The following is a 206,934-nucleotide window of genomic DNA, read 5'->3' as shown; positions in this document are numbered from 1 at the left end:
CCTTTTGAACTTTTTAAACATTTTGATTATTATATAGTAGTACTTATTAACTATCTTTATATTTTATTGTGTAAAATACTAGCTATAAAAACGCTAACGATAAAAAATAAAAGCAAATTCTATCATATAGGTTGTTGATTAAAATTTTTAAAAAAAATTCTCCAAAATAACAACAACAATGATATTTTTAATTGATGTAAAAAAATTTTTAAGTTCATACAAAAATAGATTCCTGTTGTATGTATGGTTGTATTTATTATATATGTAATATGCAAAATTTCCATATTTTGCAAGTCCATGTTTGCTTCTAGTTGGAGGTGGGGCTAATGTATATGCTTATTAGTCAAAATATTATTAGAAGGATATATCACATCATATTGCCACGTGGTATGCCTTGACCCATGAATATTTCTCAATCCCAACAACAAAGAGTTATGCCTTAGGTATTGAATCGTTAGGTCGGTGGAAACCTCCAAGGTATTTAATGGAGATTTCCAAATTTAATCCCAATTAAAAGTAGAAAATATTGGTAAATAATACTCTCTCCATTCCTTAAAAGCATGCATTATTATTTTTAGTTCGTTTCAGAAAAATATGAATATTCTAATTTTAAAAACTGTCTCCCCTCTAATGAGTGGGACCTATTTTTCACTAACAATATTTAAAAAACATTCTCTATCTATCTTTATTACTTTACCAATTATGCAATATTTATCTTTATTATTTTATCAATTATGCACTAAACACGTATTGAACATAAAGTTCATATTCTTTAAGGACAGAGAAGGGAGTAGTAATAATTATGAAGATGAATGCGTTTCATATACCCCCAAAGAATATTCTTGGCTACAGCCTTAATATTGACCATGAAATAAATCAAAAGCTATAGACAAAAATAAAACAGGCATGTAAGCCTCAAAATTCAAAGTGCGTGCGTTTATCATTTGTACATAACTCTGTCCTGCATATCTTTAATGTTTTTATTTTTCAAATGTAGTACTCTTTCGTTTACGATAGAAACATTTTATCCTAAACCCTAATCTTAATGTTGAAGTTCAAGTCTATATTTCTTTGTGTGACTAGAGAAAATACTTCCTAGTACCTAAAAATGTCATCATTTAATTCAGCAAATTTTAAGAAAGAAAATAGAATACATGTTAGTGGAAAAAGTCAGTGCAATGTACTATTCAGCACAAAAGTCAAAAGTCAAAAGTCAATTTTGTTGGTCGCTCTTTTCGTTAGCGTCTTTCTTTAAGATGTTCAAAATTCTTTTAATTTCCATTTGTAGATTAATAATCTATATATATCATGCTTAGTTTATTAATATATTTTTTTTGTAAAATACAACAAGCACTTCCGCCAGCTCTTGCAAATCCAATAAAAATTGTGAATCTTAAGTGGTCTTTTGCAAGTATTTGAGAACATTGATCGTAAATTTAACTATGCCTCTTTCAATAATGTGCTCTCCGTTCCAACTAAGATGACAAACCTTCATTTTTAGTTTGTCCCAATTATAATGGTCACCCATCTATTTTTGATAATCTTCTTTTTATAATTAATACACTCGACCATTTTTTTTTCTTTCTAAAGTAAATATTCAACTTTCTTTTTCTCTCTTTAATACTTACATCCACTATTTCTCTGTTCAATTAACCACATTAACCAACAATTCTTAAAATCTCGTGCCATCTAAGAAATATGTTATCTTAGCCGGGACAAATGGAGTCCTTACTATATACTCCCTATGTTCCTTGTTAATAGAGTCATTTCTATTTTTTGCAAAAAGTAACCATCTCTCTTACTTCATTCTCTCTTACTTTATTCATTATCCACTTCACACATTATTCTTAAACTCTGTGCCGAAAAGAAACGTTCTATTAACAAGGAACGGATGGAGTAGTATATACTGCGTTCAAATTAATTGAGTTAGTAAATCAATTCTAAATATTATTGTTCAGAAGGCTTAAAGAAGACCATCTGGAAACTAATGAACTCGGCAGAAGGACTGAAATCGAGCCAATTTATGTGAGTTCTATTTTGGTGTACGGAAAAATTAGTATTGAAAAAAAGTGAAACCAAGAAAAGTGAAAAACTTCGAGTCATGTGCTATGTCTGAGTAGAAAATGTAAATATACATCTTAGAAAAAAAAATGTATTCACAAAAAAAGTGAAGCCAAACAAAATATTGATATGCGTCGTTGTTGTAGATTTATTACTCTTTTTATTTTTAATTAAAATAACGATGAAACAGAAGTATTTTATAAGGCTACTTATTAAGAATAATTTAATGATGGGTAGGCATCATTGCACGTAATAATTGATCAATCTAAAACCGGAATTCGTAAAGTCGAACATAATGAATAAGGGAGGGCGTCGTTAGACAGTGGAGTTAGCCGCAGTTGTAAAGGTCGAAAGGGGCTAACGGCAGGGTTGGTCGACCCCAAACCCAATCCACATGAATCCGTCATTTTGATTAATTACATGTAATTATGTAATTACATGCAACTTGTGACGAAATTAGAAGAAACATAGTTAAGAAAAGGCCAATAAAAGTCCCATTTTCTTCATATTAATTATTCCATGTAACTCTTTGTTTTTGCAATGACTTGAAAACAATGATTTGTTTATCTTTCATATTTATACTTCAATTTTTGGTGACCGATCACTATCAGCGGTCAACTTAAGGCATCTATTGCTAATAGTCTCCGATTAGGTAATGGTTGGGAGCAATGTCTTTGAAGAGACCAAGTTGTGTGTTGAATTTTTGCTTTTATTTATGTGAAGATTATTTTATAGCAAGGTTGTCTTTTGTAGTTATTAGAATGGACATGTGTTCCATTTTTACTGAAACTCAACTTTGAAAGAGTCTAATGGTGATGTATTCTTATGTGTCGTCAAAGTAGGAAGTTGGACCAATTGCAAATAGGAACGAACACAGTGAAAAAGGTAGTTGCTAGTATCAAAAGACAATTTTTTATCATTGGACTAGCTCTTCATCAAACTGGGCTAAAATTTAAGTCTAGAGAAAATAATACTTCATCTATCTCAAGGCAGTTGTGACATTTCTTTTGGGCATGCGATTTAAGAAATTAATGTTTTAAAGGATAAAATAGAGAGAAAATAAAGTAACAGAGATGAGAGAGAGTAAAATACAAGAGATGATAAAGTTTTTACTAAAAAAGGAAATGATTCAACTACCTTGTGACAACCGAAAAAGGATCACGGGCCAAACCCGTCAGAGGGAAGTTAAAGTATTCGAGCCACGAGGGGCTGTGGCGGGCTAGTTCGCTTGCCGAATGTATTTCGAACTCCTATGTAAGAAAAAAAAAAACCGAAAAAGGAATACGACTCAACTATCTTGGGACGGAAGAAGTATATATATATATAGGGGAGCGTTATTCTCCTATTCATCCCTTAGATCCTTTATTCTTCTTAATATGAGCCGTTAGATCTCATTCATCAACGGTCCAGATGATCTGCATTATTACACTATAATGGTGCATTATTAGTCGGTGTGCATTATTCAACTGAAAATCTACATTATTACACTATAATGGTGCATTATTAGTCGGTGTGCATTATTCAACTGAAAATCTGCATTATTAAATGACACGTGGCACCAATCTAACCGTCGGATGACAAAATCGTGGGGCTGAGATTAAAAAGAACAAAGAACAAAAGATACAAAAATGAAATGAATACAATAATAAAAATACGGTGAAGGCACCAACCCAATTGAAAGGAGTAGTACATTAATAAAAACGAAATTGCAATAAAATAATTTTTTCACACAAAAATGATTTTGGTAAAGATCAGGTTTGATTGAGCTTTAGGAAAGTGATGGGTATGATGTGTGTGCGTGCAGAGAAAAGAATTAGACAAAGTAAAAAAGGTTAGACAAAGTCATAACCATATTTTCTATGACCATTGTTTACATATGTCCACCCAACATGAGTACTTATTTTATTTCGTATACTTATTTAGATTTTAATATATAAATATTTATTTATTAATTTATTTGTTCATGAAAAATAATTTCATTTGTTGATGGCGCAATTAATAAATATTAGTATGAAAGATAAAACCAAAAGATGATAGAATTAAGAGAGAAATTAGAAGGAAGTTAAGTGGTGACAAAACCATCTTCCCACTTTCTTTAATGATATTAATATTTAACGCAATTAGGTGAGAGAACAAGCTTACACAAGTCTCAATATCAAATCAAACTTCTACCTATTTTCAGATATCCCTAATCTCACTAACATGATATTTATGCGCATATGATACTGTTTTGGTCCCATGTTTCGATGTCTAAGGTGTATAGGCCCAAGTGTTATTTGCCCATACGAGACATGGAACATTAACGACGTCAGAGTTGTCAAGTGGTCTGGGCAGAATCGATCTAACCTAATCAGGCCAAAGATGACCGATTAATTTAAGACCTAATGGTTTGGGCAGAATCGATCTAACTTAATAAGGCTAATGATGACCGATTAATTTAAGACCTAATGGTCTGGGCAGAATCGATCTAACCTAATCAGGCCAATGATGACCGATTAATTTAAGACCTAATGAAGCACAGGCCTGTAATTGAAGTGGTTTGTGCTAGCTATTGAAAATAATTGGGCCAAACCAAGGTCCATTCGCTAAATGGATCAGGGTGATAGTTTTTTATGTACACATTTTTTGAAATTTTCACATATTTTTAATTTTTGGTTAATTATTATAAATTGAATAAAGTAACAACTTGAGGAATTCAAGTTATTTATAAGATCTCTTTTTGTCAACTATAGTTTATATATATTTTAGTTGGATAGTTATAGAAGTACATAAATTAATTAATATTTATTCAAATATACATGCTTCCAAGTTTACCTTATTACAATAATTTTTTAGGAAAATATAAATTTGAGTAAAATGACAACAATTAAGTTGATATTAGGATAAAATAATTAAAATTACCAAACATTCAAAGTCTTGTGCAATAGCAATACCAAACCAAATAATGACTGAGTAGCGGAATTTAGTGGGCCTCATTAGAGCTGGGCCTAGACTAGGCTAGCTTCTAACGGGCTTGGGCCCATGTTTTTATAAATGTCCAATTCAACTTTGTTTCAACGGATCATTGAAATTCTGTGTTTTTTGCAAAAAATATACGACTAGTTTAATTAATTATACATTTATAATCAATTTTTGGTGAACGATCACTTTTGGCGATCAAATTAACGCACGTTTAGTCTTCGATTAGGTGAGATTTGGTAACAGTGTTTTTTAAAGAGACCAATTTGTGTGTTGACTATTTGTCTTCATTTAATACAGTACTATATTTAAATTGTACTATAAAGTCGACCAATTTGTAGTATAAAGTTGTACTCCATATTTATGAGACTTGGTAATAATATCTTAAACAAAATTTTTTTTAACTTTAATATATCTCGTGACCTAAACATAAATATGATTTTGACGTGCAGATTCAACAAATAAACTTCTAAAGTAAAACACAAGGAAAGAGCTGGTTGCTGCATCGAAAATTAGGTCATCGCTAGCAACGATTGACATACGAAGAACAAAACTATTGTGGCAGAGCTGTCGGACCGTGGTGGTGCCCGTGTCAACTCTAGAATTTAATAAAATTTTCTGAACTTCGTGAGCGAGCTGATGGTGGAGTCAATCAACCACAACTGGAATATCATTCTTCGACTTAGACTTGAGCCGATTTTTGGATAAAAAGACCAAAATTGAAGTAAGAGGTTCGAAAGTAGTTACTGAAATACGAAGTTATGAATGCATACTTGGGGCTTATAATTTCAATATTACCAGTTTATTAATTAAGTAAGCTACATATATAGTTGAAATTCCAGAAACAATAATAAAATTTAAATCAATAACATGACAAATTGTTAACGGCAGCAGCGGCAAAATCTATCTTTGTCGCTTCCACAACAGCCGGGCACTCCGCAATCATATTGATCATCATCTAGCTGCTCAACTTCGTTTACTGTCATTTTTTTATGTGTTACAAAACGTCTAGTGAAAAAAATGACGAGCAGTATAGAAGCAGTTCAGAACACGGTCCAAAAGCAAACGTTCTATTCAAGACGACTACAAAGAAAAGTAATGCACGAACACACGAAAGTAGAAGCAAAATTAACGGCAACACAACTATGAAAGTTTTGAGATGAAGAAAGTACTTACATGAATCTCTATTTGATTTCTCAGAGAGTTCTCGAGCATCTCCAACTCGTGAGGAAATAACAAGAATCGTAACTAAGAATATAGCGATCAATACATTTCTTGAAACCATTTATTTCCTCTACAAAATAAATGTGTTTATTAAGATTTTGTAATAAGATGTGGGGGATTTCAACTCCATTTTTATAGATTACTTCTTCACATGATATATGCCGAAAAAACATGAAGTATTTCTATAATAAAAATGTATGATGTCCTTTTAGATTGTGTTTTTTATTATTTATTAATTACATATGATAACACTCCATTTATATCTAAGAAATCAGATTTATTATTAAAAAACACGAATTCCTCCCCTAAAATTCAAGTCTTGCACCTATCACAAGTCCTAATAAATCATAGTATTGATATTTGTAGTTATAATTGATAGTTTAACTACTTATATGAATATTAAAGAATATAAATATATAAATTTAGTATTGAATAATTACTTTTATCTGTACAAAATCTATTAAAATATCTCAAGACTTGATCATAATTATTGACTAATTGTTGCCCTTGAACTAGTATTCCTTGAACTAGTCATTCTTCATTATTGTTTAAATGTTTCGTTGCTTCTCTTATATAACGTGATCGTGTTTTTAATTCATGTTTTTGGTCATGCATACAACTCAGACCACATATTATACAATTATAATTTTTTATTCAATTTTGTAATTTTGGTATTATAATTAACTATGTCACAAAAAATACTAACTTTGCTTTATCATTGATCATGACAATCAAATAGAACAGGTATGTAAGCCTCAAAATTCGTAGTGTGTGCGTTTACTATATGTGTAGGAACTCTCTCCATCATAAATTTAATAATTTAGTCCTATTGTTCAAAATTATATTATTTCTCTAATTCAAACATTTTTTGTCAATCTTAATGGTGAAATCAAGTCTATTTTTTCCTTTGTTTGACTAGAGAATCCATATTACAAATATTCGTAATAAAATATTACAAATATTCGTAATAAATTTCAGTGGCTATAAGAAATAGGGTAAAAAAATAAGTAAGGTCAATCTCTAACTTTCAATAGGAATGAGGTACTGAAAAAGTCGTTATTATTGATTAGTTTAATCTATTTATTTTAATTTTATTATACCAAAAAATATTGTATAATAATCAATTTTACAAATTGTATGAAAATCAAAATACATGTATTTTTTATTACTCCGGAGAGATGTAGAAAGAAAAAGTAATTCAAGTATTGTCGGTGGAGATTGGATCTCACCTTATTAGAGAGAATAGTTTTTAAAATTAGAAAATGCATACTTTTGTGGGGCGGACTAAAATGGAAATAGTGCATGCTCTTATGGGACGAAGGCTGTATTTATTAGGTTAAAACAGAACGAATGTAAACAAATTGATCTGAGATTTTAAACAAATTTGGCATCTATCTTTTATACGCGTATTATTAGGGATGTATTCATTTCCTTTTTGCATATTTTCTCCTTTTTCCTTCTTGATCTCAGCCCCACGATTTTGTCATCGATGGTTAGATTAGTGCCACGTGTCATTTAATAATGCAGATTTTCAGTTGAATAATGCACACCGACTAATAATGCATCCTTATAGTGTAATAATGCAGATCATCTAGACCTTTGATGAATGAGATCTAACGGCTCATATTAAGAAGAATAAAGGATCTAAGGGATGAATAGGAGAATAACGCTCCCCCATATTATTATCCAAGAACATTTTAATTTGTTATTTTATCATGTACTAATATTGTCATGGGCCCATAATTCGTTTCCAATAGTGCATAGGCCCAAAATGGTATTAGCCCACATGCGGAATAAAAATATGGAGTACAATTGTACTGCTCTATTTAAAATTTAAATTCTTATACTCTATATAAGTTTATATAGCATTTTTTTTAAGTAATTCGAATAATCATTACATGAAAATTTCGTATAAAGGCTTAATAGTCTAAAATAATTAGTAGTACTATTTTTAAATTCTACTATCCATCTTGATGGATTTTGCTTTTGCCATATGAATAGGGCTAGAATTAATGGCCATTAACTCATAAAAATATGCATCATAAAAATCACAATCTAATAAATTTTCATGTTATTGTATTAGCATAAATACTTGCTGCCTTGCTGGGGATAAGACTTTGAAAAAAACGACATATATTTTTTTTTATCATAGTGGACGCTGCATCAGCATTCTATATATGGATAAATACAAGTTGTCAAGTGTAACTGACATACCATAGTATAAGTCTCTAACATACGCCTGTCTAATATGAAATGAATTTAATTTATAGTAGACTTCTTTTTTGTTAAAGTTTGAAAATCTTTAAATATTCTAGAAGTTGATATTAAAGTGGTAGTTTTGACCGGGTATGGCCATCCATGTAAGGTCAAACTTCAAAGCAAATTAAATCAAATTAGTTCCAGTTTGAATAAGTCACCTCATACATATTCAGCCAAGACAATCTATTAAGAATTAGGGTAGGTTAGTTGAGAATAAAAAAAATTTAGAAGCAAAAAATACTATTAAGCTTACGTACCAATATGAAAAAAAATACAGATAGTCTTTTCAAATATAAAAACCATCTACTAATATATGTATATATATCTATATAGGGTCACGATAATCTACAAACCCTCTATAATACAAACTATACAAATTTTAGGCGTTGACATTGTTGACATTCCCTCCAGTGACAGAATTTATATTAGGCGTTGACATTGACATTCCCCCAGTGACAGAATTTGTATTAGGCGTTGACATTTCCCCAGTGACAGAATTTGTATTACGCGTTGACATTGACATATGAATCACATTACTAACCGTTGATTACTTACAAGGAGTGTGTAGGATTAAAGTTTGTAGTTTGTATTATAGATAGGGGTTTGTATTTGATCACACCTCTATATATATGAGGAGATGATCCAAATAAGAATGTATCTAAATTCAGAATGAGCCAAATATATATAGTATTAAATTATTAAGATATTATAGTTAAATAAAATTGTTTGTGATATACCATATTTTAATTCTATAATTGATAGTATTTTATCCACACCTTTTCTGATCCAGCAACTACTTTATTTAAATCTAAATAACCACGTCAATAAGTAGGGGATACAAAGTAATATTTTGACATGTTTGGTGTGGGAAAAAAAAAGAGATATCATAGCTTAAGAACTTGAGTCAAATTCTTGAAATTATTTAGCTATTCTTTAATGCTTCGTTATGTTAATTACCCCATCATTGGACTTTAGATTTCACATTATGTCTTCGTTATGAAAGTATACGGTTGTCTCCTCTCCACCTAAATTTCAATGTATGCAAGTATGAGATTCTACTACTCCACAAAATCTAAAATCAAACAACTAATGAAATTAATTATAAATATAAATTTCAACTATGAACATGAATCCACGTCTTTATCCTCTCATTCATGAGCATGGCAAACTTGATGACATTTCTTCTTTCTCTACCACTCTTCTTCTTCCTCCTCTTCACCACCCTTCTTCCACCTACAACATGTTCCACCAACCAAACAGACCAACTCTCACTTCTAGCCATCAAATCCAGCCTTCAAGATCCACAAGGAGCTCTCTCTTCATGGAACCAAACACTCCCCTTATGCAGCTGGAGAGGCATCCAATGTCGCGGCAACAGAGTTGTCGCCTTAACCTTGTCGTCTCTAGGCCTCGTCGGAAACCTCTCCCCGCACATAGGTAACCTCTCTCTTCTCACCAACATCACCCTTAGAGACAACTCTTTCCAAGGCCCAATTCCTCCACAAATCACTCTCTTACCCATGCTTCAGCTTCTTGACTTTAGAAACAACTCCTTCATGGGCGAAATACCAAAAAATATCTACAACTGCACCAACCTCGTGCGGCTTGATTTCACAATGAATTTTCTTTCCGGAGCCATACCTAATGAACTAGGCTTCTTGCCCAAACTCGAAATAATAGCTTTTTCAAGAAACCACTTTTCCGGGCTTATCCCTTCATCCATTGGTAACATAACAACCCTCCAAAGGTTGTCTTTAGGATCATGCAATTTCTCCGGAGAGATTCCCGAGTCACTCGGCCGCCTCCATAGCCTCGAATCTCTTCAATTGAGTGAAAATAACTTCACTGGTAGCATTCCTCATGCTCTCTTTAATATATCTAGTATTATATATTTTGATGTTTCTATTAATAGTCTTGAAGGGATTATTCCTTCTAGTACTGGTGTCACACTTCCTAATATTGCTGTTTTACTTCTTGAGGGAAACCTTTTTAGTGGGCCCATCCCTAGTTTCATTTCAAATGCTTCACTGATTGAGTGGATTGTCTTGTCCACTAATCAATTCACTGGACCTATACCTAATCTTGAGAGGCTTACTTTGATTCAAGATTTCTTTTTACATTCAAACTTGATTGAAGATGACATGAGCTTCATTTCATCATTGACAAATTCGACCAAGTTAGAGCGTTTTGATGTTAGTGAGAACATGTTGAGTGGTTCTTTACCAGAATCCTTAGGCAATTTGTCTATTCTTGTCAATATGTTTGACATACACAAGAATCAGATACATGGAAGCATTCCTTTAGGAATTGGAAATCTTGTCAATCTTGATGTGGTTGATCTGTCTCACAATCTTCTTGATGGCCAAATTCCCGAATCAATGTCAAAGCTCTCGAATTTGCGTAACCTTTTTATGGGAAGAAATAGATTTCGAGGCGAACTACCTTCATTGTTTGGAAACATGACTCATTTGAGTCGATTCCAACTATATGGGAATGAGCTTTCTGGAAATGTGCCTTCTAGTCTTGGGCTCTTGGCAGCTTCTCCAACTTGCTAGAGTTAGACCTCTCTGAAAACAAGTTCACTGGTTTGATCCCTCGAGAAATCATGAGACTTTCGTCGCTTTCCATTGTGCTTAATCTCTCTCACAATGCCCTTGAGGGTTCTATTCCAAGTGAAGTTGGCTCTTTGAGAAACCTCGCGGCATTGGACTTGTCTAGCAATAGACTGTCTGGAGTGATTCCCACATCTTTGAGTAGTTGCGTTAGCTTGCAACGACTCTACCTCGATGAGAATCTTCTTCAAGGTGAGATTCCTGTAGGAATGAGTTCTTTGATGGGCTTACAAGAGTTGGATCTTTCGCAAAACAATCTGTCTGGATCAATTCCCTCGTTTTTGGAGAATTTGAAGCTTGAGACGCTGAACTTGTCCTTCAATAGGCTACAAGGAGAAGTTCCGTCGAGAGGAGTTTTTACGAACTTAAGTTCAATTTCTCTTGATGGAAACCAAGGTTTTTGTGGCGGAATTGAAGAGTTGAAGTTCCCTACTTGCAAAGGAGTCGAAGCTTCCAAGGCAAAACTATCTACTTTGTGGAAGATCTTGATCCCAATAGTGGTTATTGGAGGATTGTGCATTGTGATTCTAGTATTTCTCCAGTGCAAGAAAACAAAAGAAAATCCTCATCCCGTTGTTTCATCGGAGGATACTATTGGTGGCCAGCTATTGAGGCTTTCTTATGCAGATCTCCTCAAAGCAACAAATGGATTCTCCGAGAGTAATGTGGTTGGTGTTGGGAGATTCGGGTCCGTTTACAAAGCTGTTCTCGATGATGAGAAAGACATAGTTGTAGCAGTCAAAGTGCTTAATCTTGAGATCAGAGGGGCGTCAAAGACATTCATGGCGGAGTGTAGAACATTGGGAGGCATAAGGCATAGGAATTTGGTGAAACTTGTAAGTGTATGTGATAGTGTGGACTTCAAAGGCAATGATTTCAAAGCATTGGTGTATGAATTCAAAGTCAATGGGAGTTTAGACAAATGGCTTCACAACAATGAGGAAGAAAGTGGTGAAGATTTGAAGAGTCTTAGCATAATACAGAGGCTTAACATTGCCTTAGATATTGCTCATGGGATTAAATACCTTCACTTTGGTAGTGACTCATCTATTATCCATGGTGATTTGAAGCCGAGCAACATTCTCTTAGATCATGACATGGTTGCTTGTGTTGGGGATTTCGGATTAGCTAAGATTGCCTCAAACATACTTTCATTTTCATATGAAAGCAATACGAGTTCCTTCGGGATCAAGGGTACCTTAGGCTATGTCCCTCCAGGTATATTCTTGAATTATATATTTCGAATTTACTAAACGATGACTTTTTAGCCTGAATCTAACTATTTTTCTTGTAATTTTTGTGTAGAATATGGCACGTTTGACTCGATTTCTATGCAAGGGGATGTGTATAGTTTCGGGATCATCCTTCTAGAGATGTTCACAAATAAAAGGCCAACAAATGATTTGTTTGGTGGTGAGGTAAATCTCCATAAATATGTGAGCTCTGCTTTATCACATGGGTTAATGGATATCGTTGATCCACGATTAAAGATAGAAGGTTTGGAAATGGAGTTTATTGGTAGTATTTTGAATATCGGTGTGTCATGCTCAAAGGAGAATCCAAGAGATAGAATGCCAATTACTCTTGTTGAAAATGAGTTGGCTGACATTCTAGCTCAACTACAACCTTTTTCTTGGGATGTATGAACTAAATTACCTAGTTTTCTTTTCTATGTCTTGTTTAGCTTGATTACTGCTGTTTTTATATTATAATGATAATGATAATGATAATGATTTTGAATAGAGCATTGTAATGATAGAGCATTCATTTTTGTTCATAACTGCTGCTTTTATATTATAATGATAATGATAATGATAATGATAATGATAATGATAATGATAATGATAATGGTAATGGTAATGATAATGATTTTGAAAAGAGCATTATAATGATTTTGGATAGAGCCTTCATTTTTGTCCATATGTTAATTTCGTTACCTTTTTTTATTGTTTCTATTTTAAGTTGGTTATAGATTGTATCACTATTGCTTGTCATTTTCTTTAACCGTTTTGATGCCACATAATCACACCTAACATTCAAATTAAGGCTTATTTGAAAAATCACCTATTTATAGTGAATTTCTTGTAAACTTTGCACTAAATAAGTTAAAATTAAAAAATAAAGCAAAATTTTATATGTTGTAGAGGAATTAAAATAAGTGAGAATGATACGAATTATTAAAATGAGTTTTAGTACTCCATTAAGTTGGCGCTTTAAGAAAATCGAACATTGTAACGATCTAGCACTGTTTCGATTCAAATTTATTGATAAACTAAGATTTAAATGCTACATGTTCTATAGAGAAATGTTATAGCGTATGAAATTATATGATGAGAAAATAAAATAAGACAACAAAAGTTAAAAAATATATAGAATATTCATCTTCCAGAGTAATGAGTGCAGCTATGTGCTTTAAAGAAATACTACAATGATGAATTGGCTGCTATTATTCCTGGATTCAAATCTCTCACCCAAGAAACTATTGATTGGATGAAGAAGTATGCCCAAACTTGCAAAACCAACTAGTAGAATTGGTCGATACTATGATGACATCGGCACTCATGAAGTAAGTATCATTTTCTTAATTTTCTAAAAATGTTACTGTTTTTTTAGTTAGTTAAATTTGAGAATCATGAATTAATTTGTTTTATGCCAGAGCTTTGATTCATTTTTCTCTGTGTTTTAATTTTTGTTTTAATTTCAAAAGAAACCTTGCCGAGGAAGCTATGAATGTGTTGTTCGGTCCTAGCGTGAAATGTCTGGCTCATGTATTCGACGTTTTCTAACTAGTCATGTTTGTGCATTTGAACCCTGAGAGTAAAGGAGGGCAAATGCTCACTGTGATGGATTGCTACATGCAAGAATATGGGGTGACAAGGCAATATGTTGTTGCTCTGTTTATTAATTCAATAGTCATTTGATTTGTACCATAAAATCAAATGTTTGTTAAAAACAGCGGCGTCGATGGATTCATAATCAAGCATAGAGTTGACCATCTCATGACTATGAGAAAAAAAAAAACACATATGTGAAAAATATACAGTGAAAAAACAGCCAAATCAATACCCCTTCCGTCTATAGTAGTGGAGTCATTTTATCATTTTAGTACGTTCCATAGTAATAGAGTCATTTCTCATTTTAGTCAAAGTTAAAATGAGACTTTATAAATCACGGAAGGAATGAATAAAAGTTAGGAACTAGTTATATAAATAAGATGTTATATATAGTATAAGAACTAAAACGTATAAATACTTTGATAGAATCCCATTCTACCAACCGAACGTAAGAAAGATAGTATTTATATTGTCACACTTCGGCAATATTGTAACTTAACCATATCGTTTTATTGATATTTTAAAAAATAAACTTTTTTTTTCGTTGGAGGCTTGAGTATTCTTGATATGGTTAACGGCAGCATCGACAATATAAGCTCTGTTTACCACAGCAACCATAGGGACATACATATCCATCTTGATCTATCTCTTCATTTTCCTTTGCTGATAAAAAAAACCAACATAATTAAAAATTTACAGTTAATAGTATTCCTAATAGAGTCATAATTATAAACTGAATCCTATATATCATTAGTGTGAGAGTCTAAAGTCAAACGAATCAAATTTAATAATAATTTTAATTACTCGTCAATTGATTCATACTAATATTTGATTCGCATAACATGTTTTCATGATTTTTAATAATATCTCCAAATATATTTTTCCGATGATAGGGTAAAATTAACTAATTGACTATAAACTATAATTTAAATTCATATATATATATATAAAAGGAGATGGTCAAAGTATGACTACTTTTAAATGCATAACTAGATAACTCAAATTTAGTTCACTATAAGAACGATTTTAGTTCATTATAAGAGCGATTTAGTTCACTATAATATATAGTGAAGTATTTACTCCATGAAATATTTAGTTCACTATTATGGCACTTTGGTTCACTTTGTATTTTCAAATTCATGTTGTGAACTAAAACATCTTTATAGTGAACTAAATCGCTCTTATAATAAACTAAATTCACGTTCACAATTCAGTAAGTAAATGTATAAATAAATTTGGAAAAATAGAAAATTGTAAATCGAATAAGGGTGTTATAAACGTGCTTACATGCCACTTTATGGGACGTCTCAGCCAGTTCTCTAGAATCTGCAACCTCTGAGGAAATGAGAATCGCGATAACTAACAATAGAGCTATTGATACATTTCTTTTGGAAACCATTTTCTACTCTGGAAATTCAATGAGTATGTATGTTTTGATTTTGTATGAGAATTTATCATTTTCCACTCCATATTTATAGATAAATTCTTAATGCTATGGACGGAAAAATCAAATTGGTTTTGCTATGATTTTTCAAAGAGTGCATTTATATCTATATGAAATGTGTACTTTTATAATTTATTTTTCACATGTAATTACAATTTCTAATGGTAATAGTTTAGTCAATTAATGTATATATATTTCGTATTTTTATTTTAATACGTCCGTATAAAATAGGAATATCAATTATACTTAAAAATCGGAAATATGATCAAATTTATGTATTTTTAGTAAAAACACTTCCTATGAATAACTTAGAACCATCATTAGTATACGATAATGAAAGCTTTTTCTCGAATAATGCAAGGTTATTTTGTAATACAACTTCTTTATGTTTATTTTAACACGCTTTCAATTCGGTTTACTACGTCCCATTTCATGATCGAAAATTCGAAACACATGTCTTGACTTTTTGTCTTGATGCCAAGACTCAAAATCGATCTACATTTTCTTGTTTGACTAGTAAATACTCCCTCCATCCCATCAACGATGAGATCATTTTCCTTTTTTATTTGTTCCAATCAAGATGACTAAATATTAAAAAATAGAAACATATTTAATTATTATCTCTACTTTGTTTCCTCACTCTTACTTTATTTTCTCTATTTAACACACAAAATAAAACTACACAAAATCACATGTCGTTTCAACTTAAACTTACAAAATAACTAATTTACATTAAAACTTGGCAAATTGAGTATTTAACATTTACGAGTATCTTTCTTATTTTTGTATGCAATAATATTTTTATTAGGTGTCGGATAGAATTTTCAAACATCAAACATCAAACATCTATGAAATGAAAAACAAAGTAAAGATGTTTAACAAGAAAAATATCGGTCAATTAGTCCAACATATTCAATTTACAGGTAAGCCATGAACTTTATTAGAAATGAATCACTCACCCCTTATAAGGCCTTATAAGGGGAGGGTTATCCATACTTTTATAGGTGAGCTAGGATCGTTACCAAGTCGATGTGGGACAAGATATTAAGAATTTTAACAAACTTTACTTTCCTTATTAAAAAAAAAACTTAAGCTAATATACTAGGGCTATTGTTGGGCTACAGGCAGCAGCGACAATATGGGGGAGGCCCGGCTGCTACGGCTGTACGAGGAGCACCAGCACCAGCACCGGCCTCAGCATCCGCAACAGCACCAATAGTATTACAACATCCATGGGGGCACCGAAAACGTGCATAGCTTCTCATCATCTTCTCACCTTCTTTATCTGAAATCATATTTAATGAATAATCCAAGTACTCAAAAAGACACACACAACACATGTTTGAATGAGCTGAGAAATTTCGAAAAGAAAGTGCTTACTTGATGAAACTCGATTGAGGTGCCGAGCGTCTGCAACTTGCGAGGAAATTAGAAGAGCCATCAATAATAAAAGGGCCATAATTTCAATTCTTCTTTGAACCATTTTTTTGGATTTATAGAAAATCTAATGTATATATATGCAAGCTGAAGTTATTACGAGCAACCATGCTTATATTATATATGCAAGTTGAAGAAGCAGGGTGGTTAGGGAGCCAACAATTTTGAAATTTTATAATTAATTAAGAGTTCTACTTTAGTAATTTTATGTTAAAATTTGAGAATCAAGAATTTGTTTTTGTCAAAATCTCTTATTTTACTCGTTTGAAAAGTAAATCCTTAATTAATAGTATATAAATTTTATTCTTGTGTGGATTCCAACTGGTTGAAAGTAGTGTGAAGGGTGATTCATTGGTCGGTTAACTATATTGATAGAGATGAAGACTTTGGGGTCGTCTATTAGTTAAACGAAGACTGCGTTGGATCAAAGCGACAATTGTACTAATAATAATAATAACTGAAAATTTCCATGCACGTTCATTTAATTTGTTTAGGGTGACATATTATTTGAATGAAAATTTATTTTATACAAAATAATATTCCTCTATCCATGAAAAAATGAAAAAGAAAGAAAAGTTGATAAAACAAATGGAAAAGAAAGAAAAAAAAGATGAAAAATGTTATGATACCACATTATCAAATGGGATTAGTTTTGATAAACAAGTGAAAAATGAAAATATGACACTATTTTTCGTGAAAATGTATTAGAGAAAAGAAATGCCACCTGCGTTAGAGAATTGAGATTTAAATAATTCTTCTTTGATATTATAAATCATTACAATCATCCCTCATGGCAATTAAATAAACATAAATAATTAATTAGTAAAATAGCAAACAAATCAAACAATAAATAATATCAAATCGTAGAACACTCTAAAGTAGGCAACAAATCAAATAACACTAATAACACTTTAAATAAGAGTAGTTCTTAAAAGATAGCGAAGATAACTATTCCCGAAAATTTTTGGCTCGATGTATGATTTCATTCAGAACATAATGATAGGAAAAGACAAAATATTGGTCTCTATTGTGGTTGAATAAAAATAAATAAACAATAAATGCTTGGCTCTTGAATAATGGAGTTGGGGGTAAATTTTTGTCGCACTGTACGTGACTATTTCAATTCTAATCATAATCCACTCAGTTTTGGGCTAGCCGGTCAAGCCAGAACCATTAAAACAAATTTAACATGTAGTATATAATTTTCCTTTATAATTATTTTCTTGTATTAAAAATTATACTCCCTCCGTCCCATAGAAATATGTCACATTTCTTTTTTCAACCGTCCCATAGAAATAGTCCATATTCATTTATAGAAACATTTTTCTCCCTTTTTTCCTTTATCATTTATGAGTCCCACAGTCACTACACAATTTCAACTGCTATTTTTTTCATTTTCTCTTATTTTACCAATTACATATTAAAACTCGTGCCGACCTCAAATAGCCTATTTGTATGGGACGGAGGGAGTATCATGTTTTCTCAAATTGGAGCCCTAGAAGAATCTTGCTCTAATTCTGTTGAAATTTGATTAATGCTTCTGCTTTCTACTTGTGTTTTATGATGGTTGCTATAGCATTGGAGTTTGACTTTCAGTTGCTTCTTCTGTAAAGGGAACGAGAAATAAGAGCTGCTGAGGAGAGGCTTCTAGAAAAAGATATCCCGAGGAGTGCCGATGAATTTAACTATTTTAGTGAAATTGGAAACCTTTTATCGTGTAACGTAAAGAGTCCTTTTTTTTTTTTACTCTTTCTCCATATTTAGGAGAAATGATGGAAAGTATGTTAATGTGGCTCGAAATAACCAGACAAATTAATCAATGACCTAGCTAACAGTAGGTTGAGTTGGACAGTTTAACTCTCTAACCACTACTTCATGCAATTGCCGTAATAATGCAACCACACACACCCCATCATCCTCCTTTTTCCATAGTGAAAAAGATAGAATATGTTTGTCACATTAATTAGTAAAAATATATCGAGGCCGGGCCGGGTATCGGATGTGCACTTTAAACTATTTTCGGGTTCAGGTACCTGGTTTTCTTGGGTGGGGTATCCAAGGGTACTCGAATTCCCACCCTTAAACAGATGGAGTATTAGTACTCCCATACTCCCTCCGTTTCTTCATAGTTGAGGCAAAACTTTTCGGCACGGAGTTTAAGAAAGAGATGTTGAATGTGTTAAATAAATAGATAAAAAAGTAAGAGAGGGAAAAAAATAGAGAGAATAAAGTAGAAAGTGAATAAAGGAGAGAGAATAAAGTAAGAGATGGTAAAGTAAGAAAGAGAAAAAAGTTAGTATATAGGAAAATGACTCAACTATGAGGAAACTTCCCAAAATGAAAAAATGACTCAACTATGAAGAAACGGAGGGAGTATTAGTAAGCACTCCTTGAAATGCACATGTTAGCAAATGGAAATGATATGTGTGGACCTCACCACTTATTCTTCTCACAACACCGTCTCTCCCATCTTTCCATTTGTCATATTTCCTCCATAAATATTCAGCTGTTTCTCCAACACCAACGCATTCCTATCTCCGGCCATGGTTATTTTCCTGCGGGGTAAGGGTAAATTGGTCGTCGGGAAGCGGGGGCTGACCGCTCTGTAACCTTGATGACATTTCTTCTTTCTCTAGCACTCTTCTTCTTCTTCTTCTTCTTCCCATCCTTCCACCTCCAGCAATCAAACAGACCAACTCTCACTTATGGCCATCAAATCACGCCGTTGGGATCCACAAGGATCTTTCAGTTCATGGAACCATACACTCGTCAAAGACCTTTCCCATTTAAATTGATGGGAAAGGTTTTCGACGAGGCCTTGAGACGTCAAGGTTAAGGCGACGACTCTGTTGCCGCGGCATTGTATACCTCTTTCGTTGCTCGAACATGTTGCAGGTGGAGGAGGGTCAGTGAGGAAGGGGAATATGAAGAGTGCTAGAGGAAGCATGTTGCCAAAAGGCTAACAACAATATTTAGAGATAATAGTGGGATTAGAATACTTAGGTGTTTGAATTTTTGACAAAGTTATACAAGCTTATATAGCATAAAGTTTTGAAATATTTGACAGTGACTTAAATTTTTGGTGATTGATAGTGATCTATAACCAAACTATGAACTATAAATATGAGAAAGTTGGGAAGCAAAGCAATTGCTTATGTTGGCCTTTTTCTTCACAATGTTTCTTCTAATTTCCACTTTCAAATAGACATTGGCACATGCAAGTATTTGATATTTTGAACCTGTCTCCAAATTTATGCAAAAAGGTACGTAGTAGTGTATTTAATTTACTTGTACGCAAGGTTACATATTTGGATGTGTCATCTTTATGTTGGAGAATTATTCAATGCACGCCGTAGGAATTCAAGATATTTTGCTTTTCATATGTTTTTTAAATGTAGGTAAGTGTACAACTCAACCTATTGTATGCTCATTAATTAATTTTTCTGATTATTTTCTAGGCCACATTAACCTACTTTCCATCATTTCTCCTAAATATGGTGAAAGAATAAAAAAAAAAAGGGACTCTTACCTGCTTCACAAATTAAATTGACGCGATAAAAGCTTTCCAATTTTACTAAAATAGTTCAATCGTCCAATTTCACGTCTTCACCCCCACTCAATTTTCTATCCATTTTCATGTCTTTGATACAAAATGTAGTTATCATTGAAAGTTAGCGTTTATGTTAATTGCTCATTACCTAAGACCCCACCTGTATTTTCACTAATATAATGCTCAAATATATACTCTTTTGCTAAACCTCCAACCTTAAATAATTTGAGGTCGATTTGGGAAGATGGTTGTAGTCTGTAGGTAGCTAGGAGTAAATGGTAGAGAAAGTTCTCTTAAAATAATGTTAATTAACCCTTTTATGGTGTTTTTTATATCTATCAAAGAATAAATAAATTGAAAATTTTGTTCGAAGTACATAAATTTGTTAGCATTATATGATTCTGTTATCCTCTTTCGTCAATATACATTCTATTTCGCATAAATAATTGAGAGTAAAATTCATTGATAAGCTAGCAAGGATGAGCAGAGTTATAATTCGTTTAAAAATAAATAAATTGCCTTACACTCATTTGCTAAATAATCTTATTTAATGACTCGTGTGAATTACATACGGAGCAATGAATAGAGAAAAAATATAAAAAAATGTATAAATATATAAATTTGTATTTATAAAAAATAATTCTTCCGTCCCCAAAAAAATAGACTAGCTAGTTTTTCCATTTTGGTCATTCCCTAAAATTAGTCAAACTCTAAATTAGGAAAGTTTTGAACAAACACACGTACACTACTAATAATGCTGACTCCACAATCCACTAACACTACTTTCACTACTTTTTTTCCTCTCTTTACATTTTTCTATCTCTCTTTTACTTTAATAAATCCACATTAAATTATCAATAATTTTCTAGAAATTTTTAATTTGTACGATGTAATTTAATGTAGATGATGAATAAATAATAAAAGATACTCGTATTACTCATCTCCAGTCTGTATTTATCTAATTTTCCATATTCATTCACTTCTTCATTTATCTTCCATCGAGGCGCTGCAGTGGACTAGAGAGAAGTTCTAATTGGGTTTATGTCTTGGGCCAGAAAATAATTAAATCATTAATTTTTTGGGCCATTATAAAAATTACTAAATGATATGTGGGCTATAGTTGACATGTTTATGGAGCTGCAAATTTAATTAATTCTCTCCACTCTTTTAAAATAGAAACTTTAGAAACGACACAGATTTTAATATAAATTGATAACAGAAGAGAGAGGAATAGAAAAAATGAGTAAAATAGTGTAAGAGATAGGAAGAGAAAAAGTAGTGGAATTAGTGTTGGTGGATTGTGGGTCCATTTCCTAAAATGAAGGGTTTTTAATTTTAGAAAACGGACTAAAAAAAGAAATTCTATTTTAGGAACAGATGGAGCAATAAGCCTTTTATTTAATTAAAAAAATTGTAATAACATTTAAATAGGGAGCATAAAATATCAAATTGAGCTATGTTTCATATTTAATAATCAGCTTAATAATTACACAAGCATAGTAGTTATTGAATTATATTTGTTGGGATAATTAATATTATAGACTTGTATTATCATAGAGATTATCCAAAACTTTAAAAGTAATTTGCGAGCCTTATTATTTGTCAAGACGCAAATTCTAAATTCAGTTTTACATATGATATATTATTCCTGAATTTTTATTCTATAATTTAAGAAATGACGTAAAATGTAGGATATGAAAATGGGGTGTATATATAATTATACGGTAGACATATTAAAATCTTAGATATCTTGCATCGATCCATTATTCCATTTTCAGGTTTTGCATCCCTCAATATATATAAATACACTAACAATAATGAAATGGATGAGATTTAGCATATTAAATTTCATAAAACTAAGAATTGATCATATATATAAGTAATAAAAGTAGATCATCTCCCACTTTTACGTACAAACTTTTCTTAAATTATTAATTGCTTATATTTTTTATGTTTTGATTAAAGTAGATAATCTCCCACTTTTAGTAACCAAACTTATCTTAAATTGATGTAACGCAGTCAATTAGAGAAAAGTGAAAAAGAGGTGTTAAAATATTAAGAAAGGCTAGTGGGCAAATACTTTCACTCTCTTTTAATTTACAATCAACCTGAAACGTATTCATTTTTTGGGAAAACATTAGTTTAATAAAAATCAAAGTTGGCATATTTGGGAAATTTGCTATAAGTCTCCATTAATTATTGGTTGTGTATAGGTAACTATGTAGTTTTCTTTAAAATCATGAATTTGTTCAAATAATTAATGGATAGTGGTGTATAAGTGTAGACGTGATGACTAAAGTCACTAAACGACATAATTTTGAGATACTAAAATAATTTTTTTCTTTTTTAAAACATAGTACTACTAATAAACAAATTTAGTGAGATGATACAATTGAAACTTTTGAAACTTCATTATTTGTTATTCAAGTTGCAATTAACTCAATCAATTATGTCATTCGATCACCAAGATTAAGTTGCCTTGTTGCCTTCCGGCTTCCGCCCAGATAAATAAAATATTTAAGAGCAAAATAACAAAAGTAAGTAAGCTCTTGATCTACCAATGTAGTACAATGGTATTAGTATGATTATAGATGTTTCTTGGGTTAGCTCATTTAGTATCGGATTATAATCGGTTCAGATTCGTTAGACTGTATTAAAGTTTAGACTAGAATATTTCATTCCTAACCATAACCCACATACGCTCGGGCTAGCCAGTTGGATGTTGTATCAGAAATAGGGCTGACAATTTTTTACACGAATTCATACGAAATTCATGGTTGGCGTCCTTATTGGGTCGACCTAATAAGAATCCAATAATTTCGGCTTGGATCGGAATAGGTTTTGGTTATTCGATAAGAAATAAACCTATTATTTAATTCTTTTTTATTTATTAAATTAATCTATTATACTTTAATTTTATTATTTATATTTAAATCATGATAATGTTTTAATTGTGTAATATCACACGTTCTAGTCATTATCATGTTATGTCAAGCTAACTTGTTTAGTAACTTATTAGCATTTACGTCAAGGCTAATATCACACACGAAATTTATGGGTTGGGACCCGATAAAAACCCGACGATTTTGGGTTGCGTTTGGTTTTGGCCTTATTAAGTTGGGTCGTTATTAAGTTGACCTGATAACAATCCAATCTGCACAATTTGTTAGCCCTAGACAAAATATTTTATAAAAACTTTTACATGAATGATTTTTCTTGTTAACTATGTTCTTATAATAAAATAGCAGTGTTTTCTAAAGTTAAACCTCTTAAATTCATACTCCGTTCGTTCCATAGTAGTGGAAGTATTCTTTTTTGGTGCAGAGATTAAGAAAGAGGTTTTTAATGTATTAAATAAAAAGATAGGAGTAATAAAGTAGGATAAAGGAAAAAATAGAGATAATAAAGTACTAAGAGAGAGGGAAAAGTAAGAGTGAGAAAATGTATTATACTTTTTACTAAAAAGAGAAATTACTCTATTTTTATAAAACGCCCATAGAAAAATGATTCTACTACTATGGAACGGATGAAGTATTAGATGCATAAATAAATGTTGTTTTAACATAATAAACTTACAAAAAAATAATTGATATTACAATATACTTTCTCCGTCCCTATGATGTTGTCCAGTTTTATCATTTTTGGTAAATTGGTCTCACTTTTCACTAATTCATTACATTCACATTCTACTATAATTAATAATATATAAATGTGGGACCTACATTCCACTAAATTTATTCACTCACATTTTTTTCATATTTCTTAAAATCGCTCAGAGTCAAATATGGACAATATTTCACATAAGGAAGGTGTATATACATCATAAGAAGTAATGATAAGACAAACATTTAAATGCAGAGAAAAATCAAAATCAATTACTCCCTCCATCCCCAAATATTGTCCCACTTTGACCTGACACGAGTTTTAAGAAATGTAATGAAAAGTAAGTTGAAAAAGTTAGTGGAGTGTGGGTCATACTTTTATATATTAGTTTTATAATTAAATGTGAGTAGGAATGAGTTAGTGGAATATGAGGTTCACTACCAAAAATAGTAAAAAGTGAAATAAGACAAATTTTGTAGGACAGACAGAAATGGAAAAATGGGACAAACTTTCAGGGACGGAGGGAGTATCAAACAACAAAATCTTAATATCAAATGAAAAACGAGCGAAGATGTTTGAATAGAAAGTAGTAACAATTTTTTTTATTAATTGGATCTAAGTCACTAGTTTTCGAGCAAGTCCTATTAGTCTTGGAGCATCCACAATGGGGCGGAGGATAGCCCGCCCGATGCATCCTCCGCCCTATCCTCCACCACTGCAAGTGGGCGGAGGATGCTCACCCCTTCCTCTGTGCCCTATCCATCCTCCGCAGACGATCAACCGATTTTTGCATCCTTCGGCCAATCATCCGCCCCATTGCGGGGTCAGGTCGATGCAATGTATTTTATTTTTAACTTTTTTTTATACTTTCTTAATATATATCATCACTTTTTTACTTCATTTCACACATTTCACTCCACTCTCTTCCCCATCTCAATTTCTCTCTAAATTCAAGTATGAATCCTGACGATTTCCGATATTTGCAAACATAAAATATAATTAATAAATACTCACGATAGGGTTTGTCTTTAATTTGTGGTATTTTTATATTTATTTTGCTAATTTACATATTTGCAAACATGAAAAATAAAATAAACTACAAAATAGTACTAGTAGTTAAAAAGATATAGTGCGCCCCACTGCAGGTGAATGAGACGGGGGATAAAATACTGGCATAGCGGAGTATATAGCCCTAGTGTGGATGCTCTTAAGCTATTTTCGATTGAATTTTGGCCAACCTATAACAAAGATAAACTGACTTTACTTCCCTTTATTTTTTTCTTATTCAAAACCTTAATTTTAGATAAAATAAAACATTAAGTATGGGTGTTGGTTGGATTGTGTGTGTTGGGATAATTGCAGCAGTGGCAATATCCGCCTCCGCTTCCGCCTCCGCCTCCGCCTCCGCCTTTGCCTTTGCCTCCTTTGGCGTATGCACCACAGCATCCATTCAGACAATTGCCTAAAGGTCTCATCTTTTCACCTTCTTTAGCTGAATGAAATAATTCCCACAATGTAATTAATTAAGAATCCTACAAACAACTGAATAATCTTATGCATGTACTACTACTTAACAAGAAAAAAAACTTGTAATGAAGCTTACAAATTTTGAAAGAAAGAAAATGCTTACATGGAACTGGATTGAGCTGTCGAGCGTCTCCAACTTGTGACGAAACGAGGAGAGCCATCAATAAAAAAAGAACCTTAACTTCAATTCTTGTTGAACCCATTTTGGATTTATAGAAAACCTAAAGCAATTACTCTCAAAACTCAGTTGGGATTTAAGTTATTAGTAGCAACCATGTGTATATATATATACATGCTGCATGGTGCGTACGGCCTAACAATTTTAAATATTTATAAGGATAATTTCATAATTTTATGTTATTATTTTTTTTAAATATTATTTATTTATAATTTGATCATTTGAAAATCGAATTTATTGTCAGAATTTTAATAATATAACTAATTAAGGCACAACACTCTCAACCGTGCTCTTCCCCAAGAGCATGGTCTTCACTATTTGTGGGTCTTACTATTCTATTATTCAATTTAAAAAGTATAATTACTAAAACCATTTCATTAATAATACAACTTCATTAAAAAACCCGAAAATGGCATTATAAATTCCTAAAAAATTAAAATTTGCATAATTTAAATTCTAAAAATTTAAGATACATAATTTAAATCCTAAAAATTAAAATCAAATTAAATTACATGATTTCAAATTGAGAGAAATGTTTGAGAAATAGTTTGGTTTGATATAAAAAATTGAGTGATGAATGCGGGTATTTATAGATGATTTAGATGAATTTGGGATAAAAAAATATAAAAAAATAAATAAATAATTATGAAAAACAGTCATAAACGGTTCTATTTTGAGAAGTGGGAAAAATTTAAATTTTTGCGGACTTTTTTGGATTTTTATGATTTTTTTTTTTAAAAAAAATGCATTAAATCGACGGCGGCCTCTAGCGGAGGGGCGAGTGGGCGTCACGCCCAGCCCACGTCGCGCTACGTGGGCTCGACAAGTGGTCCTTCGCAGAGAGTGCACGCTATCCTGCAAGAACACATTCGTGCCGTCGGCACGAGCACAATGGTGAACTCAGGCTTGGCCTCGGCACGAGCTGCTCTTAGCTAAGAGCACCCACTGTGGATGCTCTTAATTCCTTCCTATTTTAAGAATAATATCAAGGCTGTATGACATAAAATATGATGTTTAGAGATTTGTTAAGATTATATAATTGATCTTAATTTTGTTTTGATATTAAATGATATATTGATGAGTAAACTGTGAAATGAATTCTTGGTCCTCCTAATATGAAATGTTTGGCTTCTCTTGGAGTGTGTTATGCCCTACCATACTATTAAACTCATTCATACATTATGATTCATTTTGATATATTTAGTGACATATTCTTTTTTGATAAAAGAGACCGTTCTAAGGTCATTAAGCAAAAGGAGACAAGTTTTTAAAAAAAATAATATAAAAAAAAATAAACTACGTGTAACACGAATATAATGCACTTCAAATAAAAAACAAGCCAACTAATCAAAAAGCAGCTAAGTGAAGATCAAGAAGTGCACCCTCTAAAAAATCAACAAAATAAAAACAAAACACTCACTCATTAATGATTTTTAGACTATTTTTTAAGGTGGTTGGAAATACAAAATTTTTATAAAAGTCCATAATTTTTCTAATCAATTTGCCTTTACCTCTATAGTGGTAGATAAAGTGCTTACTTTTTGTTATTTGGCTTTAAAGTGTTTTCTGTATTGGGATTGAAGGTAAAGTACTTTTTTATGTTAACTCAACTCGGCAAAGCAACTTTATCTTAATGATTGAATGACTTTGCTAATTACTTTATGTTAATGGTTGAACGACTTTACTAATTCTTACGACTTTACTTATTCTTGGTTACAAGTGTTCTTTTCTTGTAGGAAATTTCCCATAAAGAATCCTACCACTTTCTTATCAAAGTGTCTACTTTGAGTTTCTTTAAACTAAAGTCTTCCCATAAAAAGAGAGTTATGCAGCAATAATTGCCCACTAAAATATGTTCGAATCGCCTTTCTTAATATTTCCGTATCACATTTTTTTCTTTTACTTTGTCTTATTAAATTCAAGATAATAAAAGTGGGAGATGCTACCTTTAATCAAAGTATAAATAATGCTAAGCGGTTATATTTTCTTTTGTAATTATATATATGATCATTTCTTAATTTGATAAAATTTATTTTGCTCTCGTCAGTTTCTATATTGTGAATGTATTTGAATTAATAATGTACAGATAAATATATAATCTCATATAGATCTTAGTATATTACTAGTGGCGAAGCCACATGAGGGCCGGTGGCACATAGTCCCCTATCAATTCCACTACGCTATTATATATACATACATCCATATGTCTAAGTGCTAATAACTACGCTATTATATATACATATATCTATTTATTTAACCTAAAGAAATAATAAACAGCATGAGCCTTGATTTTTATACTATAATTTATAACATTTAATTATGTAAATAATAAACCTATAATCAATTATAAATAAAATATTGAAAATTTATTATACAGCCTGATTAATAATACAGTGATAGTTAAAATAATACTACATAAATAAAATTGAAGGAAAAAAAAGAAAGAAAAAGAAAGGTAAAATTATTGAAAGTGGGACATGCATGTCTGTCCGCCTAACAGATAAAAACGAATACTCTATCCAGAATAATTATAATCAAATGGAAAAGAGTTCATTTTGTCCAATCATTTAAGTTGCTAACTAAAAAAATTTCATCGTTCAGATAATTATCATTAGTATTGTGGGAATAAAGATTCTAGAAATTAAAATATCGATAAGAGAGCCAAAATTATACTCCCTCCGTCCCACATAATTTGACCCAGTTTTCCATTTTGGGCCGTCCCACATAATTTGACTCATTTCACTTTTACCATTTTTGGCAGTGGACCCCACATTCCACTAACCAATTCCTACTCACATTTAATTATAAAACTAATATATAAAAGTGGGACCCACATTCTACTAACTTTTTCAACTCACTTTTCATTACATTTCTTAAAATCCGTGTCCGGTCAAAGTGTCCCAAATTATGTGGGACAGGGAGCCTAAAATTACACATCAAGTACCAAGACAGCAAACTAGTACTAGAAGAATCAAAGATAAATAAGACTTCAAAGAGAGAACAATTTATTTAGTTCATACATTGAGCTAGGATGCCGGCCAATTCATTGACAACAAGATTAATTGGCATCCTATCTCTTGGATTCTCCTTTGAGCATGACACTCCAATGTTTAAAACACGAACTATAAACTCCATTTTCAAAGCTCCTTTGCCTAATTTTGGATCGATAATTTCCACTAATCTGTGTGGCAAATTAGAGCTCACATATCTGTGGAGATTTGCCTCACCACCAAACAAATTATCGGTAGGTCTTTTATTTGTGAACATCTCCAGAATGATGATTCCGAAACTATATATATCCCCTAGCATAGATACCGAGCACAACAATCCATATTCTACACAAAAATTGTAAGAAAAAGAATTAGATTCGGTCGGAAAAGTTGAAATGTAGTAAAGTTGGGGATATAATATAAGAATATACCTGGAGGGATATAGCCTACGGTACCCTTGATCCCAATGGAACTCGTGTTGCTTTCACATGATGATGGAAGTATGTTTGAGACAACCTTAGCTAATCCGAAATCCCCAACACAAGCAATCATGTCATGATCCAAGATAATGTTGCTAGGCTTCAAATCACCATGGATAATAGATGAGCCACTACCAAAGTGAAGGTACTCAATCCCTTGAGCAATATCTAAGGCAATGTTAAGCCTTTGGATTATGCTAAGACTCTTGAAATCTTCACCACTTTCTTCCTCGTTGTTGTGAAGCCATTTGTCTAAACTCCCGTTGACTTTGAATTCATACACCAATGCTTTGAAATCATTGCCTTTGAAGTCCACAGTATCGCAAACACTTACAAGTTTCACCAAATTCCTATGCCTTATGCCTCCCAATGCTCTACACTCTGCCATGAATGTCTTTGAGGCCCCTTTAACATCAAGATTGAGCACTTTGACTGCTACAGTTGTGTCATTATCATCATCAAGAATAGCTTTGTAAACGGACCCAAATCTCCCAAAACCAAGCACGTTACTCTCTGAGAATCCATTTGTTGCTTTAACGAGATCCGCATAAGAAAACCTCATGAATGGTTGGACAACAATGGTATCTACAAAAGGACAAGCATTTTCTTGTAATTTTTTGTACTTGAAAAATACTAAAATCACAATGCATAAGCCTCCAACAACCAATATTGGGATCAAGATCTTCCACAAAGTGGACAATTTTTCCTTGGATGATTCTACTCCTTTGCAAGGAGGGAACACCAACTCTTCAATTCCACCACATAAACCTAGGTTTCCATCAAGAAAAATTGAACTTCTATTAGTAAAAACTCCTCTTGTGGGAATTTCTCCTTGTAGCCTATTGAAAGACAAGTTGAGCTTTTGAAGCTTCAAACTTCCCAAAAACGAGGGAATCAAACCAGACAGATTGTTCCTCGCTAGATCCAACTCTCGTAAGCCCATCAAAGTGCTCATTCCTTCAGGAATCTCTCCATGAAGAAGATTCTTATCGAGGTAGAGCCATTGCAAGCTAATGCAACTGCTCAAAGAGGTGGGAATCACTCCAGACAATCTATTGCTAGACAAGTCCAAAGCCACGAGGTTTCTAAAAGAGCCAATTTCACTTGGGATAGAACCCTCAAGAGCATTGTGAGACAGATTAAGAACAATGGAAAGAGACGAAAGTCTCATGATTTCTCGAGGGATCAAACCAGTGAACTTGTTTTCGGAGAGGTCTAACTCTAGCAACTTGGTGCAGTTGCCAAGGCTGGAAGGCACATTTCCAGAAAGCTCATTCCCATCAAGTTGGAATCGACTCAAAACAGTCATGTTCCCAAACATAGATGGTAGTTCCCCTCTGAATCTGTTTCTTCTCATACGAAGGCTTTGCAAATTCGATAGCTTTGACATTGACATGGGAATTGGGCCATCAAGAAGATTGTGAGACATATCGACCATTTGAAGATTACCAAGGTTTCCAATGTCTACAGGAATGTTTCCATGTATGTGATTCTTTTGTATGTAAAACATATTGATATGAATGGACAAATTGGCTAGGGATTCCGGCAAAGAACCACTCAACATGTTCTTACTAACATCGAACCACTCTAAATTGGTGGAATTTGTCAATGATGAAATGAAGCTCATATCATCTTCAATTAAGTTTGAAATTAAGAGGAAATTTTGAAGTAAAGTGAGGCTCTCAAGGTTTGGTATAGGTCCAGTGAAATAATTAAAGGACAAGATGAGCCACTCAATCAGTGAAGCATTTGAGATAGAATTAGGAATTGGCCCACTAAAATGGTTTTGTTCAAGAAGTAGAGCACCAAGACTAGGAAGTGTGACACCAATAGTAGAAGGAATAACTCCTTCAAGACTATTATGAGAAACATCAAAATATTCAATGCGAGATATATTAAATAGAGCATGAGGAATACTACCAGTGAAACTATTTTCACTCAACTGAAGAAATTCAAGGCGGTGGAGGCGGCCGAGTGACTCGGGAATCTCTCCGGCCAAACGGCATGATCCTAAAGACAGCCTTTGGAGGGTTGTTATGTTACCAATGGATGAAGGGATAAAACCGGAAAATCGGTTTCTTGAAAAGGATATATGTTGGAGTTTGGGCAAGAAGCCTAGCTCATTAGGTATGGTTCCGGAAATGAAATTCCTAGAGAAAGCAAGCTGCACCAGGTTGGGGCACTGTGACAAGTTTTTTGGTAATTCACCCATGAAGGAATTGTTGCTAAAATCAAGAAACCGAAGTTTGGTTAAGAGAGTGATTTGTGGAGGAATTTGGCCTTGGAGAGAGTTGTTATTGAGGGTGATGTTGGTGAGAAGAGAGAGGTTACCTATGTGGGGGGAGAGGTTTCCGAAAATGCCTAGAGACGACAAGGTTAAGGTGACGACTCTGTTGCGGCGGCATTGGATGCCTCTCCAGCTGCATAAGGGGAGTGTTTGGTTCCATGAAGAGAGAGCTCCCTGTGGATCTTGAAGGCTGGATTTGATGGCTAGTAGTGAGAGTTGGTCTGTTTGGTTGGTGGAACATGTTGCAGGTGGAAGAAGGGTGGTGAAGAGGAGGAAGAAGAAGAAGAGTGGTAGAGAAAGAAGAAATGTCATCAAGTTTGCCATGCGAGACCAGGCCCATGCAAAGACAAACATTAAGTTTAATAAACAAGTTATATAATGCAACTTTCCAATGGAATGGAATCCATGCAACGATAAAAGCATGGGAGAAAACTTACTTTATTACTATTCCTATTATTAAGAATCCTAAAAGTTCAAAAAAAATATATTAATATCTGAGAAAAGCTAGTGAACAAAAATCTTCATAATTACACTACTCTCCTTCCTTTTTAAATTTATAGTAGTGTTATTTTTTTTTAGTGGAAAAAAAAAGCCGTGAATTTGAAAATCATAAATCAGATTACTACATGGCAGAATATCAATTCATTTGCTTTCGGATTATTTTCAATTTGGATTTGTCGGGTTCTTTTTTGTTTGGGCTTACATATATTTATCCTGGCCATAAATCTCATTGTTTTGGGCTAGCCTGTCAGGTCGGAGTATTTTTAAAAAAATCAATTTGTATGATTTTTCTTGGAGTAGCTTTTTTTAATAAAAATTAGATCGAGTTTTTGTCAAATTAAAGCATTCAACTTTGTAGTTGTTGTTAAATATGTTAATATTAATTCTCTTTTAAATTATATTTCAAATTATATTTTTTGAAATATAATTTCTATTTATTCTCTTTTACATCATTAAATATGTTAATATTAATTCTTTATCACTTTGTAATTGTTTTCTTCCATTATTATACTCATAATAAAAAAATTTGAAAAAATAATTATTATATTCTAGTTGTTATACGACCCAAAAATGAATACGACTCAAATACCTTGAGATGGAGGGAATATATATTTAGTCTGTTTTAATTCATTTTATACGGAGTTCATTTTAAGACCGTTTCACTTCATTCTTTTTAAAATGAAGTAAAACAATCTTAAAATAAAGTAAAATGGTATAATAATGAACTATTTGTTAGTTCTAACTGTTAACACTAAGAATCAATTTTGCATATATATTAGTATTTCACAAGAAGTTTTTACTAATACAATGTACATGTCACACAAATATTTAATCAAGAAATGTTTTGTCATTTATATATATTGAGTTAACATCAACTTTGAGGTCTTCCTTTTGCATTAGTTTGAGGGACGAGATCAAATATACTCCTTCTTTGAAAAATAGTCTCATTTGTAGATGATATAAGTTTTTAATGATAAATTAGTAAAGTAAGAGAGAGTGAGAGTAAAGTATGAAAGAAAGGAGAAAAAGTAAGAGATAAAATGAGAAAAAAGTGGATAAAATATGACATAATTTTATTTTATTTTGAAATGAAACTATTTTTGGTACACGCCCCCCAAAAATGTTATAATGAGTCCATTTTACACAAACAGAGAGAATATTTTTTGTTTTAATAATGTCATCATGTTTTAATTCAATATCTCCCATTTTCTGCAATCATCTGAAAATGATATGGTAAAAACTAGTGTATTGAAAGTTAAATTTGAATAAACAGAAGAGCATAAAAACGGTGGTGTAAGGATTCGTGCTCTGATCGAATGAGAAACAACAAGAACTATGGCGATAACGGAGAAAGTAAAACACACTCAAAGAATTACGTGGTTCGGCATTGATTTGCCTACGTCCACGGAGAAGCTTTAATGGAGTTTATTGATCAAGATGAGAAGAAGAAGAGTGAGATCCTCACTACAATTTTGAAACGCTCGAAGCTAGTCACAAGTTGAGCTAACTATCAAAAGAAAACTGAGAATAGGAGAATGTGTATGTGTTGTGTGTTTTCTTGGCTCATTGAGCTACATATACGAGAGATAAGAAAACAAGATTTACTAACTTTAGCATTTGTAAATCAGTTATAACCGCTCACAACCGCTAGTTTGAGCTTCATGCACCGAGCCCAACCTTTTCCTCTCCTCACCGAGCCCAATGGCTCCCAGCTCAACATGAGCCAGCCATTTGCATGGTCACACCATCACATGTGGTGTGCTATATTACGAAAGTGGAAATGAATTAATTTTTGTTAAAGAACCAAAATGAATTAATTTTACGTGTCCATCTTTAGGATTTTTTTAATTTTTAATGGACATGGTTTAGTAATTTAATGTTTACATTAGGTTTTATTTATTTTAGTATTCTTTAAACAATTACAGAATTATGTTTAAATTTATGTTTTTAGCAAAAACCTGTTCCTATGAATAATAGTACTATTTTTTTAATTTAATATTGTTAGTATATTAAAAAATTAATTGTTTAAACATATAGTAGTATATGTTTTATTTGAAGTCTTCATATAGTGTGTTATGTGTGGTCCTTGGCATGCAATCTATGTGTGGATGCAGGAAAGATATTGAATATTGAAAATAAATGTTGAGTATAGTTTACTATAGTACGACTGAGAGAATGAAATTTTTGCTTTAATTTTATTCTTAATGGGGTAATAGATATATTACTCACTTTTTCAAACAAATCATTTAATTGGAAGACATTAATTCAAAGCGAATCAAAGAAGAAAATAAATTTGAATGATGAATTTATATACGTCCCCAGTAAATCGTGGTTGGTACATGGAAACAAGGATGTGCATGTCGACATAATATACGTGTGCACATACTATATTAATTGCACAACATGATCATCGGAAATGAATGTGAGTAGAGTACGAAGGCCCAGCTAGCACCTTGACCGCCATCATCTTGAGGTGTGTCCCGTCATTCGAGGATACCAATCAAATCGCGAGTCGATACACATCATGTTGAACACAACCAACTCCAAATATATATAAATAAGCACATTTGGATACATTTTGGTCCCTCGATGAATGATACAAATATTTTGTCACTTGTGTATTTTTTTAAATTTTCGATCATGTGATTTTTATTTTCGATGAATGAATGTAGTATTTTTAAATCTTTGCATATTAATTTAATTAGAAAAAAATATTCACGGTTGCGAATTAGAAGTAAGAAAGAATAAATGTAAAAGGAGATGAGACTCTCCCATTTGTTTTGGGCTTGCCCGTTAGACTATAATGCTTACAAGAAATTGAACTCTGCATGAAGTTTTTTTATAACTATTTTTTTTAATAAAAATTGATCGTGTTTTCTCAAATTTAAATCATATTCTTATGTAAGAAATTTATTTTATTAGGCGTTGGAGAAAAGAAAAATCATATTTCAAAGTTAAACACTTAAGTGAAGAAGTTGGGCCAGAAAATAATAAGAAAATTTTTTTATCAATCGCACCAATTCACTCAATTTTCGGGATAGTTAAATCGGTATTGGGCTATTTTTTTATTCGGGCCCATAGTAAATTAACTCATTCATTCGAAGATAAATTGAACCTTTAGAGATATATAGACTTTACTTTCTTTTATTTTAATTTTTTAAACATCTTAATATATTATATAAAAGAAAACATCAGATATGTGGATAGGTTGAATTGTGGACATTGGGGTTAGGACAGCAGGTGCAATATGGGGTATTAACGCATCTCCAAGAAGGAAAGGTAAAATGAAAGCGGTATATCATTTATTTACCTTCTCAAAAAGTGAAATACACCATTTGAAAAAAATAACACATTCCAAATAAAAAATATATATAGAAAGGCAGATTATTTTTAAAAATAAACTAATAATACAAAAGCATTCTAAAATATAAAATGTGGAGTAATAATTTTCCCCTTTTTCATGAAAAAAAAGGCAAATATGGTGTAAAATGGTAAGGTATAATAGCTTGTCAAATACCTTTTTCCTTCGAGAATGATTTTACATGAAAAAAATGTAAATATGATAGGTTGATTGGGAATCGAGTAGTTGGGCTAACGGCAGCAGCGGCAGTGTCTGGCTTGGCCGAGCTGGTCGGGTAGCACGGGTGCACGGAGAGCACCACAACATCCATTTGGGCACTCGAAACGTGCATAGCTTGTGATCATTTTCTTGCCGTCTTTAGCTGAAATCATATATACCCACAATCTAATTAATTAATAATCTTACCATGTATCAACTACCATGGATGAGTTGAGAAATTTCGAAAGAAAGAAGAAGCTTACGTTGAACTCGATTGAGGTGTCGAGCGTCTGCAGCTTGTGAGGAAATGAGAAGAGCCATCAATAAGAAAACAGCCATAATTTCAATTCTTGTGGAAACCATTTGTAGATTTATTGAAGCTATTAATTTTGTCGGAAAACTCAATTGGGATGTAGTAACATACAATGACCAACCCTATTTATAATATTACTAATATTTTGGAATATACAAAATTGATTAGTATTTTTATTGTTTAAGTTCTATATTTGATTTAATGATCGAAACATATTTTTTTGTCATGATGCTAAAAACTCAACATCTACTTTTCTTTTGTTTGACAAGTAAATCCATAATTAATACTAGTACTTGTCAATACATAATTAATACTCCTATATTATTGTTTGAATGGCGATTTATTTGAAAGTTAAGCTCTACTGAAATTATTTTTTAAAATTTATTTATCGAATCTTTAAATTTATCTAAACACTCCGTATAAGATATTTTATGCAAAAGCTATCAATGATCTAAATCACCAAAAAAATATACTTTTAAATCAAAATTGGAAAAATATTAATTATCAATGTTTTTTTATACTACTGAAGCAGTTCATTTTTCCTTAAAATCATCAGCAAATCTAAAGGCTCGTTGCACTGTTTTTTAAAGGTTCGTCCAATACTTCTACTAAGCATGTATGAGCAATTAAAATGAAAAAAAAATTGATTTTTATTTGAAGTCTTGATATAGAATGTGTGGACTAGGCAATCTATGTGTGGATGCATATGTTTGAATGAGTATTTTAACATAAACGTCGATTACTCACTTTTCAAACAACTTGTATCCCATTCATTTTCTTGGAAAACATTAATTTAAAGCGAATTAATCAATGAAGAAATTTTGGTAAGAAAGCGATGGGAGTAGTTTGTGGGAACTTTCCATGCACGTGTTAATAAATTTGAATGATGAATTTAAATACGCACCCATTAATTTGTGGTTTGTATATGGGAATTCAAGGATGTATTCGACGACATTATGTACGCATGCACTATATTGTACAATATGATTATCGAGAATAGAATAGTTAATGTGAGTACGCCCCTATATTGGGAGGCGAAGGCATGGCTGACACCTCGACTGCTAGAGGCACCATCTCAAGGTGTGTCCCAGTCATTTCGAGAATACCAATCACGTCATTCATGAGTCGACACACTATCACGATGCACACGTAAATAAGCACATTTGGATGTGTTTTTGTCGCCTCGATGAATGATTTTAAAATTTAGGATTATGTAAATATTTTATTGGGTAATCCTTAAAATCACAAATTGTGGCAGAAATTTAGCATTTTCTACAAACTTAAACATGATCGCAAAATTCATGAACTCACGCCATGTAGCAAATTTCCCAATAGTCATATTTTAATTTGATGTGGCACGTCGGATAATGTAGATGGACAAGAAACAACATCTCTTTTTTAATGTGTGTAAATGGCATTGTATTGTGCATTATTTAACTTTAAAATTTTCTCTCAAATTTCGGCAGGATTCCAAATTAAAAGAAATTCATGATTTTCACAACCATATTTTAAGTTTGCCTGGAAATATCAAATTTTGGCCAAAATTTGTGATTTTAAATATTAGACTCCCCAATTTGTTTTGGGATATAGCCCGTCAGACCAGAATGCTTAGAACTTTGCATGAACTTTATTGATAAGTACTATATTCTTGTAAAAAAAATGAAATCATGATTTCTCAAATTACATTATTTAACTTTGTATTAGTAAAGAAATATGTGTCGCTCCAACGTAAACTTATAAAATAAAAATTAATTTACATCGCGTAAGGTACTGATTGATATAGAGTAGTTATCTTTCTTGAATTCTTATGTAAGAAATTTATTTTATTAGGTGTTGGAGATAAGCAAAATCATTTTTCAAAGTTAAAAACTAAATTGGAGAAGCTGGGCCAGAAAATTTTCGATAAATCGGCCCAATTCACTCAATTTTTGGGCTCTTTTCGATTCGGGCCAACAGTAATTTCTATAATACTCAATTGGGATTTAAGTTATTTCTATAAATGAGCAATCATGTTTATATACATGCAGAGGCGTGTTCTGCTTTTCCATATTGTCTTTGTCATCTTTTCTACTGCAATAATTCAAGATCTATTTTCTGTGGCAGTTGTTCGACAATAGAATTTATGTGATGCTTAGGGTACTAATACTATCATATATAAATATATAGGAGTGCTATTTTATTGTGGATACCATCATACCGACATGAGGAAAATCGCAAGACGACACAAATGTGAGAGTCACAATTTTGATTTGTCATTAAATGTTGAAGTACAACAAAATATCATATCTAGCAAAATCCCAGAAATAAATTTGTAGGATCCTATTAACTTTAATCATACAAATAGTAACTTATGTTCAGCAATTGAAAATTTTGCAGTATCAACAGGTCAAAATCTCGGAAAGTCGAAGAAAAGATCAATCTACCGGATTGAACCTTCAGCGATGGACGAAACCTTGCAGACACCTGCTGAGGTTGTAAGTGGCAAATCTTTATAGCAAGCCACCAAATCCTTGTCACTGTGCAAATCCACTTGGAGTGTTTCCCACACCTTCTTCTTGGGATTTAGGACATCATCTGGCAAGCCTTCAATCCCTGGGAACGTCACCCTTTCACCAACGGCAGCTCCTTGGGGAGGTTCGACCAACTCCACCTGGCAAAGCAAAATCCACAATTTTCAGCCTCGTAATAGTTTTGCATCATACTTCCCAAGTATATTGTCACTCAAGCATAAACAGAAACATAACCTAAAACAGAAACAGGGGCAAGGGTAAACTATCTAAGGTAGCGATTCAGTTAAGACATCATTATGAAGTTACTCGTGTGATTTTAATATGACTCTTAAGCATAACCGAAAGGAGGCACATATAACAAGATAACTAGACCAAATTATCAGGTGCTAACCTCTTATTCTAGCTATTCACTTTTTCCTTTAACCGGATATGCATATAACAGATGCAGAACATAAATGGTTGCTCACCTTAGTGTGATCACTATTAGAAGCTGCAAGGACCATTGCTTGAGATTTTATGCCCCTCATCGCAGCTGGCTTCAGGTTACAAAGAACGCAAACCTTCCGATTCTAATACAAATGATATTGGTCAGCAAGTGTATTTCCACTGTATGTGGACTAATAGCATAAAAAAAACAGCAGACAAAGCTACAAAAGCAAATGTCAGGGATACCTGCATTTCTTCAAGGGGTATATACTTGACAAGGCCACTAACAACCGTGCGAGGCTGTGGCTCACCAACGTCAATCTCTTCAACATATAAAGAATCAGCATCGGGATGTTTCTGAGCCTTTGTAATGAGACCAACACGAATATCTAGTCTACTAATAGAAATCTCAGCATCAGTAGGAGCAGAGACCTTGGGCTTGGATGCTGCAGGTTTCTTAGTTTTATCCTTCTTCGATGTTTTGCCATCTACAAGAAAACTAAATAAGGTCAGTAAGAAATTGATGTTTTTTTAACTTGGAAAGTAAGATATTGTGCTAGCAATTAGCATGCTTTTCAGAATGCACCTACGAAATGCGATCTCGGATAGAAGTATAGGGAAAAAAAGAGTACATAGTAGCATACACACGCGGACAACGGAGACAGTAGAGAGAGAGAACCTGATATTTTGGCTTCGGTAAGTTTTTCAGTGATTTTCTTTGCTTCGGCTTCAGCTTTCACAAGCCTATCAGCTTGACTTCCAGCAAATTTTTCTCTGTAGAATTCTACTTCTTCATCTTTCTGCATATCAGTACGTGCACAGCAATAAGTAGTCGCCAAAGAATAAAAATTAGTAGGAGTACATCTTTAAGCAGCCATAGGAAAAAATAAATAGCGATAAGAGGAAGAAATACCAGTTCTCTGAACAATGGGGACGGAGTTCCAATTCTATGGTGAGCGGGTATGAACTCCCAAGGTCTTTTAGCCCGTTCAACATCACCTTTTTCATCAGAAAATGATATTTGTGCTTCTAGTGGAAAATTGAGCTGCTTAAGTACCTACATAGTGAAGACCACAGATTAATCAGCAAATAAGATGAGCTAGCAGTGCTAATTAGCATCATACCCTTGAAATAAAAGTTGCAGAACTCAATACTTGAAATTACCTCAAGGGTGAATGAAGGCATAAAAGGTTCTAAGAGGCATGCAAGGAGATACACAAGTCCTGTTGATGTTTTCATGACCACGGAACAAGAAGGTCGATCCTCCTTGTAAAGCTTCCAGAATTGGCTTTCCTAAACGGTCAAACATAAAACAGTAAGTCTTATTCATTCTATGGCCTAGTAGGCACCTAGGAAAGTAAACACCGAAAGAAAATGAAAAAGGTGTAAAAGGTCTATATGGGCTTCATACTTGCAAATAAGCGTTGCCTTCCCCAGATATACTCATAGCAATCTTCAACCCTTGCTTTAGTTTCACCTACATTTAATTCCATTTGGAATGTTATTCATGGTAACCTGAGATGTAATTCAAGGTATAAATTGTACTGTAAGAACACGAGCAATGCATGGACTGGTTACCTTCTCCATTGCTTCTATGTACTGTTCTACATAAATGCCAACTTTGTCTCCTAGTGCTTTAGTCAATGGATGAGAATCCGCACCCGGAGCATCAGGAATGACAGAACCATATCCTGAAGCTGAGAATGAAGTGAAAAAAATATTAAGCATCTTGTCCAAAGTTAAAACTGTACCAAAGTTGAGCGAATGATGGATAACAATAATAATAATAATTGTTATCTTGATTTTTCTTTCACCCACCAATAAAAAAAATTCCAAGCAAAAGAATCATTGAGAGGTTAACATAGTAGAGATAAACACATGTACACATTATTTAAAAATTAAGAAGTTAAAATTAAAAGTACCATAACTCAAATCAATTCAAAAACTTCCTAAGTTTTGTATATCAGAGGCATGAGGTAGAGACATGTTCCTATTTCTTTTTATTGAAGTGGTAGAATGAAAGAATTTACGGTAGAAACTGAAATGACATGGGGTATATTGGCCCTTTGCCCCATTATGACGTATAAACCTTAATTTGCTTAAAACATTGTTCAAAGGATCCCTCTAAAACATATGTGATGACATATGGGGTATGGTATGCAACAGTATAATATTATCTCAAAGATCCATAACATGATAACTTAACTGACCTGGGTCCTTCGCAATAAAACTCAAGACTCGGTTGACAAAATTTCCTAGATTGCTCAGTAGCTCACTGTTCAACTTCGCTTGCAAGTCAGACCACGTGAATAAAGTGTCTGATACCTGAAATTAAATTAAAGTAAGGATTTGACCATTGATTGCACAAGGGCATGGGAGATGAGGTGGCGATGGATGTGATCCAAAGGGTTGAAAACATAAAAAGAAGCAGATCATAGAGAACTTGCCTCTGGTCTATTTGTCAGAAGATAGTATCTCCACACCTCAACAGGAATATTAGTGTCTTTTGCATCATTTCCAAAGACTCCAACACCCTTGCTCTTTGAGAACTTCCCTGATTTCCAAAGTGAAATTTCAATCATAAATGACATAGAAATGGGGGGTGACCCTCAACATCACAAATGATTAATAGGTTTGTTCATATCTCCTAACCTGTTTCGTAGTTCAAGTATTCTGTAACACTGATGGTTTTCATCATAGTCCAGTTTTCACCAGTTCCAAGAAGAGTGGAAGGGAATATAACCTGAATAAAGTAGATCACAAACAAAATTAGGGAGGAAGAAAAATGGGGAATAAATAGCATCCATATGCTTCAGCAATCTATATTACCCTACAAGTCTGCAATAATATTAATAAAATGCAAACTATTCAATTTTATCTTATTGACTCACAGTATGAAAAGGAACATTATCCTTGCCCATGAACTGGTACAGCTCCACATCTTCAGGATTCTTCCACCACTTTTCCCATTCAGGCGTGTGGCACGAAGTGATTGAGACATATCCAATAGGTGCATCAAACCAGACATAGAATACCTAACAGGGATATGCAAGCAGAATGAATTATGTTGTTAGAAACCATGATTAATCAGTAGTTCAGTACTAACTATGTTACTGAACCATAAACATTATTCATTCCATGTGAAAGAAAGAACTCTGTGGCTTATATCTTCAAAACACAGCTATATCAATTTACCTTGTCCTTATATTTATCATGTGGAACAGGAACTCCCCACTTCAAATCTCTAGTTATACATCGTTGTTTCAGCCCTTCTCTAAGCCAAGCATATGTTGCTTGGATAGCATTCTGACTCCATCCTCCAGCCACTGACATGCTGCTGACATACTCCTCTAATTTATCCTTCAGCAGAGGAAGTTCAAGAAACAGGTGATCTGTATCACGGATGCGCGGAGTATTGCGACAAACCTGTAGTTAAGTAGCAAGATTTTTCACACCAATTTTCAAAAACCATCTACATGTTATTTAAACACACGATATTACCAGATGAGTAGGAAAAACAAGATTATATATAAGTTTGCATACCTTGCACTTTGGATCTAATAGTTCCGTGGGATTCAAGAGCTTCCCACACTTTTCACATTGATCACCACGTGCAGAGTCATAATTACAACCAGGTGTCGGGCAATTACCCTCTACAAGCCTATCAGCCAAGAATCTATTACATGTATCGCAATAGAGCTGCATAAAAAAATATCAATGAACCCCATAATAGCACACACTACATCTAATTAAAGAATAGGGCAAAAAGGAGAATAAGACTGCAGGACTAAAGAAAACGAGGAAGCAAAAGGCACCTGTTGCATTGTGTTCTCTACAAGCCAATTATTGTCCCAAAGTTTCTTGAAAATTGATTGACAAACTTCAGTCTGCTGTGGACTTGACGTGCGACCAAACTCATCAAAGCTTATGTTGAACCACTTATATACCTCTTTGTGGATAGCATGGTATCTGCAAAACAAAAAACGACGTGAGTCAAGGTACATCAATCCTTGAATCACTTTTTGAGATGTTGACAATTGATATAAAACCATCAATTTCAGCAAAGCCACAACAATAAAAAAACAGAAAAGGCACTTACAATTCAAAATACATAATTTTTCATATCTATCAGACTATCTCAGACATAAATAGATGACTAAATCCATGTATGCATAAATATCTAAGCAGGTGCGACTAAGTTAGGATAGGAACACTTAATTTCAAAACCCGTTTACATTCTCAAACTCCTACTCCAAGGAAGTTTGGCATGGAATCATCTTCATTCACAGGAAAAACTGCAAGTGGCAATCCTCAATAGCCTTCTTCCAGCTATGGAAAACATTGAGCGGAAACCATAATCTACTGTATACAGATGCAAAGGCTTATAGAAAAAATCAGCAATTTCCTAGCTTTCTAGTTTAAAACCTAACACTTGTTGCCAAGAATTCATCTTGTGGCATGCCAAGGCCAAAAAGGGTCGTTCCAAAAGACAAAAAGCATTTTCAAGGCTTATGATCCATTACCATTTTTAGCAAATACTTAAAAAGTTTTATTTTTATACAAGATGACAGTTAAATGTAGATAAAAGCAAAAGTCTCCATTCTGAAAAAATTTCACATTCATTCACCCATTCCAATGGAAAATACCCCAAAGAAAGAGAAAGGGAACACAAAATAGAAAGCCAGATCAAATATTCTTTTATCACCTCAATACTAAAGATATTCAGTCAATCAAGACTTAAACATAAAAAAGTCCTAATACATCTAAAGAAAATGAAGTTAAATACTTGTCACAAATTTCCTTCGGTGAGCACCCTTCCTCCAACGCCTTGGTCTCAGTCGCGGTCCCATATTCATCCGTACCACAAATGTAGAGCGTATTATAACCCCTCATCCGGCAGTACCTCGCGAACACATCGGCGCTAAGCACGCCTATTCAAAATGCAGTAAAAAAACACTTCAATTGCCACAATCCACAACCAATTGGCCGCAATCACACATATGCAAATGAAATGAATTTAAAATTGTAAAATTGGGGGAATTACATCCGATGATGTTTCCGAGATGGGGAACGTTATTGACATAAGGCAGAGCGCTGGTGATGAGGACATTCCGCTTCCCGGGAATCGGAAGCTTGGCGGCGGCGCTGTGATCGCCCATCTCTTAAGAAGCTTTCGAGGGTTTGTCTAGGATGACTACAGATAGAGAGAATGGAGTCTGGCGTCTGCAAAAGATGACGAAATGGTGTGCGTGAGTGAGTGCAGAGGTTTGGGGGTTTTGAGGTTCAAGTAGGGTTCAATATTCACATTCTTTACAAAATTATTTAGAAATTAGATTTAGATACAATAAAAGTCATCTTCTAAATTCATTTTACTACTTGCATCACTAAGACCATCCACAACGCTGTTCCTATACCGTTCCTATACCGTTCCTTAAACCACTATTTGAGGGCCCCACTGTACTTTTTTACTTCATTTCTTAACTAAGGAACGGAACCTGCAACCATCCGTTCCTTAACCGTTCCTTAAATTACTATTCATTCAATTTCATTTTTTTTTATTTCCAACTAAATTCAATTAAAAAAACACACTTTATTAAAAAACAAACACACTTTATTAAAAAACACACAACATTAAAAAAAATTACAACTTAAACTTAAAAAAATAAAAAGCACACAATTAAAATTCTAAAAAAATAAAAGTACACCATTTTAATAATTTCATCCGCCAAAATTTGTCCAAATGTGCTCAATTAGATCATGTTGGAGTTGGGTGTGGGCACTAGAGTCGCGTGTCCTTGCAGGAATAGATAACCGTTCTTGTATAGACGGATGCGCTCCACTTCGAGGCGGACTACTTGCGGCGCGGCGTTGGGGCGGCGCGGCTTCTTCGGCCTCCCGTCGTCGATCTTCTTCAAGTGATTGTTGCAATATTTGACGCATTTGTTCAAAAGGATCCATTAGTTTGATTAAATTTGGGAGAAGGAAACGAGAGTTGATTTGAGATGAAAATTGGGGTTGAAATAGAGAGAAATAGATGTGTGTTTGTGATTGAAATGAGTATGAAATAGGAGTATTTATAGAGTAAATAAATAAATAAAAAATAAAAAAATATATAAAACGGATATAAAAAACGGTCACATTACCGTTGCAAAAAAAATTTATTAAATTCGTATTTAAAAAAAATTTGAATTATTGCGTCACCGGGACGAAGCCCACTCGCGGGGCAGCGAGTGGGCTTCACGCGTCGAATGGGAGGCCGCCACGTCGCCTAGGCGCGTGGCGGAACGTTTCGTTCCGCGTTCCTCCGGAACGGAACGCGGCACGGCATAGGAACGGGGGCGACACGGAATGGCGACGGAACGCACGCTGCAACGCGTGCCGCCGCGGAACCGTTCCGCCGGAACGGCATAGGAACGGGGGCGGCACAGCGTTGCGGGTGCCCTAAATAATAAAACAATCATAAAAAAAAAATTAATACTTTTCCATGCCTCTAGACAAAAATGACATAGTATATTGAAATATTTACTTAAATGAGAAATATTTGTGTGAAAGATTTTACATAAATGAGAAACACTTGTTGTAGGCACGCTCATGGTGCGCGCTGTCATTAATTAGCATTAATTAAAGTTTTAATTATATTGATTTAGTGTTAATTAAGATAATAACGGTATTAGATATCCTCCTATATTCTTTTAACCATTTTTTAAATTTTCAAATATGACAAAATTCATCGGCAAAATTTATCTCAGTTTGTTATTTTTTATTTATTTGATCTTTTTGTAATTCTTTGGTTTCTGTAGAATTTTCCATGTCAAGAAGTGGAGAGGAGAGGCACAATAAACCAGAAGTTGAGCTCAAGTATGTATTTTTATTAGAAAATAGCAACCAAATTATTTACTTCCATTTGTTGTATTGAACCTAATAAGATTTAGTTTTAGAATTTGGTGCAATAATGTTGTTTTAATTGGAGTAAGAAAATTGGTGAAATTATTGTTGATTTTGGGAGGGAGGGGGATAGTTAATATGAGGAAATGCTCATTTCAAAAAACATTGTTTGGTTCAAAAAAGAGGGAAAAAAGAATGTTAATGAACTTGTAGTCTAATGTTCCATTAAGTTGGTAATGGAAGCTTAAGGCACAAAATTTTGGAGCTATTGGAATTGTGAACCAGGACAATATATAAAAGTGTGTATTTTTATAAGATTTGAGACATTATAGTGTACTTATTTTGGTTTATGAGGATAGTTAGTAATTATGCATATTTGGGTTTTATTTATTTAATAATATAAGAATTTGTTTGCATTAAACCTGTTTTTTTTTTCAAAATTGATTGTGACAAACATGGTCATATGTTGCAATTCTAAGTGCTGATAAATTACCTGTATGAGATATATAATGATTTAATTTGATTTTCCTTCACGTTTTTTTCTCATTAATTCTCTTAGCATTGCAATTATCAGTTTATCACATTAGAGTTCACATATTTTTTTAGGCTTGTTTAATATTTTGAAAATTCCGTTACTTATTTAATCAAAAATTGTTCTGATATTCTAAAATAATGTAATAATTCTTACATACTCCATAAATTAAGAGTATTTTAACCAAACTTTTCTAAGCGTGTAAATTCTTCTTTAAATTTTCTTCGATTTCTGGCATATCTATCTATTATTTAAACATTATTCTTATATCATTATTGTTGTGAGCCCCATTTGCTATTTTATAGTACTCCATTTTATAAGTAGACCTACATATTTACCAAACGCAATTTTTCTCCTGCTGAAATTAAGTCTAAAACACAAAAATTGCTTTTTTTTCTTCCAAAAAATGGTAATTCAAGAGTTAAAATGACAACCTAGATTTTATGCACATATATTTCTTTCCTTAAAACTTATATACACTAACCAACCTTCTAGATAACTTGAACTTTCAACTTATACACTAATAAAAACAATGTTAGGATAAATCAACGGTGAATTTAGGGGGCAAGAGGGGGCGGTCGCCTCATAGATCGTTGTCAAACAAGGCTTCATGATTTTCCCTTAAAGTCGAACAGAAACGATATGGTCGCCCGATTTGTAGTTTTTTTAAGAAGGTAAGAAATCAAGATTTCATTTTTTAAAAAGGTAGCCTCATGTTGCGCCACCCCATGGTGGGCGAATAGTAATATCATAGTTAAAGCTATAATTAACATATTTAATGGTGTGCGTGAATGATGGGCACACACTCACATATATTTTCATTTTCTTTAACCTGTGAAATTATAATTTTACCACAATAAAGTGAAGGAAAATCCTCCTTCATCACTCATTCATTTTGAGATGCAAATCATTTTTATTCTATAATTGATCAGCTACACTTGGGTGCATTTTTAATGCACATGTGACTTTGATGTTAGTATAATTTATGTAAATAATAAAAGTTCTCCTTTTTGTTATTAGTATAATGTAACAATTGATGTAACCACCAAAAAAAAAGTAATATAACAATGAGAAAGAAGTTTGATGTGGCACAACTTATTGAACTATGATTTGCCTAGGGCTGATCATCTATCTTCTCTTCACCAGCATAGGTGCAGCAACGACAACAGCCGTGACGGCAGGACCCCCCACCGCCACCACGCCCATATCCGCCACCACGGCCAGAACCTCCTCCGCCACCACGGCCATATCCGCCCCCGCTACCACTACCACTTCCACCTCCGTATCCGCCCCCACTACCACTACCACTTCCGCCCCCATATCCGCCTCCATTGCCCGAGCCACCGCCTCCGCCACTGCCACCACCTCCGCCTCCACCACTGCCACCACCTCCTCCACTGCCACTGCCTCCGCCTCCTCCTCTTCCTCCGCCGTACTGATCATCATAGTTGTCATCATTGACTGTATTGTCTGAAAATTAGCATGCACAACATCAGGGTAATGAAATAGAAACATTATTATCTCGAAATTTCAGATTCAAAATTTAGAACATACTATAAGTGTTACCAAAACAAATTTTTGCGTCTACTCGCAATCGTGCATAACAAACTAACAACAATAATAAAATTAAAATAGTGACAATCTCAGTTGCTAATAAAAATAGAAATACTAACGAGAAGAACTTACCGGGGTCAAAGGAGTGTGCCAGTTGTGAAGAAATCAAAAGAAACATAACTAAGAAAAAACCTATCAAAGCAACTTTGAAAGCCATCTCTTTGTGAAGTAATAAATTTGATGATAATTTTTTAACATTTGCCTTCTCTGTATATATTGATAGATCTCGTCTAATCACGCGATTTATAGACTTATAGATGTTTTAGTGCAGAAGAGGACCAAAATTAGGTGGCTGTTACAAATTAAGACTCATTGACAAACCAATCTTGTATTCACTAATTAAATTATACATTCAATTCATAATAGATGGATGCATTGTTCTTTCTCTTTCATAGAGTTATGTAGCGTGCACAAGATGTAAATACTAATCATATAGGGATGAAATAGTAGGAATACTATACCTATATCCTATACCATATCCTATATATACATTCTTACCCTAAAGATAAAATCTTATCTTAAAATATATATACATTCTTACCCTAAAGATTTAGGCTAAAATCTTATCTTAAAATAGAAACTATGAATATATGTAAAATATGATTAATTCTATATATAATACAATGAAGTTGCTGTGGAAAATGATGGATTTATCTATATCAGTTTGAATTTTAAAATAATTTACTAATTTATTTTATACAATACTGAATGTAAGATAATAATATTTTAATATAAAATATCCCATTGACCAATTATAATAGCTTAAACTACATGTATTATGCATGCTGTATTCATGGGTAATAGTTCTTCAAAAGTGTGGCATATTTGAGTTGTAAGATGTGATTTGAATAAAGAAAAGTACTACTCCGTGCAATTGAGGGTTCAAATGTTTTTTTATTAATATAAAAGTTCAAAATCCACTAATTAAATCATGAACTTTTAATTTTTCTAGTTTATCCCATGAATTAAATTTTAGGTAGATACTTTGTATCTCTATATTGAAATTCATCATAAAATCTCAATTCGATTTTGAGATCAAGCTCCTTGTAATTACAATTTGAATTATATACACATCTTTTTCATGATTTAAATCTCAATCCAATCAATAAAGATTCCACTTAAAACTCGACTCATTGGATAAACTAGAAAACTAGAAAAATTGAAACTTAGTAATTTAATTAGCGAATTTCAAACTTTGTGGAATAGACCGACTTCGACCAAACTTAATTATTTAAATAGCTATTTATCCTAATAATTACTATGTGATAATAAAATAATTAATCAGTGTACTTAAAATTAGGCAAACCAATCCAGCGGAAGAGAAAAACCCTTTCAACTGAACCCTCTCTCTATTTTCGCGCGCAAATGTCTCTCTCTCGTCACCTACTCCGGCTAGCCCCCACCGAATCCACCGTCTTCCGTCATTTCTCCACCACCACCACCACCACCACCACCGCCACATCCGGATCCTCACTCGCCCACCGCCACCGGCACGAATTCGACACCCCAAACTCGTACATAAACTCGTGGTAGCCGCCGCGAAACCCCAAGGAAGGCAACAGGCAATTGGCCTTGCTCCGGCGTGATTACGGCCGCCAATTGAAACAAATCCGCAAGGAGTACATCAATGAAATGGAGCTGCAGAGGATCGAGAAATTGCGGAAGGACACGGCCAGAAAAGAGGCGCTGAGGATTGCAAACGAAGAGAGGACACTGGCCAAGGACGCCAAGAAGAAGGCAGAGGCCATCGAGAGGCAGGCTGCTGAACAGGAGTTCCGGCAGATGTTGGTATGCCGAATGTCATCCATTTTCGCGTTATTGGTTCCGATTTCTCTAAATTTGGTGTTGTTGTTTTTGCCAATCTTCGATCTACATTATCTCTAATTTATGAGGCATAGCATAAACAGGACTGCAAATATCGCACTTTTCCTTTTTGTTGGTATAATTTGCAGAATTAGGTTTGATATTGTTCTTTGAGCTTACAGTTTCTTTTGATTCTTTAAAAAAACTTTGTTTCCAAAGGCTTTGATATGTATTAACGTTTGAAAATTTAGTTTTGGTAGCCATTGTGAGTGGACTAGGATTTGTTTGCTTGCTTAGTGTTAGTAGTATAATTTCCAAGGCTTTGATATGTAGTGTGGTATATTTTTCCAGCTGCACTGTGGTCATTTATTAAGACTCTGCTACTTGAACTACTTTTTCATTAATCATTACTAAATTCAAACTGAACTTTTGCTAACCTTAAAGACTGCTACCTATAATAGTTTGTTTGTGCTACTTAGTTCACCGGAAGGTCATTTTAAGGTTAATATAGTCTCTAGCTTGTTGATCAAGGACTAAATAGTTGTTCTAGTCTTGATTTTCCAATTTCCTCTCCCATCTGAATATGCCATGGATAAACCATATAGTATATCGTTATATTTGTGACTAATGTGTTTAGAATGATGTGGGCGAAATATCGTGTTGACCCTACTAATTTGATGGTTTTGCTCACAGCAAATGAGTTGAAATGAGTGTAGTCACTGAAACAAACTAATGTGCTCAAAACAATCTCTTAAATGGTCATCTGATTAGGAGAATTTCCCGAAATCAAGTATGAGGTTCAACTTGTAAAAATATGCTAATTGGTTCTAACAAAGAGCATCTGCTATGCTGAAGTTATTGGTAATCTCAACCATTGCCTAATCACTTAAATATGTCTTTGCTTCCCTGCTATTAGTATTGTTTGTCATCATGTTATTATCTACTTTTTACTTTTACTTTATTTTCAGTGCACAAAGTTTATCTGTATGGAGTATATAATTATGTACTATTAATCAAAATTTGGAATTAGGAATTTTTTCTTATGAAAAAATGGAAAATGTCATGACTTCGATCATGATTTTTCTGGGCGCCACCCAGGACAGCACCTAACAAAGGCTGAAGTGACCGCAGGTCCTAAGAACATTTTGCAGAACTGCTAGAGCTGTCTGTTTCTAGTGCCACATAGTTAAAATAGGATTTGGAATCTGAAACATATTCCTCCGTTTCAGTAAATTTGCTTCCTCTTACAAGGAATGTGCCCAAATGACCTTGAATATATGTGGAAAAAACAGTATTCCAGCATGACAGCTATATCTGAAGATGAAATCTAGTTGGATGTGTTTTAATTTTATGATTTGAAGCAGATGGAAGAAAGAGAAGAGAAGCTTGAACATTGGAGGATGAGAGAGAAGAAGATTGAGGAGCAAAAGAAAGAGAAGAAAGAGATTTTGCATAGGCAGAGTTCAAAGTGGATTGATGAACCTGATCTAGTGAAGAGAGCAATGAATAATGCGTTTGGCAATCTTCCACTCTCATACCCCAAGTAGTGTAGACAGCGATGAACTTCACCGTTGCTCTTATCGACTTTGGATCGGATTGTTACACCACCTGCCGTCCCAGTCCTGCCCAACTAAATGGTTGCTGAAGTTTTGATGCTATCATTGGTACGAGGAGAGGAATTTTCTGGATTTTCGTGTTTTATTTAATCCTTAAATCATAAGAAACTGTGATTGCTCTGTGTATTTTTGCAATCATTTATATTTTGCCTTGCATTGATGCAGCATTTGTAATAAGCCATAACGCCTATTTTTCATTTCCGAATAACTAATTTCAATAGTCTGAAATATCCATGGAAAAACACTATGCAGAAAGATTAGAATTTCAGCTGGTTGTAATTAGTTATAGTAAATCTAGTACTAGTTGATATATAGGGTACAACCACCAAACTGCTAATGTTACAGTTCTCCAAATTGCTCACAACTATCATTTACATTGCACTTTCAATTGGGGACGACAAAAATGAAGCGTTAACTTGCCTTCGCAAGCCAACGAGCACGAGTGTTAACTTGTTCAACATGTGTTCTTAGTTAAACTGAGCTGCAGTGCCTTCTATTGAGCCTTTGGTTTCTGAATCTTCACATATCCAAAAATTCCCAATAAATAGTCTACCTTCGGATCCCATCCCCGTTGCTGAGCACGACAGTACATCAAGAATACATTGGCAAAGTATGAGTTGAACCCCATGCAAATGTGCCACACTGCATGGCCCTGGCGATTGAAGTGCCAACGAGAAATTTCCTTGCAAAACAGACGGTCGACGAGCCAGAAGAGACTCCCAACGACGAGGCTAGCAACGTACAGTTTTGCAAGTCGCTTAGCTGGTCTGTCTTCTGTGACGATATAGTACTTTAATGATAGCAAATCATATAGATAAATCATAAATCTAGACAAATTTTAATTAGCACAAAACTCATGAACCAAGAAGCCCCATCATCATAGAGTTCACTCGCATTTCATGTATTGCCTATTTGCCTCGTTCATGCTACTATAAAACTTCAATCAATTTATGCAGCACCCACAAATAGTTGTGATCATTACAATACTGGATAACCCTATAACAATGATACATACTGTACTACAATAAAAATTAGTAATTTGCAGGTATCCACTCTCTAGTTCAGTGGATAACAAAAGCCATTCTTATCTACCTAATGATAATAATCTAGTTAATGCTGAAGAACAATATTTGATGATATTTTCCCCTTCCAATGAATAAAGTGAAGTAAAGCAGCATCATATCCATGAAAGTGAAGATTTTTCTTAGGGGATTTTGCACGTACAAAATGGAACTTGATCAGAGAAGGTAGAGATAACAACTTACAGTCGCTGAATACGGCGTGATATAGCATGCTGCCAAGTGATCAAGCTTTTACAGAGTACTTACTGATTAATTTTTCTACACATTACAATTTTTTTTTAATAGTTGAAAAAAAAGGAACCTTCACTTTCACTCATCAAAGTGCAATTCCATCACAAGAAATTGTGCGTAGAACACAGCAAACAGGATTCACCTTTCCACACGGATCTGGACGGCGTCGTCCGCACACGCCGGAAAACTTCAAATTCCGCCGGATTGATGCAGTTTCACCGCTGTATGCGTACATATCAATCTGCATTCCCACGCGCAACTGAAAAGGCATTCGATGATCTCCTCTCTCTCTCTCTCTCTCTCTCTATCTGAACAATTTTCAGTTTATTTAGTTTCGCGGAATTCCAAAATGCTTGATTTAGGCATGATTGGATTACTTCCCAAGCGTGGCACCGCGCGTGGTGGGAGTTCATATTTGAACCGTTGGATCTAACCGGCAAAAGGATCCGACCCGTCGGGAGTTTGCTGCTCATCAATTATCATCGATCTTAGCTCTCTCTCTCTCCACACACATACAGACATACAGTCATACGTTCTTCTCGTTCATAACCAATATTACAGAGCAGAACAACTGAATTTCAAACTTTCCTTCATCTATCGGCTGAATAAACTTCCAAAATGAGAAGGTGGAAAAAATGTACATGCATTTGATTCAATCTTAGCTCGGATCCAGTGAACTGAATGTGTTTTGATGTTACAGCAGGCTGGGGCATCGACACCAATCAAAGCAATCCGGAGTTAAGGGCATGTTTGGAAGACTATCGTTTGCTGTAATCGTTCTGGTGATCTGTACTGTTTCGCTATGGTCCACTGTAAAAAGCACCACGCGATCCATCTCTCGATCCGAGGTACATCATTTTTAGCACGTTGATGCATTCACATTTCTATAAATTGGTGATATGTTTTGGGGTTTTACTTAGCTGAAGTTATTGGCGTGCAGAAATTTGCTAATTTTAAGAGAATTTGAAAATGCGGCGAATTGGAGATAACAGTATTTAGGGCTACTTTTTTCTATCATAGTAGCAGCTGCTTTTGTAGTTAGGAGCACTATCTATTCCAATAGAAGATTATAGTATGCCGTAGTGATGAGGCCTCATTGAAACTAGAGTACACTGTGCTTAACTACTATACTTTTTTGATAAGCAGATTGAAGTTGATGCACTTTGGGATACAGCTGCTTCTGGTGGATGGAGGCCATCATCTGCTCCGAGATCTGATTGGCCCCGTATGATTTTCTTTAATATGTTTGTATCATAAGTTTTCTTCTCTGTTGCATTTTTTGTGTTCTCTTCAATATGTGCGTCTGTTTTGGTTTATTGTTTGTTCATATGTGCTGTTGTTCTTTCTGTCAATCTGCCTGTGCAGCTCCTCCAGCAGAAACTAATGGGTACTTACGAGTTCGTTGTAATGGTGGCCTCAATCAGCAAAGAAGTGCGGTAAGTAATAAGGTCTTAACAAGATTTCATAATTGGCCCTTTGCAATAATTGCTTGATATTTGAATAACATCAATAATTTATCCTATAGACGTTAAGACTTCCTCTGGGTTGAATAACATAAAAAAATTATGCACTCATCACGTGCCATTGTTTAATTTTGAAAGCTAGGGGCATGTAAAGAGCTCAAGGATATTGGGAGCCTTAAGTCAAGGCTTGTATGATTCCTTAAGTTATCTGGACACTCGTTTCCCCTTTGTTAGTTGTCCTATAGATAATTAACTTGAAAGCTAGTTCAAGTTTTGAACAACTACCTATTCTACTTTCTTAGGTGATTGTACTACTTAATTCGAATTCATAAAGAAAAAAAGCTATTCTTCACTTTCTTTCACCATTTGACAGATGCAAACTCTGGCTTTATTAGTCTAGAATATTTTTCAGTTACTTTCCACGTTTATAATATGTACATACAAAGCTTGGAGAAACTTCCTTCGTTACAATTTTCTTGGAATAAAAGTGACTTCACTTTATTTATGTGCTTCATCAGTGGATTTATATCTTTACAACTGCTGTTAGAAATGCAACTCTTGTGTTTTTGGTTATTTACCATACTTCATGTTTACCAATTAGAGACTCATAAGCTTATTCAAATTTAGGCAAACACCGTCTTCTTGAGTTTCAGAGATTTAATATTCAGACTAAAGCTTGTCTGTATACCATTTACATATTTTGGTTATAAAACGATAACAATTTTTGCAAAGATCTGTATGAAAGAACCTCAGAGTCTGCAACTGTTGGCTATTGACTGTTGATCAATCTTTGGCTGCTCTGATTTTCTCACTCATGACATCATTTTTATGAAGATCTCATATCCGCATTGTAGATAATACAGTGAAAACTTATCATCCTCCAGTTGACTTGATAGAGTAAGAATAGAACATTTTGGTTTATATTATCAGAAAAAAGAATTTCACATCTTGAATTACAATTTGTTGGTGAAATTTGTAAATCATCTAATTCGGTTCCCTAATATGGTATTCTAGATCTGTAATGCTGTGCTAGCTGCTCGAATCATGAATGCTACTCTTGTGCTTCCTGAACTGGATGCAAATTCCTTCTGGCATGATGACAGGTGCCAATTTCTAAAACTATGTGTCATATATACCTATTGTAGTTTTCATGGATCTTCTGTTCTGGAGCTTTAGTATCTACAATCTTTTTACTAGCCCTTGGTGGTGAATGAAATGGGATAAAGAGGCTTTCTTCCGTGTGATTCACTGTCCCGAAAAGCTGAGTCCTTTAAAGGAGCTCCTGCATTTCAATCTTATTTCATTACAACTGAGTCTTTGTGTGTATGTTATATATTTTATTCTGCAGTGGTTTTCATGGTGTTTATGATGTCGAGCATTTTATCAAGTCACTGAGATATGATGTACGAATAGTAGAAAGCATTCCGGAAGTCAAGAAAAATGGGAAGACCAGGAAGCTGAAAGCTTTTCAGGTGAAGCTCTTTATCACTGGATAAATTTTAAGATGCATTTTTCACTGTTAGATACTGACAGATGTTTTTGTTCAGATACGGCCTCCTAGAGATGCTTCCGTCAGTTGGTATACAACAGATGCTTTAGCAAAGATGAAAGAGCATGGTGCTATTTATCTTACACCATTCTCACATCGTTTGGCAGAAGAGATCGATAACCCTGAGTACCAGCGCCTAAGGTGCAGAGTGAATTATCATGCCTTACGGTTTAAGCCTCACATTATGGAGCTCAGCAACTCAACTGTGAATAGACTCCGTGCACAAGGTCATTTCATGGCCATACATCTTCGATTTGAGATGGATATGCTGTCATTTGCTGGGTAAGTTCCTATATGATTCCACTGAAATTGAAGATGAGGAAGTCAGGAATAAATTGTTCCAAATATTTGGTTACTTTAATGTAATACAGAGTAAATTGTTTCAAATGTTTGGTTACTTTAATGTTTTCTTTCTCATTTGTTGTTTATAGGAACAAAGTGAGCTGGATGAGAATTGGCTAATTTTGACTTCTTGACCCTTGGATAGCAAGCTAGTAAATATGCTTCTTTGTTAGGCTTGTGTCAATTAAAACTCATTTAGCTAGAGAAAATTTAAGGAGGGATCCATTTATTCATGATGATAGCCTGAACTAACACGTAGTATGAAATAACGGATATTTATTTACAAATTGAATCTTCAGTAATTAAATATTACGTCTGTCACAAAAATTTTGACACATTGTGGGCGCGGTCACGAGTTCTAGTAAAATGGTTGGCGGTTAGGGTCCCACTTTAAATGTGTGGTGAGTTGTGTGGACCCTACTACTATAGATGGAACATGGCAAATATTTCTTGGATCCGAAAAGGAAACTGTGGCAAATTTTTCGTTGACAGAAGGAGTATATAGTTTTTTCTCTAACAAGTGGAAAAGATATGCATATGTAACAAGTTCAAGCCATGCAACTTCTGTTATCTTTCAGGTGTTTTGATATTTTTACTCCTGAAGAACAAAAGGTCCTGAAGAAATACAGGGAGGAAAATTTTGCACCAAAAAAACTTGTTTACAGCGAGAGAAGGGCGATTGGAAAATGTCCTCTAACTCCAGAAGAGGTAATCCTTCAACTTGTCAAATTATTTTCACCATCATTTGCATGTTTGAGGTATATCAAGTAGTATTAAAAAATTGTGGCTTACTAGTGATGTACCTTATGCTTCTTTTAGTTTAAATTCCACATGATCTTCCATTCTCTCAAAAGAAACAAAATGCTTGTCCCATAACAAACGTGGCAGAAGAATATCACATAAGATTATGATTTACACTTTGCTGGTGTAGTGGTTAGTTGCTTCCTAATTTGTATCTCCTAGTTAGCATTGTCAGTACCTCTTTCTGTGAAAGAAGTAACACAATCCTCTTAAACATGAAACCGCATTTTGCTCTAGTATATTTGCAGAAACCTTTTAAGCAGCATGGAAAATTGGAACGGTTAACCTATCAAAGAAATTCAACTCTTTTACCTGTATAGTATCAACAGTTTTGTGCATAATTTTCTATAAATTCTGCTTCCCTTCTATCCATAATAATGCTGGTACATCAAATTTTGGTCTCTCTATTTTTTTGCTTTCTTTTTTATCTATTATGGTTGTGATGGCAGTTTATAATAAAGATTACTTGTCATGAATTGAATCTCTTGACGTGCAATCTACTAATGAAAGGCCATGATAAATATGGTATTGGGGCTAGTTACTACTTGGCTAGAATATAATCAATGAAAGACCATGATAAAGAAGGATCAGAGTAAACAAATTGCAGATTCATCACCAAGCTGCATAATATGGTATTTGGGCTAGTTACTGGTATTAACACGATTTATACGGACTAATAGTACAATCATTATAGCATAATTATCAATTCATTGAAATGATACTTTAATGACCTGCAGGTTGGTCTGATCTTGCAATCTATGGGTTTTGACAACTCGACCAGAATATTCCTTGCAGCTGGTGAACTTTTTGGTGGTGAACGGTTTATGAAGCCTTTTCGGTCTTTGTTCCCTCGCCTTGAGAACCACATATCATTAGACACCAGTGGTGAACTTGGCAAGAATAGTCGTGGTTTGGTGGGGTCTGCTGTAGATTATATGATCTGTCTGCTCTCAGACATATTCATGCCAACATATGATGGGCCCAGCAACTTCGCAAATAATCTGCTTGGCCACCGCCTATATTATGGTTTCCGTACAAACATAATACCTGACAGAAAAGCGCTTGCTCCTATCTTCATTGAGAGGGAGAAGGGGCATCCAGCTGATTTTGAAGAATCTGTTAGGCGCGTGCAAAACACGAACTTTGGCGGGCCTCACAAGCGGGTCCAGCCTGAGTCATTTTACACAAATTCATGGCCAGAGTGCTTTTGTCAGATGTCAGCAGCCAATCCAGCCGACAAATGTCCACCCGATAATGTCCTGGATATCTTGGACAGCCAGTTTGCTAAAGGAGGAAACGATGATCCAGAATCTGCCACTTCAAACTCAACATCCGTCGTTGGAAAGTAGGATTAGATATGAACACTAATTGGGACAAGTCCATAATCCCTAGAGCTATATCATGACGCCCAAATGCAGCTATTGGTGGTATTCTAATTTGGCTCTGCAGGTACTCCAATTCTTCTGTTACTTTTTACATCTTATAGAGATCAATACTTCATCCGTTCACGAAAAAAATGCCACAATTTTGTTTTCGGTCCGTCCACTACTCACCACACATTAAAAGAGGGACCCTTACTCCATTCTCACACCACCAACTATTATATCAAGACCGATGGCATCCACAACGTGACAATTTTTCGGACGGAAGAAATACGTTGTGCGATGCTTTTGTCTATTGGCCGATTGTATCTTTGGCATTCTTTACGTTGTTGCAGTCAATTAGCTTCGGAAGCTCTACATGGACTGAGCCGGCGGGTGAAGTAGAGGAGAGTTCAGAGTGTAAGCATTTTTTTACTGAATCTGGGAAAGTGTTCGTTTAGGATGATTTTTAATGGAGTTTGTGGTGCTTATTCAAGTTTATTCTAATCTGCCTTGCATTCTTTCTTTCTTTCTTCTGGGTGAAATAGTGAGTTTTTCAAAGAATATGAACTCGACTGTTGTATTCTTCCTGGTTCGACCACTATATCCAACATCATCACCTATATGAACTCGACTATCATTTGACTTATTTAAGGCAGTTTTTATTTTAAGTGTTGTATTGAATAAAATCAGACTGGGGTCGGTTTAACAAATTAGATAATACTATTGAGTTTTATGAATGTTGTTGTAAATAGGTACAGGTTCTTAATATCATAAACAATGCAGCATTAATATCAAATGATCTTACATTAATTCAATCTCCAACAAGTTCATTTAAAAATATGTTCAAATTTTCTTGCAGAATTGCAAAAAAAAGAGAGGCAGAACTCTGAACAAGTCACGATTCCTAGCAAACCACATTTACATCCAGCAGTTTTACAAAAGGACACGAAGAATATTTGATGAAATATCCGAAAATGTCACGCAAGATCAGAGAGCCCGCAGCTTGTTGGCAACATAGAGAAGGTGGCTGATGTTTGTTGATGGGTAATTCTGCAGCAGCTTAAGATTCGAAGTGAAGTCACTGGCAAGTAGACGCTTCCGCACAATAATTAGCATTGCACAACAAACTCGCAGCAGGGTTTCCTGCAATTCATTTATTTGTTGCTCGTTAATTCAACTTGATCGATATAAGTGATGCCAGAAAGAGTGAATGAACATTGCGAATTGCAAGTTTAATGTATTGGTGAATCAGGAAAATGGTGAATGAATATGGCAAATTGCAAGTTTAATAATCAGCAAGAGAGTGAATGAACATGGCAAATTGCAAGTTTAATGTATTGGTGATACATCTGATTCGACAAAAACACTACCACAACATTTAAAAGAGCTATAGTCATAAAAAAGTGTTATTACTTTTTTCATCTCCAGATTTAAATGTAATGATATCTTTCACGCATCAATTTTCTTAAGCACTTACATCTAGATTAATAATATGCAAGACCAAAATTAGATAATCGATACTAAGAATAGATCGACTTACTTGAGGACCATCGGGGTCACTTAAGAGTGTATCCCAGATTATGAGACTGTCTGTGAAAGTAAATTCTTGAGTCAAAAGGAGTGTAATCCACCTGAATGCATAAAACTGTGGGTTGACCTGCAACACAACCACATGAGGACAAGGACCCTTAAAAATTCAGAATCGATATTAAAAACAATTCACTGGCTATACTCCTAACAGTCAACCATAGTTACAGGGTGCATGAAGTGCATCGGATCTCCGGCCCGGTTTATGTAAACAACTTGAGCAGCACACATTGGAGGTGTGGCAAAATATCAATGATTCTCTAGGTCAAATCTAGTCCTAGTTGCATGAAACAAAAAAATCAACATGATAATAAGTCTTCTCATGCTCATATTGAACATCATTATTTTGCTAACTGATGATTGACCTCTCTACTGCCCTTAAAATGGATTTCTTCCTCAGCCACAACTGGACATGTGGTATATGTAGGTAAGCTAGAGTTCTTGACATAGCCCTCAATTATGTTTAAGTTTAACTCAGTTGGATTTCAAATCCTAATTACTTAATTCCAAGTCTAGAAATCTAGAAACTCCTATAATACCAGATAACTAATAGTCCAATAATCAACCATAATGATGGCAAGTAATAAAGACAAGATCATGGATTCTAACTGTTCTCCATAAACAACTATTCTGGAAGCAAAATGTTACGGGTAATAGAATGAATTGGCAACATTTCTGGGCCACGATAGTTCCAATAGCCTTGATGAAGTAAAATCTATTAGGCTTACTCAGTGCAGTGGAAGTTGTTAAGATGACTTCCTCTCAGTTTGCTAAGTCGGAATCAAATTACAAGATTACTAACATAGTCAAATGGAAAAAGATTTGTAGATAATATAACAGTAAATGAAAGAACCATGTTACAGGCGAATATAGTTCATGCTGTGTTATCTCTTGCACTACTAAATCATTAATTGGGTGCTGCACCAAAAATGAGATGGCCACATTGCATTTTACTTCAACAAAGACAATAACAGTTGTTGATTCCTCTTGTGCTCTTTTGCGAATCTTCATTTTTCCTAATATCAAGGAATATGACATGGATTTCTCATATTTAAACCACTGAGTTTGATACCCTTTTCTGAGAAGCTACAAAAACTACAAATCTGACGACGAAATGTCACTTCTAAATAATACAAGATCAGTAACTCAAGTTTTCAAATAGGTTAACTATAATCATTCAATTCAGTATGCATTTAATCTAGAAAATCTCATTTAAAGAGGATGGAGTATAATTTATTGCCTACTATCAAGCGGTAAGCACTAAATCTTACTTTGGATGTGAACTCAAGATGACGCCAGAGCTCCTCATCATGATCCTTAAGAAGTTGTGATAACCTTGTAATGGTGGCACGGATACCCACAACACTGTTATCAAGTTGCTGAACAAAATTGTCCCGGAACCCACTCAATAACTCCACAAAGCAGAAGAAAGTGTCTGCTTCAGCAGAAACCTGCATAATTGCCAAAAGAAAATGGTAATTGTAAAGAAACCTAACATGAATATGCAATAATAAATCAGCCCTAGCTCCACAAGAAAGAAAAAATTGCTTTATTCCCACTTGAAACAACCTTTGAGAGTTGCAAACATACATACATAGTGCACATGTCTATAACGGTTAGCTTTACAGTTTGGCAATAATTTTGAGTTTCGCCTATCAATTAATAAGCATGTCATTTTGGCAATAAGGTGAGCAGAACCTATTATTTGAACATTCAAGTTAATAAAAAGTCGATGACTACAAATGGCAATGCAATGTCAAAGAGCCCTAATTACGTTATATTCATGTTGGACTTGTTAGCCAATTTAAACGATAGGTCCTGATTAGTTTATCATGAATAATACCATATTCAGAGCCCCTATTATGTTTAGACTCTTGTTGGACTAGCTTCGCTATTCAAATCATAGGCTTCACAGTACTTTATCATGAATTATACCACATAAGCTCTCAAGAACCAGGAGTTGTCACACACTCAGACTGAAAGACTGCACGTAGGGTTACTCTAAAGACCTCGGTATTTTCACAAATCAAAACCTATAAAAACATATTTTGTTCTCTCTTTTCATCATAGTTTATCTCGGTTCTTGTATAGTGGGACATTGGGTGGTTAAACTAAGTGCTTTTACTGAGGACCAGACAATTTTTAGTTATTGAGCCCTAAAACTAATACAATTGTAATGAAGAACAACCCATAATATGCTCACATGAATATGCAGAAGACAGGGATGGAATAATGTTAACATCATGTCCAGCGGTAGAAAATGAAAAGGCACCAATGTGATTTAAAAGTATATAAAGTTTATATTTCAGATCAGAGAATAACTTAACAAGCTTATTTTTTTAATTCATTTGTGTAAACAACTTCTAAGGGAAAAGGTTACTCTAGGTCATATTAACCAAAAATGTAAAGCAGCATTGACAAACATAGGTTACCGCATTCTCCTCACTAGGATCACTTTTGAAGATATAATATAATGGCGCCAAGATTTCATTCATCCCTTGTACATATCTTATTCCCGGATTTAGTTTCGCATAAACAATCAATATGCTTCGTAAAGCCTCCTGAAAAGAAAAACATGCGTAGGGGAAGGAAAATAAATATGTATTACCACCAGCTATAAGAAAAATAAAAAAGAAATGATTCTAGGTTCACCTGGTTGGATTTAGCAAAAGCTGAGTCTCCTGAGAAAAAGTGTATGTCTGGATGTGTCCGCATAACATCCCGGTCAATCTGTTCCACGACCTCTGTCTCCTACAAGTAATACATGTCGGTGTTACAAAGAACTAGAGCTTGGATTGGCATGAACTATAAGGGATGTTCTTTAGGACAACTTTAGAGTTGAGACTAAGAATTTCCATATTCGAGCATGAGAATGTGCATAGGTAGCATCAGAAGTGTGAAATGACATTCTATGAAGATGCTATATAATTCTACCTGGAAGAACTGATTCCATATGCTAGTCTTCCCAATACTTAAGGGATGCTCTCCATGACTTATCTCTGATCTTGAGAGGAATCGTGGACTGCCTGTATCCGATTGATGGTTCTCGGGACTTGACTCTTCCAGTCTCCTTGCAATCTCTGACTGACTAGCCATGAAAACAGTTGAGAACATTTCGAAAGATTGAAGATGGTAAAAAAAAATCCACGGGTTATTTATTCATTTTAGACAACACAGTTTTAAAAAGCACTCTGCTCAACTGTAATGCTCTGGTGTGTCATTTGCAGAAACAGATAAACCACAAATCACTTAAACAGGTGAGAACGAAATGAACATCAAAAGCTGAAGCAATATAATGTGGGTTCTAATATAGAAAGATAAACGAACTCAGCATGAAATTATCAGCACATGGTAGAAAGATTGAGCAGTTCAACAATTCAGGAGTGGAAATATCTAATAAAAATCTATAGACACTCTTAGCTAGTGACATTTTTTATGAAAATAAAGGATCAACTTTATTTCTCTCAGAGATCAATCTTACTTGATCATTTACCAGTTCACAATTTAACTTTATTCTCTTTTCACAAAGTTTTCCTGCTTATGCATAAATGAGCCCAGCACGCCAAACATGCAGCAATGTCCAAATGACAAAAGGAATAACATGGCATGACTTCATTAGAAATATTTCTCAAAACTCACCAGGAATCCATAATTAAATTTTTGCTATCTGTTTAATACCCGACTTCAAAAAAAATAAGTTTATTACTTTTCCAGGTGCAAATGTATATCTCAGATGGAGGCAATATTAAATATTTACATCTTTTAGCTAAGTAATTTTTGAAGACTTACAGGATTCACTAGTAGCTCCTCTTTAAATTGCTTATACTGAGATCGTTTTTTGGCCAATTCTAAAGACCAAAGTGAGTGATCAGCTGGTAGATACCCCAATAGTACCTGCAAAGAATCCATATTCCTTGTAGTCATATACATACTCTACGTAAAATGAGAAGCGCTGCTTACATTCACTTATTAGACTTTTTAGGACTATCTCAGTATAATTTTTTGGCCAATTCTAAAGACCAAAGTGAGTGATCAGCTGGTAGATACCCCAATAGTACCTGCAAAGAATCCATATTCCTTGTAGTCATATACATACTCTACGTAAAATGAGAAGCGCTGCTTACATTCACTTATTAGACTTTTTAGGACTATCTCTGATTTTGGTTTGGGAACCTACTTCTAATTTCTGTTACATACTTACATTCAAGTTCGGCATGCCAACTTAGACTATCAAGAAACCCTAGGTTGCACAAGCGTCAGACCCACAAATTCACAATTTCCTTCGACATGGTTTTATTCTCGGGGGGAATGGTGATATCAATTGTGATCATGGAAAATAACTTGTCATTTAATAACGGCATCGTCTGGAACTCAGCTGCATTAACATATTACCAAACCCACAACCCATACCTTCCACACCATTGCGCGAATACCAGCTCCATCAGGTAGTCCCTGTAACGCTAGTCTCCGTATTTCGCCTACATTTATAACCTTCTTTGACAACTACACATACCAATAAAACTTCAGTGAATAAGCACCAATATTTGAATATCATCCACATGACAACGATGTATCAACACAAATGACGGCATAAAAGATCGATAACATCAGTATGAATTATGAAATGCCTAAATGTTTCTCTTGCAATTTATCACAATCTTAAGTAGAATCAAATCATGACAGATAGAAACGACCAATACAGAGTTACTAAAGATACCACACATGCAAAGCACGAAAGCCAGTTGTGCAACAAATGTTATAACAGTATGCTAATTTCTCTCCAAAAAAAGTCATTTTCATAAACCATACCTAATTTAACTAGAATTTCCCCGCTATAAAAAAATTATAAACAATTCCAGCACCAAAAACCTCGTTCAAAATCTGATTCTGCCGAGTAACGTCCTGGACAGCAGGAGACGCCTCTGCAGCCGGAGCGGAATAATCCGATGAGTGGCCGTCCCCCTCATCACTGCAATACGGACTCACATTGTTCTCCGAAGCACCGCCCAGCGGATCCCTACCTTCTCGTTTGGTGTCTTGAGAGACAGGAGAGGACACCTCCGGCTTAGGTTGCGGCGGCGGAGACGGAGGCGGCGGGTCGGCAGTGGCGTGATGCGGCGACGGAGCGGACCAGAGAGAGCTGTTGAGCCAATCGGGGACGCGTTTATTCATCATAATCGGCGGCGAGATCGGATTGGGAATTGGATCGAAGAGGAGCTACAGATAAATTGAAATTGGAGCGAGTGGAATTTCCATGATTTGGAAGCCGAACAAGTATTTGGGGGAACAGTCACTAATAATTAGTTTAAACTTTTATTTTAAACTTTTATTTTTTATGCTTGACTACGTGTATTCCAATTCGTGGAATCGGATTAAAGGCATCCACAATGGGGCGCCTTATAGTCCATCCTATAGGGCGTCCTATGCTCCGCCACATCATCGTTATATCCTACTATCATTCAACCTGCAGTGGGACGTCCTAAAGTCCGCCATATAGGTTTCACTACTATTTTATTAATTAATTTTTTTGTCTTCAAATATGCTATGTAAAATTATAAAAAAAAACATTACGATTAAAGACAAATCCTACATTACTAATTTTAAAAAATTACAAGAGTTATAAATAAAAACACTACGATTAAAGGCAAACACTACATTACTAATCATTTAAGACGGGTATGTGAATTAAAGCCAATAGTCTTCGATGGGTTTGCGAATTAAGCCAAACGTTTTCGACATGGTTTGAACCCATGAGTATTTTTTAAATTGATGAATTAAATGTATTATTGCTTTAGAATCAATAGTTCATGGAGTAAATAAATTAAAATATAATTCTCGGTTTAGATATAGTTCATAGTTAGGAATATTGATTAGAAATAAATTTAAGCAAAATCTAATATTTTCTTTAAATTTTAAGGTAAAGTCGTCAATTTTATAAATTTTGTCAATTTCTCACCCTTCCGATATCCAGCAAAACTAATGACCTACACTACACAAGAATTAAAAATCTTCATGTTGGAATCATAAAAATTCTAATCTATGAGTAATTTCTCTTTCATAGATTTAGTATTTGATAAAATATTGTCCACTTGACATTGAAACTATGGGTGAGGGTAATTTTTCAAAAATATATATTCGAATTAACAGGTGCAACCATAGAATGACATGAATAGTGAGTTTTCATATAGAAAATAAAAGAATTATGTGTAAGATCATTTATTAAGAATTTCCGCATGTCTAAATGTGCTATAGTATAAAATTTTCGTGAGTGAAATATGCGATCTTCAAAAGTTATCCAATGAGATTCTCATAAATCATAAATCTTCTATATATCCCTAACAACATAGTGATGCGAAATAATGGTGGCTAATATTAGTGCGTGGTACATGACAACCATTCCATCACATTTAGATAGAAATTAATTTTAGTGAACCGAATTTGAAAAATACTGTATATATGACTATTTCTCGTAGAAGAATGCTGTATATACTTATTTTTTTTATATTTGTACATGCAATTTCTATCCAATATTTTCAACTAAGAGCATCCATCGTGGTGCGGAATTCTCAAAAACACATTCTGCCACGTCATAAGGAATTCACACTGCACTGCCACGTCATAAGGAATTCACACTGCACAGTGGCGGAATTCCCTGCAGAATTCCCGAATGAATTCCCACAATTAAAAAAAATTCACACATTTACAAATTAGACAATTTCCGAAAGTAAACAATTACGGAATTAAAATTTCGACGCGAATACGGAGAAAATGCAACCACTTTATTTTTAAAAAAAACACTTCATTAAAAAAAGTACATAATTACTAAAAAAAAAAGTACCTACAAATAAAAATCGGATTCTCACTCCTCGGATTCATCGTCGCCAGTCCTCTCGCCTTCCCCGCTGCCGCCCCCTCGCCGCCGCCGCCGTCGTCGCCGCCACCCCCTCGCCGTCATCGTCCGACATCCCGTCGAGCCCCAAATCGCGGCGCATACTATCGAGGAGGGGCTTAAGCTTCCGCTTGTAATGGGGGTCGGTCGCTTGGCGCCATTCAACCATCGCACGTAACAAGGTTTCATGTGAGGCGATGCGAGTGAATGAGGGGTTCTCGGGATCGTTTTGGGGGGGGGTGCTGCCGATTGGGTCTCGGCGGATCCGCTGGTGCTTACCCTCGACATCCACGCCGATGAGAAAATGGGGCGCCGGTGACTCGCTCGAGGCGGGTGAATCGTTGTCTTGGTGCTCCATTGTTGATTCACAAGAAATGTATTTTTAGAGAGAGAGAAACTTGTTAATACAAGTGGTGCAAATGAAATGAAGTTCAACGGGATGTATATATAGGAACCGAAAAAAATAATTAATGCATTAAACCGGAATTCCGCGAGCGTCAACGCAATGGCGGACGTCCGCACGAAATTCCGCGGAACATCGCGAAACTGCGAATTCCTTCGCGGAATTCCGTATCCGTGCATGGGACGCGCAATGACGGACGTCCGCCACGGAATTCCCACACGCCGGAGGGAATTCCGCGTGGACGTCCGCTATTGCGGATGCTCTAACGCACCGCACCTCATTTAAAAGAAAATGTAATTCGCATATTTGTTGGGCAGGTTGGGCCCATTCGATTAGAAGTTTAGAACCCATTAGTTATATACCTTAGACAAGGATTAGTAAAGCTTTATAAATATGGGAATAGCCCACAATAAATAAAGGTAATTACAGCTCTATAAATATGGGAATTGCCCATAATAAATAAAGGTAATTAAATTCCAATCCAATTAGAATTTTCTTGATACTACTCGTTTACTTAGTCGAAGTATTTCGTGAACGACTTCCGAATTCCACCTACGAATTGAAGAATGCCGCGGCGACGCCACTCCGACGATTCCTCGTCGGAATCACCATCCGATTCCGACCGACGTAGTGGTAAACGACGCCGTTCTGGGTCCGAATCCAAGCGCAGGCGGCGGCGGGATTCCGACTCCGATTCCGACGAGCCATCTAAGAGAAAGAGTAGTAGTAAGCGTAAGATTACCGAGGATGAGATTACTGAGTATCTCGCTAAGAAGGCTCAGAAGAAGGTACGTTTTCCCCTAATTTGATTTTGAGTTATTTGTATGTAGTGTAGGCTATTGTCTTCTGATTTCCTGGCTATGCAGGCTATGAAAGTTGCGAAGAAATTGAAGATGCAGAGCAAAGACGTTTCCGGTTATTCCAATGATTCAAATCCTTTTGGTGATTCAAATTTGAATGAAAAGTGAGTCCCGAGCTTTATTATTAATTTCATAGATTCAGTTAGTTATGAAGCTTCTTCCAGTGATGCATAGGGATACTTAAAAGTTAAAAAGCTAAGTATAGAAGTAACTGGAACAAGTTTAACTCGCCGTCTCACCCTTGCAGCATCAATAGTTGTACTGCTGATGGATTGTATAACTTAACTCCTCGGAATTAGGGTTCAATGTATATTGCCATATAGTTTGGGAAATTGTACTTATAACTTACAGCCTGAAATTTTATATGATCTTATCGTAGTAGTGAAAGATGCAATGTTAGATGGGTTAAATGTTATCCTGAATTTTAATTTTAAATTATTTCAATTTCAGATTTGTGTGGAGAAAGAAGATTGAGAAGGATGTGTCACAGGGTGTGCCACTTGATGAGTTCTCTTTAAAATCAGAGAAGAAGAGGCAGAAGGAAAGAAAGGTACGGTTGCTACTTTACTCATGTGTACTTTTTTTTGAAGTCTTGATGTAGTAGTTAGTAAAATACCTTCTAATATGTCTGGTTCTTTAGGGCATATAGAGTACCTTTAACTCAGTGTTTGCTTAATTTTTGTAGGTGAGCTAATACTGTATACATAGTAGAAACAACATAAAGAAAGGGTAGAAAATAATGGAATTCTCTGTTTGGCAATGTGCCATTTACTAATTATCTGTAAGAGGATGTAAATATTTCCTCTAGGTATAATGGTACCCTGAATGGCTGTATTGAACTTTACCATACTTTTTCCCTCTAACTTCTGAGTTTTGACAAGTTCACTTGCACGTTTAACCCAAAGTTAAAAATGTTTTTTCTTTTTGTATGCATTTGATTCCCAGGTCCTTGACGTTCATACAATGTGTCCTGGCTGCAATTTCTAGTATAATCATAGAATCGCAGAATTTCACATGTTTTGAAAAGCTCAATGTTTATTTTCATATGTTTTGAAAACTTAGTGAACTAGAATAAGTGGAATTGGGCCAACTGGAATTGTAAACGTCCCACATTCCCTTTATATTGTAGTCTTGATACCCTCGTATTTTGTGACTACTTGATGGAGTTTCATTTTAGTCTATGCATGTGTACTCTTAATTTGCTACTACCACTTTACACCCTTGATAGAGTTGCATATTAAACTGTGCATGTGTTCTCTTCTTTTGTAGGCTGAGATTGAAAAAGTTAAAAAGAGAAGAGAAGAAAGGGCTATTGAGAAAGCCCAGCGTGAGGAAGAGATGGCTTTACTGGCTAGGGAGCGAGCACGAGCTGAATTCCAAGACTGGGAGAAGAAAGAAGAAGAGGCAAATCATTAAATTCCATTCCAGTTATTTCCTTTTGTTCTTTTTCAAGATTTAACTAGATTCTGATTCATAATATTTTTGTTTGCAGTTTCATTTTGATCAAAGCAAAATCAGATCAGAGATTCGATTACGTGAAGGTCGTATGAAGCCGATTGACATTCTCACTAAACATCTCGATCATTCTGATGACTTTGAGATAGATATAAATGAGCCGTACATGGTTTTCCAGGTAAAGATTAGTACTAATATATCTAAAGGTTTTTGTTTCTTGTCATAAGTCATACTTTTGATGTTCTATAAAGCTCGTCTACACTTTTATTGTACACTTTTAAAGGGAAGATTGTTTATGACCTTCTCTTGGCAGTTATGGTGTTTTGACAGAAAAAATATTTGTTTTTTAGGGCTTGACTGTTAAAGAAATGGAAGAGCTTCATAATGACATAAAGATGCACCTTGATTTAGACAGAGCGACACCTACACATGTAGGATATTGGGAGGTACTATTGCTTTCTAATTCTATCTATTTTTCCTCTTTCAAATATTATGAATGTAAAGTCAGGATTTTTCACACCCTTGTGTAAATGGATAACAGGCACTTTCGGTAGTTTCTGAATGGGAACTAGCTGAAGCCAGGAAAAAAGATGCACTAGATCGTGCAAGAGTGCGAGGAGAGAAATTACCTCCGGAGATGATAGGTGAAGAACGAGGATTGCACACGAGCATTGAAGCTGATGTTAAAAGTCTGTTGCAGGGCAAAACCTATAGTGAATTAGAAGCCATGCAATCCCAGATTGAATCACAAATGAGATCTGGGACTGCAAAAGTGGTTGAATACTGGGAAGCTATCCTTAAACGACTCCATATTTACAAAGCAAAGGTGATTTTTTTAATACTGGGATTCTGGTATTTGGGAAATCATGTAAAATTTCAGTTAGCCTTGACATCTTACTGTGAATCACAGGCTTGTTTGAAGGAAATCCATACAAGTATGCTGCGCAGGCATTTGGAACGCCTAGAGACCCCATCTGAGGGTGAAAATATGAAGACAGAACCAGCTCAAGAACTTGATGAGCAGGAGTCTGATCAAGATATGGAGGCTATGGAGTATGCAGGTGCTACAGCCTCTCCGGCACCTGTAACGGAAGTGGAGGCCCCAGACGAAGAAGAACTAGCCGGATCATATTCACCACAACTATTGCATGGTGATGAAGATGAAGAAGAAGATGCAATTGACCCTGAAGAGGACAAAGCTATTTTGGTAAGTTGGCTTTAGTTTGTGTATATTTATGCTTGGATGAGTTTTGAAGAAGAACTGAAGAAGTATGTGAAAAATAGTCCTTTACATTTGGCCATTTCTTTTTTTGCTGCATTCTTATTTTCCTTCAAAACGGGGAGAGGAAATTGAGAGGGGATGTCTGGGAGGGAACCTGGGGATTATGCTTACCAATCCTCTCTCTTGCTTGCTCTATCCCTCTCTGTCAGCCCTCAATGCTTGGATCCTTATTACCGATCAACAATGCCTGTTGTGTTTCTGTTAAGTTATCACCTGTGGTTTTTTTAATTATCAAATTCTAATAGATTAATTAAAATTGCCCCCGCATACTATAACTCTGGAGATATCTTAGAATTTGTTTCTCATCAGCACTTACCCATCGATTAATTTGTTGAGTCAAGTTCCCATAACTCTTTGCAATCCTTATCAGATCATTAGCAGGATTGTATCTTATTTTTTACTTTATAATTTATTGCTGAGAGTTTTCTAGGTTCTTTGAGATTGGATTCTAAAGCTCAATCTCCCCTCAGTGTTTTTTTTTCCCATTCTTATTTTAGATTTCTCCGACTTATTTTTGCAGCTGAAGTACTTTGTGAGTTTCACTTGGTCTTTTCTTAGTTGGGATTTCTGATCATACCTGAGTCTGATAATTAGATATACATTCACTGGCTAAGGCTTATACTTTCATATAAGCTCAACATGTTTGCATTTGTCTGTACAGGAGAGGAAGCGTATTGCTGTAAAAGAAGACCGCCGCATCCAAGAAATCTCTTCAAGACAGAATCCGCCAGAGGATAACTTTGAGAGAAGTGCCATGAAAACCATGGGGGCAATGGAAGAAGGAGATGTCGTGTTTGGCTCTAGTGATGAGATCAACCTCGATTCTCAGGTACGCTTCAGTTAACAGTACTTTTATCTCAGAGCAAATTTGATATTTCAGGAATTTGTTCGATCTAACATGATTTTAACTGATGCCTGTGGTTATAGGTGTACTGGTGGCATGATAAATATCGACCTAGAAAGCCAAAGTACTTTAACCGCGTGCATACTGGTTATGAATGGAACAAGTATAACCAGACACATTACGATCATGACAATCCTCCCCCCAAAATAGTGCAAGGCTACAAATTCAACATCTTTTACCCGGACCTGGTCGACAAACAAAAGGCGCCCATCTACACCATTGAGAAAGATGGAGATAGTGGTGAGACCTGCATCATCAGGTTCCATGCAGGGCCGCCTTATGAAGACATTGTATGTTATCTGCACTCTCTCATTTTTCAGTTTTTATATGTAAATTTGGTTCTCCATCAACGACCAATCTGAAAAGAAAAGAAGAAACTTCCTGCAAAATCCACTTACCCTCGTTGTGACTTGTGCAGGCATTTCGAATCGTCAATAAGGAATGGGAGTATTCACACAAGAAAGGGTTCAAATGTACGTTTGAACGAGGAATCTTGCATGTCTACTTCAACTTCAAAAGGTACCGCTATCGCCGCTGATCTACTTCACAAAATGATAGTTGCGGTTATTTGGAGTGTCTTTTCTTACACACGACCTCAGTCGGGGAAAAAATTAGTGGAAACTCGTACTGTCTGAAGATCGAGCTGTTTGTTAGATCTTATTTTCCTTTGTGACTAAATCTCTGTAAGTGGGCGGTTGCCCATCCAAGAAAAATTAGGAGTTGTAACTTATATAAGTACTCTGATACTAGTTAAAGAAATTTGGAGCTGCTGATGATACTGTAATCATGTGATTGTTGTTGATTTTTTTTTCTGGTGAATTGTATAACTGTAGTTGCGCATTTTATAGTATTTATTTTATGAAAGATCAGTACAAACTCCCTTTTTCATCGATGATATGTTGGATGTTTGTAAATTTGACTTTGTATATGCCTATATTTTCAAATTTTGAATAGTTGTATAGATCGAATATTCAAATTTTAATTATTGCATATCATTTGTAATCATGTAAGCATATGCATCTGTTTGTTAGTTGAAAACAATGCAAGAAAATCTCAAAAAATAGCTCTAATAATCGTTATAACTCCCACCTCACCCAACCACTCCATGAGCTGTTAAATAATCGAGTGTCTCATTGGTTTCTATTTAAAAGTTACACTTTTGAGTCCTTGAATTAGATATGAATTTTATAAAATATGTGATGCGTGGAATAAGAGCATGCACAACATTATATAAAAATGGTGAAAGTACACAAAAGTATAGTAACACAATGTTGTGGAACCTTAATATAACGATTAACACAATTGTGCTTGTAAAGCTCTAGGTGACTTGTCACGCGCTGTTGAGCATTGAGCAACCTAACTGGTTTCAATATTTGGCGTTCATTTTCTTATAAGTGAGAAATGATAAAAAAATGATGTGCTACATAATGCTTTTGAGTTATGATTGTACAAAGTGTAGAAATTGTTATAAGACCCTAATCCCTACCCCCAACGTCACCCCTCAGCATGGCAATTGCTCTCAATTTTCCTCTCCACGGTCGCCAAGCTCGTCCTCAGCCCCCTTAGCGCCGACAAATAGATTCTCGGCAATAAAGCTTCACTGAGTCAACTCCGAATGATCTCATATTAACAACCTAACTTAGCATTGTATCATTGGGTCGTGACAACGTCTAACAAGAGTCTCTAGTTAATATTAACCTAATACTCCATCTGTCCAAAGGTAATTGAGTCATTTTTTTGCATCATTTTTAAAAAAATAATGCTAAATAGTTAAAGTAGAGATAAAGTAAAGTAAAAGAGAGAATAATGTAGATAATTATTCTCTCTTACATTACTCTATCTTGACTTTAAATATTTATTACTATCATTTTTTTGAAACAGATGAAAAAAGCGACAAACTCAAACTTCTTTAGGACAGATGGAGTACATAATTTATGATGACCATCGAACCATAATGGCAATCATAACTCAACAACCGAACGAACTATTACCATATTGTATTTCGAATCATAAAATTTGAAATCAGAATTTGCCGAATCATATATTAACCCAAATAAATACCTTGCCCAACCCAACATAGGAAATTTATTCATTACTATTAAACTCTTGAAAGAGGCGGGCTCCAAAGAATTCAAAATTCAAAGCTAACGCACATTCCTCAACCGATAAAAAGAGTGTGAGAGAGAAGAAGAAGAAGAAGAGACATTTCACAAAGCAATCAATCAATCATCAATGGAGAAGTACGAGAAGCTCGAGAAGGTCGGCGAGGGAACCTACGGCAAAGTCTACAAAGCCAAGGAGATATCCACCGGCCAGGTCGTCGCTCTGAAGAAGACCCGCCTCGAGATGGACGAGGAGGGCGTCCCCCCCACGGCGCTGCGCGAGGTCTCCCTCCTCCAGATGCTCTCCCAGTCGCTCTATGTCGTCCGCCTCCTCTGCGTCGAGCACGTCGACAACAAGAACGGCAAGCCCCTCCTCTACCTCGTCTTCGAGTATCTCGACACCGATCTCAAGAAATTCATCGATTCCCACCGCAAGGGCCCCAACCCTAGGCCCCTCCCGCCGCAGCTCATCCAGAGCTTCCTCTACCAGCTCTGCAAGGGGGTCGCCCACTGCCACAGCCACGGCGTCCTCCACCGCGATCTGAAGCCGCAGAATCTGCTGCTCGATAAGGAGAAGGGGATACTCAAGATCGCCGATCTCGGCCTTGGGAGGTCGTTTACCGTCCCTCTCAAGAGCTATACGCATGAGGTATTGTTGATTTGCATCTCGATTTACTTTTTACTTTTTTTTTATTCGATTTGTTTTTTCTGGAAATGTGCAGATCGTCACTCTGTGGTACAGAGCTCCTGAGGTTCTTCTCGGATCGACTCATTACTCCACTGCAGTTGATATGTGGTCTGTTGGCTGTATTTTTGGTGAGAAATTGTTTCGATTCCAATTTTTTGGATTATGAAATTAGGGTATTGTTAATTGGGGAAATAATTGAAATGGTTTATTTGTATGTTGTGCAGCGGAGATGGTGAGAAGGCAAGCCTTGTTTCCTGGGGATTCTGAGTTTCAGCAGCTTCTCCACATTTTTAGGTACATTCTGCCTTTTTTTTATGTTGTTTTGGTTGTGAATTATTTCTTCATTTGTATATTGCTGGTTTAAGTTGTGGTGCTTCTTACTCTTACCAATTAATTATATCTTGTTTGTTACAATCATGATTAGTTGTCATCAAGATATAAGCAGAACCACCTTTCTAAATAACATCTAAATTTGGGAAATAAGAGGAGATTGAATCATCTGATGCTTTGAATGTATAATTTGCGTTGTTGGTTTTGTTATATGTTTGTATTAGGGCTGGTTATCTTTAAAAAATGGTTCTTTGCTATTGATAAGTTCATTGATAGACATTTCACCTTTTGAGTTTGCCTTCTTCTAGTAGTTCCTAATTTGGATCTCTGCTTTATACAAGCAAAGTTTTGGTATTATATAAAAAACATGCTTTTGAATCTATCAAGTGTGTTTTGTTGTTGGGAGGAGCAACCTATTTTACTCAAATCAATTCAATTGGTACCCATTTCCTACACAAAGTGAAGTTTGTATTGGCAGAAACTAGTGATCACTGATTTGGCTGTCACAAATTCAAATGTTCCAAGTAACTTGCATCTCATGATCACAGGTTGCTGGGAACACCTACTGAGAAGGAGTGGCCGGGAGTTAGTTCTCTGCGTGATTGGCACGTGTATCCCCAGTGGGAGTCTCAAAACTTGGCGCGCGCAGTTCCATCTCTCGGGCCTGATGGTGTCGACCTTCTATCTGTGAGATTCCTTAGACTCACATTCTATGTCTATTTAAATCTTTTATCTGCTCGCAAACTTGATAAAGATGATGACAGCCATTTGATAACTTATCCTCACACTTGTTCAAACACTAATGTTGTTTGTTGACAAACTGAAGAAGATCAATGATTAGAGCCCTTCTTGATGTGAACTTGTTTATATACTCCATGTTGTCCTTTTGGTTTTGTGCAGAAGATGCTTCAATATGATCCTGCTGATAGAATCTCAGCTAAGGCTGCTATGGATCATCCCTACTTCGACAGTTTGGATAAATGTCAGTTCTGAGACGAATCAAGCTTCAAATGGACGCTACTCAACCCGATTTCTAATGAAGAGTGAGATATTGTTGGCATCATCTTGGTGGCAAGAGCAACTATGTTGTGTAGCATTCATTCATTATCAACTTCTACATAATGTATCAACATTTGAGACATGTTCTACCTGAACATGCCACTGTGGTGTCATCTTAATAGTTACTGTACCCTATTTGTGTTGCAACATTATATGATAATGAAAGTGTTTTTTGTTTGTGTCATACATATCACAACCCAGAAGATTTGAATGAGTAATGAATGCTATCTTGATTTGCTTCTATTGATTAATACTAGTGCTTTTATAGGTAAACCAAACTACTCCTGTAAAACAAAAGATATAAGGATCGCATGATGTTGTTTGTTGTGGCAAGAAGATCATGAAAAGGAATGAGCTGAATAAAGCAGTTTGAATATTTGAAAACGAAGATTAATGACAATTACAGAATTGATTAGCTGAAAATTAAAACACAATGGTGTGTTTGCTGTAAACACAAGATAAATCAAGACCCTTTGGGTATCCAAAAAGTACATTATTTTTATACCAAAGTTTGTATGAACATATTTTTATAATACTAGTCATTATTATTGTAAAATTAATTAATTGTGCTTGGCTGCCAAGTATTTATATGATACTATTAGGGCTCGTTTGATTGCCATGATAGAAAATAGCAAGATAGTTATCTTAAGATAGCATTTTCGGGCCGAAAATGAGATAGTGTCTGATAGTATTTTTATGATGTTGTTTGATTGACAAGATAGTGTTTTATAGATAAGATGTAAAATGACAGAAATGTCCTTGTTACTAAATATATTTGTATGTAAATGTGTATCTCTATTTTATGATTAAGTTAAGTAAATGGGTGTTAATGATCATGGTATCAACAAAATTATTAACTATAATCAATATTGTAAGTACCGGACACAATGCGAGGTTAATACAAATCATAATTAAAATGTCCCAAGAAAAGATGAACAACTTAAATTTTCCATTGAAAATTTGAAAAAAAGATTGATTTTGAAGAAATAACATTCTGACTTTTGAATTTATCAACTCTAATAGTTACGAGTTTTTAATTATTAAAAATGATAATAAAATTCTAAAAATAATTATATGCCTCTAATCAGTTGCATAATGATTAATAGTAAAAAAATCAACTAAACATATAAAAATTAAAATTGAAATTAAAGAAAAAATGTATTACTATGGACTCCCATGAAAAAAAAATAAAAAATAAGAGGAATATGAAGTGAACTAGTCAATTTAAACCCCTGCATATTCCCTTTATAACAACAACTCCATTGATGAAGCTCCAAATCCTGCTCCACATCCGCCACCCAAACATCGTGAAGCTCCTCGGCTACGCGGAAGATCAATTCCGCCACTCCGCCGTCGCGTTCCAGCTCGCCTCCGCCATCGCCCACCTCCACGATCACATCGTCCACGCCGACGTTAAGCCTTCGAACGTACTTCTCGACGGCGATCTCAATTGCTAGCTCTGAGAAGCCCAACTCCAAAAATACAATAAAAACACCACCAAAATCATTCAATAGAATGAGCTTTGAAGATTTGCCGAAGATAGAGAAAAGTGAGTAAAATTGGGGGTGAGAGAAGAGTTGCAGGAGAGAGAGAGTAAAAGTGGGAGAGAGAGGGGGCAATATTGACTATCATAGAGGAACAGTACACTATCACTGCTTTTGGGTGGTATAGTGTATTCACACATTTGTGGATAGTCCACCGGGCCAAGGCGGGCTTTTAGTAAATTTTCGGGCTTAGAGATAGTAGTATCATAGCAACCAAACACCTGATATACCTCCGATAGGCGGCCCTATCAATGCCTATCAGTACAACCAAACGACTCCTTAAGATAGATCCTTGGTCTCCAAGTAGCTGTTGTTGAACCAGTCATATTGAAATCCCTAGCTCTTCCATTTGAATTTAAACTTTCTGTTAATTTTGTATCTATTTATATATGTACGAAAATATTTTATGAAATATCTTCATCAAATTTTGGGTTTATTGGCTTTCTCTTTCGAATTGTTTGTTGTCGTAGTCAACTTGTTAGTTCCTCGGTAGTAGTACTTCTTAGCATTACTTCTTTTTTTCAAGATTTTAGTTTTTTATAAAATTATATGATCCGGTTAATTAATAGTATGGTTTTAAATATATGCTACCAAGTTTCTTTGCACCAAATATAAATGAAGGTCTACTTTTTCTTTAGGGCTTTTTTAACAAGTTGATTGTATTAATTTTTTTGATTCACAATAGTTTAATTGCTTAGCAATTTCCATGCCAAGATTGATTTAGAACAATTTAAAACAACAATAACTTACATAATAGTAAATGAGGATATTTATGAATATCTATGCATTCATGTATTTGTTCATCTGCATATGTATAAATAATGTTTATATAATTAATTAACAAAATTGTCGCTGAGATTGGATCCATTGATAACCTTTTTAGATTCGCATTATCTATATACTATAATAATTTGATTTGAGAGGCCAATTCTCTTTTAAAAATTTTTTTGTTATAAAAACATGTTTGATTGAAACAACTAGATATTTTCAAGCAAATCAGAAAATCTCAAATAGGGATTTTCTTCCATAACTGAATGAAGATTCTCAAATAATAAAGAACTCAAAAATAAATTTTATTATGGAAGTGAAAATTGTAAGTTATCATAAGTTATCAAAAGATATACAGTATTAATAAATCTTTTATAAATGGAGTAAAACAAATGTTCATTTTTTTACCTAAAGCCAGTCACAGCACACAGGGGTATAACAGTCAATCGGATGCAAATATGTAACCCTAAACCCTAGCTGGTCTATATAAATAGGTGCACTCACCAAAACTCTACACACTCTCGCTACGCCTCTCCTTCCCAGTTTCCATTTCGCTTGCATTTTGAAGGTAACAAATCCTTCTCTGTAGATGTAGCATGCGTTGAATTCTCTTCTAGCTCTTGTATGATTTTGTAGCCGTTGATTCCTTGTTTCATTTCTGCCGATTGAATTTGTTCAAATCAGTTTGTTTGTGGAAATTTTTCATTCAATCTTTAGATCTGTTTGCTTGTTTTTGAAATAATAACAGCATGCGTATGGGGTGCTATTGTTTAGCTTTTTTTTGTCGGCTGAGGCCTGATTTGCTCATTTCATGAGTAATTTTCGTTGTTAAGCATGTTTAGGTGAATCTATTTAGTGTTTTCATAAAACTGTGGCTGTTTGTCTATCTGTAGTGATTTGTTTTGATTCAATTGTTATTCGCCTTTTTTTGATGCTTTCTTAGGAGTACTTGTTTTCAAGTTTTTCGAAGTCGTAGGTGTTACTTATGTTTACAATTCTCTGTTTAATTTTAATAATTTTTCAATTTCAGTTTACCTAGATCTATGATTTAATTTTTCATATATTTTGATTAAGATGCCAGGGTTGTGATAAGTTTCATGTTATGTCATTTGACTCTATTGATTTTTTCGTTTTGACGCAGGTTTAGTAATCTCTTTGAATTATGGGTAAGGAAAAGATTCATATCAGTATCGTGGTCATTGGCCATGTCGACTCTGGGAAGTCGACCACCACAGGTCATCTCATCTACAAGCTTGGAGGTATTGACAAGCGTGTGATTGAGAGGTTCGAGAAGGAGGCCGCTGAGATGAACAAAAGGTCATTCAAGTACGCTTGGGTTCTTGACAAGCTGAAGGCTGAGCGTGAGCGTGGTATCACCATTGATATTGCCCTCTGGAAGTTTGAGACCACCAAGTACTACTGCACGGTCATCGATGCTCCTGGACATCGCGATTTCATCAAGAACATGATTACTGGAACCTCCCAGGCTGATTGTGCTGTGCTTATCATCGATTCCACTACTGGTGGTTTTGAGGCTGGTATCTCTAAGGATGGACAGACCCGTGAGCATGCTCTTTTGGCTTTCACTCTTGGAGTGAAGCAAATGATTTGTTGCTGTAACAAGGTATTATTGACTAACCTCTTGTGTTTCTACTTTCTTTTACTAATGATGTATGCAATTTTTCCCTCTGTCGTGCATATGAATTTGGTTATCCTCAATTCATCTTTCATCCTGCTATGGTTGTTTGGGTAAATTAAAGAGGGTTATCCTTTATTATGCTTACTCCGGACTGTAGTTCAATTGGTGAGAGCCACCTTCTTTAGGTGGTTAGTATGGGTTCGAATCCCATCAGTCCTGACAATTGAATTGTGTTATTATCTGTTGTCTTTTATCCATTAATTTGTGGTTAATTTAATTAGTATAGTTTATTTAAATACTTTCCACGGTTGATAAAGTTTCAAAATACTACTTTTTTTGAAAATTGTTTGCTTCCTACCTGATAGCTTTAAGTATCTAGGTATGGGTTTCTGTTATAATCTTGCTGACTTTTTACTCTTTATTCTTAGATGGATGCTACCACTCCCAAGTACTCCAAGGCTAGGTACGATGAAATCATCAAGGAAGTCTCTTCATACCTGAAGAAGGTTGGGTACAACCCTGAGAAGATCCCATTCGTTCCTATTTCTGGATTCGAGGGTGACAATATGATTGAGAGGTCGACCAACCTTGACTGGTACAAGGGCCCAACTCTTCTTGAGGCTCTTGATGCTGTCCAGGAGCCCAAGAGGCCCTCAGACAAGCCTCTTCGTCTACCACTTCAGGATGTCTACAAGATTGGTGGTATTGGAACTGTGCCAGTTGGAAGAGTCGAAACTGGTGTCATCAAACCTGGTATGGTCGTCACCTTTGGACCTACTGGGCTGACCACTGAAGTGAAGTCTGTTGAGATGCACCACGAGGCCCTTCAAGAAGCTCTGCCAGGGGACAATGTTGGCTTCAACGTCAAGAATGTTGCTGTCAAGGATCTCAAGCGTGGTTTCGTTGCATCAAACTCCAAGGATGACCCTGCCAAGGAGGCTGCTAACTTCACTTCACAGGTCATCATCATGAACCACCCTGGGCAGATTGGAAACGGATATGCCCCAGTCCTCGACTGCCACACATCTCACATTGCTGTGAAGTTCTCTGAGCTCATGACCAAGATTGACAGGCGTTCTGGTAAGGAGCTTGAGAAGGAGCCCAAGTTCTTGAAGAATGGTGATGCTGGTATGGTGAAGATGATTCCGACCAAGCCCATGGTGGTGGAGACCTTCTCGCAGTACCCTCCTCTTGGAAGGTTTGCCGTGAGGGACATGCGTCAGACTGTTGCTGTTGGTGTGATCAAGAGCGTGGAGAAGAAGGATCCTTCAGGAGCCAAGGTGACCAAGGCTGCTGCCAAGAAGGGTGCCAAGTGAACTGTGTTTTGTCCTCATATTATCTCTCGTCTTGTTTACTGCAAAAAACTCGAATTTGATGTCGGTCTTGAAACTTTTTGTCGTTTGATTTCTGTCTTTTGGTTTGTGTCATGCGATTTTGGTTCCCAGAATTGGGTTCTGGATCGGCGATGGCGTCTGTCACTGTTGACTCTGTTTTGATTGTTTTTCTGATATGAGAGATTTTGGTCTTATTGCGTTTTATTATTACTTATTTTTGTAATTTTCATGATCTTGATATCATAGCTATATTTGTCATATTAAGCTTAAGAATTTGTATTAGTACTGGCTAGGAGCTGAATAACTTTGTCTATTGTACTCAATTATTCAATTTAACCCCGCTAGCTTCGAATCATAGAACGTCATGATCTCTTATGTGTTTTCCAATCTTTGGGGAAAATCCAATTCAGGTTAAAATTCAATCTCTGTTGATTATTTTACAAATTTATTTTTTAAACATTCCCACACTTGGGATTATGTTGTGTTTCAATCTCAACATAATCTAGACCTCTAATCTCCCACACTGCCTCTTAATCTTCTCTATTTGTACTGCACATTAATAAGTAGTACTAGTAGTTTTAAAGTGAGAATATAATAGGTTGACTTTGTTAGATATAAGTGTGAAGAGATGTCTTGTATCGGCAGGCTCTTGCTAGAGTAAGGAGTTCGGGTGATGTTCCTATTTATAATTTTGGTTATGTTCGTATAGCAAATATGATGTCCATGTATATATGCTTCTTGCACAAACAGAATTGAAGAGAGACACTGTTACTGCATCTTGCATCTTTCCATATTTGAGTAAGAAACACGAAGAAATTATATATCATTTGCTTCATTCAAGTACCAAATAAATGGTTGGCAACAAAACGGTGCATCAAATCTTGCGAGACCTTGCTAAACAAATCTTGCAGATCCGGCAAGAATACTTCCACATATTCATCTACCAATACAAAATAATGCTCTACAAATGGATACTCGCACGTTGTGAGTGAAAGAAAATGATGCTTCACCAATTACCACTTCTCAATTTGTAACCATCTGTTTCTCAAAACTCTCTCACCTTTTTGTACCTTTCTCAAAGCAAGCTCAAGCAGGCAATTCGAGCTTCACGTTATTCTTCCAGCTGAAAACAGTCGAATATTAGATGTATATACCGTGTTTGTTTTAGATTTACATCGATCATTAGATGATGTGTGTAGAGATCATACCTTTGGAAGTAGTAATAGAAGAAGTCAGCATAAAGAAGCGTCTGAACAAGTCCTGAAATCCAAACTGTGGGAGCAGAAATGGGATACAAATATTATTTGAGGATGAGACTCAGAGAGAGAGAGGGATAGAGGCAGAGAGGCAGAGAGGCATACTTATCCAGTGGACATAGTGTGGTTCAGTGAAGAAACGGTAAATCCAGTTAAGAATATAAAATGCTCGGTATGCACTGCAATGCAAAGGCAAGGAACTCATCAGCTAATATCACAATCACAGAAAGAATTGCATAGTTAATGTTACTTTAACATCGGCATGGTAAACAATGTCTCTGTTTGAATAAATCTGGCAGAAAGATGAGAAGGGCACTTCTTCAGATGGATGACTAATAAGAGAAATGGTTCTTCAAGAGAGTTTTGATCAGGTCACATATGTTAAAGCAATTAATCTTCTAAACCGAGAGATACAAACATGAAAAGGTGAACAAAATACAAAAAGAGAAGAAACTTTGATCACCAAAAACTATTAATAAGCTCGTTAGCAGTTGTTGAATCAATTAAAAGATACACCGCACTAGTAAAGCTTTCGGACAGATGTAAAGAAAAATATAATGGACGGCTGGATGATCATATCATCTAAGCATAGTTTCTAACCAAAATAATTTTAAGGAGGGATATAAAGCACGAATTATCCAGCAAATCACATTCATGCAGCAAATCATTTATCAAATTTTTAACCTTAATACCACTAAAATATATCCTTCTTGAATAAAGCATGAAATATCCATCAAATCTCATTCATGCAGTAAAACTGGTGTAAGACAGCCTATCACAAAGTTCCATGTAACCAATAAAATAAAGATCTTCACTCAGAAATTAGGAATGCTGCAATTGACAATTACCCTAGAAGAAAAACATATTGTCCAGTCAAGTTGTCGATATTCCTTGTTCTCTGCAGCAAAACTAATTGAGGAAGGATAGCAACTGCTTCTAGGTATAAGGAAAATGCCCACATCACCTGATAAACCATACATTAGAGTCAAGACGCATGGACTTAAGTAAGGTTAAGGCTAACTAGCACTTTTATGGGAGCCGAGATACCTCTTTGAAGGAAAACTTCTCATTTGCAATCAGTGCTAAAAACAAACAGGGTATCATAAGGACATAGTGACGGAAAGTGTCCTGGTCTTTGTTGTAGGATCTGCGGACAACCTTGTGATGCTTCATATACCAGAATATCGATATGGAACTTCCCAAGAAAATAATTTTCATCAATGTATTGTACAATGAGATGTAGTCCGTGAAAAGATCCAAGTATCGAGTGACAAAAACAATAGCGTAGAGTTCCTGGGTCTTCAGAGAAACGCCTACAAAAAGTAATGTCAATATTAGATTGTAGGTCTTATAACGCCGAGGATCTAACATCTTCGGCCGCGCCACATTCAGATAAAAGAAACGGACACAGCCTGTCTGACGAGACATCAAGTTGCAAACAAGCACGGCTAAACTAGACAAAACAACTCTTAGCATTTTTACCAAATCCTATAGTGCCATTAACATAACTCTGTTGTGGTATGGTCTTATAACACACTTGATCACACCACAATTCCACTACTGAGTGAAAAATTCTAAGCATAGATAACACAATCTTCTTATAGTTCCTATATCGTTCACATTAGATTGGATTAAACATTCAAGACCATCTGACATGATCTGGCTAGCAAAACTCGAAAACCTTGATCACTAAGATACACTCTAGTCTCTAGCTGGCACAAATTGAGACCTTAACTAATAGATCCATGCTGATTCCAGAGCTGAATTCAGAAAAATACACAAACACACACATTCATCAATTTCTCAATCACCAGAACGTATTACCTTAAACCCTAGATAAATTAGTTTCCTAAGAAATGCACATTACGGAATCAATCATCACAGAAATAAATAAAAATTGCCGTGATCAAACAAAGGAAATAAAAAAACAGTTAGCAGAGCGCTCATCACTTGTTCGATAACCAGATCAGAGATTTTGAGGAAACACACTCAAAGATGAGGAAATGCATTACCAGCACAAGATTTGATAGTGTGAATCTTGAGGAGCAAAACAAGAACACTTGCCAAATGTGTCATATCCCCTGCTAACCTGAAAATGTTCATCTTCTCCTCTCTCTCTCTATAGAATGCGAATTTTACTGAATCAAAGAGGGCAGAAGATAGATCTGGCAACAATTCCTGCGGTAATTTGTCTTTGATTTCAGTCGTTAAGTCTGAACTTAAACTGAGATGAGATCTCTCTGGGGTGGGTCTATTGAATTTATTTTTTAAATAAATGTTTGCAATTAACAAATTTCGCATTTGCTTAAGATAATTAGTAGTAGTAATTACTTAAGATTGAGTTTGCTATTTCCCACCAATGAAAAAATTATAGCTATATTAATAAATTGACGAACAAATTTGGAGGGTGTGCTTCCAGAAAAACTAATCTTAAAGATTGAAAAACTTTGAGCTCTTGAAATTGTTGTCGAGAAATTACGAAAAGAAATTCGTATCATGATATTATTTTTCGGAATTTTTTCATTGGTGGAAAATAACAAACTCGGAATAAAGTTCATGATATTATTTGTCAATTTCAAAATTTATGGGAAAAACCAAACTTTTTAAAAATTTCATTATATTAGATGCAAATAACCTTTAAAATCAAATATGTCCACTTGAACGATCCTCGTAATATTGTATTGTATAATTTATTCAATTGAAGACCTCCTATAAATATAACTAGACACGAATGGACTATGTTATAGATGTTCAATTTTTACAATGACTCAATTCGTATACAAAATAATATTTTTTGTTTACATTCAAGATAGTGTCTACATTAAAGTAATAAGTAGTAGTATTATTTTTTTCATCTATTCTTTTATTATTTTCACTAAACAAAGTTGATCAATGATCAATTATCAATTATCATCAAAAGATATCATTTTTTATACTCCATTCATAAAATAGGAGTAGTTGATAAAAATTGAAATTTCATGAATTAATAGTATTACGTTTCAAATTTTATTTAATTTAATTTTGCGATTTAAATATTATCACCAATATTATTATTATTATTATTATGCTGCAGGTTTACATTAACAAATCAAATTAAAAGGCAAAAAATATTGAGTATAACTATAATTGAATTGGGTAAAATTAAAAAGTCAACTACTACTACAAGTAGATATTGATATAAATGGAGGTGCCCTCAAATTGTGTCCATACATCTAGTTGTTTTCAATACATCTCTCTCCCTCTCCCTCTCACCGCTGACCTTCTCCTCCGACTGCTCCGTCGTCGTTTCATCATGACTCATATCCTTCCATATTTCTGCAATTCTCTGATTCCTGTTCAGAAATTTGTCGATTTTTGTTTATTGTGAATTATTAGTCCGCTAATTGCTAACCCTAATCGTTTTAATTAATTTATCTCCTTTTTTGTTATTAAATTTTGCTGTTCTTTTTTTCGTTAACTGAATTTCACGAGGAAATCAAAGAGAAAAGGACCGAGAAAGGGCTCAAGCTCGCAATGGCAAAGGCAAGACTAAAGACGATGGTTTGACCCCTGAGCAGCGTCGCGAAAGGTGCCCCTAATTATTATTGTTTGCAAGATTTAAGTTTTAGTTGTGTTGATTTTATGTTTTGATAGGATCTGAATGCCATGGTGATTTTTGTTGTATAGAATATGGTGTTATGCGTTAGTATTGACCTAATTCATTTTGTTTCCGGCCTCGTTGATTTGTAAATTCTTTGCATCCAATTGTAATGTTTGAGGTCAATTTTCTGCAGAACCAGTCTTGTTCCTATATTGTTGTATTGATTTGTACTGATCTACATACCATGTGCAAACATATTGTTTTGATTTGATAGATAGATGGATTTTGTAACAAAAATTCGATTTTGATTGTTTATAGTTGAGGTATGGTGTCATTCTTGCTGTTAGATTGACATTTTCGATGAATTTATGTACAAAGATAAGATTTTGATTGTGTGATTGAGAAATAATATTGTTCTTGCTGTTGGATTCAGTTATTTGTTTATATCTTGATATTTATCTAATGATATCGTGCTTTGGTGTCTGCCCTTGTGATCAAACAGAGATGCAAAGGCTCTTCAGGAGAAGGCCGCGAAGAAGGCAGCTCAGGCAGCAGGGAGTAGTGATGCTGGAGGTAAGAGCACCAAAAAATAAGGAATCACATCGTCAATGATTTTCTCGATTTGAGCTCTTGTAACCATAAACTCTTGTGTGTTTTCATATGTAATGGTACACTATCATTTTCTTGAACTCTTCCAAATTCCAATGGAGTAAAAGTGAAGAAATACCACAATTGTTATCGCTATCACGCATACTTTTGTTTGATGCTTGTCTGTAATATACTGTATAAGATAAGGTTTGATATTATTTTTTTAAAATCTAGATCGCGCCCATAGATTGTAGTGTGCGGTTTCTATGCTTTTTTTAACATACCCAAACAAGTTGGTTTACTTTGAGTTGCAACACTTAGGGGGAATTTACTGTGGCTGTGAGTGATAAATTGATTGATAAAGATAATCCAAGTTAATCCATTGTTTCCCTTTTGGAATTGATTAACTTGAAGTTTGTTTGACCATCATATCCTTCAATTACTTAATCCTATGTTTATCTATCTATCTTATCACACCAAGTAAACACCCACTTAATGGCTTGAAGAATATAAGTTAGTAAACATGCCTCTAAAGAAAATTCCACTTAGTAAACTTATTATTGTTTTTACGTTATTTTGTACTATGTTATTTCTCTTGTCAGATTTGATTGGTTTCCATCTTCATGTGGTGTTGTTTTGTGATCTTCATATACAAAGTTATATAGGAGTACTACATTTTGTATCAGTGTTTGAGTATATTGAACTGAGAAATTTGACAATACATGTAGTCAAGCAGGTAGAGATATGCAAGTAAAACGATCCATCATTCTCTATTCTCTTTAAGCAGGACTCTTCTGAGTGATTTGTCTAGTTTACTTATCTTTAGCATGATATCTTCTCGTTATCGTAGATTATAGGCCGAGATGTCTTGAATACCAATAGTAGTGTTTACTTTTAACTCTGGCTGATGCAACTTATGTTGATTAGCTCCTTTTGTTTACGCATTCATAATTGATGCTTTTTAAACAGATTTCAATTGGTTTTGCTTTCTTTGCTTGTTGAGAGTGTAAATATAAATTAGGAAACTGAAATATACTCATTTAACAACTCAACAGTGCATGAAGTGTAACAGATAGTGAAAGCTTTGATATCTTTGATGTGATATAAGATGATATTCAGTGACTTATATGATAGATGATGATCTTTTCTGTTTGTAGTTTAGTCACTGTTTTCTTTGATGCTTGGCTGAATCTGAAAATGAAAATGAATTGTAGTGCCTGATAAAGATTCCAAACTTGCAAAATTGAATATTTGATCAGTTTTTTTAATTCCTTAATGGTTCCTCATTTTCTCATTGTGGGGTTGAATGATTCAGAGCTTCAATTTTAATTAGTTGTATGTCTATTTTGATGCTGTAACAAGTTCTGTAACACATGAATAGATTAATGCTTTGAGTATTAACTGAAAACATGTCTTGTTTTGGGATCTTTCCATTTATTTATTTTTTGCTGCAGTTTGTCTCAAGAAAATATGATGAGGATATCAAATTACTAGAATGTATTGTGATGTGATTTAGTTGCTATAATTGTTGGTAGCTACATTTCGTGAAAATGCTATGTAGTTTGCTCCTAACACCTTAAAAAATAGTAGTGTACAATTTTACAAATCATAGGAGAATTAAAGCCACGTTTGTTCTTTTATTCATTTATTTGGAGTTAGAAAGGAAATTAACAAATCAAATTATTACTATTTCATAATTTAAGAAATTAATACCATCAACAATAACTTGTAAATGAATAAAATATAAGAATATATAAAAAATAAAACAAATAAGGTTAACTTGATTTAAGCAACAGTGGCGCTCACGTTTTTCCATCATCTACTTTTTCCCTAACTCAAGGAAAGATATTTTTTTTATTTTACTACATACTATATGAAAACTGAATAATTGTAGAAATTCGGAAACACGTTTAGAAGTCTAATACGCCTTTTAATATTCATTGAATTAGAAGAAAAGCTCAAGGCCTTTTAATATGTGATTCACGGAAAATACTTAGAAAACATTATATAGGAGTACGTAACAAAACCAATTTAATCCCGATACTACTCCCTCCGTCCCGGCTAAGATGACACATTCCTTGGCTGGCAAGGGATTTTATGAGTTATTGGTTAAAGTGTTTAATTGGAGAGAGAGAAAAGATGAGTGAAAGTATTAAAATAGACAGGGAAAGAAAGATAAATATTTTAATATGAGTGAAAAAAAGTTGTTCGGTGTATTAATTGGAGAGAGAACGTTTCCAAAAAAAAGAAATGTGTCATCTTAGTTTGGACAGACTAAAAAGGAAAACGTGTCATCTTAAACGGGACGGAGGGAGTAATATTTTGGCCACAATTATATTCTATCGACGGATATATACTGAAAACTTCTACTAATAAATTTGCAAAATTAAAATCCAATACAAAATAAAAAGTAGCTTTGTTTTGACGTGTAGCCGTCTTAGCTCAGCTGGTAGAGCGCGTGGCTTTTAACCACGTGGTCGTGGGTTCGATTCCCACAGACGGCGTTTTTAAACAATTTTCTTTTACAATTTTAATTTAATGTTTTTTTAATAAAATTGATTTTGTTGATTGCCCCCTCCACTCAAGGGCATTGGCTTCTCCTCCAATGTGTATATATATATATATAGTAAATCACTAGTTGCAACTCATTGCTACTATTAGGAAAAAAAAGAGAATATCTCTCTCTCTATCTCCCTGCAATAAGAATATTGGGTGATCATCAAATATTCTTAGCAGACATGGAAAACTACAAACACTATTTTCCTTCACCAGATGTCCAATTGAACACCTATTCTTCCAGCTTCACAAATCACTATTTGCCACAACCATTAAACAATATTGATCATGCTCACACCAAGAGGAAATCACCGGAGATCATAACTTCTTCGCCTCAGCTTTCTGATACAAGCAACAATGTAAGCTTTTCTTTTTTTGAATGTTTTAGACTTAGTAGATTATATAAGATGATTAATGATGTTTTATTTGTGTGGAAACAGAAGGGGAAGAAATCGAAACGAGAGAAGATGAAAGATGAGGTTGTTCACGTTAGAGCCAAGAGAGGCCAAGCTACTGATAGTCACAGTTTAGCAGAGAGAGTAAGTCCTCTTTTTTTCTAAGATTGTGACTTCATATTAATTAATCTTGAATTAATTTGTACTTCTTTGTGTATTTATTAGGTGAGAAGAGAGAAAATTAATGAAAGGTTAAGATGCTTGCAAGACATTGTACCAGGATGCTACAAGGTCAGTACTATTATTTTTCTAGACCGACGACTGTCTTTACAAACCAACATAAGTCTTTTCAGCATGCGTGTTGGTTGTAATAATACTACATTTTATTTGATAAAAGTTGTTTGCATATTTAATGAAACAGAGCATGGCGATGTCAGTGATGCTGGATGAGATCATAAATTATGTGCAGTCCTTGCAAAATCAAGTGGAGGTAATTAATTGAGTAAAATTAATTCATGAACTAACACCAATTAATCATCTTATAATTAAGACTTGATTGATATAAATCCCTCTCTTTAAATCCAGTTTCTTTCCATGAAGCTCACGGCGGCGAGTGCGTTTCACGACTTCAACTCCGACGAAGATGCTTTGGAGATATTGCAGGTGATTTGTGTAATCTATTTTTAATGAATTAATTAAGTATTTTCGGTAATAATTTAATTAATTGGATGTTATTGATAAAGATGCAGAGAGCAAACATACAAAATGGACCACCTCCTCAGTCTGCTCCATTAGGATTCAACTTTGAATATTACCCTCAATTTCCACACAACATGTGAAAATATATTCCACTTTAATATTGATTGGTTACCATAATTTTTTTGAATTTTACTGATTTTAATTTGTACACAAGAGATGCAGAGAAATCAACAAGAGATATACATACTCAATTATATCCATTTCATACACTTGATTTAATGAAATATTTAGAGTACATAAATCTGAATCCTGATAGATTTTTTGGGCATTTTGTCTCAATCATTATAATTTATTTTGTTGGGATGTGGGGAAATTGTTCCGCTTTCTTTTTCATCATTTGGTTAAATTTTTTTAGTGGATGGCTTGTCCTACCACATTATTAATTGCTAATTATTTAGACAAATTATATCAACATCTAAAAGGTAGGACCATCAACAAATATGTCGACAATAATATGGAATTGAAATCGATTCTTCTTAGCTATGCTAAAGTGTAACATACATGTTCCCAAAGATGACAATCTACACCATTGATCTTTGTACGTATAAATACAAAGTATTATCATAAAAAGCATACTTACATGCAATAATATCATAAATAAAAGCATTAGATTCATATATAATAAAAATGGTTTACACAAGATATTTAATAGATTTGCTCATACCAATATCACTAGGTAACATCTTTCTAACACTAGGAGATTTTTTTTTATCACTCATAATTACTAGTATAAATAGTATTCATATCAATAGACACCTTAATTAGTCCATCCAACATAGCAATAAATAAATTACACAAGTTACCACGCAAGTAAATGATCATCACCAAGATCTCTCTCTCTCCATAAATAGGTATACAAACATACATATTGAGGGAACAAATATGTATATCCAACATAGATGACAAGCAAGTGGGGCACCTACTAATAATTCACTCACTAAATCTCAAGGATGTTGCCAATTCATGATAAGAATGATTGAAAAGGGTTTAATAAACAATAAAACAGTGAAATCTCACCTATGTATATGTATGCCTAGAGAGTGAGGAAGCAAGTAGATGCATTGAACCCAAGAGAAGACAGCTGAGAATGGGGCATAGGTTGCCATAAAGAGGCTCAAATATGTGGGATCTCCAAAATGTGTGTAGTTCACTAACCCTTTTATATAAGGCCACTTTTTGTAACTCTTGTCAACTCAATCTCTCTCATTGACCCCTTTTGACCTAATTTCATTGCCCCTTTCTTTGAGCACATGCATGCACAATGAGAAGCTAGTTACTATATGCCTCACCAACCCTACCCCACCCTCAATGGATCTATATTCCTAATAGGGATTAAGCCAACTTAAAAACTAAACCCTAAACACTTGGCCTATGCGATCGGGCTGTTCGAATTCTAAAACAAACATGGAAATATGTGTGTTTTATTTGGGTGTGTAAGTAAGAGTTGAAGATGCATGGGGACATATTATGGCTAATTCAAGGATCCTCCAACATACTTTGTTTTTGTATCAAGCTGTAAGCCTGTAATACATGGTGGAAGTAGTTGGGCTGTCAAACCAGATTTCATAAGATTAACTAGCATCGAATTTTTAGAGATACAGATAATATGTTGATTAAATTAGATCCACATATTTGATGATGGGAATGGCTAATTAAGATAAAGTAATGGGACATAGTAGAAAATGAAGCATAACATCGTGTCATTGTAAATAAATGAAGTTACACTGAAACAATTCAAAAGTACCTTTTTTAAGAAATAGTAAGAAATAAAAAGTATCATAAATAAACTGAATTTATCTGAGAACAATGTTTCTAACACTTAATTTGTTCCCTAAAAAATCACTTTGTTTGAAACTTTTGGACAAGAATATAACCTATACAAGCCACGACTGTGATTTCAAGCAGAAATATCTCACCTGAAACATGGAGTACATAGCATGTAGTTTGCTCCGTTCCTTTTCCTTCAATCAATAGAGCTTCATACAGGGGGTAAGTCACTTACAAGATGGAGAAGAAACCCGAAACCAACGAGCTCAAAACTGGCGATGGGCATTAAAGAGTGTGAGGAGATTGTACTACAAGTCTCTTTGAAACTTCAGTTGCTAGTTTTTTTTGCTTTGGGAGGGATGCATATCCTGAAAAAGCCTGTAACAGATAAATTGTGCAGATAATAATTAGGTATATGTATTGAGCCAGTCAGTGGTAAAACAATAGATCGACACAAAAATAAGGACAGTAGACTCACACAAGGCATGAATCAGAAATTGCAAACAACCAAAACAAAAATTGGAAGAAACGGATGGGTCTGGTAAACCATGAGTTCCATCAGATACAAAATTGTTCTATTCACATAGAGTGATTAATCAGGTTGCTTTTTTACAACCATACAATAAGGCTCAAACTGCTCAAGAGTTACCGTGGAAACAAAAGTTACAACAATATTTTTGTTTCTATAATTCTGAAGGATCATAAGGTCTTAGGATACAACAAAAGATATTTATCCATTGCCGGGACTGATTAAAATCAGTCAAACATCAAGAAATGACACATTACGAAAGAAGGAACAAACAAAGATGTTAACACATTTTTATGGTATTGATGTATTCTCATATATCAATTCAAAAGGAAATGTCAACGATGAAGCAAAACTCAGTTGGTAAGATGCTTCTCTTCCACCCTATACGTCGGGGTTTGAGTCATCGCGGAGGTAAACAGGAACCACTATTGATCCTCTTAAAAGAATCAAAAGGAAATGTCATGACACGAAAGCTCGCATCTTTACCATATTCTTTAAGCTAATTAACAGATCCTAGAGCAAGAAAATACCATGATTTGGAAGACCATATACAATAAAATTCTTGCATGGAAAAAATCTTTCAGAATAAAGAAATTTTTCATGACAGACACGAAGCTTACAAGTTCAGAGTCAGTTAAACAACATAGGTTGTTTTTGACATTTTACAAGAATTGTTTACAAACTATTGACATTTTTCTATAAGTTGTTGACATTTGATGTGTAAGCTAATGACATTTAATGTGCAGGCTATTAACGATAATATCCCGAGTTAACATAATTTACTTGCAGTTGACATTTCGAAAATGTTATAGATGAATGGCTGAAAATGCATCTCCATACTCAATTAAGTTAAAAAATCTCCATCATAATAGGACCCTACTCTAGGATATAGTAGATGACCAACATTTTTCATCATCGAATAAATGCCAACGAATTTGAACTTCATATTATTTCTAACTTAGTAATTTTTACTCGAGGGGCAACCACTAAAATTAATAATTTTTTCAGCAATTTACATTTCACTCATATTTTATATTGTTAGTAGTATTGTTTCCAACTTAATAGTAATTTTTTAGTCGAGGGACAACCACTATTGATAATTTTTTCAGCAATTTACGCTTCACTCATATTTTACTCATTTAACAATGAAATATTCTTGCCCAAACCTATGGAACCGGTTGTATTTGCATGTGTTAGCTGATGCACATACTTAGGCCAAGAAGTACTTGAAAAATAAGATGCCTTTGAAATTCAAATTTATAAATTCATCTAAAGCAACCCACGTTTTATCCATTATTTTGCCACAATAATAGAATCTAAAATATCCCTAGCACAAGTAAAATGGCAAACCACGGTCATCCTGTCAACGCTGAACACGATTCCAATCAGGCGCAGGTAACGTTTAGATAAATTATATTTTTTCGACTGCAATTTAGGAAATATAGATAAGTTTAGCTACTCCACATCTTCAAATATATTCGTTTGGATCAACAATGCGCAGCACTCTCTTGGTTTTATCAAATTCAACTGTGTTTTAACAAATTTATAACTTATGGCATCATTATATCCAAGACTACTGTAATGAGTCATGTTAATAATCCCAAAAAAAACAGATGTTATCTCATTTTTCAATTTCCCGACGTAACGCTAGCCGATGCGTGTATTGCCTTCCATTTTCGTTGTTTTTTAGCTTTGCATCTCTGTTTTTGGGTTGTGTGGAGTATTATTTAAACTTAAAAGAAAAGTTTTCTGAAATTTCTTGCAGTTCCATATTTAGTTAATAGTACTCCAAATATACAACCTTTCTAAAAAAATGGAGTAAAATTTAAGTACAACCTTGTGGCAGATGAGGAATAGGGATCTCGTGGACCAACCCTCCGACATCCATAGCCAAGGCCAAGCCACCAATTTCCTTCAAGAGGTACATAATTTATTCCAATTTTTCATTTTCCACTCACAAATCTTCTTACTTAATTCTTGGAATATCTAAGAGTGGTGCACAAGCTAAGGACGCGGCACAAACCGCCGTCAACATGGCTAAGGGAGCGGCGGTTGGCGCCGCTAACATGGCGCAAGGGGCGGCGGAGGTGGTCAAGAATACTCTAGGGATCAATGCTCCCAACGCCAACTCCAACTCCAACTCCACCACGAGCACTGCTGCCGCCGCCACCACCGCCGGAGGAAACAACAGTCACCCAAGGAACCCTACTACTAGGATGTAAATTGTAAATTCTTTTTCACATTCTTCGAATGACATGATACTCGTTTTCGTGCAATTGCTAAATTTTATTTGTTTCTACTTTTATTTTTTTTTGTTGGAGTTGCTTAATCATTATGGCAAAAAGGTTCTGTATTGTTAGACGTGACTCTTTCAATTTGCAATAATTTAGTGTTGCATAGAAATTCAAACTTGTGATAGGCTTATAATATCACTCATACAAAATACAAACAACATAACTTAATCTATAATAAAAATTATATTACTATTCAATTTACAATATAGTACTCGTTTTACATAACTATGTTAAAAAAAAGTTATACAACCAAGTAATTTGAATATTCTTCGCGTCGGAGTACTATTATTTAATAATGTAATACGATCAGCATGTAATTGCGCACATAAAAAGCACTAATAAAATATCAAATACTATTAAACAATCAATCATTAGTAAAAAAATTTAAAAACAGACAAAACAAATTACCAGTGAGATAAGAACAAAATTTGATATTTATATTACAAACTACCCTGCCTTATTACGATTAGTTTTAAAATAGAGAATGTTAAATCTTTTTTATGTAGTTATCCAAGATAAAATAATTAAAGTACAAATATAATTGTGCATTTAATCATAGGCCCATATCGAAATTTCATGGGCTAATCTAGAGATGATAGACATAACCATTTGTGGGCTCTCTCTTCCAGACTTCCACTATCTATGAAACCTGTTTAGAAAATTGCATATATTCATTAGTCCTGGCCGAACACGACTAAAAATTAATTCACTAGATAAACTACTAAATTAATATTCACTAGATAAAAATAAACTACTAAATTAATATTCACTAGGATAATGGATTAAATCATATGAGATCATGAGACTAATTAAATAAGTAGGAGTAATAGATAATGCATAATCCATGGAATCACATGGCATAAACATTTTTAATAAACCACTTTAACGCCCATCTAACGGCTCTGTCCGAGTTCGGGGACCACCGTTACTAACGGTGGGCCTCGGCAGCAAGCAATCAATCTGACGTGACTGACGTCCACTGTTTTCGAAGACGATCTTCCGTCAAAAGCGCACGTTAGATAAATATAATATTACACCACTACCATACTACTCGTATCGGAGCTCCACCTTACCGTGCGCTCATCCTCAACAGATTTTTTATTACTGATATCTGAGTGAAGCCGACGGAAGATACACGCGCGCCACAATCATTACATATACTCGAATTATTCTCCGATTTTCTCTCTCTAGTATTCCCTTTCACTCTCTGTCTCCGCCTTTACCTTTTTACCGGTTTCGTGTGTTTGGAGGCCAAGGATGGGGAGCTCACTGAGTTACGAGTTCGGACTGAGTTTGTGGCGAGCTTCTCGGCTGTTCGATGTTCACTCGGTGGGCGGAGGCTGCGGATTTTGCTCGTAGTTTGACTCTGGCTTTGTAGATCTGAGCGGTTCGGATTTTGTCTGTGATGTTGCAGTTAGATAATTTGCGGTTTTTCGCCCGGGGCGGCGGTGAGTATCTAGTGTGAGGATGTTAGATATGCTGTATTTTGTGTTGTTTTGGGGGATTCTTATGCATTTTACAGATTTATCGTATTTTTTCATTCTATTTATGGCATGTCATTTTCGTAAATGTAATTAGCATATGACAATTGGAGTAATTTTGGAGGCGTGTGATGGATTTTAATGTTATTTGCTTGTATTTGATTAATCACTATTTCAATTGATTTATTGTCTGTTGCTGATATAGTATTTATATCTGTGATTCTTTTCTGTCGAGGAGAAAGAGTGATTCTAGTTTAGTTTATGTCTAAGATGTATGATTGTTAGCGAAAGAGGGATTTACAGCTGAAGCTTTGATCTCATTTTTGTTATGTGATTTCGGATTGCAAGAGTGGTGTTACATTTTTTGAAATGGTATTTTGATCCCAAATATATGGAATTGAATGCGTTGTTGCTGAAAGCCTCATGGTGTGTGCTTTATTTGCAATGTGTGTTGCAGGGTTGCTTTTGGAAGCTCGTTGTCGTCGGTGTCTCCTAAAACAGTTGCTTCTTTTCTGTTATTTATTATCCTTCACTGATGCTAATGTGCGTCACAAAATGTTGAAAAGAGAAGCTTTATCACCAGCTACCACATTTTTTGATGCCCGTGCAATGGCAGAACTGCCTCTACCAGACAACAATCTGCTTTCGTCGCCCAAACACCACCATAATCGTTTGAGCCCTCATGGTGCACCTGCTCAACCTCCTAATTTTGGCCATTTTGAGATTTCTACCCCTCCTTCTAGCTCCGGTTTGTCCAGACCTTCGATGGAGAAGAGTGGATCAGCGCCTCCGAGCAATCCGCCTCCACATGTTTCTGAGATTGCGCCACCTCAACCTGAACCTAGCACTATGCCTACTGGTTTATCTCAGCCTCCATTATCTCCTAGCCTTTCTAGTAAGATTTTTTTTTCTCTTGAATCTATTCTCTAGCCGAACAACATAGGAGTATCATTTTTTAACAAACTCATCCTCTATTTTTAGTTTCGTCGTTTCTAATGAGGTGTTTGTTTCCTTCTGGCAGGTTGTTGTGGACCAGACATGGTACTCAAACGTGAGAGCCAGGGCTGCCATTGTGTGTATCCAATAAAGCTTGAAATTCTCCTCTTGAACGTTTCATCCCATCGAAAATGGAATCTTTTTCTTGAACAGTTTGCTTCGCAGCTTGGTCTAAGAGTGTCACAGATTGAGCTCATTAACTTTTATATTGTTGGAATATCTGGTCTTAATATATCAATGGATATTACCCCACATACGGGTTTGAGTTTTTCTTCCAAAGAAGCTGCAGGAATAAACTCTTCACTGTCAACGCACAGAATCCGTCTTGATCCTGCAGTAGTGAGTGACTATAAGCTTCTCAACATAACCTGGTTCAAGCCGCCCTTACTGCCTCAAGGTATAATTTTTTAGGTGCAAGTTAAAGATCTATTTCAACAATGTAATTTGATCGTGAATCTCTTACATGGTTAATAACAAGTGAACCTATGCTGTGGCTTTCCACTAGTTTTCCGGAAATGTAACTTCTTTAAACTAGCAGGCAGCCATACTACTCCCCCCCAATCCCACCCCAACCTTAATGGAAAACTTATTCTGCTGTTTTAGGCAAGTTTAAATTATTTAAAATATTAGCATTAAATTGGTTGTTTATAGTTACTGCATTGTCTTTCTTACTTATGTACTTTTTGCCATTTTTTTGATTAATAGTATGTAGTAATTGACCCCGAGTTGTTTCGATAAACTGGTATCATCTTCCTGGATATGCTATATTGAGACTGAAGTAACCATTTTTGTCTTTATACAGCTCCAAATTCTGATACAGCTCCATCAGAAGCACCGCCCAACCTTCCATCAAGTCCTTCTTCAGTTTCCCCTTCAAAGAAAGTTAAACATCCAAGTTTGATTCTTGTAATTGGACTTGGAGCTGCAATCCTGATAATTGCTGTGTTCGCTGTGGTTATGCTTTGTTTCTGTGTATCTCGTCAAGGGAAGCATATTGAACCTTTTTCCAAAGAAACTGGTATGTAGATAGTTGCATCAAGTTGTGTTTTTATCTGCAGTTTGAATTCCTTCGATATTATTGATAAATTGTTTATTGCTTAGTATGCATGGTGTTGCCTCTAGAAAATTGACCCACCCGCTCTATGTATGAACTATGAACCACAGTTGGGCAATTCAGTTCTGATGCTATGTTAGTTAAGGTGTGGTTGGGCTGCTTTCAAAGGAAAAATACACCCTCATCATCTGCCTTTTCTTTTTCCTGCTTTTTCTTCTCTTCCTAGCATTTGCTGATCAATACTCCCATCTCTTACCTCTTAGTTTAGCTTTTTGACTTTTGGTACTTTGCTCTCATGGATCTATTGGGTTCACTTCTCATTATGGATTTCATGCTTATTCCCTTTGAAATAGCAAAACAAAGGACTGTGGGAACAGTTCCAGCAGTTGGATCACTTCACCACCACCCAACCAGCACACGGTTTCTCACCTATGAAGAACTGAAAGAGGCTACGAATAACTTTGAAACAACTAATATTCTTGGTGAGGGAGGCTTTGGGAGAGTATTTAAGGGTGTACTAAGTGATGGAACTGCTGTTGCCATAAAGAGACTAAGCAGTGGTGGACAGCAAGGGGATAAAGAGTTCTTGGTTGAGGTTGAGATGCTCAGTAGGCTGCATCACCGTAACTTGGTGAAACTTGTCGGATACTACAGCAACCGTGACTCCTCACAGAACCTACTTTGTTACGAGCTTGTTCCAAATGGCAGTTTGGAGGCTTGGCTCCATGGTATAGACAATTATCTTTGATATATCTTTCAAGTTTTCACTTAACACAACACTCTATGCAGAAATGACAAGCATGATAATCTTTGAAGTAATTCCTTTCAGGGCCATTGGGACTAAACTGCCCTCTTGATTGGGACACAAGAATGAAAATTGCTCTTGATGCTGCCCGAGGACTTGCTTACCTGCATGAGGACTCTCAACCTTGCGTCATTCACAGAGATTTTAAGGCGTCAAATATATTGCTAGAGAACAACTTTCTTGCTAAAGTTTCAGATTTTGGCCTTGCGAAACAGGCCCCTGAAGGCAGGGCAAACTACCTCTCAACCCGTGTTATGGGAACTTTTGGGTTAGTCGTCCCTTCTTTTGGTCATCTGCAAACATTTTCTCTCCAAAGCATGATTTTATTATTCTCTTAACACTTGGGACTTCCCAAAATTTACAGATATGTCGCCCCTGAATATGCTATGACCGGGCACCTACTGGTGAAGAGTGATGTTTACAGTTATGGTGTGGTACTTCTTGAGTTGTTGACTGGAAGAAAACCTGTAGATATGTCACAGCCTTCCGGCCAGGAGAACCTTGTCACCTGGGTTAGTTTCTCACTCCTTGTATCTTCCCCATTTGAGCGACATGTTTCACGTGGACACCATTATTTTGCAGGAGGCTCAATCCTTGATCCATAGATAGTAATCAGTTTATGTTGTTCTTTCACAGGCTAGACCAATATTAAGAGAGAAGGATCGACTGGAGGAACTTGCTGATCCAAGACTCAGTGGGAAGTATCCGAAGGAAGATCTCTTCCGAGTGTGCACCATTGCGGCAGCATGTGTGGCCCCAGGCGCTAGCCAACGACCTACCATGGGGGAAGTGGTGCAGTCTCTCAAAATGGTGCAACGAGTTACAGAGTATCAAGATTCTGCAGTGGCACCCACTACTGCACCCAATCTCAGGCAGTCGTCGACTACCTTCGAGTCAGACGGAACATCATCGATTTTTTCTTCTGGTCCTTACTCCGGCTTTAGTGCCTTGGATACTGATCATATCAATAAAACAGCCGTATTTTCTGAAGATCTCCAGGAAGGACGATGATCCCATCTTTGGTTTTTCTTTCTTCTGGTCAAGTGTTTATTTTGATGCCAACGAAGCTTTTTGATCAACCCCGTCTTGGCTTGCACTCGACAGCGAGGGTGGATAAAAGAAGTTCTGCTGGCTTTGTCTTGGTTGGCATAGGGATGTGTGGTGATATCTAAGTAAATTGTAGTCTTGGTTTTGTCCATTCCATGTAGAGAAAAGCTTGAGATTAAGTTTCCCCAGTGTAGTAGTGCTTATTCTCTGTATGTTGAGATGAGACATTGTATATTATAGTATTATTGATTCGACTGTCAGCTGGTTTTTCACTGTATATTTTCAGAGGTGTTTATTTTATTGCTCAAGGTGAAGTTATAAGCTCCAAATTTTCCCCAAAACACAATTATATTTAATAACTACAATACATTACCTTAGCTTCAATAATAAGTATTACATTCATGACGTCTCCAAATAAACTTAGTAACTCAAATAGGAAGGTATGATCTTAGTGTGGAAAATAAACAAATGAGAATTGGATCGATAACGAGAGCATGAACAGTTGGCTTGGCCATTTCAGGATCTGTATACGCGCCTCCATTACTGTTGTTGTAACTGGCATCGCACATTCGAGCATAGTTGAGAAATTGAAGGGCGATTTCTAACGCTATCTCCATCCATTCCTTGTTCACATCCATCCATGCTTCCTCAACTAGTTCTCCAAACTTTGACATCGTCTCTTGCTTCGTTACGCCATGTTGTTTCATGTAGCAATCGATTGCAGTCAACACTTGCCCTCCTTTGCTCTCGCGCTTCAAATTGATTTAATGCGACGATTAATTAAATGTTAACCACAACTAAATGTGAAGCAGAATTAATATTAAGTAACTTACATGATGAGAGCCTATGTCGTCCCAATATCTACCGATCATACCCGTTGATATCGCGATTTTGGGCTCACTCTTCATCCAATCAATAGTTTCTTGGGTGAGAGATTTGAATCCAGGAATAATAGCAGCAAACATGATAAATATGCAGCTGGTTATCTCAGAGTTTTTCACATGGTCTTCAAAAGGAGGCAGTTTTCTTTCCATAACCCACTTTAGCTCTTGATTGTAAGCCCTTCCAAGTTGTTGCACCTAATTCATTCATCATAATACAAATATTTTGTTCAAGAAATAACTAAAAAAATAACTATAGGTTTGAAGCTGAATGAGTCTCATACATAAATGCATTTCTATATAGTACTAACCGTTTCTTTGAAGTAAGGATTTCTATACATATATTTATACATATGTATAAATATCATTACTTGTGTAATATTTCAGTAAAAAGCTGAGCTTCATTCATTGTAGCATAATTATCATATGTATCATCCATCATTCCAATGATTTTTATGCCTTTGGCGAGTCCCATTCAAACATGAGAGTATTGAGGTTCATAATGGTATCCAACACCCCAAACATGAAAGTATGGTCTAGATTGTACAATTTTCAATTTTATTTAATGAAGTGAATTAATATTAATAGTTAATTAAGTTGAGCTCTAATTATCAGAGACTGGGGAGAGATCTATCCTTCTACGTCAAAACCAATAGTAGAAGATTTACCACGTGATGTAGTTATCTGATAGTACTAAAATTTGTTTTTTCTTCATATTACCTTATAGTATTAGTATTATTTAAGTCCTACACAAACAATAAAAATAAAATTTACTCCCTCCGTACACGAAAAATAGGACGCATTGTGAATGACACAATTTAATGTGGAATTGGTAAAGTAAGAGAGAAATAGTAATATTAGTGGAATGTGGGGTCTATATTATTAGTAAGAGAGAAGAGAAAAAGTAAGAGAGAAGTTGTTGAAAACTTTCATTTTTTTTAAATGTATTATGTTTCTCGTGGACAACCAAAAATGCAAATGTACTCTATTTGATATATTATTCTTGAGTTCTCGGTTGAACTCCTCATCGCGTTCAATGAATAAAATCCGTAATAATGCTTTATTTTAATTTGATATAGTTAGAAATATTTTCACCTTTTTCCTCAATTTATATACTCACTCCATCCATAAAAAAAATAGGACACATTGTGAATGACACGAGTTTTAATGTGAAATTAGTAAAGTAAAAGAGAAAGAGAAAAAAGTATTAGTATTGTTAGTAGAATATGAGGTCCATATTATTAGAAATAGAGAAGGGAAAAAAGTAAGAGAGAATGAAAAAAAGTAAGACCTAACTAGTTGAAAACTTTCCTTTTTTAAATGTGCTATATTTTACATGAACAATAAAAAATGACAAATGTGCTCTGTTTTTTGTGGACGGAGGAGTATATAATACTTGTAACTCAATCGAATTGTATACCCATTGGTGCAATTTGAATTTTTTAATATTAATTCCAAAATCATTATCATAAATGAATAACAGTTCCTAAAAAATTATAGGGGGCATACCCTTTGCTGCAATTTTATATTTTTGTAAATAATCAAAAAATCATAATCATAAATGAAGTGCAATTCCTAAAGAAGTAGGGGAACAGTTAAAAATACCACGTTTATAAAGTTAAGAAACTCTACGTAGCTATGTTTATAATGAATGGACAAAAATACCCTTAAATATTGACACAATTTACACATTTTATTTTGAAACGACCAAATCACTATGTTTACTTGTCATAATGTTTTCTTTACTTTTTCACTTACGCTTGTAATAACAAAAAAATCAACATGAATTATAAATTGATTTATTAACTTAGCTATTAATTTATTGTGAATTGGATACCTTTCATCTTTTAATTATGAGCGTGTGTATTAATTTCGTGATTCGTAAATCTAATACTACTAATTTATTACGTACAATCTCATGATTGAGTTTTGAGTGAAAACTAGAGTCAAAGCATGCCATTAACTACTCCCCCGTCCACCATTAAGAGTCACGTTGACTTTTCTGCACTCATTTTATAAAAATGATAATAAAGAGTTAAAATAAGAAATAAAATTTATCTTTTTTGCTCACAAATATGCACGTATCTTTAAATCTATCATTTTCTATGTCCTTAAAATATAAATATTTGTACTGTATTTTCTTTATTGTACTGAAAATTAAAACGTGAGATTCTCTAATACTGAGATGTGAGAATTAAACATTTTAAAAAAAAATACTGGAAACGCATTGATATGAGATCGGAGCTTTGATTAATTTCGTATTCAAGTAAGTTAATATACACTGGCACACTACGACCTTATTTTATAAGATTATAAGCATTATATCTTCATATAGATTAAAATATTCCAAGACTCATTTTGAATTGCAAAATAAAATTATCATTTAATTTGTAAAAATTATGAGATTGATTAAAAGTCAATCAAAACTTATAATGTAAATAATAATTTTTGATATGCATATTACTATATTAGAAGGAGCACAGTTAGGAACACATTGTTATATAGATTACTTGTAACGATCGCTAGCTTGATTGGCGTTTGTAAAATTAAACTAAATTTGGTGGGTATAAATAAGAATGGTTATATCAGAAAATATTTGATGTGCTTATATCAAATTAATTATCCGATCTCATATAAGTTTTAGAAACACGTGAAAATGACTTGACTCTAATTGAAAGATAATCTTACGTAGTACTGTAATATTATTTTATTACACGCTAAAAAGAAATTAAACAATGTTAGATAGTCTAAACTATTTTTTTTTCATTTGAAACCAACATTTTAACAAGTACTATTGTTTAACTATGTCTTTTTGCATAATTAATTGGGCATATTAATGAAAGTGATGATTTTGATATAAAAGAATGTACAGTATTTGCATTCTGGTGGGAATTAATCGGGACATTTAGCTATTTTCTGTTTTTATAAGAATAATTTGCAATTCTTAAAAATACTGGGCTTAGCTGAAAGCCCATATCTTCATTCTAATAGGCCATCCATGGCCCAAGTGATTGGGAGTAGTATTTAACTGACCATGGATGAGCCCAAAATAATCGGCCTATTTACCCAAGAGCACGAGCAACATGATAGTGCTACAATTTCAGAATGATTTGGGTTTGTAATTTTCAATTAAAATAAAAAAGGAATAAAAATATAAAGATGGGATTCATGAAAATTTAAGAAAAGGAATAGTAGGTTGTAGGTGTTATTTCTTAAATAAGAGATGAGGTCAAAAGTGTTATGGGAACGATGAAGAGTTAACAGAATAGACAATGCTAGTGACACTATTGTGGATACCCCTACTATAAATATGTCGCAGGATGTTAGAATGACCGAACTGATAGAGATAAAATACGAAACCACTACTTTCTTGAATTCAAAATTTATTAATGATTATCAAAACTACTCCATTATATATACCAATAAATAGATAGATTGGACTATACTCAATCGAGATCATGGATTACAATATTTTCACTCTCTCAGTCCCATTATAAATGGACTCATGTTTTCTTGGGAAATGTAAATGAGATTGTCAAATCAGTGGCACTGAAGTGAAAAGACATCTGTTTACTATCCAACCCAATTAAAAACCATTTGTAATAAGAGGTGACATGAGTGTTATTAGGTGTGGTAGATTGTGTAGTAAGTAGGAGAAGAACATCACCATATGCCTCCACAATATTGATGCAAAATTCGTATGCCGTACTTGGAAATTCAAATGTCTTTCTCATCGCATTTCCCAAATCTTCTTCCATTTTCCTCAAACTCTTAATTTGGGAGTAGTAATTAATTATGAAAATATGAAAGTTATAAAACTAAACCGAGTCTGGTAGATTTTTATAAGAGCGGTTATATCAAAAAATATATTTTATGCAATTAATGTGATGAATATTGAAAATGGTTGAGAATGCTTATAATCTTTTGAAATATTAACTGTTAAATGCTATCAAATTTAATTATTACTGTATTAAATTAATCGTATGATCATATATTAATTTTAGAAGCATGAATATATTACTCTAATTGTTGGAAAATAAAATACTCCTTAAATTTTTTGTTGGCTGCAAACAAATCTAGAAAAATCTCTCCAGAAATTATCTCCATAGGATATGGACTTTATGAAATCAAATGTAAGTCGTATCATTTTATTTCATTTTTGACTTGCTAGTAGTAGTACATTATTGAGAAATATGTTACTGCAATAATTTAAATTCTAAATTTATTGGCGGAATTAGATTTTTCCCTCACCATTTTTTTTATAATTCAAATAATTATATTTTATTTGAGTTTTTATTCTGTTTGAGTTTAAAAATCTGAATAGTAGAAACAACTATTCCAAACAAATATTATTACCCCAGGGCCCATGCCATAAAAAAAATAGTCTTGGTAATTATCAATATGAATTTTAATATATAGTATTAAATTAGTACAATAAAAAAAGAGATAAAAGAGAAAAAAAAGTGGTTAAAGAATTATGTTAACAGAAAACAAGACTCAATCTTATTAACTATTACTGTCACAATATTCAATCAATAAAAAGTAGACACTCCATAATTCTTCGTCGATATTTATTGAACACCATTAGTATATACACTTACATGAAAATATAAAAAAATTAATAGAACGATAAAATAACTAAAAATCCCGATTGATTCCAGTCAAACTACAAATATATTACTTATTTTATATCAAAATCGTCACTTTAAAGCACCAATAATAATAATAAAATAGCTTAAAAATAATCATTCTTGAAATATAATAACAGTTTTACAATACCTAACGACATTGTTTATTTTTATTTCTTAGTGTCTAATAAAATAAATAGTACGTAAATATTCTTGCAATTAGAGTCAAATATTTTCACGATATAAAAATGTGTTTCTAAAATCAATACTGAGATTCGATAACTAATTTCATATTAAACTAAATTTGATATACTACCTTTGAATAATCAATATTTCATAAAATTATAACCATATTAAATATATTTTGATACAACCACTCCTATATAAACCCACTAAACCCAATTTAATTTAAACATCAACCAAGCGATCTTATCAAGTACTATACTACTTATACTATCAACGTCTATAATTATTTACATTTCTTTATATTATTTTTTATATAAAGAAATAGTATTATTTACACATTTTCTTTTTAATTCAGACAGGAATGGATAATGCGACAGTGTTTAAAATCAAAGAGAATCCTATGGAGATGTGTATCAGCCTTGATAATGACTTTGTGAAGCTCACTGCAAACTCCGATGATGATCATCAGGCTGAATACATTCAACCTTGCACAACACAATCAGGAGCTTTCATCATTTATATGAATCAACATGTGTAGACACAAAATTTAAGTTCACTGATTGTAATAAGCTTATTATTGGGTTTTGTTTGCTAATGTTTCAATTGCAATTTCCAGAAAGTAATTTAAATGTGCTTGTGTTTTTTTTAATGAACATTTTAGTAGGCAAATTCCGTTCATGACTACACATGTATCAATGAGCAATTATTAAAATGATGAAAAACAGACAAAAAAGGTGGGCAAAGAGGCGATAGAAAGATAAAAGTATAAGAAAATTTATAAAATAAATATGACTAGTTAAGGTGGACAAATCAAAATAGTATGAAAAATAGTCGTTTAGAAATTCTAAACTAATATCACACGAATTTTAAAAAAATACTACTATAATATTTAACTTCGTGAAAGAAAGCGAATATAAAAAGTTAAAATAATATTCGTGTTAGAGCATCTTCAGTGGTTAGCGGACAAGCAATAGCCTAGCCATGCCACATCAGCAACACTAAATTCCTCATGTCACATCAGCAGGACAAGCAACTGGACAAGCAATAGCCCAGCCATAGCCTTGCCACATCATCAGCACTAAAAACAAATAATTAAACAATCATACAAAATACGAAATTAAATTTACGATACATATACGGGAAAATTCTCTAATAATATTAAAATTTTAAAAAACATTAATTAAAAAAAAGTAAAAAAAAATTCATTACTTAAAAAAAATCCTAATCCACGCACGGGCCCACCCCTCCGCCGCCGCCTCACTCCTCGACTTCGTCGCCGCTATCCGGGACCCTCAAATCTGCGGCATCTGAGCCCGCGTCAGAGCCCCCGACCTGTGCCGCGCTGGGATTCAAATCCTGTCGCATACTCACGAGCACGGCGTGAAAAAAACTCTTCTCCTCGGGGTCAGTTGCATTCTTCCATTGATCTATGACCTTGATCATCTGAGCCCGCGCTTGTTGACGCGCCAAGAAGACGAGGTCGGCTGTCGAGCTGCCAACAGGGGGATGCCGACTGGACCTCCTGGGACCTCTGGCGAGGGCGTTACGCCCGTCTTTGACCAACCGGGCGAGTGCGGCGAGTAAACGAGGGAGGGGACGGGGTCTCCTGAGCATCTTCGGGGAGGTCGTGGGAACCGCCGCTGCTACCTCCGGCGTAATCACCTGAATAGTTCAGGCGTTGCTTCTTCGGCCAGCCAGCGTCGACACCTGCCCGAAACTTCTTGGAGTCCATTAGCACCTCGTAGCTGTTCCAGTAGTTGAAGTCCTTGTAAAGCCCGGGCTGGGGGAACTCTTTCTCCGCCAGCCTCCTGCAGTCGTCGTCAGTTTGGCCGCTGGACTTCATTCGGAGGGCATTGGTGTACAAGCCCGAAAATCGGGAGACCCCAGACCGGATTCGGTCCCACCCCTTCCGGCACTCCTCCCCGCTGTGTGGCCTCCCCTATGGGCAAAATGCCTGGTAGGCTGCTGCTATTTTAGCCCACAAGTTAACGATCCTCTGATTGTTCGAGGTGAGGGGGTCATCGCAAACACTCACCCACGCCTTGGACAACGCAACGTTCTCCGTGTCTGTCCACTTCCTCCGTACCTCCGGCTGCGACGACTCGCCGACCACCTTCTTCCCCTTCTTCTTCTTGGGCGCACCCCGACCCCGCCCCACGGGAGTGTCCGGTGCCCCGAGATCTATACCCAACTCATCTAAGGAGAAGGTATCAATCCCCTCGAACTGCGTCTCCGCTGGGGTCGATGTGTGCGAAGCAGCAGTACCAAAATCAAAGCTGGGGCGATAGACGTCAGAGCCCCCCGGCGTCCCCTGCCCCCACGGTGTACCCTGCGTCCCCTGCATCCCCGCCATCCCCGGCGTCCCCTGCATCGCCTGGTACCCCGGCGTCGCCTGCATCCCTGGTGCCCACCCCAACTAGGGGTGGGTCGATACGATATATCGTATCGAAAACGTTGTATCGTATATCGTATCGAAAATATCGATATGAAAGAATTTCATATCGTTATCGTATCGAAAGTTTCGATATATCGAATTTCGATATATCGAACTTTCGATATGGAGGATATCTATATCGTTATCGTATCGATATTTCGATATATCGTACCGAAATTCGATATATCGAAAATATCGATATATATCGTATATTCGATATAAACGATATATCGTACCGAAATTCGATATATCGTACCGAAATTCGATATATCGAAAATATCGTTATATATCGTATATTCGATATATATCGTATATTCGATATAAAACGATATATCGAAAATATCGATATATATCGTATATTCGATATAAAACGATATATCGCGATATAAGGAAATTCATATCGTTATCGTATCGAAAACTTACGATACGGTATCGTTTCGTATCGAAAATTACGATATATCGAAAATCCGATAATTTTTCGATATTTTTCAATACGATACGAGCGATATATCATTTTTTCGATATTTTTCCCCAGCCCTAACCCCGACATCATCGGCATCCCGGGATGCATCCCCGGTCCCCCCTGACCTCCCGGCATCATCGTCATCCCGGGATGCATCCCCGGTCCCCCCTGACCCCTCGGCATCATCGTCATCCCGGGATGCATCCCCGGTCCCCCTGACCCCCCGGCGTCCCCTGCCATCCCGGCATACCACCACCAGATGCCATCCCGGGCATCATCTGCTGCCAAGGGTACATGTTGTTGTAGTACCCGGGCATCTGATTCCATCCACCTCCCACGAGGACCGTGGGAGTTTGCGACCCGCTCGACCCTGAATTTGGCTCGTTGTTGAGATCCATTTTACGTTGTTGATCTTGTACAGAAATTAAGATAGAGAGAGTACTCGTTAAAACAAGTGGTGCGAATGAAAATGTCGCGCAAATCACGTATATATAGTGTTTCGAAAATTTTTAAAAAAAATTGGGTCGCCGGTTCCTCGCCGATCGGGATGCTGCAATAGCGGCGAGCCGATCAGCGAGAGAATCGGCGAGCGCCAGGGAATCGGCATTCCCTCGCCGAAATTCTCGCCGATTTGGCGGCGAGCGCCAAAAATCGGTGAGCCGCTCGCTAGCCGACCACTGGAGATGCTCTAATAAATAAAATATGGAATTTGGTTGTAATTTTATACTCCTATTAAAAAATTCACCTCGATTTTTGCCAAATAAATAAGTTTTTCCCCACCAAAATTTGTAGAGCAAAACATCAACTAAAATTAGTGGTATTTTACACGAGTTTAAGAAAAAAAAAATTTGGACTATTGTGGACGGTGGGAGTATATTGCAAAGCTCCACGCCTCCACCGCAGTCCGGCGGAGCCGCTGCCTCGATCGTCGCAACGCTGTAGCTGTCTCGACGTTTCGTAGCAGTAGATGAAGAATCAAACAAAAATTCAGAACCTTAAATCCATCAGAAAACAACACACAGCACCCGAAATGTTTGAAGATGCCCGCCTCATATTACCATGGGCACCACATGCTCGACGAAATGCCAAACCGACCAAACGCCTCTGTTCACCCTATCATGCTCGATCTCATGATGCAGGCTGACATATCTTTCTCAAGGTATGCTTTCTTATTTGTGTTGATTTAGTGCTATCTCTCAGCTACCAATTTATGAACGTTAGGGATCTAATTTCCTTTCGCTATACATTTCGCACAAAACATAAAGTTAGTAATCTATTTGCTTTTTGCAGTAACATTAGGGGAGTTTTTCCTACAAATATGGATAGTATTTCCATTTCTCAGCTTTGTATAGCTAATAGTATTTCCTATTGCTAATTAGAGACAATATAAATCATAAGTGATTACATTATCTGATTGTTACCCAATAAAGTTTATCGAGCAGGAGAGGAATCGAGGAAATGTGCGAAATTGGCAATCATTTGAAGAATATAATTAAAGAAAACGTTCATAATTAAAATTTTTTGTAGAGTTAGAGACAATTGTTCCTTGATTGTTAACGGGGTAATTAAAGAGTACTGCTTTTGTATTTTAAATGGTTTCATTAACATAATCTCTATTCTTCTTTATCATTTTTATATGATGAATCCCATACTTTATGACCTCAGCAAAGTGAAATGAAAGATCAAAATAATACAGTAATGGAAAAGATATGGAATAGCTTGCTTGTGGAGAAACTGAGTGAGAAAGGGACTAACTTTACAGCATTTTTAATTTATCTCTTGGAACTCTACCCAAAACCATATATGTTACTCCTCGAGAGAATTCAGCACTGAATCAGAGAGTGAAAATGAGTGATCAAGAAAGCTTACGTGATGGTCTGTTTAAACTCACCATGCAACAGAAGTGGGAAGAAGTGGCGAAGATATACAAGGAAAACAGAAATGCTCACACTCTTAAGCTCACCAAATTAGAGGACACAGCTTTCCATATAGCCATCTCCTGTTACAATCCGAAAAGCCCCAACTACGCCCATGAAAGATGCACCAAGGAAATGTTCACCTTCATGAAGGAATGCGGATCAGTATCCGAGCTGGTGAGGATGCATAATGTGAAAGGAGACACCCCTCTCCATCTTGCAGCTGCAGCTGGATGGGAGGCCATCTGCAGACAAATAGCTTTAGTGGATACAAAGCTCATCGATATCCGCAACAGTCATGGTGAGACTCCTTTGTTCGTTTCAGCTCTGCACGGCAACCTTCAGACGTTTATCTCTCTCCATGGCATCTACAACCATGGCAAGGATAAGGGTGATGAGTCTCTCTGTCGGAGGAAAGATGGAAATACTGTCCTGCATTCTGCGATTTCTGGGGAATACTTCAGTAAGAATATTTTGAGATACACAAACTTTCAATATTTTTTGTTTTTTCCCCGAATTTTTGTTTGAATCTAAATACAACATACTATGTTTTTTTTTCTCTCGAATATACTTTTTGTCTAAAATTGAAGATGAAGTGATCGTGCTGAAATTTTTTTTATTAATTTGATTAAATACACGAACCTTCAAGATTTTCTGAAACTTTGGTATTGGTATAATATCCACATATGTATGTGTAGCGAGACCAGTCTGCAGTTTGAGTTGTATTCAAATCTTGCGAGAACGCACATGTGGTTGTTTCTTCCCTGCATCGCCCACTAATCGGGGAAAAATAAAAAATTCCAAATTTCATATATTAAAATTTTAAAAATGGTTCCGCATTAGAAAATGTTGGAAGTTTATGTATCTACATGCTTACAATCCTACATACTTGTAGATTTTGATGGTGCTTAATTTGCATTATTCTTGTTGCAGGATTAGCTTACTTTATATTGGAGCACTACAAGAATCTGCTCAATTATGTTAATGTTGATGGAGAAACTCCTCTTCATGTCTTGGCCAGAAAGCCTAACTTGTTCAAAAGCAGCTCACAGCTTGGATTCTATGAATCAATTATCTACCATTGTAAGAAACCCTATTCATAATACTTGGCTTCTCTCTACATATATAATTGCCAGTGCTAATGGAATTCACTTGCGATTTGTGGATAAGTTGTATTTGTTGATAATCTGAAGAACCAACAAATACATAATCCAAAGGACACCCAGATTGATGACTCAAGTGAAGAGAATTTCCCAGAAAATTACCAGACATGTATGAGAATCTTCCGTCTATTATGGGATCCAATTTCCAAGAGCTATAAAGGTGATGATCATCAATGAACTTTATATTGGTTTAGTTTTTCTCGAGTAAATAATAGGGAAACTAGCCATTTAAATCGTGAAGATTGGTCAAGCTTGAATTTGACCAAACTTCATGACTTGAATGTTTACTATCCCAACATAATATAATGTTGGATGATCTAGATACGTAAACAATTTGCATGTTCTATTGTGTAAACTACTTGTTCAACGGGCGAATTGATTATCATCAACGAACTTTATATTGGTAGACTCTTTGTTGAGTAAATAAATCATACTGTACTACTTTGCCTTTGGTATTTCCAGCTGGCTGTTTAAGATCCGAGAAAGAAAAAACGGATCCAGAAGATCCACCGTATATGGAGCATGGAGTTCCAATACATGAGAGTTTCTTAGGTAAATATAACTTAAATTTCATACATTCTTTTATTAAAAACATTTCGCAGTCGAGAAAACTCTACCCGTACAGGTGCTATTTGAGAACAATTAGCCGATCTAGATTTACGCATTATTCTATAAAACTTGTTGGTTATGTGTTTTTGTGAAAAATAACAAGGTGTTTGTTTACCCTTTGTCTCCAGGTGGTTGTTCAAGATCCAAGATAAAAATTCCCCCTTCTACTAATGAAAGTATGAATTAGTTCCTTTGTACCATTGAAAGTTTATTTACAAGAAAATTGGATGAAAATTGTTGTATCTCATATCTACGTTCTTGCTAATAATTGGATGTATTGATATCAAAATGTTTGGACTTTCTGTTTCAGCCAAAGTTTATGATTCCTATCCTCCCAATTACACTACTTGCATTTCGATTTTCAAATTTGCTACGATGGTCATCCTAACAATTCTTGGAGTTGGTAAGTTCTAGTTTCAGATGCATCATTCTTCTTATTTAGGATTGATTCTAGTTTTAATAACATCAATAATAATTTTTGAGGTATTATAGTCAAAATAAATGCATAAAACAAATCAAATAACGCTAAAGTGAACTAATTGGGAGTGGAGCTCACATAAGAATATGTACATTTGTTTGGTGCAGGATTCTTGAAGATAAGAAAGATTCATGACAAGAGAGTTCGACACTCTCATGCGATGCAGATCATGGACAAAATGATCGAGATTGAACCAAGTTACAAATACGACAACAATGGCCAGCGCCCAAGCCATCTCCCAGAAGCATTCGGTAACATCCCCGATATCCCTCCCAATGCTGAAGAACCCCAAACTACAGAATCCAACAGCCCAACCATCAGTTCCTCAGCTAAAGATCAGCAGCAAAACAATGGTAGTAATGATAAGAAAGATCAAAACCAGTCAGGTAATTACTTTATCTGTTTCTTTTACTGTGTAAAGCATCTAAATATGAATCCATTTGAGGTTGATTGCAGGAGACGAGAAGTCTAAAAGTGTAGTGAAGGACACCCCACTGTTAGTAGCAGCTAAAATGGGAATCCCAGAAATGGTGAAGAAGATACTTAGCGCAGTGCCCGTAGCCATCCAAGATCAAGACTCGGAAGGGAAGAATGTGCTGATGGTGGCAGCAGAGCACAGGCAAACCAGTGTTTTTGATTTTTTGCTGCAGAAAAAGCTCCCAGATTATGTGTTTCATCATTTTGATAATGAAGGAAACAACATACTTCACCTCGCAGCAAAGCTCGGAGAGAAGCAGCCATGGCGCATTCCCGGTGCTGCTCTGCAGATGCAATGGGAAATCAAATGGTACAAGGTACTATACCAAAAACTTCTACATATATATATGAGTCGATACGAGATCGTATGATGACCATAAGGTTGTTGTTTGCCAACACGATGCATGAATAATCCTCGGTACACAGTTCAATAAGAGAAAGCTAGGAAATCTGTGATTGATCATACATATTATATTTGTCTACAATAGAGAGGAGTATATATTAATTGCTCCATAGAGCATGTATTATTTTTACCTATATTAATTAATTGAATCTCAATATCATAACCTAGTCTATGTATCACCCGTATGATTCGATACGAGATCGTATGACGATGATATCGTTGTTTTTTGCTATTTGCAATGCAGTATGTGAAGAGCTCAGCTCCAGCACAGTGTTACAATCACCCCAACACAAAGGGTGAGACTCCAGCCCAGATTTTCACACAAACACACGAGAATTTAGTCAAGACAGGAAACGACTGGCTGGTAAAAACCTCGGAATCCTGCTCCGTCGTGGCGGCTCTCATCGCCACGGTCGCATTCGCCACCTCTGCCACAGTCCCCGGCGGGCTTGACCAAAACCAAGGCTTCCCTATTATGAGAGACCGCAGAGCCTTCGATGTCTTCTCCATAGCTTCACTGATCGCGCTCTGCCTTTCCATCACAGCGCTCGTTTTCTTCCTCGCAATCATCACTTCCCGATTCGAAGAGCGCGATTTCAAGCAAGACCTGCCGAGGAAGCTGCTGATGGGGATGAGCTGTCTGTTCTCGGGCATAGCGGCGATGCTGCTGTCGTTCTGCGCGGGGCATACTTTTATACTGAGGGAGAAGCTGAGGATAGTGGCGATGCCTATATACGCAGTGGCGATGTTTCCGGTCGTGCTCTTCGCCATCGGGGAGTTGCCTTTATACTTTGATATTCTCTGGGCTGCCTATGTCAAAGTGCCACTGCGCAGCTACAACATCTTCCATCGCTAGATCTATTATCTATACATCACAAACTCCTCATTCTTGTCTTGCAATGAATAAATAAATTAGGATTGTATGCGCTTGTTTCATTTTTTTGTTGTATTATTCAACACCAACCTGTTTTTATTGTTGTCATATACTATCCTTTATTAATTTGTTTTTGTGCGACAGGTTTGAAAGTTCAAATTTTTTCTACACAACTTTATTACTCCTAGTTTTCATTATAGTATATGTTTAATGTGTTATGAAATACTACTATGTTTTGTTTAATTTTTCTTTGCAACATTGTTTCATTTAACATATACTAGTAGCATGTTTTTTTGTTTACGCTGATTGTGAAACTTCATAGTACTATTATATCAAGACTCATATTTTAAAATTTGATTAATCATTAGTATTTCTACTAATATTTTCTTAGTCCATAAACTCAAAATATAAAAAAAAAAATCGACACCGAATGTAACGTTTTATTTAACCAAATCCAAAAATATCAATGGTTAACTATACGCATAAAATGTAATCCATCCACAATGGCTCACTTTTTATATTTCTTTCGCATATTTTACCTACATTTTCTTTTCCCTTTTATATTTTGTTAATTTCACGTTACAACTCTGGATTATTTCTGGTCAACAGATAAATCATCAAATTAATCATTTGATATCATATTAATTTTCAAAGCACGTCTCCATATCATGAAAATGACTGGCTCTAATTGTAAGAAATCTTTATATGCGATCCGAAGATTAATTGGATTCATTCAACAGTAAATATATCATAAGATTATAAGCATTCTGTATTAATTTTAATATTCACCGAATATTTTCTGATACTACCACTCTTATATAAGCGTCAATAATCATAAATTAGTTATATGTATTTCTGAAACATTATTCATTTTATTGAGTGAGAGAAAGAGGGAGTTAGAATGGGAGATTGGTGCATAGTGGAAGAATGGGGGAGAATGGAAGATTGGGCAAATCTAGGGCATAGAATTGATTATAAATTTCAAAGTCGGCCTCACTATATAAAAATCAATTTTAACGAGAGTCGTAACTGTCTCAAAATTACTGCAAAATCTGAGAGTGAGAGTGAGATTCACGAGAATTCATTGGATGGAGTGGATTGTGGAAGGCTATCCATGGACTTCAACATCAATGTTATGACATGTATATTTCCCAAATACTAAGAATCAGAAATTAAACTACATGGTTGCATTTGAATTAATTTAGCACAATCTAATGTAAGGTACTACATTATTTTTATATGATTATTGCTTATCATATTGTCTAAAGATTGTAGAATCAAGATCCATTTCTCTGTCTTATAGACTCATTTGCCCATTAGGGGGAGCGGTAAGCAAGCCATTTTAAGCTTCTTTTAATCGATATTGACTTTTTTTTAATTAGTTAATACTCCCTCCGTCTACAAGTTATAGTCCTATTTAGATTTGACACGAGTTTTAAGAAATTATTTAACTTTGTAAAGAAAATGAGGAAATGTGTTAATGGAATGTGGATTCCACTTTTATATATTGTTTTTATAATAGTGTAATGATTTATGTTGTGTAATGATTTATGTGAATGATGAAGTTCATTTATTTAAAATGGAAAATGGTAAGTGAGACATTTTTTTTCACGGACGAACGGAGTACTACCTCCGCTACCTCTGTCCACCAAGAATAGTCTTGGTGATGGAAGACGCACGCTTTAATGCAAAATTGGTAAAATAAGAAAGAGATAAAAGAGGAAAAACAATTGAAGTATTTACTAATGGAAAATAAGATCCACTTCATGAGAAAGAGAAACATACCTATATATAGATAGAGACTAATTTAGATGGACATCCTACAACGAAAAAACAACCAATTCTTCAAATTCAAGTGTAAAGTATCATACCATAGATCAGACTCCTAAATTCAAAACCACCAAAAGATGATTAAAAATGGTTCTCATTTTTACTCATGTGGCCATGGTGACTCGAATCCCGATCTATTGGTTCGAGGGGAAGTGTCTAATCAACTAAGTTGTACAAGTAAGTAACCCAATAGAGTTGAAGAGAGGATCAAGACAAACACTTTTATTAACTTAAGCTTATTACAAAGTGAATATGGCTAAGCCTATGATAAAATAAGCTACAAAAAAATTGCATGCTAAAGAACTGTTCATCCATCTCCTACCATTTCTACCCTAAAACCATACCTTGATATTTGCATCTGGAGAATTTCCACCCCATATATTCGGGGCAACTTCTCGTAGCACCGTCTATAGCTAATCTTTTTTTCATACAAGCAGCCGTATCATCCTGGAAATGAAAAGACGAGGATTAAACTTCAGTTATACCAAGTGCGGGCAAATATTTTATAATGAAATTGTGTGGATAGGCAATAAAAAACACACCAGTCCCTAGGTTCGTAGATGAATAGAAATTTCTACCTTCAGAGCTCATCCGGAATCCCGAAGATACACTCCTGCTTCTCCTTCTCTTCGATAAACCCTACCAGATGATGAATTTACCGCTATCAATTCATCTATATAAGTAAGTGAAAATCATGTCACAGAGAAAATATCAAGAGAACCAGCTAGTAAACTGGATTCATCTTTGAAAAGCTAGACAAATTTGCCTGTCACCGATTTTTCATCCATTAATGTTTAAATTTTCATCCAATCGATGAGAAGGGACTAAGTCATTCACTAGTTGTGTATATTCAACAATGTATCTTTTTTCGTTGAACTACTGCAATCTCTCTTACAAACACAATTTTTCATATGAAAAAACGAATATAAAAAAATTCAGAAATTTTATCACATCACATAGGAAATCCAATTATCAAAAGGAAATGCATTCAACAAGAGATAATGATGAAGAACCAAATACTCATTTGCTTGAAGAATCACCTAAACACATAACATGAATACAATGAAAGTAATGCGGCAACTTAAGGGGCAAAGAAGCATGCCTTGCAGATTTTCGAGGTTCAGTTAAGAGGCGAATGTCCTGAATCTGCAGTGCTATATCCTCCAACATTTTTAACTGTAAATTTTTAGTTTCTCGATTCTCCAAAGAGAAGCTAAGTTTCTCTTTTCCTTCTTGAACACGCTTTAAGCGTTCTTGAAGTTGAACGATCTCACTGTCGACTTTTAGCATTTCAATATCCAAAGATCCCATCAAACAACGTCTCAGGCTCTGAGAGCCTCTTGGGGCAAGTGGTGGAAAACAACTAGGCACCTCTGGATTGCTTTTCTAGAGAAAAGAATCATTTATCCTCTCTGCTGCAGCTCCAGATTCGACACAGTCTATCTCACGTACTTTTACAGAACTACTGACCGGAAACTGCTCGTCTTTATCGCGAGGGACTTTATCCAGTGTTGGATCACATGAACCGCTGTATCCAAGAGGCGCATCTGTTTCCTGCTGCTTCAGACTCGGATTATCATTCGGATCAGCTTTGTCAGTTTCATAACAAGTTCTAATAACCTCCTTTCGAAGATCCACTTTCTCAAAACTACTATGAACTGATGTGTCAACAAAGCTTCCACTCGAGTCTTTACGTCTTTCAAAGCTAGATTTTTCATCATGGGGTTGAAATGGTGATTCTATTCCTAAAGCAGGGTTGTCAGCACATTTATTTTCCAATTTTACCTTCCCATCAGAAGATACAGCAAGCTGGTCCTGAAAAAAAACTGGATCGTCGTTGGGATCATTTAGAGGACTAAACATTTGTGTAGCATCATTGCTATCTGAAAAATCACCAGTTGATTGTTCGTTCCCTTGAGAAACCATTACCCTATATGCTTCAACTTCCCTTTCTAAAACAAGTTTCTCCTTTTCTCTTCGCATAAGAATTTCTTGTACAATGTCCATTTCCTCACCATCGTAAGCGGACTTTTCTTCTATTACCCTCTGATACTGCCGAGCTTCCATTTCTACGGATGCCTTGTCCTTCTGCAGACGCAAAATCATAGCCATGGCCTCATCGGCGGCACTAGCTGCAGCACTTCTCTCCTTTTCAAGCTCAATATAAAGGGAAGCCCGAGCAGCACGTTCTGTTTCAAGTGCTTGCTGTAAGACCCTGACTTTGTTATTCTCATATTCACCACAACTTTGAACTTCTTGCTGATTATATTGTCGCTCTTCGCCAGACAGCACACGTTCCTTCATGTGCTTATCTTCGTCTGGTGACAGGTCCATTTCGTCTCTGCTGAGTCCTTAGCCTCCCTCTCATCTTCTTGGGAGCTTTATCATATAAAGTTAATAACCAATATTGCATTGCAGTTGCGTTCATCAACGAAGATTTAACGTTAACCAATATGCCCATCTCATTATAAAGGGCATAGATGAATCATCACCACTCAAAATGGGTATACAATACCTATTTCAGATTAGTGGACATTGTAGAAATGGGTAAAAAATGTGTCTTTCACTTTAAAATTTATACCTTATTTTTACTCTTTTTTCGCCCTTCAATCATCACACACTCAAACCAAAGCTCGATTTTAATCAGCCCATGGCTCTTGGAACGCTCTATATATTAGTATTCATTGTGACTTATTACTGTCTAAGAATTTCAAAAAGCAAGGAAAACCAGAAAAGTAACAAGAGCAAGAAAATAAACACAGATTTGTCGAGCAAACCATCAAAAGCTATCCTCACCCTTTAGTTCTGGAAAATTGAATAGTAACAGAATGCTAAAGCAAGCTCCTCAAAGAAGTTCTGGATACATGAATGGTAACAGAATGCTAAAACAGACTCCTTGAAGAAGCACACGAAATGAAAATATTCAAATCATGGTGAAAAATGATATAGTGATTCAAGTAAATTCCAAGCTGATTGAAGAATAGTGGTACTAGAAAACAAAGAATAATAGCCTTGATGACTTGCTTAATATATTCGTTGATATCAAACTAGTAATAAACACAGTATTAGTTGCGAGTCATTCATTTATAGCTTCAATTTTTTATTCAATTAAGCAAGCAATGGTGGCATAATGGAATCCTAAACGTAGAAATTATTCCAAACCGGTTTATTTCGTCACCTATTTCATCCCCAAGAGTAATGATGCTATCGAGTAATGGTTAAACTTACAAGTGATCAAAAGAAGTGATGGCCCAAACTAGACAAACACTAATCCCACAAGTCGACCCTTTCTCATAATCTAAATGCAACTTAGGCCTTCATTAAATGATTTTAGCACAGAGCAATGATAAGTCAGAAAGAATACAATAAATGAATGCATTGAGTAGACAAATAAGTTGTACTAATCATAACTAATTAAGGCCAAGAAACCCAGAGAAAGAAGTATGCTATAACTCACATTCAAGACATTGATTTCCAGCATCATCAGCTGACTGCAAGCCATCTCCCGAGCACCAGCTGCCCCTCTTGTTGACATTAAAATGAAGAAGACGCTTCTCCTCCTCATGAGAAGTTGAATCAGAACTCAAAACAGATGAATTCTTCCCATGACCACCAACCCCTTTCTGGCTTCGCAATTGACTCTTTGGCCTATAACTCAAAACCCCTTTCCCCTTCATATCAATCTTCCCAGTCCTTGAACTGATTTCCCTACAATCTGATATTGAAGAGCTACAAGATGCATCACCTTCTAGCTCAATAACCCCAAAACTAGCACAGTTATCACCAACAACACTACCACCATACTTTCTGGGAGATACAGAATTGCTAAATGGGAATTTCTGCCTAACAGAGAGCTGAGCATCTGACAATTTCTGAATAGGGAAATCAACTAACAACCTATTGAAGCACAGACTTCTACTATGAACATTGATGAACATTCCATCACAAGGGCATGGCAAATTCAACTAAAAAAACCCTATAAATTTCGATGTAAAGTAAGCAGCAGATGATGCGCAAAGCAACAAGTAGGCTATTGTGAGATCAAGAAAAGCAGCCACCAAACCACTCAAACTCCACATTTGCACAGCGTGGCACGCCATTTCTCATTGGAATTCTACCCAAGATTCAAGCTTTGGAACAAACCAACAAAAGGGTATCTCAATTTCTCAAAGAAATAATAAAAAGCAAGAATATTGAATCACGAACTCTGATCAATAGGGTTATGCATATAAGCCCAAAACGAGAAAATTGCGTGGTGGACTCTACTGCTACAATAAAAAAGTGTACCCACTTTGTTATTTTTTGTTTTATCAAGTAAATGTGCCAACCAAGAAGGCGTTTTGCGATTTTTGATTTTATGTAATTAAGTAGAAAACAGAATTCTTGTTGGCGTTTTCATAAGTAATTAAAAAAATAAAAATTTGAACACGGGCCAATGAGGTTGGCGTGTTTCCCTCTTCACAGATACAGTATTTCTCCCCAAAGCGCGAACCCTACCTCCATCTCTTCTCCCAAATCAAATTCTCTCCAAATCGCGAATCCTACCTCCATTTCTTCTCCCAAATCGAAAACCCTTTTTCCTGCCTGCGCGAAAACCTTCTCCAGCCTATGCTCATCAATGGCGGATTCATTACCTCTGTGGTGATTCCTTTCGCTGCATAGAAGAAGAGGGTCAATCTCCCAAGCCTTCCTTCCAATAACATTTTTGTAGTGAGTGGGATAAGCGGGCGGATTCGAGCTCGTTGAAGTTATTTACAACCTCTCCTACGTCTTCTTCCAAGCCTCATTAATTTTGTCAAACATTTTGGGGAAGTCATTCGAGCTCGTTGAAGCTATTCGCAATTTCTTCAAGAAAAAAAAGGGAAAAGCTGCGCGAATTCGAGCAGAGACTGAACCCTCAGTTAGAGTAATTGAGAGGTATGATAAGGATGTGCATTCTACCATTTATTTATAATTAGTATAATTTTTGTTTTTGGTTAAATGGCCGCATACTTCTGAAAATGTATCGTTGTTGATTAATTCCTTAGGCCATCCACAATAGGAATAGCCCAGCCATAGCCCAGCCACAAACTCCTCCTGCCACATCATCAACATTAAAAATCCTCCTGCCACATCATCAACATTAAAAATCCTCCTGCCACATCATCAAAACAAGCAAATAGCCCAGCCATAGCCTAGCCACATCACTAGCCGCATCACTAATAACAATTATATAAAAATGAAATAATTAACAATCACACAATATACGAAATTTAATTTACGAGACATATATGGGAAACATTAATAATACTATTAAAATTTTAAAAAGTACAATAATTTAAAAAACTACAGTAATTAAAAAAAGTACAATAATTCACTCCTCGTCTCCGTCGTCGTCTCCTCCGTCGCTGTCGCCACCATCGCCTCCGCCTCCGTCGCCATTATCGCCTCCGCCTCTACTCCCGCCGGTCTCCCTCCGTGCCGCCTCCAAATCCTCCTGCATGCTCATGAGCAATGTTTGAAGCAAACTCTTCTCCACAGGGTCCACCGCCACCCGCCATTCGGCCATCGTCTTGACCATCTGATTGCGCGTTTGTTGACGCGCGAAGAATTTGAGATCCGCTGCGGATTGGCCAAGGGGGATGCCGACTGGACCTCCTGTGATGTAACACCCCGAGTTTTCGTGGACGGATTTTTGGAGTATAAAAAAAATTTGGACGAAGAAACACTTGGAATTAAAGTGCAAGGAATTTAATTTTTATGAACTACAATTGTTGAAAAGAAGAAATGCCAATTAATCAAATAGAATGCTCCACACCTAATTATACACAAGAAATGAATAGCTATGTCTTAGCTATTCTAAAGGACAAAGTCTACAAGTTTGACTCTAGCTAGAAATGGTAATGGAATCAAGGAAAGCTTGAGCATGAGTCATCTTCTCTTCCCTCTCGATTTTAAAACACCCACAAAGCTCCAAGGAGATGGCCAGCTATACCTGCAAGATTAATCACAAAAATGAGGTTAGGAGATGAGCTCATACATAAAAGAGTAAGGTAAATCCCCCATATCCAAGGCTGAAAGGTCAGCCTACAATCAACCCCCAAGACTTGCACAAATTAAGTAAAGAAGCATTGTGCCAAGTCCGAAAAAGAGATAGAGCTGGCAGCCCCAAAATAGGAGTCTTTGCCCCCAAGATTTGCAGGCACAAGATGCCAAGGAGGACAGCCCAACATTCATCAAATTAGTAAGAATAGCAGTATCACCAAGCTCGAAAGGGAGCTGAGGAGCAGCCCCGAAATAGCATATCACTTTCCAAGGATTACACCAATTTAGTAGTGAAGCTTTAAACCCAAAACAAAAAAGAAGAGGAAATCTTTAACCCAAATTAGACACAAAATGCCAAGAAGTTTTGGCTATAAATACCAGCCCATCACCACCTCCTTCCTCACACCTCTCTCTAAATTCACAAATCACAAGAAGTGCAGCAAGAGAGGAAGGAGTGGCGGCGAGCTTAAGGGCAGTCCGGCGTTCGAAGGAGTCGTCGAGAAAGAGGTAATACACTAGCACCCTCTCTGCATTGTTTCGAACATCATGCTAGGCTCAAAGAACATAGAATCATTGCTATAGAAACCCCCATGAAAGTAGAAATTCTTAGAGCTTTAGCACATAAATGGGCCAAGAACAGTAGCAAAACCATATGGAACCTCACCGCTTTGATTAAATACAAAAATGATAATCTCACAAAGCTACTGCCCAAAGAAGAACTCAACATAATGAACTGAATGATGGGAGTTAGAGGGCTTAGCTTATTTTCATACGGGGCTGTCCGGCGAGGGTCGAGTGACGACGGAGCTCGGAGAGCCGCCGGAACAGCGGCACTGCTGGTGCCGGTGGCGCCGAGTGAAGATAGAGAGAAGGGCGATGGTGTCGCTGCCTTCCGGGGAATGAGCTCGACGGTGAGAGTGTCCGACGGAGGGAGTGTGTGCCGACGGGACTCCGGGATTCCATCGAGAGGGTGGCATTTTCACCGAGAAGGGAAGGCGTCGCTGTTCTCCGATTTCAAATTTAGGGATTTGGATTTCTGGAAGGAGAAGTTTAATTTGTGAAATAGAGGATGAGGGAGAGAGATGTCCGACGCTGGGCCGGTGGCGAATTCGCTAGAGGCGGCGACGAGATGAGGTGAGGAGAGGGAGTACCGCTGCTTCTCTATTCTTTTGATTAGGAATTTCAATTGGAAAATGAATCTGGGGAAGAAGTGCCGATGGTGGAAGGAGTATAATAACTCTTGGTGGATTAAATCTTTGGGCCTCTTAATATTCCTCACACTTGGGCCTGCTTAAGAGAAAAGGGGATAGGCCTAAATGCATTAATTGAATGTGCATATTAAAGTAAGAAGATGGGCTGCGAATTTTATTGTGCTTTGGGTTGTAGTAATTGATCTTTGGGCCGGAAATGGTGTATGCTTGGGCTGAGAAGATTTGACAGTTGGGCTGCTTCCGTATAAATTATTTGGACCGAGTTCTTAGAAAAGGAGAAGAGCAGTTGGGCCGAATGGAATTATTTTACGGAGGAGCTTGGGCTGAAATTAATTTAGTTTTGAGCCGGAATTCTAATTAAGTTCTTGGGCCATGATTAATTAGGGCATGCATTCTAATTCTAATTCTAATTCTAATTCTAATTAAAAGTTTAAGAATTTTCTTAAGTCTTGTTAGTAAGTTGTGTTGTTTTCAAAAAGGTTATCTCCGCGAGCTAAGGTCGGAGTCAGGAAAAATCAAGTTAAGGAGTTTTAAGCGAACGAGGTGGGCTTTCTGTTAAAATCACAGTTTTTACGAAAAGAATTTTACGGGCTTTCTATTGTGATATATGATTGCGGGCTTTATGTTTAAAGTGCAGTTTTTATGAAAAGTACTTTATTGGCTTCTATTTAAGATGTGATGTTAAGTGCGAGCTTGCTTTTTGATGTGCAGTGTTATGAAAAGTGTTGTTTACATAAAGTGAAAGTGACGTGATTTATATGATGTTATGTGTTGCCTTACGAGTGCTTATGAAGTGTAGCCTTCGTTGATATTTGAGTTTGGCTTTGACCGATAGAAAAATGAGTTTATGTTTCAAGAGTGTTTTATGAGGAAATGGAAGTTTTGAAAGTTTTGAGTTCGGTGTTGACCGATAGAAGTGAGTTTTGTTGAAAGAATGTTTACGAGGAAAATGAAGCCTTCATAGAAGTAATTTTTGAGTTCGGCTTTGACCGATAGAAATAAGTTTCGGTCCAAATACGTTTACGAGAAAAGAAGGGAAGTTTTGAAAGTTATGTGTTCGGCTTTTGATGAAAAAAAGATGAGTTTATGTTAAAAAACGGTTTTATGAGAAAAATAAGGTTGCAAAGGTTATGTCAAGCCATGTTTTGTTTTGAACGTTGCCTATCCGACTGACTAGCAAGGACGATGTCCCTACTAGACCAGAAGTTTCAGTTTTGTGAATTCAGGTTTGTAGTGGGATGAGCCCATACATTCTGTTTCACCAAGAGTTAGTGAATTCGGGTTTGTAGTGGGGTGAGCCCATACATTCCGTTTCACCAGGAGTTAGTGAATTCGGGTTTGTAGTGGGGTGAGCCCATACATTCCGTTTCACCAAGAGTTAGTGAATTCGGGTTTGTAAGCGGTTGAAGCCCATACATTCCGTTTCACCGAGTTTCGTGAATTCTGTTCACGAGGAGGTTAGTGGGCTTCCGTTCCCCAGGAGTTAGTCAGATATGGCATATGTTCCAGGAAAATAGATCGAAAGATCGCTTTTGCAAAAGGAAAAGGAAAATGTTTTAGTGTTCTCGGACTTTTCTTAAAACCCCGAGTTCACTCAAAGAGTGGCTTGACATAATCAGTTTTTATGAAAATATATTTCGGCACGTGTCCACTGAGTACACCAAGTACTCAGCCCTGCATATGTTTTAAAAATGTGCAGGTTGAGCAGTGATGACGGCGGGCGGTGTTGAGCATAGACGATGAAGATCCTTCGACAAGAATAGTACTCGGATGCGGCGTGTCTCCATACACGACGTCATCTACTCTTGACTCTTCCGCTGCAATGTAAAAAAATCGAGTTTGCACTCTGTATCATGCACTCTGATATATACTATTTGAGTTATTTCGGTTCAAGTTTCAGTTGTGACACAGTATTCCCCTTTCTTCCCCGCTTCTTTCATCCTCCCCTAGTCGCGATCAACCGGGCCTTCTATCCTTAGAAAGTGCGGTCGTGACATGTGAACCCCCGGCTGCCCCCCTCACCTCCCGTTGAGTCCGCTTGTGCCTAACCGGGCGAGTTCGGCGAGCGAACGAACGAGGGGTCGAGACCTCCTGGGCCATCTCGGGGAGGTCGTGTGAACCACCGCTGCTGCCGCTGAAATCACCGGTATAGTTCAGTCGTTGCTTATTCGGCCAGCCAGCGTCGACACCTACTCGGAACTTCCCGGAGTCGTTCAACACAAGATATCAGTTCTAGTAGGTGAAGTCCTTATACAACCCGGGCTGGGGGAAGGCTTTTTCCGCTATCCTCCTGCAGTCTTCCTCCGTTTGGCCACTGCTCTGCATGCGGAGGGCGTTGGCATACAAACCAGAAAATCGGGAGACGACAGCCCTGATTTGGTCCCACCCCTTCCGGCAATCCTCCCCGTTGCGTCACCTCCCCTCCGGACAAAATCTCTGGTAGGCTGCTGCTATCTTGCCCCACAAGTTGACGATCCTCTGGTTGTTAGAAACGAGAGGATCGTCGCAAACACTCATCCACGCCCTAGACAGAACGACGTTCTCTGCATCCGTCCACCTTCTCCGTATCGAGCCGTCGTCCTCACCCGGCTGCGATGACTCCCCGACCTTCTTCCCCTTGCCCTTCTTCTTTGGGGCGCCACGACCCTGCACTGCTCCCCCCATTTGAACGGGAGTATCCGGAACTCCGAGAATATCAAACTCCAACTCCTTTAAGGAAAAAGTCTCAAATTGCGTGAACTGCGCATCCGTTGGGGTCGATATGTGCGAAGAAGCAGCCGAAAAATCAAAACTGGGGCGATAGACGTCCCCCTCCCCCGGCGTCCCCTGCGTCGCCGGTACCCCCCTGTCGGGGGCTGCATCGCCGTCCCCCCTTCCCCCCGCGGCATCATCTGCATCCCGGGCACCCCCCCGACATCATCTGCATCCCGGGCGCCCACCCCGGCATCATCTGCATATTGGGTTGCATCCCCGGTACCCCTGACACGCTGACATACTCCCCCAACTGCCATCCCGGGCATATTCCCCCCGGCTGCCATCCCGGGCATCATCCTCTGCAACGGGTACATGTTGTAGTACCCTGGCATCGGACCCCATCCACCTCCCACGGGGACCGAGGGAGTTTGAGCCCCACTCGTCACTGGAGTGCCTTCGTTGGTATTCTCCATTTCTCGGTGTTGATCTTGTACAGAATGTAAGATAGAGAGAGTACTAGTTAAAACAAGTGGTGCGAATGAAAATGACGTGCAAACCGCGTATATATAGTGCTTCAAAAATTAAAAAAAAAATCAAAAAATCCGCTCGGCGGTGCGCTAGGCGATCCGGGCGCTGCAATAGCGCCGAGCGGATCGCCCAGCGCACCTCCTAGCGCCGCGGAACCGCCCAGCGCTCGGCGGTTTTGACTTCCGAAATCCGCTGGGCGGTTGCAATGGACCGCCTAGCGCCGGCGCTCGGCTAGGCGGTGCGCTAGGCGGCATTGCGGATGGCCTTACAAAATACTTGGACAGCATGTTGCAACATCCGTTTCTCTTCCCCTCTCTCTACCTGCAATGCAATTTTGAGTGTACAAAAATGATTTGACTGGTTTCTTGTTGAGGACTTTGAAACTTTATATAACTTAGACTATCATTATCAACGAACTATGACTTAATTTATGAAATTCGGTATTCTTTTACTTAAATATAGTACACGCCATTCTGTAATAAAACGCAATCGCCATCGAGGACGGCGTTTCAAGCGTTTAATGTTTTATTTTTTTAAAAAACGCTGACATAGATGGCGTGTTTAAGATATATTTTACATTTTTTTAGTAACACGCCAGCCGGGATGGCGTTTTACACTTGGTTTCGGTTTTTAAAAAATCGACGGGAAGAATCATTTTGTAAAGAAACGCCAACCGGGTTGGCGTTTTTAGGCATAATTTTTTTCCTTATCCATTTTCGTGTCTAACAAGCCATAGAATGCCATAGTTACAATATAAGTGTTCCAATAAATATTACATTTACATAAAATCAAAAATAAATTGGAAAACACCTCCTTGGTTGGCATTTTTACTTAATAAGACACCAACTCGGATGACGTTTTTCCATAGATGGAAGAAATAATAAAGTTGGTAGATTTATGTTATTGTAGTAGTAGAGTGTCCCACGCATCCGAAAAACTCCCTTAAAACAGAGGCGGAAACTTCAAGAAACATGCAGGGAAAATCTACATGGTTTGGAATAAAAGAATTTGGCTACAAATCTGTTTCAATTAATAGGGAAATGCGTACAATTATACAAACCAGAAATTAAGGTACTGAATCTTTATGGAAATAATAATTAAATCGGAATCTTGCCAAGAATTGTTTTTACACTACCTCAAACGTATTCCAAAAAAGTTTGTTTGAGGTACAAAATTTTTGTTTTTACAATAGAATATCCCAAAGTTTCATTTATTTTTGTGCAAGTTGGAACAATATTAATAAATTTTGATAAAATTCTAATCCGTTTCAAAGACTATAGAATTGGCCTAAAAAACTTAAGAAAGTATTTTGTAGTACTATTTTAAGACTTCTATCTCTTTATTACTTTTAATTTTAAAAATATTTTAGGTTTTATATTTAATATTTCTCTCATCCTATCACTTGCTTCTCATTTTCTTCTCTTTTTAATTATTTACTTACTTTCTTATTCATTTTTCTCATTCTCTATTTATTCTCATTTAATTAAATTTGACAATAAATATTCAATGTACACTATATTAATCCATCTAGTATATTTTTTCTAATGTAATGCATATAAAAAAGTTGATTCAACAAAAAATAAGAATTAGTAATATTATTTAAAATGACTTTTCATTAATCAAAAGAAGTAAATAGTCGACCTACTTGCAAAACTAGGCTGGTAAATTGAAAACAAGCAAAAATACACATGGTCGTGAATCATGGTCGCAAAACTAGCATATCGAGGACATGTTTTAAGGGAATTTTTTGTCCTTGAAAAATCCTATCCAACATAATAGAAATAAAAATATTGAGATAGATAGACACCTCATAAAAAAAGATTGAAACATGCATTGTAAAGTTAGTCTGAGAAGCTTGCATTTTAATTAAAGCAGTAAATTCCCGAGACATCTTATTTTTGGTATTTTAGGGTCCAAAAATTATGATCTGTTTTGGGTAAGGCCACAATAATGTTTAATTTAGAAGGTTTTGACCATCGATTTTTGGCTAAAATTCTCCAACATTAACCCCAAATTAGCAATGTAGATCGCAAGCAAGCGCCATCTCAATTGGGTTACTCAAAACAAGAGGAAACCAACCAAAACTTTGAATTCGTTTAAGCATTCCATCGAACAGTAACTGTACCACCAACTAAAGCCGTAAAAAACATACAATGAGTAACTTCGGCCTTGACATTTATCAAACACAAAAAAAAAAATATCACCAAGGCCTTGAGATTTCGATTGCAGTAAACTGTATATCAGCCCAAATTTCATATATAATCCAATCCCCCAAAAACATTAGTGTGCTTCAACCATATTTCCACATGCTTACCTGATAGAATTCGACGACCAAACACATAACAAAAAACTAGCAAGAATCATCACCATGAACGACAACATATACTCAGTTTTGACTCAAAACTAAGGGGTTATATTAGCAGTTATACGGAGATAAGATCAGTGAGTTTACATAAAGAAACTGATACTTCACACTGAGAATAACCCACAAAACAGGTATATAATAAGTAGTATTGCATTGTCATAAAGAGCAGAAACAAGTATCAATATTCAAAGACAAGACAAACGATTACCTAGATAGGATCACTCAATTTCAAATTGAGTTCAGAATGAAACGTAGTAACGAGCATCCAAAATACAAATAAGAGTATTGCTCAATCATCAACGGCTGCAGCAACATATAGTTTTAGTATTCAAAAGACATGAGCAAATCACACACAACCATCGAAAGGATGAGCTTCATGCTGTTTCACTTGAAATGGAGTTCAATTTCTGCAAAATCAGAGAATGATTATGACCAGAAATGAGGAACAGAATCATAGTTGGTGTTTAGTAATTTATAGGTAAATGGGATAATAGTGCTAATAGCTTTGAATAAGTAAGAAGCATACCTGATCACAATGGAAGGAACATGTTGCACTTTATGGAAATCCTCACCTCCTTCGCTCACTCGTTCTCCTAATTGAGGCATTCCACTGATTTGTAGGCCTGTTAAGGCATTGAGGAACCTGAGTCCATCCGGAACCATCTCCAAGAGAGGGCAGCCATGGATACGAATCTTAGAAACGAGGGGCATGGCTCCTTCCTCTACTTTCCACTCTCTTAGGTTTGGTAATTCTTCTATTCCAAGCTTTTTGAGAGACGGAAAGGAAGACGTGTGACATGTTATTTCTTCCCCCAAAAAGCACGCCTCAGTCATCCACAGATCTACTAAATGGGGAAGTTTTCCCAGTGTCTCCATTGGATCCTCCTTAATATTACTCTCGGACAAGATTAAGCTAAGAAGATTTGAGGTATATGCTTCACTTTCCAACTCCTTGAACAGATTTTCTATCGGAACAGAGATATACAAATTGTGAAGTTTGAACACTTTCTTGAAAATCATCAAATCTTCCTCTGATGAAATATGGCAGCCTTGTTTGATTCTAAGTCCACCACATTTACAATGATTCCAGCTTGTACAAAATGCGTTAATGATATCCGACAAGCTTTGGTTATCGTGGACTATGCCTTCAAAATGTCGGAGGTTGGTCATTTGAGTTGGGGATTCGAGTTGGTGCACCAAACTGTTGTAGCCTACAAGTGTCTCCAGCTGCTCAAGACCTTCCAAACTCATTCTATAATCCTCTAAGTTCTCATCATAGTATACTGGAAGGATCAAATGCCTTAGCCGTAACATTTTATCCAAAACACCATTCGGTATTAGGACGTTCCCACTATTCCATAGATCCAGTGTATGCAAGTACACCAAATTTTTCAGGGACGATGGTAGCTCGTCAAACAGGCAATCGCGCAAGCGTAAAATCCGAAGAAGGACTAGTTTACTTATCTCTTTTAGCAATTTTCTACCCTCAAAAACAAATCCGCAAATAGATAGCATTTTGAGCACTTTGAATTCCTTCAAACGAACAATTCTATGAGGAAATTGAGTTAGAGGTACTCCCTCCATGTCATTGATGAAAAGTAGAGATCGCACAATTTTGGTGGTATCTTGGTCACAGGTGACTGCGGGCTCTCTGCTTTCTTCTTCTAATCTGCTTTTCAGATAAACAATCAAATGGCGTGTTTTGCGACGTGACAAACTGTCATGGAAGAAACCACTAAATGGTCCACCCTCATAATCCAAATTGCGCAAGCCAAAATCTTCATCTATTGCGAGTGACAAGCACATCTTTCGCACGGCGTCATGGAGTTTACACATTCTAGTTGTCTGCCCACGAATAGGATCATCACGTGTAATTTCTACAACCGACCTAGATGCTAACTCAGTCAAGTAGCGTTGTGCTATGTCCATCAACGGCATTTCATTTCCGCGATTCTCCTGCGGCTGCGAGATCATGCCTTGTGCGATCCACAACACACATATATCAATTGCCGGAATGACCTCGTCTTCCTTGTACATACCCATATAGAGAAAGCATGGCTTCAAATAATATGGCAGGTCTTGATAACTTAAGTGCAACACTCTCTGGATTTCATCATTCAGATTTTCAGTACTTAAGTTTTCATTAACCGATTTCCACTCTGCACTTGATTTCTTGTTACGCAGTATCCCGCCAAGCAATGAAATGGCCAATGGTAAATTCCCACACTTGGCTACCATTTCTCTCCCAATTTTCTCAAGCATATTATTTTCTTCAGCTGTGAGTGATATCATGTAGGAAAAAAGAAAGTTGATTGTTAAGGAGTAATTCCCATGCAACTGATGTTAATACATTAGTATGAATTAAATAATTTACCTGGAACATTGGTGGGTATAGGTGCATTCCTCTTGATGTTAAGTAACTCCCAGCCCTCGTCGTCGGTGAGGAGGCGAGCCTTGATTGTAAATCCAACATTTGCGACGCCGTGAATACGCGTGGTCAGTAAAATCTTTGTTTTGGGACTGAAGGCAAACTGAAGTTGGTGCCAAGCCTGAGTACTCCAAATATCATCAATGACAATCATGCACTTTTTTGCCTCCTGTACTAGAAGCAATTCATCGGCCAACTGTTGGACGGTCAAACCCGAGGTATTGTGGAGTGGGCTGAGATTCCTCAAGACATTCAAGAAAAGTGATTCGGTGTCCCACTTTTGAGAAACGCAAACCCATGCGAAGGAGTCGAAGAAGCGCCTGGTGGTGGGGTGATTGTACACTCTTTTGGCCATAGTAGTTTTGCCTATCCCACCCATCCCCCACAGTGAAATAACAGGGTTTGCTTCATCACCAACTAAATGGGATACAAGTTGCTCCACTTCTTCTTTTTTTCCAACAAGAACTTCAGTCCCAAAGGGAAGGATCGGCATTGAAGGCTGAGCGGAGCTTTCTCCTTGAATGATTCTATGCATCCAGTACGGATCCATTCTTGAGTTAAGTCTTGCCATCTCGGATTTGATTTCTTTGATCTCAGAGCCAATCTTGTGGAGAGAGTAGCCCTCTGTAAGGATGCAAGAGAATTTGTGGTGCAGGGTTCTGTTGGATGAAACGCAAATGGCTGCATACAAACTAATGGTATCATCAGCTCTATAGGCCATCTCCCTCACATGCCTCAGCCAGTGGCGAACCATATCTTTGTTGAGTCCTCTCTTGCCAGCGGCAATCAGAAGAGATTTCATTTCCTTAAGAATGACATCTAGTGTCTTCACTTCGCTGCGCACGCCTATTAAGAATTTATCTTCCTCTAACAGCAGATCCTGAATGGTTTTTAGAGCCATACTGGCCACCCCTTCCGCCATCTGCGAATATATATAACACTACAATATCAACCAACAAACAATGGAGTAAAAGTGATCAATTCTACAAATATTCTATCAACTCAATTAATACTCCACTTCATATTAATGGAGTATTCAAACACATGATCCAAAATTCTACTACTTCAAAACACATTAATTAATTAGCTTAGACAAAAAACACTGTCTCATTCAAATCTACCAAATTGAGCTTTGTAATTAGTGGTATTATTGTCGTATGAATTTGAGACGATAATGTCTACCAAATTAGTAGTACTATATACTCCCACACTTCCTAACCGTTTTTCTCTCATTTTCTTCAAATCCAAAATATGTAGTAAAAAAGAAAATACAGTCTTACATAGTTATTGATCAATATTTCTAGTATTCTACAATATGAATGCAAAAACATGGTAGTATATAGAAAGAGATGGTTCACTTACCCTCAGTCCTGTAGTCGTTTCTTATGTCCTAATTTTGCATGCTTTTTGTAAATTTTAATAAAAAGAATAATAAATTTTTTAGTAAATATGGACGAATTGATGTTTTTCAAGTTTTGGCCATCAATTTATATATAGAATTATATTTTGGGGAGATATTTTTTGCCACTGCCATGCCACAAAAAGATCTGTATTAATTACCTGTAATTAACAATCAAATTAATTACGAATCATCCTAATATATACACTAATATTGAGTTGGTTAGTAGGCATGCAGCGTGTCTTGGATTTATTATAAAAAGATATTTTTGTAAATTTTAAAAAAATAAGAATAATAAATTAATGTTCTTATTTAATACTGAAATATATTTGCACTATAACGCCATCTATAGTTAATAGTTATAATAACATCTATTTCGATGGTAAATAACGGTTGGGCTGGCTGTATTGGGCCAACTGATTGTTCCCACGTATTAAGCCTGTTTGTTTTGGGCAGATTAATTCATTACTTAATTAGGCATCTTATCTTGGGTGTTTTTATCTAAATTTTGATCTATTTTGAGTTACTACAATAATGTCTGGTTTATAAGGTTTCACAATCAATTTTGGGTACGTTTCTTAGTTTTTTTATGTTTGCAAGATGACCCAAAACAAATACAAATACTTAATATTTAATTATTTTGATTATTAAATAACTAATTAAATTATGATTTATACTTGGTCGTCTGTGTTTCTTAATGAAGTGGGACAAAACGCTAAGCAAACTGGAGTTGCATGATAATATCTATGGAATACCACCATATCTCTATTATTTAGTTAATTAGTGATTTTATATATTTTTTTATATAATTAGAATATTCATTTCTTATCATTAAATTAGGTTACTCCTAGTATAAATAGGAGTCTTTGTTATCTTTGCTAGGCCACCACTCCGAGTTTTCGTTGGTCACGGCCACGTTAGTCCCGACGGATTCTTTGCCCGGCCACTACTCCGAGAGGTCCCAAACGCACTCGTTGGTCACGGCGAGTTCGTTTCCCTATCACCACTTCGAGCTGTTTGGGCTCTCAATGAAAGCACAAGATGATACGAGGGTACTCGTATCGGTTCCGGCAACGAGAGATTACCGGAGATGGGTTAGGTTCGTTCGCGGGGTCTCCCCGTCGAGCAGCCTAGATTTCTTGGCCAATTAGGGTTTGGCGAGATGAATTTGCAAAGAAAGTAAATAAAAGTAAAAGACGATAAAAAGATAAATTGCATTTTTTCAATGAATTGATTCAAAAGATAACAAAGGCTACTATTTATAATAGGAGTAACCTAACTTAATGATTAAAAAATAAATATCATAATTATATAAAAAAGATATATAAAATCACTAAATTAACTAAATAATAGAGATACGGTGGTATTCCATAGATATTATCATTGCATGTCATTGCTGCCTTCTTACGGTGATGATAAAGGATGGTTAATTTTCTCCAAACTGCCTTCTCATTAAATAATTAACTAATTATATACATCTCTAACATTTCATTGGACTTGCTTTGTTTGTGTTTTGATGGTTTTGTTTGTTCAGCAGCTTTTCATTAATTAGGAATTTGTTATTGAGTGACTCAATAATCAACAATTTTGTTTCTAGGAATTCTAGCTCATATCTTTTAGATATTAAAAATAGGAGGCGTGAAGAACATTTTATATAGTACTCCCCGTCCGGTTCTATGTTAATAGAGTTATTTTACTATTTAGAGAAGTTTCATAATAATAGTTGACTCAATTCTATTTTTTTTAAAAAATAACCATCTCTCTTACTTTAATTCACCATCCACTTAGAGCATCCACAGTGGTGATAGCCCAGCAATAGCCCAGGCATAGCCCAGCCACAAACTCCTCCTGCCACATCATCAATACTAAAAATCCTCCTGCCACATCAGAAATAGCCCAGCCATAGCCTAGCCATATCACAAATAGCCCAGCCACATCAATTGCCACATCACTAATAACACAATATACGGAATTTAATTTACGAGACAATTACGGAAAACATTAATAATACGATTTTAATTTTAAAAAAAGTACAATAAATTAAAAAAGGTCCGAAAATGTTTAAAAAGTACATTAATAAAAAAAATTACATTAGAAAAAAATTACATTAATTAAAAAAAATCACTCGTCGGCTCACTCGCCTCCGTCGTCGCCGTCGCCACCGTCGTCGCCGTCGCCACCGTCGCCGCCACCGGCGCTGTCACCGCCGCCTCCGCTGCCACCGCCGCCGCCGCCTCCACGCAGATCGTCATTCATGCTCTCGAGCAATGTGAAGAGGAATCTCTTCTCCTGGGGGTCCGTCGCCGCTCACCATTCGGCTAACGTCTTCACCATCATCTGGCGCGTTTGTTGACGCGCGAAGTACTTGAGATCCTCTGTAGACTGGCGGTCAATAGGGGATGCCGACTGGACCTCCTGGGATGCCCCGGCGGCCCCCCTCGCCTCCCGCTGCGCCCGCTTTTGCCCAGCGGGGCGAGGTCGGCGGCCGAACGAACGAGGGGTCGGGACCTCCTGGGCAGTCTCGGGGAGGTCGTGGGAACCACCGCTGCTGCCGCTGAAATCTCCGGTATAGTTCAATCGTTGCTTCTTCGGCCAGCCAGAGTCGACTCCTACTCGGAATTTCTCGGAGTCGTTCAGCACAAGATAGCAGTTCCAGTAGGTGAAGTCCTTATACAACCCGGGCTGGGGGAAGGCTTTCTCCGCTATCCTCCTGCAGTCGTCCTCCGTTTGGCCACTGCTCTGCATGCGGAGGGCGTTGGCGTACAAACCCGAAAATCGGGAGACGGCAGCCATGATTCGGTTCCACCCCTTCCGGCAATCCTCCCCGTTGTGTGGCCTCCCCTCCGGGCAAAACCGCTGGTAGGCTGCTGCTACCTTGCCCCACACGTTGACGATCCTCTGGTTATTAGAAACCAGAGGATCGTCGCAAACACTCACCCACGCCTTTGCCAGCGCAACGTTCTCCTCGTCCGTCCACCTTCTCCGTACCGTGGGGTCATCCCCACCCGGCTGCGACGACTCCCCGACCTTCTTTCCCTTGCCCTTCTTCTTTGGGGCGCCACTACCCTGCACTGCTCGCCTCGTATGAACGGGAGTTTCCGGAACTCCGAGAGTATCGAACCCCAAATCCGACAACGAAAAATCATCAAAACCGGTCGGCGTGAACTGCGCCTCCGTTGGGGTCGATGTGTCCGACGAAGCAGTCAAAAAATCAAAACTGGGGCGGTAGACGTCCCCCCGCGGCACCTGCGCTGCCGGTACTCCCCCCGGCGTCCCCTGCATCGCCGAACCTCCCCCGGGCATCATCTGCATATTGGGTGCCCACCCCGGCATCATCTGCATATTGGGTGCCCAACCCGGCATCGCCGGGAACCCCCCCGGCGGACTCCCTCCAGTCGGCATCCCGGGTAGCATCTGCTGCCATGGGTACATGTTATAGTACCCGGTCATCTGATTCCATCCGCCTCCAACGGGGATTGGGGGAGTTTGAGAACCGCTCGTCCCTGAACTAGGTTCGTTGTTCAGATCCATTACTCGGTGTTGATCTTGTACAGAAATTAAGAAAGAGAGAATACTCGTTAATACAAGTGGTGCGAATGAAAATGAAGTGCAAATCGCGTATATATAGCGTTTCGAAAATTTAAAAAAAAAATAAAAAAATCCGCTGGGCTATGCGCTTGGCGATCCGGGCGCTGCAATGGCGCCTAGCGGACCGCCCAGCGCATAGCCCAGCGGTCGTTGACCGCCCAGCGCTGGGCGATTTTGATTTCCGAAAAACCGCTGGGCGGTTTTCGGACGCTGCAATGGTTCGCCTAGCGACCGCCTAGCGCCGGCGCTCGGCTAGGCGGTGCGCTAGGCGCCATTGTGGATGCTCTTAACACACTATTCTTAAACTTCGTAACGAAAAGAAATGACTCTATTAATAAGGAACCGAGGAAATACTATGAAAGATATATAACAAAATAGATTTTGTAAACAATAGTAATAACATTTTTGTATTAGTAGTGGTTATCTTGGTTGAAGGCTTTCGTTGTATGTTCAATGGTCACATCTCACATCTCAATTGTTTGCTACACAAGTTTTAACAAATTACTTGATTGTGTCTAATTGGAATAAATGAGAGGAAGGTAAGTTACATTTTTTATATTAAAATGCAATTATAAGTTTAGAATGAGTTAATGAAATATAAGGTTGAGAAATAGACTCAGATTTAGTGTGAAACATAAATGATAAAAACCAGACTTTTAATGACAAAACATGAATATTAGTCAGTATGCTAATATAAGTAAATAAATGTAGTACTATTATTACTCACTACTGTCCAAATATTTGAGTTTAGAACTTTAGGCTTTGATCATTTTATTTAGATTTTATTTAGAATAAAGGTCAAGACTGGTCCTAAATATATGATTGTTTTACGATTTTGACGGATCTGAATACGGCCCTGGTTGAAATATGGTCCTAAACATAAAGGTCAAAAGTGGTAAATACCCGTTGACCGTTAATATTTGACGGATCCATCTATTTTTGATTGATTGTGGTCCGAGTTAAAATATATAGGATGCAATAATTCAAAATGTAATATCTGGGACCAAAATAGTAAAATGAACCTATGCTTAGGATCACTTTTGACCTTTACTTGATTATTTATTAAATCGGACCGAATATTAATCATTGATGTGAACTCGACTACGTGCCAGAGAATGAAAGAGAAATCTAAAAGCATCCACAACGGCGGCGAGCGGATTGGCTAGCCGATATCCGGCGCTCGCCGGTTCGCTCGCTGAACCATTGTAACCGGCCAGCGCCATTTCGGCGAAAAAATCGGCTAGCGATATATATATATATATATATTTTTCAAAACACTATATATACACGCTTTGAACTTCATTTTCATTCGCACCACTTGTTTTAACGAGCTCTATATCTTAACTTTTGTACAAGATCAACAACGTAAAATGGAGAACAACAACAAAGGTACTCCAATGACAAGCTGGTCTCAAACTCCCCTGGTACCAGTGGGAGGTGGATGGGATCCGATGCCTGGGTACTACAACATGTACCCGTGGCAGCAGATGATGCCCTGAATGGCAGCCGGGAGAGTATGGCAGGGGGAGTATGCGGGGGTGAGCACCCGGGATGCAGATGATGCAGGGGTCGGGCCCCCCAAAGAAGAAGGGCAATGGGAAGGTCAAGAGGATCGGCGAGTAGTCGCAGCCGGTTGAGGACGACAGCTCGTTACGGAGGAAGTGGATGGATGCGGAGAACGTCGCGCTGTCCAAGGCGTGTGTGAGTGTTTGCGATGATCCCCTCACTTCGAACAATCAGAGGATCGTCAACATGTGAGCTAAAATAACAGCAACCTACAAGACATTTTGCCCGGAGGGGAGGCCGCGCAACGGGGAGGAGTGCCGGAAGAGATGGGACCGAATCAGGGCTGCGGTTTCCCGATTTGCGGGCTTTTACGCCAACGCCCTCCGTATGCAGAGATGTGGCCAAACGGAGGATGACTGCTGGCTTGTATAAGGAGTTCACCTACTGGAACTGCTATGAGGTGCTGAACGACTCCGAGAAGTTCCGGGCAGGTGTCGACGCTGGCTGGCCGAAGAAGCAACGGCTGAACTATACCGGTGATTACAGCGGCAGCAGCGGCGGTTCCCATGACCTCTCCGAGGGTGCGCAGGAGCTCCCGTCCCCTCCATCGTTCGCTCGCCGAACTCGCCCTGTTGGTCAAAGACGGGCGCAACGGGAGGCGAGGGGGTGCGCCGGGGGTCCCAGGAGGTCCAGTCGGCATCCCCCTTGGTCAGTTGACAAAGGATCTCAAATTCTTCGCGCGTCAACAAATGATCACTCAGATGGTCAAGACGTTAGCCGAATGGCGGGTGGCGACGAACTCCGAGGAGAAGAGTTTTCTTCACGCATTGCTCGTGAGCATGCATGATGATTTGAAGACGGGGGGCACGGGTCCGGCGGAGACGGAGGCGGCGGCGACGGTGACGGTGGAGACGAGGGCGACGGAGACGAGGAGTGAGGCGGAGGTCGGGGTTTTTTTAAATAATGTAAATTTTTTAAAATTAATGTATATTTTTTAATGTAAATTTTTTAAAATTAATGTATTTTTTTTTAAATTTAAATAATATTATTGAATTTTCCCCGTATATGTGTCGTAAATTTAATTTCGTATTTTGTGTGATTGTCAATTATTTGTTTTATATAATTAGGAGTGATGTGGCTAGGCTATTGCTGGGCTATTTGCTTGTCCTGATGATGTGACAGGAGGATTTTTAGTGCTGATAATGTGGTAGGAGGAGTTTGTGGCTGGGCTATGGCAGGGCGAAAGCCATTGTGAATGCCCGAAAGGAAAGTGTCAAGGAGGGTGATTGAGAATGTGTTGTGCACACGAATCGAGGCCTGAGAACCCCGATAAAAAAAGAAGGAAGTGGGCTGAAAATTCATCATATTGCACGCTGATTTTGTATGTGGTCGATTTTTCCAACCTATTGGAAGTTGAACTCGATAATAAATTTAATACTACTATACATTTTAAAATTAATACAAAACATTAAAACCTAATTTTAAATTATACGTAAAATTATTTTTGACTTTTTAAGTTTCTAATCCTGAATTTGACATTTCAAACTAATCTTTTGCAATATTCTTCTTTGGTTAATTTTCTAATTGAATTCCTTACTAGTCTTTTTATATTTGACAATTGATCTTCTATTATAGTGGTGGATCCATGATTTTTGATACGGCGGTGAAAACATATAGTAATAAATTGAAACTTAAAATTTTGGTCAATCCTTTTTGTTCTGCTTTTTCAATTGTTCTATCAAACAGTAGTATCTTTGTCTTTATTTGTTCCGTGAAACAACTTCATTTTAAATAAAAACAAATTATTGTATAGTGCTACATAAAAGATGAATTATTAAATTATGCATTTGGAACACTAGAATCGATGTTCAAATAGTAGTTAAAAAGATATTAGTATATGGATATGGATATAAATAAATGATAGGAGTACTACTATGAATGAAAATAAAATGAATTTGTAGAAGAGAGAATCAAAGTATGAAAAGAATTTGGGAATGGGCTTGGTTAGCCAAGGTGGATTTCCATCACCGGGCCACGGATGAATTTTATTAAAACATTTGCAAGATCAAACTCTGACATACAAAACTTTATTAATTTACTTGAATTGGAATTAGTCATGGGTGATGTAAAAATCATGGATTAAATATGTCTGGTTAATGGTTTTGACCAAACAATAAATGTGACGAGACATTTAATTTTGTGAAATTAAATGATATAGCGTCGTTCTACATTTTACGTAGATAAATGTAGTATATTCACTTTCTCTAATCCGATTTCCGGTGAGTGAGAAATAGTGTATTAAAGTTGGGCATAATAGCTTTTAATTAAAGCTTTAAGTGTGAGCTTAGGGAATAATTAACTAAGTGTTAATTATCCCACATTGGAGAAGTAACACATCTTTTAATGTGTTTAAATTAAGTGACTTTATGTTACTTAATAATTATAGTGGATCAAGATGGGTGAAAAAGCCCACACGCGCGCGCCGCCCGCCCCGCCCGAGCCCGTGGGCGCGGGCCGCGGGCCTCGAGCCCGAGCCCGATCTCGATCTCGATCTTGGACTTGGATCTTGGCAATTGGTCTTTGGGTGGTCTTTGGGCTTGGGGCAAACTATTCTTTTTGGACCATCGCCGAGCCAGCAATCCAAGTGGCTTGACACGTCGTCAAGCGAGGCACAGTCACGGCTGCCACGTGAGAAATCCACACGCTCCACATGCGAAAGGCACACTCCTGCCACACGCCTGTAACCGACGTCGGTTATGAATTGGCCATGATGAGCCTTCAATGGCTGGTTGACCCTGCATGGTGGCTTGGCCTATAAATAAGCTAGCCATACCACTGCATTAGTACACAACACATACAAGCATTCTGCATCATAAGCTCTCTCCCTCTCTCTGCATTGTCTTTCTGTCGAAGCTCTGCCCTCTCCTCCATCCAGTTCGCCGGAGCTCTACTGATTGCGGTGCTGCATCAATAGAGACGTAGCCGTTTTACCTTTGGGGACGACACGCCAAACCGAAGAGCACTACCGGGGCTTATCTCGTCTTGCGGGAAGAGGCCTCCTCGACTCGGCTAAACTTAGTTCACGGTTCTTTGTTTCGAATTCTTACGTTGTAATTTCATTTAGTTCAGTTTCTCCTTTTCTTTCTTTTGGGTTGTATTACGCCCGGTTTTATTATCTTGTAATCCCAGAAACCAACAATCGCAAGACGAGATAACTTGCCTTTGAAGGGATTTGGACCTTTGAACTGAACTTAATAATTTCGAAACTTAAAACACCTTTGCTGGAGATGTCGACGGAATCCAACACCACTGCTGCCGCCACCACCGCCGCCATTCCTTCCACCATGGCGACCACTGGACCGGTCAACACTTCATCGATTCCCTCGATGATGCCAACCTCCGGCTTCCCAGCCGCCTCATCCACTGTCCCTTGGGCTTGGGACAACCCTTTCGGGGCGTCCACTGGTTCCACCTTTGGTGGTTCGGTTGGTTCCACTTTTAGTGGTTCCTTCGGATCCTTTAATGGATCGAGTGCTGGGGCCTTCGGGTCTCACACGAATGCTGGGGCCTTCGGATCTCATGCGGGTGCTAGTGCCTTCGGGGCTGGTACGACCATGGCGGGCTCTATGCCCAACATGAATGGTGGGGGCCCTATGCCCAACCATGTTGTTGGCTCCTTCGGGGGCAACGGAATTGGTTCCTTCCAAGGACCAACTGCGGCACCTTTGGCACCAAGAATGATGCCACCTGCCAAGAAACCACCCAAGTTTGGAGGATCCGACTTCAAGAGGTGGTACCAAAAGATGTTGTTCTACTTGACAACATTGGGCGTCGCCAACTTCCTCACGGAGAACGAGCTGCCCGTCCCAAGCGACCAAGAGACTAGGCTCGAAGTCATGGCAGATTATGAAGCTTGGAGGAAAGGAGATTACCTTTGTAAAAATTTCATTCTAAGTGCTTTAGATGATAGTTTGTACAATGTATACTCCAATGTAACCACATCTAAACAAATGTGGGAAAGCCTAGAAATGAAATATAGCATAGATAATGCTGCAGGGACTGAACAGGTTGTAGCATCCAAGTTTATGGACTACAAAATGGTCGATTCTCGACCTGTCATGGAGCAAGTCCAAGAGCTCCAAATGATCATCCACTCATTAGTGGCTGAAGGGATGACCTTGCCCGATAAGTTCCTAAGGTGCACGATCATTGACAAGCTTCCTCCCAGTTGGAAGGACTTCAAGAGTTATCTCAAGCACAAGCGAAAGCAGATGACCCTTGAAGACTTGATCGTGAAGTTGCGCATAGAGGCTGATGTGCGCAAAAGTGACCAAAAGGCTAAGGGCTTCACCCCACTTGAAGCCAAAGCCAATCTGTTGGAGCGGGGCGGTCCCTCCAACAAACGCCCTCGCCCAAACCGTCCAAGTGACAAAGGGAAGGAAAGCAGCCTCCAAAGATGTTTGAAGGCGAATGCTACAAGTGTGGCAAAACTGGCCACTTTGCTAAAGACTGCCGCAGCAAGAAGAAGAAGCCGCCCACGTCGTTGAAAAGGACTTCAAGGACTGGGATGAGAATGACCTCATTGCTGTGGTCACTGAAGAGGTTAACCTTGTTGATAACAAGGGTGGCTGGTACATCGACACCGGCGCTACTGCTCATGTCTGCTCAGATAGGAGCAAGTTTGCCTCTTACACTGCTGTTGAAGGGAGGAAGATCAACATGGGGAATCAAGCATCGTCCGAAGTCCTCGGCGTTAGCAACGTGATTCTCATGATGACGTCTGGCCTAACTATCACTTTGAAGGATGTGCTGCATGTCCCGGACATCCGCAAGAACCTAATGTCAGTATCAATACTAGTTAATAAGGGGTTTAAACTTGTATTTGAGTCTGATAGGTTTGTCTTGTATAAGTTTGGAAAATCCCTCGGAAAAGGTTATGTAACCGACGAGCTTTTCAAGCTTAGTGTGGCAACTCGTAGTGTTGCAAAGCCTTTGGCCAATAATAATAAAGCATCTACTTCATCTTATTTGACCGAGTCTTCAAATTTGTGGCATTGTAGATTGGGACATGTAAATTCAAAAGCCATTAAAAGATTAGTAAACTTAGATTTACTAAAGGCTAATGAAGTGGATACCCAAGATAAATGTGAAATTTGTCTTGAAGCAAAAATGACTAAGTTGCCGTTTCATTCGGTTGAACGAAGCACAAAACCCCTTGAATTAATTCACACGGATGTATGTGATTTAAAGATGGTGCAAACTAGAGGTGGTAAAAAGTACTTTATCACTTTCATAGATGATTGCACAAGGTATTGCTACATTTATCTTTTAAGAAGTAAAGATGAAGCAATAGAAGCGTTCAAAAATTATAAGAACGAAGTTGAGAATCAACTTGGTTGTAAAATCAAAACGATTCGAAGCGATAGAGGAGGAGAATATGTTGCCCCGTTTGAGGAGTTATGCAACGCAAGTGGCATAATTCATCAAACAACTGCTCCATATTCACCACAATCTAATGGTGTTGCAGAGCGCAAAAATCGTACTCTAAAAGAGATGATGAATGCACTGCTACTGACTTCAGGATTACCACATAACATGTGGGGGAAGCTGTTTTGACAGCCAACTATATCTTGAATAAAATCCCTCTCAAAGGAAAAGATGTTACTCCTTATGAGTTGTGGAAGGGAAGGAAGCCATCCTACAAATACCTCAAAGTGTGGGGGTGTTTGGCAAAGGTGATGGTTCCTCCGCCCAAAAAAGTTACAATTGGACCTAAAACGGTTGATTGCATCTTCATTGGATATGCACTTAACAGTAGTGCATATCGATTTATTGTTCACAAGTCTGAAATATCGACTATAACAGTAGGGACAACAATTGAGTCAAGGAATGCCGTATTCCTCGAAAATACATTTCCTTGCAAAGACAAAGAAAAGGTCGTAACCAATTCTGAGACAAGAATTGAAGAAGAGGCCACTAGTTCTAAACCAGTGGAAGAAGAAGCCACTAGCTCTAAATCAGCGGATGAGGAACCTAAATCGCACAAGCGTGCAAGGCCCGATCCGAATGATACAGTACTAAGACGTGGTAATAGGGTCAGAACACCAAAAACATTTGGTCCTGACTACATTGCTTTTATGTTAGATGAAGAACCGACATCTATAAAAGTAGCCTTCGATGGCCCAGACGGGTTGCATTGGAAAGAAGCTGTTCAAAGCGGAATTGATTCAATTTTGCTAAACCACACGTGGGTGTTGGTTGATCTACCTGAAGGTGCGAAACCTCTAGGTTGCAAATGGGTCCTTAAAAGGAAATTTAAGGCCGATGGAACAGTTGATAAGTATAAAGCCCGACTAGTAGTAAAGAGTTTTAAACAAAAGGAAGGACATGACTTCTTCGATACCTATTCACCTGTAACAAGGATTACATCTATCCGAGTGCTTCTCGCTATTGCTGCATTGCACAATCTTGAGATTCATCAAATGGATGTAAAGACCGCGTTTCTAAATGGTGAACTAGAAGATGAAATCTATATGGAACAACCCGAAGGGTTTGTAGTACCTGGACAAGAGAAAAAGGTATGCAAGCTCGTAAAGTCTCTATATGGATTGAAACAAGCGCCATTGCAGTGACACTTGAAGTTTGATAATGTGATGTTATCAAATGGGTTTAAAATCAACGAGTGTGACAAATGTGTCTACATCAAAAGCACTAATAACGGTCATGTTATAGTGTGTCTATACGTTGATGATATGTTAATCTTGGGTAGCAACACTCAAGTAATTAACGATACAAATGCCATGTTAAAAAGAAATTTTGACATGAAAGACATGGGTCTAGCCGATGTAATTCTTGGAATGAAGATTCTAAGAACGAATGATGGAATCATCTTAACACAATCACATTATGTTGAGAAGATATTGAATAAATTCAAAGCCTATGATGGCGCACCGGTTAAGACTCCAATTGAACTCGACGTTCACTTGAGCAAGAACAAAGGCGAGCCCGTTGCACAAGAAGAATATGCACGGGTCATCGGGTGCATTATGTACTTGACTAATTGCACTCGACCTGACATTGCTTGTGCCGTGAACAAATTGAGTCGTTACACGAGCAATCCAAGCAAAGAGCATTGGAGAGCTCTTTTGAGGGTTTTGAGATATTTAAAACATACTCAAAATCATGGGCTACACTTCTCGAGATACCCCCGGTACTTGAAGGGTACTGTGATGCAAATTGGATATCTGATAATAAAGACTCACTTTCAACAAGTGGATACGTCTTTACTATTGGGGATGGTACTTGAAGGGTACTGTGATGCAAATTGGATATCTGATCCACTGCGATAGCCAAGCGGCTATTGGAAGGGCAAACAATGGCTTCTATAACGGTAAGTCTCGACATATCCGTCGACGACATAACACCGTGAGACATTTGATCACAACAGGGGTAATTACAATTGACTATTTGAAGTCAATAGATAATCTAGCGGATCCGCTAACCAAAGGGTTAAACCGTGATCAAATGAATAAGTTGCTAGAGGGAATGGGTTTGAAATCCACTAACTAAAGAATTATCATAGTGGTAACCCAACAATGATGACTGGAGATCCCAAGAACTTGGTTCAAAGGGACAACTAAGCTATGAGAGTTTAAGAGAAACACTCAACTATATCTATTCCCTAAGAGCAATAGAGTGTTGGAGAACTTGCCTAGTGGTAAAGGCTAAGTCTATGACTTTTAATGGTTCTTAAGGATCTCAAAGAGATGGAGTTCTCAAAGAGACCAAGTATGGCAAGATACTTGACTAAGAATCACCTATGTAAGTGCGAAGTGTGGTCGCTTCATAAAAAAGTACTTATGAATCCAAAGTGGTGTCCAAGACCGCAATGGACACAAAACATGAGAACGGATGAGGTTGAGGCGTTTAAGCGTTAACACCATTGTCTCGGTGCACGCTGTGGGGGATTAGTTCAAAGCATCGCGCTACTAAGCCGTCTGTTTATCCGATGGTGTCGACTATGGAAGGTTCAAAGTCAACAACTACCTATCCTTATGCTTATATACCTCTCGAGGGTTGAGCTTGTGTCTGCATGCATATGCATTTGGCTATTTCCACTCATGTGGGGGATTGTAAAAATCATGGATTAAATATGCCCGGTCAATGGTTTTGACCAAACAATAAATGTGACGAGACATTTAATTTTGTGAAATTAAATGATATAGCGTCGTTCTACATTTTACGTAGATAAATGTAGTATATTCACTTTCTCTAATCCGATTTCCGGTGAGTGAGAAATAGTAGATTAAAGTTGGGCATAATTAGCTTTTAATTAAAGCTTTAAGTGTGAGCTTAGGGAATAATTAACTAAGTGTTAATTATCCCACATTGGAGAAGTAACACATCTTTTAATGTGTTTAAATTAAGTGACTTTATGTTACTTAATATTATAGTGGATCAAGATGGGTGAAAAAGCCCACACGCGCGCACACGCGAGCGCCGCCCGCCCCGCCCGAGCCCGTGCCCGTGCTCGTGGGCGTGGGCGTGGGCGCGGGCCGCTGGCCTCGAGCCCGAGCCCAAGCCCGATCTCGATCTCGATCTTGATCTTGATCTTGATCTTGGATCTTGGCAATTGGTCTTTGGGTGGTCTTTGGGCTTGGGGCTTGGCCCAAACTATTCTTTTTGGACCATCGCCGAGTCAGCAATCCAAGTGGCTTGACACGTCGTCAAGCGAGGCACAGTCACGGCTGCCACGTGAGAAATCCACACGCTGCACATGCGAAAGGCACACTCCTGCCACACGCCTGTAACCGACGTCGGTTACGAATTGGCCATGATGAGCCTTCAATGGCTGGTTGACCCTGCATGGTGGCTTGGCCTATAAATAGGCTAGTCATACCACTGCATTAGTACACAACACATACAAGCATTCTGCATCATAAGCTCTCTCCATCTCTCTGCATTGTCTTTCTGTCGAAGCCCTGCCCTCTTCTCCATCCAGTTCGCCGGAGCTCTACTGATTGCGGTGCTGCATCAATAGAGACGTAGCCGTTTTACCTTTGAGGACGACACGCCAAACCGAAGAGCACTACCGGGGCGTATCTCGTCTTGCGGGAAGAGGCCTCCTTGACTCGGCTAAACTTAGTTCACGGTTCTTTGTTTAGAATTCTTACGTTGTAATTTCATTTAGTTCAGTTTCTCCTTTTCTTTCTTTTGGGTTGTATTACGCCCGGTTTTGTTATCTTGTAATCCCAGAAACCAACAGGTGACAGTGATATTTTTTCTATATTTTGAAAAAATAAAGATCTGGATAAAGTTATTTTTTTATTATGTAACAATAGACTTCCAATATGTCTAGTTTCATTTTTTAAACGCTGATTAATATTTATGTGTGTTGTTTTTATTTGAATTGGAATTGGATATTTAGTTAAGGGTGCATTTAAGTCGGGGCTAGTTTTTGGAAAAAGTTACTCCATTTTTTAATCGTCAAAAGATACATTTTGAGGTTTTGAATATTATTGGAACATGCATTTAAGTCATAAGCTAGTTTTTGGATAAAGTTATTTTTTTACGTTCACACTTCTGCGTCTACATTCATTTTTACAGTTGAGTAATATTTTAATGATTCATAAATTCATTTCTTAATAACAAAGTATTCCGAATCTTATTCAATTTATATATTAGGAAAAATATATATTTGAAATATTTTAATAAATGTACCAAGATTTAGTTAATTAATTTTTAAATTTCATTTAAAGTTCTTCCATTGACAATATTGTAAATAAATATAAGCTCGATAATAATATGTTGCTGATATATATGAGTAAAAGCAGGGGCGGACGCAGAAAAAATTGGATGTAGGGGCTGGGCTCCACTATATATACTCCCTACGTCCCATATAAATAAGTCATTTATGATTGACAAGAGTTTTAACGCGTAATTAATAAAATATGAGACAAAAAGAAAAAATAGTTGAAACTGTGTCATAGATGGTGGAACCTATAAATAATAAAGGAAAAGAGAATGAGAAAAAAATTGTCAATCATCGCAATCCTAACAACTAGTGTATAAAAAAATGCATATATATTTACAAACTAGTCCAAAATATATCTAATAAAAATAACAAAAGACTATATCATTAACTAAAAAAACTCAACTTCAAAAAATAACCATTGTTATAATTGTTTTACATGCTTGCAACTATTCTCTCAAAAATTTAAAAATAAGAGATGGAATACAAAATTAACAAGTTTAATAAATTCTTTACCCCACAATTTGTGTAGAATTTGAAATTTAATTCTCTAATGTCTCAAAAGGCTAAAACCCTCCTTTTCACTGTTTTGTATGCCGCTGCTCTAAGCCCTTTGCTTTTTTTAAATTGCAATATACAAGTAGAGTACTTAAATTTTATTAAGAAGACAAATTTAATTGAAAAAAGAACGAAACTGATAGCACTTTATAAGTTTGAAGTCTCTTTTCATAAAGTAAAATACGTGTCAAAGTTATTAATGTGGGTCAATTTGACTTTTTTTTATATTAGTTAATTTAATTTTAAGTTACCCATTTTCTTCCTCACATCCAACAGCGCTATTGTTGTACATTTTCTTTGCAATTTTTCACTTTTTCCTTCTTTAAATTTTCAGCTACAATCATCCGTTCCAAGAGAATTTGTTCTTCAGTAGCATTATTTGGTAAGGGCTTAAAGTTAATTTCCAAAATTTTGAAAAATTTAGAAGTAGAAAATTACAAAAAATGAAATTTGGGTAAGGGCTTAAGCCCTACCCTCTCACCATGTGCGTCCGCCCTTGAGTAAAAGCGCTGTTTTTTTGTAGAGTACGAGTTTAGGTCGATGAAAAGAGGGAATAAAACAAAAAAAGAAAAGAAAAGAAAACAATCAAACAAATGGGAATTTTATGTATTGATAAATTCGAACATATCTTTGTTCCACTTTCTACATAGGATGATCAATGCGTGTGTATATTTGAAAAGTGAAAACCATGTGGCATCATCCACATCGAGCTGACTATATATACATAGAAGATAAGCTACAGAGTCAGTGGCCGGAGTCCTATGCACACGAGCCATTCGGTGCACAGAAGGGATCACCTAACCCATTTCCTACAACATCTCCGCTCGGTGCAAGGCTTATACAGATAAAATGTTGGTAAGGATTTTATCGTAGGAGTACATGATTTCATATAGTGTAATAGCTATAGCTTACACACATATTAAAAATAATACCATACAATAATAAAATTGTATCAATAATATATTTAATACTACACTTTGTAATTAGGAGTATAAAACATTTACCTAATTTTAAATTATATGTAAAATTATTTTTGACTTTTTTTAGTTTCTATTTGACATTTTATTCTTCTTTTCCCACACTAGTCTTTTGCATGTAATTTTTCTTTGGTAATTTTTCTAATTGAATTCCTTACTAGTCTTTCAATATCTGACAACTAGTCTTCATCTATAGGCTACAGTGATGGATCCATGATTTTTGATTTTCAATGTGAAAGTGCAAAAAATAATTATAACAACTTGAAAATAAAAAATTTGGTTAATCCTCTTTATTATGTGTTCTCAATGTTCTATGTCAAATAGTATTATCTTTGTCTTTATTTTTTCCATAAAAAATTCATTTTAAATAAAAATAAATAATGGTATAGTGTTACACGGTAAATTAGGCATTCGGAACACTAGAATCGATGTTTTATTAGTTAAAAAGATATTATATGGATATGGATGTAAATAAATGTTATAGATGAAAATAAAATTAATTTGTAGAAGAGAAAAAATCTAAGTATGAAAATAATTTGGGAATGGGCTTGGTGACAAGGTGGAAAGTCTAAAATACAGAAACTTATTACTCCATTCGTCCCAAATAATTTGACACCACTTGATTCGACACGAGTTTTAAGAAACATAATAAAAAGTTGGTTGAAAAAGTTAGTGACATGTGAATCCTTATTTTATATATTAATTTTATAAATGTGATTGGAAATGAGTTGGTGGAATATGTGGTCCACTACTAAAAATAGTAAAACTGAAAATTGACAAATTGTTAAGGACGAATGAAAAAGGAAATAAGTGACAAATTTTCATGGATGGAGGAAGTAATTTATTTGAATTGGAATTAGTTATGGGTGATAGTGATATTATTTATATTTTGAAAAAAATGAATATTTGGATAAAGTTGATTTTTTTTATTATGTAACAACAGACTCCCAATATGTCTAGATTCATTTTTTCAAACGCTGGTTAGTATTTTCGTATGTTGTTTTTAATTAGTTTTTGGATAAAATTATTTAAGTGTATAGACTAGTTTTTGGATAAAATTATTTTTAAAAGTGTGAAAAAGATACATTGAAGGTTTTGAATACTATTTGAACGTGCATTAAAGTCATAGCCTAGCTAGTAGTAGGTTTACATCCATTTTTTACACTAGAGTAATGTTTTGAACGATTCATTAATGCATTTCTTAGTAACAAGGTATTCCAAATCCCATCCATTATATACACTAGGCGAAATCAATCAATCATATGTAACTCAAAATGAAAAAATGGAAGCAAAGGCGAAAACAAAGCATACTGAATCCCCTGCCAATCTCTCCAAATTCTTGGAGCTCCCTGTGATTCCCAACACTGTAGTAAAGGTTGAAGTGGGCCCCCATTTTGTGATATACACCACCAAGACAAAGATAAAAGGTGCTGTACATGCGCACCTGACCCAAGTTCATCCCAACATGTCTAAGGTAATCTTACGTACTAGCCGTGGTGTCGACCTGCCCCCGTTGTCAACTCAGAGGTTGCAATTGCCGGTGTCAGCTCGGCTAGATCTAGCCACAACGGATCTAGTCGACCAGAAGCTCCGGGTTCGTGTTCCAAATGAATACCAACGGGCACAATTCAACAATCACAAATTGGGATATCTAATTGTTGTTATAGGATAATAATCACATGATACATGTGTGTCTATATATATATATATATATATATATATTGCTATGTCTTAGAATCTTACATGTATATATTGGTTTGTAATACATGCACATATGTTTCATATAATAATGGGATAATAGTTGAGATTTTTATTTAGAATGTAAAGAATTCGTATTATAACTTAAAAGTTAGTATAAGATTAGTGTTTTCGACTTGTTCGAAATCTCAAAGAATTTTAATTAAGTAGACTACTGTAATATTTTAATTAAAAAATTTATATGTTGAAATTTGTATGATGATTAAAGTTGGAAGAAACTAGCAATCTTTTCAGAGAAAAATTATAGGAGTATCGTATTATTTCTTGTTTTAATGGTGGAAGTAACATGTATATTATGCTTGGAACTTTAATTAGTGAGCAAAATCCAATTTTGAAAGGGGAACTAGAGATTAGCGAGAAACTTTTGGCTATCAATTTGGTGCTTTTTAAAAATGTTGAGTATTCATAAATGGAATGAAAATAAATTACATATGAACGTATGTGGGGGCTTCAATGGAATTATCAATTTAAAATTGGAGCTTGAAGGGGGAATTGAAAAATTAAGTTTAGATAATTAAGTTAGCTAATTCCATCAACTTTGGTTGTATAATTCTTTGAATTAAGAACAAGGAATAAATTTAAATCCCACATTCGTACAATTTGAATTCTTGTTGAAGAAGTATTATAGGAAATTGATAAAATAAAGCATAACATTTTTGGGTTTAAGTTTAAAGAAAAAATAAATGTAGTTGAATTTTGAGAGTTTTATAGAAAGAAAAATGGCTATGTTGGTTATTCGTTGAAAAATTATGGAGTAAAAATCAATAGTGTATACGTACCGCGTGTAGCAGACGCGCCACCACGGTTTCATTAATACATCCAGAAAGCGGAAGCCCTTCGTCGATGACCTTATCCTCCGATTCAATTGAGTCTCTGCAGAGGAATCGAATTGAGCGACGAAGATTGGGGAATTTGTGCGATCTCGTTAGAGTAAGTGATATTCTTCTGATTCCTTTCATTTCTCGTACACATTAAACCCAGTGCCGCCAAATATATGATGATGAGCCGTTAAATTTGACGACTTTTGAGCTGAATTGAGCTGAAGTGAGAGTAGAGTGTCTTGTATTTGTTAATTTATTATTGCTGTGTTTTCTTATAATTATTATAGGTAGAAGAAAGATTTTGTTGTATGATTAGGCTCATGATTGTGAAATTAGAGAAATTAGGAGATTGGGCCGTTTGTGAAGATGGAATTCTTATTCCCACTGATGTGAGATGAAAGGGGAAGCGTTCAGTAGGGATCGAAAGGTGGCGTTTTGTGCTTGGGAAGGAGTGGGAGTTCAAAGACTGTCCACATTGAAATCTTTGACAGGAGCTGTACATCTTTGGGCTTGAATTGGTTGCATTTGAGTTTATGTTCTATTGTTTGGAGTGTGTGTAATGTAAATTGGCATGTTTAGTTGAGCACATTTTGGTTTCTCAAAAGGAAATGTGATACCCAGTCTATTTGAATAGTATGTTATTGCCATCATACATGAACATTAGCTGCGATATGCGTAAAATGTTTTTTCTTGCACACAGAGGTTAGTTTGGAGCAATGCTAATATGATGATTATAACTAATTTGGCTATACAACGCCTGGATATGACCACTTATAAAATTCATTTGATCATATTAAACAACAAATGCAAGTAAGACTTGGCTTAATATAAGTTGATAGCAATCCTTCCAAGGGAACATTATAAATCACAAATAACATGCTTTTCCTGCAGTTCTTCGTGCGCTTTGAGGATGACAGTGTGGAATCAGCAAATGTCGTGAAGCAGTTGAATGTCATGATTATTTCAGTGATTGTTTTTCAAATTAAGTGCCCTTCCACACCTTTTACTCCCCACCACAGCAGGGGATCCCCTCCCTCTCTCTTCCATGTACTGATTAGATTGTACCCTATAATCACAGAGTCCAATCATAACCGTGTAGTACTGCATTTTGGGATATTTGGTAGGTTCTGTAAATTAGGAAGGCGTTTGATTTAATTCTTATTGGAAATGGTACATTAGCCCTTCAGTAGCATGTAGTTAATAGTAGTATTTGATAATAACAAATGCTTGCTATCATAACAATGTGTATGGGAAGTCTCATATTCTCTCATTCTGGACTAATAAATAATAAATTATTCCCAACTGGTTGTTATTGTCACAATGTCACCTATTTCATCCCCGACTATGATGTTATTAAGGAATGGTTAAACTTACAAGTGATCAAAAGAAGTGTTTAAGTTTTAACATTTTGGGTAGAAAGATACATGTTGGGTATTCATTTGACAATGTTCAGAATCAATTCTGTATGGAGTAAAAAAATTTGGTTTAATTTAAAAGAGAAGATATACGCATTTTATACCGCGTGTAGCAGACGCGCCGCTACTGCTTCATCAGACATCAGTAACCCTAACCGCCACCTCAAGCACACCGAATTCATCCAGAATGCCCGCACCCTCCGCTGTCACCCTCCTCGATTCAATTCAATCCAATCGTCCCACTCGACTTCTCCAACATTAACCCCAAATTAGCAACTTAGATTGCAATTTGGGACTAGCTGATTAGGGTGAAGGAGAATCCAATTAAGGGTATGGAGGAAATGCTGAACGATGGAGTCTCTGAAGCAGATGAAAGGGGGAAGCGTCTAGAAGAATTTCAGCAGGGATCGAGTTGGGATTGCGTGGTGTGGTGGCATTTTGTGCTTGGGAAGGAGTGGCAGTTCAAATCTTCAACAAGAGTAAGCACATTGTGTGACTGTTTAATTATGATCTTGATGCTTTAATTGGTTGCATTGCATTTGAGCTTATGTTACTGTTGTTTAGAGTGTGTTTAATGTAAATTGGCATGGTTATTTAAGCACATTTTGGTTTCTTAAACGTCGAGTCTTTTTGAACTGTGTGTAATTTTTCATGAGTCTGTCTTCACATACAAAACTACCTGTCAAGCTTCCCAGCCCCTCTCTGCTCCCACTGACCTCCCTAATCCCATCTCTTCTTCCTTTCCTCTGCCTGGTTCTAGCTCATCCCTTATTTCTCCACCTGGTATTATTTCCTCTCCTATGATTACTCCCCCTAATGTATACCTTCCCCATCTCATGTAATTAAGTCTAATCCTTCCTCATCTCCAACTCCTCTTTCTTCCTCATCACCTATTATCTCTTCACCACTCCTATTGCTAACCCCAATCACCATCATATGATCTCACAATATCCAAGCATCGCATTTTTAAACCCAAATTTCTCATATTCCAGTGAGTATGAGCTTTATTTACTTATTCCCCCATTCAGCTATTGCTATTCCTATTCCTATATCGAAGTGTGTTGCTATGACAGAGGAATTCCTTGCTTTACTTACAAACAATACTTGGACTCTTACTTATCTCCCTTCAGAAAAGAATCTTACTTGGGTTTTTGGACTTAAGAAACATGCTGATGGAGTGATGGATCTATTGCTATAAATAAAGCCACATCAGGACAGTACAAAGCTGCAGCTCTGGAGGTGTGGGATAAACTTGGAGAATTTGTACAATCTCGTTAGAGTAAGTTATATTCTTTTGATTCCTTTGTTTTTTCATTTCCCGTACACATGAAACCCACTGCCGCCAAATTTATGCTGATGAGCTGAAATGGAGGCCCAGTACTTGTATTAGTTTATTATTGCTGTCATATATGTGTTTCTTATAATTACAAGTAGAAATTTGACGGCAAGAGGATGCTGAAGAAGAAAGATTTTGTTGTATGATTAGACTCATTTTTCTGTTGTTTCTGATTGTGAAAATAGAGTAATTAGGAGATTGGGCCGTGTGAATGTGCTATTACTGCGTAGTTAATCCCATTAGTTTGGTGATGCTTGTTTGTATTAAAGGAAACAATTGCAGGTAGAATAATGGGAACAACATTAGATTATTTATAGTTTATATTCATTAGAAAATTCATTAGAGATGATTATTGATTCTTATCACTTGTCTGCATAAGCCCAGAATTTCATATTGTTTTCACACGTAATCAATCAGGGAGTTGCTATTTCTACCCAGTTTTTCTGCTGTTCGATTGTTATGTAACTGTGATGGATTGATGAGAATAGGAATATTTAGTATCTGGTCTCTAAAATAAGTTTCATGATGGAATGATGAGTGAATTGTTTTGGTTGAAGTAGTAATATTTTCATTAGCTAAGGTTGGAATTAAACTGTGAATGTGATAGTGCACTGCTATAAAAATAGTCTAATACTACACCCTAGTTTGTGACACTTTATAAAAACTGCAGTCACTCATTACACTTATCTTTTACACACTGATATCCTAAACTAATGTTGCATTTCCAAATATGTCTTAAAGAGAATTATTTAGTGGCACTTGTGCTAAGAGCCGTACATAATTTATTGAGATTTTTTTTCACTTAAAAATTAGAAAAAATGGGCTCCAAATATACCCAAGTTTTCCCGTAAAATTTTCGACCAACATTTCCCCCCTAATTCACAATTTTCTAACTTCTCAGTTTTCAACTCATTTTGCCCAAAAATTTTAAACTGCTAATGAGAAATCTGCCCTTCTGTATGTGCTCTGCAATCTGCTTCCAAGGGATAGCAATAGCAAGATGGAAAGCTTATTATTTTAGAAGGTTATGATTTTTCTTTTTTTAATTTTTGAAGGTTTAACGCTTTGATAGCAATAGCAAGATGGGAAGCCTTTTAAACTGGATTCGACCACCGGCGAAGTGAAGAAGCCACATCGCTACTGCCCCGCAACTGTTGCTTTTAGACTGTACAAATATTACCACAAATTGGAACTACTCCTAAGAAGGTGACTCCTAACTTCATATACAAATCGCTATTTCAATTCTAGTGACAAAATAAGGATCTTCAAGTTTATGTGCAATCACAAAACAATGATATAATATATGTTCTGTACAATTAATTGGAGATTTCTTATATGTATGTTCCTTATTGCTTCTTTGTAAATGTTCCTTACTTGCTATGAGCGAAGCAGCAATTGTGAAGAAATGTTTTGTGCTCGTGCAGTCGTGCTTTAAAAGTTATTGGTGGTACTGCATTTTGATTTTTTCACAATTAGGGTAGTTTATCACTGTTGCTGTGGAATCTTGTACATATTTGGAGCTAAGTAGGCTATATATGAAGTGTTTTTATTTGCAGGATATGAAAGACATGAGAGCATGCAATGATGGCTTACTTTCTGCTACAGCTGTTTCAGTAAATAGTGCTTATGGTACTAGATTTCCTATGTTTGTTTGCTAGTTAGTTCACTTTCTTTTCTTGGAGGGGGAAAAGCTGAATTTTTCTTATAGGTAGTGTTTCACGGGGGCTCTGGATTGTGTTATCTTACTTGGTCGTTTTTATTTTTTGGTTTTGAGTTCTCAAATGCCCTACTACTGTTAGATGATACTATAGAATACTTGATGTTGTTTTGTATATACAGTTTTCAACAAATACAGTTCGACAACATACAGTTTTCTCAATGATGTTGATGGTGCTTTGTGTATACAGTTTTGTACATTCAACAATACACAGGCTTCTTCTTCTTAGTTTTAATTTGTGTTCTTCAATGATGCAGAAGAGAAGTAGACATGGTATTTGCAGCCTGCAGATGGTAATACGGGCAAGTTATATGAAGTTTAATGCAGCCGCACTGGTTAAACCAGCGAGCCTTAAATAGCAGAAATGGATATGCCTCAGTGGGGAGTGGGTGGAGAGATTCTCAAGATGTTCTGCTTTGGAAACGAAATAATCAGCCTCTGGTTGATTTCTTGGTTGCTCAAATGACCTTTTATGATGGAATGTTTACAAAGGATTGGAATGTGAGCATTCCCAAGCCAGATGGGGATCAGGTTTTGTTTCAGTTTTTATCAAACCGCGATGATGGCCAACGACAAGCATATGTTGAGCATTGGAGGGAACAAGTATGTATTGTGTAGTGTTCAACTGCGATTGGCGGGCTTGAATTTGTAAGCATCATGTATGAATATAATTATTCTTTCATCTGAGAAATGTGAATACATATATATATTTGTAGTTTTTGGTGTTTGTGGCCCTTGATATGTAGTCGATCCTAGTTGACAACAACATAAGAAGATTGTGGTTTGCTCTGATAGTTGTAATGGTTGGTCTCCCTGACCTATGAATTGCATTTCCTAGAAAAAAATTTTCACATAAAACCGGACTTTTATAATTTTCGAACAGAAATGGATTGAAATTACCAATCCAAAAACTAACATTTTGGGGGAAATAAAAGAGAGAAGGCTATTCACAAAGAATGTTTTTCTAATTCAAAATCAAAAACAAAAGTAAAACTCTAGTTCGTTTGAAAATGAGATTATCGTTGAAACAACAACATAAGTTTTGAAAGATTGAATCCCATAAAGTGAAGCAAGCGCCATCTTCAATCGTGTTACTCAAAACAAGAGGAAACCAAAGCAAGATCAACCAAAACTGAGGGGTTATACTATCAATTAACAGATGGGATCACTCAATTTAACTAAAAAAACTGATCATTCACACTCAGTATAAACCAAGAAACAAGTACTAATAAGTATTGCATAGTCATAAGCAGCAGAAACAAGAAACAATATTCAAAGACAAAACCAACGATTACATAGATAGGATCAATCAATTTCAAATTGAGTTCAAAACGAAACATATTAACGAGCATCCAAAATACAAATAAGTATTGCTCAATCATAAACAGCTGCAGCAACATATAGTTTGCAAACTAACAAACAAGAAAAGTATTCAAAAGACATGAGCAAATCACACACAACCATCAAAAGGATAAGCTTCATGTTGTTTCACTTGAAATGGTGTTCAATTTCTGCAAAATCAAAGAATGATTAGGACAAAAAATGATGAACAGAATCATAGTTGTTGTTTAGTACTACATTATTTCGAAATCATAGCTAAATGGAATAATAGTGCTAATAGCTTTGAATAAGTAAGAAGCATACCTGATCACAATGGAAGGAACATGTTGCACTTTATGGAAATCCTCACCTCCTTCGCTCACTCGTTCTCCTAATTGAGGCATTCCACTGATTTGTAGGCCTTTTAAGGCATTGAGGAATCTGAGTCCATCCGGAACCATCTCCAAGAGAGGGCAGCCATGGATACTAATCTCAGAAACGAGGGACATGGCTCCTTCCTCTACTTTCCATTCTCTTAGGTTTGGTAATTCTTCTATTCCAAGCCTTTTGAGAGACGGAAAGGAAGACGCGTGACATGTTATTTCTTCCCCCAAAAAGCACGCCTCAGTCATCCACAGATCTACTAAATGGGGAAGTTTTCCCAGTGTCTCCATTGGATCCTCCTTAATATTACTCTCGGACAAGATTAAGCTAAGAAGATTTGAGGTATATGCTTCACTTTCCAACTCCTTGAACAGATTTTCTATCGGAACAGAGATATACAAATTGTGAAGTTTGAACACTTTCTTGAAAATCATCAAATCTTCCTCCGATGAAATATGGCAGCCTTGTTTGATTCTAAGTCCACCACATTTACAATGATTCCAGCTTGTACAAAAGGCGTTAATGATATCCGACAAGCTTTGGTTATCGTGGACAATGCCTTCAAAATGTCGGAGGTTGGTCATTTGGGTTGGGGATTCGAGTTGGTGCACCAAACTGTTGTAGCCCACAAGTGTCTCTAGCTGCTCAAGACCTTCCAAACTCATTCTATAATCCTCTAAATTCTCAGCATAGTATACTGGAAGGATCAAATGCCTTAACCGTAACAGTTTATCCAAAACACCATTCGGTATTTTAACGTTCCCACTATTCCATAGATCCAGTGTATGCAAGTACACCAAATTTTTCAGGGACGATGGTAGCTCGTCAAACAGGCAATCGCGCAAGCGTAAAATCCGAAGAAGGACTAGTTTACTTATCTCTTTTAGCAATTTTCTACCCTCAAAAACAAATCCGCATATAGATAGCGTTTTGAGCACTTTGAATTCCTTCAAACGAACAATTCTATTCGGAAATTGAGTTAGAGGTAATCCCTCCATGTCATTGATGAAAAGTAGAGATCGCACAATTTTGGTGGTATCTTGGTCATAAGTGACTGCGGGCTCTCTGCTTTCTTCTTCTAATTTGCTTTTCAGATAAACAATCAAATGACGCGTTGTGCGATGTGACAAACTGTCATGGAAGAAACCACTAAATGGTCCACCCTCATAATCCAAATTGCGCAAGCCAAAATCTTCATCTATTGCGAGTGACAAGCACATCTCTCGCACGGCGTCATGGAGTTTACACATTCTAGTCGTCTGCCCACGAATAGGATCATCACGTGTGATTTCTACAACTGACCTAGATGCCAACTCAGTCAAGTAGCGTTGTGCTATGTCCATCAACGGCATTTCATTTCCGCGATTCTCCTGCGGCTGCGAGATCATGCCTTGTGCGATCCACAACACACATATATCAGTTGCCGGAATGACCTCGTCTTCCTTGTACATACCCATATAGAGAAAGCATGGCTTCAAAAAATATGGCAGGTCTTGATAACTCAAGTGCAACACTTCCTGGATTTCATCATTCAGATTTTCAGCACTTAAGTTTTCATTAACCGATTTCCATTCTGCACTTGATTTCTTGTTACGCAGTATCCCGCCAAGCAATGAAATGGCCAATGGTAAATTCCCACACTTGGCTACCATTTCTCTCCCAATTTTCTCAAGCATATTATTTTCTTCAGCTGTGAGTGATATCATGTAGGAAAAAGAAAGTTGGTTGTTAAGGAGTAATTCCCATGCAACTGATGTTGTTACATTAGTATGAATTAAATAATTTACCTGGAACATTGGTGGGTATAGGTGCATTCCTCTTGATGTTAAGTAACTCCCAGCCCTCGTCGTCGGTGAGGAGGCGAGCCTTGATTGCAAATCCAATATTTGCGACGTCGTGAATACGCGTGGTCAGTAAAATCTTTGTTTTGGGACTGAAGGCACGCCGAAGTTGGCGCCAAGCCTGAGTACTCCAAATATCATCAATGACAATCATGCACTTTTTAGCCTCTTGGACTCGAACTAATTCCTCTGCCAACTCTGGGACGCTCAAACCCGAGGTATTGTGGAGTGGGCTGAGTTTCCTCAAGACATTCAAGAAAAGTGATTCAATGTCCCACTTTTGAGAAACGCTAACCCATGCGAAGGATTCGAAGAAGCGCCTGGTGGTAGGGTGATTGTACACTCTTTTGGCTATAGTAGTTTTGCCTATCCCACCCATCCCCCACAAGGAAATAACAGGGTTTGATTCATCACCAACTAAATGGGATACAAGTTGCTCCACTTCTTCTTTTTTTCCAACAAAAACTTCAGTCTCAATGGAGACGATCGGCTCTAAAGGCTGTGTGGAGCTTTCCCCTTGAATGATTCTATGCATCCCATACGAAACCATTCTTGAGTTAAGACTTGCCATCTCGGATTTGATTTCTTTGATCTCAGAGCCAATCTTGTGGAGAGAGTAGCCCTCTGTAAGGATGCAGGAGAATTTGTGGCGCAGGCTTCTGTTGGATGAAACGTAAATGGCTGCATACAAACTAATCGTATCATCAGCTCTGTAGGCCAGCTCCCTCACATGCCTCAGCCAGTGGCGAACCATATCTTCGCTGCGTTCTCTGTTGTCAGCGGCAATCAGAAGAGCTTTCATTTCCTTAAGAATGACATCTAGTGTCTTCACTTCGCTGCGCACGCCTATTAAGAATTTAGCTTCCTCTAACAGCAGATCATGAATGGTTTTTAGAGCCATGCTAGCCACCCCTTCCGCCATCTGCAAATATGTATATAACTACTATATCAACCAACAAACAATGGAGTAAAAGTGATCAATTCTACAAATATTCTATCAACTCAATTATTACTCCACTTCAGATTAATGGAGTATTCAAACACATGATAAAAAATTCTACTACTTCGAAACACATTAATTAATTAGCTTAGACAAAAACACTGTCCCATTCAAATCTTCCAGCAAAGTTTTTTTTTTAAAATAATGTATTCTTCACAAAAAATACTCATACTACGTACTAAGGCTAGGGGAGAAGATCGAATAACATTCTTACCGTGGGGTGAGATCGAAAAGCATAGAACAAAGAGACCAAACCTCCGCCAAGAGAAGAGGAAGACAGGGGTGATGATTGTGAAGAATAAGAAGAAAAAGAAGAAGAATTGTTTTCTAAATAGTCGTAGAAGTTCCTAGGAAAAAGGTACAAGCACACAAGAAAAGTGGCATGTAAGGGAGTCAGTTGAACAAGGACACGAAACATGAGGGAGTTGCCTTAATGTATTTCTTCTAGGACTATATATCTAATTCTCCCTAAATTTTTCGATAACATTTTCTAAAGAACAATTAGCTTGCTGCTGGCCAGGATAAGCTAACATTTGATGTCATTTACTGACTAGCTACGGACAAGTCAAACCAACTTAGGGGCTATATATTCAAATTTTGTGTGAGAATAATTTTCTTATACTTTGTCAATTTGGTAGGGGCTTTTCTACATTAATTCACACAAAATAGCAACAAATTATAATATTATACAACTAGAAAATTACAACAAAAAAAAAGTTTGGGAAGGGCTTAAGCTCTCCCTTAGGCTTGTGTGTGTCATTATTTCTTTTCTTACAGTCATATAGTATGATCAAGGATGCTTAATTTTCTCCAAACTACCTTCTCATTAAATAACTAACTAATCATATACTCCGCATGAGTTTTAGTCGTCCTAATATTAACTTCCAGCAATTTGAAATCAATTTAGTCTCATACTTACAATTTAATTATGCATCCAAACACTAATGTTCAATTAAACTATTAAACACGACAAAATCATATCAATGTTATTCACTCACTGAATTACAAGTGTATGTTTATCACATAGCCATGAGTCGATCACTTAATACTAAGGGACTCATATTTATTCACAACATAAAACACGATAGAGACTGTAAATTTTTTTAATAACTTAACACCACAAAATAATAATATTACTACATGAGATTGAGGTGAACACGGACGGAAGCATATATTCTAAATGGGTTCGAATAATTCAGCTTTGTAATAAGTAGTATAATTGTCGTATATATGAATTTGAGACGATAATGTCTACCAAATTAGTAGCACTATTATTTACGTGTGGCAAATTCACACACTTCCTTACCGTTTTTCTCCCATTTTCTTCGAATCGAAATCCTGTAGGAAAAAAGAAAAAAACACTCTTGCATAGTTATTGATCAATATTTCTAGTATTCTACAATATGAATGAAAAAGAGGTGGTTCACTTTACCTTGACTATTTATGTATGGCGATGCTTTCCTCTCAAGAAATTCCCGACCACCCTCATTGTCACTGAGGAGGCCAATTTTGATTGCAAATCCAATGTTTGCGATATTATGTTTTCGTGTAGTCAATAAGATCTTGGTTTTTGTACCCTCAAAATTGAGAGCATGATTAAGACCATCCCAATGTTCAATTTTCCTAATATCATCAATCACAACCATGCACTTTTTAGCCCACTGGATTTCACACAGTTGCCCCAACAACTGTGTGTCACTTAAACCTGAGATATTCTGATGTGGACTCTTTTTAAGCTGCTTCAACACATCCTCCAAAATCGACCTCATCTGGCATTCTTGAGAAACGTAAACCCATGCGAAGGATTCAAAGAAATTCTTGGTCCTATGGTGATTGTATAATTTTGTGGCAATAGTAGTCTTCCCGACACCACCCATCCCCCACAATGAAATAATTCGGTGTGCTTCATCATCGACTACAAGAGACAGAAGACGATCCAGTTCTTGATCCTTCCCCACAAAAACGTCTCCACTCTCAAAGGTCAAGGTCCTTTGCCTCCATTTCTCATTGCACTCGTTTCTTATGTCGTAATCTTGCATGCTTTTTGTAAACTTCAACAAAAAAAAATGATAATAAATTTAAATAAATATGGACGAATTGGTGTTTTTCAAGTTTTGGCCATCAATTTATATATAGAGTTATATTTTCGGGAGATATTTTGTGCCACTGCCATTCCACAAAAGATATGTATTAATGTTTACCTTTAATTAACAATCAATATTAAATTAGTTACGAATCATCCTAATATATACACTAATATTCAGTTAGTTAGTACGCATGCAGCGTGCCTTGTATTTATTATAATATTATAAAAGGATATTTTTGTAAATTTAAAAAAAAGAAGAATAATAAATTAATGTTCTTATTTTAAAAGGAGTATTGATTTCTATTTGCACTATATATAACGCCATCTATAGTTAATAGCTGATTAATTATAATAACATATTTCTATTTTAATTTCGGTTGCGGGCTGTCTGTATTGGGCCAACTGATTGTTCCCACGTATTAGGCCTGTTTGTTTTGGGCTAATTAATTAATTATTTAATTAGGCATCTTATTTTGGGTGTTTTTATCCAAATTTTGATCTATTTTGGGTTAATTTCAAAGCCAACAATAATGTCTGGTTTAGAAGGTTTCGCCATCACTTTTTTTTTGCTAAAACTTTTGCTAGTTTTTTATATTTGCTAGATAACCCAAAACAAATACTAATAATATTTAATTATTTTTATTATTAATACCTAATTAAATTATGATTTATACTTGGTCGTCTGTCTTTCTTAATGAAGTGGGACAAAACGCTAAGCAAACTGAAGTTGCATGTCATTACTGCCTTCTTACGGCGATGATCAAGGATGGTTAATTTTCTCCAAACTGCCTTCTCATTAAATAATTAACTAATTATATACATGTCTAATATTTCATTGGACTTGCTTTGTTTGTGGTTTGACGGTTTTGTTTATTCAGCAGCTTTTCATTAATTAGGAATTTGTTAATTGAGCGACGTAATAATCAACAATTTTGTTTCTAGAAATTCTAGCTCATGTCTTTTAGATGTTTAAAACTGGAGGCGTGAAGAATATTTTATTTAGTGTACATTTTTGTGTTAGTAATGGTTATCTTGATTTGTAAGTTCAATGATCACATCTCAATTGTTTGCTACACAAGTTTTAGTAGTACTTGATTGTGTCTAAGTGGAATAACTGAGAGGGAATGTAATTATAAAGAGTTATTGAAATATGAGTACTAATTATGAGAAATAGACTCAGATTTCGTGTGAAACATTAAAGAACGATAAAACGAGAAATATGAATATTAGTAGTGGCATTACTAGAAAATATGGTATAGTACTAGTTAGTATGTTAATATAAATAAATAAATGTACTTCTGCTATTACTCACTACTGTCCTAATATTTGAATTTAGAACTTTGGGTAGCTTCGATCATTTTATTTAAATCGGACCGAATATTAATTATTGATGTGAACTCGACTACGTGCCAGTGAAGGGAAGAGAAATCTAAAGGAAAGTGTCAAAGAGGGTGTTTGAGAAGAGAAAATCGGATCCGTGGGGGAGTCTACAACTAGAATAACGAAAATGTACCCACTTTGTTAATTGTTCCATCTATGGGAAAAACGCCAACCTCGTTGGCGTTTTATTAAATAAAAACGTCACCACGGTCGGCGTTTTACAATTTCGACTGATTCTATACAAATACAGCTTAAAGTGTAACACGCCCACTTGGTTGGCGTGTTTAAATAAAAACGCCATCCTTGTTGGCGTGTTTATCAATATAGAAACACCGACAAGATTGGCGTGTTTAAGAAGTGTAAAACGGCAATGACGCCATCCATGTTGGCGTTTTATTCTTTGCATTCTGGGATGGCGTTTTATGTTAACAAAGGAAAAGATACCAAAGAATAAAGGCAATTATGGACTACAATTATGCTCCAAGAATAGAATAGGAAGATTGATAATTGATTGATACTATATCATAGATTGATACTTGATTGATCTTGTACCTTAATTACACATGTATCATCCCTATATAAAGAGGGAGTCTCTGCAGTAATAATATCATCAAGGAATTATCGATCTCTCTACTCTCTCTACTGCCTCTCTCCCTCAAACTCCCAAAATATGCCTGATACACAACTCAAGATGGTATCAGAGCAGGGGTGAGATTCAGAGTAGTCTCATCACTGTCTCGGACCAATCTCAAACCTTTTAGCTAAAACCCGGCAGATCCTGCAGAGACAAAAACATGTCAGATAACTACGACCCACCAAAACCAACGGAAACAGAGCAATTCGCTTGAATGTTTGCCGAATTTATGCGAGCAAGTATCGCACAAAGTCAGAACCAAATAATACCCACCAAACCTCCAGAATTAACACCAGAAACCTACAGAATTGATTCTTCACCATTGGTTATTGCAGAGAAACTAAATGGTGACAATTATCCCCAGTGGTCTATCCTCATGAAAGCGGCAATCGGTGGAAGGGGGATGATGTCTCACATCACTGGAGTACCACCCCCTCCGGCAAAAACCGACCCGGCCTTCGGAAAATGGCAGCAGGCTGACCATTGTGTATTCACATGGCTCACCCAAAACGTGGAACAAAGGCTGGTGAGCCGATTGACCCAATATCCGACGGCCAGAGACATTTGGGTCAGCATCGAAGTCACTTATGCCAGCGGGAGTGACAAAATCCAAGTATACGATCTGTATGCAAAACCAATCACGTTAAAACAGAAGGAGGAGCCATTGGAGGAAATATGGACCAAATTGAACGAGTTATGGATCTCCATTGATCGGAGACACCCAAACCCGATGAAATATGCAGAAGATATCGAGATATACAATACCGAGAAGCAAGAACAAAGATTGTTCCAATTACTTGTAGCCCTAAATAGCAAGTATGAGAACATCAAAAAGGAGATACTAAGGACAGAACCACTCCCCTCGGCTGAAGCGGCATACGCCATCCTCCGGCGAGAAGACGCCAGATCGAGTGTCCTCCAGACAGAGAACTCCGGTGCACAGGGAGTCGGGGCTGGTCTAGCCGTGACTCACCAATGGCAAAACCATCGGCCCCATCCCCAACGGAACGTTGGCGGTAGCAATGGTGGTGGATGGCACAAACGGACCGACGGGGATAAATCGAAGCTCATCTGCTCCCATTGTGGGAAGAAGAAACACACACGTGAATCCTGCTTCGAAATCCATGGTTACCCGGACTTGCCCACGGTTCGAAAACCGGCGGTTCCGGTTCGGAACCGCCGGTTCCGGTTTTGGCGGAAGCGGAACCGAACCGTGAGGCTATTTCACGGTTCCGGTTCCGGTTCGGAACCGCCGATTTTCCGGCGGTTTTGGCGGTTCCGGTTTTTGAACCGGCGGTTTCGCCGGTTCAATTATTATTATTATTTTTTTTTAAATTTGAAATGTGGCTTTATACAACAAATCGGAACAAGACAATGCACAATTCAAGCACAAATAAGACGAATAAGGAGAAAATGAAATAAATTTTATTGATTTTGAGTTGTAACGGACAACGATACATTACAATTTACAATACATAAGTATACAATACAACAACATACAACAATGTAATATAATTTACAAGTGTCGTCGGCTCGTCGCCTCGTCGGACTCGGAAGGTAAATTAAAAAAAAAATGAAATGGGGGGGAAAAAGGAAAAATTGAAAAGGGCTTGAGATCAACTTAAACTTTCAAAGTTAAACTTTTCAAATTTAAGTTGAGTTGCCTACGTATCCACAATTTTATTGAGGAATCAAAGCCCACGTAGTTCTCTTACCTTGGGATCAACCCTTTTTTCTTGCAAAATGTTGCCCATTTTCTAAGCAAACACATATCAGCACGCTATATACACATTGCTGCATTTCTAATAGGGGCAATTTGATCTTCCAAAGCAATCAATGCATCTCGAACACACATAGTCAGAATATTATTCAAGCATCTAGCATGGAAAAAATTAGTACTAATAGATAGTTTGTTCTGATTTTTTCCATGCTAGATGCTTGAATAATGTTCTGACTATGTGTGTTCGAGATGCATTGATTGCTTTGGAAGATCAAATTGCCCCTATTAGAAATGCAGCAATGTGTATCAGTGTATATAGCGTGCTGATATGTGTTTGCTTAGAAAATGGGCAACATTTTGCAAGAAAAAAAGGTTGATTCCGAGAAAAAATTTCATAGATCATTCAGGATGCGGCTAAGTTGTACTTGAAGATCATTAAAATATATTCCGCATTTGATATTTATCAAATGGGGAATATATTTTAATGATCTTCAAGTACAACTTAGCCGCATCCTGAATGATCTATGAAATAGGGGGGAAAAAAAAAATTTGAAAAGGGCTTGAGCTCAACTTAAACTTTCGAAGTTAAACTTTTCAAATTTAAGTTGAGGTGCCTACGTATCCACAATTTTATTGAGGAATCAAAGCCCACGTAGTTCTCTTACCTTGCTTACCTTTTTGGTCGGCAGTGCTCGCCGTTCACCGCCCCCGTCGACTCATTGCTAATGTTGAGTGCTATCGCTTCTGACCTCGTCATCGCCATCGGAAGAAAATTCTTCACCATCACTCTCTACACGGAAGTCGAAATCCGGCTCTTGTGCTCTCATGTCCGCCTTTGCCCAATCGTCAAGTAACATAGTGGCTTCCATGTTCTTGGCGGAGAGATTGCTCCTTTTGTCGTCTAGGATACAACCGCCGACACTAAAAGCTTGTTCAACGGCGACGGTGGAAGCGGGAACGGCGAATATCTCCTTAGCCATGATGGAGAGTATCGGAAACTCTTTGTCATGTGTTCCCCACCAATTAAGGACGTCAATTTGTTGAGTAGGAGGACCTGCATCTTGAAAAATAGAGCGCGATTCCAAATATATATCTAATTCACTAGTCGCTCTAGTCCTATTGGTTGTAGTACCGTATAGATCTTGCAATTGTGATACTACGTCGGGATCGATCATGACATTGGAAAAATCCCCTCCACCAAAATCAAATGTAGAAGGACTAGGAGGAGCACGTACCTGGTGAGCGGTGTTATACCGCATTTCATATTCCGCGTAGAGAGAACGAAGTGCACTATCTAACCTATGTTTGATTTCATCAACATCCGGAATACTTAGTTCGAAGCATTCTCCTCTTGTCAAGCCCATTTCGCGGAGTTGAGAAAAATCCAAAGCGTGCAAACAACCATAGTACATGTCTAAAATTTTATAAACACCATGCAACTTCCACTTTGGATCCAAGCATTTTGCAATCAAAAACACATTTGGAATACGTGAAAAATATTTTAACCATTTTTCAACCATGTAAAACAAAATAGCCTTCAACTCAACGAATTGAGTATTTTTCACACAAGTTTTAAAACCAATTGCCACATACATGCAATGCTCCAAAACGCGCACAGAAGTAGGATAATAAACACCGGATAACTCAACAGTGGCATTTTTGAAAGCGCGGAATAATCGAAATAAATCCATGCTGTGGTCCCAACAAGCGGGTATCAAAATCAAATCAGAAGGAACATGAGGACAACTTCTAAAAAAATCACATAAATACTCAATGTGGTTCAAAGTCGACTCCAACATATCATATGTCGAGTTCCACCGAGTTGAAACATCCAAACGAAAGTTGGTGTACCTGCATTGCTTACCATGACAATATCTCTTCCAAGCTCTACCAATAGGAGCTTTGTTATGAATCAACTTCACAGCAGTTCTAATAGGATCAACATACTTTTGCCACAAATCGATGGCATCTTGAACACACAAATTCAAAATATGGGCAATACATCGCACATGGAAATATTTACCATCAATAACAGGAGAACATGCACTGATTAAATCATCTATGCTAGCAGTGTTAGCGCTAGCATTGTCAAAACCAATAGAAAAAATTTTATTGATCAATTGAAATTCATTCAAAACTTGAATGATCAATTGAGCAATTGCTTGTGCAGTGTGTGGTGCGGGAAATTCCCGAAATGCAATCAAACGTTTGTTTAAAGTCCAACTGTGATCAACGAAATGCACCGTGATGCCCATATACGAATTTTTACAAAAACAATCAGTCCACACATCAGAACAAATAGAAACTTTATGCCCTAAGTTAATAATAAACGTACCTAATTGCGCCTTCTTTTCCATGCATTGTCGAACAACGGCTCGCGTCATTGAAGTTCGACTCAATTTTCTTGCAACGGCATTATATACTTGCCGCATACTCGACTCAAAAGCATCGTTATCAAAAGCATTGAATGGAAAATGTTTCATAACGGCAAATCTAGACATCACATTAAGAGCATTTTTGTGATCATATTTCAAAAGAGTATTGCTACACATACCTGATGTTTGGGATGAACCCGTCGTCCCACTTCCGACTCCATGTTGAAAGTTGAGTTGAGTTTGGGTTGGAGCGATACCAAACTCGACCGGATGCGCTTTCTCCAGGTGACAGGTAAATGTACCGTACCCTCCACCCTTTCGGAATGTGTATACGTTTTCGCAATAGTTGCAATACACATTATAAGTGTTTGGATCGTTACTATCTTGTACCCTCTTGAAATGTTTCACGAAGATGTTTGAGGTTAAAGACCTTTCAGCTGGTCTAGGAGGTTGAGGAGGTTGTCCACGTCCACGACCACGACCACGCCGACTCCTTGGTGGTGGTGGGGGTGGCATTTCTTGAACCTCTTCTACCTCCTCCCCCTCCTCCTCGTCGTCATCATCATCATCGTCTTCATCAACATTCACAGGGGTTGGACTTTGTTGGGAATAGGCACCTGACAAACTCATAGTTTAGGATGTTTAGATGGGTGATTAACACATGTTGTCGAATCTTTTGAGGTATAAAGTATATGTTTCACCCACTTTTCAGCTATTTTTTAGAGTTAACAAGTTTGTCGGAGTTTTGATGCAAGAACAGGTCTAAAACGGGCAAAACGGAGCGAACGGGCTGACCACAGAATGTTCGCCCGACCGGGCGAATTTCATATAAAAAACGCCCGGTCGGGCGAAGAAAACAGAAAGTTCGCCCGACCGGGCGTTTTTCATCCAACAAAACGCCCGACCGGGCGTTTGAAGCCTCATCGCGATTTACCCAGATCGCCCGACCGGGCATATTCCGACTTACAGATCGCCCGACCGGGCGATTTGTCGCTGTTGCCAACTTTGCCTCTTTCTTACTCCGGATATAAAAGGGTTCTCACTCATTTCCAAACCCTAACTCCCACACCACGAATCTTAGCAAGAAAGTAAGGTTTTGAGAGGATTTGAAGTCAAGGAGCTTCCCATTTCCAAGAGATTGGAGGAAGGAGACCCCCCACCATCAATTCCACCATAGGGAGTTCTAGTATCATTTCTATTATGTGTAGCTTTGTTTTCCTTGTTTTTGCTTTTATGTTAGCTTTGACTATGAGTAGCTAAGCTTTTAGTAGGGATTTGGTGAAGTTTGAATGGATTGTATGGATTGAATCTATGGTTGAATGCGTATCTATCTCTTTTGTTGGTTTTGTTGAACCTTGGTCTTTTAATATCTAATTGCTTAGCTACCAATTAGATAAATCTTGTACCTAATTGATGTTATTGAGAAATACAAGATTAGGATAGATGTGTAATCAACAACTCCGTGCATTATATGTAATCGAGAGATGCATAAGCTAGAGAGAGGGCTTGGGTCCGTTGTGCTTTGGAGTCAATCTCGAATTGTATGGACGAGACTCCTACACTAGAGATTGACCCACGTGTTAGATGCACCCGAGAGGGGGTCTAACCGATTATCCCGACTTTCCTAACCGCATTTGAGGCCCAATAGATGAGCATGACCCATAGATGAAATCCTTGATCCATTCTAACGGATCCATTTCCCTATACTTTCCCAATTTGTGTGAAAACCTATCTTTGTTTGTTTGTTTTTCTTAGTTAATTGTCTTACTAGCTTATTTGTTCTTTGATCTTAGTTAAGAAAACCAAAAACCCATTTTATTAGTCTAGATAGTGTTCAAAGTTACATCATAGTATTCAAACCGGCTTTTAGTCTCCGTGGATCGATAATTTAGCTTACCACGTGCTACTTAACTCGTACACTTGCGGGTGACGCTTTTGAATACTAAATTAGCACGAGTCAAGTTTTTGGCGCCGCTGCCGGGGACTAAATTTGCTTTTGTGTTTGATATTGTGAAAAGATAGAGAATACTAGTTTAGACATTTTACTTGCTTTAATTATTTAGTTTAGTTTTCTAGTTTAGCTCTATTTTGACTTTGTTTCCTCTCTTGTGTTGTGTAGGTTTTTATGCTCACGCGCTCAAGTCGTTTACCCCTTGAGCCGATTAATTTAGAGATAGAAGCCGCCAATAGAAGAAGAGGAGGACGAAGGAGAAGAGCAAGAGCTCAACATCAAGTTGAGCCAATGGAAAATCCACATGGGAACAATGAGGGAATTCCCCCTCCACCTCCACCTCCATTAAATCAAGACCAAATCATTCTCCAACTACAACAAGAAATGGCGGAGATGAGAAGGGAAAGAGAGGAGGAAAGGAGGCGAGAGGCTCCGGTTAGAGACGCATTTGGGAACGTCAATATCCCACATCCACCCTATGATACAAGGGTGAATGCCAACAATTTTGAGTTGAAGACAGGATTGATTCAATTTGTGGAGCAACGTGTTTTCTCGGGAAGGCCCACGGAGGATCCTAATAGGCACTTATCTAAATTCTTAGAGATTGCCAATACAACTAAGCTTAATGGGGTTCCCGACGATACAATCAAACTTAGGCTATTTCCATTCTCATTGTCGGGATATGCTAGAGATTGGTTTGATAACCTTGAGCCGGGCTCGGTTACAAGTTGGGACGACTTAGCCCAAAAGTTTTTGGATCGATTCTTCCCTCTAAGCTCCACTCTCAACCTCCAAGCAGAGATCTCCCACTTTAAAATGAAGGGCCAAGAGTCTATGTTCGAGGCTTGGGAGAGATTCAACGCCTTGCTAAAGAAATGCCCCAACCATGGGTTATCTCCGGGCCATCAAGTGAGCCTCTTCTACAATGGATGCTCGGAGTTTATCAAGAGTCAATTAGACTTTGGTTCGGGGGGTTCATTCTTGGACAAGGGGGTCGAGGAGTGCAAGAAGATGCTTCAAAGGCTTGCCTATACTAGCAAGGGTTGGAGCTCGGGCCGAGATAGTTCAATGCCGGTGGCTTCGGTTGTGGATTCGGATGCATTCAATCTTCTCAACCAACAAATGATGTTGTTGAATCAAAAGGTGGATGGCCTTAGTTTGGGAGTGGCACCTATGGGAGAGCCTTTACATACCGTGGAAGATGTCAATTATGTGCATCAAGGAGGGAATCAAAGGAACTTCTACAACTATCGCCCTAACAATGGGGGTGGTAATTACCAAGGCTATCGCTCACCCTTCAATGCACATCCAAACCTTTCTTATGGCAATCCAAACAATGCTATCCAACCACCTCCACCACCTCGTTTCCCTACACCTAGTGGGTCGACAAGTGGGGCCGCTAATGTGCCCACCAATTCTAAACCTTCAAGTGATGATGTCACCCATGAGCTTCTAAAAGCTCTAATGGAGAAGACCGATGGAATCATGACACAATCTACTAAGAGAATTGATAAGGTTGAGACGGCGGTAGTGGAGGTCACCACGAGAATGGGGGCTTTGGAGCATCAAATGAGTCAAATTGCCCAAGCCGTGGGCCAACTTCATCAACCGGGGCAATTCCCAAGCAACACCATTCCTAACCCAAAGGATTGCAAGGCTATCAATTTGAGGAGTGGAACAAGCTATAAGAGCCCCCCTATGCCCGAAAAGGAAGCTATTGTGCAACCCGAAGAAGAAGAGACAATAGAAGTGGAGGCATCAACGAAGAGCCCACCAAAAGATCAAGCCGAGACAATAGTTCCTCCTAAGCCCACGGAAGTTAAACTTCCTTTCCCTCAAATGATGCAAAAGAAAAAGAAGGATGAACAATTTTCAAGATTTTTGGATATCTTTAGGAAAGTTCAAATTAACATCCCTCTTGTTGAAGCACTTCAACAAATGCCAAGTTATGCAAAGTTCCTCAAGGATGTTGTATCACAAAAAAGGAAATGGGGGCACTATGAGACGGTCAACTTGACGGAGAGTTGCAGTGCAATTATTCAAAGGAAGTTGCCGGCCAAAATGCAAGATCCGGGAAGCTTCACTATTGAGTGCACTATTGGAAATTGCTTTGTGGGGAATGCCTTGTGCGATCTAGGGGCTAGCATTAATCTTATGCCATTGTCCTTCTTCAACAAGTTGAATATTGGTAAATTGAGATCGACTAGCATTACTTTGCAAATGGCGGATAGATCGGTGGCATATCCCTCGGGCATAGCAGAAGATATATTGGTGAGGGTGAATGAGTTCATATTCCCCGTTGACTTCGTGGTGTTGGACATGGAAGAGGATAGAATTGTACCTCTTATTTTGGGAAGACCGTTCCTTGCCACCGGGAAGGCCATGATCGATGTTTCAAAAGGGGAACTTACACTTCGCCTCAATGATGAGAGCGTGACATTTTCGATATATGAGGCCTTAAAGAGGCATGATGCGGAACCGGGAGGAAGCCTACAACATTGCAATGTTGTGACCGTGATGGATGAGTGTGTTGGAGGAGTGGCACCGACCTCTTACTTGGATGATCAATTAGAGAGATGCATTTCTCATTCCATGTATTCTTCTCATTCTTTTGATGTTTTGGATGCTAACCCCGAGTTGTTGGAATTTGTAGGTGCTTTGGACTCGGCTAAAGAAATCCCTAGATCACTTCGTCCACAATTTCTACCTCTTAGGAGTGGAAGTGAAGATAGCAATAAAGATGGGGAAAACAAGAAGCTTGAGTTGAAGCCACTTCCACTACACTTGCGATATGCCTTTCTTGGAGGGAATGACACTTTTCCGGCATTTGAGAAGCTCAAGGCGGCGTTGGTGAGTGCCCCAATCTTGATCTCCCCCGATTGGTCTCAACCTTTCGAGATCATGTGTGATGCAAGTGATGTGGCGGTAGGCTCGGCTTTGGGACAAAAGAGAGACAAGATATTCCGGGTGATATATTATGCTAGTAGGACATTGGATTCGGCTCAAGCTAACTACACCACTACCGAGAAGGAAATGCTTGCGGTGGTCTACTCTTTTGACAAGTTCCGCCCTTACCTTATTGGGGCCAAAACTATTGTCTTTACTGACCATGCCGCCATCCGCCATCTATTTGTTAAGCAAGATGCAAAACCAAGGCTTATAAGGTGGATCTTGCTCCTTCAAGAATTTGATTTGGAGATCCGAGATAGAAAAGGGTGTGAGAATGTGGTGGCGGATCATCTCTCAAGATTGGAGCATGCTAGTGAAGAGGAAAAATTGAAGTTGGTCATCAATGAAGAATTCCCGGATGAGCATTTGTTTTATGTGGCCAAGGGTCAAGTGGCATGTTATGCCAATATTGTGAACTATCTTGTTGCTAAGGTGATTCCCGAAGGACTTGAGGACTATCAAAAGAAGAAGTTCTTCCACGACGTGAAGTTCTATTTTTGGGACGAGCCTTGTCTTTTTAGAAGATGTGCCGACATGGTGATTAGAAGATGTGTCCCTCAAGAGGAGTGGGAGTCCGTTATTATGCATTGCCACACCGCACCTAGTGGGGGGCATTTTGGAGCTAACCGGACTGCTATGAAAGTGCTCCAAAGTGGTCTATTTTGGCCAACCATCACCAAAGACTGCCAGGACTACGTGAGAAGATGCAACGAGTGCCAGAGAATGGGGGGTGTTTCTAAGAAGAAGGAGATGCCATTGACGACAATTGTTGAAGTCGAGTTGTTTGATGTGTGGGGCATTGACTTCATGGGGCCCTTTCCTCCATCTAGTGGGTTCCAATACATTCTACTAGCCGTTGACTATGTATCAAGGTGGGTGGAAGCCATTCCTACCCAAACTAATGATTCAAAGGTGGTGATTAAATTCGTTCAAAAGAACATATTCACGCGATTCGGCGCACCTCGGGCTATCATAAGTGATGGAGGGTCTCATTTTCGCAATAGGTGGCTAGAGGCGGTCTTAGCAAGGCATGGAGTGAAGCATCGGGTGACAACTCCTTATCATCCACAAGCTAATGGTCAAACCGAGTTGGCCAATAGAGAGATCAAACAAATATTGCAAAAGAGTGTCAATGCTAACCGTAGAGATTGGGCTCTCAAGCTTGACGATGCTCTATGGGCGTATAGGACGGCTTACAAGACGCCAATCGGGATGTCACCTTATCAATTGGTCTTTGGGAAATCATGCCATCTCCCGGTTGAATTGAAGCACTCATCATATTGGGCGGTGAGGCAAATGAACATGGACTTCACCAAGGCCGGCAAGGAAAGGAAGCTTCACCTCAATTTACTTGATGAATTTAGGAATGAAGCCTATGCTAATTCCTCAATCTACAAGGAGAGGATGAAGACGTATCACGACAAGATGATTGAGAGGCGTGAATTCCACAAGGGGGATGCCGTGTTGCTTTTCAACCACAAGTTGAGACTCTTTCCGGGCAAGCTAAAATCTAAGTGGTCGGGACCCTTCACTATCAAGGAGGTCATGAGCAATGGCACAATGGAGCTCAAAGGACCCGATGGAAGCACGTTCAAGGCAAATGGTCAAAATCTCAAGAGGTTCTTTACCAAGGAGCAACAAGACGAGGTCTTTGTGGTTGCCTTGATTGAGTAGTGGAGCTTGCAAAGCGTCGGGCAAATGACGTTAAACAATTGCGCTATGGGGGAGGCAACCCCTAGTAGGTAAAATTTATAGCTTTTGTGTTTTTGGTGTGTTTTTATTTTGTTCTTGTTTTTGGTGTGTTTTGTGTGTTTTAAGTGGAACAGGAGATAGGCTTTGATGGGTGAAAAGCGGACAAAAAACTGGAGAAATGGCGAAATGGACTTGGAATCCAGAAAGTTCGCCCGACCGGGCGTTTTGCAAAGTGCAAATCGCCCGACCGGGCGTTTACAGAAATCGAGATTGTCCAGAAAGTTTGCCCGACCGGGCGTTTTGCAAAGTGCAAATCGCCCGACCGGGCGTTTCCAGAAATCAAGATTGCCCGACCGGGCGATGTACAAAATACGAATCGCCCGACCGGGCGTTTGATGAAATCGGGATTGTCCAGAAAGTTCGCCCGACCGGGCGATTTTCAAAGTGCAAATCGCCCGACCGGGCGATTTCTTCGCGCGATTTAAAGACGCAAACCAGGTCAGTTTTTACACTTTCAAAACCCTACCCCCATTTCTCTCTCGTTCCTCTCTACTCTCTCTCGCCCCTCCACCTTCAAATCTTCCACTTACACTGATTTCACACACATACCATCCTCCCAATCCATCTAATTCAAGGGTTGAACCGATTAATCGGTTGATTTACTCAAGAACAAGCAAAAAGGAGAGAAATCCGTTTTCTATCACTCTAAGCCCGAAAGGTATGATTTTTTTCATTCTTCTCTTACTTATGTCGGTGTTTAGATGATTATTGGTGAATCGAGGGTTGGGAACTAGCATGCTTTGATTTGTTGATGTCTACATAGATGCAATGTTAGATAAGTGATGCATGTTGGTGGAATGTTTGAGTTAAGCATGATTGAGGTTTATTGTTGTGGAAGAGACATTGTGTGACACAATGGGGGGTTGATTCTAGTCTCGATAAATGTATGAATGAGAAGTTCTTTTAGTATAGAGTATGTTTGGGGGAGAGTGTCTACATTAATGCATCTTTGTGGTTTCTTGTCGAATTGATCTAATACTCTCAATTTTTAGGTAGTGAACGATGGCGCCCAACCACTCTGGAGTTAATTTGAATGCCGAAGAGAAGAAGAAATGGGCCGAACTCTCACAACTACCCTACCGGGTAGCTAGATATCCATGCCCTATCACAATCCGACGGTTGGGCATTGAGCAGTGCTTCAATGAGCTATGTGAAGAGGGGAAACTAAATGGGCTCTTCATGGCACAGAGGAACCCTTCCTATCAGAGGCTTACACTGGAGTTCTTGTCTACCCTTGAGGTAATCATGAACAGGAGGGAGATAGTTGCCATCAAGTTTCGTATGAGGAATGCTGAGTACACAGTGACGATGGCACAATTCAAGGAGATCTTTGGATTTTCAGGGGAGGTGTATAGAGAGCCGTTTAACTTCAGTCACAATGCGAATGACTTCTGGAAGGCCATCACTACCGTTGATGACAACTTCGCCGTCAACAGGGCAAAGGGTTCTCTCATTAGGAACCCAGCCTTGCGCTTACTCCAGAAGGCGTGTGTATGTTACCCCTTCGCTCGTCATGAGCATGGGAGTGTGCAGAGAGACGAGCTCTTCCTGTTATGGACTATTTTGCACAAGGAGGCTCCCTTGAATTTGGGCCACTTCATGATCAAACATCTTGAGAGGGCTTCGAAGAAGAAAACCGGCACACTCTGTGTCGGTGCGGTTGTGTCAGCTATTGCACTCCATCTGGGAGTGTCGACGAGGGGCTTGGTCGCCGACATTGGTGACAACTTGATGGACTTCGGCTTTCTGAGAAGAACAAGGCTGGTCGGAGTGGACCAACGAGGGCAGATATATTTGATACAGAGGGCAGCAGATCATTACCCCCTCCCGGACACCGTCAACACCTATGTGAATGGTCCTTTCCACAAGGAAAACTGGAAGATGAAGGCTGCGGTCCACGAACAAGTCACGGCGGTGAATCCGCGGAACTTGCAATTTAGGGATGTGAGCCCGAGCTCGAGTGTTGATGAAGCGCCCCACATGGGCTTTCCCGAGATCGAGATGGGGGACGAGCAGAATGAAGAAGAAAATGAGGAGGAAGGTGAGGATCAACCGACCTACCAAGGGGGAGATGAAGCCGGGACAAGCACGCAGAGGACACGAAGCCGACAAGAGCGACAAGAGGAGGACTACGGCTCGATCAATGAGAGGTTGACACGGATGGAGTTGCGTCAGCAGGAATATTGGGTCCAGAATGAAGCGCGATGGGACCAGTTCGAAACCAACTGGACCCAATTCACTGATTTCAACAATGCACAATGGGCCAACATCAATGCCCGATTCGATGAATTCCGTGGCCAGTGGCAGCATCTGCCTCCTCCTCCGCAGTGAAGGTCCATGGGAGATCCACTCTCTTTCAAACTTATCCTAGCTTTGCTTGGAATAAGTTTGGGGGGTGTCTAGTGGATTCCCTCTTTTACCTCTCTCCCTCTTTATTTGATGATGATACCCCGGCCTGTACCCCTATTCTTTTGATGATATTTGATGATGATATGTGGGCATGTAAACTTATGTGGTTTTGTTTCCTTGTTCCACTTGTGTTTGTGTCTTTGTTTTTCTTTTTAGGTTTGTTTTTCTTGTTTCCTTTTGTGTTGAATTATCTCCCTTGGCTAGGATGATAGTAGGGTTGAGAAAAATTGAAATTTGAACGAGTGTGAGACATGATGGAGGAGTTGCCAATGATGATTTTGTGCAAAAACTTTCGAAAACCTTGTTGATATGGCTAAAGAACATGTGATTTTTCATTTCAAATTGCCTAAAGTGAATTACATGGTGCCTTGTCTTTTGCCAAAATGACCTTGTGAGAATTGAGCCTATATTGTTCCTAAATGTGTGATTTATCTCAAACATGTCGTATGTTTCTAGAACTTGCTCGCGATTTCTTTGAGTCTACATAGTGATCATAGAGATAAGGGAGGACGTTAGGCCATCCTTGTTAGCCAAATTCTACTTTTACCCGTTATCATGTTAATAATCTTTGTTAGCCCACTTTGAGCCAATAACCTTTCCTTTGACAAACCATGGGGTTGGATTTCTTGTGTTCTATTTTTGAAAAATCAAAAGGAAATGAAAGTTTGAAAGGGGGAATTAGCAAATGAAATAGAAGCTTATTGAGGTAGAAAAACAAAAGAAAAAGAAAGAAAGAATAGTGATGTTACCATGCAAAGCATGGAGAAAAAGAAAGAAAAGAAATAGAAAAAAAAAAGAGAGAGAAAAGAAAAGAAAATTGAAAGTGAGAAATAGTTAATAATTGGCATTTATTGGAAAGGGTGTGTGAAGGTTGAAAAAGAGGTGAAGAACAAAAATGGAATGTTGGTAGATGAGAAGAGTCTAGGGAAGCCTAGAACTAGCTAGATTGGGGAAGAAAGTTGGTGAAGTTGAGCAAGATATTGGGAATTAAAGTCACTTTAGCCGAAAATTGCCTCACCTATCCAAAGAGCCTACATTACAACCTATTGAAAAGACCTTTCGGACCTTATATCTTTAATCACACCATAGTAGAGGAGAGTGTAAATTTCGAGCAAGCCTATGGTAAACTATGCATGTTTTGATGATTTGAGAGTTATGTCAAGAGTTTATATACTTTGAGAGTGAGTGAAATTTCTAAAATGCACATTGCATTTTCTCCTTGAGAGGGCAAATTGGCAAGGTTGAGTACATGATAGTAACTTGAAGCTATATTTCATAATACTTTACATGCATCCGAGGCCATTGATACTTGTCGTATTTTATTTCTATTGAGGCAATGATGACACTCCACATCCTTGCATGAGTTTGTATGTCTTGTTTCTTTCTTCTTGTTCGAGGACTAACAAATGTTTAAGTTTGGGGGAGTTGACAAACTCATAGTTTAGGATGTTTAGATGGGTGATTAACACATGTTGTCGAATCTTTTGAGGTATAAAGTATATGTTTCACCCACTTTTCAGCTATTTTTTAGAGTTAACAAGTTTGTCGGAGTTTTGATGCAAGAACAGGTCTAAAACGGGCAAAACGGAGCGAACGGGCTGACCACAGAATGTTCGCCCGACCGGGCGAATTTCATATAAAAAACGCCCGGTCGGGCGAAGAAAACAGAAAGTTCGCCCGACCGGGCGTTTTTCATCCAACAAAACGCCCGACCGGGCGTTTGAAGCCTCATCGCGATTTACCCAGATCGCCCGACCGGGCATATTCCGACTTACAGATCGCCCGACCGGGCGATTTGTCGCTGTTGCCAACTTTGCCTCTTTCTTACTCCGGATATAAAAGGGTTCTCACTCATTTCCAAACCCTAACTCCCACACCACGAATCTTAGCAAGAAAGTAAGGTTTTGAGAGGATTTGAAGTCAAGGAGCTTCCCATTTCCAAGAGATTGGAGGAAGGAGACCCCCCACCATCAATTCCACCATAGGGAGTTCTAGTATCATTTCTATTATGTGTAGCTTTGTTTTCCTTGTTTTGCTTTTATGTTAGCTTTGACTATGAGTAGCTAAGCTTTTAGTAGGGATTTGGTGAAGTTTGAATGGATTGTATGGATTGAATCTATGGTTGAATGCGTATCTATCTCTTTTGTTGGTTTTGTTGAACCTTGGTCTTTTAATATCTAATTGCTTAGCTACCAATTAGATAAATCTTGTACCTAATTGATGTTATTGAGAAATACAAGATTAGGATAGATGTGTAATCAACAACTCCGTGCATTATATGTAATCGAGAGATGCATAAGCTAGAGAGAGGGCTTGGGTCCGTTGTGCTTTGGAGTCAATCTCGAATTGTATGGACGAGACTCCTACACTAGAGATTGACCCACGTGTTAGATGCACCCGAGAGGGGGTCTAACCGATTATCCCGACTTTCCTAACCGCATTTGAGGCCCAATAGATGAGCATGACCCATAGATGAAATCCTTGATCCATTCTAACGGATCCATTTCCCTATACTTTCCCAATTTGTGTGAAAACCTATCTTTGTTTGTTTGTTTTTCTTAGTTAATTGTCTTACTAGCTTATTTGTTCTTTGATCTTAGTTAAGAAAACCAAAAACCCATTTTATTAGTCTAGATAGTGTTCAAAGTTACATCATAGTATTCAAACCGGCTTTTAGTCTCCGTGGATCGATAATTTAGCTTACCACGTGCTACTTAACTCGTACACTTGCGGGTGACGCTTTTGAATACTAAATTAGCACGAGTCAGCACCGCGACCGGGAGCACCACTACCGGTACCAACATAAGCATCGCCTTGGTATTGAGAGCGAGAGAGAGCAATAGCATGTGCCACATCTTGCTCTTCTCGAGCCTACAAAATAATATTTGTATTGTAAATACAAAATAAAATTATGAACAATAATGAAATGTAATTCAAAATTAATGAAATTAGTAGATAATAAATATTAACCTGCCACTCATCCATGTTCATTTGAGAAATTTCATCAATAACGGATCTCCGAGATGGTCTCTTGGCCTTTCCCTTTCCCTTATCAACACGACCTTCTCGGGATGAAGACATATTGGAATGGTATGTAGAAATGTAGAAATATGGAATAATATATTTTTTTTTGTTTTAGTAATTGAGAAAGAAAGACAACTTATAGAACTACGGGAACAAGTATAACTGTATAAGTGTATAACAATGCGTAATAAGAGTAGCACTTGCGTAATTAAATGGAAGCACAATAGCACAAATGAGAAATTGGAGACAAAGAGAGAGAATTGGGAGATTGAAGAGAGAAACTCTTATTAACACAAGAGTGGGGTGAATGTAAATGAGGATAGAGGGGGGTATTTATAGAAAAAAATGAGGGGGAAAATGGAAGAATTCGAATTTGAAATTTTAAAAAAAAAAAAATTTGAAATTTCACAAAACCGGCGGTTTTGGCGGAAAACCGCCGGAATCGCCGGAACCGCCGGTTTCCGGGCCAAAACCGCCGGTTTCCGAAATAAAACCGCCGGTTCGGTCAACGAACCGTCTGCAAAAGCTGCTCCATTATCGCCTCGTGCTCCGCGCCACCTCGAAAGCCACTAAACCGGCGGTTAACCACCGGTTTTTCCGGTTAACCGCCGGTTAACCGCCGAAAAACCGGCGGTTCCGCCCGGTTTGGAAGATCAGCACCGGCCCCCATCCCTCTGCCTCGATTTAAGCGCCGGAACCGGCGGTTCCACGGTTAACCGCCGGTTCCGAACCGTCCCGAACCGCCGGTTCGGTGACGGTTCCGGTTCGAAATATCTTGAACCTGAACCGGACCGCGAACCGAATTGCGACGGTTCCGGTTCGGGAATATTGCGCCGGTTCCGGTTCGGCGGTTAACCGCCGGAACCGGAACCGGTGGGCATGTCTACCCGGAGTGGTGGCAAGAGAGAAAGACCAAACCACCGCCGACATCATTTAGGAACAATGGTCAAGCAGCGGCGGCATTCGGAAGAGGAGAATCGGCCGCCCCCATCGGGAGTAATTCGGGAGTCGCTAACAACCGATGTGGCAACCCTGGGATGGAAGCTACGACGGCCGGAGTCGAGACAGTCGCCAAAGGAGGAGGCGGCGCCGCTCCATCGGATAAGGGAGAGAATGAGATGGATGCGCCGAATTTGGTTCCCAAACCCTCACATTTTTGGAATCCCTAATTGCGACCCCCCGGATCCTGGAAAATCACAAATACACCCCCATATTCCCGAAAATCCCAAACCGAACCCCACACTGCAGAAACTCACTAAAAATGCCCCTAGAGTTGGAAAGAATTTCAAAACAGCCCCAATACTGTGTGAAAATCGATTTGCGATACTTGAACAGTTGCCTAAGTCATATGCCTTGTCCGTCACCTCTGAAATGAAAAATGATAAATGGATTTTTGACTGCGGAGCCACCGACACTATTACTTATGATATTTCTGATATATCCAATATGCATAGGGCACCAAAAAGTCATATCCAAACTGCCAGTGGAGAATTTACAGCTGTTGAAGAGCGGGAACTGTCAGAATTTCATCTGCTCTGACATTATCTAATTGTTTATATGTTCCTTCTATGTCGCATAAACTGTTATCAATCAGCCATGTGACAAAAGAATTAAACTGTACTCTGCTAATGCAACCAAACTTCTGTCTATTACAGGATATCAGGATAGGGGAAATTATTGGACGTGGCACTGAGCGGGACGGGCTGTATTATGTCGACGAAATAACACAACAAGGAACCGCGTTGCTGACTCATGGGTCTACTGATCGAGAAGCCTGGCTCTGGCATAGACGTTTGGGGCATCCTTCCACGGGTTATCTAAAAATCCTCTTTCCTAAATTCAGTAAAGATATGTATTGTGAAACCTGTATGTTAGCCAAGAGCCATAGACAATCATATAAATCAAATAATACCCGTGTCGATTCTTGTTTTTCACTGGTCCATTCTGATGTGTGGGGCCCATCTCCAACTGTGGGGGGACAAGGGTTTAAGTACTTTCTTCTCTTTATAGATGATTGCACTCGTATGACCTGGGTTTACTTTATGAAACACAAAAATGAGGTTTTTGAACATTTTAGTCACTTTTACACATTAGTTCAAACCCAATTTCAGAAAAACATAAAGATCCTTCGTTCCGACAATGGGGGGGAATTTGTCAACTCAAAAATGAAAACTTTCTGTCATGATAAAGGCCTTGTCCATCAAACTACATGCCCATACACACCAGAACAAAATGGTATCAGAAAGAAAGAACCGTACTCTCCTAGAAATGGCTCGAGCTATGCTCATTGAATCTAACACCCCCAGACACTTCTGGCCTGAAGCTATAGCCGCATCCGTTTATTTGACCAACCGCTTACCCTCTAAGACCCTTGACCTGCAAACACCTCTACAAGTCCTTTCGACACTAGCCCACATACCTTTACCGTTGACTCTCCAGCCTCGAGTATTCGGATGCTCAGTTTTTGTCCATATCCCGAAACATGAGCAAACCAAACTCTCTCCGTGTGCTACAAAGTGTGTCTTCGTGGGTTACGGGAACTCACAAAAGGGATATAGGTGTTTCGACCCAAAAACCAATCATATGTTCACTACCATGAACTGCGACTTCCTTGAAACAGAATATTTCTTCAACCACCTTAGTGGTCAGGGGGAGAGTCATAGTGACCCACTAAGCCAGTTACCAGTAGGCCTTCCCGCAAACTGTCCTCCAACAGACCACCCAGAACAAGACTTTGGAAATTCTGAAGAAATACAGCCCGCACCGAACAGTGACACCAGCCAAGAAGATCCCCTACTGGTATCTGCTGTAAGTGCCGTTGATATCTCTCCTGAAAACGATATTCATTTGCCTATATTTGGTGAAACTGACCCTGAGACAGATATTGAGCCCGATTCGGACGAACAGTATGAGTCAAAAGTTTGTGAATTATTGGAAGAACAGATTAATGAAGAACTTGGAGGATATAAACTACCACCAAGACCCAATAGAGGAGTCCCACCAAAGAGATATAGTCCTGAGGTCATCGGCAGGAAAGCCAAGTACTCTGTCGTGAACTTGGCCAATCACCTCTCAGAGATGGCGCACGCATTTGAGGTCGCCTTATATGAAGAAGAAGAAATCCCGTATACTGTGGAAGAAGCTCAGAAACACAAACACTGGCGAGAGACAATGTTGAAGGAAATGGGAGCCTTAGAAAGAAACGGTACATGGGAGAAATGCAAAATACCAGACGGAAAAAGGGCAGTTGGATGCAAGTGGGTGTTCACTATCAAACGAAGGCCAGATGGATCTATAGAAAGATACAAAGCACGATTAGTTGCCAAAGGTTACACACAGACTTACAGAATCGATTACGATGAAACTTTCTCACCCGTGGCGAAAATGAACACCATCCGAGTATTACTCTCAGTTGCTGCGAACCGGAACTGGCCACTTCACCAGTTTGACGTAACAAATGCATTTCTACACGGAGAACTGAAAAAAGAAGTGTACATGGAAGCACCCCCAGGATTCTCCGAGGGATTTGAAAAAGGAGAAGGGTGTCGGCTGAGGAAGACTCTCTATGGACTCAAACAATCACCGAGGGTTTGGTTTGGGAGGTTCAAAGAAGCCATGACTAAATATGGATTCCGGCAGAGTAACTCGGATCATACTCTGTTCTTGAAAAGGAAAGACGACAAAATCACATGCCTCATCATCTATGTAGACGACATGATCATCACTGGAAACGATACATAAGAAATAGAAATACTAAAAGGGAGCTTATTCCAAGAGTTCGAGATGAAAGACTTGGGGAACCTTAAATATTTCTTGGGAATCGAAGTACTGCGCTCTGAGGGATGAATCTTCTTGAGACAGAAGACGTATACCTTGGACATTCTAGCAGAGACGAGTTTAATTGATTGTAAACCCACCGATACACCAATTCTAGTGAACCACGGGCTGCAGATCTCTGATGGAGCTGAGTTAGCAGATCAAGGCAAGTACCAACGCTTAGTGGGGAAGCTCATCTATCTCTCTCATACTAGACCAGACATTGCTTATGCAGTCGGCGTAGTAAGTCAATTCATGCATCGACCACAGAAAGATCACTACGAAGCTGCATTGAGGATCGTGCGATATCTCAAAGGAACGACCGGACATGGGATAATGTTCAGAAAGAATGAGTGTTCACCGATGCTGATTGGGCAAGTAATCCAGTCGATCGAAAATCAACAGCCGGATATTTCACGTTTGTCGAAGGTAATCTAGTAACATGGAGAAGTAAGAAACAAAAGGTGGTGGCATTATCAAGTGCTGAAGTCGAATTCCGAGGGATAAGAAGTGGATTAATGGAGGTTTTATGGCTTAGAAGACTGATGAATGAAATTGGGTTCACACAAGACAAGAGTCAACTGTACTGTGACAACAAGGCAACAATTTGTATATCCAAGAACCCGGTTCAGCACGATAGAACAAAACATGTTGAAGTCGACAGACACTTCATCAAGGAGAAGTTGGAAAGTGGAGTTGTGGAGCTACCATTTGTCCGGTCCGAAGAACAGTTAGCCGATATCCTCACCAAAGCAGTCAATTCAAGAAGCCTCATGAACGTACTTGGCAAGTTGAGCTTTGGAGATCACACCACTCAACTTGAGGGGGAGTGTTAACAAAGGAAAAGATACAAAAGAATAAAGGCAATTATGGACTACAATTATGCTCCAAGAATAGAATAGGAAGATTGATAATTGATTGATACTATATCATAGATTGATACTTGATTGATCTTGTACCTTAATTACACATGTATCATCCCTATATAAAGAGGGAGTCTCTGCAGTAATAATATCATCAAGGAATTATCGATCTCTCTACTCTCTCTACTGCCTCTCTCCCTCAAACTCCCAAAATATGCCTGATACACAACTCAAGATTTTATACTTTGCAGCCTTTATGAGTTATAATCGTCTCGTGTCCCTCTTCTTCAAACTTGTTCCTCTCTCTCTCTGACTTATCACCAAATTAGTCCAAATACGAAATCCACCACTGGCGGTTTCTTCAATCCATAGTTTTTCTTTTGTTTTTTTGTTTCCTAGTCCTCTTCAATTTGGTAGCTGTTGCCTTGCCTAGGGTCTCTCCCAATTAATGGTTCTGGGCAGATGGATTGGAGCAATGTCACTGCTGAGGATCTGGTCGTCCCCGCCGCGTCCATTCTCGGAGTTCTTCTCCCGATTCTCTCTTCCGCGCTCTTATGCCAAATGGAACTGTCGCCTCAAATGCAACCTCTACTAGTTCAGTTGCTAATCGCCGATAAAAACATGTGTATGTTGTATAAACAATAGAGAGAGAAATAGAGAGATTACCTCAAAAATCAACTGAAGTGGACGTAGCAGCAGTGTAGAAGTGAAATGGTGATTAAGTTGGAATTGAAACGCCATCCCATAATGCAAAGTATAAAACGCCATCCATGTTTGCGTTTTACACTTCTTAAACACTTCAATGACGTTTCTATATTGCTAAACACGCCAACACGTTGGCGTTTTTTATTTAAACACGCCAACCAAGTGGGCGTGTTATACTTTTAAGCTGTATTTGTATAAAATCAGTCGAAATTAGAAAACGCCGACCGTCTTGGCGTCTTTACTTAATAAAATGCCAATCTCGTTGGCGTTTTTCCCATAGATGGAACAATTAACAAAGTGGGTACATTTTCGTTATTCTAGTGGTAGACTCCCCCACGGATCCGATTTTCTCTGTTTGAGAATGTGTTGTGCACATGAAGCGAGGTTCGAATATGATTCACGTAAATCATACATGTCGAATATGATTGATAAACATAACGCGAAAGCATACATAGATTCGGATTCATGGTGTTCGATGTTCTTTATGATTTTGAAGTATGGAAATTAGTCTTCCGAAATATGTTGTTCATGTTCAGATTCATATGTAAAGTATTATACGTCTATCAATAGGAATGAGAATCTATTAACCTATTTATAGGTTACTTGGGACCATAACCATGTATTTAGAGAACTAAGTCCCTAACTTTATTATAACTCTAATTTCACCAATAATAAAATTAAAGCTATCCAAAGTAGTATTCGCACAATAATCCTCGTACTTTTATAGATAATAGTTTGATCCTATAAGTTATATAACCTTAGTAGATCACGCAATTAGGTCAATCAATAAATAGTTATAATACAATCTTTATATGATTATGTCGGACCATATTAAAATATTCCAACCGGCTGAAAATTCATCATACTTGGAACAGACAATTCGTCGAACACATGGGGGTAGTTCGTTTATTTGCAGCCGAAATTGTTTAGATTTTTATTTAAATTTGGATTCCATATGATCCCAGCAAGAGTAGGAGTCGTAATTATTTTAAGATTTCTGTTAGGATTTAAGTTGATCTCTTCTCGTAGCAAAATGCTCGTCTTCAATCAAGTTTATACGTGGCGTCACTCAATCTGTAATAGCCGAGAAAAAAAAAATTGATTTCTTTTTAGTTAAGGTTTGATTTTGTGAATATCTTGGTTAAGATATGTGTGGTAAGTCTTAATTGATTTATATTATTTTATGTGTGTGGATATTTAGTTTTTATGATTAATTGAAAAACAAAATAAAATCCTAATTAACAATTAAATCTCTCTCTCTCTCTCTCACTCTCTCTCTCGGTTTCTCTCCCTCTCCCCACTACTTTCTCAACCTCTCCCCACTCCCACTTAACCGATACACTCTCTCCTTTCCAATCTCTCCCCCACATCGGTTTCTCTCTTTTCTCTCTCGCAATCGTTCTCATCATCACGGTAAGGTTTCTCTCTTTCTCCCTCTCGGTTCTCACCTTTCCCCCATTCACTCCCTCTCATCGGTTTCTTGGATTCATCAAGGTGTTACTTCCTCTCGTATTGAATCGGAGTCGGAGAAGGGAAAGCTTTCGACCCTTATTTGAACTCTCCGGGAAAGGTAACCCAAGACCCTAACCCATGCTAATTTCGAAAACACATGCATATAGGACGTTTTTGAGTTGTTTAGATGCCGTATAGGACTTGTGGCTATGTGTTGGTGTGAGTTTGATTTTGGTTGTGACCGACAGTGGGCTCCGAACCCTTTTTGACTGAGCAAACGATCTCCTTTTGGTACGAAATTTTAACTGTATAAACCTTGGTGTGTCTTCTGTGTGGTGTTAAAATTTCAGCTTCTTTGGAGGTCTGGTGATTTTATAATGATTTTTGTAAGTAAACTGCGCTTTTCTGATGGATGTATGTTTTTGGGGGATGTATTTGTGTGCAATGGGGGTGATTCTGGGTGCTTCGATAGTGTGAGGTATGTGGATGTGTTTGGCCAGGGGATGGCTCGGGGAAAACAGCGTTTGGTTCGGGTGGTTTGTGTGTGTTGGCCGAGAGTTTTGGGGTTCGGCCTAGGGCAGTGTTGTGGGGAGTTTTGAAGGTTTGATCTCATGTTTTCGGGTGTGTTTTGGGTTGTGGAATGTGTGTTGTGATTGTCGTATAAGGTTTGAGAATCGTTGGTTGGGGAAAGTTTGTGTGCACGTGATCGAGCCAGCGGCCGAGACGCCGAGCCAGATGTCGAGTCAGGTGCCGAGACAGATGCCGAGACAGGTGCCGCGCCAGGTGCCGAGCCAGTGCCGAGACAGGTGCCGCGCCAGGTGCCGAGCCAGTGCCGAGACGGTCGGCCGAGGTGCCGAGCCAGGCGGCCGAGACGGTCGGCCGAGGTGCCGAGCCAGGCGGCCGAGACACCGAGCCTTTTCCGACCCTTTTCCGAGCCAAGTGAGCCGTTTGCACAGTGAGGGTATACCGGGAGTACGAGTGTTTCGGGTGTGTGTCGTGTGCGTGTCGGGTGCGTGCGTGGTGTGTTTCGGACGTGTGTTTTTGTGTGTTTGACTTATAAGATGTTGTTAAGTGTGTGTACGTGTAACGTGCTAGATGTCGAAGTCATCCACGTAGGATTCATGCATTGTCGTTTAAACCCCGTCTTTCCTGATTCTAATTATGATACTTATTTATCTTTCAAAAGGGTGATCTTTTACGAGGAAATTGTGGTTGAAGAAGGAAACTGTTTAAAAGCTAAGCAATCGAGGTGGGCTTTTCTACCCTACTATTTTGTGGGTTATTTTTACTACGGACGCTGTTCCGGAAATGTTTATGGAGGTGAATTGTTTGTCTTGCCAACTGTTTTGTTTTGAAACCTATCTGAAGTGGTTTACCACATATGTTTAATCGAATTCGGGTCTGTTGGGCTGCGAACCCTCAGGCTAGTGTACACGAGATCGGGAGCCATCTGAGAGCAAGTTGGCCGGTCTAGTTGACCTGGGGTGTGGCCACGCCCCTTGTCACCCGTTGGATCAGATAGTGTATGATGGTGGGAATAAGGGTGGCAATATCTGAAAATGACTGCGCAGTCGAATTTATGAAATATGTTTTAGTGTACTTGGGTTATTTTCTTTACACTTAAAACCCCAAGGTCACACTGTTATGGCATGACAAACTATGATTTTGGCGTGTGTCCACTGAGTGCAATAAGTACTCAGCCCTGCATGTTGTTTTCTTAATGTGCAGGTTGAGCGACGATGGGGATGACGGATGTTGGGCAATTAAAGTCAAAATTGTGTTTTTTTTTTCTTTGCCTTTTGGATGGTGTCGTGTCGTCATACCCGGCATTATCTATCTCTTGGTCTTTTCCGCTGCTTTGTAATCCGATACAATGTTTTCATTTAAACTCTGTTTACTTTAACTTTAGAAATGTCGCTACAGTACATTGTTTTGAAGTGAACTTCCTCTAATTAAACGTTTTCGGGTCAAGTATTCTTGTTCCCCCCTTTCTTCCCCGCTTCTTTATTCCTCCCCTAGTCGCGGTCCACCGTACTTCCTATCCTTAGGAAATGCGGGCGTGACAGAGTGGTATCAGAGCCTAGGTTTTCTTTCTGCTCTGGATCCAAGAGTCTTTTTCTGTTTTGAGTAAGTTTTCAAAAGTGTCATTGGCTCAACATCCGACTCATCGCACTCAACCTGAAATGAGGTAATGAAAATTCTGAATTTTTGGAAAGTATATGGAAGTGGAGGTAATTGTGATTTTGGGTTTTGAAAATGTTTTTTTTTGGAAAGTTTAAGTAAATATTGATGCATGTGGAAGGGTACAAAGTGATGTGAAAAGTTGGAAATTATGAGAGTTATGAACTGTTTTTGTGTGTTGAATTTATATGAAAGCATGTGGCTGATGTGTGATGCTATGATGACGTGAATGTTGATGTGAGCTGTTACGTGTGAACGTGTTGGCCTTTTGAATGATTGAACTTAGACGTGAGAGGTTTCACTAGTGCTTCTTGGACCTATAGTAGATAAGGACTTATGGCCTTTGAACACCAGCGGGCTTGGAATTAGAACAGCGATACGTCTGCATACACATATCTCTCTCTTCTTCGGTTATGCACCCTGTTTTTATATGCGAGGCGATTGTTTCTGTTTTTCTATAGATGGCGCGTATGTTCCGAACCCCGCGACGGAGTGATCGTGATAGACTTAGGGCACAGAGGGTGCTCAGGGAGTATAGAGTGTGCCGGAAGAAGGATCACATACCGTTGATTGAGTTCGTAGCGCACTTCGATACCCTCTGGAGGGCAGCTCAGGAGTTCGGAGTGACAGAGCATGACGGCATTGAGAAGCTAATAGAATTGCTCCCTGACAGCTGGAAGGAGTGGGCTGAAAGAACGGCGAGGAGGTACACGTGGCATGAGCCCGTTACCGATGACATGGTGGGCGACATGGCTGGCTTTCGGAAGGCCGTGTATTGTGCACTGGTAGACTCTCGCGAGGAGCAGCCCCCACAGGATGTGCAAGAGAGGATCGTGTATCAGGACAAGTACGTGAGTATGTACGAGGGTGAGCAAGGGTTTGAAGATAACTATGAGGAGGAAACCGAAGAGGATCCCGAGGAGGAACCCGAGGTGGCTCCGCAAGGGAACCCCGAGGAGGACGATGACGAAGACCCGGAGGAAGGGCCTATGGATGAGGATGATCGAGTCGTAGTCTAGAAATAGAATAGTTGATGTCTTTTTAGTTTTGTTTTTAGTACGATCTGCTCTTGGGAAACAACGTTTGACCTCCTTTCTTTTAATGAGAATTTGATTTTGATATATATCCTATGTGTTGCATCTTACTACATGAAGATTATGAGAAAATTTTGAGAAAGTGGTAATTTTGGATGAGAATTGTAGTAACACTTTTTGGATATTGAATCAGAATGCCGCCAAGACGTGTACGCCAACCACGACAAGGACCCAACGCTGAGGCACCACCTCCACCACCGCCTCCACCACCACCTCCACCCCCGCCTCAGCAGGAAAGATTCATAGTGACGTTCTCCAGGCAGAACCCCCCTAAATTCGATGGACAAGGAGATCCATCAAAAGCTGAGGAGTGGATACGCGACCTCAAGCGTATTTTCAGGGTCATGGAGTGTACAGATAGGGAGCGCATTGCTTGCGCCACCTTTCAACTATCAGGTGCTGCCGATTACTGGTGGGAGACTCGGCAAAGGACTATGAATCCTGCACGCCTGGAAGCGCTATCTTGGGAGGAGTTTAAAGTGGAGATTGATAACAAATATGTCCCAAAGACGTACAGACGGGCCAAGGTGGTAGAATTCCACACGCTGAGCCAAGGCCGAATGACTGTAACTGAGTACGACCGAGCCCTCGCGCAGATGGCACGTTATGCGCCCGAGTTGATGGACACCGACGAGAAATGGGCGGTGAAGTTCCGGGCCGGGCTCAGAGATGAGATAAAGGCCGCATTGGCTTGTCGAGGAGAACTCTCCTACTCGGAGATCTTGACTTGTGCACTGGACGTGGAAGATGCACTCCCTAAACCAAGAGTAGTGGCGACCACAAACGCGACACCCCTACAAGCTCAGTCAGGTCATCCAGAGAAGAGGAGGTGGGATGGTGATCAAACTCAGTATGGTGGCAAGAGGCCACAACCCATGAAGAACCCACCCTACAATGGCGGGAAACAGAATACCTATCACCCGAGGGCAAACTTTCCGCCGAGGAACCCTCAATGTGGAAGATGCTTCAAGTACCACACCGGAGAGTGTCGAGACCCTAGATGCTTCAGCTGTGGTGGAAGTGGCCATTACTTCCGAAGTTGCCCAAATAAGAACATGGGAACGGGGACGAGACAGAACCAGTTAGGCTTCCGTCCACCATCCCAGGCACTACCTGCACCTCAACCGCCACAACGCCGCCAAGGACTGCCGTCGCAAGCAAGAGCCTACGCCTTGAAGGGGAAGCAGCCGGCAAACGGGAAAGAAACCTTTGGGCAAGGAAACTTGGCAGGTATGGGCACCCTTCTCAACATGCCTATAGTTGTCTTGTTTGATACGGGTGCATCGCATTCCTTTATATCAACTTCTTGTGTGGATACATTAGGATTACCTACTGTTAAGACCGAACCCACTATGAGTGTGACCTCACCGGTAGGCAGGACTATAGATATATCCCGATCTTGTGCGTGTGTGAACTTTGGAATAGGTGAACTCAGTTTGTTGGCTCATAATTTACAAGTAATGACGATAGGTAGCGTAGACATAATCTTGGGTATGGATTGGTTAGCGGAGAACCACGTTACCCTTCATTGTAGAGAAAGGGAAATTTCGTTTGAAACCCCAGGAAAAGAGCCGACGAAGTTTTACGGTTTCTCAATGAGCCGACGCAAGTCCATTGTCTCCGCGCTGCAAGCCACTACAATGATGAGGAAGGGATGTCCAGCGTACCTTGTTTATTTGAATGGGGAGGAGAAGAAAGACAGGAAGATAGAAGATGTGGCGATAGTGAGTGAATATCCCGATGTCTTCCCCGATGCTTTGCCGGGACCCCCACCCGACAGGCAGGTAGAATTCACGATCGATCTGGAGCCCGGATCGGCACCAATATCCAAAGCACCTTATAGGATGGCGCCAAAAGAGTTGGAGGAGCTTAAGGTGCAACTACAAGAGCTACTGGAATTGGGATTCATTAGACCTAGCGTGTCGCCATGGGGAGCACCAGTGTTGTTTGTAAAGAAAAAGGATGGAACGATGAGGATGTGCATCGACTATCGAGAGCTAAACAAACTGACGCTGAAGAACAAGTATCCACTACCAAGGATAGACGACTTGTTTGACCAACTTCGAGGGGCAGGAGTCTTCTCTAAGATGGATTTGAGGTCTGGGTACCATCAGCTGAGGGTTCGGCGAGAAGATGTACCCAAGACGGCTTTTCGAACAAGGTATGGTCATTATGAGTTCGTTGTGATGCCTTTTGGACTGACGAACGCCCCGGCAGTGTTCATGGACCTTATGAACCGCGTGTTCCATCCGTATTTGGATCGGTTTGTTCTAGTTTTCATCGATGATGTGCTCGTTTACTCGAAGAACGTGGAGGAGCACAAAGAGCACTTGAGAACCGTCCTAGCAACTCTAAGGGACGAGAAATTATATGCCAAGTTCAGTAAATGCGAGTTTTGGCTCAAGGAAGTGAACTTTCTTGGACATGTAGTAACCTCAGATGGGATTCGTGTAGACCCGGCCAAGGTGGAAGCTGTACAGGAATGGAAGTCACCTTCTACACAAAATGAAATTCGAAGCTTCTTAGGACTGGCAGGCTATTATCGAAGATTCATTGAGGGATTCTCGAAGATAGCAAGGCCAATGACACAACAACTGAAAAAGGGAGTCAAGATGAATTGGACACCAGAATGTGAGGCGAGCTTTCAGTTGTTGAAGGAGAAATTGACCACCGCACCAATTCTAGCTGTGCCGGAGTCAGGGACTGATTATGCGGTGTATACGGATGCGTCGAAGGTGGGACTTGGATGTGTGCTTATGCAGAAGGGGAAAGTGATTGCATATGCATCGAGACAATTGAAGCCCCATGAGCTGAACTATCCGACACATGACTTAGAACTGGCAGCCGTGGTACACGCACTGAAGATCTGGAGACATCATCTCTATGGAGTCCGTTGTGAGATATATACGGACCATAAGAGTCTAAAGTACTTCTTTGAGCAAAAGGACATGCGCCAACGTAGATGGCTCGAGTTGGTGAAGGACTACGATTGTGGTATAAACTACCATCCGGGAAAAGCAAACGTAGTGGCCGATGCTCTTAGTAGGAAGTCTCAATCTCAGCTGGCCACCTTTCTTACTATCGAGGAGAGTCTAATCCAAGAGTTCAGTAAGATGCGGTTGGAAGTAGTGAGAATGCCCGAGACTGTGGAAGGAATAGTAGCCACGTTGGTGATGGAACCCGACTTAAGAGCCAGAATTGTGGAAGCTCAACGGCGAGATACGTTACTAGAGAAGATTCGCTCAGAAGTGAGGACGGGTGAACCCGGAAACTTTCGTGAGGCAGCGGATAATGGTCTCACATACAAGGGAAGGTTGTGTGTGCCTAAGGATGAAGGCCTGAGGATCGAAATCATGAGAGAAGCACATGAAACCCCATACGCTGCTCACCCAGGAAGCACCAAGATGTATCAAGACATGAAGAGGCAATTTTGGTGGAACGGTATGAAAAAGCATGTTGCAGCATTTGTGGAGAGATGCCTAGCATGTCAACAAGTAAAGGCGCTACACCAACGGCCCTATGGGAGATTGCAACACCTTGAGATTCCAGAATGGAAGTGGGAACATATTGCAATGGACTTTGTGACAGGACTGCCAAAATCCCAGCGAGGAAACACTGTGATTTGGGTGATTATAGATCGTCTCACCAAATCTGCTCATTTTGTACCGGTTCGTGCTACTTATGGATCCAACGAGTTGGCTAAAATATATGTGCGGGAGGTTATACGCTTGCATGGAGTACCAGCGACAATTACATCCGATCGCGATGCTAAATTTACTTCTAGATTTTGGACGAGCCTGCAGCGCGAGTTGGGGACTAAGTTGAATTTTAGTACTGCCTTCCACCCACAAACCGATGGGCAGTAAGAGAGAACGATTCAAGCCTTAGAGGATATGCTGCGAGCCGTGGTGCTAGATCGAGGCTGGGGTTGGGAAGAAGTGTTGCCCTTGGTCGAGTTCGCTTACAATAATAGTTACCAGGCGACGATCAAGATGGCTCCATACGAGGCATTGTATGGAAAGAAGTGTAGATCGCCACTTTATTGGGATGAAGTGGGTGAGAGAAGAATTCTCGGACCAGACTCAGTAGAAGAGATGATAGAGATTGTCCGACAAATCCGTGGGAGGATCAAGGAGGCACAGGATCGACAGAGATCATATGCGGATGTTCGAAGGACCGATTTACAATTCGAGGTCGGAGAAAAGGTCTTTCTGAAAGTTTTCCCTTCTAAGGGAATAACTCGTTTTGGTGTGAAAGGAAAGCTGAGACCTCGATTTATCGGTCCGTACGAGATTTTGGATAGAGTCGGCGCGGTAGCTTACAGACTGGCCCTACCACCAAGCTTTGAGAATGTGCACAACGTCTTCCATGTGTCACAATTGAGGAAGTACGTGTTCGACCCCACACACATAGTTCACCAAGAAGAGATGATGGTCCTAAATCCCGATCTAAGTTATGAGGAGAAGCCCGAGGCCATTTTGGATCGAAGGGTGCAAGAATTGAGGAATAAGTCAATTGTTTCGAAGAAAGTACGGTGGAGGAATCATGGGGTCGAAGAAGCAACATGGGAATTAGAAGATAAGATGAGAGAGAAGTTTCCAGAGCTGTTTGAGTGATCTAGGAAATTTCGGGACGAAATTTCTTTTAAGGTGGGAGGAATGTAATAGCCGAGAAAAAAAAAATTGATTTCTTTTTAGTTAAGGTTTGATTTTGTGAATATCTTGGTTAAGATATGTGTGGTAAGTCTTAATTGATTTATATTATTTTATGTGTGTGGATATTTAGTTTTTATGATTAATTGAAAAACAAAATAAAATCCTAATTAACAATTAAATCTCTCTCTCTCTCTCTCCCTCTCTCTCTCGGTTTCTCTCCCTCTCCCCACTACTTTCTCAACCTCTCCCCACTCCCACTTAACCGATACACTCTCTCCTTTCCAATCTCTCCCCCACATCGGTTTCTCTCTTTTCTCTCTCGCAATCGTTCTCATCATCACGGTAAGGTTTCTCTCTTTCTCCCTCTCGGTTCTCACCTTTCCCCCATTCACTCCCTCTCATCGGTTTCTTGGATTCATCAAGGTGTTACTTCCTCTCGTATTGAATCGGAGTCGGAGAAGGGAAAGCTTTCGACCCTTATTTGAACTCTCCGGGAAAGGTAACCCAAGACCCTAACCCATGCTAATTTCGAAAACACATGCATATAGGACGTTTTTGAGTTGTTTAGATGCCGTATAGGACTTGTGGCTATGTGTTGGTGTGAGTTTGATTTTGGTTGTGACCGACAGTGGGCTCCGAACCCTTTTTGACTGAGCAAACGATCTCCTTTTGGTACGAAATTTTAACTGTATAAACCTTGGTGTGTCTTCTGTGTGGTGTTAAAATTTCAGCTTCTTTGGAGGTCTGGTGATTTTATAATGATTTTTGTAAGTAAACTGCGCTTTTCTGATGGATGTATGTTTTTGGGGGATGTATTTGTGTGCAATGGGGGTGATTCTGGGTGCTTCGATAGTGTGAGGTATGTGGATGTGTTTGGCCAGGGGATGGCTCGGGGAAAACAGCGTTTGGTTCGGGTGGTTTGTGTGTGTTGGCCGAGAGTTTTGGGGTTCGGCCTAGGGCAGTGTTGTGGGGAGTTTTGAAGGTTTGATCTCATGTTTTCGGGTGTGTTTTGGGTTGTGGAATGTGTGTTGTGATTGTCGTATAAGGTTTGAGAATCGTTGGTTGGGGGAAAGTTTGTGTGCACGTGATCGAGCCAGCGGCCGAGACGCCGAGCCAGATGTCGAGTCAGGTGCCGAGACAGATGCCGAGACAGGTGCCGCGCCAGGTGCCGAGCCAGTGCCGAGACGGTCGGCCGAGGTGCCGAGCCAGGCGGCCGAGACGGTCGGCCGAGGTGCCGAGCCAGGCGGCCGAGACACCGAGCCTTTTCCGACCCTTTTCCGAGCCAAGTGAGCCGTTTGCACAGTGAGGGTATACCGGGAGTATGAGTGTTTCGGGTGTGTGTCGTGTGCGTGTCGGGTGCGTGCGTGGTGTGTTTCGGACGTGTGTTTTTGTGTGTTTGACTTATAAGATGTTGTTAAGTGTGTGTACGTGTAACGTGCTAGATGTCGAAGTCATCCACGTAGGATTCATGCATTGTCGTTTAAACCCCGTCTTTCCTGATTCTAATTATGATACTTATTTATCTTTCAAAAGGGTGATCTTTTACGAGGAAATTGTGGTTGAAGAAGGAAACTGTTTAAAAGCTAAGCAATCGAGGTGGGCTTTTCTACCCTACTATTTTGTGGGTTATTTTTACTACGGACGTTGTTCCGGAAATGTTTATGGAGGTGAACTGTTTGTCTTGCCAACTGTTTTGTTTTGAAACCTATCTGAAGTGGTTTACCACATATGTTTAATCGAATTCGGGTCTGTTGGGCTGCGAACCCTCAGGCTAGTGTACACGAGATCGGGAGCCATCTGAGAGCAAGTTGGCCGGTCTAGTTGACCTGGGGTGTGGCTACGCCCCTTGTCACCCGTTGGATAAGATAGTGTATGATGGTGGGAATAAGGGTGGCAATATCTGAAAATGACTGCGCAGTCGAATTTATGAAATATGTTTTAGTGTACTTGGGTTATTTTCTTTACACTTAAAACCCCAAGGTCACACTGTTATGGCATGACAAACTATGATTTTGGCGTGTGTCCACTGAGTGCAATAAGTACTCAGCCCTGCATGTTGTTTTCTTAATGTGCAGGTTGAGCGACGATGGGGATGACGGATGTTGGGCAATTAAAGTCAAAATTGTGTTTTTTTTTTCTTTGCCTTTTGGATGGTGTCGTGTCGTCATACCCGGCATTATCTATCTCTTGGTCTTTTCCGCTGCTTTGTAATCCGATACAATGTTTTCATTTAAACTCTGTTTACTTTAACTTTAGAAATGTCGCTACAGTACATTGTTTTGAAGTGAACTTCCTCTAATTAAACGTTTTCGGGTCAAGTATTCTTGTTCCCCCTTTCTTCCCCGCTTCTTTATTCCTCCCCTAGTCGCGGTCCACCGTACTTCCTATCCTTAGGAAATGCGGGCGTGACACAATCCATCTACTCCATTCTAATACACGACTGCCCATCTCTTTTCTCATCAACATATCGAGTTCATGCAACTGTAAATCATTCCAGTGATCTATCTTTCCGATCAAAGGCCGCTGGGATCAATATTGGACGCTGATTTTGTGCAGGTTCAGGACCGTCCGCCAAATATTCGATAAAAGGCGTGAAAGAGAATCAGCAACTGTTCTTTCCCAAAACTTCACCATATTGCACGAAGTATTAAAAAATTTGGTCAATCCTTTTTTGTTCTGTTTTCCATAAAAAACTTAATTTTAAATAAAAATAAATTATATTGTACTATAGTGCTACACAAACGATAAATTATTAAGTTATGCATTTGGAACACTAGAATTGATGTTTTAATATTAGTTAAAATTTAAAAAGATATTAGTATATGGACATGGATATAAATAAATGATATACTATGAATGAAAGTAAAATTAATTTGTAGAAGAGAGAGAATTGAATTATGAAAAGAATTTAGGAATGGGCTTGGTTGGACAAGGTGGATTTCCATCACTGGGCCACGGATGAATTTTATTAAAACATTTGCATTTGCAAGATCAAAGTCTGAAATACAAAAATTTATTAGTAATTTATTTGAATTGGAATTAGTTATTTTTCTGTAAAAAAAACAAGTCGGCATTACATCGAACTTGTAGTATTATGCAAAGAAACAGACAACAAAAAACTCTCTGGGTAGTCACATTGTGGTCTTCAAATTCTCCATGAAAAACACCGAAATTTCACATATCAATTCAATCCAAAGAAAGGTTTCTCCACAAATTAATTGTAACTCCAAATATTATGTAAAGACAGTACCGAAATATAACAAGCCATGTTGCTTCACCGAGTTCAATCTCTGCAAAATCAAAGAATGATTAAGGGTACATTCTTTCGAATTCATGGCATGCAATAATAAGTTTGAATCGGCAAGCATACCTGACCACAATGGAAGGAACGTGCCGCACTTTGTGGAAATCCTCACCTCTTTCACTCACTCGTCCTCCCAATGCAGGCATTCCACAAACTCGCAGATATGATAAAGAATGGAGGAATTCGAATCCATCTGGAACAATCTTCAAGCAGGGGCAGTTATCGATAACCACCTTATAAACGACTGGCATGGTTCCTTGCTCCACATTCCATTGTCTCAAGTGTGGTAAGTCTCTTATAAGAAGCCTCTCGAGCCTAGGAAACGTAGACGCAGAACAAGTTATTTCCACCCCCTGAAAGCATCCGCCAATCATCGACAAATCTAGCAAAAGGGGAAGTTTTCCCAATATGTCCATTGGATCCTCCATAATGGCACTCTCGGACAGGACTAAGCTTTGCAAATTTGAGATTCGTACTTGGCTTTCCAACTCCAACTCCTTGAACAGATTACCTATTTCAACCGACATATGCAAGTTCTGAAATTTGAACAACTTGCTGAAAAGCATCACATGCTCCTCCTTTTCAGATGAAAAACAGCAACCACCTGTGATTTGAAGACCGCCACACTTTAAATTCTTCCAGCTTGTACAGGAGGTGTGAATGATCTCCGACAGGCTTTGGTTGTCGTGGAATATACCTTGAAAGAGTTGGAGTTTCGTCATTTCGGTTGGAGAATTAAGTCGGTGCACCAAACTGTTGAATCCGACCAATGTCTCTAGATTCTCAAGACCCTCCAGAATCAGTATACCCCTCTCTTTCTCATCGAAGTATGAAGGAGAGTAGGTAGGAAAGAACAAGTGCCTTAGTCGTGGCATTCTACTCAAAACATCATTTGGTATCTGTACGTTTCCACAATTCCACAAATCAAGGGTATGCAAATATAGCAAATTGCTTACAGACGATGGCAGTTTGTTAAAACTGCAATAACGCAGTCGTAAACTCCGAAGCACAATTAGCTTACTGATCGACTTGGGCAGTTTTCCATCCTTGAACTTAACTCCGGATATGTATAGAGATTTGAGTAATTTGAATTTCTTCAAACCACACTCGGGAAATTCAATCTCTGGTCTTCCAGGGATGTCATTGATCAAGAGTAGAGATCGCACAGTTATTGTGTTAACTTTGTGACACTTCATCATCTTCTTGCTTTCCCTTTGTACTTGTGTTTTGAAATTCACCACCAAATGCCGGTTTTTGGTGCTTGATAAACTATCATGCCAGAGATGGCTAAAAGCTTGATCACCCTCATAATCCACAACTTTCATGGCGAAATCTTCTTCTTCTGCCATTAACAAGCACATCTCTCGCACAACTTTATGAAGCATACACATTCTGGTTGTCTGGTCCCGATGACGATCGTCATATACAACTTCCACTAGCGATCTAGACACCAACTCACTTAAGTACTCTTGTGCTATGTCCACTTCTCTAGAGTTCCCTGCACACGATACCATTCCCTGTGCGATCCACATCAAGCACAGATCGAATCCATTTATGAGTTCACCTTCCTTGTACATACTCATGTACAAAAAACAAGGCTTCAGGTAATACGGGAGATCCAGATAGCTTTGAAGCAACACTCGATGAATTCCACCTATCAAATCTTTATGACCTTTCATCACTTTTCTATAAGCCAAATCCCACTCTTTACTGGATTTCTCTTCACTCAATATATCACCAAGCAGAGAAATGGCAAGTGGCAAGTTTCCACACTTGCCTACCATATCTTTTCCCATTTTCTCAAGCCTACTTTCTTTAGTTTGGAAATCTGTGATGCAGTGAAGGAACGTTAATTCTTACATACCTAATTAAAATTCACAACCACATGCAAGTCTACTCTTTTACTAGTAGCTTCTATTCCCACCCACTAATACTAACTATGGATTGAGCAGCATTTCTAGTATATTGATATTGATGAGCATGAAGTACACAGTTACTAATAATTAGTACTATATGTATAATGTAATAATGATGAAGTGATGGAGAGTTATTACAAAGAGAGGTTACAAAATAGTGGAAGTGGTGCGGAGTGAAGTTACTTAAAAATAAAAAGTATTATGATCATTATGCTAACATTTATTTCCATAGTCTCTTGAGAGTTTCTTGGTTTGTTTCATTTCAATTTATATATCAATTTATATACTTGTTCCTATTCCATGTCCACCTCCCTCGCCTCTTTAATTTTCTCTAACATATATATACTGCAATATGAATGAAAGAGGTGGTTTATTAATTTACCTGGAATATTGCTGCATACAGATGATTTCCTCTTGAGTAATTCCCAACTCTCGTCGTCGCTGAGGAGCCCAACCTTGGTTGCCGATCCAATCTTTGCAACTTTGTGATTTCGTGTGATCAATAGAATCTTGGTTTTTTTATCAAAGGCAGGCTGAAGTTTACCCCAATGTTCAACGCTCCAAATATCATCAACGACAATCATGCACTTTGTAGTCTCCTGGACTTGTAACAATTTGTGTGTCAACCCTCTGAGGCTCAAATTTGAGGAAATTTGGTGTGGGCTGAGTTGCATGAGGACATTCTCCAAAACTGATAATTTGTCGAACTCTCTAGAAACGCTAACCCATGCAAAGGAGTCGAAGAAGCCCTTGGTGGTGGGGTGACTGTACACTTTTCTAGCAATAGTAGTTTTGCCTATGCCACCCATCCCCCACAGCGATATAACTGGTTCTGCTCCATCATCAACTAAAAGGGATACAAGTTTCTCCACCTCTTCTTCTCTCCCCACAAAATCTTGACGGTAGGTCGGCAATGGAGCGGAGCTTTGCCCTTCAATGAAGATGTCAATCCCAATATCACGGATCATGTTACCCAGCTCGGTTTTGATATTTTTGATCGTTTTGCCGATGCCACCCATCCCCGACAGAGAAATAACTTCATCACCAACTAAAAGGGATACAAGTTTCTCCACCTCGTCTTCTTGAATGTCATAGGAGTAGGTCGGCTGTGGAGCGGAGCTTTGCCCTCGAATGAAGCTTTTTATCCCAAAATTTTCGATAAATTCTCTGACATTTTCGACCTCGCTTTTGATAATTTTGATCTCGCTTTTGATAATTTTGATCTCAGAGCCAATCTTGTGGACAGAGTATCCATCTTTAAAGAAGTTGGAGGACATTCTGGATGAATCTTTAATGGCGGCATAGAGACTAATGGCATCATTGGTTCTGTAGGCGAGGTCCCTAATCTGCCTGAGCAAGATGTGGGTGATCTCAGCCATGTTGTCTTGGTTGCTCCCTAATCACAACACTTTGCACACAATTTATAGAATTATATTTTGAGTAGGGGTGAACAAAATATCTAAAAATCTGATCTCAAGCAAACCCAATTTTTTTGGATTTTCGCTACATATCGATAATATCTCCGATTTGATATTTGAAATTCCGAAGTAATCCGAAATCCAAATTATAATTAATATATAATATAAACATATTATTACTATAATCCTACAAATATAAAACGTTTATATATAACAATTATAATGATATTTGACATTAGATTTTTAGATTTTGGTATTGAATTTGCAAATTTTCGGATTTTTGGCATTGCATTTCCGTTTTTATATATTTTTTATTCAATTTCATATTTTTTGGATCAGATTTCATTCTTCTGATTTTGGATTTTTGAATTCGGATTTTCAGATAGTTCTATCAAATTCATTTTTATAATATTTTTATATTTTCAAATTGGATGGTATCAGGCAAAAATCCAACCTGAAATCCGAATGCTCTATGTATTAATTATGTCTAATTAACTGTCAACTTTTAATTAGTTATTAATAGCCTTAGTCTCTGTTGGTACACAAAAATTTGAATTCTATGAATTTGTAGAAATTGAATTCTAATTCAATTCTAAATCAACAATATTATGTACACTATATTCAACAATATTATGTACACTAAATCAACAATATTATGTACACTATATTCATAGAGCACAATACAACACATGACGTAGGAGAGTTGGTTGTAAACCTCAAATTGTTACGAGGTCAGGTGGTAGCATACTATAGCTGATTTGGAAATTTTGTTTTTTATTTGAAAATAAATATACTCCCTCCGTCCGCTATTAAATGTTCTATTTTTCCTTTTTCGTCTATCCGTCAATAAATATCTCATTTCACTTTTAATATATTTGGTAAGTGGACTCTACATTCGACTAACTCATTACACTCCAATTTTATTATAAAACCAATATATAAAAGTAGGTCTCACATTCCACTAACTTTTCTACCCACTTTACTACATAAAGTCAAACAATTTCTTAAAACTCGTGCCGGTCAAATATGAGACATTTAATCACGGACGGAGGGAGTATTAGTTAATATTTCGAGGCCGACGATGTTATCGTGTGCAATAATTGTGATCAATAGTTTGATCCCCCAACTATAAAAAGCTAGTGTCCGCCACTGAACACCCCCAATACTACATTCTCGAACCGAGCCTAATATTGTACTTCATTCGTCCCTCTATAGCTGAGTCGTATTCCTTTTTGAGTTGTCTCATTGTAGCTGGGTCGTTTCCTTTTTTGGCAAAAAGGTAACAACTTTTCTTCTCTCTTACTTTATTATGTCATTCATCTCTCTACCTTTTTCCTTTCCTACTTTATTATTCAATTACTTAACTCATTTAACATAACTTTTCTTAAATCTCATGGCGAAAAGAAATGACTCTACTATAGAGGAACGGAGGGAGTACTCCCAACATATGAAAAAGGAAATTGGTGCCAATTAATGAGCGGCGGATGGAGTATGTTGGTTAGCGAATGCGCATTGAAGTGTGTCTTGTATTTATTTTAAAATTATAAAAGGTATACTTTTGTAAATTTTAATAAAAGATATAATTGTAATAAATTATTTTATTTGGTATATTAAATTTTTTATTAAATTATTAGCAAATGAATCATTTTTCTTTTAAATTGAAATATTACATGCCTTGTTATTATTATACTTTTGGCTACATTAGAATATACTCCCTCCATACACTATTAGGTGTCCCGCTTTATCATTTAGTCTGTCCGCCGTTAGAAGTTTCGGTACTTTTACTACAAATGGTAGGTAGATCATACATGCCACTAACTCATTTCACTCTCATTTTATTATAAAAGTAAGAGTAAAATCCAAAATCGGTCCTAAATATATGACATTTTACGATTTTGGTCCTAGACATTACGTTTTGAATTATTGCATCCCACGCATTTCAACTCGGACCGGAATCAGTCTGAAAAGGATGGAGCCGTCAAATAGTAACAATCAACGTGTGTTAACTCGATTTTGAACCGATTTATCATTTTGATAATAATTTTTTAATTAATTCAAAAATAATAATCACTCTCAAACCCTCAATTTCCTTCCACAACAAAATCAAAACCTTCTTTGTTCCCCAATCCAATTCAAGTTCAAGCAAACTTGAACGGATTTGTTTCTGAACCAAGAAATTATCAAGATGGAGATCGGACTTATCAAAACCCCATGTCGAAAGGTCATTCTAGGAGAAGTCCCAAGGCGTGAACGCGATCTTCGCGATATCGAGTTGGATGAATTGAGAAGACAAGTGCAACAACTCCAACAACGGCGTGCCGAAACACATGTTGAATCACCTTGTGGCTCTGAAAATGATAGTGAAATGGAAGAAAACCCATTTTGCTAATGGAGTGGACGACAGTGATGATTCCACTAACCCACCAAGGAGAAGGCGTTTTGTAAGAGATCGAAGGGATGATGTGAAGGTAGATATTCCAGAGTTCGATGGAAAAGCTCGAGGAGATGATTTTCTCAAATGGCTTTCGACTGTGGAGAGAATCTATGATTTAAAGGAATAATCCGAGGAAACGAAAGTCAAGTTGGTGGTCATTAAGCTGCGAGGATATGCATCTTACTGGTGGGAAAATATAAAACGATAGCATGAGAGAGAAGGTCGAAACCAAATATGTCAACGGGTGAAAATGAAGCGGGAGCTAAAGGGGTGATTTTTAACTAATACATAAAGCAAGAAAACTACTTACGACTCTATAATTTCTGACAAGGGGAGCTGTCGGTGAAGGAGTACAGCAGGGAGTTTGAGTTTCTAAACTGAAGTGTGATGTTCGTGTGCCGAGGAGCAGACCGTTGCTCGAGGATAAGGGAATTGAGGAGTCCTAATTTATGTTTATCAAAAGTCTATTTTAATTGAGTTAATAAACAACAAAAAATGAAACATTTTTAAAGTGAAGAGTCACGAGTTTAGTTCTGTGTCTTTATATTGTAGAAGGTATTGAGAAAGTGGAGACTGCTTCTTATGAATAACGTTATTTTGGCTTCCAATTGTCTAATCCCTATCTCTTGAATTTTTTACCTTTTGGTTTTCTCCAGAAGTGGTGAGTTCTTAACCTCTATCTCTTTTGCATTCTTCTGAGTGGTGTCTTTCTTTAGCTCGATTTGGTGTATAGGATGGTGGTTTATTATCTCTATATATCCCAAAATGATCATACTTAATCATATTCCATCAATTCCATCTTCGATGGTGCATCACCAATATATAAAAATGAGTCTCAAATTTTGCTATATTTTCCTACTCACTTTTCTTTATGTTTCTTAAAACTCGTGCTGAATTCAAATGAGATTTCTAATGGCGGATGGAGGGAGTAGTTGACTCTGCTTTTGGGCTGCGGGCAGGCTGCATTTGTACTAGGCTGAATTCAAATGAGTTGATGAAATTAAATCTTACGAATTTCAATAAATAATAGACAAAATATCAACAAAAGGGTAAGATCGTCATTTTTTTTTTAATTTTTTTTTAATTTTAAGATCGTCATTTTGTTATCATATCATGATTTTCTTGTTTTTTATATCAACATGGTATATTACAAATATCAACACAATGACATGAGTATTACAATACAAGTACACGAAAATATCAACACGATTTTATTGAGATTTTACATGCATTATATTGAGATTTTTTGATATATTTGTTGATAAAAAAATTTTGTTTATCAACATATACGAAAACTGAAAAAAAAATCATCAAATTTCATCATCTGAACGTCATCGGAACATATGCAATAGAGATCTCGTTAGAATCCTTATAAAATTACCTTTATTTGGATATATTTTTTTGAAAAAATAATTTAAATCGAGAGGGGTACGTAAATTTAAAGTTTTAGGATAATTTTAATAAGAGAGAATTGACATTAATACCCTTTAATTTTATTTAATAATTATTTAAATTTAAAATATAATCCATTTGATATTATATCAACGCCTATATCTCCTAATCTAATGGTTAAAAATTTATCTTAATTTTAGATGACTAATTAGTTAGCAATTAATGAAATCACTCGTATCAATTACGAATACATAAATATATTTCAGATCCAAACAACTAAATATTTTAAAAATTTTAGATCTAATCCGTTTCAAAAATCCCAAAAATCTAGATAGAATTTAAAATTTTGTTTTAAATTGAATCATATTTTGGGATTTACTATCTAATTTCATCAAATAATTCCAGCTGGAAAATGAGAAATACTACCAGTAACAGTAATGTGTTGCGTAGTTTCATTCATGATGTACTTTATGCCA

The 206,934-nt window shown here is 37.5% G+C and overlaps 20 protein-coding genes, 7 long non-coding RNA genes, 2 other non-coding genes and 1 pseudogene across 37 annotated transcripts; 15 read left to right on the top strand and 15 right to left on the bottom strand.

The window, feature by feature from the left end:
* Positions 1-5,802: 5,802 nt before the first annotated feature.
* Positions 5,803-6,352, bottom strand: LOC121789442. Its single transcript, XR_006048043.1, has 2 exons — positions 6,196-6,352; positions 5,803-5,998 (listed from the first exon to the last, which is right to left on the bottom strand). It is a non-coding gene; the product is annotated as an uncharacterized LOC121789442 (long non-coding RNA).
* Positions 6,353-9,662: 3,310 nt separating this feature from the next.
* Positions 9,663-12,801, top strand: LOC121793131 (probable LRR receptor-like serine/threonine-protein kinase At3g47570). Its single transcript, XM_042191318.1, has 3 exons — positions 9,663-11,036; positions 11,081-12,332; positions 12,420-12,801. Exons 1-3 carry the CDS (start codon positions 9,663-9,665, stop codon positions 12,758-12,760), a joined length of 2,967 nt encoding a protein of 988 aa, XP_042047252.1. The 3' UTR covers positions 12,761-12,801.
* A 3,465-nt stretch (positions 12,802-16,266) lies between these two features.
* LOC121782795 lies at positions 16,267-19,038 on the bottom strand. Its single transcript, XR_006046461.1, has 2 exons — positions 16,773-19,038; positions 16,267-16,677 (listed from the first exon to the last, which is right to left on the bottom strand). It is a non-coding gene; the product is annotated as an uncharacterized LOC121782795 (long non-coding RNA).
* Positions 19,039-25,060: 6,022 nt separating this feature from the next.
* On the bottom strand, positions 25,061-26,095 carry LOC121767860. The gene is made up of 2 exons (XR_006043219.1): positions 25,613-26,095; positions 25,061-25,474 (listed from the first exon to the last, which is right to left on the bottom strand). It is a non-coding gene; the product is annotated as an uncharacterized LOC121767860 (long non-coding RNA).
* A 2,433-nt stretch (positions 26,096-28,528) lies between these two features.
* Positions 28,529-31,795, bottom strand: LOC121782785 (probable LRR receptor-like serine/threonine-protein kinase At3g47570). The gene is made up of 2 exons (XM_042180734.1): positions 29,109-31,795; positions 28,529-29,022 (listed from the first exon to the last, which is right to left on the bottom strand). The coding sequence occupies exons 1-2, from the start codon at positions 31,765-31,767 to the stop codon at positions 28,697-28,699; spliced, it is 2,985 nt and encodes a 994-aa protein (XP_042036668.1). The 5' UTR covers positions 31,768-31,795; the 3' UTR covers positions 28,529-28,696.
* A 3,429-nt stretch (positions 31,796-35,224) lies between these two features.
* On the bottom strand, positions 35,225-35,900 carry LOC121780564. Its single transcript, XR_006046049.1, has 2 exons — positions 35,767-35,900; positions 35,225-35,666 (listed from the first exon to the last, which is right to left on the bottom strand). It is a non-coding gene; the product is annotated as an uncharacterized LOC121780564 (long non-coding RNA).
* A 2,146-nt stretch (positions 35,901-38,046) lies between these two features.
* Positions 38,047-44,039, bottom strand: LOC121759280 (probable methionine--tRNA ligase). Its single transcript, XM_042154818.1, has 17 exons — positions 43,797-44,039; positions 43,539-43,683; positions 42,568-42,721; positions 42,296-42,451; positions 41,948-42,178; positions 41,644-41,787; positions 41,405-41,495; positions 41,200-41,306; positions 40,963-41,077; positions 40,331-40,449; positions 40,164-40,229; positions 39,917-40,045; positions 39,666-39,809; positions 39,432-39,552; positions 38,999-39,240; positions 38,794-38,895; positions 38,047-38,466 (listed from the first exon to the last, which is right to left on the bottom strand). Exons 1-17 carry the CDS (start codon positions 43,909-43,911, stop codon positions 38,236-38,238), a joined length of 2,412 nt encoding a protein of 803 aa, XP_042010752.1. The 5' UTR covers positions 43,912-44,039; the 3' UTR covers positions 38,047-38,235.
* Positions 44,040-47,151: 3,112 nt separating this feature from the next.
* On the bottom strand, positions 47,152-47,985 carry LOC121771343 (glycine-rich protein DOT1-like). Its single transcript, XM_042168129.1, has 2 exons — positions 47,856-47,985; positions 47,152-47,639 (listed from the first exon to the last, which is right to left on the bottom strand). The coding sequence occupies exons 1-2, from the start codon at positions 47,938-47,940 to the stop codon at positions 47,284-47,286; spliced, it is 441 nt and encodes a 146-aa protein (XP_042024063.1). The 5' UTR covers positions 47,941-47,985; the 3' UTR covers positions 47,152-47,283.
* Positions 47,986-49,113: 1,128 nt separating this feature from the next.
* Positions 49,114-51,424, top strand: LOC121770848 (mitogen-activated protein kinase kinase kinase kinase 4-like). The gene is made up of 2 exons (XM_042167628.1): positions 49,114-49,571; positions 50,951-51,424. Exons 1-2 carry the CDS (start codon positions 49,416-49,418, stop codon positions 51,131-51,133), a joined length of 339 nt encoding a protein of 112 aa, XP_042023562.1. The 5' UTR covers positions 49,114-49,415; the 3' UTR covers positions 51,134-51,424.
* An 889-nt stretch (positions 51,425-52,313) lies between these two features.
* Positions 52,314-59,033, top strand: LOC121782755 (O-fucosyltransferase 1-like). Of its 4 annotated transcripts, XR_006046451.1 has the most exons (11): positions 52,314-53,141; positions 53,216-53,363; positions 53,662-53,740; positions 53,881-53,951; positions 54,993-55,081; positions 55,327-55,450; positions 55,526-55,809; positions 56,448-56,577; positions 57,408-58,119; positions 58,388-58,451; positions 58,894-59,033. XR_006046451.1 is itself a non-coding variant. In XM_042180708.1 (9 exons), the coding sequence occupies exons 1-9, from the start codon at positions 53,134-53,136 to the stop codon at positions 58,017-58,019; spliced, it is 1,542 nt and encodes a 513-aa protein (XP_042036642.1). In that variant the 5' UTR covers positions 52,316-53,133; the 3' UTR covers positions 58,020-58,702. The 4 variants fall into 4 exon arrangements, 1 of the variants encoding a protein (XP_042036642.1); XR_006046450.1 differs by lacking the exon at positions 58,894-59,033 and having other exon boundaries at positions 58,388-58,702; XR_006046449.1 differs by having other exon boundaries at positions 52,315-53,141; positions 57,408-58,451.
* LOC121782768 (TBC1 domain family member 13-like) lies at positions 58,797-64,925 on the bottom strand. Of its 2 annotated transcripts, none has more exons than XM_042180718.1 (9): positions 64,491-64,925; positions 64,032-64,124; positions 63,411-63,515; positions 62,556-62,705; positions 62,274-62,372; positions 62,054-62,182; positions 60,893-61,072; positions 59,575-59,691; positions 58,797-59,177 (listed from the first exon to the last, which is right to left on the bottom strand). In XM_042180718.1, exons 1-9 carry the CDS (start codon positions 64,794-64,796, stop codon positions 59,022-59,024), a joined length of 1,335 nt encoding a protein of 444 aa, XP_042036652.1. In that variant the 5' UTR covers positions 64,797-64,925; the 3' UTR covers positions 58,797-59,021. The 2 variants fall into 2 exon arrangements, with proteins under 2 accessions (XP_042036652.1, XP_042036660.1); XM_042180726.1 differs by having other exon boundaries at positions 64,431-64,633.
* A 2,448-nt stretch (positions 64,926-67,373) lies between these two features.
* Positions 67,374-72,254, top strand: LOC121759272 (cactin-like). Its single transcript, XM_042154811.1, has 11 exons — positions 67,374-67,701; positions 67,780-67,877; positions 68,224-68,323; positions 69,043-69,177; positions 69,266-69,406; positions 69,579-69,674; positions 69,770-70,054; positions 70,139-70,435; positions 71,172-71,339; positions 71,438-71,704; positions 71,833-72,254. The coding sequence occupies exons 1-11, from the start codon at positions 67,480-67,482 to the stop codon at positions 71,950-71,952; spliced, it is 1,929 nt and encodes a 642-aa protein (XP_042010745.1). The 5' UTR covers positions 67,374-67,479; the 3' UTR covers positions 71,953-72,254.
* Positions 72,255-73,504: 1,250 nt separating this feature from the next.
* On the top strand, positions 73,505-75,779 carry LOC121759261 (cell division control protein 2 homolog C-like). Its single transcript, XM_042154803.1, has 5 exons — positions 73,505-74,165; positions 74,239-74,332; positions 74,429-74,498; positions 75,083-75,221; positions 75,435-75,779. The coding sequence occupies exons 1-5, from the start codon at positions 73,647-73,649 to the stop codon at positions 75,525-75,527; spliced, it is 915 nt and encodes a 304-aa protein (XP_042010737.1). The 5' UTR covers positions 73,505-73,646; the 3' UTR covers positions 75,528-75,779.
* Positions 75,780-78,378: 2,599 nt separating this feature from the next.
* On the top strand, positions 78,379-81,082 carry LOC121782746 (elongation factor 1-alpha-like). The gene is made up of 3 exons (XM_042180695.1): positions 78,379-78,473; positions 79,047-79,529; positions 79,973-81,082. The coding sequence occupies exons 2-3, from the start codon at positions 79,068-79,070 to the stop codon at positions 80,858-80,860; spliced, it is 1,350 nt and encodes a 449-aa protein (XP_042036629.1). The 5' UTR covers positions 78,379-78,473; positions 79,047-79,067; the 3' UTR covers positions 80,861-81,082.
* Positions 81,083-81,694: 612 nt separating this feature from the next.
* LOC121765003 (ER lumen protein-retaining receptor-like) lies at positions 81,695-84,378 on the bottom strand. Its single transcript, XM_042161039.1, has 6 exons — positions 84,147-84,378; positions 83,182-83,447; positions 82,983-83,098; positions 82,240-82,313; positions 82,087-82,150; positions 81,695-82,001 (listed from the first exon to the last, which is right to left on the bottom strand). The coding sequence occupies exons 1-6, from the start codon at positions 84,235-84,237 to the stop codon at positions 81,965-81,967; spliced, it is 648 nt and encodes a 215-aa protein (XP_042016973.1). The 5' UTR covers positions 84,238-84,378; the 3' UTR covers positions 81,695-81,964.
* Positions 84,379-85,332: 954 nt separating this feature from the next.
* LOC121764198 lies at positions 85,333-86,296 on the top strand. The gene is made up of 2 exons (XR_006042550.1): positions 85,333-85,702; positions 86,217-86,296. It is a non-coding gene; the product is annotated as an uncharacterized LOC121764198 (long non-coding RNA).
* Positions 86,297-88,733: 2,437 nt separating this feature from the next.
* Positions 88,734-88,806, top strand: TRNAK-UUU. Its single transcript has one exon. It is a non-coding gene; the product is annotated as a tRNA-Lys (tRNA).
* Positions 88,807-88,964: 158 nt separating this feature from the next.
* Positions 88,965-90,318, top strand: LOC121770303 (transcription factor BEE 3-like). Of its 4 annotated transcripts, none has more exons than XM_042167068.1 (6): positions 88,965-89,217; positions 89,299-89,397; positions 89,479-89,544; positions 89,675-89,743; positions 89,854-89,916; positions 90,003-90,318. In XM_042167068.1, exons 1-6 carry the CDS (start codon positions 89,041-89,043, stop codon positions 90,090-90,092), a joined length of 564 nt encoding a protein of 187 aa, XP_042023002.1. In that variant the 5' UTR covers positions 88,965-89,040; the 3' UTR covers positions 90,093-90,318. The 4 variants fall into 4 exon arrangements, with proteins under 4 accessions (XP_042023002.1, XP_042022998.1, XP_042022994.1 ...); XM_042167064.1 differs by having other exon boundaries at positions 89,997-90,318; XM_042167060.1 differs by having other exon boundaries at positions 89,839-89,916.
* Positions 90,319-93,614: 3,296 nt separating this feature from the next.
* LOC121780769 lies at positions 93,615-94,613 on the top strand. Its single transcript, XM_042178398.1, has 3 exons — positions 93,615-93,703; positions 94,155-94,229; positions 94,300-94,613. The coding sequence occupies exons 1-3, from the start codon at positions 93,650-93,652 to the stop codon at positions 94,528-94,530; spliced, it is 360 nt and encodes a 119-aa protein (XP_042034332.1). The 5' UTR covers positions 93,615-93,649; the 3' UTR covers positions 94,531-94,613.
* Positions 94,614-95,647: 1,034 nt separating this feature from the next.
* LOC121782737 (proline-rich receptor-like protein kinase PERK3) lies at positions 95,648-100,262 on the top strand. The gene is made up of 8 exons (XM_042180687.1): positions 95,648-96,050; positions 96,541-96,978; positions 97,105-97,476; positions 97,882-98,097; positions 98,487-98,861; positions 98,963-99,206; positions 99,303-99,450; positions 99,575-100,262. The coding sequence occupies exons 1-8, from the start codon at positions 96,008-96,010 to the stop codon at positions 99,947-99,949; spliced, it is 2,211 nt and encodes a 736-aa protein (XP_042036621.1). The 5' UTR covers positions 95,648-96,007; the 3' UTR covers positions 99,950-100,262.
* A 77-nt stretch (positions 100,263-100,339) lies between these two features.
* LOC121793130 (gamma-cadinene synthase-like) lies at positions 100,340-101,207 on the bottom strand. Its single transcript, XM_042191317.1, has 3 exons — positions 101,178-101,207; positions 100,819-101,064; positions 100,340-100,737 (listed from the first exon to the last, which is right to left on the bottom strand). Exons 1-3 carry the CDS (start codon positions 101,205-101,207, stop codon positions 100,414-100,416), a joined length of 600 nt encoding a protein of 199 aa, XP_042047251.1. The 3' UTR covers positions 100,340-100,413.
* An 8,159-nt stretch (positions 101,208-109,366) lies between these two features.
* Positions 109,367-114,678, top strand: LOC121782722. Of its 2 annotated transcripts, none has more exons than XM_042180674.1 (10): positions 109,367-109,736; positions 110,243-110,956; positions 111,427-111,576; positions 111,664-111,816; positions 112,119-112,208; positions 112,394-112,441; positions 112,576-112,668; positions 112,851-113,129; positions 113,200-113,537; positions 113,868-114,678. In XM_042180674.1, exons 2-10 carry the CDS (start codon positions 110,425-110,427, stop codon positions 114,477-114,479), a joined length of 2,295 nt encoding a protein of 764 aa, XP_042036608.1. In that variant the 5' UTR covers positions 109,367-109,736; positions 110,243-110,424; the 3' UTR covers positions 114,480-114,678. The 2 variants fall into 2 exon arrangements, with proteins under 2 accessions (XP_042036608.1, XP_042036614.1); XM_042180680.1 differs by having other exon boundaries at positions 109,368-109,736; positions 110,479-110,956.
* Positions 114,679-116,522: 1,844 nt separating this feature from the next.
* LOC121793129 lies at positions 116,523-120,647 on the bottom strand (annotated as a pseudogene).
* A 1,303-nt stretch (positions 120,648-121,950) lies between these two features.
* LOC121782716 lies at positions 121,951-125,455 on the top strand. The gene is made up of 3 exons (XR_006046447.1): positions 121,951-122,858; positions 124,042-124,105; positions 125,262-125,455. It is a non-coding gene; the product is annotated as an uncharacterized LOC121782716 (long non-coding RNA).
* Positions 125,456-128,491: 3,036 nt separating this feature from the next.
* Positions 128,492-132,525, bottom strand: LOC121782706 (putative disease resistance protein At1g50180). The gene is made up of 3 exons (XM_042180658.1): positions 131,524-132,525; positions 129,676-131,425; positions 128,492-129,556 (listed from the first exon to the last, which is right to left on the bottom strand). Exons 1-3 carry the CDS (start codon positions 132,497-132,499, stop codon positions 129,550-129,552), a joined length of 2,733 nt encoding a protein of 910 aa, XP_042036592.1. The 5' UTR covers positions 132,500-132,525; the 3' UTR covers positions 128,492-129,549.
* An 18,114-nt stretch (positions 132,526-150,639) lies between these two features.
* On the top strand, positions 150,640-157,121 carry LOC121782699. The gene is made up of 5 exons (XR_006046446.1): positions 150,640-152,044; positions 152,827-153,829; positions 154,513-154,629; positions 155,742-155,892; positions 156,661-157,121. It is a non-coding gene; the product is annotated as an uncharacterized LOC121782699 (long non-coding RNA).
* A 576-nt stretch (positions 157,122-157,697) lies between these two features.
* On the bottom strand, positions 157,698-161,197 carry LOC121770762 (putative disease resistance protein At1g50180). The gene is made up of 4 exons (XM_042167536.1): positions 161,163-161,197; positions 159,895-160,870; positions 158,048-159,797; positions 157,698-157,914 (listed from the first exon to the last, which is right to left on the bottom strand). The coding sequence occupies exons 2-4, from the start codon at positions 160,868-160,870 to the stop codon at positions 157,908-157,910; spliced, it is 2,733 nt and encodes a 910-aa protein (XP_042023470.1). The 5' UTR covers positions 161,163-161,197; the 3' UTR covers positions 157,698-157,907.
* Positions 161,198-169,768: 8,571 nt separating this feature from the next.
* LOC121793128 lies at positions 169,769-175,717 on the top strand. Its single transcript, XM_042191316.1, has 2 exons — positions 169,769-170,329; positions 171,263-175,717. Exon 2 carries the CDS (start codon positions 171,269-171,271, stop codon positions 175,715-175,717), a length of 4,449 nt encoding a protein of 1,482 aa, XP_042047250.1. The 5' UTR covers positions 169,769-170,329; positions 171,263-171,268.
* Positions 171,881-171,987, bottom strand: LOC121793202. The gene has a single exon (XR_006049040.1). It is a non-coding gene; the product is annotated as a small nucleolar RNA R71 (small nucleolar RNA).
* Positions 175,718-199,213: 23,496 nt separating the features above from the next.
* On the bottom strand, positions 199,214-202,593 carry LOC121793127 (probable disease resistance protein RXW24L). Its single transcript, XM_042191315.1, has 3 exons — positions 201,597-202,593; positions 199,365-201,126; positions 199,214-199,284 (listed from the first exon to the last, which is right to left on the bottom strand). The coding sequence occupies exons 1-3, from the start codon at positions 202,591-202,593 to the stop codon at positions 199,278-199,280; spliced, it is 2,766 nt and encodes a 921-aa protein (XP_042047249.1). The 3' UTR covers positions 199,214-199,277.
* Positions 202,594-206,934: the final 4,341 nt, after the last annotated feature.

This window comes from Salvia splendens, chromosome 2 (assembly GCF_004379255.2).
Source record: "Salvia splendens isolate huo1 chromosome 2, SspV2, whole genome shotgun sequence".
In the NCBI taxonomy this organism is placed as follows: domain Eukaryota; kingdom Viridiplantae; phylum Streptophyta; class Magnoliopsida; order Lamiales; family Lamiaceae; genus Salvia; species Salvia splendens.
Note: the sequence above shows the minus strand (reverse complement) of the source record. Positions and strands in the feature narration are given on the sequence as shown.

Bases quoted from the DNA above. Each gene is read 5' to 3' on its own strand.
- LOC121782706 (XM_042180658.1), bottom strand. From the start codon at position 132,499: ATGGCGGAAGGGGTGGCCAGTATGGCTCTAAAAACCATTCAGGATCTG. The intron at 131,426-131,523 runs GTAAATTATTTA...TATCACTCACAG, and splicing joins TATACCCACCAATGTTCCAG to CTGAAGAAAATAATATGCTT.
- LOC121793128 (XM_042191316.1), top strand. From the start codon at position 171,269: ATGCTCACGCGCTCAAGTCGTTTACCCCTTGAGCCGATTAATTTAGAG.
- LOC121759272 (XM_042154811.1), top strand. From the start codon at position 67,480: ATGCCGCGGCGACGCCACTCCGACGATTCCTCGTCGGAATCACCATCC. The intron at 67,702-67,779 runs GTACGTTTTCCC...CTGGCTATGCAG, and splicing joins CTAAGAAGGCTCAGAAGAAG to GCTATGAAAGTTGCGAAGAA. The intron at 70,436-71,171 runs GTAAGTTGGCTT...TTGTCTGTACAG, and splicing joins AAGAGGACAAAGCTATTTTG to GAGAGGAAGCGTATTGCTGT.
- LOC121782785 (XM_042180734.1), bottom strand. From the start codon at position 31,767: ATGGCAAACTTGATGACATTTCTTCTTTCTCTACCACTCTTCTTCTTC. The intron at 29,023-29,108 runs GTATATTCTTAT...ATTTTTGTGTAG, and splicing joins CGTAGGCTATATCCCTCCAG to AATATGGATTGTTGTGCTCG.
- LOC121782768 (XM_042180718.1), bottom strand. From the start codon at position 64,796: ATGATGAATAAACGCGTCCCCGATTGGCTCAACAGCTCTCTCTGGTCC. The intron at 64,125-64,490 runs GTTTTTGGTGCT...TGGTATGTGTAG, and splicing joins AGAATCAGATTTTGAACGAG to TTGTCAAAGAAGGTTATAAA. The intron at 61,073-62,053 runs GTAACCTATGTT...GCAATTATGCAG, and splicing joins ATCCTAGTGAGGAGAATGCG to GTTTCTGCTGAAGCAGACAC.
- LOC121765003 (XM_042161039.1), bottom strand. From the start codon at position 84,237: ATGAACATTTTCAGGTTAGCAGGGGATATGACACATTTGGCAAGTGTT. The intron at 83,099-83,181 runs GTATCTCGGCTC...ATGGTTTATCAG, and splicing joins AGAAGTTTTCCTTCAAAGAG to GTGATGTGGGCATTTTCCTT. The intron at 82,002-82,086 runs GTATGATCTCTA...GACTGTTTTCAG, and splicing joins TTCTATTACTACTTCCAAAG to CTGGAAGAATAACGTGAAGC.
- LOC121780769 (XM_042178398.1), top strand. From the start codon at position 93,650: ATGGCAAACCACGGTCATCCTGTCAACGCTGAACACGATTCCAATCAG. The intron at 93,704-94,154 runs GTAACGTTTAGA...ACCTTGTGGCAG, and splicing joins ACGATTCCAATCAGGCGCAG to ATGAGGAATAGGGATCTCGT. The intron at 94,230-94,299 runs GTACATAATTTA...GGAATATCTAAG, and splicing joins CCACCAATTTCCTTCAAGAG to AGTGGTGCACAAGCTAAGGA.
- LOC121782746 (XM_042180695.1), top strand. From the start codon at position 79,068: ATGGGTAAGGAAAAGATTCATATCAGTATCGTGGTCATTGGCCATGTC. The intron at 79,530-79,972 runs GTATTATTGACT...CTTTATTCTTAG, and splicing joins TGATTTGTTGCTGTAACAAG to ATGGATGCTACCACTCCCAA.
- LOC121770303 (XM_042167056.1), top strand. From the start codon at position 89,041: ATGGAAAACTACAAACACTATTTTCCTTCACCAGATGTCCAATTGAAC. The intron at 89,545-89,674 runs GTCAGTACTATT...TTAATGAAACAG, and splicing joins TTGTACCAGGATGCTACAAG to AGCATGGCGATGTCAGTGAT. The intron at 89,917-89,996 runs GTGATTTGTGTA...TTATTGATAAAG, and splicing joins ATGCTTTGGAGATATTGCAG to ATGCAGAGAGCAAACATACA.
- LOC121759280 (XM_042154818.1), bottom strand. From the start codon at position 43,911: ATGGGCGATCACAGCGCCGCCGCCAAGCTTCCGATTCCCGGGAAGCGG. The intron at 40,450-40,962 runs GTCAGTTAAGTT...CTTCATTCTCAG, and splicing joins TTTTATTGCGAAGGACCCAG to CTTCAGGATATGGTTCTGTC. The intron at 40,046-40,163 runs GTATGAAGCCCA...TTGACCGTTTAG, and splicing joins AAGGCAACGCTTATTTGCAA to GAAAGCCAATTCTGGAAGCT.
- LOC121793130 (XM_042191317.1), bottom strand. From the start codon at position 101,207: ATGTATAGAAATCCTTACTTCAAAGAAACG. The intron at 101,065-101,177 runs GTTAGTACTATA...TGAATGAATTAG, and splicing joins ATCCTTACTTCAAAGAAACG to GTGCAACAACTTGGAAGGGC. The intron at 100,738-100,818 runs GTAAGTTACTTA...ATCAATTTGAAG, and splicing joins ACGACATAGGCTCTCATCAT to CGCGAGAGCAAAGGAGGGCA.
- LOC121771343 (XM_042168129.1), bottom strand. From the start codon at position 47,940: ATGGCTTTCAAAGTTGCTTTGATAGGTTTTTTCTTAGTTATGTTTCTT. The intron at 47,640-47,855 runs GTAAGTTCTTCT...GCTAATTTTCAG, and splicing joins GGCACACTCCTTTGACCCCG to ACAATACAGTCAATGATGAC.
- LOC121770762 (XM_042167536.1), bottom strand. From the start codon at position 160,870: ATGGCGGAAGGGGTGGCTAGCATGGCTCTAAAAACCATTCATGATCTG. The intron at 159,798-159,894 runs GTAAATTATTTA...TATCACTCACAG, and splicing joins TATACCCACCAATGTTCCAG to CTGAAGAAAATAATATGCTT.
- LOC121782722 (XM_042180674.1), top strand. From the start codon at position 110,425: ATGAGTGATCAAGAAAGCTTACGTGATGGTCTGTTTAAACTCACCATG. The intron at 111,817-112,118 runs GTGATGATCATC...TGGTATTTCCAG, and splicing joins AATTTCCAAGAGCTATAAAG to CTGGCTGTTTAAGATCCGAG. The intron at 113,130-113,199 runs GTAATTACTTTA...GGTTGATTGCAG, and splicing joins GAAAGATCAAAACCAGTCAG to GAGACGAGAAGTCTAAAAGT.
- LOC121770848 (XM_042167628.1), top strand. From the start codon at position 49,416: ATGGAGCTGCAGAGGATCGAGAAATTGCGGAAGGACACGGCCAGAAAA. The intron at 49,572-50,950 runs GTATGCCGAATG...GATTTGAAGCAG, and splicing joins AGGAGTTCCGGCAGATGTTG to ATGGAAGAAAGAGAAGAGAA.
- LOC121782737 (XM_042180687.1), top strand. From the start codon at position 96,008: ATGTTGCAGTTAGATAATTTGCGGTTTTTCGCCCGGGGCGGCG. The intron at 96,051-96,540 runs GTGAGTATCTAG...TGTGTGTTGCAG, and splicing joins GTTTTTCGCCCGGGGCGGCG to GGTTGCTTTTGGAAGCTCGT. The intron at 99,451-99,574 runs GTTAGTTTCTCA...GTTCTTTCACAG, and splicing joins AGGAGAACCTTGTCACCTGG to GCTAGACCAATATTAAGAGA.
- LOC121782755 (XM_042180708.1), top strand. The intron at 55,451-55,525 runs GTGAAGCTCTTT...GTTTTTGTTCAG, and splicing joins GGAAGCTGAAAGCTTTTCAG to ATACGGCCTCCTAGAGATGC. The intron at 55,810-56,447 runs GTAAGTTCCTAT...GTTATCTTTCAG, and splicing joins GATATGCTGTCATTTGCTGG to GTGTTTTGATATTTTTACTC.
- LOC121793131 (XM_042191318.1), top strand. From the start codon at position 9,663: ATGGCAAACTTGATGACATTTCTTCTTTCTCTACCACTCTTCTTCTTC. The intron at 11,037-11,080 runs GCAGCTTCTCCA...TCTGAAAACAAG, and splicing joins CTTCTAGTCTTGGGCTCTTG to TTCACTGGTTTGATCCCTCG. The intron at 12,333-12,419 runs GTATATTCTTGA...ATTTTTGTGTAG, and splicing joins CTTAGGCTATGTCCCTCCAG to AATATGGCACGTTTGACTCG.
- LOC121759261 (XM_042154803.1), top strand. From the start codon at position 73,647: ATGGAGAAGTACGAGAAGCTCGAGAAGGTCGGCGAGGGAACCTACGGC. The intron at 74,333-74,428 runs GTGAGAAATTGT...TATGTTGTGCAG, and splicing joins GTCTGTTGGCTGTATTTTTG to CGGAGATGGTGAGAAGGCAA. The intron at 74,499-75,082 runs GTACATTCTGCC...TCATGATCACAG, and splicing joins CAGCTTCTCCACATTTTTAG to GTTGCTGGGAACACCTACTG.
- LOC121793127 (XM_042191315.1), bottom strand. From the start codon at position 202,593: ATGGCTGAGATCACCCACATCTTGCTCAGGCAGATTAGGGACCTCGCC. The intron at 201,127-201,596 runs GTAAATTAATAA...ACTGCATCACAG, and splicing joins TGTATGCAGCAATATTCCAG to ATTTCCAAACTAAAGAAAGT.